The sequence below is a fragment of the Misgurnus anguillicaudatus genome, chromosome 21 (genome assembly GCF_027580225.2).
Source record: "Misgurnus anguillicaudatus chromosome 21, ASM2758022v2, whole genome shotgun sequence".
NCBI lineage: Eukaryota > Metazoa > Chordata > Actinopteri > Cypriniformes > Cobitidae > Misgurnus > Misgurnus anguillicaudatus.
The window spans coordinates 47421658-47710015 of record NC_073357.2 but is presented as its reverse complement, the minus strand read 5'-3'; the positions used below and the strand labels follow the sequence as shown (position 1 = coordinate 47710015).

Below are 288358 nucleotides of genomic sequence, written 5' to 3'. Positions count from 1 at the left end.
AATGCAGCAGCATTTACTACACAGAGCCGTATTTCACTGAGAAGCTAGGCAAAATCGTGTTCGTAATCGTGGAAAATCGCCTCTGATAATGCATGAGATTTTGCCGAGCTTCTCTGTGAAATACGGCTCTGTGTAGTAAATGCTGCTCCACCTGAAAGCAGGTGATGGTGATTTACTAATAAACGCGGAGCCAGCTTTACTGATGAGATGTGCATGAGAATCGCAGTCGATTTCTCGCCCAGCCCTACTGCTCAGTACAATGTGTAATGCATAGGTTATGCTTATTGGAAATTTTAGTTAAAAGGACCTCTGGATAGTTTAACAAATTAGCCTTTTTGGGTTAGCCCTAACGTTTTGCCCCACAAACGTGATAGAAGAACACCCCAATGTTTTCGTTGTAGCGATATTTAAAGACAGCATTTTTACCCATAATGCATTCTGGACTGATGTAGATGGCTCCAAGCGCTGCTACAAACATAAGGCAAATAAACAATAACGTTATCAAGATAAGCTATTACCTCAGTTAGCGAGCGAAATATACCTTCCTCCGTGTTTACGGCATGTTTAGGCTCAAATTGGAAAGTCTTGAATGGCAGACATTTCGCTCGCTAATTGAGGTAATCGCTTCACTTGATAATGTTATAGTTTTTTTGCCTTTTGTTTGTAGCGGCGCTTGGACCGGTCTACGTCACGGTCTATAATGCATTATGGGTCAAACAAACAATGGTGACTTACTAGTAAAAAGGTTGTCTTAAAATATCTCGCTACAACAAAAACATTGGAGGTGGTGTTCTATCACGTTTTTGGAACAAATGGTAGGGCTAACTCAATAAGGCTAATGTGTCATCAGCCAATGCCTCTTCAGATGTAAATATGAGCAGATGTGAGATACCCTCAATTGGTCCTGATCATAACTACCTATCAACCTTCTTTCTAAAGTGGCTGCTTTGTGTTTTCTACCTAAATGCAAGGTTGTATATCAATGTGGAATTGTGTAATATCTCATGTAATTTGTGTTTTTAGGACTGTGATGAACCGGAACTGGCCAACACCTCCATTGAGATCCTAACAGTAATCCCGGAAGGTACCCCACCTCAAGGAACACACCAACATTTTGGGTTTTTAGCTTGTTCACCAGAATTCCCCAGGGTTGGATGGGTCCATGCATGCCATTTTCATCTCTGTGTGTCCTGTGGCTTTGTCTGGCGCGCCCACCGCTGGCTTGGCTTGGCACAGGGATTGTAGGTGGATGGCTTCAGCTGGCATGCTGCTCCCTATGGGTGGCGAAGTGGCGCAGACATTTTCCTATTTGTATGTTGTGATTTGTGTGGTCGCAGCGTGTACAAGTGACAGGGTCATATGAGACACAGCCATCTTCTGGCAGTGTACATACAGGGAACTATAGAAGCACTGCTACTTGGGTGGAGTGATTTGTTCGCAGCACCTGAGAAGCCCCCTGGTGAGGAGAGAGTTGTGCTAATCACTCCAGCCAAGTATCAGTGCTTCATCTGAGAATATAGTTTCCTGTATGTATACTGTTAAAAGATGTCTGTCTCATATGACCTTGTTATTTGTACACACTGTGACTATACAAATCGCAACATATAAATAGGAAAATGTTCGCGTTAATTTGTCACTTATTTGGAGCAGTATGCTAGCTGGAGCCATTTACTTCCAGTCTTTTTGCTAAGCCAAGCTAGCGGTGGGTACGTCAGAAAGAGTTACAGGACGCACAGAGATGAAAAAGGTATGTATGGACTTATCTAACTCTGGGGGATACGGTGAATAAAGTAAAAACCCAAAATGTCTGCGTGTTCCTTTAAGGCCCAAAATTCAATCACTCAAAAATCTTCTGTGCAGTGAGTAGTGAAGTTCTTTGTTTTACACACACACACACACACACACACACACACACTTACATTTATGGTGTATCTACATTCTTGATGGAAATATATATTTTTTTCTTTTTGTCATTTGGTCTTGGTTTTGTGTAATGGTGAATGTGTGATTTGTTGGGTTTTTATGTCTTTTTTCAAAATTCAAATTCTCTCTTATTGGATGTGCAGTTCACTGTATTGATCTGTTTCAATCAAATAAAGTGTTTCATTGATTCATTCAAACTGTTGTCTCTCTTTGTTTCAACAACTTAAAACTTTTGAGTAAAGTTTACTTGAATATTTTAAGGCAATCGGTTTCCTAAGATTTTCTTAGTAATGTGAACACTTAGCCTTGTAAGGATAACTTGCCTTAATGAGTACTGCTAACTGAACATAACTCAGTTGTCTGAACTGACATTTCCTTAGTGACGGGAGCTAATTATTTTTAAGTTCACTGTACTACCATGACATGAGTTGTCTTGACTAACATTTTTTTTGTCATCATAACTAATGATTTTGCGTTAACTGTACTCAAGTGTACTACCATGATATGAGTTGTCCTAACACATTTCTTCTCAGCTACAACAACTTAAAAATTGATTGTCAACTTTACTTTAAAAATTTGAGGCAATCGGTTTCCTAAGTTTTTTTAAGTAAAGTCAACAAATTACATTTTACAGTGTCTTTAGTGTTGCTGTAAAAAATGGAAAACACAACACCCAGGACATCTGCTTACAGAAAAATACATGTTTATTGTATTTAACAACACACTTGACAAATACTGTTAAAAATCCGTATTACTGTAATCACAAGTTTAGTTCAGTTCTTTTACTGCCAAATAAAAGTATGTTTTCAATATTACTGTAGCATCACTTGTATTTTGTAAAAAGTCAACAATCCAACTGTAAATTTTGCCAATATGCATCGTCTCTGGTGTCTTTTTCTTTCTTATACACTTCACCTGCCTCTCAGGCTGTTTCCAATCCACACAATTGGTAAAAAAACAATCGAAAAAGTGTGTACAATTTTGAGATGTTGTGTTTGATTGATGACGACTGTGTTGTACAGTAGTTGTCTTCAACTTTTGCTCGTCTATGTTTAGCACTTATAAATCAAGTGCACTGCAGTGTAAAATGCATTTTAGTGAAAAGTTTGTGTTTAGAGTTTTGCAAAAAGAATGCATGATTTGACAAATTGGTTTAGGCCACTATGAATTTGTTTCAGAGAATATGGATTAGTGTTTTAGCAATTCAGAAAAACTTACCTAAAATCCAATAATTATCATTTTAAATACTTTGTTTTAATTTTTAAATCAACTGATAGCCCTTAAATTAACCTAGAAATATTAATCTAAAATGTAATGCTCTGATATTATATTCATCAGTGCAATAAAGCTTTCTTCAACCTAGAGTGAGAGAGAGAGATAAAGAGAGAGAGAGAATGTTGAGAGAGTGAGTGTTGAAATGGGGTGCCACTCGAGACTAATTATGGACTTTTTAGAGCGCACAGGCTGTCACTCTTCCCAGGACAGCACTGAAGAGCACTGGGTGTAGAAACAAACTGCTGACAGACAGGCATCTACACTGACAGATATTCAAAGACAGAGCGGAGCAAAAGTAAAAGGAAGAAAAGTTAAGATGTCAGAGAACATGTCATTTTTAGTAATGATGTAAAAAATCTCAAGGCAAAGATAGACTTTTTGATGAAAGCTTTAAAGGAATAGTTCACCCAAATATGAAAATTCTCTCATAATTTACTCGCCCTCATGCCATCCCGGATGTACATGAGATCCTTTTTTAAGTTCAACATAAACACGTTAATATTAATATGCAGTTATGTTATATTTTAATGTCAGGCTCAACATGGTACCGAGCTCCAAAAGCACATCTATCCATCATTAACGTAATTCAAATGACTCCATTAAGTTAATGTATGTCTTCTGAAGTGAAACAATATGTTTGTGAGAGAAAACTATTAAGATTTTTGAGCTTATTTAACGATTAGATAACCATGGAAACATACAGATCAGTGTGGCAAATACAGAATGTGTCAATAACATTGAATCTCATTCATTTATGAGTGTCTCAAATACATTTGGGATGGTATGAGGGTGACTAAATTATATTGTAGGAGAAGATTCATATTTGCATAAACTATTACTACACACAGCGTATTCAGAGCATTTAATGTTTAAATCTTGGCCAGGACTCCCTGGAGGAAGAGATTCTTTATGTCACTGGAAGAGATAAAACAGGATAAATTGTCTAAAGCACTCGCTAAAATGACAAAACCTATTCATGCAAAATGCCAACATGCTAAATCAGATCCAGGTACCATATACAAGTGCAGTATACCGGCATCTAAACTGCTGTCCATGTGTGCAGATAATCTTCACCTGACAGGTGTTTAGGTGTGTGTGTGTGGTGTTATCCTTTCTCCCTGCATCTGTCATCCAGCTGTGGCCACAAATCTCTACCACACTGCATTATGGGACAGTCACAGCATGGTGACAAACCCAAACGCATCCCACAATTACCTTTCATGTCTGTAGGGCCCTATAAAATCCGTTTTATTTTTTCCCAAATTCCGTTTTATTTTTTCCCAAATTCCGTTTTCTCCGTTTTCATTTTTGCAAATTCCGTTTTATCCGTTTTAATTTTTGGCAAATACATTTTTTACCCTTGACTTTTATTTTAGTCATAAAAAGAGTGTGCCTTTAATGTTAATGATTAAAATGTAAATGATTTGGGGAAAAACTGGATAACAGGATTACTTAATGACTATAAAAGATGCATTTACACACGCACATACACACGCACACGCGGGCGCGCGCACACACACACACCTCAATTCAATGCATTGTTTAGTGTTGTTGCAGAAGGCTACAACAAGGTGTCAAAGCAGTGGTGCCTTCAGAAGTGCCTTAAACACATCAATCCAGCGGAACGCGATCCATATTTTATACACAATCGCTTGAAATGCATATAACTTTACAAACATACACAGGATAGTGATCTGACTTAGGACAGCATGAGCACGCAGCTCTTTGCATGTGCGAGCGAAAGAGAGACAGAGAGCGGCGCCATGATGCAGATGATTATATTTTAAATGCGAGGGATAGTTAGTTTGCCTCAGCTCGCTTGAAATGCATAAAACTGAACAAATACATGAGGATTTGTGTTCGCACTTCGGACAGATGCGTGAGCGCGTGCACGTGAGAGAGGTACAGTGAGACAGACGTGGATGAGAGAGTGCATGACGTGGATGAGAGAGTGCATGTATCTTTGCGCTCACCGTGAACAGTGTGTTGACAAAACTTCCAAAATTACAGTTCTCTGGTCACATAAAAGTCATGTGAGACCTGCTCGGAACTAAGTGCTTAGCGTCGAATTTCTTAATTTTTTCGCTGACGAAAGCAGAGTCGTGGAGAGCCGCTTCGCCATGGTTTCAGTGTTTTGGAGGGGGTCTGAAACGACGGCAGGGGGCGTGTCGTCCAGATTTACTTCCCCCGGTCTGCATTTCCCCCAGACATACGTTCGTCTCCCACACAAAAACATAATTTTATTCAAAATATGTAAAATTCCGCAAAATTCCACGTTCATACTAGATTCTGTGTTAATTAGTCAATTCCGCGATTCCGTCCGCGATTCCGTGATCGCGGAAATTATAGGGCCCACACATTCTTTACTGTATGACTTAAATATACACGCATTCGTATGAAATACAACAGTTCTTCACTGATGAGCAGAGAGTAATTTTATTGAGAGATGAATTAGGATACTGTAGCTTTAAGACGTGAGAGAGAGATCGCTCTGTTCACATGCACTGATGACAGGCTGCTGTGTGTGCGCGCGTCAGGTGTACGCGGACAAGAGCAGCTGTGAGGAAAATGGAAGTTTAAACCTTCAAAACGAATGCAAGTAATAAACTTTCGACATGAGGATGCAATTGTCCGCGATAGATATGTGTTGTGTATGCTGTTTGATAGGGATGTGAAGACTCATCGCGCTGAGGACCGGAGCGCGTCCTCATAGAAAATACGCATATCTTTGTAAAGGCAGAGAGAGAAATCCAAATCTGCACGTCACACATGAGCAACGGGTTACAAAATGCTCGCACTGTGTAAAATGGTCTCTAATTGCAGCCGCATCAGGAACGCTATGATGACAAAAGTAAACAGAAAGATCGGCTCACGAGATCGGCAAATTTAGCAAGTGCCGATCGCGTCATTTAATGCCGTTATCGGCCGATTACGATCGGCGGCCGATCGATCGGAGCATCCCTAGAAAAAATATCCAAACTCGCTTATTTTTTAGCGCGATGCTAACAATCTAATCTGATTTAATGAATTATGCTAAGCTATGCTAAAAGTGGAAGTGCCAAACCCGGAGATCGGCTGAATAGATTCCAAAACAGTAAAAATCAAGTGTTTAACTCTAGAGGAGCTGGAAAATTAGTATATTTTCAAAAAAAGTGGAGTGTCCCTTTTACATGGGTGTCTATGGGGATTGACTCCCTTTTGGAGCCAGCCTCTAGACGCCCGTCGATGAATTGCAGTTTAAGTCACTTTAATGTCGAAAAGGTTGCCCCTCAGTCCGGACGTGCGTGAGACAGAGACCTCCGACGTCTTCATGCAGCTTCAAACCATACTCAAGCATGTAGTACAAATAATTTGCCATACAAATGATTACCACACTGCGCATTAACAAATATTTGTTTCGTTTAATTGATAAAATGAATCAGTCATAAATTCTTTGGTTAATGCTTAATATGAACATTCCTAGACTAGACCTTTTCCATTTAAAAAGAACATAAAAAGCATGAAACCTATTATCTATAACATAACCTAAAAGCCACAATACTCCAATAATGTTTTTTAATAAAGAACTATTTCAAATAGATTTTGAATAAAATCATTTTGAATAAATGCAAAAACACAACATGCAGGCAGGGTCATTACCACGACACGTCTCCAATTCATGAGCTCTAACTCCAGCAGCAGACCTTATTAAATACTCTTTCATAGCATCAACACGGGGTAAAAATCTATAATTAAATAAGTACAATAGGATACCTAACAGGAAGCACTGTAGCCCTGTGTCTATGACCGAAAATGGTCCAAGCCCTAATGACTGACTAAACCACCTGGGCTGTAATGACAGGCTGATGGTTTGGTTTTAATGACAGCGTGCAATGCACCAGCTAACCTGAGCTGAACCACCTCCTCTCATTGTATCCGTAATAACCTTCCTCTTGAGCCCCCCTTCAATACCGCTTCAGTCAAATGACACTTCCAGCGCAGTGAACTGAGGCTAGAAGCCCTGCTTCAGTGCGTGCCGCTATCACATCCCGCACCGCTATTCTACCCTGAGAGCTCTTCATGAAGCCTTCAGCGCACCGCCGCCCGCCACCCTGCCTCATTAGAGCTCCTTCTTGCTCCGTCTAAAGGATTATACAAGCAAATCTCATTGTGGCAACACTTGAGAAGGAGATAAGGAAAGTCATTTTCTTTGAAGGAGACGCGGGCAGGAGGCGGAGTGATTAATGGGCGTGATATATCGCTTTACGTGTGATTAATTCTCAGTTGCACTTGTTTGATTGGCATGATTCTGACCCTTGTATGTATTGACAGAGCAAGTTGAGTACGTGCTCACGGTAATGAATGGGGTGAATGGCAGACCGCATTCCACTCCAAGCTAAGACTGACAGTTTTATTGTTTATTGGGGTTTTCATAGACGTAACATATGGCAGACTAAGTGTGTGTGGTTTAAGGCAACTCAAAAGTAGTAAGCACAGCCTCTAACTGCCAAATAACTAAAAGTTACCCGAGTAAAATTGATGTTTAGTTTGAGTATCTTCCAAACTCTGTCTGGTCATCTGTATCTCTCAACATAAAGTCTAAAAATGGATCTCTTCCGAGAAAACTTTACCTGAATGTGTTGAATGCACATGACTGTACAAATATGTATAAATAGAACAAAATATAAAGCAATTTCTGTCTCAAAATGTTGACACTAAAATGTAAGATAAAAATATATTTGTATAGCACCTTTCATTATTGACAAATCACGTTTTACTTAATTTTGTGAATAAAAGCATCCGCTAAAAGCAGATGCTTTGCAATATTGCTGGTGACACTCATCTTGCAACTTAATAGTTTGTCACAATAATTACACTAAGCTTCAATTTTTTCTGATTTTGCAAAATCCAGCAACACTTCAGAGCACAAGTATTCGAGCAGAAGGTCTTGCACACTGTACTCACTGTACGTTTTCTTAAAAAATGCAATTGAATATGGGGGATATTTATGTAATGTTATGCAATGAAATTGTGCGAACTTGCAAAAACTCTGGAAACTTGCAAAAACTGCGGGAACTTGCAAAAACTGCGGGAACTAAACTGCGGGAACTTGCAAAAACTGTGGGAACTGTTTGCAGCTTTTGCAGATTTTCAACGATGTTCACATCACAATCACATCACGTCACTTCATAACGTTTCCATTGCAACAGTGGACATGGCTGCACTTGTGTGAAGTATATGTAACATTTTTCAACTTTCTGCTAAGATATATGTGACTTTTGCTACGAAAATGCGGGGTTATGAAATCATGCAAGCCCCGCATATTTTGCGCATGGATATCTGCAAGTTATGCTGTGAAAGTGCGGCATATTTGCCCCCCCCCCCCCCCCCTGCATAAATATGCAGACTTTGGCTGATTATGCGTTGAATCACTTGATCACATAATCGCATTTTTTTGAAGGGACTGGTTAAGTGAAATCGAATTTTTGACTTTATAACAAGGATCCAATTCCAACCCTACATGGCAACTGATGAAATCTGCAATGCGGAGCACATATACGCAGCTGTCGCTTGCTCTGGTGTGCATAAAATAAAAACTAAATAAAAACAAAAAATATTCAGAGTCACATTGTGTTACATGCTCTTTTTGGTGCGCCTTATAACATTGAGTTGCAAAACGCTCGCGGAGGCGCCCGCAACCAATGCCCGCAACCAATGCCCTGTTCGGGTCGCAGCAAACGTGCCCAGTGTAAAAACCACCTTATTCAACAGTTTCTACAATTGGTAGAGCATTGTGTTAAGGCTGGATTTACACTGCAAATCTTGATGCATAATTCCGATTTGTTGTGAAAAAAATTTAATGTCCGCAACAATGCTTTTAACTCTCATTTTAATAAAGCAGCAACGCTTCGACCCTACTGGGTCTTCTTCAGGCCTGAAGAACAGTTCCGATGTGTTGCCTACAGAAGATCCGGGTTTTTTTTTTTTTTTTTGATCACCCACTTACATTATCTTTTAACAGTGACTTGTATCCGATATCTGCATTTACACTAAACACTTGGCAAAACAAATCAAGTTGATGAGTTGATTTTCAATGATGCACGACACGTCTTGAGATTGGTTTTAGAAGGTGTCCAGCATCAGATTTTTAAAAAGCCCTTGAAGCCAATTTTTTTGCACATATAAGATTAAGGTCGGTATAACCATTATTTTTAGAGGATTTAAAACATATTTCCTATAGAATTATAAAAAATATTTTACATTAACATTATAACAAATGATCATTACCACAACATGATATTACATTAAATATGCATTTACAAACTCATGTTTCGGTTATGAGAACTAAAAAGTTGTGTAGGTACTATGACAAACAAAATTTCAACTTTTATCTGGAGAGAAAAAATAAGAACTGCTTACCTGGTAGCCATCTTGAGTGTCACAGTTAAAGGAACAGTATGTAAGAAATTTTTATCAATTAATCATAAAATGGCCCTGATATGTCACTAGACATTAAGAAATTATTTTCATTTCAAATACTTATATCACTGACAACAGTGTTATGGCCAGGATATTGTCATTTAAAAAGTGGAGTTGCAGCCCTCAACTGATGTTTATGTTGTCATTTTGTGCATTTTCGACCAGTTGTGTGATTGCAGTACCAGTTTTAGCCACAAGTTTTGTGATTGCAATACCAGTTTTGGCCACAATCCTGCATACTGTTCCTTTAATTATGGAAAATTCCTTTTTTTTTTAAATGTTAGTTCTTTGAGGGCTTATACAATGATTGAAAAATTGTTGCAGAGGATGAGAAAATTGGTTTTGGACACATTTATATTCCTTATTATTGTCTCTACATTTACCAATGATCACTAAATACCACATGTTTCTTTACTGTAAATGTTTATAGTATAACATGCACTCAAGCTTTTTATTTTTTAGATTTTTTAATTATAAATATTTCCATGTCAAAGAACCCAAATCCAGCCATGGACACGTTGCGCTAATGAAATGTTCCCCTTAAATGTGGGAAAAAAACAAAATTGGTTTGTATGATGTCATTTAAAATCATGTGCAAAATAGTACATGAAGAGATGTTTGTAACTGTATGCTTCTTATTTTGATACTCTTACTTTGCATTTACTTTTTTATCAAAATGTTTCATGACACCTGGTAAGCCTAATTTCGCGAGAATCACCCATTTGGGAATGATGGGACAGCTTCTGGGCAAACCCAGCAAACTCAACTCTCTGAACAGCCTCGCCATCCTTCAAACGATCCGCTTTTCTCTCGGTTCGATGTTTGTCACTACTCTCAATGCCCTGAATGACATGTGCAATGATGACAGGCAGCAAATCCTATCAAAAGCTGTCTCATACCCCTCTGGCCTTGTAAAAAACACAAAGTGAAAGCTTAAAGCAGCCAAAGTGCCACATCTGCATCTCGCACAACCATCGAAGGCTGCGCATGAACAAGACGACAAAGTAAGTAACAAGAAGTTAATTAATACGTCGACACAAATGTGTGTGTGGAACCTGAGCGCTGGCTATTTGTCAGCCAACTTGCTGTGCAAGCTGTTGTCTGTGTGTCTCACACACACATCTCCCTCTCTCGCTTTACTTTTTCATTGCAGTGTATGCAAGAGTACGTACTGTATAAGGGGTGGGGAGGGAGAGAGAGATTTGTTCGGTATGTCAGCCTGACTTGGCAGAAATTGATCTTGTGTATGCATTAGCAGATTGCCTGTTGATGAGATGGGGATTTATAATTCACCGACTGATGGCAGTGATCTAGCTATATAAATAAATGAAAATGTGCACTGTTTAGCTTTCACATGACAATATAAACTTGTTTGTATGCCTTTCAGTGTTTGCAGATGTCTGTGGGAATATCTCTACACTCCACTAAAGATGCTCAGCTGAACGGCTGGCTCTAAGTCACTAAAGACTTGATGGCTCTAAGACAGGATCCAAACATGTCATTCACACGCGTCTACTAATCAAAACCTCTTATATTCTTCGAATGAAACTTCCAGTATCATCATATTTTTGCCATAGCTGAAAGGCAAAGAAATAAACACAATAACACAAGCACAAATTCAGGCAGGTGCATATATAGGAATTGACTTAAAATAAACCTAGCCTAAGAAATAATACTATACTGCATCTTTGTAGTGACAGACAGTCCCATGCCAGCCACATCCATGGGTGATTCTCATGAAACCATTGAAACACCACGGCACTAAAGATTTTAGCTTTAAAATGTGTAATATAGTAACATTAAAAAGCATCAGAATTAACACAATACTGTGTTCTACCTTGCACAATGTGTGATTTCAACATAAGAATTACATTTTTGGAAATTTTATCTCATTTTCTGCTGAAATTCTCATTACCGCAATGTGTCCGGCTGTGTTTGAACATGCGTTATGTTGTAATTTAATCAAATTAACACAAAAATATTAAGAAAAAAAATAAATGGATGTTTTGCTAGACTACTTTAGATGACAGAAAAAATATTTACTGACTATTCATGTATAATAATAATGAAGAAAAATTAGGAAAATGATGTGTCCATGCCTGATGTTCTCATCCTCCGCAACACTTTTTGAGAACAGTTTAAGCACACATACAGAATTTTAATAAAGTTTGATTTTGAGTGACCAAGCACATGGACCACTTACTTTAAGATGGCTACCAGGTAAGATCATTTTTTTACAGTTAATTTGAAATATTGTCTTGTCAGAATGCTTACACGACATTTTGATTATCATTACCGCAACAGATGCTTATTAAATGTTAATTTAATTAATAGAAGCATAATACTTTGATTTTAAATGCATGTGCAGAATCTCCAAATTATGTTCTTTCAGGTTTGTCATGTCATTTTGAAAATATCTCAGTGTTGATGTTTTCTGACTGTTGTGGTAATGAGATTTTTTTAGGACTAATTTTTAAATTATGTTACAAAAAGTGTTAAATGATAAGTAAAAGTTTTTAAATTAATGTTCCCATTTACTCCAGACTTTGTTTTTCAATGTCTGGTGGGAAAAAAAGTAAATTTAAGCAAATTTAAACATTTTCATGCTTGACATTTTTAAAACCAAGTTTTCGTGAGAATCACCCCCATACTCATTTACGTTGAAGTGTGCATCCTCTTCAAATTGTACGAGCTCCAGGCGATGCGGCAACCTAAGTCACACAAGCCAAGAAAAGAAGGGACATAATATCATTTCATATCAATCACGGGCCCATGCATCGAGGAGTATTGGGAAACATTGGATCACTGCCTAAGAAAGTCGATATAAGTTTGTATGATTATAAAACTAATTTACACCCCTAATTTCCATAAAAATTCTTGTAATACTACATTGTAGCCCTACACTGTTGTGGTTTATAGACCAATTGCATATACAGTAGTTAAGTGCACTACAGCTGTGCGAGTGTGCACAGTCAGTGATTCGGCTTTATGGATAAACGCTCCCCACTCACCCTGTGTTTCCTGATCAATAACTGTAATATAATCGATTGGCAAAGCGTGCATTAATGTTAGGGCTTCTGGAAATGCAGTTAAACAGACCCCTTTACTTAGACCCCTTTACTTACTGGAAGTCTTTTCAAAATGGTTCAGCATACTGTAGAATATATACCTAGGTAGGTATCTATTATGAATGATATCGAAAGTGATTTACTTCAAAGACAAAATGTAGCTAATGTATGTACCGTAGAAAAGGCATCAATAAAAGATACTTAAGACATGTCAATGACTTTCAAAAACACTTTTGAAGTTTGAGAATCTAAAACTAAGACAAGACCCATTTCTCGACAGTTCTCACATTCCTATTCCGATTCTCTTTGTCCCTCCGACTTTTTATCTCCAGATGCCTCATGGTCCCCAGCACCCCGGCCAGGTCATTATTCTGACTTGCTGGGCCAGAACCAGCATGCTCAGTGACAATGCATCCAAAAGGGCTCTAAAGCTTGCTATGGGTTTTAAAACTTCAGTTTGAGGGCCACCCTTTGGGCAGAATGAGAGCATTCATGTGTGTGTTGGTTTCTCCCCTGCCAACTCTCCCTTTAAGCTGCTCTAGATTGTCCCATTGTCTTTCCTCTACTGTTCTCCCTGCAGAAAAGCATGACTCCTAAGTAAAGCTGTGCTAATATGTGACCTAGAAATCTCGTGTTTTTTACAGTTACAGTATAAAGGAAGCATTTTCATTACTTTAAAAGTATGCACATTTCCATTACCCTATATTCTGCACAAATTGAAATTGATAAATTTCTCAAAAACATCTATATATCTATATCCATATATACGTATACATACATACATGCATACATACATACACACACATAGGGCCGTTTGAAACAGACCCAGTTCGAAAAAGGAATATATTATGACAATTACAGATTGGGTGTACAGATGTTAGAAACAAATCGAAATTCACATATTGCTTTAACTCCTAGACTTTGTAGGTAGATTAGATTCAAAACAATCAAGTGCTATGCAAGTATTATGCACTAAATTTGTTCATCCCCTGTTACATTTATGCTTAGAGTCATCTATCTTTCTGCTTGATGTTTTTAGAATATGAAAATGCAAAGCACATCTTAGGCTGTAACATGGCCGAGTACAGCGTAACCCATAAATAAGCACCACGTAATGAATGTATTAATTATCTGCTAAAAATAAAATACATTAAAACTGGCCACTGGTGTACAGCAATGTAATTGGCCATAGTCTGACCAATAGCCAAGCAAAAAACTGATGGCAGTACTAGAAAGAAAATTTCAATTATTAAAGTAAAACATTGTGTACTTATTTTAAATATTGTTATTAGTAAATTAATTTAGATAAAAAGTAAAAAAGCCTAATGACAGTAAACAGCCCAGAGCAAAAATGTAATTGTCTTATTTTTCCCATGGTGATGTATTTCGAGTGAAACGGCTTTTGAAATTGAAAAAAAGGTAGGGCTGGACTTGATATGTTCATCAAAAATGATATTACGCACTGCAGGCGTAGTGATATTACGCACTGCCCGAAAATAGTCCCCTTGGTTACTTTCAATGGCAGGGGACTATTTTCGGGCAGTGCGTAATATCACTACGCCTGCTGCAGCCATGTTACAGCAGCAAAGTCCTTGATTATTACGCCAGAATGAGAGTATAGTCCTAACTATTTCTGCCTAGAAAATTGCAACTTTAAATTTTCTGTTGGTCTTACTACACATGTAATACAGAAGAGTTATGTTTTAAATAGAAAAAATATTGATTTGGTTAATTTTTAGTGCAATGCTAATGGTCCAATCAGATTCAATGGATTGTGCCAAGCCATGCCAAAAGTGCTAGCCAGACCCAGAGATCAGCTGAATGGATTCCAAAACGGCAAAAATCAAATGTTTAACTCCAGGGGAGCTGGAAAATGAGCATACCCTCAAAAAAAGTGGAATGTCCCTTTAATACCTACGTAAAATATTGAATTGGATCTCATTGTATATAAACATAAATTTAAGATATCAACTAGATACAGTTTATGTATATTTATTCAGATTGAGCTGCAGTAGAAGATATGATTTGAAATTATGCAAGTGTATATACAGTCTTGTTCAAAATAATAGCAGTACAATGTGACTAACCGGAATAATCAAGGTTTTTAGTATATTTTTTTTATTGCTACGTGGCAAACAAGTTACCAGTAGGTTCAGTAGATTCTCAGAAAACAAATGAGACCCAGCATTCATGATATGCACGCGCTTAAGGCTGTGCAGTTGGGCAATTAGTTGAATTAGTTGAAAGGGGTGTGTTCAAAAAAAATAGCAGTGTAGCATTCAATCACTGAGGTTATCAATTTTGTGAAGAAACAGGTGTGAATCAGGTGGCCCCTATTTAAGGATGAAGCCAACACTTGTTGAACATGCATTTGAAAGCTGAGGAAAATGGGTCGTTCAAGACATTGTTCAGAAGAACAGCGTACTTTGATTAAAAAGTTGATTGGAGAGGGGAAAACCTATAAAGAGGTGCAAAAAATGATAGGCTGTTCAGCTAAAATGATCTCCAATGCCTTAAAATGGAGAGCAAAACCAGAGAGACGTGGAAGAAAACGGAAGCCAACCATCAAAATGGATAGAAGAATAACCAGAATGGCAAAGGCTCAGCCAATGATCACCTCCAGGATGATCAAAGACAGTCTGGAGTTACCTGTAAGTACTGTGACAGTTAGAAGACGTCTGTGTGAAGCTAATCTATTTTCAAGAATCCCCCGCAAAGTCCCTCTGTTAAAAAAAAGGCATGTGCAGAAGAGGTTACAATTTGCCAAAGAACACATCAACTGGCCTAAAGAGAAATGGAGGAACATTTTGTGGACTGATGAGAGTAAAATTGTTCTTTTTGGGTCCAAGGGCCACAGGCAGTTTGTGAGACGACCCCCAAACTCTGAATTCAAGCCACAGTACACAGTGAAGACAGTGAAGCATGGAGGTGCAAGCATCATGATATGGGCATGTTTCTCCTACTATGGTGTTGGGCATATTTATCGCATACCAGGGATCATGGATCAGTTTGCATATGTTAAAATACTTGAAGAGGTCATGTTGCCCTATGCTGAAGAGGACATGCCCTTGAAATGGTTGTTTCAACAAGACAATGACCCAAAACACACTAGTAAACGGGCAAAGTCTTGGTTCCAAACCAACAAAATTAATGTTATGTAATGCCCAGCCCAATCTCCAGACCTTAATCCAATTGAGAACTTGTGGGGTGATATCAAAAATGCTGTTTCTGAACCAAAACCAAGAAATGTGAATGAATTGTGGAATGTTGTTAAAGAATCATGGAGTGGAATAACAGCTGAGAGGTGCCACAAGTTGGTTGACTCCATGCCACACAGATGTCAAGCAGTTTTAAAAAACTGTGGTCAAACAACTAAATATTAGTTTAGTGATTCACAGGATTGCTAAATCCCAGAAAAAAAAATGTTTGTACAAAATAGTTTTGAGTTTGTACAGTCAAAGGTAGACACTGCTATTTTTTTGAACACACCCCTTTCAACTAATTGCCCAATTGCACAGCCTTAAGAGCGTGCATATCATGAATGCTGGGTCTCATTTGTTTTCTGAGAATCTACTGAACCTACTGGTAACTTGTTTGCCACGTAGCAATAAAAAATATACTAAAAACCTTGATTATTCTGGTTAGTCACATTGTACTGCTATTATTTTGAACAAGACTGTAAGTATACAAGTGGTTTTCAATGTTAATGAAGCCACCTAAAGTCAACCGTAGAAAGCATTGTCTATAGAATCAGCTCTTTTTTAATCCAGGTGTCTTTGTGTTTTTGGTCCTCTCCCAGGATATCATTAACATTTTAAATCCCTCAAATAAAATGTCTCAACCTGTGTTGGAGATACTCTAGAGATGAGGCAATTGCATTATCCTGGTGGCAATTTTGCCTTTATTCCCCCTTACAGAAAGAAATTTCAAACAGAATTTAGTTTTACTCCTTTCGGTCCCTATTCAACCTCAGGGGAAACCTGCCTGTAGAAACAAAACAAATCAAAACAACCTGAACACTATTCTTGTGGCTTATTCAAACACTGATTCATTTTCTATAACATTTATGGTTGCATTACAATTTCATATAAGTTCACCACATCATTTCGAATGTAGTCCTATATTACCTTTGCAAAAGGACTAGAAAATGAAATTGGCCAATCAATCCGAATAAACAAACAAACAAAAAAATTAAATGAAAAATTAAATACATTTCGACGTTTAATACTTAATGAAAGCACGCGCTTCTCGTTCCCTCTCTCACACAGAACCTTGTTGACAGCATAACCCTGCTAGGGATAGTTCACCCAATAATGAAAATTCTGTCATCATTTACCCACCCTGTAAAAAGAATAATATGGTCTTCTACTTGGTAGTCCATAGGTACTTTGTGGTTACCATCATTTTTTTTAAATATCTTCTTTTGTGTTCATTAAAATAAAGACACTCATACAGGTTTAAAACAACATAAGGGTGAGTAAATTATGACAAAGTTTTGCTATGGAAAAGCAATGTTACTTCAAAAATAGCAATGCTGCCACCTCACTTTTGAGAAATGTAGTTAAACTAATAACATTCTTATTTAGTAGTAACGCTTCTGCCCAGTGTTGCTGAGGGGCAAAATGGACATAGATAATATGATAGTCTCTTACTCGCACACACAATCTTACTAATAAGTGTTTTAAAACAGCCCATTTCTGCCAGTAGCTCTATAAAGTGATCCTTACGAATTACTAACAGAGCTTTGGTGGTGACCAGTGTGCTAGCAACCTACTTGACTTCAACTGAACTGAAATCAGATTGCACAAAATAAGTACAGTACTGTATGTTTTACAATATACGCACATATTCCCAAAAGCTAACATTTTCGTCTGCATGCTTTGTGAATAGAGATTCACACACGCGCACACACATACACTTTAAGATGACATTTTCTCCCATTCTTCCTTATAGTACACGCTTAACCTGTACTTAACCTCCCCTGAGCATACAGCTGTGTAGGCCACAGGTGCAGGAATTGAAAGACGCCAAAGAATTGCCAAGGGTAAGAAGGTCAGATCCCGTAAATAGCTGTATCAGGTCTGTGTAAAACCACAACACACTATCCTCATTTTTCTCCCCTCCATGTCCTAACAGCCACGACACAAGAAGATACCAGCGACAGGCAATTCATCTGTCCATGCTCGGTGCAGAAATGCTGTGCGACGCCACACTATCAATCACAAATCACAATCAGTTAGAACGGTAACCGGATTAACTTTTGACTTACTTACTGCACTGCCACAAGACAAGACTGTCAGTCAGGTTTGACTCTAGATTAAGCAACTGTAGATGTGTGCGTTACCAATAAAGCATAGTTTTCGGCTTTTACGGATGTTGTGCTGCTTCAACAATCTTTAAAGATTTAACATTTACTAGAAAAGCAACTCTTTCCTATAAATCTTGATTACCACCTGTTTTTTATTGTAAATTAAAAGTGTCAACACATTAATGAATACATAAATGATTACATTATTTAACATTTGCAAGAAACACAACTGTTGGTAGTTAAAGATAAAAAGCACAATGCCAGACAGCTGCACAGATGGCTAAGTTTGTGTCAGCACAACATTAAGGACTAAAATTTATTGAAACATTCCCACAAATAAGCAAAGCAATGATAAAACAAAGTATTAAAATGCACTCTTTTGCTTCACACATTCTTCACCTGAAGTTTCTTATGGGTGATTCTCACGAAAACTTGGTTTTAAAAATGTCAAGCTTGAAAATGTAAAAATTGCTTAAATTTACTTTTTTTCCCACCAGACATTGAAAAACAAAGTCTGGAGTACATGGGAACATTAATTTAAAAACTTTTACTTATCATTAAACACTTTTTATAACATAAATTAAAAAATTAGTCCTAAGAAACCTCATTACCGCAACAGTCAGAAAACATCAACACTGACATATTTTCAAAATGACATGACAAACCTGAAAGAACATAATTTGGAGATTCTGCACATGCATTTAAAATCAAAGTATTATGCTTCTATTAATTAAATTAACATTTAATAAGCATCTGTTGCGGTAATGATAATCAAAATGTAGTGTAAGCATTCTGACAAAACAATATTTCAAATTAACTGTAAAAAAATGATCTTCCCTGGTAGCCATCTTGAAGTAACTGGTCCATGTGCTTGGCCACTCAAAATCAAACTTTATCAAAATTCTGTATGTGTGCTTAAACTGTTCTCAAAAAGTGTTGCGGAGGATGAGAACATCAGGCATGGATACATCATTTTCCTATTTTTTCTTCATTATTATTATACATGAATATTCAGTAAATATTTTTTCTGTCATCTAAAGTAGTCTAGCAAAACATCCATTTATTTTTTTTTTTCTTAATATTTTTGTGTTAATTTGAATAAATTACAACATAACGCATGTTCAAACACAGCCGGACACATTGCGGTAATGAGAATTTCAGCAGAAAATGAGATAAAATTTACAATTATAAATTCTTATGTTGAAATCACACATTTTGCAAGGTAGAACACAGTATTGTGTTAATTCTGATGCTTTTTAATGTTACTATATTACACATTTTAAAGCTGAAATCATTAGTGCCGTGGTGTTTCAATGGTTTCGTGAGAATCACCCTTATATCACGGTTGGCCTGGACATGCAAGTCGATGTCAACCAATCCAAGAGTGTCATCACAACACAATAATTATTTCAAAATTTTCATAAATAAATAAAATAATCACACTTTGAGCACGTTCATGATGGCATCATTGAATTGAATTAAAGTAAATAAATAAATCTACTGAGACAAGTAGTTAGCAAAGATTAAAAGAAATTAATTAAACGTACAGTCTCTAACAATGTTTTTGATAATAAATCTAAACATGAGACTATTAAAACATTTGTTTTACAATCCCAAGGAAATAAAGCTAGCTTAATGGGATCTCATCAGGCAATTATATAGCCAAACAAAAAATGCATTAAAATCAGCAGGAATTTACAATCTTGCCTAATTGTTTAAAATCATACTCTTGAATATCACATTGTGACTATAACAAGTCTGGTGGGATTATTTTTCCCCCACTGTAAATCAAATGCGGTATAGTTGATGCACTGCTTAGTCTGACTGTATATATCAAAATTAAATAGTTTTATTGCATAAAAATAGTTAACATTCATGGATTGTAACTTACAGAGCTAAATATATAGGCTAGTGCAAGCAGAGCAGATTAAAAGTAGTAATAGTGCTGAGCAACACTTGAAATAAAATGATGATGGCGGGCATAAGACGATCCATCTGCTGTTGGCACAAAAACTTCTAGCTGCAGACAAACATTTACAAAACTGTGAATACCTAATCAGCAAAAACAAAGCTTAAGATCCTGATTTGTATTTCAAAAAATGTAAAACGACACTAAATTATAAATAAACATAAATAAAATGCTACCCACAGCAAAACCAAACGGGTAGTTGACATATAGATATCGATATATTATTGGTTTCTTTAACATCAAGATTTTCGTTTAAAATTAATATAAAGGAAGTGGTTTTAGATGCTATACTGTAATCGTGTTGAAGGTTTAATGCATGGAAAATAAATAAATAAACACCCTGACTTTTAAAGGGGACATATCATGAAAATCTGACTTTTTATGTTAAAGTGCTATAATTGGGTCCCCAGTGCTTCTATTAACCTAGAAAATGTCAAAATGAACAACCCAGTAACTTAGTTTTGGTAAACCATTCTTTGCAAACATGGTCATTAAAAAAATGTGGCTCCCTTTGTGATGTCAGAAGGTAATAATCCTACCCCTTAATCTGCACTATCCAACCACAGCACTGCCATATAGTGCAGAGATCAGCTCATTTGCATTTAAAAGGACACACCCAAAATGGCACATTTTTTGCTCACACTTACAAAATGGAACTTTTAACATGCTAAAATAAATTATCTATATGGTACTTTGATCTAGAATTTCACATACATACTCTGGGGACACCGAAGATTTATTTGACATCTTAAAAAAAGTATTGTGAAATGTCCCCTTTAAAAGTGCAGTGTGTAAATTTTAGCAGCATCTAGTGGTGAGGTTATGAATTGCAACCGACTGCTTAGTCCACTGCTCACCCCTCGCACCCAAAAAACTTGTAATCGTCAGAGACAACTTAGTAAAAAAAAGTTTGTCCGTTAAGGGCTTCTGTAGAAACATGGCGGCACAAAATGGCAGCTTCCACGTAAAGGGACCCTCGGTTTATGTAGATAAAACTTCTCATTCTAAGGTAATAAAAACATAATGGTTCATTATAAAAAGGTCTTTATTAACCCCTGATAATATAGTTTTGTATATTATTTTGAATTTCTGTCAAGAGGTCCTTCTAAAAATTACACACTGCACCTTTAAAACAGTACAATGCCTTTTCACAGACTGTCCTGAACCTTTTCACCTAGTCAAATTCAGTAGGTGCACCTAGACAATTGCATGTTGGACCAAGATGGCCGTGTACATATTTCTAAAGACACTTTTCAATTAACTTTATACATAATTTGTTAAAGCAATAGCTGCCTAGAATATAACGGCAGATGTGCAATGATTTGATTTATAACAATATAATTTAATGAGAGATATTCAACACTGGGGGCACACTAGACAATATTTCCACATCTCTCTTGAAATTGCATGATGAAATGAAGAAAGTTTGAAAACACATTATTATTCATGAAATTCCAGTACTTATATTTTTAAGCATTTAAAACATCTTAACATCACGTCCACAGCGTAGATATAAAGCCAGGACCAGAAAGAAAGAAAGAACAAACGCTCAGATCCACCCATCACATTTTAAAAAGCATCCGTGCAACTTTGCCATAAAAAGCCATACAATGCTGACCATACATCGAAAGGCCTCGCATAAAGGTCTTTTCCACTCAAAAATAGAAAAGATCATTTTCTAATGATACTAGATGGGTCAAAGGTTGAATGGAAATCTTTCTTCACCGCTAACAAGGCTACTTTATATTCCAGTGTCATGAGGTAATGATTGCAACAAGTTTCTCCACATGCAGCCCAAGCTAAAAATAGCTTAGAAACAGTGTGACCACTAATGTGGACAAGGCCTTGTAGAAGATCCGGTCTGGCAAAACACACCCACGCACGCATGCCACTTGTGCCCTGAAGTATATACTTGCTGTTAATAAGTGCAACAGATGATTACACATATGTGGTCCTTCGTCCACATACTGTATACCCAGATCCTGCACTTCAGGTAAACTAAAAATGCCTATTTGTAGAGAGGGCCTTTCAGGAGCTCAAGAGGTTATGTACGTCATACAAAGAGTTTACCTGGAAACAGAAGGGGAAAAACAAGAACGTCTAAAACAATGCACTAAAAAGATATTAGCATCTATCCCTCTTACCTACACTTGTGATCATACATTAACTTCTGCTTATGGTATACTGTTGCACATCAAACCTCATTTGTCCAGGCTGAGACAAAATAGTCTAATCCTGGCTTACTTACACGGCAAGACTTGCCAGCACCACTTCTTTTAATGTTGTTTCTACAGTCGCTTACACAAACAAAAATAAGCCTTGTCTTCTGCTCCAGACAGTAATCTTCAGGAGGAAAGACTAGCAGTGCCGGTGTTACACAAAAGTATTAGGTTTCTCGCTGAAGCCTATTGGCCAGAGCCCATGTTAAATTATATGCATGCGTGTTTACAAAGAATCGGATTAGCTATGATCAAAGAATGTTCCTGGATATTTAGAGCAGGGCAGTATTGCTGCAGTAATGCTTATTTAAAAAAAAAGTCATATCCATGGTGACAGCATCACTTCAGTCTGTCAATAAGAGTGGGTCAGTTAATCTAGCATGTACTGTAACTGTATGACAGCCACTCTGAATGCCATGTTGGTACTACTGAAAATTCAGGACTATCTCATTTTCCAGATTGATGGCATGCAGGCACACAAATGCACACACATTCCCTGTCAATCCAACCAACGGCATAATGTGATGTCAGTCTTCTGTGCAATTCACCAGGGACGGGGCAGACTGACTTGTCCGGTCATCATTTGTCGCTCTCTGCAATTCTCTTATCTGCTTTTGTTCTTCCCTGTATTTTATTTACTCCGGTGTACATTTTAGCTGGAAACATTTTTCACGTCCCTGTGGATTTGTCAGGCACCCGTATCTTGCTCTACCAAAGGCACGAGCTTCAGAGAAGGATTATTCCGACACCTCTTTCTCTCCCTTCTGTTAATTCATAATGCTTTTTAAATCTCCCAGGCAAACTTGCACGCCAGTTCGGTTAAATTCACATTCCGCTCATTTCCCCCAATGACAAACCTTTGTGTCGCATCTGTGCGACGCAATTAGCACATAATAGATTGCGAATATTCGCAAGCCAAAGATGCACTGTGTTTGGAAGAATGGATGGTAGCGAGGTTATACATATTTGTAACAAGTAATAATGTTTTGCAATTACCAGCTTTGTGGTAATGTCGTAATGCCACCTGATGACACAGCTGCATAATCAGTGATTCTCTCCAGTCTTTGGCAAATGGACATCACAGGGAGCACTTAGAGCAGACTTAATGGAGCGTGTATGACCCTGGAAACACAATTACAAATGTGTACTGATTTCCACAGCTCCACATATGACAGCAAACAAACCTAGCATTAATCCTAATGGCTTTCCCTGTCTAGAAAATCGTCCGGTTTTTATAACCGTTCTTCTGGCGTGCAAAATGCACGTTAGAGAACATTATGTTAGCCAAAAAGGTTAGTTGGAAACCCACACACAAAATAGACAACAGTCTAAAAGGCTGTTTAATCAAATCTGATGTATATATAATAGGGGTGTAACGGTACGTGTATTCGAACCGGACCGTTTCGGTTCAGGGCTTTCGGCACGGTGCACACGTGCACCGAAAGGCCGAATGCATTTTGTGTGCGCCTGTGCGGAACATAATACGTGCGTTTCCGCACGAACATATTAAGTGGCGGAAGTCTCCTCGTTCAGCGCAAGTCTTCTGTCAAACATATAACATAATTCGGCCCGCAGAAAGATTTTTATTTACTTAGTTGTATATCCGTTTGATTATTGATGTAAACGTTTACGTGTCGTATCTAAAAGCGCATGTTAAACGCGCTGCTTTGTTCTTTCAAAAGTGCGTGAGAGGATGCACGTCTTTCGTTGCTACGCATTCATGAGACGCGCTTTCTGTGACAGCAAGAATAAGGAATGCGTGATCAGATTTTTCATCTGCACCTCACGTCAATCATATCATTGTCACAATGCGATCAGCTGGTCGGGACACGGAAGAGCTGTAACCCGGGCTTACTCAGCTGTTACTCTGCTGCGGAGGGGTTCGTAAGTAAAGTCACAGCTTACATTGACAACACAAGCAAAGAATAGGAGAAACGTGCAAAAGATCAAAGATGGCTATGCATGCAACTCACTAATCTCAAAATGAGTGTATAATAAGTATATCATCATGTTGCTTGCTATGCAGTTACACATAGAGCAGTAATATTATTTCTATACAGAGATGGTACATAGCCAATTCAATACTGTGAGGTAAACAATCCAAAATAAATCAAATCAGAACATTTTTGGTGGCAAAAATGTAGGCTAATTGTTCATAAATGTATTCAGGAATTGAATTTGTTAGTTCAAGGTTTTAGTAGAAAAAGTTTAAGAAAAGGTTAAGAAAAGAGTTACCTTCTGTTATAAAATAATGTAAAAAAGAACTTTGCAGTAGTATTTTATTTATTATTTTTTCATTTTATATATATTTTATATGTTATATTTAATAAAAAGTGTAAACAAATTGTAAAAAAAAGTTTATAGTAATAAACAACCTGCAGTTTAATGTTTGCATTTTTCCCTTACTGTACCGAAAATGAACCGAACCGTGGCTTCAAAACCGGGGTTCGCACCGAACCGTGATTTTTGTGTACCGTTACACCCCTAATATATAACCATGCCCGTAGCCAGCTATGAGGCAACCGAGGTCCGGACCTCGGTACATTTTTCAAATAAAAAATTAAATTCGATTTTTTTCTTAATTACTAATAAGAACTTTTAAACGACTCATATTGGCATCCGTGTATATAATTAAGTTTAGACAGTATAGTTTTGCGTAAAATAATGGAGAATGGCTCAAGCAGCTGTGAGACGCCGCTGGATGCAGCATTCGCAGTGTTGCAAGATCAAATTGTGAAAAATCCTCTTTAGAAATGTTGTTTAATATTTTAACAACTAATGTGACATTTTGGGAAATTTAAAGTGAGAATATGCAGGTATGTGTTTGCGATGTCACTGATTTATTTCTGAAAGACAAGGTCTGAACTTATTTTTTCTTTATGGCCTTTCATTGAAAAAAATTATTCATTGAATTTAATAAATTGTTTTAAGGTAAGTGGTTGCAATCAATTTATTTAAGCTACATTTAAACAAAAAAGATTAGTAACGTAAAATAAAATATAAAACTTTTGTTTAAATGTAGCTTAAATAAATTGATTGCAACCACTTACCTTAAAAAAATTTATTAAATTCAATGAATCATTTTTTTCAGTGTTTCTGTTTGTTTTCGTACTAATATCTGGCAACACGAGCATGGGGTAACAGGACCTAAACTAAATTTTCGTGCATTTTTTCTCCTGGGACAGCATTTGTTAACTCTTAACGCCCCTGGACCTCACTAATTTTCAAACCCTGGCTACGACCATGTATAATTAAGCCAGGAAAGGGCATGTTTGGTCCTGGAGGGCCGGTGTCCTGCACAGTTTAGCTCCAACTGTAATTAAACACACCTGAAGCAGCCAATTCATGTCTTACTAGGCATACTAGAAACTTTTAGGCAGGTGTGCTGAGGCAAGTTGGAGCTAAACTCTGCAGGACACCGGCCCTCCAGGACCGAAGTTGCCCATCCCTGAACTAATGTTCATGTTTTCTTGGCACACTTTAGGCCCCTTAGTTCCAATTGGGCATCGTTTAAATGCCACTGCCTACCTGAGCATTGTTTCTGACCATGTCCATCCCTTTATGACCATCATGTACTCATCCTCTGATGGCTACTTCCAGCAGGATAATACACCATGTCACAAAGCTCGAATCATTTCAAATTGGTTTCTTAAACATGACAATGAGTTCACTGTACTAAAATGGCCCCCACAGTCACCAGATGTCAGCCCAATAAAGTGCATCCCACAAATCTCCATCAACTGCAAGATGTTGTTATCCTATCAATATGGGCCAACATTTCTAAAGAATGCTTTCAGCACCTTGTTGAATCAATGCCACGTAGAATTAAGGCCGTTCTGAGGGTGAAAGGGGGTCAAACACAGTATTAGTATGGTGCTCCTAATAATCCTTTAGGTGACTGTAGTTTGGAAGTAGGCGATTTCGGACGCAGCACGTATGTTTTTTAATCCATTTCACGGTACTGTGATATCACACACTGAGCATTCTGAAGTCGTGCATGAAGCCTTTTGTGGGAGAGGGCTGGTGAGTTGAACCTTCCATTTTTGTGCACTCTCAGAAATAAAGGTACAAAAGTTGTCACTGGGATATACCCTTTCAAAAAGGTACACCTTTGTACCCAAAGAGTGCATATTAGTACTTTGAACTGCCAAAATGTACCTTTAAAGGTACATATTTGTACCTAAATGGTACATATTAGGACCTTTTTTAAAGGGTACTGCCCCAGTGACAGCTTCGTACCTTTATTTTTGACAGTGTATCAGGAAACATCTAAAACATTCTGGAAGGAGGGCGCAAGGACTGATTATACAAATGCGCATGACATTACAACTTTCAAATTTGTGTTTTAGTAGGGAAACATTTTCAGGCCCCTAAAACACTGTTGTCATGTAAACGAACGGCTAAAACGTTTAAACATTTGAAGTTTATAGCTGAAAACAGTGTTGTGAAAACAGCCCATAACATCATTTTCAACAAATAAGTACAGTATATATTGTATAATATGTATAACTCCATTCCTCCAACCCGCTTGTCCTCTGCAGGGTCACAGGAGGGCTATATACTGTACATGAATGTTTCAGTATATATAAATCTGTTTTATTAAGTACGTAGTGTTCAATAGTTGTGTATACACAAGTGTGTCTGACATATTTCCTATGTGGCCCATTTTAGGAGAGGCCTCCAAGTTTTTTAAGTGTTAATCTACCAAATTATTAATCTGTGATCATAACTGGCCATGAATAATTGAGTCAGCGCACATTATAGTTGTCTGCCTCTGGATGGAGTCATGTAATGTATCCTCCGTGAAAGGGCCTTTCTGTTCCCATGGAGATTTCAACAGAACGCATTAAAAGCAAAGTGGACGGTGGAACATGCGGAGAATAAACAAGAAATAAAAAAGCATTACAAACTCGCTATATGCTCATTCAGGATCAATCAATCTTGTCTCTCTCCCACCCTCCCTCCAAAAGTCAGCATGCAGTGCAATAGGAAGCATATTTTGGTAAGTAATAATGTTGTGGTAAGATAGCGGAAATGAAAAAGAGGGACAAATAAATTTCATCAAAAAGCAATAAACTGGTAGTTAAATGGCATCTGAGAGGACTGGCAAATGAAAACACACATATTGAATATCGGAAGAGATATCATGACAGGGAACAAATTAATAACATACAAATAATATCTGCCTGACTGTGCATTAACTCCTTCACTGCCGGATGAGTTTGTTTCTTTAGACCAAATTGCATTATGTACCAATGAAGTTTTAGAGAAAGTACTTATTGAAAGAATCTAAATAAAGGGGGCATAATAAACATGAGGGGGAATCAATCAATTCTCTCCACCAAACGTATCTACTACTATAGGGGGGAGATAGAGAGAGAGACAGGAAAAACAGTACACATGCTTGCATGTCCTTGGCGTTGGGGTGCATACTGTGGTCTCAGTAGAAATGTTTAATGTTGTGGATCATCAAGGCTCTGTAAAGCAAAGGAGAGCTGAGAGCCCATGGGGCCCGGTGTTTAATACCCCTTAACCGCTTCACTAGAAGCATCTACAGAACCCTTAGGACCAGCATTCATACACACAGCACAGCCAAGCATGTCAATGAGCTATACACACACACACACACACACACACACACACACAATTAGAGCAAACTTTACTCAAAGAGAAATATAGACACACAAACACATGAACATATACACATGTGAGTGATCCGCATTCACCTGGGGCATGCATAAATAGTCCGTAAAGGAAGTCCCAAGAGAAAAATTACACTATACCATTCAAAAGATTAGGATCACTACACTATCTTTTAATCTGACAATGTATGCCTACATGTTGACATTATTATTGTAGACAAAAATATAATTATGCCAACATATTAATGTATTTAATTAGAAAACAACATCTTAACATTTCTGCATGCTAGGCAAAGTGTGTCTGAGTAGTTGACATGTAAATGTGTCATAAGGTGTTACATATAAAAAAAAACTCATAATATACAAATAGCTTCAGAGAGATGCATGTAAAGAGAGATGTGTGTAAAGAGTATGTAAATTTTCTCAATTTTTGCAATGTCACACCATACGACACATTTATGGTTTACTGTATTTGTCAACTACCCGTCTACTTTTCAAAAAACAGTATCATAAATGAATGGAGGGCCCCATTCCATCTAACATCAACTCACCTGTGTGAAACTTTAGCACTCCATGCTCCTTCGATAAGTTTTACGTAGGTTACTGTATGTGATCCTGAAACGTTTCAGTAATCTGGACTCTATTAACTTGATGTCAGCTGTTATCCAAAACATAATGTGCAAACTTAAACACCGTTTGCGCGCTGAGTTTTTCGTTTGATTGTAGGCCATATTACGGAAGTTCGACTATATGCGGCGCTGCGCAGTCCGTTCGCCCTATGACATCAAAGTACCGCGAGAGCGCTTTAAAAGCATCAGCGCAAATAGCATTTTTTATTGCAAAGGAGCAGACATCTTTTGAATCGCTCTCGCGGTTCTTCTATGTCATAAGCCGATGGGACTGCACAGCGCAAAGTTAAACGCGCCTATCTACTGAAATAAAATATTTATGAAGGAGGGGGCATTTTGATTGGTCAATTTGGTAATCGGGGAGGCTTTATGAAAACAGCTAATAACACTTGAATGCAAAATATTAGAAAGAGTGCATGATGAAGTTAAATATTATTCTTTTAAACGAAACTTAAAATTTTAAACAAAAAATCTTGTCAGTTACTAGAGTGGACGTTACTCATTATGACAACCAGATTTAGAATTTACTAACTGCTTGTGCCAGCGCAAACCATCACGTTGTCGTTAAATAACGACTGTCGGGATTTACTAAAGACACACAGTGGATAATAAGCGCTGAAAATGTGTGGCGTAGTTATTTTTGCGACTGACCTTATTGCATATGCTTTTCTAGGAGTTCCCCTTTCAGACGCAAAATTTTCGGGAGATTATTTAAAGATTCCTGCAACGCGATTAAATAATGTTTGCATGTGTGATATAACTAGTATTTGTGGCATTATTTAACGGCGATAAAAAGCATGGCTTTAATCATTTTGCACTTGAAATTGCTGCAATTATAGATGATAAGCGTAGGCTTGGCAGAGACAGTGCAGATTATTTTTCCATACGTAAGAGTTTATTTGTATGCCAGAAGAACATATTATTCAAAAACCTTTTTGTCCTCCTGTTCTTTTCAGTGTACTATGGAATCGTTAGCTGGGATTTCACATCCTAAATTTTCATATGCGCTGTCCATGGTGCTGAACTCAAGCGCATCAGGCGTTAGAAGATCACCCACCTGAGGATCAGCGCTGCTTATTGTCATTACATTATGGTGTGCCTGTGTTATTTATTTTGTGTCTTTTAAGTAAATATCCCACAGATATTACCACCCCCATCTGCGCTGATTTGGAATTGCGCTTTTGCGCTAAACTGTCCCCGTTTAGTAAATCTGGCCATAAAAGGGTAAACAAATGTATGGAGATGTATGGACCTCCTCTAAAAATTAAAATGTAATTATTAATTTAATTTAAACAATATTTCTGGTTATGTCTGATTTCTTAAGTATAGTAAAAAAAAATCAGAAATTATAGAAAGAACCAAAATTCTGTCAACTGCGGAATTTATGTGCAGTAAATGATAAGGTTGTCTGATAAACTGAATGCCGTGATTTTAATGTAACTGTCATTCATCCTATGAGACAAAAATGTACCTTTACTCGCAGACGGTATTTAAATATGTATAAAAATCTGAAAGTCTAGTTACTGTATTATTGTTTTTAAATAAAGAGTCTGTGCCAGAATTGACTAGTTGACATTTAACTAGTACTTATAAAGTATATCTTAGATTGTTACCTTTTGTATTTACATTACGTTTTTTCATAATATTTTCACATTCTTCTCATTGCTTTGCAATGTTTTTACTCAGTTATTACGGTTTGTTTAATTATAGAAATCATTTAAGCTTCACCTTTTCAGTATAACTGTATAAATATAATTATTTTATCCACACTTTTAAATAGACAAGGAAAGTGTGATTACATACGAATAAACATTAGTCATTTTGTGTTATCTATTTTTATTCTAAAAAAATTGCAGAACTGCATAGGAAAATGGAGAGATAGGAAGAGGAAAAAAGTGAGCTCAGATTAAAAGGCCTTAATTATTTGTTTCCTGTTATTCAGTCTGGTAGACAGTTTACCTCAGGACAAACATCTCTCTGAATTTGATTTACAGGTAATGTCCGTCATAATAGCTGTATGCGCACATCCGGCCCTTCAAAATAAACATTGTCTAACCACCGCTTTAAATGGCCAAGGACCGCCCAAGACACCATATGACTGACATGTAAAGCAACCAATAACTATATGCTTTGTGCCCCATCATGTTTAGGAGCGTGGAGATGTCTCCATAATAACAGACCGATGTGCAACCATTATTCACGAACATCTCTAAAGTTTGTAAAAATAAAGACAAATACATTAGTATACGAGCAAAACTCTTGGACATCTTTATGCTGTGACTTCGCATCATTTTACAAATGCAGCATTTTTCGATACTGATTAAGCATATTGTCACCGATGTAAACACATCCTGATCAGACGGCTTTGTGTCGTTTCCAGCTGGACGTTTAAAGATCGCGACACAGATCTCCCAGAAATCCTGTATAATTAAACCAATTAAAGGATGACTTTGAATCTGCTGAAGTGTTTCCAGTTAACTGTGCCGTTTGCATCATACTTTTAGCCAGCAGTTCATGGGTGTGATGTCTGAGGATGAGACTAATCCGAAGTAGTTCTTAAGCTAAAGTAAAGCACTGTGCTAGTGGCTCAAAGGGTTGTGGGTTTGATGGACCGCACATTCTGTACAATGTACCTTGCATGCACCGTATAGCACTTTGGATTAAAGCAACTGCCAAATGCATATTTTTTATTTCTTTAAATATAAATCAACACACACTAGTCAACATTTGAAGTGGATAAAAACCTTTCATAAAAGTTGTGCACAATCTCTGAAAGTCAATGTTGACATTTGAAATCACCTAAAAAACACCCCCTAAACCCCAATAAAACCTGGACCTTCTTTTAATAGATCCACCCCACGCATATGCAACCCAGACAACGATGTCAGTTAGTAGACACGCCCCTTACTGCTGATTGGCTACAAGTGTGTTTTGGCACTCGCCCCACCTACCATTTAGGTCCCGACTCGCCTTTAAAACCAATACCAGTTCTTGTCTTAGGACAAGTTTGATGAACTTTTTGTATATTTGTGAGTTAGTAATTTGTCTCCTAAAAAGAAAATTACAAAATATCCTGTTGGTGACTACAAAATTCCTATAGAAGGTTTTAGTTGAGTTGTAATACTATATTTCATCCATATTAAACATCAAACTCCATATGGTAGAACTGAGAATCATTATGTAAATCATAGTGTTCAGGGCTGAAAGCCGAGAGCGGTTTGTCGATGTTATTTTTGATCTTGTATTCCAGACCTCCTTGACAGCTGTTGAGTATAATGAATTAGCTAAATATTCAGTCTGCTCTCTCAATTTGAGCCTGTTTGTTCACAAGCACCATTTGACGGCGTGTCTTAAATTTGTAAAATATTTATTTAAACTCTTACTGTTTGTTGTGATTGAAACAGAGATTATCTGTTGAAAGTGGCTAGATTGAAGTAAACCTTTATTGGTCCATCTTCATTATTTAATTTGCCGCTCTCCACCGCCAAATCCCTCTTGAATTTAATTTTTTCCGGAGCACCCTTAATGCAAATACATTTCTGGCTCCCTACCAGGTGTTATGGTCCTCATCCATTCTTGTGGAGTAAATGTGCTAAAAAGCTCTAATTCGTTCCCCTTTGTATCTTCACCCAAACTAAAGGAGACAGTCTTTTACTCAAAGCAGTTCTGTAACCTGATTACAGATGGAGTCTGTATGTCAACAGGTTATCTTAATAGGTCAATGCAGCATTGCTATTCAATTAAAGGATATTTCAGAAAGCACATGTCCACTTTAAGAGGCACACTTGATAATGTCTCCGGTATTTGTGTCGTCTTTGTCATATTTTGACATGCCTCTACACTCACTCAACTTCCTCATTAGCAGGTATGCGAGTTGGGTCTCTCTGTCTTCCTCTCTCTTTTCACACCAGTTAATAGATACTGTTGAAGCACCGAGACACCTGGAACATAATAATGAGCATGTGACATCCACAGAAGCTGTGTCATAAAATCCCTCACATACAGCACAATTTACCATAGAAATGCTGTCCGCCATGCATCTTGTTCTGGCTGTCTTTGTCCCTTACACTTATCTTAGCTCTCCCTTTATATCATTATACTGCTTTTCATTTTATCTATTGCCATCTTTTCTCTTTCCCCCACTTATATCTATCATGCCTTTTAAGTTTTTTTTCAGCACTTTTTGTCGCACTACACATTCTTTCTGACCTTAAAGAAAAGTACAGACTCTTATGACCGTGGTTTTCTCACTCGCCTTTTAACAAATGTCTACGAGGACAATCTTTTAACTAACTCATAAAACCCTTCATTTTAGTATATTAGTCATTGTGGTGTCTATTCCTGGCTGGCTTTGGCATTTTTTAGCAATGAAAATATATCTTATTCTTACTTCAAATAGACTATTTTCACTGCACAGCCGATTCCATGTTGAACTCTGTTTCTCTTAAAATTGTTTTGGATAAATAAATTCAAACAAGACAATTCCTCAAAAAGCTACTTAAAAGGTGAGGTGCATGATTTTTGAAAAACACTTTGGAAAAGGAAGTCGGGCCGACTACCAAAACACACTTGTAGCCAATCAGCAGTAAGGGGCGTGTCTACTAAACAACATCGTTGCCTGGGTTGAGTATATGTGGGTGGGTCTATCAAAAGAAGGTCCAGATTCTATTGAGATAGGGGCGTTGTAACGTGGGCTGCTTTAAACAAAGCAAAGAATCCATGTGCAAAGAAGGTTTATTGTAAAATCCACAAGGGCATACAAACACATCCAAAAAAGGGCAATCCAAGAGAGTAATCCAAATAACAGGCAATCATTCAGGCAGCAAACAAACAATATCCAAAGCAACAGGCACGGGTCAAAAACAGGCAAACACAGAACAGGAAACAGGAAACAGGATACAGGATAACAGGTACAGGAATGCTAGGTAGGCTAACAGTAAACAGCGAGGAGTGAACAGATTTGACCGGTTAAATACAAATATACAGGAAGTAGGAAGTGAAGCATGGCATGATATGATTTCAAAATAAAAGTCAGAACAGAAGAGGGTGTCAAAATAAAAGTACAAAACACAAAACACAACATAACACAGGACAAAACCCTTACAGGCGTGTTTGTTTAGGTGATTTCAAATGTCAATATTGGCTTTTAGAGATTGTCCACCCTGCCTTTAAGGGGCAGTTAATCCCGGATTCAGGTTTAGATTAATCCAGGACTAGGCCTTAGTTATATCAGGACACTTTAAATAGTTTTTACAAACCTACCATCAGTGTTGGGGGTAACGCATTACAAGTAATGTGCATTAAGTAATAATATTACTTTTCTGTTCTGAAGTAACAAGTAAATTAACGCAAGCCAAGAAAAAGTAACGCAAAATTAACAAAAAAGTAATGTAAGCATTACTTTCCATGAAAAGTAACTAAGTAAGGCAATTAGTTACTTTTGGGGGGGTAACTTAATATTGTATTGCATTACTTTTGAAAGAAACTTTCTCCAGCACTGCCTACCTTACAATAAACAATATGCATCTTGAGACAAATCAGTAGCACTGATATATGTTAAGATATGTAAGTGAGAGATGTTTTTAAGTTAAACTCAAGCATGCATTTTAGTCTGGGACTAGGATAAAACGGTAAAACATTTACCGAGGATAATTTTTGTATTGATAAATCTGCAGAGGATATTTTTATAGTTTGTTGAAATCCTAAAATTGTCTTGACTGCTGATTGTACTGCATTTTGATTGTTTGGCAAATGTGAACTGTGTTTCTGACATTGTTAATAGCTTTTCTAAAAGTACTGTTAAAGAGCACCTATGTACCCCAAAGTAAATGATGACACGAGTTATCATCTCCAACGTAAATCTCTTTTCTTGGACTACAACAAACACACGGGTTGTTGGCAACAGTTTACTTCCTGGGATTGGTGATGTAGACAAGAACGACATTTTCATAATTCCTCCCGCTATAGGCTCAGCCTGTAAATTAACTCTTAGCATTCTTAACTCTTAGAATAACTCTCAGCAATTCTTAACAGTTAGCATTGCATTGTGACCGAATCTTTCATGGTAGTCTCACATTTCCGGCTGACGTCAGAGGTATTCAGGCCAATCACAACGTACAGATTAGATGGCCAATCCGGGACACAACGCTTTTCAAATCGATGAGTTTTGTAAAAAATCAGTGCATTTTAGGAAGAGAGTAATCTGGAGCTACAATAATGTACGGTATGTAGCAAATTATGTGTTTTTCAAACCATAAACCACGCGAACACATTGTACTATACCAAATACACAAAATAACATTTTAGCACTGAAATAGGTGTTCTTTAAGACATATGAAATTTTCTTATGAGAAATGTTTGAGTACCCAAGTTTTTATTTACTTTCCATTTAATCTTATTAAATTGACTAATTATTTTCCGTTTTTATTCGGATAAGGACTGACCAAGGAAGTATGTACAGTAAAAAAGGCATCACCTGAAACAAGTAAAAAAAAGTAGTAGATTTACATGGTAAGCACATTAAAGATATCCTCTATCCTCCTTTTTGTTACAAACAGATGACATCTTTGTTCCACTGGGGCAGAAGAGGCATTCTTCTGGAAAGTACATGTTTGCTTTTTCACCAATCTTTTCAGCACTTTTGATTTACAATTCTCTCAGGGATTTTTCCTGTGCTCTCTAAGTGTCTTCTTCAGGTCCCTGTAGTTGATTAATCTTTCTTTTCTTTCTCCATGCCCCCTTTTTGTTTTACTCACCGCATGTCAAGTTTGAGAAACTTTTTCCCTCTCCCCGATGGCAATCAGGGGGAAAATGTGCACCGCTGATTGACAGTGCTATGCTTGTCACTCACATTGCCAAAAATGTGTCTGTGTGTGTGGATGGGTGGGTGGGTGTGTGAGAGAGAGAGAGAGTATGTGTCTTTGTGAATATAGCTCTCTGTGACAGATTGAATCAGAGTGCGGGAGAGGATTGCTTACTGCAGCTGAATTTTTGGTAAGGTTCTTGTTGGCATCTGCACAGCGAGGTGCAGAGTTGGACGGGTGGGGAGGGACGGGTTAGTTCTGGTTGTGTGTATTCTGACTGTATTTAACCAAAGATCAAACTTATGAAGTGTGAGGAGAGTATGTGAGGCAAAACAGTGTTATTTAGATAAACGTATGAAAAACAATGCTCTAGAGAATAATGGTATGAATTTAATTCATTTAAACAAAATCAACTTTAGAAGGCCTCTTTAGTGTTTGTGATAACTTGCCTTGCTTTAAACCACATGACTATTAAATGCTTTATTCTGATTGGTTGAGAAATATTGCATGAGTATCCATTAGTTTTCGATAACCTTACTGACCTGTCAAAATTCTTAAAATAATCACCAGATCAATGTCTTAACAATCTCTGTTTTAACCGTGATATATGGGGAATAATTGACTCTGGTCCTTTGAATAATTTTTGAATAATTTAACAGCCCATCGTCAATTATTTCTTACATATTCAACACCTACTATATTGATTGTTATACAGTGTCTTTGAACATTTATTGGAAATTTCTTCTTTAACTATGAATAGTGACTGTACAAGGTCTCATTAGTTTAAAAAAGAATAAGATAGATTATGAAAAGGTAAGGTTAACATTTTATAAATAATAAAGGGACATTCCACTTTTTTTGAAAATATGCTAATCTTCCAGCTCCCATAAAGTTAAACATTTGATTCAAACATTGAAGACCGACAGAAAGTTGTTGCGATTTTCTAGGCTGATATGTCTAAGAACTATACTCTCATTCTGGCGTAATAATCAAGGACTTTGCTGCTGTAACATGGCTGCAGGAGGCGCAATGATATTACGCAGCATATCGTATTGTTCCTAGCCAAATCTGCCTAGAAAATTGCAACTTTTAATTTACTGTTGGCCTAACATGATGCAACTACAGAAGAGTCAAGTTTTAAATAGGAAAATATCTTTGCTTATTTTTTTAGGCGCAATGCTAGGTCTAATCAGATTCAATGGATTATGCTGAGCTATGCTAAAAGTGGTACCGCCAGACCCGGAGATCAGCTTAATGGATTCCAAAACGGTACAAATCAAATGTTTAACTCTAGAGGAGCTGGAAAATGAGCATATATTCAAAAAAAGTTAATTGTCCCTTTAAAGCAAGTTTCTGAATACAAATTAAATCGTCATACAAGGTTTATCTAAACAATAGTCAAGTTCTGCATTTTCATTTTTGAATTTATTCTACTTTTAACAAAGATGACTCTGATGTTTATTCTCTCAACAGTATACATTCATAACGTCCAAGTGCTTCATGTGAACCAATAATAGTCTTCAATTTGCAGTCAGCAAGTACGTATTGATTCCCCTCACACCGCCTTGCTGTTGTGTTATTGAGCAAATCAAAGCTCTAATTTAAGTGTTATTTTGGAACACATGGATTGCATTTGAAAAGCATTTATATCCAAGTGGAATAAATTACAGTAAATTGCCTGGCATGGAAATCTGAAGAATTGTAAAATAATGCATGACTCAAGGCCTGTCAATGGGGACACTGTTAAACACGGTTTTACTTACCTCCACGTGTAAAGTGGAATCGGTAAGACTAGGGCTAAAATATAGCATAGTGTGTAGTGACTACACATTAAAGTCATGTCAATTTAGGCTATTGATCAACTTGTATGTAGATAACCAGTTCTCCCCATGAATACAGTATAATAATAATTTGTTACATTTATATAGCGCTTGTCTTCAACACTCAAAGTGCTTTACATATAAAAGGGGATTTTTCATCCACCACCAATGTGCAGCATCCTCCTGGATGATGTGATGGCAGCCATATTGCGCCAGAACGCCAACCACACACCAGCTTATTAGTGGAGAGGAGACAGAGTGATACAGTCAACAACATGTGATGATAATAATAATAATAATTATTAATTTACATAAATTGCCTAGTGATTAATAGCTCTATTAATTTTGTGAGATTTGCTTTTCCCCTGTGACGGTAGGGTTAGGAGCGGAATTTGGGGTGGGGATTCGTTATTGTTTTTTTTTAATGAAAATCGTATGATTTTCACTTCGTACGAATTCATACAAATTAGCCAACTTGTCGAATTCCTGTAAGACCAGGCTGGAAATTCACATCCTCTTTATTTGTACACCTCACACCTTCCTTAACACTGGTCTTGACAGATCGAACATCCCTACACTCACAAACTGAACCACTGGAGCTTACAGTATACAACACATCACCTACAACAGAAGGTAAAGTAGGTTAAGAACTACCAACTCACAGGGGAAAATACTTTCCCTTAGGACTGAAGTATGAAAGATCTCCATGATATTCCCAGCACAACCTGTTAATCCTGCTGTACAGTAGCTGCCAGTCGACTGTTTACGAAATTTTAGCAGTTTGCTTTACATATGTTAACTTACAGCAGATAAATGTAGATGTAAAATATAATTGCTTTTGAAGGGGATTTATCAGTAATGCATTTAGTAGGGCCGTTCAGAGTCTCAACAGTTGCACTGGTGCGCTCTGAGATGGTATAAAATTAATAGCAATTAATAGGGACGTGCACTTCAGAGCAGAACACCACGACAGCACATGCCTGCATACTCTCCCAGGAACATTTAGTGTTCAGTAGTAAGAAAACACACCGCAATGTGGTCTTTGAGGTTTTAATGTCTTTCGTGCTGCAGTTTTTCAATCAGGGACAATGAGGAGGGGGATGTAGAAGTAGATTACCACCGACAACTGTGACTGCAGAAAGAGAGAGAGGCAAAAAGAGAGCAAATCATCCTTTCGTCTGACCGGCATGTAGAATAACTGATGTGATGTGGGGATTTAGAAATGAAAGAAAGAAAATGTGACAGGGCTCTTCATAGAGATAGGAACGGATTGAAATGAAAGAGGGAAGAAAATACAAAATACCTCAGCACAACCAAGGCGGTCTGTCAAATTTGTTGCTCTTAAGGCACTTTGGGAAAAGTTCTAACTAACCATTTCTTTTAGGCGCTAGAATAATTCAGTATCTTACATGCATTGGCCTCCTATGCCAAGGCCAAAATATGCATGTTGGTCGTATTGTTATGCCATTAAACGGGTTATACTGTACAGTAGATGTTTAAATACTGTACATCTTCATTCAAAGCCTCGCTGCATGTATTTGATGACAACAGACATTTTCTGTTTGAGTGTGGGTGTTTGTACAAGATCATGTTAAATTTTAACATTAAATCTATGAGCCGTAAGCTATGAACATGAATGATGCAGTCAGCAGAGATATACAGTATGCATATGTTAAAGAGACATTCCACTTTTTTTTAAAAAAATATGCTATTTTCCAGCTCCCCTAGAATTAAACATTTGATTTTATTGTTTTGGAATCCATTCAGCTGATCTCCGGGTCTGGTGCTACCACTTTTAGCATAGCTTAGCATAATCCATTAAATCTGATTAGACCATTTAGCATCGTGCTAAAAAATAACCAAAGAGTTTCGATATCAGGAGGCGTAGTGATATTACGCAGCAGCCGAAAATAGTCCTCTTAGTAACATTTAATAGCAGGGGACTATTTTCGGGCAGCGTGTAATATCACTACGCCTCCTGCAGCCATGTTACAGCAGGAAAGTCCTTGATTATTATGCCTGAATGACAGTATAGTTCCTATACATATCTGCCTAGAAGATTGCAACTTTTAACTACAGAAGAGTCAAGTTTTAAATAGGAAAAATATTGAAACTCTTTGGTTATTTTTTAGCGCAATGCTAATGGTCTAATCAGATTCAATGGATTGTCCTAAGCTATGCTAAAAGTGGTACTGCCAGACCCAGAGATCAGCTGAAAGGATTCCAAAATGGTAAAAATCAAATGTTTAACTCTTGGGGAGCTGGAAAATAAGCATATTTTCAAAAAAAGTGGAATGTCCCTTTAAATGTGGTTGCTGCTTAAAGTGACTTTGTTTGGCTGTAAAAAAAACCCACTGATACTCTTTTTTGTATCACCCACTCCAAATGAAGTCGCTTTTATGTTGTAATGTGCTTTGGTAATAAAAAAAAATAGAAACAAACGTACTCCGTCCGAGGTGCGAGTCAAAAAGAATAAATCCAAATATATAACACAAAATAGTGACTGCACACTCACTTGCAAAAAAGTTAGTTTTTTGCAAGTGAGTGTGCAGTCACTATTTTGTGTTATGTAATGTGCTTTGGTATCATCAAGATTTACATGTAAAATATGAAAATTTAGTTCATAAATATTTTTAAAACTCTTTAAGAGTCTGTTCAAAGCATGACCACTGCATCTTAAAAATCCATTAAGATAATTGAAGTCCTTGCTTTCAAGGCTTGAATTTGATAGTAACACTTAAAGTTGCATTTGTTACATTAGTAATTAAATTTAACTTGAACTAACAATGAATGATACTACTACAGCATTAATCTTATTGCATGCTAATTTTATCATTAACTAATTCTTTTTTTATTTCGATTTAGTCCAATATTACCAAAACTTTTTTGTAAACATGGAATTTATTTGGTCTGCTGTCACTTGTAATGACCTACATGTAATACACGGTTCCAATATACACATGTGTTTATTGCGGCTATTCAAATCATTTTGTTTCTATCTCTGCACTAAATGGCAGTGCTATGGTATTATAATGCAGATAAATGGGCTGTATTATTATAATAAGGCCCCCTTCTGACATCACAATGGGAGCCAAATTTCAATTAACAATTTTTTCACCTGCTTGCGGAGAATTGTTTACCAAAACTAAGTTACTGGGTTGATCTTTTCACATTTTCTAGGTTGACAAAAGCACTGGGGACCCAATTATAGCACTTAAGTCAGATTTTCATGTCCTCTTTAAAGGAATTAAGTCACTCGGTCTACTCTTAAAAATATTAAGATTGGACAAAATAAAATATAAATCCTAATATTTCTATTTCATTAATAGCTAAAACAAAATCATAATTGGCACTGGTCTGCCTCCCCCCCCCCCCAAAATATGGAAGGCCTAAAACACGTGACAATGTAGCACTAGCCTATGCTGGCAAAGTTCATCTGTCCCAGGCATCATCGTTCAGGCTTACCCTGTACCAGAGTCCTGCACGGGTCCATTTTTGGAGATCCGCTCCCGCCCGTACCCGCAAAGTTCAGCACCAGATCCTACCCGTCACCCGTGATAATATCAAAATTAAATCCGGACCCGCCCAGACCTGTTAATATTATAATCACACGCGCTAAAATCATTCCAATTAAAGTGCTTTATTTTTATCTCGTACCTCTCTCAACATCACAACAGCGTCATGAACGGGCTAATGAAACCGGCTAAAGTGCGCTTTGTTTTGCGCCATTCAAGTAGCCTACCATCGGCACAAATGGAACCTGATAACTAGGCTATACACAAAAAGACCTATCAATAAAAAAGACCAAGAAAAAAAAACAACCTACCTACACAACAACCCCTGCTGTGCTCCAAGTCTCGTCACGTCGAAGACATTCAGCTTCCGGCTATCAACAGCAAAAACTTTATGCAACGCTCGCTCCAACTAGACTACGAGAAGAATCAACAAAGGTCGCGCACTGTGGCGGTGGTGACGTGATGGGTCAACTGTCATATGTTGTGCGTGTAATGGTAATTTAGGACGTGCACACCAAAGCTTTTACGCCCGCGGCAGGCACATGTTTTCAATTGATTCCAATCAAATAAGCCCGCGTTCTGCGTTTTCTCAGCGCTCTGCGCGGAGCGTCGAGAGTTGAAAGAGATTCAACTTTGTGTGAAATGCTCCGCTCGTCAATGTCAGTTCTAACATGGCCGTCCAATCACAGTGGAGAAGGGGCGGGACAAGCATCACAACAACCACAACAACAACCGGCTCACAGGTCAAGTATCACAGCTAAAAAGCGCTCGGCTGAAAAAACAGCTGGCATTTGGTGTCCCCCAGGCGGTGTCCCCCAGGCATTCGGTGTCCCCCAGGCAAGTTTTGGTGTGGACATCCCTTAAACATACAAATTTTGCACATAGGCTATTTTCATTTGCGCTATTACCTAGGGTGACCATACGTGCCATTCCTCCCGGACGCGTCCTGGCCAGGATTTCGGTGCGTATTCCGGAAGTGGTATTTGTCGACCGCATACATCATAGAGGATTATTGTCATTATTACAGAAAAGCAACCGTTACCTTTTAAGGTAAGAATGAAACTACGATTGTATGTCTTATGTTTTTAACTGAATGGCGTACGCGGTCAACAAATACGACTTCCGGAAGACGCACTGAAATCCTGGCCAGGATGTGTCCGGGAAGAATGGCACGTATGGTCACCCTATATTACCCGCCCGCACTGAGTTAAAGGCGGAGTCCAGGTTGTTTGAAAGCCAATGTTGATATTTGAAATCACCTAAACAAACACGCCCCTACCCCTATAGAATCTGGACCTTCTGTTGATAGACCCGCCCCACACATACGCAACCCGGCAAGGATGTCGGTTAGTAGACACGCTCCTTACTGCTGATTGGCTATAAGTGTGTTTTGGTAGTCGGTCCGACTCCTTTTCCAAAGCGTTTTTCAAACATCGTGGACTCCGCCATTAATTATCCACCCGCGGCCCCGCCCATGAATTTTAGGAATGTCACAATCCACCTATTTGAGACAGTTTTACTGTATGCGAGTTTCCGCGGGTACCTGCAGGTACCTGACCCGTTGCAGGACTCTGCCCTGTGCCATTGGGCACAAATACACCTTACTGTAAAGTGTTAATGTGTTTTCTTTTAATGTAAAGTAAATTGATAAACACAAAAAATGGTGTGTGTGTGTACCTGGTAATTATCACGTTGTGGGGTCCAATTGTCCCCACAAATATAGGAATACCAGTATTTCGAGGTCCCCATGAGGAAACAAGCTTATATAGTAAATCAAACAGAATGATGTTTATTGAAAATGTGAAGTAGCAGAAAGTTTTCTATGATGGTTGAGGTTAAGGTTTGGGTTAAGGGAAGGGAATAGAATACAGTATAGACCGTTTCAGCAGTAACAACATAAACAAGCGGCTGTTGCGGTCCGCGAACTTCCGGTAAACTCCGCTAAGAATAAATAACAACAAAGTACTTTAAATGTAGTTTAATTATATAACAAGCAAAAAAACAACACATAGATTACCTAGGAAACCAAAACATGTGTTATTTCGACCAGGATTTTGTTCAAGAGATCAGTTTAGCAACTAGTCAGACCATTAAAAAAACGAAACCGGAAGTAAGGTTCGGATCCAGACGTGTATCACGTGCGTCCGATGAAACGTCTATAAAAACCATTAGGTCTATGAAATGTCCCCACAAAACATGGAAACCACAAGGTGTGTGTGTGTGTGTGTGTGTGTGTGTGTGTGTGTGTGTGTGTGTGTGTGCGTGCGTGCGTGTGTGTGTGTGTGTGTGCGCTGTGAAAATGTTTGCTCCATCTGCTCCACAAACATGATAAATGGAAATGAATACTGTAAATAATTTATTGAAAATCTCTAAATGGATTATATAATGAGAGGGCAAGCTTAAGTGGAGAAGAGATGCGACAGTATTCACCATTTCTGAAGATATTCGGTTTACAGGTATTGCATATTTATTAAACAAGAATGCCATTAAATATGGACAGTGAAAACTTGCATTGGTTGCTGCATAACCAGTTATGTCTATTGATCTGAGGACCCTGCTTGAAACATCAAGGACTCAAAAAGATACACACACACACATATACACACACAGTATGTGTGTGTCTCCAAGTTGTTCCCTGCCCTCTGCAATGTCACTTATCATGTACAATGTATTTTTTCTCTTGCCACTGTGCGGGCAAGTTTATCTCCATTCCTGTCCCCAGGTCAGGGGCTGTGTGTGGAATGTGAAGCATTGTGGTCTTCTTGGCTAACTCAATCTGTCTCTTTCAATCTCTCTCTTCTTTTTTATAGGATTTTGAGCACCTCAATCAAATGCTGCCCAAGGTTGCCTTTGTAGCACATTGCTACATTAAGTTGCCATCTGTACACAGTTTCTTCTTTAAACCACTGATAGGAAGAGAGAAGAAAGGTTTTTGTCATCACAATGGTCAGACCTTCATGTTCGCTCTATAAAGGTTATCAGCTAGCATTTCTATGAACTATAAACGCTAAAATATATTACACAAAAAAACACAACCATGATTAATAGGTTTGATTTATAATGCGAGAGCTCTTTATACAAAAACCGTTAAGGAGATAAGCTTTCACAAAGAGAGAATTATAATAGTTTCTGAATGCCATTTCTTCCAGAAACAGATCAGGGGTTAATAAGCCGATTGATTTTTTTAAGAATAATGTTCAACGTCCTGCAGCAACGTAAAACCATTGGACATTGCATGATCTATGAAACCACTGGTAAACATCTATCAGACGTGTACAGCTTCTATCCATCGGTATGCTTGAACTATTTTACTGTTTATTTTCTCACGTGAAGAATGACCAAACATTTTTGCATGGGCAAACGGATTACTCATGAATGATCCCTGATATTTCCCTGAAGTTAGGGAAGCAGAGACCTATTGAATTAAGTAGATGAAGACTTTGGAGACATCTCAGCATGGCCTGGCCAACAAACCTGATATATCTCTGTAACCCGTGAAGTGAAAGTGACATGGTCCGGATTGTAATATGATCTGCAAGGGTAACTCCAAGGTGCAGAATCAGGCATTGAATATATAAATTGATTTCAACCTACCCCCTATGTATGCTCAAATAAATCTTAATTTAGTCTGTTCTTATTTTCCCCCTCCCTCCTCCTCTCTCGTTCCGTCTGACATACATCATATGCACAGCCTGAGATCAGGATATTAAATGCAAGTCATACAGGTCTCCTTCCCCCTGTCTAATTACATGCACCGTGGATCAAAAGGTTCCCTCAAGCCATGACACCCTAGAGGTTATTCCTTTATTCTTTCGCCTTCTCTCTACTTTCTCTTAATTTCTTCCCTGCCCAACAGTTTTTTCGCCTTCATCATGACATATTAATATCCTTAAATTAATTAGCAGGTGGTTCGTTTTGAGATTTGAGGGATAATGAATTGCTAAAGTGGCTGGCTTTAACATCTTAAATTTTCAGCTCCCGGAGGACTTTGTGTGTAAACTTGCATTTTTCCCGAGGAGAAAGGACTTTCTTTTTTCTCACCTCTTCCAGACAGCGCTCACATATGGTTTCGTGCTAAATGGACTAAGAGCCAGAAATTTTTGAAAAGTGAAAATAACAATCCTCTCGCTCGCCTCTCCACAGAGAACACTGAGGAAACATAACAAGCTTTATGAGGCCATTGGAGGCTTAAGCTGGAAAATGTACCAAATACAGGAGTATATAAAAGCATCCATTTTCTTGCTCCGTTTCTTTTTTCTTTTTTAAACGTATGCAGTTTGGTTCTCTTAGTGATTCGTGTTATGGATTGATGCCGATAGGAGCTGTTGGGTGTGTGTTAAAGAAGATACATCTCACCCATTTAGGCTATTATGGCGCTTTCATACAATAGGAAACTACTAATTTTCAGTCTTAACACTTTAAATTTGTTATGTTGTATCGTGTTTCCATAAAAAACTGTACTTTTCTGATGTAAAAAAGGTTCTTAACTGTAAACAAACCCAGCAATAGCCGTCAGTCTAGTCTACTGTATGAGTAACCCACTTTAAGCCAGGGCTTTGATCCAGAATTTTTTCCCAATTGGTTTGTTACGAACAGAAACAGTATTTTAATGTTTCTGGTTTTCGGTTCAACCCTAGAATTGACATTCCTGAACCGGTTAATAACGTTCCATGTCAGCTGTGGGACATACAAATAAGTAGGTTGATCATTAGGACATTAAACTTAAATTATTAGTCTACATAATTTTCCTTAAGTCTCTATCTTGTCATCAAGCATTAAAAAAAGCTACATTATGTAAGCGGCATAACTGTAATTCTGACATGCCTACATTTGTTGAGTGCACTTAAACACGCGCACACAAACAGACGGAGGACGAATTCCAAATGGCGCTTCGGGAAGAAGATGCAGTGTAAACAGCTTCTCCACATAAAGTGAAAATTACGTTGTTTTCAAGTGCTTTATTTGCCAAATGTATTTTAATGGACTACAGTATGAGACACAGTAGCACAACTCTCTCTCAAGTTTACACATCAAGAGTTCTGATCTTTGAAGGGCATAGGGATAATCACGTTTAATTGAAGTTGGACCGGACACATCCAACCGCATGTGCGTCTGTGCGTACAGAAAATTGCTCACTTTAGTGCCTTTTGCTGTTAAATTGTTTAAAATCACTGAAGTGTTAACATTTGCAAGCCTTTGAAACACGTACAAATGTTCAACTTTCACCCTATTTAAATTTGCGTATTATTCCGCGAATTGCATTCAACAGAACCATGGGTCGTGATCTGTACGGATCACGGATCAACTGCGATCCGTTACACCATTAATTAGTATTAAAAAAACAAACATCTTAAGATACTTGGTAGCCTACAATATTTACCTCTTATGATTGAGCATTAGAGACTTGGGCTTGAGTAGGCTACTTGCTCTCATTTCTCCGATGAGTTAATGACAACTGGAAGTGAAGTTCACCGAGTCATATCAGACAGAAATCTTGTCATAGAACGACGGTTTTCATTTTCGTTCCGTGAACTGGTTCAAAGCCTTGCTTTTAGCCATAATAAACGTATGCCTAATGCTTACCAATAATCACCAATGTGTTACTTAACTACTATAAATAATTTTTTTTGCGCAAAAGGTCATGTGTTCGAACCCAGGGAACACACATACTGATAAAATAAAAATGTATAGCTTGTAATGCACTGTAAATCGCTTTGGATAAAAGCGTCTGCCAAATGCATAAATATATTTAACTGGTGAAAATCTTTTCCTGTAGCAGTGTACTTGTTGCAATAAGTAGTGGTATTGCATTTGTAAAGACTAAATTAGTGTTATTTAGTATGGTACAATCAGAGTATGGAACAAATAAACAAGCTTTCTTGATGTGTCTTCAGTCTCACATTTGTATCATTTAGGAGTCCGAGTCATTAAAGAGTTTATTCAGATGGTTTATGTTAATTGCTGTTTCAAATAAAGTAATGAATTTATTAATGTCTCTACACAAATGTCTGTGCTTGTGCTTTTTGTAGCAAGATATTTGGATAAATGTTGTTCTTGTGTGTTTCTCTACAGAAATTAGGATATTTTCTAATTTTACTCCGTAATTTAACTGACTGCTGCTTTCCTTGGTGAGATCTTCATTATTTTGTGTCGGAATGTAAATTCAATTTAATCAGACCGTTGAATAAAAAAAAGCATTTCCCAAACTTTTGTGTGTGTGTGTGTGTGTGTGTGTGTGTGGTTTTATAAGGTAGGATTTAAGATTTAAAAAATTAAATTAAAGAAGATACAGGTAGGGGGTATCATCAGGGAATATTGTATACCAATACAATCTCATGGCATTTTGTAACTATTTTACAAAGTGGCTAATTTATATGATCCATATGTTTTTGCCCTATGACATTGAGTTTAGGGGTGGGGCTTCATTATAGTTTCTTTTTATTATAATTGTACGTCTTTTGTATGATTTACATCAGATAAATTTATACAAATTAGCATAGTAAATACTTACAAACTCCTATGAGTTCAGGGTCCTGCATTTTATTTCACAGACTAAATTTAAAGAAGGTGGCACAACTGAAACAAAAAATTATTAATTCAATTTACTTAATTTTTTTAAGGTAAGTGGTCGCAATCAATTTATTTAAGCTACATTAAAAAAAAAATAGAAAAACAAAACAAAAAACCTTTGTTAAAATGTAGCTTAAATAAATTGATTGCGACCACTTACCTTAAAAAATTTAATAAATTGAATGAATCACTTACAGGGGCAAAAAAAAAGAAAATATAACACAAAACAGTAACAACATGCCCTGAAATAAACAAATAACTTTAACCAAACCTAAGTTAATCATTATTAATTATAAATAAATAATTAAGTCATATTTTTTTCTCATATTTTAAAGTAAATGTACCTCTGCAGGACTTGTCAAATAAAGATTACTTATTTCTCCATCTTTCAAATCTACAGTACAGAACCATGGCTTATACACCATGGCCATCACACATGAATATTCAATATCTTTTAATTTAGTTTTATTATGACACTGCTTAATTATTTTCCATGTGGCCTCATTCGTTTACAGAGAACATGTTTTACAATGAGTATTGAAACCGATGCATTTTAATCCTTAAAAATGATTGGTCATTCAGAAAAGATAATAACTGAGCCCTCTTCATGGTCAATGACTCTGAAATCAAGGATCAATGTCATTGTGAGGTGCAAAAACTAATAGCGTGTAAAATGAAATAAGTACTACAGATCATCTACACACGCACACACACAAACAGATGGCTGAGTTTCCCATTAAACAGACATGAGATAATCTTCTCAGCTTGACCATGGAGCAGTCATATGGGACTCAACCAAATGGAGCCATTGTACAAACTGTGCCTGGTGGAGGGAAATTAAACAATTAAAGCAAGCGAGGAAGCCCCGATGTGTGAGTTGTGTTGATGTGTGTGTGTAAGCATTGTGTGTTGCCATAATTACTAACCACATCACTGAGACATTCAACAGCCATGTACTACATTCAGCTGACCGGCCATAATGACAGACAAATGGCATGCACATACCCCGCAATGACACACAAAGCTAATTCTCCACCATCTTATCTCCACAGCTCTGTGTGCTCGTGTTGTTCTCATCTAGCCATCGTTATGCTTGATAGTATTTCACAGTAAAAATAATCCCTCCCTTAATAAGACCCATTTCCAAGGTTTACATGACCAGTCATAATGGGAAGGCAATGGGGGCTTCAATTTGTAATTTTCCAGTCCAGGAGTCCAAAGTAATAATTTGTGGAGTGTTATGGGCAAATTAAGAACTCCAAAGTATGAGTCCCAGGAAGGGGGTGCTAATGGACGAATTCAGAGACAGAAACCAAAGCTAATACATACCACTGTTACTATGGGTGCTATGGATATTACCAAAACATATTTGGAAACATCTACTTGTACAGAGTTGAGTCAACTATAGACATTTTCTAGGTTAATTTAAACCAATGGTGGGGTTTTCCATATTTGACCCAAATATGGGTTTAAACAACCCAACATGTGCACATACAGTATATTCGCTCTACTTAATCCTTTGGGGGGGGGTATTCAAAGCTTTATAGTGGGTTGAACTGAGATTAATGTGTAGTTGTGTTTCCACACCCTCATAATGAAAGTGTCTTTACTGTATCTAATCAAATTTGTTTTAATACTCAACAGCACCTTTGACTGTGCACACAATGAGTTCGCCCACTGTAACAATCATCTGATCATAAAGCCATTTTAAGAAGTTTAAGGCTTTGAGATGAGTGAATAACATTGAAAGCTCTACAATGATAGATGGTTTTATTATCTCCGTATTTGCCTTTTTCTGACTTAATCTTCCCATACGTCCATGTCAATATTGAAAGCGCCCATGATTTCATTGCTCCCCCCTTCTGCATTGGAGCTCTCGCTACATGGTTCAACAAAGACAGCCAATCAGCAGTCCCAGATCTCTGATGAATTCCAGTAGTCTTGAATCTCATTAGGGGACCATGACACAAGCTAGGTTTTTCATTTGGATTCACTTTTACATAAAGGTCAGGCTTACTCAAGAATTATGCAAACGACCTTTCTGGATCTTCAATTAAAATGTGGTTCACTCTGGGGGTCATGGCGGAAAGGAGGGGTGGGCTTGTAGAGATAAAGACAGTTACAGTGGCAACAACATAAACAAACGGCTTTTGTGGCCCAAACTTCCCTCCACCACAGAGTCCTAGTTCAAATCAAAGCTAATGCGTGTTAACCATTTTACTAGTATCACTGTATCACTCCCCCACTGTTGCTGCATACTGATTTATGAAAATAAACACCACAGTCTTTAATCATATTTTTAATTTGTCTACAATTGCACTATTAATGGCGATATCCAGATGAATGTCAATAAATATCAATAAAGACAAAACGTTCCCTGAGGAGTTTGTACCTCAAATTCATATTTCCGCTATCCACTGGGTGGCGATCTCACCCAACTCAAACACTGACACATTCACTCAACACTAAAAACACCTTGTAAGTTTCGATCAGGCTCTGAATCTGATCTCTTACTAAAGTTCTTCACAAAAATTTAATTATCTCGGCTTTAAGCTGAAAATTTGAGAGGTGATAAGAGAACAAATGAAGATAGGATGAAACGTTTTTTTTTTTTGAAAGCGGAGGGTCTGCTCTTTCATTTGATATTTTATTTTTATTTAAAGAAGATCATTTTTCTTTAAGGAATTAAACTAAAACTGGGTGGAAACTTAAAAAAAAAAAAAACGCTGACAGGGAAAGAGTTAACCCTTTAAAATTCCAGTGCACGGTGGGAGAGACAATGCATTATTTGACAGAAAACTTCATCAAATACAACAACTCAAAAACAAAAAGATAAGCATGTCACATATCTTTGAAAAGCTGAAATTCTTGTGATTCGAATTTTGTTAACTGTTTTAAGATACAATCTACACAGCAGATACAATCTACATTTTTTTACCTGTTTCTTTAAGTCGTGAATAAATGTATCTGCTCATTCACTCATTTTTACTACTTAAAGCAACACCAAAGAGTTTTTTTTTACCTTAAAATAACGTTTCCAAAAAAGTTTCAGTCGTTCATCCACTAGAAACAGGGTGAACGGCACTTTCATATTCGTTTTACAGCCCTCTATTGGCCAAAACCGCACTAAAGAAGTTTTCAAACGTCGGGTCGCAGTCCTGTAGTTCGAGTGAAAACTACATAAACTTGCTTTATTTTTTTCCAATCAGAGCCAGTTTTGCTGCAGTATGCTAAATTATTTACGACAGTGGTAATGGACAATTCCGCTTCCAACCCGTAAGGGGAGCAAAGAGCAAAAACTCTTTAGTGTTGCTTTAATGTTATTAACTTGTTATTAAATGTTTCTCAACTTTCAAATACAGCTACAACCTGAACTTCGTGATATAGGGTTGTATGACATTTTCAAAAGGTAACATCCCAGTGACAACTTTTGACCTTTTTATGGGAGTGTATTCCAAAGCATGACATCATACTTTTTACTTCACTACATTTAAAAAAAACTTGTTTTTATATGTAATAATTAGGTACATTAAAAATTTACTTTTAATTAAATAAAACTTCTACTTACTTTCACTTGAGTAAGCGTAAAAAAGCCTGTAATTAGGTATCAAATTAAATTTTATGAAGTGTAGTGAAATGTAATGACACTATGCTTCAGAAAGTAGTGAAGTGAAAGTTTTCCAAAGAAAACACAAAGTGTACATCACTACTGTCCATCTAAGCATATCAAACATTTGTCACACATGCTTTGGTGGCACTCATCATTCAATCAGTTGAATTGTGCAGATGTCTGCTACTCAATCAATGCTAGAGCCCTCCATAATACTGACCGATGGCTGATAACATTACACTATAATGGTCATTTTAAACTAGAGATCTACTCTGTGAGTAATATTGAAATAATAGCATTGTTAGGCAGATGTCCTTTATTTCACCAGCTCTGTCATCTGCCTGTCCTTTCTGTTCATGTGATCTACTGGAGTGGGTTTGAACTGTATTGATTTTAAAAGTGAAATGTTGGATGAAGTGGGACTTGGGGGTTTGAAGCACAGCAAGGAACACAGACAGGCAGAGAAAGTCAATGGGATAAATCGTATCTATTATGAGTCTCAGTGGTGTCTTAAATGGCTGCAATTATATAAAAACACTTGAATGACCGATTTAGTCAGTGTGTCTCTACGCCGCAGGCCAGGAGAAGACCACCGACCCAGGCATTACAAGCACGTAGACACAGACAAAAGACCTACAGTTGCCAATACACACAAACACACATACAAAGAATTGTGTTAATTTTTTCACAGGTACAAACATTTGACATGCACAGGTAGAATATTTAAAGTCTATTTCTGTCTCTTTGTATGAATAAGGGGCAGCTGAGGATGGGCAGTAGGGGGTGCTAGTCAGTTGTGGAGGTGCAACCGGTTGCACAGAGCTACAGGACCATTCATCCATCTAATGAAATCCTCATAAATTTGTTGTATACTGCATGTTTATGCTCAGTAATAAGAAATATCTCTTTATTTCGTTTTTAATCATGCAAGAACGACAGCTCTAATCCTACAAATCAAGTAATTTTGTCTTGTGTGTGATTAAGCATACATTTATTTGAAATGAACGTGAAATACATACATCATTATATCTCAAAGGCATCCCACCCTGCTCCCATAACAAGTGTGCATAATTTGTAAGGGTAATTTATGGTAATGTTGGAGAGAGTATGATAGAGGAGAGATTAAACTAATTAGACTTGCATGCTTTGGGAAAATACGTTTCACCCACGTTAACAGTGCACACTGGGAAGAGAGTCATTTTTCAAGTGTCTCAATAGGTAAAACTGTAATACAGGTTTTGGTTATTAAAGGCATCCAGCTGGGTGTGGGGAATTTGTTTTGGGCTGTGGTTCGCTGGTACCGACACTCATAATATTTAATCATGTGTTAATGCGGTACAGAAGATGCTTGGATTTTGATCATTGGATGAAATGGAAATGAGAAAAATAATTGAAATGAATGTAATCATGATATATATGTTTTAGCAACAGACAGAAGGGAAATCTGTTGTTCAGGTCTCAGGATCAAGTCAATTCAATTCATAAAGTCTAAAATAGCTATAAAAATTTATTTTTGTTGACAAAGCATTTACAGATTAGACATATTCCAAACTAACTCATACCAGGTTAATATACTCATAATATTTACAGCCATATTATAACTGAACTATAATTTTTTTATTTAGTCATCTGCACTGTGATTTATTCTTGATGAAAAACAAGTAAAGGCACAAGGGCACTCGAAATAAAACACCACACAATTTTCTCTTATTAAATTACATTGAGATTTTTAATAGTCCCATATTACTTTGAATCCTAATGTAGCACTATGGGCATTCTGATTAATTAATGTTTTCTTGTTAAATTATAAGACTGGAAATTGAATATCAAGCCACGTACAGTAATTATGCTTAATGGAAAGCGAGAGTAAGACAAAGAGAGAACGTATTCACAGGCTCTCTCTCTCTCTCTCTCTCTCTCTCTCTCTCTCTCTCTCTCTCCAAGCCATCAAAACGGTGAAATTACACAAATGTAAGCATACAAATTATGCAGTTATCAGTAAATGTTACCCAGACCAAAAGTGAACTTTGAATAAAAACTACACACTGGCCATTCTACAGTATTTCCTTTCCACACCTAACAAGAGCTTATATGCAAAAGCCATTAAATGCCACCTCTCTCAAAAATGAGATAATGATTTTGACCGAATGCACTCGGCACGTAAAAACTTTATCAAATCTGTTAAATCCCGGCCTCGGGTTATTCGGAAATAGCAGTTTGTTGGCAAAATCAATTAAATGCCACACCCGTTTTTCAGCAAAGTCCTCTAAGTGCACTTTTACCTTTAGACAGAAATGACAGTTAAGAGTGAGACATTTTTGGAAGTGGAGGTTTTTGCATGTACACTGTAAAAAAAATATGTTGCCTTAAATTTCTTTGTTCAATCAACCATGTTCTATCATGACTATTGATGAGCTGTTGAAACCAGGGCCGGCGTCATGGGGGGCATTCGCAGGCCGTGCCCCCCCAAACAGGTTGTTGTGCCCCCTTACAGAGTTTTTTATTAATGTAATAAATATCAAGAATAATTAAAATAAATTAAACATTGAACATTTCATGACTTTTAATCAAATGAGGAAAATATAGTTGATATATGTTTTTTTTATTTATTAAAATAGACCAGGTTATCTGATTGGTTGTTGCTGCGTCTCATGCATCTTTACGTCTTTACCATATTAACGTGACTTGATACTAGCAATGTGTTTTTTCGCGGCATTTTATGGATAGTGTAAAATATGGATATTAGAACATTTAGAAACGAACCAGCACCGCCTGCTCCATCTGACTTCATGCAAACATAGACTGGCTCAAACTCGGAAATTAGCAACAAGGTCGAGGCGGAATTTTCAAATCTACAGGACACTGTTTTAAGGAAGTTTAATGTTCACACACATCGCCTTCAGCTTTTTTAAAGGTAAGTCCAATAAAAGGACTAAACTGACATTTGTGAAAATAAGGCATTACAATTACTGACTAAGAACCTAGCATATTACTTAAAGTGAAATGTCTAAACCTAAACATAAAACCTGTGTAAAACACGCTCATTTACAATATGTAAGATGGTCTTACACACTAAAAATGTTTAAGCCATAACGGGTAAATATTGGACACAACACGTGCTGGGTTAAAATTGACCCAATGCTAGGTTGTTTTAACCCAACTCCTGGGTTATTGTAGTCCATGGTTGCATAACAACAACCCAACATTGCCCAGCATGTGTTTTGTCCAATATTTACCCATTTATGGGTAAAAAAAACCCAGCCATTTAGAATGCAAAAGGTTTTGCTCATACAGTATATAGTTCCTCAACTAACAATATATATGAAGGTATTGCACAGTTGAAACAGAGCTATAAACGGATTTTCCTAAACTCAGAGTTTTTTAAACTTTATTTCTCTCAGAAAAGCATGTTTCCAGCCACACATGTCCGGTTTGGGGGTCCCATGTTTTTTTTTTACACAAACAGTAAGCATTTAAGTTTCAGCTTAATGTTCGTGTCACATACTGTAAGCACATAAATGGTAAGCTTTTGCTTTAGATTGCATGTGATTTACTCATACAGTAAGAGTTGGGATTTAAAGGTCACCTTCTTTCTGATCCCATTTTTTAAACCTCAGTTAGTGTGTAATTTTGCTATAATAGCATAAATAATACCTGTAAAATGATAAAGCTCAAAGTTCACTGCCAGGCGATATATTTTCTTTAACTGAATTCCCCTATCAAAGCTTACAATGAAAGGCCGGTTTGCACTACAGCCCTCTATTTCCTGTTTTAATGACGTCAGTAGAACAGTTTTTGACTAAACTCCGCCCACAGAAATACGTCAGTCGGCAGCTAAGCTAACAGCAAGCTAAGCTGCTATCGAATCACAACACACTAAACTACACAATCAGAACTCGTTACATATTTCTGAAGGAGGGACTTCATAGAACAAGGAACACTCTAAAAACAAACGATGCTATATAGCACCAAAAGTGGTTCTTTGCTCGTAATTATAGAAGAACCGTTTTTAGTGCCACGTAGCACCGGTGAAGCACCTGTAAAGCACCTGTGTAGAACCAAATAGGGGCCATATAGCACCACATATGGTTCTACATAGCACTATATGGTTCTACACAGGTGCTTCACTGGTGCTTCACCGGTGCTACATGGCACTAAAAATGGTTCTTCTATGATTACGAGCAAAGAACCACTTTTGGTGCTATATAGCACCGTTTGTTTTTAGACATCAGCCCGTTTTGAGGACAGTGAAAACAGCGCTATACAGATAAGGAAAACGGGGTGAAAAATACCACGTTTTTACACATGAAACATGAACACATGCTATATCGCGCACTGTAAACACAATCAAAGCTTCGAAAACACCGAAAGAATGGGACCTTTAAAAAAACTTTGAAATCGCATACACTCTAAAAAACAAACGGTGCTATATAGCACCAAAACAGTTGCTTTGGATCGTAACGATAGAAGAACCATTTTTAGTGCCATATAGCACCGGTGAAGCACCAGTGAAGCACCAGTGAAGCACCTGTGTAGAACCATATAGTGCTATGTAGAACCATATGTGGTGCTATAGTGGTGCTATATGGCCCCTATATGGTTCTACACTGGTGCTTCACTGGTGCTTCACTGGTGCTTCACTGGTGCTTCACCGGTGCTATATGGCACTAAATTGGTTCTTCTATCGTTACGATCCAAAGCAACTGTTTTGGTGCTATATAGCACCGTTTGTTTTTTTAGAGTGTAGTGTATGCCCGGCTTTTTATTTTTGTTCACTTGAGAGAACAGAACCACAACTGACAGTGACATTGTTTGTCTTGGGAATGGCAAAGAAACCTCTGCGGTAAGCAAAACAGCTATTCCTTAAGAAAATTCATTGTCTTAGTAAGCAAAGTTAATAAAACTTTATCTTGCACCTTTAAAACAGTTTACAAAGTGCTTTTCAAATGATATAAGCTGTAAATCTGAGTCGCAAACTGTATAGAAGGAGATGCAAAAAAGATTTTATGGGTGGGATAGACCAGTGGAGCAAAACATCCGGGACCCCCCTTAATGTATAGCTCATACTGTAGCTCTCTTTCTCTCTCTCTCTCTCTCTCTCTCTCTCTCTCTCTCTCTCCATTTTAATACAAGGTCCACCTGCAATCAGGCCTTTCATAATGAAAACACATGTTTATACTCATTGGCTGAAAGGCAAGCACCATTAGTTATCACTGTCTCATTGCATACATCTAGTAATGTAAATAGTTAGATGGGGGTTGCTGGTATTCTGACAGCTCATGCTTTTTCCTTGGCTGCAAATTGATTGGGAGCGTCTAAATCACTCTGTGTGTTGTGTTTTGTTGTGGAACACTAAGGAAATGCAAGGGAAGACACAATTGACCTCTAGAGCGAAGCAAATGATTCAAGCCTCCTTATGAACCATTAGGACCATTTTACCCACTTGATTCATAATTTCTTGTTTTTCTTTGTGTAGTAAAAAAGTAATTTCAGCATCCTAAATTGTTATTTTCACTATGTTTCATGCTTGAAGAATTTGAAAACATGGCAGGTACATTTCGTTCTGAATGTGGCCCCAATCCAGAGCAAACCAAGAACAGCAGTTCATTTTAAAAAGATGGGTTGTCATCAAGGTTTTTGGAAGGAAACGAATGAATAATTTTGCTATATTTAAAATGAAAAGCCATAATGGTTATTCAGTTTTAAAAGCACTGTAAATAACTCTTAAAGTAGAAAGCATTCATTTCAACAAGACAAATGTTATCTCTTAATCTGTCGCTATAGCAATGGTAACCAAGTGAACAATGATGCCCTTCTCCAGGTTCATCAAAGGATTTCTGGTAAACAAGCAGCTATAGTGTTGATTACACACTCTAAAAAAATTCTGTAGAAATTACAGTGTTACTTGCAGCTGGTTGCCGGTAACTTACTGTAGATGTAAATTTATGTTATGCTTTTATATACTTTTGTTCAAAGTTTTTGCCTTTACAGAGTAAAACTAAAATAATAGCATCAAGCAAAGCATTCTGAGAAACAAAATCTGAAGCAAAAAACAGAAAAAGGTTTATGATGATTACTCACGGTTCCCAGAATGCTTTGCATGAGGCTGTTATTGTATAGTTTTATTCTGTAAAGATAAAGACTTGTTAATATTTAAAATTTATTTAACTTTAAACAAACTCTTGCCAGTAAATAACATAAATTTAAATCTACGGTACACTGTAAAAAAATTCCGTAGAAATTACAATGTTATTGCAGCTGGGCAGTGCTGGGCAAGCTACTTGGAAAATGTAGTGAGTTAAGCTACCAGTTACTTCACATTAAATGAAGCTTCACTACACTGAAGCTACCCCCCTGGGAAATGTAGCAAGCTAAGCTACATCAATAGTAGCTTGCTACATCCAAGCTACTTTTTTATTTTTAACCAGTTTTATTATGTAATTATTTATTCAGTTTCAATTTAGAATTTTGATAATTATAGGCAATTAAAGCATAATGTAGACCTAGGTACTTCACATTATGGTGCGGTTTCCTAGACAGGTCTCATTCTACTCCCAGAATAAAATGCACGAGTGAGCTGCCTTAATTTAAAAACATCTTGCCCTGCATACCTTAACACAGCTCCGAAACTTTCAGAGGTTTACCTGGATCTGGTTGCCGGTAATTTACCGTAGATTAACATTTGTGTTGTTTGCTGGCAGGAGTTTGTTCAAAGTTAAATAAATTTTAACTTTGAAAAAAATATGATCTTTAAAGAATAGAACTATACAATAGCAGCCTCATGCAAAGCATTCTGGGAACCAGAAATCATCATCAACCTTTTTCTCTTTTTTGCTTGAGATTTTGTTTCGCATAATGTTTTGCTTGATGCTGTTTTTTTAGTTTTACTCCGTAAAGACAAAGACTTGTAAATGTTTAATGTTCATTTAAAGGGATACTTCACCGATTTAGCATTCAGCTTTGTATCTGTAGAAACCCGGCACACTGAAAAAAAAAATCCTTTCAATTTACGTAATTTTAATGTGTACATCGGTCCCACATAATCCGATTGTGTAAAACCAAAATAATTTTCCTCATATAATTTTTATGTGTCAGACCAAAACATTTTAATTGTTTTAAGTAGTCTAATATAAATATATTGACTCAAAGTGCTATTTCTCTTTACTATAACACATTTATTTTGTAATGTTTAAGTATTTTTATTATGTAAGGGGACTAGATCTTCATCTGTAATTCCAACATGCTTTTTTAATGCTTATATTATGGGATTATGTAACTCTAAAGCAATTTCATTATGTCTCTGACACCAGAATAATCACCCATAATTATCCAAATGTTATTTATTTCTTTTTTAAATACAAAATACATTTGCATTGGCATAAAAAGCAAAGAGTTTAGTGATATTTAGGCAAACCACTGCTTTCAGATCATCAATTCATTTAAATCACTACACATTAATTCATTAACAGTCAATAACTATTACAACAATCAGCACATGCAGTACATACATAAAGGGGCAATTTCCCAGACAGGTTGTAGATTAAGCCATGACTAGGCCCTAGTAGTTATATTAGAATATTTTTTACAAAAAAAGTTTACAAACAAACCTACCTTACAAAAACAACACTGGAGTACATCTTAGGCAAAACAATGGCACTGATATATGTCAAGATATGTCAGTGCAATATGTTTTCAAATTAAGGCATTGCAAAAGTCTGGGACTAGGAAAAGCCCCATCTGTAAAACTGACCCAAATGTTTAAAATAGTTACTATCACAGTAGATTTAGAAGTGCTAAAACACAAACACTGCATTCCAAAGAGACATGCAAAAGAGTAAGTACTATTATTTTTTAAATGGATTTACAAACTGGAAAATATCACTCCTTCAGAAAGTCAGAGCTACAGCATTTGTATAAACTGATAATCAAAGATTCAACAAAAACAAAATACAACAACCATTTCAACTCTGAGCAGCAAACTGTTAATGTTTTAATAAGAGAAAACACTTAAAACAGATAAATAAAAAAAACATAAATGAGCAGCACAGTCTTTCTGATCCTTTCACTGAAAGAAACTGTGCGTTAAAGTTACGCTCAATGCAGTTCCATTAAAATCTTTTGGATTTCCTCAAAAATAAAGCGGAGATCAGGATAGGTCAGGTTTAAAGGAATACATCAGCTCAAACAACATGGCACGATGTTGCAACACCTTCATGCCTTCCAGGACTATACAAAGATCCTCTTCTTCAAGAAGCATGTTGTTTGAGAGCACAAATCCCAACAGTGGTGTCTTCAAATGACCTCACTGATGCTGACTTCATCCATGCCCTGTACAAAACAGACAAATGTAGTTAAAGAAACAGAAAAAAAGTTACTGTTACAATAAAAGTGTCATTGGAAATTAGTACAATGCAAACAAATATAAATGTAAGTATACAGACCCATGTGCATTGCCACAGCATGTTACAATTGGTTACAAATACATGGGTTACAAAGCAAGGCAGCTGCACTGTCCACTGCTCCAGGTGTGTGTGTGTGTGTGTGTGTGTGTGTGTGTGTGTGTGTGTGTGTGTGTGTTAAATAAAGAGGCCACATTTCAAGTGTGTGCTACCATACCTGACAATCACAGCAAAAGTTAATTATCTCATTTTCTCACTCTCATGTTGTTACAGACCTGTATAAATGTCTTTGTTCTGATGAACACGAAGGAAGACATTTATTTTGAGGAATGTTTGCAACCAAACTGTTCATGAGCCCCATTCACTTCCATAGTATTATATTTCCCCACTATGGAAGTGAATGGGGCTTATGATTGGTTTGGGTACAAACATTCCTTAAAAAAAAATCTTCCTAAGGGCTCAGTCACACCAAAAGCGTTTATGGCAGTTGCAGGCGCCTTTTTTGAATGATATTCTATGGGCAGGGCACGTTTGCGCGCTGTTTATGCGCGCCGAGCGCCTTGCGGTTTTCTGCCGCCTGCCGCGCACGCGTTTTTGAAGGAGCGCTGAGAGTGGAGAAGCGCCTGACGTCATTCGCGTCTTCCATTGTCCAATCGAATGAGGGGAGAGGCGGGCCTTACATTGTGGTGAGGGAAGTTTACAGTTGCTTTGAAGAACCGGACTCCACTCGCTCACTCTCTCCTGCGTGTTTGTGCACCTCTCACCCTCAAACAAGGTCAGAGCAAGCGTCCTCTTTTGAAAGTTTCTGCTAATATGACAGTTAACAGCAAAAGAGCGCTCACGCTTCAATATTTGATTGACAAGACAGCTGACTCGGTGGTTGCTTAGCAATATGAAAAGCTGCGCCGCACTGCTCTTTTTTAAAAAAAGGCAGTGCGTCGCGCCTTGCGTTTGCAAGCGTTTAAAGCGCTTTTGGTGTGACTGACTCCTTAGTGTTCATCAGAACAAAGACATTTATACAGGTTTGTATCAACATGATAGGGAGTAAGTGATGAGAATTTTTATTTTTGGGTGAACTACCCCTTTAAATCTTCCCAGGTGTTTTAATGACCCTTGTGCCAAAAGATGTAACTAAAACATACTAAATGTTCTGTACTTCCAACAAGGTTTACACATTTTTATGTCTATGAATCTATATTACTTACTTCTGTCATTTGATCATTGATTGTTCCAAGTCTTTTTGCTAGCTGTCCTCCTTTCTGATAGAAGAGTTTCGTCAGGTTTTTGGATTGGAGGTCCAGGTGACACGCAGGAACATTAGACAGTAGTGATTCTTTTAAATTCAGCATTTATCTGAAAACAAATTAACCAACCATTGTTTATTTGAGTACTGCGAGTCAAAAAATAATACATGTAAGTTATATTAGTTACAAAAATAAGATTTTTTTTGATGACTTACCAATGCTTTTGAATGTGTAGCGTATGAAAGGATGATGGACCTATAAGAGGAAATATTCAGAGGTGAAATCAACACATAACCTCAAATGATGAAGTTCACACATACACAGATCAATAATGAAATAAGTATTATATCTGTCATAGGACGCAATTTTGGACAAAATTAGATCTTAAAACAACAAGGTTCTCTTCTGAAAATGTCAGCTTTAAGGTGTGGCACTATAAAGCAATTTTTACAGTTAATATACCAGACGTCACGCGAGACATTTAAAAAAGCTTTTTCTAATATAATCAAGTGTTGCTCGTGGCGTAGCGAAGTCATGAATAACTGACGCGGGTCTGATAATCTGATTAAGCAGACAGTTTTTTTAATACGCAATGTCATTATTAATGTAGTCAATTGATATCATCTGGTAAATTACTTACATGGATAACGTTACTCTGGACAGAATAAAAACGTTTGGTTAGTGTTTTATTTGTCCTGAACCGTTTCCATAGAACAGCTGAGTAAAAAGTGCCTCAAAAGTCAACTCAAAGCTGACAGTTTTCAACTCGGATAAAACTACCAAACAAGAAATAACGTTATACAGCTGACATTTATAAAACGCTGTTTTTCTTTATGAGCCTTACACTTACTGACTGACTGACTGACTGTAACGTTAACTTACTCCACCAACCTCCTCCAAACTAATTTTTACTACAAGTCATTGCAATGACTACATATTGTAAAAAAAACTATCTATCTAGTGAAGATGTATCACGTATAAAGTGAACATAAATAAATAATAGAACTTACTTTAATAACGTGGTGTCCGTCTGAGAGAGTTCTTCTGACTGACTGCTGCTGAGTCTTCATTTTGGCGCCCAAAACAAACGATGTTTATTCTTCTTTTATGGCAGTTGACATCCTTTTCATTGAGCGTTACTGCCACCTTCTGCTCAGGAGGTGCCGTTTTGTTTGCTTACTCAATTTTATTGCTTTAACTATTCAATTCAATCATTTTTAATCAATGTGAGAATAATGTGTTCATTTTACATTCAAACAAAACATTTTCATCCTAATCAATTAAATTATGTTTACACAAGGAATATAAATATTTTGTTTTGCATATACATGTTTATTTTATTTAAATTCAAAGACCCACCAAGTCCATTTTTTTCAGTGCAGTATTACTGAATGACCATGTTTCCCTCCCTCATTTCCCCCTGAGAGGAGAGATATCTGCATTTTGGTTCTGCAAAAAAGTCCTCCGATGATGTAATATGACGATTTTTGCATCATCGGAGGACTTTTTTGCAGAACCAAAATGCAGATATCTCTCCTCTCAGGGGGAAATGATGGAGGGAAACATGGTCATTCAGTAATACTGCCGGGTTTCTACAGATACAAAGCTGAATGCTAAATCGGTGAAGTATCCCTTTAACTTTGAACAAAATGTTGCCAGTAAAAAACATAAATTAAAATCTACGGTAAATTACCGGCAACCCAGCTGCAATTTCTACGGAATTTTTTTACAGTGTATGTTATCGGCAACCAGCTGCAAGTAACACTGTAATTTCTACGGATTTTTTAAATGTTTGTTATGAATTAAGTTACGAATTAAAACCAAATTTGACTTTTGTTGTGAAAGCTGAGATAACAATTTTAAGTGGCACAGGACGGGTTCATGATTTTATTAATGTTTTTCTTTTACAGAGTTCAAGTGGTCATTAACAAATGGGCTTGAATGTACAGGATTCATGTTTAGAAGCACAGAACAGAATCATTGGCAGCATTAAATTACAATGATCTTCTTTCCCATTATACAGCTTCTAAGTGTTTGTTTCAGTGGCCACTTCAAGTTTATGTGAGTTTAATTGAAAAATGTAATTCAGCTGACAAATGAAAATAAATAGTTGGAGACACTCAGATAAAAATATTATAGTTATAAATTGAATCACTGGTTTCAATATTTTCAAACACCTGATGCCTTATGAAAATTAACCATAGTAAAAGTATAGTAACCACATCTTTTAAACATGCAACCATGGTAAAATCATATTTTTTCAGTTTTATTTTTAGTAAAGCCATGGTTAATTATTTAAAGTATAAAGTACAAAGTGTAAAATACTTTCGCTTCAAAACTGCTTAATCCGTGCCTGGCAGAATCCATTAAGAGACTGATAAAAAATACTAATTTACATTAAGAGAAAGATAAAAAATGCTAATTTGCAAGAAAACGTCAGACACACTTAGTTTTGGATCTGAGCTCTTCATTTGTTTAATGTTACATTTTTGCTGATAAATTTAAAATTGTACCAACCAATAAATCTTTGTGTTTAAAAAAACCCAGAAGCAAATTTACTGAGTAGTTGCATCACTTAAAGCATGCATTATTTAAGTGCATGTCCTGTACAGAAAACATGTGATAATCTCCTCCACATCCAACCATTTCAAATCTAATTCTGCAGTTTGCAACCCGCTTTTTTAAAGATTTTGGCAGTACTGCTGTGCACCAATACATTTTCTCTTCTGTGAAAAATCTTTATGCAAAAGTTTTATGTTTTCGTCAATCTTTTAAAGTTAAATGAACTTTAGGGTACTTATGAAAACTTGCCGAGTGCCAAGTGTGCTACACTAATATACATACTAAATACAGGCATTGCCAAGTAACTCTTGAGGGCGGTGGGATTAAAGGTTATGTTATATTGGAATCTTATTGGACAAAAAAATGTTAAATCTAATAAACCTCCCCCATGTGCATGACATGACAATGAAGTCAGGCTGCTGGAAAGATAAGGCTGAAGTTAGCTTTAAAGGTCAGAGATCACAGCATGTACGAATAACCCTGCATGCATACATGTGTGTGTAGCTGGCATCAAGATCTAATGACTAGATATCCATTTAGACACAAAACTAAAGCAAGACATAACTCTGCTCTTCTCTGCGCTGTCAATCTGGAATCTAAAGTGTCTTTCCCTCCCATCCACTCAGCAGAAACTCCTTTTCATTGATTTGTTTTTTTCTTTCAAACAGAGGATCTGTGTCCAATTTGCTGCATTAATATTGAAGTGTTCTTACTTATTAATGCTGTGTTATTAAGATATTTCCTTCTCTGCTTGTAGACCAATTCAACTAATGGAAAATGGTAACTCTCTCAGTTGTGTCTGTGTGTTAGCGAGAGAGGTTTTGATAGATCTTATGAGTGGACTTTACTGAGCAGGCTCTTGTCAAGGAATTACATTGTTCTGGTAATTAGGATGATTTGCAACAAAGTTGTTCTTTCATTATTGTATTTATCAATTAAAGTCTTACGTGGTCCAAATGCAACCTGCACCAATTTATTTTTAATGGTGGAAATGCACAGCTACTAAAATTGCTCGAAGCAGTGAAATTAGAATTAGACTTTTGTGGTTTTTAGACCGTGTTGTATTTTATGAGCATCTATACTGTATGCTAATATAATATTTGCAATTAGAAGATAAACACATTTACAAATACAAATTTGCAGTTCTTTAAACATATCAAAACAGACAACAATGGACTCTCTAACGCATAAAATGTAATATAGTCTAGTGTGATAGTCAGCCCATTCTCATGATTTGTGTATAAATACCAATAGCATGCAGTGTGAAAATGCAGTACATACGCCAAATTCCAATTTTGCGTGCATATGATATGCCAGTCCTTCTCGTATATTTAATATGGCACATCTTTTTGTGTCACTATATGCATTGGTTTCTAATACTTTTTTTTACCTTTGTCACTTTGGTTTGGGGCTAGAACAACTTTTTCTTTCATAAAATGATATCCTAACCTAAACCACAATTCTAACCACAACTCCAAGCGACCATGGTTTTCATTTTCTTGTATTCTGATGCCTTTTAATAAAATAATTTCTTTTATAGCCTAAAAGTTGCACTTTTTTGTTGGTTTACATGGGTGGTTTGGACGAAGATACTAAATGGAGTTTAAATTAAATGGATTCAGAATGAGCCAAGTGCAATGGGTTTAAGGTAGCAGCAGCGTGGAAGTCAAGGCTGTAGCTAAAATGCGAAATAAAGTTGAATTTTATTAGGCCATTCCTTAAGTGGAATGGATTTCACTGACAAGTGAACATATGCACTAAATTAGAAAAAAAGTGAGTGGGTCCAGTTACATGTGTGGGTCTTTAAAATAACTTAACAACATTATATAACTTTAAATCGCATATTTTTTATAGTGTATGCAGTACTATTTTACATTTGATTACTTTAAATCACAGACCAACCAGAAAAACATGAACATTTAATTCAGTTTATGGGTAATTTCTCCATTTACATGCAAATATTTATGTGTGATTAAATGCAACTTTCATGAAGTAAAATCACTAAAAGCCTCACTTCCCCTGAAAAAAGTATCCTGACTGACTGTGAACAGCAACAGAATGTTTCACATATGTGATCCTGAACCACAAAACCAGTCATACGAGTATTTTTGTTTTTAAAGAGATGTATATATCATCTGAATAAACTTTCCATTGATGTATGGTGATATGACAATATTTGACTGAGATAATCTATTTAAAAATCTGGAATCTGAGGGTGAAAAAAATGCTAATATTAACTTTGCCTTAAAAGTTGTCCAAACGAAGTCCGTAGCAACACATATTACTAATGATAAATACATTTTTTATATATTTACGGTGGGAAATGTACAAAAATATCTTAATAATTTTTGACATTAAAAAAATTGCTAATTTTGACCCATACAATATACTGTTGGCTATTGTTACAAATATATGTGCGACTTATGACTGGTTTGTTGTCCAGGGTCACAGATGTTCACGTTGCTAAGGGTGGTTGCTACGAGCTGCTCAGTGATCCGCAGAATTGTTGGGTGCAGAGGTCATAGGTGAGTTTTATTGAAAATATAACAGCTATTGACTGGAACTGTTTTATGTAATGTATATATGTTTATATGAAGGGACTTCCTACTCATATAATCTATATATTCCAAAGTGATGGTACAGTATATGCAATTACACATACTGTATACTATAGGATACTGTATACAGTATTAACATATAAAGGAGGCTCCTACTTTAAAGCAACACTATGTAGTTTTTTTTACCTTTAAATAATGTCTCTAAAATTATTTCAGTGATAGAACAACTTTTAACTAGACACATTGTACTGTTGTTGCAACCTGAGCAGCCTCCTAGCTGCTACAAGCACACTCTGAAAGTGGCGGTGGAGGGTAGGAAACACAGCCCCCCCCCCTGCCTGCAGAAGAGTGTCTGATACCAGGCACTGTTGCACTTTCAACCACATGGGGGAGCTGTAAGTCATTTTTACATGGAAACTACATAGCGTTGCTTTAAGGTGCAGTGTGTAAATTTTAGCGACATCTAGTAGTGAGGTCGCGAATTGCAACCAATGGCTCAGTCCACTGCTCTTCCCTTGCTTTTGAAATGCATAGAGAAGCTACGGTAGCAACCACCAAAAAAATGTCATCAACAGAGACATCTTAGTAAAAAGAGTTTGTCCATTAAGGGTTCTTGTAGAAACATGGCAACACAAAATGGAGACTTCCAGTTAAGGGGACCCTCGGGGTATGTAGATAAAAACGTCTCATTCTATGGTAATAAAAACATAACAGTTCATTATAAAAAGATCTTTATACACCCCTGATAATATAGTTTTGGATATTATTTTGCATTTCTGTCAAGAGATCCTTTTAAAAATGACACACTGCACCTTTAAATATTTTATATAGTACAGAGAAATTATATATTAGTGAGTATATGTGCAATCCTGCAGTCCAAACTACACTGTAAAAAGTGTTTCTGTGCCTTAGTAGATTTAACAAAGATAAAATGAGTAAACTGTATTAAACATTTTCAATTCTTGTTTTTTTATCAAAATATGAGTTAAAATAACAGAAAAGTTGAATAATTTTAGTAGTTCTAAATGAACACATTATTGAGTAAATTCAGCTTCATTTTATCATGTATAATCCACTTACATTTGTAAGAAAGAAATTAACTTCATAATTTTGTGTTGAAACTACATGAATGATTTTAGTAAACATAACTAACTAGGCAGTAGACACGTAGTTCCCAGCATGCTTTGCATGGGACGGCATTTGGAGAGTAAAAATTGAACTTAAACGCTTTTTTATGTGTTTTTAACTAAAAAGAAAGACTTATTAGTGTATAATGTTCATTTATCTACGAGATTTTGAAGAGTTTCTGTTTCATCTTTGAGTTACCATTTTTCAGAAAAGTAATACTAGAACTATAAGTTAACTCAATTTTGTTGTGTTTGTATTAAGTAATATTACAGTGTTTATTATACTTAAAAAGGCTGCAAGTTGACTCAAGTTAAACCATCCAATGCAGTCACTTGCCTCAATTTTTTAAAGTTAGATTGAGGTATTACTTTTTACAGTGTAAATGAGTGCACTTAAAAACATAAAAAAGGCGCCTCTACTGGAACAATAAAATCTAATGTGGCGACCCACAGCTCTCATGCCACTGATCAAGGACAAATGGTCCAACATTGAGGTATGAGCGTGATCAAACAATGGACACAGCTACATGTTTTGTGAGGGAAACAAAGAGAAAATGAAATAATGTATATAGTATATAATGTATAGGAATCAACCCATTACCTCCTCATTGCTAACCAACTTAGCTATAGGAACACTAAATTTAAGTACACCAATTGTTAAAATTGTAACCATTTGACTGTACTGCAAGTATTATAATGATAAAATAAAACAAACCATAGATGCTCTGGAATAGACTTTAAATTCACTCTCTGTCAGTTTAGCGTTGCTTAGTCGTAAATGTTTTGATTTGTTCAAATCCAGGTGCCCTATATGACCTCTGACAGACTTCCTAAATGGGTTACATTGTGAGCATATGGTTCAGTATGGCATCTCTGTTGCAATTTCTGGCTCCACAGCTGGCATGTTGGAGCATTCAGATTTCCCCTTCATATTATGGAAACAGGGTCCCAGCCGCAAACTGTGCGAGTCAAAAAGGAAAATCTCTCATCAGTGGGGATTAAGGCAGAGGAGTTTAGACATTTTCCATAAGGTAGCATTATAATCGGACTCAGGGCCTCATAATACCCGGGATCTGAGTGGATTTGCAGAAAGGAAACGTTATTAAAGTCGCCACATGAGAAAAACAAATTAGAGCCAGCGGTGCATTCTCTAGAGCAGTCATAGCGAGAGGAGAAAGGGGTTGTGCTTAATCATGATGCACTTCTGTTATTTGTTACAGTTTGCCGACAATGATTTTCTGCCTTCGCTCTGTAGGGGGGTTAGCAGGGGGCCAATATGCACTTCTGCACTTCTTAAAGGGGAAAATGTGATAAGCAGCATTTAATGCAAAGCAGTTTTGTGTAAAACTTTTAATGCTGACTATGCAAGGCTTAGTGCTTACAACCTACAAACTTTCATGCACACAGGTGTCTGTATCTATCTGTCCATTTGTCTGACTGTCTGTCTAACTACTTTTCTGTCTGTCTATATGCCTTTCTGTCCATTTGCTTCCATACTTAATTTAAAAGGTAGTTAATTCATATGAATTTGTATTAAATGAATTGTACAAAAATGCAATTATACTGAAAAAAAACCATTCATTCAATTTACTACATTTTTTAAGGTAAGTGGTCACAATCAATTTATTTAAAGGTGCAGTGTGTAAATTTTAGCAGCATCTAGTGCTTAAATGCTCAGTCCACTGCTCACCCCTCGCTTTTGAAACGCATAGAGAATCTACGGTAGCCGTCACTCGAAAACGTCATCGTCTGAGACAACTTAGTAAAATAGTTTGTCCGTTAAGGGCTTCTGTAGAAACATGGGGCCACAAAATGGCGACTTCCACGTAAAGGGACCCTCGATGTATGTAGTTAAAAACGTCTAATTCTAAGGTAATAAAAACATAACAGTTCGTTATAACAAGGTCTTTATACACTCCTGATAATATCGTTTTGTATATTATTTTGCATTTCTGTCAAGAGATCCTTCTAAAAATTACACACTGCACCTTTAAGCTACATTTAAACAAACAAACAAACAAATAGAAAAGCAAAACAAAACAACAAAAACGTTTTCAAATTTTTTTTCAGTGTATTAGAAAAAATCATGATATTGATCATGGTTGTTTAAGCCAGTGATTGGGTTAAATATATGAATAAACCAACATGATCTAACGAAAAGTCATGTTGTAGTCACACAAAATTTTATTAATGTATTCGTGTCCATGGCATGAAATTCAGCTTTTTTGTGCCTGGAGCACAAATGTCTTTTTCGTGTCCATGGCATTTTATGTATTGTTTTCTCCTTTCCCCCCTTATTTTTAAATCATTGTCGCTTGGGATTTGGCTACCCAGTCGCAAAAAGGTTTCATGATATAGTCACGAATTTCCACATTTTTTCGGGATCGTATAACGAATTTCTGTTTTTGTGTGATTATCACATATTGGTCACTTTGGTTTAGAGTTAGATTTGGTGCTTGAATTAGAAAGTCACTTTATGTATTGGTTTATACAATTTTTTCTGATTTTTTTATATGTTGCCTGGCGTTAGGGTTAGAAGTGGGTTTGGGTAGGGGTGTCATTTTATGTAAATCTAACTCTAAACCAAAGCGACAATGGTATAAAAAAATAGGACAAAACAGTTGAGTAACCAATAAATTTAAATCATGATAATATCACGAAAAAAGAATAAAAAATATACGTGACTATATAACTAAATTTTGTGAGACTGGGCTAGATTTGGGGTTTGGGTTCGGATGTACTTTTATGTATTGGTTTACATGTTTACACGAATGTCTAAAAATGTATCAGAAAGTGATTCTACCCCAACTCCAAGCGACAATGGTAAGAAAATAGGAAAAACCAATGAGAAAACAATCCATAAAATTAAAAGGAAAAATAAGTCGTGCAACAGACATGAAAAACTGTTTATAGAAATTTGTGCGATTTTGAGAGGAATATTTAGAGCAATGTATGACCTTCAGAATACCAAAGATTATACATCGAACTCAGTGTGTAAGGTTTTTGGGCATTGCAAATTTGTGGGATGACGAAAACAAAAAAAACCCCACATTTTTTTCAGAATTTCAGACTAAAATCACTCTTAAAGTTTGCAAAATAATAATAATGATAAAAATAATACGTTTCTCAGAACAATTCATATAAACTGCACAACATCATGAATGTCCTGCAAGACCATGTAACTTGTTCTAAACTAGTTCTTCAAAAGTAACATTTTTACATCACTGAACATGTTAATGCCATCAAAAAGTCCTTGTGTCAATGTTCATGATCAAGACAGAATGTTTAGCCATGCTGTCAATATACCAATTGTACACAATTATACGTGTCAGTATTTTCTGATGTAAACTGTGAACGAATTTACATTTGCACATTTTTTTTTCTGTAAACAAATTACATACTGTGATTTTGAAAAAAAGCTTGTATGCTGCACTGATTGACAAAATTATCCTTCATCATTAAGTCCCTTGGATAAAATAAAAATAAATAAATGTGATTGTCAAATTAACCTAGATTTCTTTTGTCCTTACAGTATTTGACCCAACCATAGGTCAAAACAACCCAACATATTTTAGAGTGTATCTATCAAATCTTTTCTTCTAATGGAAACCTGACAGATTCATTCCTATATTATGTTTGTTACTGTCCTTGGCAGGGAGCAGAGCTCAATGTGTGGAAGCCTCTTTCTTGCTGCCCTTGCATAATGCTTGGCATTTACATCGCTTGAGAGAAAGAGAGAGGTTAATTACGCTCAACCCTGCAATGGCATTAATTATAGAGCCAACAGTAAATAAGCTGATGATATTTTTTTACACTGGTAAAGGAGGGACAGCAATGACATTCACACACGTAAGAGAAGTAGGTGGATCTGAATATTCAGACTCAAAAAAAGTGAAAAAAAAAACCTATATTCACTCACATGTGATTTACAAACAGAACAATACGTAAATCAAGACACTTCATGAATTAAAACGGTCTCGGTCTTCTCTCTTCAATCTAAATTAGAAATCCATTTGAATGGAGAAACAAATAAGAAATTGAGATGTTTGTTTATGAGGGAGGGTGGCAGAGGCTGACAGACCATATTCAAAATCATTAGTTTAGCAATTAGCTTTCTGCATTCCTCAGGGCCTTGTGCTGCTCAATACACATACAGCCCAGCCAAGTTACAGGCATTGGCGTATGACGACGAGAAAAAGAGATAATTGTTCATTTTATTCCCCCAACATGACGACTTTGTGAACGAATCAATTTGCCGCCTTTATTTGGCATCTGCGTTCCAGCGGATGAAGAAAAACAAGAATTCTGGATTTCGTAGGTGATTTTTTTGTTAAGCGGACAGTGTTAATGACCTTTGGGGCTGTCTGTAAATGATGTTAAATCACCAGTGTGCTGGGAGACTGCCTTATTAATCGTGATAGAGGACACTAGTTATCAACACGTTTAAGAGTGATTCATGAAGGGTCTTTAGGATAGTTAGAGGCAAACATATATGTCTGTTTTAAACTGCATCATCTGAAAAGAATCAATAGAAACTATAGCAATTTCACATTTATTTCTGTTTCTGTATTAAAAAGTAGACATACAAGGAAGCTGTAATATGAAATATTAAAATATATAGGTTTCTTTTAGAAAAAAAAGGTCAATGAAAAGGTCCCAAGTTGTCACTAGGGCAGTGCACTTTACAAAATGTCCACCATTTAGGTACAGAAACGTACACATTTGTTACTAATATGTACATTTGAGATGCTAAAATTAACTCTTTTCATGCAAAGGTGTACATTTTGAAAGGGTACCGCCCCAGTAACCATTTTTTTTATGTTCGAATTAGATTAAAATTTTGACCAATCATAAAGGTCATGCTATTGACATTGCATTTGTACATTTATGCATTTGGAGATGCTTTTATCTATAAACCCTAGTTAGTGTGTAATGTTGCGATAATAGCATAAATAATACCTGTAAAATGATAAAGCTCAAAGTTCACTGCCAGGCGATATATTTTCTTTAACAGAATTTGCCTTTCAAAGCCTACAGCGAACGTCCAGTTTGGACTACAGCCCTCTACTTCCTGCTTTAATGACGTAAGTAGAACAGTTTTTAACTAAACTCCGCCCACAGGAATACGTCAGTCGCCAGCTAAGCTAACGGCAAGCTAAGCTGCTATCGAATCACAACACACTTAACAAGCTACACAATCAGAACGCGACACATATTTCTAAAAAAGGGACTTTTAATCTTTTTACAGCGCCTTGTGAATGTGTTAGCATTTAGCCTAGCCTCATTCATTCCAATGGCTCCAAACAGGGATGAATTTAGAAACCATCAAACACTTCCATGTTTTCCCTATTTAAAGACTGTTACATGAGTAGTTACACAAGTAAGTATGGTGGCACAAAATAAAACTTTTGTTTGGAGCCATTGGAATGAATGCTAACACATTTATGAAGCACTGTACAAAGATTAAAAGTGCACACATTGAATAAAAATGGGTATGTATAAATTAATCTAAGTTGAGGTAAGAACATAGTAAAATATTGAGAAACTGTGGTGTTTTCCTTTATTGCACTGAACTAACATGAACAAACAAAAAAGCTTTATTACTAACATTAACAAAGATGAATAAATACTGTAACAAATGTGTGTTTATGTTAGGTAACACATTCATTAATGTTAACTAATGAACCTTATTGTAAAGTGTTACCAATTTAATTTAGTACATATCCACTAACGAAAAAGAAACCACATTAAGACCATGGTGTCATGTCCAAAACAACTAACATCTTTAGAATACAATTAAAACTGATTTGATTTAGGTTGGAAGAGTCCATATTTAAGTGACTGTGTAAACATTTAAGGCATTTGTTGCTTACGAGCACAGGTCACATTCAGTTGAATTAGTCAAGGGTGTAGCTGGAATTATGTATTCTGTTCTGGCTGTGCTGATACCTCCCTCTCTGCAGTAGTTACTAATGGCCATGTGCCCTCTGTGAGATGTGTAATGACTGTGTGTTAACTGGAAACTTGCTTTGACTGCACGAGTTGGCGCGGCTGGAGGGCGGATCACTTTTGCTTTGAGATCTCTGCTCTTCCCTCGCCATATGGCACGGGGTACAGGGGAGTGCCAAAACCGTGAGTCAGATGGACCCGGCAGCAAAGTGACCACACGCTTGCCCATTGTTCATTCTTTCATTTGCATTTGCTCCATTTTTAGTTTGCTCGTTTGATTGTGCTGAATCAGAGAGATACAGTGTTTGTAACATTAAGTGAGAATAAAAACAGCAGCACAAGTCGTATGCTTTAGATTTAAGTGCAGGCGACAGCTTGTTAGTTAGTCAGAGCAATTATATGACTGTCGGCATAGCTGTGTCATAAAATATGTAGATTTTAAGGGTCGTTTGATTTAAAATCACTAGCTGCGTGCTTTATTATTTATTTTCCAATTTTTTAAATCAGAAATGTAACTACTGTAGCAACGGCAGTAGTTAATGAAAAATGTGAACATTTGGTCAATCGCTGTTCTGTGGTTTAATAGAGCCACATGCAGCCATATGAATGACCCAGATGTCCAAAAAAACTTTGTGGCCTGTAATGATTCAAACCTCTTACATATTCCTCTATTCAACATCTAAGTCCTGGGGTAATTGCAAAAGTCCTTTGCTGTGTTGGCTGAAAAACAAAAAGTCTTGCTAATATCTATTTCCTCCCGTCTCCTTGATGGCGGAGGTCAAGAATGGATTAAATGCTGTTGATGCATTTACACTGTCAGGGAACATTACCAAATGCATTTCTTTTACAGGTCGAAGCTGCAAGCAAAAGACACATTACGTTCAATTACCGCCCTAACGTTTCTCTTTAAATGAATACGTGGCCTGATTAATCGGATGACTTCCGGGATAAAAGAGTGATGAAATGCACTGGATGGTTTTCTTAACAGTTAAGGCATAACTCTGAAAGGAGGCTAGAGCAAAGTCCCTTTGGAAAAGTCATGCCACGTTTGCAATGCCTTCGCAGCTAGGCAGTTATTATAGACATGCAAGACTAAAATACTATTTACTTCATAAGGGAATATCCAATATCTCTAAAACTGCATTCTAAGCATATTTCAGACCAACAATTATGGCTGACGTCAACTGTACCATTACTTTTGTTTCTTAAGCTCAAATTGCACTAAAACACCTTTTTAATGGTTGGCAAGTACCTCATGCCATTTGAATAGAGACCCCAGTCTAAGGCTATGTTTACATTAATGCATTTATTCTTTAAAATGCGTTACTTTTGCTACATTTATGCCTTTCATTTACACTACACCACCATTTTCCACCCTCATAAATGGATTCGTTTGTAAACGCTGAAGACCCTGTTTTAGTTTAAGAACTCAGACATTGCGCTGCAGTGTAAATGAACGTAGACGGAGTCTTATGTAAACAAACAGCTGATGTTAATGTGACAGTGCATAATTTTCAAAGTAAAAATTATTTTTATTCAGGTAAATGGAGGTTTGCAACGGAGGTTTTGACAAAAATAGTAAACATCTACCAACCAGCTATTATAAACGCTATATTAGATTGTTTTAACATGTATCCTTATAGATAATGCCTGTTTTATATTTATGTTTGAGTATTGTTGGGTTTGAATATTGTTGTAATGTTGTTTAGGTTTTGTTTAAATTTAGTTAGCTTATTACGAAAGATATGAAAGAATGTAATTTTAAACGCCATATAGGGCGTTGTAAAGGCCAATATGAAGGGAGAATTGTAATGGGTCAGACATAATTTTTGAGTTTAATTTAAGTTTTGTTTGCTACTTTAAAATGAATTTCGTTTCATATAATTTGTCTCTTAATTTTAATCAATGTTTAATCAATTGTGCTTTTTGCTATCTCTGCGTTGCTAGCGAAGGATGTGCACGGACCTCGCATACTTTTAAAAACTAAAGTCATCTTTTTTTTCATACTTTAGCCGGCCACGCTTTTTTGTCGGAGAATGAGTGAGGGAACACATACACACACGCACTGAACAGCGACAGGTAAGGGAAGAAGTTATTTGGTGTTTTTCTGAAGAATACAATTTATAATTTTCAAATGGACTATAAGATGATAAATATGAACTGCGAACAATGAACTATTATAACTATATAAGAACCATAAGAACTATATAAGAACTATATGTAAGGAATAATTGACGACGGGACATTGAATTATAAGAAAATAATGCACACCCAAGAGCAGATGTGCATTATGTAAGGAATAATTGACGACGGGACATTGAATTATAAGAAAATAATACACACCAAGGTGGTAATGCGGCACGAATAAAGGACCGGAGTCAATTATTCCGCTTATACCACGGTTACCACAAACATTGCTCTGGTGCCTATTTTTAAGACATTTGAAAAGATAGGTGTGCGGTTTACAGAAAAATAATCAACACCCATAGAACATTTCTAAGCCAATCAGAATACAGCATTCAACAGACCCGTGGTATAATTTCAAATAATTCAAAGGACCAGAGTCAATTATTCCTCTTATACCACGGTTACCACAAACATTGCTATGGTGCCTATTTTTAAAACATTTGACAAGTTAGGTGTGCGGTTTACAGAAAAATAATCAACACCCATAGAACATTTCTCAGCCAATCAGAATGCAGCATTCAACAGACCCGTGGTATAATTTCAAATAATTCAAAGGACCGGAGTCAATTATTCCGCTTATACCACGGTTACCACAAACATTGCTCTGGTGCCTATTTTTAAGACACTTGAAAAGATAGGTGTGCGGTTTACAGAAAAATAATCAACACCCATAGAACATTTCTGAGCCAATCAGAATGCAGCATTCAACAGACCCGTGGTATAATATATTATAAACTATCTTTGCAAAAGAGACTTGTTCTCAAAGGACTTCCCTGATACTGCGCATGTCCAGTTACGTGATTGGTCATGTTTTTTATGCGTTTATGGTTGTGTATAGTGTGGATGAAGATTCTTTTTAAAATGCCAGTATAAATGAGGATCGTAAACAGGGCCTAAGCATCATCAGTCTTTTAACTGAAAGGTGGGACTTCATTTGCCGGAGTGGTCATATTGAGTGTTGCATTGTAATAGGAGTGGCCAATCTTGTAATATCCGATATCTTTAGTGCGAAATGTCGTTGGAGGCGGTCTGGCTTCCATGTGTCAGATGTTCTAAGGAACCATTTAGAAGCTGTTTAGGCCTTCACCTTCTGTTTAAAAAGCAATTACAAACATGTTTAAGAGGAAAGAGCCATAAAACACTCGGCTCAAACACAGCGGGCCCTCAGAGAGATAACCAAGCGTGTGAATGGCATGTCATGCCATTATCTGCATCTCTCCTTTTTTGTCTCTTCCCGTTTTTGTTTTGGTTTTATTCCATCACAAAGCCCCCAGTGTTTTTCCTGCTACAGTGCTGACAAGTCCTTGATTGATGATAGCTTAAAATGACTGTAAAGCACATGACATATTCTGAACAACTATTTGTAGGTATGTTAAATGAACACTAGAATTAATAGATAACTACTATGCTTAATAAAATATGGTATGAACATATCTGTATGCACAACAGGATATATAACAAACATACCAGAGATGCAGACCATATGGGGGGTGGATAGAAGTACTGATGGCTGCGCCTAAAGCTCAGCCGAGTTTGATGTTTGCAATAATCTTGTAGCAAAGCCCACAGCTTTAATGCCTCTTAAGAGTATTTTCATACCAACTTTCTCAGTTTGCGTTTATTATGTTAAAGCTGTTCAGCCGTGTAGGACATCATTTGATCTGATCTTCTTAGGTTTATGCTTTTAAGTAGGGGATTGTAGATTTTTAAATATTAAACATTTTCATAGCATATTTTCAACAATCATTGAAGTGAAATTCAATAAAGGATTTTAAAGGAAATGTTGAACTGAAATCATCACAAAGGTACATTTGCATAAGTGTCATGTTGGGACTAGTTATCACATGTATTTACTTTTAAGGGTGCCAAAGAATGCATTGAAGTAATATGTTAAATTGTGCTTTGATATTTACATAGAAAGTATCTAACTTTATTAAGTGCAAAAATTATCCAGAAATGTTTATACATTTATAACCTAGGATTTGTCCTTTGAATGAAATGGTATATTTTTGCCCTATTTGGAAGGGTCATGAATAATAATATTGAGCTCTGCTCTGCTCTGATTGCTCTGCTCTGAGGCTCATGCCAGTAGCTCACATTAATAAACAGAACTAATGGGCCCTATTTTAACGATCTAAGAGCATGGTATACAGAGCACTGTGCACAGGCTTAAAGGGTGTGTCCAAATCCACTTTTGCTAATTTAATGATGGAAAAAATGGTTTGTGCACCTAGTGGACAGTCTAAAAGAATTGTTTCTATTCTTGGAATGAGTAATGGGTGTGTTTTGGGCGTAATGTGTAATAAACCAATGACAGTCTCATCTCCCATCCCCTTTAACAGCCAGTTGCGCTCACGCCATGTCAATTGCCTATTTAGATGGCGGAATTTGTAGACTGAAAAACTATGCTGTGACCACCAGCTAAACCAGCACCAAACCAGCATAGACCAGCATGGGAATTATGCTGGTCTATGCTGGTTTCTTCAGCAGAGGTATGATAGGGTCCTATATGTTTGAGCCTGTTTTTGATGAAAATACAGATTTTGAGGAAGAACAAATTGTTTGGAAATTGTTAATGGATGTTTATGTTGAGATTGGCCTGTTTTCCAGCAGTCTTTTGCGTGCACGAGGTTTACATAAAAATAAGCAAACAAACACGTTTGAGTTTCACAATATGTCACTTCCATGTTCAAAGCTCTTATTATTCATCTTTTGTACCATTATACAGAAATAAAAAACTCACTCGAGGAGATAATAACTAGAAAGAAAGTCCAACTGTTGAGGTATTAAGTAAAATGTCTTGCAAAATATCCAAACTGAAAGTACAAAAGAAAGACAGATAAATTCTTGGAAGGATTTACCATTCCTGCAGGGTTCAAATTTAATCTCTTTATTCAGTACCGATCCGACTGTGCGAAACGCAGCTGACGTCGAACTGATGTCGTAACACAATGTCAGGTGAATGTCAAAAAACAACGTTGGATAGGCATCAAAACCCAAAATCAGACTGACATCCAAACACAATGCTGGTTTGACATCAAAACCTAACATCAGACTGACATTAAACCCCAACTTTAGACTAACCTCAAAACCCAAAGCCAGGTGGACGTCAAAACCCAACATTGGACTGCCGTCAAAGCACAATGTCGGGTGGATGTTAAAACACAAGTTGGACTGACATCAAAACCCAACGCTGGACTGACGTCAAAACCCAACATTGGACTGCCGTCAAAGGACAATGTCGGGTGGACGTCAAAACAGAGACTGACGTCCGATCACAATGCTGGTTGGACGTCAAAACCCAGCGTCAAACTGATGTCAAAAATGATGTTTTATTAAGAAAGTTCGGGAGGAACACGTTCAAATAATCAACCTCATCACCTCAACTAAGACCAGGTGTTGACAATCAGCAATCAGGTATCCACCTGATCGGCATCAACAGAAACCTATCTAGACTGGAAACCAACTCACCCTCATTCCTCGATAGTTTCAGCATCCCTCCACTTCCCCTTCTCCGCATGATTGCGTAGTCATCTTACTAACTAGAACAGGGGAGATTGTTCTGGGTTCGGGCCTAAGGCTGAGCCCGGAACCCTCTCCCCGCCAGGAAGCGCTCCGGGCTCAGTCCAATAATGAGCTCGGAGCCCTCTCCTCGGACAGCACGCCAAATACGCATATTAATAACTCTGTTCTGAATTATTTGTAAGTGTGAACTCGTGAACAAAACGTTAAAATGACGTCAAAACCCAATGTCAGACTGATGTCAAAACCTAATGTCAGACTGATGTCAGAACACATCGTAGGGTGCATGTTAAAACCCAACATTGCCGGACTAATGTCAAAACTCAACGTTGGCCTGACTTCCAAACTCGATGTCAGATGGACATAAAAACCCAACATCAGACTGATGTCGGAACACAACGGCGGATTGACATCAAAACTAAATGTCAGACTGATGTCAAAGCAGAACGTCGGGTTGACGTCAGAACACAACACCAGTTTGACTTCAAAACCCAACGTCAGACTGACATCAAAACTTAAAATCAGACTGACATCAAATCCCAGCACCGGACTAACGTCAAATCCCAACGTCGTCCTGACCAACAATGTTGCTAAGAGTTTTCTATGATAATCTGAGGGGTGTGGATTCCATTTGGGCCTGCCAATGTGTTATGTTCTGCTTAAGCTGCCCAGGCAAAATTCTGGATCAGATTTAGGCTCATATAAGGTTATAAAGACAATATTATCTCCTGTTGGGAGCTGATCTTCCAAATATGGTAAGGAGTGTTACATTTCCGTCGCTCGCTTGAGGTATTCGGCCAATCACAACACACTGGATAGATCGCCAATCGGAGCACACCGCCCATTGCAGAACAATGAGCTTTGTAGAAATCTAGAAATTTTTTAGAAAGGCAGGGCATAGAGGAGCAACAATAATGTACAAAATGTGGAAAATAATTTTTTTTTCTACCATAAACCATGCGAACACATTGCATTACACCAAATACACAAAATAACGTTCCTTTTGGCAACGTAATAGAAGCTCTTTAAAAGGGCCTAATATGATTTGCACTCTTTGGTACTTCTCAGGTAATTTTTCTGACAGTATTAGAATATGCCGATGGGCAGAAAATTTGTCCAATACAAATGAGTTTAAGTAATGCAGAGTAAAATCTCATTAATTTAACACAATTCTTTCGTTTAAAAAGAAACCTTGAATTCAACATAATGATCAAAATGGCTCAAGTTTAATTTTTTAAACTATATAAAACAATATAAAAAAACATAAAATATATTTTTAAAAATAATGCACACATAAAGTGGCCTGAAAAATAACATGGAGCACTGAGGAGTGCATAAGTTATACAATCAGCTTTTGGGGTTTTTCTAACATTTTATGGGAAAAACAATCCTAAAAAAACTTTCTTCATACCTCTACTCTTTAATTGAAAATGTAAGAAGATAGTTAATATGAGCACATTGTGAGCGCAGAAGAGAAGGTCATATTTACTCTTGTGGGTAGCAGCTCACTGCATGACAGCAGAGTTTAACTTCACTACAGGGATACAGGCCTAAGTCTCTAAGTCTCTTTCTTTCTCTCTCTCTCTCTCTCTCTCGCTCTCTCTTTCTTTTTTTGCACTCCCTCCATTTCTATTTCTTACCAAAGCAATGATCACTGTGTTACAGTGTTAATTAAATCAGATATTAAGCTGTGTTATAATCTTCTCAGCTGGCTGCTGCTGACACAAGACTGTTGTGGTTCTTTGTACACGTGTGCATGATGTGTCTTCGTATGAATCTGACGCTTCGCTGAATGCTGAATTGCAAAATTTTTGAGGGACACTGCTAAGAAATGTGGATGAATGATGCTCATTTTAATAAAGATGATAGAGAATGGTGACTGTGACACATGCAATTGTTTTTTTATATATATTCACAAACACATCTGAGCTAACTGAATAAATTATCCGGCTCATGGAGAATTTTTCCTGTAAATCATGATAAATAAATATGAATAAATACATATGAATAAGGGAGTAGTCAGTTGTCAACAGCCCATACAGACCTTATGAGGTCTGAATTTGAGTTTGTGTACAGCAGCTTTGCTGACTCAAAATGTATATTCAATACTGCAGTACTGTACTGTATGAATCAGAGTTTCCTATGAGGTTCCCTTTTGATACTTCCACAATGCATTAAAGTTGTGCAATGTTGACCTATAATAACAGTAAGATTATTATAGTAAGCACACACCATTAAAGGCCACAAACAGCTGAAGATAAAGCTGTGAAGTAAATTCAAACAAAATCTCGCCAGACACCTTTTAAATGCCATTGCTACAAAATGAAACGTATGATGTGGGTGTGACACAGGGCTCTGTGAACAGTATAGACAGTTTCAGCAGCAACAACATAAACTTTTGTGGATTAAGCGCAACATCCGGTAGACTTCCACAAAGAATCAATAACAACAAAGTAATTTTATAGTAGTTTATTTTTGATAACAAGCTAAAGAAATGACAAGTAAATTACCTTTGTTCATGTATCATATCTAACACGTATCACTGAGCTGACGTAACTGCATGTGTAAAATGAATGTATACAATGTTAGCTACAGGTCCTTGAAATCTTGCCTGGCTGCCAAACCTTTCTGCACAAAAAAAAAACACTTTTTTGTTTCAGATATCAGTTTAGCCACTAGATAAATACAAATAAATACATACAGACTGGAAGTTACCTTCGTGTCGCAAATGTGACAACACCCATGCACCATGCAAACCTATATAGACTGGAAACCAACTCACCCTCATTCCTCGATAGTTTCAGCATCCCTCCACCTCCCCTTCTCCGCACGATTGCCTAAGTCACCTTACTAACCAGAACAGGGGAGATTGTTCTGGGTTCGGGCCTAAGGCTGAGCCCGGAACCCTCTCCCCGCCAGGAAGCGCTCCGGGCTCAGTCCAATAATGAGCTCGGAGCCCTCTCCTCGGACAGCACGCCAAATACGCATATTAATAACTCTGTTCTGAATTATTTGTAAGTGTGAACTCGTGAACAAAACGTTAAAATGACGTCAAAACCCAATGTCAGACTGATGTCAAAACCTAATGTCAGACTGATGTCAGAACACATCGTAGGGTGCATGTTAAAACCCAACATTGCCGGACTAATGTCAAAACTCAACGTTGGCCTGACTTCCAAACTCGATGTCAGATGGACATAAAAACCCAACATCAGACTGATGTCGGAACACAACGGCGGATTGACATCAAAACTAAATGTCAGACTGATGTCAAAGCAGAACGTCGGGTTGACGTCAGAACACAACACCAGTTTGACTTCAAAACCCAACGTCAGACTGACATCAAAACTTAAAATCAGACTGACATCAAATCCCAGCACCGGACTAACGTCAAATCCCAACGTCGTCCTGACCAACAATGTTGCTAAGAGTTTTCTATGATAATCTGAGGGGTGTGGATTCCATTTGGGCCTGCCAATGTGTTATGTTCTGCTTAAGCTGCCCAGGCAAAATTCTGGATCAGATTTAGGCTCATATAAGGTTATAAAGACAATATTATCTCCTGTTGGGAGCTGATCTTCCAAATATGGTAAGGAGTGTTACATTTCCGTCGCTCGCTTGAGGTATTCGGCCAATCACAACACACTGGATAGATCGCCAATCGGAGCACACCGCCCATTGCAGAACAATGAGCTTTGTAGAAATCTAGAAATTTTTTAGAAAGGCAGGGCATAGAGGAGCAACAATAATGTACAAAATGTGGAAAATAATTTTTTTTTCTACCATAAACCATGCGAACACATTGCATTACACCAAATACACAAAATAACGTTCCTTTTGGCAACGTAATAGAAGCTCTTTAAAAGGGCCTAATATGATTTGCACTCTTTGGTACTTCTCAGGTAATTTTTCTGACAGTATTAGAATATGCCGATGGGCAGAAAATTTGTCCAATACAAATGAGTTTAAGTAATGCAGAGTAAAATCTCATTAATTTAACACAATTCTTTCGTTTAAAAAGAAACCTTGAATTCAACATAATGATCAAAATGGCTCAAGTTTAATTTTTTAAACTATATAAAACAATATAAAAAAACATAAAATATATTTTTAAAAATAATGCACACATAAAGTGGCCTGAAAAATAACATGGAGCACTGAGGAGTGCATAAGTTATACAATCAGCTTTTGGGGTTTTTCTAACATTTTATGGGAAAAACAATCCTAAAAAAACTTTCTTCATACCTCTACTCTTTAATTGAAAATGTAAGAAGATAGTTAATATGAGCACATTGTGAGCGCAGAAGAGAAGGTCATATTTACTCTTGTGGGTAGCAGCTCACTGCATGACAGCAGAGTTTAACTTCACTACAGGGATACAGGCCTAAGTCTCTAAGTCTCTTTCTTTCTCTCTCTCTCTCTCTCTCTCGCTCTCTCTTTCTTTTTTTGCACTCCCTCCATTTCTATTTCTTACCAAAGCAATGATCACTGTGTTACAGTGTTAATTAAATCAGATATTAAGCTGTGTTATAATCTTCTCAGCTGGCTGCTGCTGACACAAGACTGTTGTGGTTCTTTGTACACGTGTGCATGATGTGTCTTCGTATGAATCTGACGCTTCGCTGAATGCTGAATTGCAAAATTTTTGAGGGACACTGCTAAGAAATGTGGATGAATGATGCTCATTTTAATAAAGATGATAGAGAATGGTGACTGTGACACATGCAATTGTTTTTTTATATATATTCACAAACACATCTGAGCTAACTGAATAAATTATCCGGCTCATGGAGAATTTTTCCTGTAAATCATGATAAATAAATATGAATAAATACATATGAATAAGGGAGTAGTCAGTTGTCAACAGCCCATACAGACCTTATGAGGTCTGAATTTGAGTTTGTGTACAGCAGCTTTGCTGACTCAAAATGTATATTCAATACTGCAGTACTGTACTGTATGAATCAGAGTTTCCTATGAGGTTCCCTTTTGATACTTCCACAATGCATTAAAGTTGTGCAATGTTGACCTATAATAACAGTAAGATTATTATAGTAAGCACACACCATTAAAGGCCACAAACAGCTGAAGATAAAGCTGTGAAGTAAATTCAAACAAAATCTCGCCAGACACCTTTTAAATGCCATTGCTACAAAATGAAACGTATGATGTGGGTGTGACACAGGGCTCTGTGAACAGTATAGACAGTTTCAGCAGCAACAACATAAACTTTTGTGGATTAAGCGCAACATCCGGTAGACTTCCACAAAGAATCAATAACAACAAAGTAATTTTATAGTAGTTTATTTTTGATAACAAGCTAAAGAAATGACAAGTAAATTACCTTTGTTCATGTATCATATCTAACACGTATCACTGAGCTGACGTAACTGCATGTGTAAAATGAATGTATACAATGTTAGCTACAGGTCCTTGAAATCTTGCCTGGCTGCCAAACCTTTCTGCACAAAAAAAAAAACACTTTTTTGTTTCAGATATCAGTTTAGCCACTAGATAAATACAAATAAATACATACAGACTGGAAGTTACCTTCGTGTCGCAAATGTGACAACACCCATGCACCATGCACCCTTTCTTTAAAATACATATGTACACTGAAAAAAAAATATTCATTTAATTTACTAAATTTTTTAAGGTAAGTGGTCGCAATTTATTTAAGCTACATTTAAACAAAAAACAAAACAAAAAACTTTTGTTTAAATTAGGGATGCACGATATATCGGCCGACATATCATTATCGGCCGATAACTGCTTATTTTTTAATATCATCGGTTATCGGTCTGATAGCAAAATTAGGCCGATAAATGAAAGCCGATAAATTATGGATTATTTTGGTTTGTTGAACTACTTCACTTGCTCATTGCTGGCCATGTGGAGTTTTGATTGGTGCTTTCTGTGACATAGCACGAAGATGACACGTGTTGCGGGCTTAAGAAGAGTATGCTAGTCTAGCGCAAAGACAAGATGTCCGCGGCCTGGGAGTTTTTCATTGTTGAAAATAATATGAATATTTATCGGCCTATATATATCGGTTATCGGCCCCCAAATATAAAGAGTTATCGGTTATCAATATCGGCCAAAATTTCCATATCGGTGCATCCCTAGTTTAAATGTAGCTTAAATAAATTGATTGCAATCACTTACCTTAAAATTTTTTTAGTAAATTGAGAACAGTCATTTAGCAAAGAAAATACTATATTGCATTTGTAAAGCATAACAGTACCTAATACAGTTTAAAGTCATAAAACACATGCATTATGCTTCCTTACATTTCTTCGACCACCTGATCAACATCACCATTTTGGGAGCAGTTGCTACACTCATGTTTAGACATTTGATCAGCCACAACATTTAAAAGAAACCACTTCTGAACTAGAACCCATTGCTGTTCATCACATGTCGCCATAGCGGCAAAAACTGATTCATGGCCGTTTCATACACGGTAAGGGGTGCAACCGGCATGCGGCTGCTGCTCATCTGTTGCAAAGAGCCATGACTGCGGAAACGGCGGAATGTTTGGGTGCACAAGGACCGTGTGAGGTCCGTCTACTCTCCGCCTGTGAGACTGTCAGTGTTTTGCTGCTTTCGCATATCTCGTTTTTTAACGACACATGCAACTACCGCATCCCACCTGAAGGATTTTTAAAATATGTATTTAATAAAATATAAATCATCACACGGGCCTTATTGGACACCTTTGTGGTCCGTGTTTGGCCAGCGTGCCTTATGTTTGACACCACTGCTCTATAGAATTTCTCAGCTGTTTAAAACAAGGCCTTTATATTTCATTTTATTTTCAGGTTTATTTAACAGAGACAATGCACATCAATAATACGTTTAAGTAATGTACAATGTGCCAGAATTAGCCAAAAGGCTATTTTACATCTGTTGTCCCTGGAATATTACTGCAATGTACTGTAAACTAATATACGGTAATACTGCAGTGTTAAACATGAAGATTAGAGAAAATGGTTGGAGGAAAACACTTTTTACCATGACCATTATGAAGGATATAACATTCTGTATTAAGCTTCATTATTACATTACTTGCAATCCCCAACCAATCATGTGTCTAAATGATTTACCGGTGGAGTACAGAGAGCTAAGACAATAAAGAAAAAGCCTCTTGATATGAGCAACAAGTATAAACTGCAGAGGGAAATCGGTGAGAACCAGGTATTCACCCATTAAAAGTTTTGTGAAAGTACACATTTGCCATGTCTAGACTATTCAGTTTGACATGCTTATTTTTGGTACACTATGTACACTACCATAAATCTTCCACAATACCTCAGCAATAATCCTCTTCTTCCCCTTTCTCAGAAAAAGTGATGCAGCGGAACAGAGCGAGAGAGAGAGAGAGAGAGAGAGAGAGAGAGAGAGAGAGAAAGAGAGAGAGAGAGAGAGAGAGAGAGAGAGAGAGAGAGAGAGAGAGAGAGAGAGAGAGAGAGAGAGAGAGAGAGAGAGAGAGAGAGAGATGGTCAGACAAACAGTATTCTCCCTCAGGCATAAGGCTACTGGCACACACTGTGCCACCTATCTGTTGACAAATGGAGGGTCATTACCACATACAGAATGCTAATGCTAAACTGTGTGATCTGGGCACTCTTTTTGACTCTAAAATGGGAACATGATTTTTTTGGCAACTGAAGACTGAACAAGGGAGCAAGCGTAACAGTGTGAGCACAATGATTGAAGAGGGGAAGCTATTCGAAGAAAAATGGAGAACCTCTGTGACACACTTTAAAAAGCTCAGTCGTTTTCACGTAAACACGCACACATACACGCACTCACACAAAAACACACACACACATACAAGTAGTACAGCAATAGGAGGACGTGTCATTCTAAACCTGTATGCTATTATTATTTTTTTAGTAGGGATCAAAACTCTGCGTTTGCTACACATAGTGACCATACCTGTCTAAAATACATAAATAAAATTAAAAGTTTGGGTTCGTTTTAGAAATTCTGAAACAGACCAAAATGCAACTATTTTTCATAAGGTTCTCTCCAGTGTTGGGGAAAGTTTCCAAAAAAAGTAACTAATTGCGTTACTTAGTTACTTTTCATCAAAAGTAATGCTTACGTTACTTTTTCTTGGCTGAGGCTTGATCTGGTTCAGGCCTTGCAGGTGTTTTTATGACTGAAAACTGTCGAGCTCTGGTCTGCCATCTCAGTTTCTGACTCAAACACAGGCGTGTTCGCATAGAGTGCATAATGTGACTACGTTTAGTTTAATTCAGTACATATTTTTTTAGCAAATTAATTAAACTAAAAAAAGTAACTTTTTTGAAAAAGTATTAATGTGTACATTTAAAAAGTAATGCGTTACTTTACTTGTTACTCTGAAATGTAATATTATTACGTAATGCAAGTTACTTGTAATGCGTTACGCACAACACTGGTTTTCTCTAATAAACTTGTTTAAACTTTACCCTATATCTTCACTGTCCGCACTGCATTTGGTTTCTTCACCATTCACTGCACTTTACTAACAGAAAAGCAAAGTTGATTTATTCGTTCGAGCACATATGGCTCCGTCCTGTTTTTCATCAATATCCGTCATAGTGTTCTCTTCATGGCATTGGCAGTGTGCTGGAAACGCAGGGGGTTGGGGTGACTAGCAAAATGATTGAGGTGAAGCCTTCTCCACACATTGGATCAATGCAGACCGACTCTCTTTGCACCTTTATTCAGCCTCTTCATACCCCAACAGTCAGACACTCTACTCAATAAGAAACAGCCTTTATCGCCATGGATCTAAAATGTCAAGGCAGGGGCGAAGGCGGCTCTTCGAGCAAATGTTTGATGTTTGCAAGTAAAAGACTGTGACTGTAACTTTATGAGGCACTGCCGGTGCTGGATGTAAAAATATATCTCTGGAATGGATGCAGATCATTTTAGAAGAAATTCTTTCAACTAATTTGATACAGTCCATTGGCTTTTCATAACTTTTGATAAAATTGTATAAGTGGCTACTATATATCACAATAGGGGGCATAAAAACCTAAATCTAGCCTTTGTAACCTTTTCTTCTTGGTCCCTTGGGCAGCTCTTGACTTTTCAGTATTGGTGAGAAATGCTAGGTGCAAGCACCATAAATTAAATCATGCCGATACCAAATAGCTACAAAGAGAAGTTAATGGGAAAAGGCTCAGAGCCATTCATGGCATGTTTGTTTATTTATTCATCAATAGTACGACTAAAAGCATCACTACATGTTTGAATGCCTCGTCTGCGTAGCTGCCCGTGGATTTGAGGCACCCCTTGAAATTCCGCTATGGATTTGTGCTTCAGTGTTCATCAATGAGCCGCCAAGTTTCTCATTTCCTCCACCTACACCAGAGAGAAAAAATAATGGTCATCCTCAGAGTAAAGGCTCTGTCCTCCCTCCATCAAAGCGATAGGGCCATAATCCTGCCTAAAGCGCTAAATCCTCTGTATACTGACATAATGCCCTTTAAGCTCACTAATTCCTATCTCTCTCTCCCTCCTTCTCTCTATTTCCTCTTTCTCTCCCTCTCTTTAGTCCTACATTAAAACAAAAACAATTGCACCACAGTCATCAATCTAAACGGTTGCTAGGTAACCTCTGGGGCAGCCTGATCAGTTTTCATTAAAGCTATAGTCGGTAATGACTTCACTGTGCAGTTTATTGCACACACACAAAAAAAAACAAGTGTTTAAAGATCAGCAATTCTGTAAACATGAAGCTCAAACCATATGGTAATTGCACAGCGTTTCTAATTTACATTTTTTCCATTTAAAATTGTTATCAAATGCATCAATGCAATCCGGTGACCACTGGCACATGCACTTAAATCTCTGTACAGTATAGGGTCATAAAAGGCTGCTGCTGATACCATTAAACAGTCACGTGATCTAAAAAATGCAGTCTTCCAATGGACTAGATAGGTTAAGGAAGCCAAAATAGGCCTCAGTTGTTCTTTGCTGCGCCCCGTCCAGGCATAATTCAGATCTAGGAAGGTTAGGGAGGAAGCTTCAGGTGCGTTTGTGTGTGTGTATCGGTGTGTATATTACAGCTTCATTCCTCCCCTGCTGTAGGGCAGATGGTTTCTACAGCAATCCAAGGCTTGAGTTATGACTCCCATATGGTCATTGTGCAGGCTGCCATCACTCCATAGCCACTCTGGGAGCATGTGCGGCCGTAGACAGCACAGAGATATTGAGAGAAAGAGATATAGCGAGAAGGAGAGAGTCTTTATGTTTGTCAGAAAGTAAGAGGAAACGAGGGATAGAGAGAGTAATAAAAGTGGATGTGTGCGTGGAGTGTTTGGTCAAGATTACCTGTGTGCATGCTTACACCATTATGTTGGCATGTCTGAGACATAAAATCGCTTTTTGCTAAGCATTTGCTTTTGGTCATACTTAACAAAACCTGAAAAAGTATCAAACCGTGATGGTTAACGTGTCCTAGGACAGCAAGATATATTGAAAGTATCAAAATGATGCAAATGTGAATATGGCTGTATAGATATAGAAATGGTATGCAATGATTAAATTATTGTACAGTAATACTTCACATAAGAGTTATGTATGATACAGGACACCATAGCAACCGCACAGCAACACCTTTTATAGATGACCTTATATAGCAACAAAATTAAACAAATGTCTTTTGTGGTCCAAACTTAACATCCGGTAGACCTCCGTAAAGAATTGATAACAACAGAGTCCCTGTAGAGTAGATTATTTCTGATAACAAGCAAAAAATAGCCCTTAATAATAACAGATAAAGCGCTCAACTAAACTTACTGTGTAAAATTAATATATACAATGTTACAGATCCTAAAATACTTGCCTGGCCGACATAAGTCTCTCTTTACTGTGGTGATCCATGCACATTTTCTCCCCTCGTCCTTAGGAAACCAAAAACGTTTTAATTTTTAGACAAAGTGTTTGTTCCAGAGGTCACTTTAGTCACAAGCCAGAATGATAAACAAGCACAGACTGGAAGTTAACTCTTTCCCCGCCATTGACGAGACGCCAGTATTTCTTAACGCTGCTAACAATATCTATATAGCCTACTGTCTACAAACATTAATAATATTAGCATTACTATACATTGTTTAAAAGGTCTACGGGTTTAGCATCAGTATATGGTCTCTGTTTTGAGATACAGATGCTCTAGTTTAGCATTATAAATTTAGTGTTTTGTGACAGAAGTCCAGATGACAACATGCAAAATTTAAACGGGACTTCTTAACTTTGTGTTGATATAATGATCGCAAGTCGAATCCAGTCTGTTTCAGGTGTGTGAATAACCCATGAAAACCATCTAAAAGAATACATCCAATGATCATTTTTGTCCACAAATGCGTTAATCCATGAAATATAGATATATATAGTCTGTTGTTTACATCAGATTTTGCATGAACGTCTTGTAATAGAATATAATTATAAGTAATCTTAGTACTATTTACATCGTAACATTGTATATGAGAATACACTTTAGGTTCTGGTAAACACAAACCCGCGTTCAATTTTTTTTTTTAAGTAGGCGAGAGTATAATATATAATATCCAAACAGCGCTGTCAAAAATCAATTGACTCGCTCATTCCTCCAATGACTTCATGGAAAATAATGATAGACAGAACGTGTAGCCAATTAGATAACAAATCCAACAATCTTTTGAAAAACCCTTTGAATAAAATAGTGTTAGTGATGAGGTTTTAGGGTTATCTGAAATACCGCGATTATCCAATATGGATTCCCTAATTTATAAAAAATTATTTATTATTTTTACACTGCGTTTGTGTTTTGATAATTGTTCTGAATGTGATCTCTAACAAAATTCCTTTACAAAAATGCTATTATTTCAGCTTTTTTTGCTAAAAAAATACTTATATTTAAGAATTTATAAGCAGAGAACAAATATAGATAGGATGAAACATTTTTTTCCCCGTTTTGTTGGTTTGTTTGTTTATTGTTTTTTTTTTGTTTGTTTTTTGAAAGCAGAGGGTCTGTTCTTTCATTTGATATATATGGCGGCAATTGAGTTAACTATGGGCCAGGCGTGTAACCGTGACGACTATAGGCCTATTAGTGTGCAAGTGATGCCAGTTTGCATGCACCCATGACATCTTACATTTAAATTGTGTATTTATTTATTTATGTATTTATTTGTTTATTACACATCCTTCTGGGTTTCCATCTACAATCTTGCGTTTGCAATGTTTTCATGATTACAATCACGACTGGTGTGTATTTTCATCTAGACCTGATAAATGTGTGGTTTTCCTGCTAAATGAATAAGAGTACAGAAAATTCACTTATGTTGTTGTTGATGATGATGAGTACTTCAAAACGAAGATGAGCCGTGCGTCACAGCCCAATTAAAAGTGTCAATCACATGCGGCCTCTCAAACTAATGCCTGTGTAAGTGCACTACACACACCCGCCTGTCACTCTTCTTTACATGTATTAGTTCAATTACAAGGTATTTAATATAATAATATTTCCTGTCAGATGGTCACCTGCCACACACAACAGGTACGTCGATCAGTCATGAACTGAACTGTTCATTGTAGCAAAATCAAAGGGCATTTGTGTGTGTGTGTTTGTGTGTGTGTGTGTGTGTGTATGTGTGTGTGTGTGTGGCACTGACCTCAAACCATTATTAACCTGATTGTATTATTACTCATTTTTTAATCTCTATCTCCATGACTGACTCACATACACACATATTTCAGTATCTATCTATCAAGGAGGTAAAACTTTTGACACCTGAGAATGTGTTTGTGAGATAAGAAGACTGTGTGCTTAATCCCACCTACACAGACACTTTCACACACACTTTTCTTCCCTTTGCGCAATCCGATAAGGACGTGCCTGTGGAAAATAGTAGAATGAAAGCATTATGAAGAGATGAGAGAGTAATAAGAAGAGAACAAAGAAGTTTTATAATTTAAAGCAATTACCTCAAATATAAAATTATTGTTTCTGTACCCTAATGTTGCCACAGATTCACATTTTATAGCAAAGTGCAAAGGTGGGAATATTTGAAGAATTGTTACACAACTCTTGTCATAAACTGTCAATATAGTGACCACATTGGTCAAGCTCCATGTGACCCTGCCAGAGGACAAGCAAGTTCAGAGAAAGAATAGATGGATGGATCTGTCATGCTCTCAAAATGCCAAAAAAATGGCATAAAAGGATCTTAAAATTCATGCACTTTATTACATGCTTTCTGAAGTCATATGATAGATTTGAGTGAGGAACACTTATCATTATTCACTGCTAATTTAAACAATGACATTAAAAGTCATATCTGATCTCTCTGGAATATGTGCATATTTGATGTGCATATTTTTTACGAGTTGGTTAATTAGTATCAATTTATACTGTACAAAGTGAATCATGAAAAATTATGATTATTAAAAAAAACTAAGATATACCAACCCTAACCCCGCCCCAACCCAACATCACATGAGCAAAGTAAATCATACAAAAACAAATACATTTGGTTGAACAAATTTATATGAATTAGCCACCTTGTAAAATACCACAAGTTGCCATGAGATTGTTTTGATTAAATTGCTATATACTACGTTTATTCCAGTGGATGATGATATCAGGGATTGACAAAAGTCAGACATATGACCAATCGCTGAAGGCTTTAATGAGACCAATACATTTATTTTTTTGCCAATTAATGTTTTTAATTATTATAATACGGCCCATCATAGTTTCACATATACATTAAAGGAAAATAGCATTGTTTTTCAATATGCAAAACCTGCACTTGAAAATTGCAGCGCGTTGCATGCTACTATCGCTCCACCCCCCGATAATATTGTGCATTGTCAATGTCACACATGGGGGAAAGGACGATACGACAATGTAATGACTATGGAGAACATCGCCTAACATTAAAATACACATCACCTTCAGACTAATGGCAGGTCTGGATTCCACAGCAGCTTTCATTGGTCAAGGATCGCCCTAGAGGCAGTCTGGCTGACATGTTAAGTAACCATTCTTTATTACCAGCCAGACCATTTAAGCACAAAACACATATTTAGAAATACTGCAGAATTAAATTTGACTTAAGTGTTTCCAGTTTTTGTGTCATATGCATGAGACATATCAGTCAATGGTCCCTGGGCTTGATGTGAAGTTGAGATTAGTACACACGCATTTTTTTTTGTCAACTATATCTTTAAAGCAGCCTTGTTGATGTGTGTCTTTCTACTGTATGTCACTACCCCCTTCTCAATATGTTATAAGGATTGTGCAATGACTTCATGTCATTCTGAAACAGATGTCTGAACACATGAATGCATAAGTAAACATCTGCTCATAATGTTCTTGGTTACCGTGGTTTTCTTTAGAAAGATAAACTATGCTTAACCATCATCACTGGCTTTTTACATAGTTTAGCTTCTAAACTGCGGTACTGTGGTATTTGCGGTAGTGTTTGTATTGTGTTTACACTATGTACCACTAAAATGCACCACTTAGTCATAATAATTTTACCACTAATATGATTTTCTACCTTTAACCATTACACTCAGTGGATGACACAGCTATTTATTTTACAACGAACCAATTCATCTATTTAAGCACTTTTATATATATATATATTTATCTACAAGTATGTATGTCACCCTTGTCATTCATCCATTCCTTTACCTGCTGAAGAGTGAATGAATAAAATCAAAGCATATTCTTTAAGGGATGAGTGCTTCATCCAAAGCAAGGCCTCATGCTGTGCATTTCTCACAGTTCCAACAGCATTAGAATAGATATTTAAAATATAGAGTGGTATTTTTGGCAATATATAACAGTTTGAGTATTAATTTGTTGATTCAACAAAAAGGAAGAATTAAAAGGGTTTAAAGGATTTGCTTTGGCTGAAATTCTTAAAATCTGCCACAGTCATGTGCATGTGTTCAATTAGAGCCATTTGCTGAGATCTGCAAAGCTACGGCTAATGACTTGTTAGTTAGTTTCTGTTAAATGATGAGGAAAATGTGCATATGACTACTTGTTTCACAGACGGTTTCAACTTTTCTAAGGCCTTTATTTGACATTTCTTAGCTACATTACCACTTCAATAGTTTCGTCTTTAAAACTCCTCGGTGCCATTCTCAGTAAGAGGTCAAATTTAAATATGTCTTTTAACAGACAAAACAAAAGTATAAAATTGCTGTGGTGTTCAAAGGTGCGCTGACCTGGACAATGTCAAGTCGTGAGTGGCAAGACTTTGGATTTAGAAGAAAAAAAACCCCGAATGAATAGCATGTGATCGAAATTCCACGCATGTCGCTTATTATGCTTGAAAGGTGACTCGTCCCCTGAATCGTGGCTAGCGGCTTGTTCTGACTGTGTCATTTCAAACTCAAGGACTTACTGAATAGCCCCTTGTAATCTGGTCGATTTTAATGAAAGCTGGGAAGTAAGTGATGGGATTAAAATATTGTTAGTGCCAGCACAATGGCAGTTCTTTACAGTAACTCTAAAAGTCAAAACTCTAATTGCCTGCAGGGAAGCAGAGGCCAGAAATGTCATGCTGGGCGGCTTTCTGCTTCATACTGGGACAAAAGAAAAAAGTTAACTGTGGAAAAACACAGATTGAATTGCCAATTCCCATCACTACATCTAGATTATCCTCTCACTTAGCAAGAGCGGGCTATTCCCATCTTCATTTACATAAAAGCGTTTAGGGGGAGGAGGAAACAAAAAAGGTATGTTCATTGCAAGAGTGATTGTCTGTTTCTAACTAGCTCTCCTGCTAGATCTCCCTTTCCTTTGTTCACTCTTATTTACCTCAGACTGTTACGTAGTCACGTTATACCCGCATCTGTATCAAGCAACGCTGCTTACTTTCATTGACCTCTGCCGTTTAGCCCTCATGTTATTTCTAAATGCCGAAAGCCGCTATGACATAAACACACACGCGCACCTCGTTCCGAATCATTTTAATAATTTTTCACTAAGTGCTGTATTGACTCATTTTACTCTACAGGGTAAGTGCTACACGGCTCCCAGCATGCATTGCAAGCCGACTCAGATAATTAGGCCCGGCTGTGCCGATCAATAACGTCAGCTGGAAATAGGGTGGACAACGGATCACACCCCAGGCTGAGAGTGGTAGCACCAGAGGGAAGGATGAGGAGAGCAGAGAGGAAAAGAAGAGAGATCAGCAGGTGAGGTGCTTTGGAAGTGCTGAGTGATTTGTTCAGATATACTACAAGGTACTGAGGACATGAGGAGAGGACTGGGAGAGATAGAGGACCTGCAGAGACACCGTGGAGGGACATACACTACTTGCATCCTTTACACACACACGCACGCACATACACACACACACACACACACACACACACACACACAGAGGAAGGCAGAGCGTAACACAACAATCCCTTATTAGACCGTGGACACTGTAGAAACAAGTTGTAACTTATAAAACAAGTTGAAATTTTTTAACTTAATTTGTTAAGTTACAGTGACATAAAAAAATATGTTGATTTGACAAAAATGCTGCCGTGCATTTTTATTATTACAATTACACATGGGACATAAAGGGCTCTTCACATTATAACGATAACTATAACGTTAACTATAATGATAACTTTATTAGCGTCCACACCACCGGACGATAACTATAACTTTATGCTAATTCGTTCGAGAGGTGCATTACTTGTGCTAATTATTAATTAATTAATAATATTTCCTTTAATTAAAACTTTTATAATTGTTTACATGTCATTAAATGTATAAATATGTGGTTCTTGTTGAATTTATACAGCGCTATAACCAGCAGATGTCCTCTACGCGCGGCGTTTGCATAACTCTAAACAGTGAATCTAGTAGTTTGTGTAATCTAATATCTTACCGTTGGTGTAGTCAAAATAGTAAAATAAAATGCATTAAAGGAATAGTCCATTTTCTTAAACAAAAAATCCAGATAATTTACTCACCACTATGTCATCCTAATAATGTATGTCTTTCTTTGTTCAGTCCAGAAGAAATTATGTTTTTTTTTTTTTTTGGAAAACATTGCAGGATTTTTCTCATTTTAATGACTTTAATAGAGCCCAACATTTAATACTTAATATGCACTTTTAAACCACAACTTCTCGTCTAGGTCCGGTCGTGATGCGCCAGCGTGACCCCATGCAATACGTCATGACGTCAAGAGGTCACAGAGGACGAACGCAAAACTCCGCCCCAGGGTTTACAAGTGTGGAGAAAGAGGACCGTTCCGACGTTGTTGGATGTCGAATGATACTAATTAATGTCTTTGTGCTAGTTTATTGTTTACAATGGTCCGCAAATGTGCATTTCATATATGTAACACGTGACCTCTCTATGTCACTACGCATTTACGTTGGGTCACGCTGGCGTATCAAAGGATCGACCTAGACGACAAGTTGTGGTTTAAAAGTGCATATTTTTTTATTTTATTTTTCTTGTCGTTTTGCTAGATAAGACCATTTATAGTCCTTTGAAACTCAGTTGAAAAAAACTGTTAAGTGTTGAGTTAAGTATTAAATGTTGGGCTCTATTAAAGTCCATTAAAATGAGAAAAATCCTGCAATGTTTTCCTAAAAAAAAAACAACAACATAATTTCTTCTTGACTGAACAAAGAAAGACATCAACATTTTGGATGACATGGTGGTGAGTAAATTATCTGGATTTTTCTTTTAAGAAAGTGTTTTTTTCAGTAACTGCATCAGCGCTGGATACCTGAGGTAGTTTATGTTATGACCTCAGTGCACATGCACTTTAAAGGAAAACACCACAGTTTTTTATATTTTGCTATGTTCCTATCTTTTTCAATGCGTGCACTTAATCTTTGTACAGCGTGTCATGAATGTGTTAGCATTTAGCCTAGCATTCATCCTTAGGATCCAAACAGGGATGAATTTAGAAGCCACCAAACACTTCAATGTTTTCCCAATTTAAAGGCACAAAATAAAACGTGGTGATTTTGTGAGCTACGTTGTATGGCAGAAAAGCACTTCGTTTGCAGCAATTCGACATTCGGTGCAGTAATATTAACGGATGTTTGAGCGAGAGGGGGAGTATTTAGGAAAGATGATGTTACTGTGCGCCAAGGTTGAAGTGCTGCAAACTAAGTGCTCTTCCGCCATACAATATATTATATATTATAGTTCTCATTTTTATCCACTTAAAGTGCACCTATTTCATTGCTAAAAAAAGTTATTTTCTGTATTTGGTATAATACAATGTGTTTGTCTGGTTAAAAAAACACATTATTTCCACATACTGTACATTTTTGTAGTTCCAGATTTCACTCTCTTCCCGAAATGCATGGATTTGAAAAGCTCTGTGTCCGTGATTGGCCAGCTAATCTGTATGTTGTGATTGGCCCGAATACCTCTGTTGTCAGCTGGAAACGTGACGCTCCTTACCTTGTTTGAAAGCTTATTATATGTGAACATAGGTATTGTTTGTGTAATGTAATGGACTACGGATGAAAATTAGCCCTTGGCTAAATCCGGTACAATACATGAAATGGAAATTTTATGTTAAAAATTGTGCATGGTCCCATTATAAATGAATGAATGAATGAATGAATGAATGAACTTACAGGCTGTGAGTTTGAAGAGGGAGGAATTATGATAATGTCGGTCTTGTCTACATCACTAATCCCAGTAAGTAAACTGTTGCCTACAATCCGTGTGTTTGTTGTAGTCCAAGAAAAGAGATTTATGCTGGAGACGATAACTTGCATCATCATTTACTTTGGGGTTTGTAAATTTTGCATATCGTTAACATGTACAAACACACAAAAGGAAATTTTAAAATGTGAATCGGATGATATGTGCTCTTTAAAATACATTATGAAAGTGTATTACTTTTTCACCTGGGAATAGATCATCCCAGAAGTGCTATCTAAAGTTTTAGTACTTGGGTTTCGGGGCGGGGATTCATTATTGCTTTTCCAAATAATCTTACAAATTCATACACATGAGCCTCCTTGTAAAATGGTAACAAATTCCTGTGAGATCAGGCTTTACTTTCATCAGATATACATACATATTTTTGGAAACAAAGCAAAAATATTGATGATTCAATCTATTCTGATTGTTTCAATCAAATGCTCTCAGAATGAGAATGCTTCCCCTCCCAATGCCACCTACAGTCAACTCGCAAGTCATTTCTGAAAGCTGTAAATAGATAATGCATAAGCATGGATTCTAAAAAAAAAAAAACCACACAAAGTACAGTTTGCTTATCAACTTTTTGCCCATAATTTGGGGTTTGGTACTACTGTAGAAATTAGATTCTTCTAAATGATTTTTAAAACCTTGACATAATGATCAATAACATGTACAGAACAGTACAACTGACTAGAAAGACTGCATGTCTATTCCTTTTCATCAGTGTCAAATTATAAATGACATCTTTTCCAAGATATATGTATATACAAAATTCCCACAACGTCTCAAAACTCTTAAGACGTGAGATGTAGTGAGACATGCACAATGTTTGAAGCTGTCAGATATGCGGACTATGATGTTCCTGCATGAAGGACTGTGCGGTCCCTAAACACTGAGTGATTATAGTGAAGCTCTGCAAATGAGTGCTGTGAATCAAATGAGTTAACACATCACATCACATGTAGAAATCACAGACCAGATGACTTTAATTAAAATTATCACTGGAGACATGTATGCAGCTATGTATGCTTAGGTGATGATTGACAGCACCTAATCAGGCTCTTCCCAAACGTATGTTTAGATGTAGTTTAATTTTTTATATCTCTTTAGTCAGTTCCATTCATTATGTTGCAGTCCAGACTGAGTTTGGTGATGCAAGCTGTCTGTTCTTTATCTAACAATGTTTTTTTTTATCTTGTACCTCCTGATGCCAGAATGGGATTGATTTTTAAACCTGGGAAATGCAAGAGGAGGATCTAATCTCAAGTCTCACACTGTTGATCTCATGACCATCACAGGGCTTTCTCACCGCAGGGTCTCTCCTCTGAAAGTGTTTTTCTGGCGGATCAGCATTTTTTGAATTGCCCATTGAGCGTGCACATCTGAAGTATCTGTTATGTCTTAGGTACCTGTATGATTTTCTCTTCAACTTACACACACTTTTATATACACTCATTTTACTTACACTTATTTTAAAAAAGTATTTAAATAAAGCTCCAGTTTAGAATGCAGCCTCTTAGAAAGATTTCAGATGACCAACCCCTGCAATGACTTTAGATAACAGCAATTCCGAATAAATATACAAAAGTACACATTTTTTCTTATATTGTTGTTATTATTATAATCACATCATGTTTTCATTGTTTTAACATGACCATTCTTGGTTAAATGTATGAATAATCATAAATGCATGATTTGTATTATTTTATAATGGTAGACCTCTGCAATGGGCAGATTGTATAACAGACCAACTGTAATGTAGAATATGAGCGTTTTGTAAAGCTGATTTGAATCATCATGTAGTGTGAAGAGCTCTTCATAAATAAATGTGAATTGAATATTTACAGAAATATTTCATTTTGGCCCATTTCTCTTTACAAAACCCATCCATGGTTTTAAAAAAGCAGGATTAATAGGGGAGAACCGGGGCAAAAGTAGCGCTAGACAAAAGTAACAAAAAGATTTTCTCCGAGCCCTGATAACATTTGCATCCCAAACTACGACAGCACCTTTAGCACGCAACCCTTGACAAAGCTGACAAATATCGCATTATTTACTCACCGTTTTCCGCGTGTAGATCCAGAAAGGTGTTTTCAACCATGATAAGTAAGCCCCCGCTCTATCCTACCTAAAACTAACAATGAACAATATTTCTACAGGCTTTATAATATTAATTTCACCACTAAAAATAACACAAAAGTTTTAACTGTTAGCATTAGTTGAATTGGATGAACAATTCAATTGGCATTAACTAAAATTAACAAAGATTAATAAACGCTGAAAGCTATATTGTTTATATTTATAATGTTAAGAAATACAACCTTATTGTAGTGTTACCATTTTAAAAGAAAATCAGAGTAAACATTTGCAACAGGTTAAACAATACTAAAACACAATTAATAATACACTATACACAATACAATTCTAGAATTAAAGGGGCCAGAGGGGTGCCAAGCTCGTTGGCACGGGGGCACTTGTAAGGGTTTTGTGTTGTCTTCTGTTTGGTTTATTGTTAAGGTCTTTTATTTTGATATGTTCTGTTTCTAGGGTATTATTTTGAATCTATGTCATGTCACCACTGATCTATGTAAATGACTGGATTGCGCATGATGTCACAATTGTGAAGCCACCGCACCGCCATGTTGGTATACCCAAACATTCCATTAAATCAATGGACGTTATCAGATTTTATACAGTTTTTTTTATATCTGAAGATACCCTGTACATTATTACAACACAAACGTCCTAAGCATGTACATAGTTATTTACTGAAAGTTGTACATTTTGCTTTATAATCAGTTATTATACATTCATCTTTATTAAAGTATCAGATCAGTGGACAGAACGCAGCATATTTAGTATTAATGAAAAACGTGCTCATTCTGAAATCTAAATAAATAATCATGCTTTGTACCATATGTGCATGCAATAATTTGCTGGTTTTGTAATTATGTTATCTAAACTTACAAGTTACCTAAACTTATTTAGAGAAATAACGCTTACCGTAGCTGAATGTCAAAAAAAACCGTTATTTATACCCGTGTCATTAACAGAATGCAGCATACACACTCACCTTAACGTTTTTTAATACAGTAAATCCCTTATCCTGACCTGCCCTGCCCGATTAAAACATAAGCATTGCAAATAACACCAGAATTAACTATTAATTTACGTACACGTATCCTAAAAATGAATCTTGTGTGACTGATACACTGTAAAGCGGGTACATTTAGATCATGATTTTGAATGCAAGTCAATGACGCCCTCTGCCGGTTGGGCATACCAAGATGGCCGCTCGAACTCTGCGCTGGCTTCAGCTCATGCTGTTACGTTAAGCGTTCTATGTTTAATCCAGATCAGTGCATGTCACACTTCACCATTCACTTCCTGTTTGTCAGTATAAAGCCAGTTCAATCTCATCATCACATTGCTAAGTATTGTTAGTGCAACTGCTGCAACGTTCATTGTCATTGTCTCATTGTTTTATGGTTCTTGTATTCATGTTATGGTTTTGACCCCTTGCCTGCATTTTGGATTACGCTTTTGGATTACCCCGTTTAGATGTGTTTGCTTGCCCTTTTGGGATTTTACTAATAAAATGACAGTAATAAGAAATATTCTCTATAAAAGATAATTAATCATTAAATCAATAAATCAAATCCGGAACCAATCTGGATTTAAACAAGTTACCAACAGTCCACTGTGACTGACAAAGCAATAGAACAAGAAATAATCAGATACAGGATAACATGAAGACTACTGTATAAGAATTTTAGCCACAGCTAAACAGGTAATAAATAAATATTTATTAGGCTCATTTACAAAAACTGGAAAAATAGCACTTACCATTTAAGTAATTATTTACAACTAGCTGAAAGTGGATTTTGTCTGCAAAGCATGCAACTCTAAAAGATTTGTTCCTTTCCAAACCTTCCATGTATTTCTACCTCAGCTTCTGAGATGGAATTGTTTCTGGAAAAACGGTCAAGGATAAAATTAGTTATTTGGTATTTGCATGCTACAACAAATACTACTAAACACATTGGACAAAGTGAAGCATTCTAACACTGATAGTGATAATGTGCTCTAAATTAAAAAAAATCACATGAATTCATTCTTCAAATTCCATTAAACACTGACACCCAAATAGACCACCTTGACAAAGTGTAAACAATACAATATTTCAGTTTAATGAAGAGTACTCTATGCTTAATCCACCAGCATATCAATAATGCTAATGTATACAGCAACACAATATACTTTTTATTCAGTCAATATTCTCATCAATGTTTTCGATCAATGTCTTATTCCCGCTATGCATACTTTTTTAAAAATAAAAGTAATTAGAGTTTACAGTTTAAAGGATGTGCTATCTTTGAAAATAGGCAGCATGCAGCATAAACACAAGGTCTTTCATATGGAAATGACTAGAGAACTAATATCATTATCTTCCCACTGCTTTCTTTCACATGGATACTGTTAACATTAACTGTTAAATATTACCAACAATAATAACTATTAACAATAACTGTTAGCACAGGAGTGCAAGTGACTTTTGCTATTTTAGATATTCACTTGTTTTTCTTAAGTAAAGAAATAAAATGTTGATAAAGAAACATTTTTATTAAGATATTTATTGTCAATGTTTTACATTCAAACAATTAAAACTATTAGCAGAGGTTATAAAGCAAAGAACTAATAGTTGTTTTTTTTAAATCTCAGCTCTCTATCTGGGTTGGCTTTGGATCTGCTCTTATGTTAACACAAAAGAATCATTAACATTAAACGTCTGTACAATGCTCTCTACTAGAGTTCAGTGAACAGTTTCCATCATCTCAATATGCAAATAAATGGCAATAATGTAGCTTAAACGTTCATGCATGCTCTAAGATTTGTGAGGAATCATCCACTGCTACCCCGACAGATGGTGTTAAAATCAGATTTGCAAAACCAAATAAAGCTTAACACCAGCAGAAAATGAAAAATCTTGATCTTAATGAGTGGCACTAAATAATGCCACCCATATAGCTTACCACAAACACCCTATATGGCTTCTTGGCCAAAATTGTATTGCTACAGCAAAATATGTTTTGTTGCTGTCAAGATAAGCAATTTTGATACATAAAGTGCTACTGCAGGTGATAAAATCCACCATGAAGCTGAAAGGAAAATGGAAACGTCTGATTTTACACTTTCACCATCCATCTACACAACTGCAAGTGACTTCACATGGTTTTAACCAAAAGAAACTAATTCAGTGTATTACTTAAAAGAGGAAATTGATGTTTTTGGATGTGAGATATGCTGTCATGTAATAAAACTTATAATACAACTCAACATTAATTTACAATTAAACAATACAAACTTTATGAAATAAGAAAATCTTATTGACTGCTAAAGAATTTATTTGAGTGGAATTAAGTTCAGCAAAGGTTTAGCTATTAAACATGTATGCTTAATTTTCTCTGCCTTAACACGAACATTTTAGAAAGTCAATGTGTCTCTTTTAAGTGTTTGGTGTTTTTCTACAAATATCTGAGTTATGTGAGTTGGAGAGATGAATCTAAACAACCCAAATATTATAGAAATACAGAAATATAGAAAAATCTTTACTAACAAAATACAGTGATAGAAAATATACTTCATGGCCAGTAAATATTATTATTAGCAAATATTACTTTTTAAATAATAAAAAAATTCTCACCTTCTTTTCTGTTCTACCATTTCTGTATTAAATATGTTCGTAGTAAACATTAGTCTAAACTGACAGTAGTTAAATATTACAATGTTACTTTGCTACCTTTGTTACTTATCAACATGTGAACTCACCTTATTTTGGCGACTCCCCGTACAGTACACCCGCCCACAACCACGCATTAAACTTTAACAATGAAAGGCTGACTTTGGAAACTCAGAATCCTATATTATATGCATGGCTGTATCTACTGAGGTCCTCGAGGTCCGGACCTCAATGTTTATGATAAAAGTTCTACTTTGGTAACCAAACGCTCCTTGGCTGTTTTGTTTTTTGGTTCAACGCTTTTGCTTGCTGCTTGTGGCGACGTGCAGACTGATTGGCATGTGATATCACAGCATCGCGAGAGGATTAGAGAGTAGATGACTCAGAACGGTTTCAAATTAATCTCGCGGTAATGTGATGTCAAACGCAATAGGTCTGCATAGTGGGTAAAACAAATCTTATGTCAAAATGATTGAGAGATGTATACCTGTCAACCCTCCCGTTTTTGCCGGCATTCTCTCGTATTTTACTATTCTTTCCCGCCATCATCCCGTTTAAATAATTTCCCGTATTGCTCCTGTATGAGTCTGTAGGGTGTCCCAGCTGTCATTTTTATGCTCTGAAGTGTGCTCATCAGCGCCCCCTTTGCACTCTTGACTGAAGCAGGCTTTGCACACTTTACCAACCTAGAAGTCCTTGCGAAAGAGCAATCAGACGAATATGCTTACTTGCTTATCTCCTTGGATTCCCCGTGGAACAAAGGGCTTCAACAACAGCTCCCCAACGCAATCTATTCTGGACAGCCTCTTTCAGTTCACCCCATGACAGGTTGCACTTCTTCATTTTCTCTTTGCAGGATCGTCTCCAGGTGGTCTTAGGGCGAATATGGCCCTGTCCCAAATGGCACACTCCGGACTTGTGGACCTCCTCAGAGTCCACACTTTGATGACATCATGTTGTGCAGACCTTAGGGACCCTTGACACGAGTCCAAGAGGGTGCAACAGAGTCGTATTTTGGGACAGACTCGAGCGTCACCCCGGAAATAGGAAAAGATGTTGCTCATCAGTGTTAACTCCTCCCTTCCGTCGTCTGATTGGTCTGATTGCTCTTTCAGAAGGACTTCTGGGTTGGTAAAGTGCACGAAGCTTGCTGCAGTGCGGGCTTCGCTGACGACCGCATCAAGGGTTCAAAGGGGGCGCTGATGAGCACACTTCAGAGTTTAAAAACGACACATGGGACACCCTACGAACTTGTAGACTAAGCGAGCACACGCAATTTAAGGCCACGAGACCGAAAGTCCACATGAAGTGCGTCATTTGGGACAAGGCCTGAGACGATGGATGGGAGTGCGCATTTTGAACGCACATGCACCTGCCAGCATACACAAACTCGCACATTTGGATGAGCTGGCTAATGCGTGTGTTCATTTTTTTTACTTTGCGTGTAGGGAAACACTGCTGTTTGTGCTTTGTCTTTTTGTCTTGTTTTTTATACAAATATCAAAAAATTCTTAAATTAAGACCTAAGAAAATAAGTCTAGTTTTCAGACCAAAAATACCAAATTTAAGTTAATTTGTTCTTAAAACACAAACTCCTAAAGGAGAGTGCTTAACTCTTTCACCACCAGCGTTTTGAGCAAAAAGCAGAGATAATTCAATTTTTGTGACGGACTTTTCATAGAGATCCCATTCAGAGCGATCTTTAAAACGGACATGCAGCAGCTTGCCATAGGGCAATACTTCCGGTTTTAAAAAGTTGCGGAAAGATGGAAAATCTCATCATTGGCGGGGAAGCATTTTCTCTTAATTGTCGAGATATCTCGTCAATGGCGGTGAAAGAGTTAAAATGCATATATGTAGAGGATGGAAATCGCAATTTTTGCAGGGATACATGCACTAGCAAAATACATATTCAGAGTTCGGACCTTGGTGTTGATGAAATTCTGTGTATGGCCCTGATTATATGACATCTATCAGGTCAAGTTTTACAAGATTTAACCTGTTCATACACAGTTAGGATTTGCTGCGATATGAGAATGATGCTGTATTTAAAGGTGTGTTTGACTTAATGCAACGCTGTGCAGACTGTTCTGCACCTGACATCAAAGTGTGACCCGACAAAAGTCAACAAACACCAAACTCCAACGTTAAATTTTTTTTTTTATGTTGGATCAGTGTGTTAACCCTATGATTTCCCGACATTATAAATAAAACAGCCAACTTTACGCTTGAAATGTTTGATGGTATCTGTTGGGGCAGTGTGTAGCAGCCTTTGGAGGGAGCTGTCAGTTTGCAGATGGTTTTATGTGCGTGTATGTGAGACTGACAGCGAGCTAAAAAAGACACGAGTGTGCCAGTTAAAGGTCTGAAATCCCAGCCAGTTTATGTTTGTGTGTGAATTTTAGAACGAGAGAAAAAGTGAGAAGAATGCTGTGTGTTTGCACTCTTGTGTGCTAAAGGGTTTAGAGTGTCTCCCCATGCCATGTTAGAAAGGGAGGGAAGGGAAAGATTTGAGGTATTTTACACCTTACGACATTTTGACAGGGCGAGTGCTCACTCTGTGGAGTGGGTTGTGAGGAGTGGGGCCTGTTTTTGAAGTTTCACACCTGTGATAGGAGAGAACGAGGGAGAGGTGGGGGGAAAGAATCATCTCAAGGCCCTTCTCAACATCTTTGCACATACTCCACGCTCTTTCTCTCTCTCACTTCGATTTCTGACAGTCGACTTGCGCTGAGAGAAAAATCTCCCCCCTGTGGTTCTCCACAAAAATACAAAGATATGTACTGTCACACACCACACGTTTTTTCACACAAAGGCTTTTTCACGCATACATACTTTCTTTTCGATGAATTGTGCTCTCTATTCCATCTCTTTATCTTATATACACTCTGTTTCTTTCTCATCTTCACACCAATATTTACCTTCCAATAAGTAACACATACAACAATTCTCCACTTTGGTAGAAGTTGCAAGTGACAGTTTAAAATCTGATGCCTCACCACTGCATTAGGAGAAAGTGTGAAAAGATGGCACACTGTTGCTTCCAAATATACTTCTATGTTTTAATCACACAGCAAATGTGATGAACAGAAGGTCCATTGTTATTTTAGTCTAGCAGCCATGTTGTGTATGTACATTATCATTGCGTAATATCACACAATCCAAGTTTGCATACATTATACAGTATTGTGATTGGTTTGCCCAAAATGGACATAGAAGTCACAATGAAACGTAGGTAGCCATTGTCTAACTTTCCTCATGGTGACGTATATCTGAGTGAAATGGCATCTGAAATGATAAAAGGTAGGGCTGGATGTGAATTTGTCCATCGAGACTTGATTGGATAATTGGAAGTTGGGTCATGTTGCTATTTGCTAATCGCTGCAATCTTTTCCAAGGTCCTGCCCACCTGCCATGCTCCGTAAATGGAAGAGGCGTTTGGCACGGCGCAGAAGACGCGTTTCCGCCTCATTCGGGCGTCTAGCTTACGCATAAGGCGCGAATTGAGCGTTGTGCACAGTACACGCGGTGCGCGTGATTGGTGCTTTTTGTGCATTTTGTGGTTCACGCGAATTTGCGGCTGACGCCCAAGTTGAAAAATTTTAAGTTTGGTGGAATTTCGCGCCACGTTAACCAATCAGGAGCCTGCTTGCTGCTGTGGTGGCAGCCCCGCCCGGAGTCACTTATTCAACCAACGCTTGATATTGTCCGTGAGCAGTCACCAGGCGCTATACGACACAAGTTCTTATTTCTATAGAGGAGACAGGAATAAAAAGGACCTCGCTTGGAATAGTGTCAGTGAGGACTTTGGGCAACCTGGTAAGTTGTTATACACACTTCACTTTTGAGTCACGTGACGTTTATCGACTTGTGCCGTTTATTTTTCCCCTATAAGTTTACCAAATACAAACTGTTTACTCTCTCGATAAATGCACAATCAACATAAGTCATCTTGCAAACAGACAACCGCATAGCACTTGCCCCTCCAACAAAAAGCGGATTTTGCCTCTGACGCGCTTCAAATGCTTGCTTTTTACGCGTGTACTTCGCTCTACACGCGCAAATTCAAACTGTTCAAGCGGCAAACTAGGCACGGTAGACGCAATTTTGACGCCTGAAATGCGGTTGGTGTAAACGCACCATAAGGAATGAATGGGGCTAGGCTAAATGCTAACACAGTCACAACGCGCTGTACAAAGATTAAAAGTGCACGCATTGAAAAAAGATATGTATGTATTCATTAATCTAAGTTGAGGTAAGTAATACCTAGTAAATAATTGAAAAACTGTGGTGTTTTCCTTTAATAGTGGAACACAGCCAGTGAAAATTAAGGCTATTGTAACACGACAACAAAGTGTTTCCTTTGTGTTTATGAAACATTTCATAAACACGCAGCAATGCTGTCAAAAAGATCTGAACATTTACACAGAACTACAGTATGAAGATGACTAAATCTGCTGTATTACATACACTGTAAAAAATACTTTGCTGCCTTAAAATTTTTCGTTAAATCAACTCAGATTTACTAGTCATGTCAACAGAGATGAGTTGTCACAACTTATAAAATATAGTTGAGAAGTCAACTTAATTTTATAAGTTATAACAACTCACCTGTAGTTATAACAACTCATCTCTAGTCAAGATAAATAATAGTAATTAATTATTAATCTGAGCTGATTCAACAAAAAATGTTAAGGCAGCAAAGTGTGTTTTACAGTGTATGCGTTGGCAGTATATGGCGATGTTACCTTGTAAGTAACACAAATGCATTTTGTTTTGTTTTTTGCATTTTGTGACCCTGATATAAAGCACCACATTTTGTAAACTTTGTTGGAGAAGCATTAATAAACTAATTATCTTGAGCAACACAAACACAGTCCTGTAGGCCGCCATTGTTGTTTTGGTTATTTAAAAAAATATTTAATATTAGCAAGATGCGTCACTGCTATTTCTATGAAGGGGGAGTTTGCAATGGTCAATATGGCTGTTCTAGTCCTGCCTTCCAGTAAAAAGAGCCAATCAATAAGTGTTAAAGAATCGCATTCTCTAGGGGAGGGGCTCTGTTAACATTCAAACAGCCGCAGTACTGCACGACATTCACCTTTGCACATGTACAGTATCTGACAGGAGGAGGGGGTGTTGTAGGCCTTGCAAACATGGTGTCACAATGACGAGACTACTTTAAAAAGACTTTGGTTAAAGACGGTTTATTTGGACGCACGTGCGGTGATGCGATTACGCATCTGGTCGGAACTTTACTTCTGGTTTCTATTTGTTTAATGGTCTGACTGGTTGCTAAACTGAACTCTTGAACAAATATCTCGTCGAAAATAACAAATGTCTTCCTAGGTAATCAAACAACCAACCCGCAAAAAAACTTTACCGTTTACAGCTGAAATCATTGCCGCGTTATCAGCCCCAAAGAAAACAGATCATCACAACTTGGAATTTCATACAGAGTTGCTAAAATACATTTTATCTGTAGTTCTCACCTGATTCTCCCAGATTAAGAAACATTGAGGTTGACTGTTGATAGAAACGTAATGCATGCTGTGGGCTTTCACAATAACGTCAGTGCCAACACCAGCACCTGCACATTTTGAGAGAATCAAAGGGGAGCCAGAACATTGAGATCTTCTCAAACACTTTTGCATATGCTGACAGTGGGAGGGAAAGAAAGAATTGATATAATATAGGGAGAGAGATGCATACTGAGTCATAAAGGAGAAGAGCATGACGTAGAAGGTAAGAGGAACGAGGAGAGAGAGGAAAGAATGAGAGAAGAATGACATAAAGGAGGATGGGTATAAAAATAAAAGGTGGCAGAATGGTGGGAGAAGAAAGACGTAGATGGAGTCAGGAGAAAGGTTCTGCGATTCTTGTCCATCTTCTCTTTGATGTATCATTAATGTGAAAGTTGGTTAAGAACTGTGAGTCAAGGGACAGAGCTGGCTGCGTTGAGTGGTATGGGATAAGATGAAGGGGGAATAAATATACTTGGATGTCTCTAACGGATTACTGACCACAAACAGGTGTGGCTCAAAGTGTAGGATTGACAAGCTTGTCTTGTGCATCTATGAGCGGTAAAAGTATTGACAGTGTAATACCTTGACCCATCTGTTTGTTGGTTTCTATATTTACTGAGCAGAAAGTGAGAACTGACATTCCTGTTTTTGCCTTCTGGGTACATGCTAGTTTTCTGACAGGGCTGATGAAAATACTTTCTTAAAGATGAGACTGACTTGTAGAGAATTTAGCATTTGGTTGAGGCTGTCAAATGCAGTGGCCTTTTTGTGGCCTCGGGGTGTGGATAGTTATGTCGTAATGGGATAAGAGTCTTAGAAATGTTCAGTTTAAAAGTGTTATATTTTCTTTCAGTAATAATCTGTTGTCTGGTAAATATCTTAGACTTGTGATGGCTAAGCTGTTTGTAGCAGCTTTATTTCTCAATAAGACGTTTGCTTTCACTGTCTAACTGCTGATATCAAAGGTATGATTCAGTCAAGCCGATGAAGAAATATAAAGAGTGTTTTTCACATTACAAGAGCTCTTAAGTTTAATGATAGTAGTGTTTGTCTCTCTGCTGTCTTTTGAAAACCATTACCAAAACAATGAAAAACAAGAGCACAATTTAAGATGTTGGCAATGAAATATCCCTTTCAAGGACTTCCAGGAAGACTCTGCAATGCATTTACGTTTGACGTTGTTGCCCTGGATTTCCTACATTATATGTGTCCTCATGGGGATGAACCTTTACTTACTAGAGTAAAACTGAAATATTTAAAACCACTCAGAAAAGACCATATAGCAGGGGTATTCAACTAAAAACTTTAAAGAGGTCCAGTTGGAAAAAATCATGTCTAACTATTTAGTGTGATATATATTTAAGTAGCCTAGTAGTTGTATTAAAGGAATAGTCTACTCATTTTCAATATTAAAAAATGTTATTACCTTAACTAAGAATTGTTGATACATCCCTCTATCATCTGTGTGCGTGCACGTAAGCGCTGGAGCACGCTGAGACGCTTCGATAGCATTTAGCTTAGCCCTATTCATTCAATGGTACCATTTAGAGATAATGTTAGAAGTGACCAAACACATCAACGTTTTTCCTATTTAAGACGAGTAGTTATACGAGCAAGTTTGGTGGTACAAAATAAAACGTAGTGCATTTCTAAGTGGATTTAAAATAGGAACTATATTTTATGGCGTAATAGCACTTTTGGGAGTACTTCGACTCGGCGCAGTAACACCCTCCCTCTCCCATTATGAGAGTGAGAAGGGGAGCGGACTTTTCAGGCGAGTCGAAGTACTCCCAAAAGTGCTATTACGCCATAAAATATAGTTCCTCTTTTAAATCCGCTTAGAAAAGCGCTACGTTTTATTTTGTACCACCAAACTTGCTCGTATAACTACTCGTCTTAAATAGGAAAAACGTTGATGTGTTTAGTCACTTCAAACTTTATCTCTAAATGGTACCATTGAATGAATGGGGCTAAGCTAAATGCTATCGAAGCGTTGCAGCGCGCTCCAGCGCTTACGTGCACGCACACAGATGATAGAGGGATGTATCAACAATTCTTAGTTAAGGTAATAACATATTTTAATATTGAAAATGAGTAGACTATTCCTTTAACAACGGGTACATAGTTGCATCTGCATCAATTTCTGACTGTCAATTCATGTATGTATGTATGTATGAATATATATATATATATATATATATATATATATATATATGTACTGTACTGTATGTATATATATGTATATGTATATATATGTATATGTGTATGTAGATATATATGTTTATATGTATGACTGTGTTAGGACCCTGCCGGAGTCCTATTTGGTTATTATATCTAGTCTAGTGTGGCAGGGTTCTGACAGTACAATGTTTTGTGTGGGAGAACGTGGTTTTAGTGTTGTCTCATTAGACCACGTTTTCCCCGTGTCTTGTGACTTTTCCCCGCTCCCTTGTTTTCTCTTGTCATTGCGTGTCGTCATTTATCCCCACTCCCTTGCATTTTCTAGTCTTTGTTTTTATGTCTTGTTTATTTAGTGTACTGTTTTCTTGTGTGTATATATATTGATATATAAAATATATTTATGTGTTTTGTCTTGTTAGTGCTTTGGTTGTCCTGTGTTTTTGTGTTTGTTTCACAGGTGTTCCTGCTCTGTGATTTCCTCATTATTATTTTCACCTGTTCCCCTCATTAGTTCTCCTATTTAAAGTCAGTGTGTTTGGTGTTCGTTGCTTGTCCATTGTCAATTTCCCTGTGAGTACTTTGTCGGTTAAAATGCCTAGTCAAGTTCTTGTATATTTGTAGTTAGTGTTCTGTGTTGTTTTTGAGTCTAGTTTAGTTTATTCAGTATAGTGTTGATCTTGCTTGTGTTTCATTTTGCCCCCTTGTGGGTTTTGTTTTTCTGTTTTGTTTAATAAATTCAAGTATTTTCTACCACTGTCTGCAATTGGGTTCGTGTTCTGCCATACCTGACAGATGGACAAGCCAAACCAGAACCCAGCAGACAGAGCCCGTTGGGCTCATTCTTTGTTTAGCTGTCGCCAAAGGGGAAGGAGCAGCAACATTTTTGTTGAGGAGTTTTTGTGGGCAATGGGGAGCACTGACTTTAACGAGGCAGAACTTAAGACCATTTTTAATGGTTGCCTCGATGAGCCCCTCAAACCGAGCGAGGTTAGTATGCTGAGACCCCTGGGCTTAATAGACATGATGAACTATGTTATGAACCGACCTAAGCCCAGGGTCTCAGCCGAGGCCGCATCCCCAGACTCTTTACCAACTATCCCGGAGGGCCGTGTCGTGGGAGTAATGACTCTGGGCGAACCAACACCCACCTCTCTGAACCCAGAGAGCTCCTCCCCACCTGTCAGCCTCCGTGGAAAGCGAGAGAGGAGGATCTCCTGGGAGTCTACGTCTGGGGGGTCCTCCTCTGAGAGTGTCACGCCCTTCACAGTGCCTCCCTCTCTTCCTACACTCTCTGCACCCCGGCCAAAGAAGAAGAGGAAGAAAGGGTCCTCGGGTCTCCAGCCGGCTGCAGCCTCCCCTGTCTCGTCTTCGCTGCCGGCCACAGCGCCTCCTGTTATGGTCCCTGTCTCGTCTCCGTTGCCGGCCGCAGCGCCCCCTGTCATGGTCCCTGTCTCGTCTCCGTTGCCGGCCGCAGCGCCTCCTGTTGTGGTCTTGCCGCCTGCAGTGCCTCTTGTTGTGGCTTCCCAGCCCACTGCAGCACCCCCTGTTATCCTTGCCCCAGCACTGCCACAGTTTTACCCTTCTGGACCCGCCTCTCCCAAAGTTACCCACAAGAAACCCGTCAAGTCAGCCAGGACTCCATCCTCGGCCATACCCCGGGGATCAAGGACTCACGCCCCTCCCCCTCCCACCCAGTCTGGACCACCACCTATAAACTTTGTTATTCCCCCGCCCCCCCTCCCTTGTTTATTGTTTTTATTGTCTCACCCTAACCCTCTAGTTGTTCTGTCTTGTCTTCCTTTATTGGTGTTTGTCATGTTTTCATGGGTTTTGTTTTCTGTCCAGTCTGTCTTGACCTGTGTCTCTCCTTGAGGGCCGCCAGGTGGCGTCCCTTGAGGGGAGGGTACTGTTAGGACCCTGCCGGAGTCCTATTTGGTTATTATATCTAGTCTAGTGTGGCAGGGTTCTGACAGTACAATGTTTTGTGTGGGAGAACGTGGTTTTAGTGTTGTCTCATTAGACCACGTTTTTCCCGTGTCTTGTGACTTTTCCCCGCTCCCTTGTATTCTCTTGTCATTGCGTGTCGTCATTTATCCCCACTCCCTTGCATTTTCTAGTCTTTGTGTTTATGTCTTGTTTATTTAGTGTACTGTTTTCTTGTGTATATATATTGATATATAAAATATATTTTTGTGTTTTGTCTTGTTAGTGCTTTGGTTGTCCTGTGTTTTTGTGTTTGTTTCACAGGTTCACATGTGCTTCCCTCACAGGTGTTCCTGCTCTGTGATTTCCTCATTATTATTTTCACCTGTTCCCCTCATTAGTTCTCCTATTTAATGTCAGTGTGTTTGGTGTTCGTTGCTTGTCCATTGCCAATTTCCCTGTGAGTACTTTGTCGGTTTAAATGCCTAGTCAAGTTCTTGTATATTTGTAGTTAGTGTTCTGTGGTGTTTTTGAGTCTAGTTTAGTTTATTCAGTATAGTGTTGATCTTGCTTGTGTTTCATTTTGCCCCCTTGTGGGTTTTGTTTTTCTGTTTTGTTTAATAAATTCAAGTATTTTCTACCACTGTCTGCAATTGGGTTCGTGTTCTGCCATACCTGACAGACTGTAGATATGTATAATGTAATGTTCTCTCACTAACTAAATACAAGTATGGCTGCAATTCAAAATAAGAGTACACAAATACAATGTAAAATTTGTGCATGTTCAAATTAAGTGCCTAACTTCAGAAATATAAAATAAAGGAAGAAAAGCTTGAATTTCCAATTTTCTGTTTCATTCATTTTTTTTCAACTTTCTCCAACTCACTTGTTTTTTTTTTTTTTTTCAATTTACTCCGTCTTGTCTGTTTCTCTCCCTTTCTTCGTCTCACTTATCCGTTTCTCTCCCTTTCTCTGTCTCACTTGTTTGTTTCTCTCCCTTTGTTTTCTAAATGTATCGCCATCTTTCTTTTTCTTTTCATGTGTAACTTGCCTCTAACCCTACCTCCCAATCTGCATACTATCCATCCTAAATAGTATTTAATATATTAAAATTAGTATCCATAAAGTTCCCGGATGGTCTTCTGTTTTAGGTAAAGATTCTAAGTGTAGATATATGGACATTCATATGGCTGATATTACTCACAACTCTCCCCAAGAGGGCGGAGTTTATTTATTATTTATTATGCTGCACAGAATTAACAAATTAAAAAATTATGCCTCACTGAATAATTAAATTAAACTACAGAGTAAACAAATAATGAATGAATGCTTGAATGCAAATAAGAGTTGTATTTAGGATCACAGCGTTTTGTGTTATATCTCGGTGTGAGCATACTGTGATGTTTACACTCAAAAGTAGGTACTTTTCCAACACAAATGCTGTACATACTATTAGGCCATAGTATTAGTATGCAAATGTGATAATTTTTAACGTGCATGCAATTGGTCTGTGTCTGTTTCATCATCCGCTAAACCACTACCGCAAAAACTACAAAAGCTGCACCAGCAAAATAATCCCATCCCGTCAGGTTTTAAATCATAACCATCTGTTTTGGCTATAGGCCCGCGAACTGCTTGAAAGTGACCTATGACCTATAGTTTAGTCCAGCAAATATGAGCTTAAATTTCAATGTCATATTGAATAAATGACACAAAAATGTTTTTAGATATAAAAATGCTTTATATTTATTTCTAGTATATAATTGTATATAAAGAGTTCAGATGCAAAAGCCTCTAAATTACACCACTATCAAAAATGAGGGTAACACTTTACTTGAACAACTGTCAATAAGTGACATTTGTACAATGGTGTCATTGTTAATGCATTGTTTAAATCTTTGTTATGAAAACTTGACATAAACCAATACATCATAACTTGTCATAAATCTATCATAAACATGACAAAACAGAATAATTATCAAACTTAAGAAACTACCCAGCTTAAAGGGTTAAAATAACATTGAACTGTCATTTAAATGTCATTAAGTTTTAATATTATGTCAAATAATTTTAAATACCTTAACAAAATGCATCATACACAATATAATCAGTCAAAATATTATACTTAACTTTATGTATGTGCACAATGCATAACAAAACTAACAGAGCTTGTTATTCCTCACACAGAGGGTTCTGAAATTTTCTGAAATAGAAAAAAAAAATCAATTTAATTTAATTTAATTTAATTTAATTAACTTTTGCAGCGGTATGGACCCCACGTCCAACGACCAAAGTCCAATGTTGTACTGTTTTCATTTATTTTTAGGTGAATCGGTCTTCAAATGCAATAAAATATAATTTTATCAATTTTAATTAATTATTATTATTAATATTATTATTATTGAATGATTGATTTTATTTGTTAAACACATGGAGGAAACTTAAAAAAAACATTATGAACTGAAGATGACATTTTATTGACAAATTATATTTGTACCACTGTAGTTAAAGTCAAGAAAAATATTCATGATGCTGTTGCAAAGCTATATGACAGACATGTATCTCTAAATACATGACATCAAACAGTACTCAATACATTGATATAGTTTTGTCTGGTATTAAAAGCAAGTAAAAGCCCTCTTAAATCCTCAGGCTTTGTATTTAGCTTTTTGGTCTACCTTAATATTATAAGACATGTTTGTATGTGTCTGACAGCTTAGACATGGTTAATGAGCAATACGCTTCATGTGACGGCAGTGCAGCATGTTTAAATTTTTGCATTGTATTTATAACATGTATTGATCAGTTCATGTATCGCTATATATATATATATATATATATATATATATATATATATATATATATATATATATATATATATATATATATATATATATATATTATCAATTCATATTTTCACCTATCAGCTTAATCCAACAGTACAGACCCTTTCAGCAATGAGTTCATGTCTTTGGCTTATTATCAAGCATGGCTAGATCACCAGTACAGGATTTAAGAAACCAGAAGAGAGATACATCAGGGAAGCAGGTGTCAGGAATATAATAAGTACTAAGACGTATAACAACATCAGGGGAATCTGACAGACGAGGTCACAAACACAACCAAAACACCTGCAGACAAAGACTGATGTAGGTTCTGGGGATAAAAACTGTTTACCACCATACTAAGATATTGTGTTCATTCATTTTGGTTTGTCATGATTGTACAATGTTGTGCTGAGCAGGCCTCTTACACGCACTAAAGTTTTCTGATCCTGGGATATTCTGCACACTACTATCCCGCTGTGAAGTTTACTGTAAATGCATATACTGTATATAGCCTATATATAAACATAGGCTTTAAGCATTTGCGTTGACCTTCATAAAGGCCTTTTCAGTAAGCTGGAAGGCTGGAACTTTAGTATGTTTATCTCATACCTGACACTTTGTAAAGGGATAGGCCTAGTTTTACACCTCAATGACCCTCTGCTATAATACGTGAAAAAGTATGTATAGATGCCTACAGCACAGTTTTTCTGACCTTTATAAAGTGCTTCGCCAGTAAGTTAGGCAGTCAAAACTTCAGTGTTTATTTTAGAGAATAACACTAAGTTTTATTAGGCTAAATTGACAATTATTAGATTTTTTCCTGTAATTTATAGAATCGAGTCCCCTTTTGGGATTTTTAGAGAATTTAGATATATTGCCTCATATTAACTAAAGTACATTTTTAGGGATGTGGTCATTTTTTCCTCATGTTGATAAACGATTTGAAACAGCTACCGTGGTCAGTATATACAGTATCAGTATGCAGTGATGTTGGCATGATGGGAGATTTAAATGATATATTTCTGCCACACTTAAAAACTGGTATTGTACAATTGCTTTAAACAACTTTATAGTGAATGTTTTAGTGTGGAGTAATAACTTGCTGGTAATTGAACAATGCACGTGTCAAATCTTTCTTATACTAAGGGTATCACTAATGTGCTAGCAACAGTTGAACCCGTGCCATCCTGCAGATAGTGTGACTTTGACACATTGATGTTCTTTAAGCCGCCCTCTCTTTCTTACGCACTTTCTTTCTCTCATTCTCTCTCACACATTCTTTCTTTCTATCTCTCACCCCCCCCCCTCATATTCATGCTCACCCACTCGCTCCACATCACACTTTGTATGATGCATGCATTTCATTATGAATATGATTCTTGTTTGAGGTTCACGCCTATGGCATGTCTATTTACGAGTAAAATGTTAATTTGTTCATGCTGTGGGTAAATGTTATACACTTACAATAACAATTTAAACACAGAGTTTTTTTACTGTTTGTGAGGACGTCTTATAGACATTTATGCATTAGCAACACAGTCAGAAAAAAATTGTCAAAAAGGGTCCCCAAGGTGTGGGCAGTACTCTTTGAAAAGGTTAATTGTGGTTTCAAAATACTTTTTATGATAAATACTTTCCAAACAAGTGATCAATTGAGGTACAGATTAGAATATTACATGTAAAAACAATATCACAACGTTGTCTTAATGACCTTGCTGCTAATGCCTGCATCAAAAATGCTGCATTCTTTCTTCTGTGGACAGCATTTAGTTGGACAATTACAAGCTGCACTGCTAATAAATGAATATCTTGCCCCATCGTGACTACATGCAGTCCTGTTCCCATTATCCAAGCGTGCCTTGTTTTGTTTATTGTTGGTTACAAGGTTACCAACATTACCGTCATTTGCTCGAACAACTTGAAAATGCACGCAATTAGGGCCCGAATTGTTTTTCACATTTTTTTTTTTTTTGCACATTTTGAAAAGATTCACGTTTGGATGGAAACCCAACTACTGTCACTCATTTTTCTTACTCCACTCCTCCAAGTCTAACTGACACTAAATGAAAACGTCTGCGGCATCCGGAAGTGCAGTCTGCAAAATGCCTGCGCAGCATTGCGCATAGTGTGTAAAGATTACCGAGCACTTACCGAACTGTCATTATAGTTTAGACAAGAAAATTACATCACAAAAATGATTGTTATCGAAATTATTGCCCAGCATCATTATATGAACTCTGTAGGTGCAAATGTGTACTTTTAAAGGGACATCGATCCAGTGGCAGCTAGGGACCATTTTGTGACAGTGTACTATTATCTAATAAATTGTACATTTTAAATACACTAAAAATAAAAATGCTTCATGATGCCATATAAGAACCTTTTCTGTCTAAATGGTTCTTCAAAGCAAATTTAACATCTGAAAAACGTTCTCTTTCACAAAATGTTTTTAAGGTGAAAAAAGGATTTTCCCATTTTAAAAATACAGTACTGTGCAAAAGTCTTATGCTATCACCACCAGACTTGTTGTTTTAAGTTTTAATGTCCATCCATATTTATTTTTTAATCTATTTTATTTAGATACAAACAGAAAATACAGGAAATATGGACAAATAAATAAATAAATAAATTTTCAGGACTAAATGTCTTCTTAGGTATCATCTGTGTTTATTGTGACCTCTGGCACTAAACACATCTTGAGCGTTTTTGAGCAGATAAAGTAAAAATACTAATTTCTTTAAAATGAGAAATTAGGATTTAATTTTATTTAGGTTTAAGAGTTCCTGCAGTTTCCTGCTAATGCTCAAGTGGAAGGGGAGTTTACCCTAAAAACTTGATACATCAGCTAACATTTTTATATAGTTTTTAATACTATATACACATTTCCTGTATTTTTTGGATGTACTCTATTAAAGAGACTGAGAAACAATTTTATCTGATCACTATAACATTGCAAAAACAACTAATCTAATTCTGGCATGGTGGCCTAAGACTTATGCACTGTATATAAAAGAAATGGTTCTTTAAAGAACTAAATGATTCTTTGAGGAATCGAAAAGGGTCGCATTGCTGTAAAGAACTTTTTAAGCACCTTTATTTTTAAGAGACTGTGTGTTCCCTGAAAGTTGAACCCTTTTAAGCCAGTGGTTTTCTAACTGTGGGCCCCAAGATGGTCCCGGGGGTGCCAGTTTTTGGGAAATTTTATTAAATACATTATTTTATCACAAATTTTGTGTAATTAAACATAAGAAAAATAAGGCTATACTAACAAACACCACTACATTGTATAATTTATTATGTTTTGTTTAATTCAAATTTAAAGTTTTAGATAGTTTTATGTATTTTAGAATGTGTTGAGGACCATGGATTTAAGCTACTACCATTGTTTTCATAGCAGACGTGTTGATATTAGATCTAAAGTAAAACATAATTTGGTTAATTTATGATACTTATTATTTTTTAATAGAGAGGACCATCTTAAAAGTCCTTAAAGGATTAGTTCATTTTCTTAAAGAAAAATCCAGATCATTTACCACTATGTCATCCAAAATGTTGATGTCTTTCTTTGTTCAGTCAAGAAGAAATTATGTTTTTTGAGGAAAACATTCCAGGATTTTTCTCATTTTAATGGACTTTAATGGACCCCAACACTGAACAGTTTTAATTCAGTTTAAAATTGCAGTTTCAACAGAGTTTCAAAGAACTCTATAAACGATCCCAAACAAGGCATAAGGTTCTTATCTAGCGAAACGATTGTCATTTTTGACAAGAAAAAAGAAATATGCACTTTTAAACCACAACTTTTCACGCTGAAAGGTCACGGATGACGTATGCGAAACTACGCCCCAGTGTTTTCAAGTGTGGAGAAAGAGGACCGTTCCGACGTTGTACTATGTCAAACTATACAAATTAATGTCTTTGTGTCAGTTTATTGTTTTAAAATGGTCCACAAATTTGCGTTTCATATATGTAACACGTGACCTTTATACAGCATTATGCAATTACGTGAGGTTACGCTGGCGTGTCACAGGACAAGAAGTTGTACTTTAAAAGTGCATATTTTTTGTTTTTCTTGTCAAGGATGACGGTCGTTTCGCTAGATGGGACCCTTGTGCCTCGTTTGGGATCATTTGGAGTCCTTTGAAACTCCGTTGAAACTGCAATTTTAAACTGTTATGTGTTGGGGTCCATTAAAGTCCATTAAAATGAGAACAATCCTGGAATGTTTTTCTTCAAAAAACATAATTTCTTCTCGACTGAACAAAGAAAGACATCAACATTTTGGATGACATGGTGATGAGTAAATTATTTGGATTTTTTTAAAGTAAATGAACTAATCCTTCAAATTAGTTTGTGACATGTTTGTAAACATTTGGCCCTTACAACAAGTTCTGTACAAGCAAACTTGTACACACACCTGTATTCATTGTAATATGTTTATCTGTAAAGCTGTTTGAAACAATATTGGGAAAAGCATATACCAATATAATTCATTTGTAAGACAGCAACAAAAGATACATTAATAAGTGATTTTATGACTAAACTAAGACATCAGCTGACTACACACATTACTCCAATGACTAAGTCATTTAAATGAGCAATGTGTTTTACAAATCACTGAACAGAGCCCTCAAATGAGTCAGTTGCAAAGAACAAATCATACACATCATTTGCATTCGGCCATGTTAAGATCTACGGCACAAAAGACATCAGTTAGATTAATTCACAATGCTATCCTTGTCTTCTTAAACATTCTCCCTATATGTTCTGTCATTTCTACTGTATCATTGAAGACCAATGTGAATGGCTGACATCTAAAGGTCTCTGTCTCTCTAATGTGACTAACTTAAGGGTCAGCCAAACCGGATGGAATTTTTTTGGTTATAAATAGTTATAGCTGGAGGCTGCTGGAAGGCGATCTGGATTGCTTTTGGATTGTCTTGTCAGTCATGTGTCATAGATATGTGCAATAAAATTATTTTATATTACCCCCTTAGTGAGACTTTGTCTCTATAGATTTGTTTAATCCATTATGTGAATCTACTATATTTTAAAACTACATTCAAAGTCAGGAGTGTCCACATATTTTGGTTGCCTATGGGATGTTTGTAGCACCTACCAGGCTAGACATTTTATTTAAAGGGATAGTTCACCTTAAAAATGAAAATTCTGTCATTCTTTACTCATTTTCATGTTGTTCTAAACCTGTATGAATGTATTTTTTTGATGAACACAAAATAAGATATTTTGAGAAATGATGGTAAACACACAGCAGATAGTTGTGGTTTATGGTACCCATTAAATTCCATCATATTTTTTTATTCCTACTATGGAAGTCAATGGTCACTATCTGCTGTGTGTTTACCATCATTTCTCAAAATATCTTCTTTTGTGTTTATCAGAAAAAATAAATTCATACAGGTTTAGAACAACATAAGGATGAGTAAATGATGACAGAATTTTCATTTTAAGGTGAACTATCCTTTTAAGGTAACAGACTGTCATGGCTGAAATTATTTTTCTTAAAAATGTAAGAAAAACCGTCTAACAGATGTTTTATCAAGAGCATCACCTCTCGGCCTAACAAAATCACCAAAGTAGTTTTAGTTTCCTTTTGCTGGCCTGCAGAGATTAGGACTTGTTTCACCATTAATACAAAGTCCAAGTATGCGGCAGGTGTAAGTTACTGCCCACACATTTTATGCAGCTTCAGTGCAGTAAACAAAAGGAGAAAGATACAAAAGAGTCTGGGTTGCTAGGGGATTGTTATGGTTGCACGGCAAGGCAAATGACAGATTCGAGATATAAATGAAGCTTTCATGTGGAACGATGCTCAACTAATTAATTTCCAACTTACTAGTTTAAAGATGATACCAGTTGAAATGACCAGAAGATAATATCTGCTCCATCAAAGCGTTGATGTGAAGCAAATGCTTTTCCTTTTCGTCTGCCTTTCTCTTTGTTGAACTTTGAATAGTCTAGAAGGAATGCTTGAATAGTCTTTACAAAGATGCTGATGACAAGTTGTTGAGCAGTAATGGAAATAATGCTTCCACCGGTGTTAGTCTACATTAGCTCTAGTCTTTAAAAAGAGAAAATTAATTCTCAGAACGATTTCCATCACATTTGTAAAAGTTGCAGTGACACCTTTTATTGGCACCTCTGTAATATAATGTGCGGAAGCAAAGTTATTCTTGTCAGGTTCTCACTCCATTTCTCACATTCAGATTTGGCACTTTATTATCAATCATAGACAAATGTTTCTGTTTCTGGCCCCTTTTAACTTTTTACCTTGTTCAGAACAATATCAGCATTTATACTTACATTTTCTCAGAATTATTCATTTATTTTTATTTTAATGGTCAAAGTTAAAAGCATAAGGCTTTCTCCTGTGATTCAGACTGAAGGGATTTTTGCCATCTTTGAATTAAGAGGCAAGTTGACAGCCCCTCAAACCAGTTGTCAAGGCAACTACACTTTTATTTTGTTTTTTATCTTTAAAGTATTCATAAAGTTGTTCTAAGCTACAGTATACGCATAACTACCTATTCAGTTTAAAGGTGACATTTCACAAGACTTTTTGAAGATGTCAAATAAATCTTTGGTGTCCCCAAAGTACATATGTGAAGTTTTAGCTCAAAATACCATATAGAAAATAATTTATTATAACATGTTAAAATTGTCGCTTTTTAGGTGTGTGCAAAATGTGCCATTTTGGGGGTGTCCTTTGACATGCAAATGAGCTGATCTCTGTACTAAATGGCAGTGGCATTGTTGGATAGTGCAGATTAAGGGGCGCTAATATCCCCTTCTGACATCACCAAGGGAAGCCAAATTTCAATGACCTATTTTTTCACATGCTTGCAGAGAATGGTTTACTAAAACTAACTGGGTTGATATTATTCACATTTTCTAGGTTGATAAAAGCACTGGGGACCCAATTATAGCACTTAAACGAGGAAAAAGTCACATTTTCACGGTATGTCCCCTTTAAAAAAACCTGCACTTTAGCTCAATGTCAACAAACTGTAATGTACATTTATTCTTTTTTTTTTTTTTTTGCTACATACCCATTATTTTTGCTCTGTACTTATTGACACTCTATCTGACATGTGCCTTGTATTTATATTTTTATATATTTATCTGTAAAAATAATCAGTTTTTTTAATGTACAGTATAATTTGAATAAAGCTCTCCTGTTAGTGTTTAATGTGTTTGTTTACCATGTAGTGTTTAAAGTTACCTGGGCGTGAGAGTAACTCAATTTCAATCCTCTGTGTGCTGCACATTTGGCAGAATTGGCAATAAAACAGACTTGACTTAACTGGCATGTGAAATTGTTTTAAGGACAGTAGTTTTTGTATCTTTTTCTGTTTTTAATCAAGCAGTCTTTAGATGTTTCATCATTAGCACTATTGGGTGTAGCTGCCAATTACCTGATATTGTCTGATATTATTATATAACTTATTATACGATATAGATTTAGTCAACTATTATATGACTACCAGTATAGCACTACCATCAGGCTTTAGGAATCAAAGGAAGCCCATAACATGTATTATTTGCAAAAATGCTGATTCGATTTGATTCTATTTATTATACATTACGACCCAGTAATGTCCTCTATACTTGCAACCCCAGTGCCTGTTTGCTGGTGCAATTTTGTCTATATTTACAATTTACAGTTTTGCTTTAGACATATTTCCTAATTTTTTTAAAAACTTTGCTAAAGTTATTGTGAGCAATGCATCTGCACAGACTATTAATGCATAAAGTTTTTAATTGCTGACCCAAAATAATAGGCCTACAGCTCTATCAAATTAAGAGACTACACCTCACCTATTATTTTCTGTAGTGTCATTCACTATGTCCTGCGGTAACTGTATGCCTATTCTCATCAGAGTATCACTCATGCAGGGTTGCAAATTAGAATATTTTTTGCTTTATATGTTTTTAGGCGTTTTCAATTACAGACACCATACTAATATTGTGAATCTTTTTTTTCATGTCAACTGGAGCCTATTTGAACCTGAAACATCCACTAGAGAGGAGCCTATAATAAATTGCTTTATATTAAAAAATTGACCTCTTAACTTCCGTGCACTCCACACTAAAAAGGGTAACACCCTCTAGTGGCTTTTGAAAGCACTCATTTCAAATGTCATTAACGCCCTAATGAGTGACAGTCCTTTTAAATGAGAAACGGACTGGAGGGAATAGGAGTGAAAATGGTGCCCGAATTTGACTCTCAAATTGAAAGGGAGTTCATATAGACTGTAGCCCATGCAAATACCAATGAGAAACTCGGCTCTATACATGCTACACACATCCAGTGCAACACACTGACTGTACATATGCAGTAATGACTAATTTGCTCAGTATAATTACAAGAGGACAACAGAGGGCGCTGTGTAGCGACAATTGGCGCTCTCTTCACATTACGACTAGCGGGGGCTTCTGCAGGCAACAGCTCCGGTCCAACTCATATACCCTCACCGCACGTTGGGGATACAGTCAGCATTCAGCTGGGCACAAACTGCACACTTACAAACATGCCCTAAATCCTTCCCCTCTACATTTGAAAGTGCAAATAAAATAATCCCAGTTGGAACTGTTGCTGTTTAATCTCCTTGCCATGTGCTGCAAGGCAAAATGTGGATTCGCAGGACACTACCTAAAACAGATGTATAACTAGGGAATATAACATAGCAGCTCCTCGCTGTGCATTTAATCTTCTCCATCAGATTTCTGGTCACGGAGGGAACCGAGAGAGTCACCGCACTCACCGGTGAGTCAACTGAGCGTCGCTGTCCGTGGTGCCTTTTCTGCGCAAAAAGAACAGATGGAGAGTCGTAGCCTAAGTGTGAAGTAGTAGAGGAGTACATCGCATACTTACTCGTGCGAGGAGAGAAAAAAATCTCACCACAAACGACCACACACATTTTTACAGAACGAGAAAGCCACAAGGGGCAACGAAACCGAGACGATTTAGGATACGCGGAATGGAATAATGAATAGTTGGGTTGCACGGACCAATGAGAGAAAGAAAAGGTTTTAAAAGATGTTTTATGCGACCGCAAAATGAAACTTCGATAATAGCGAGTGGATTGTGGCTTTTAAAATCAATGCATTATTTCTAATGATGCTGGACACATTTCTCTTTCTCAACAAATTGACTTGCATGCGACTATATAAGGCAAGAAATGCGTTTGCCATGTATGATCCTCGATTTAACAAGCAAAGCTTTAGTTATTATATCACATAAACCAGCCGTAATAAAACAGCTTAAGCCTCTCGATCAAGCTGGTAAATCTCCCCACGTCTCCTAACCCATCGGTCACCAATTGGTGATTTATGGTTCATAAGTACAATTTTGCAATAAATTATCCTTGTGAACCAAAAAGAGGAGAACACTAAAACTAAGCGATCAAGTTGAGCTTTGTTTGTCGCACAGGGAGCGCAGCACGAATGGGTGGAGAGAGAGAGAGAGAGAGAGAGAGAGAGAGAGAGAGAGAGAGAGAGAGAGAGAGAGACTCGCGCGCCGAGTGCCGCAGATACACACGCGCTTCTGCTGCAGGTGAGAGGCGCGCGCTGGACATAGGGACAGTCCTCGCGCTGGAATTTTAATGACACATTCCTAGCATCTCAGCCGGGATTATATCTCAATTTTTGTTCAATTTTGTATTTTGCCTTAACGTTGAACAACACAGTGGCACTGCGGAGATTTTTGTTACTCTCTCTAAAGCAAGTGAGAGAACTATTAGACATATAGTGGACTGGAGAAATCTGCGCGCTTCTGTGCACAGACCAGGCACGCTGAGAGGACAGATTATTTGCGGTTTATATCCGTAACACACGGAGCGAAGAAGTTCGCAACCTCCAGTGATATGTTACATTTCGTGTGGTGGGATATCATCTGAGTCAGACAGTTCAGACAACTGGATTTAAAACGAGTTTAATTGATTTCGCAATGGATTGAATTTCTGGCTTTGCTGCCATAAATGAAAACACTTTCGGCGATGTCAAGTCATGGCAAAGACGGAGTAGTCTCAGCAAGTAATTTCTGGCAAGTTAACATTTAACGCATTTTGTGAGAGAAAATGCATTTATCTAAATGTCGTGTATATTTTTGAAGGACAAATCCATGGATAAAACGGAATCTTAGAGGAGAAAAGACAATATGCGCTGTTCCTGACTTCGGTTACCTCAGTGAGCTATCCGGTCGTGAACACACATGAACTGAGAAACAGGCGGTTTACGCCAAAGAGACGATTAATATTTGTTAGACAAATAAAACAAAATCAACGCATTTTTATTGTAATAAACAGCAAGGAACAATGAGGACGACGGCACTTGTGGACTGTGTAAGCTACTGCTTTCTTATTTTGCAGCTGCTGAGTCAGCCCGCAGCCAAGCAAGTGCTCCGGTACCGCCTGGCTGAAGAGGGTCCCGCCGATGTCCGAGTCGGTAATGTAGCCGCGGACCTCGGCATAACTGCTGGCATGGACGTGACTTTCACTCTCGAATCCGGTTCTGAATACTTTAAAATCGACAACATGACCGGAGACCTGAGCACGAACGAGCGACGGATAGACCGCGAGAAGCTGCCGCAGTGTCAGATGATTTTTGACGAGAACGAGTGTTTTATAGATTTTGAAGTGTCCGTGATCGGACCCGCGCAAAGCTGGGTCGATCTCTTTGAGGGGAAAGTAATTATTTTAGATATAAATGACAACACGCCATCGTTTCCCTCTCCTGTTCTCACTCTCTCAGTCGAGGAGAACAGACCGATTGGCACACTTTATCTTCTGCCCACGGCCACCGACAGAGATTTCGGAAGGAACGGAATAGAGAGATACGAGTTGATTCAGGACAACGCCGATAGCTCCGTCAGACGAATGGGCACTTCAGGCACCGGCGGTGTTGACACTCACACGGGAAAGCGGAGATTTGACGACGGCGCGAGCCGGAGCAGCGTGTTTGAACTTCAAGTTGCTGACACCACAGACGGCGAGAAGCAGCCGCAGCTTATTATCAAAGGCGCGCTGGACAGAGAGCAGCGCGACTCATACGAGCTGACTCTGCGTGTTAGAGATGGGGGCGATCCCCCACGCTCGTCCCAAGCCATCCTTAGAGTCATGATCACTGATGTCAATGATAACACCCCACGTTTCGAAAAAAGCGTATATGAGACAGACCTGCCAGAAAACAGCTCCCCTGGTGCCCCCATCCTCCAGCTAAAAGCGGGCGATACTGACGTTGGGGTCAATGGACAGATCGAGTATGTGTTTGGGGCAGCCACAGAGTCAGTGAGACGTTTGCTGCGGCTGGACGAGAGCACTGGCTGGCTCAGTGTTTTGCATCGAATCGACCGTGAAGATGTGAGCCAGCTTCGCTTTACGGTCATGGCACGTGACCGTGGTCAGCCCCCTAAGACCGACAAGGCAACAGTGATTATCAACATCAAGGATGAAAACGACAACGTTCCTAATATTGACATACGAAAAATCGGACGCATTTTTCTTAAAGACGGTGTGGCCAATGTGGCCGAGGACGTCATTGTTGACACCCCCATTGCTCTGGTCCAAGTTTCAGATCGTGATAAAGGGCCAAATGGTATAGTGACGTGCACTGTAGTGGGTGACGTTCCGTTTCAGCTCAAACCGGCTAGTGAGGTCGAGGGTGAGATGAATAAAAAGAAGTACTTTCTCCATACGTCAGCACCACTTGATTATGAAGCAGTGCAGGAGTATAATGTGGTCATTGTTGCTGTTGACTCAGGCAGCCCTAGTCTCTCTAGCAACAATTCCCTTATAGTGAAAGTGGGGGACATGAATGACAATCCACCAGTTTTTAGCAAAAGCACAGTTGAAGTTTCATTTTTTGAGAACAATGCTCCTGGCGAGCGTGTAGTGACAGTAGTGGCCTTAGACGCAGACAGTGGCAAAAATGCAGAGATCTCATACTCCCTGGACTCCTCTGTGAGCGGAATATTTTCCATTGATGAAGACACGGGTGACATCCGTGTCAACACTATACTTGACAGGGAGCAGACGGAGAGGTACGAGTTCAAAGTTATCGCCAAAGACAAGGGCATGCCTATTCTGCAGGGCTCAGCCACGGTGGTCGTCATGGTGGCAGATAAAAATGACAATGAACCAAAGTTTATGCAGGATGTCTTTACTTTCTACGTGAAGGAAAACCTCCAACCCAACAGCCCTGTTGGCATGGTAACGGTCATGGATTCTGATAAAGGACAAAATGCGGACATGAGTCTATACATTGAGGAGGAAGAGGACATTTTCTCCATTGACAACAATACAGGCACCATTTACTCAACCATGGCTTTTGACCGCGAGCAGAAAACCACGTATTGGTTCCGTGTCAAAGCTGTTGATGGAGGTGATCCTCCTCGGTCTGCTACGGCCACCGTGTCTCTTTTTGTAATGGATGAGAATGATAATCCTCCCACTATTACTTTTCCCATGAATAGCTCATACACGCTTCTCCCCCCCTCTAGCAATGTGAGAACGGTGGTCAGGACTGTCTCGGCGACCGATACTGATACAGGAGTCAATGCTGAGCTGAGCTACAGCATAGTCGGAGGCAACCCATTTAAATTATTTGAAATTGATACAGTAACTGGTGTGATCTCATTAGTTGGCAAACTAGAACAGAAACATTTTGGCCTCCATCGTTTGGTCGTGCAGGTGAATGACAGTGGCGTTCCATCACAAAGCACAACCACACTGGTGCACATATATGTCAACGAAACGCTTTCCAACTCGACTGTTGTGGAGGCGCAGATTGCCCGAAGCCTTGGTACGCCACTCAATGCTGACATTGCAGGCGACCCCAACTATGACTTGGGAAAGCAACGGCTAAGCATTGCCATCGGGGTTGTGTCAGGCATCATGACGGTCATTCTTATCATCCTGGTGGTAGTCATGGCCCGCTACTGCAGACCCAAGAACAAGAATGGCTACGAGGCAGGAAAGAAAGACCACGAGGACTTCTTTACACCTCAGCAACACGACAAAAGCAAAAAACCCAAGAAAGACAAGAATAAGAAAAAGTCTAAACAACCTCTATATAGCAGCATCGTCACTGTTGAAGCCTCCAAGCCAAACGGGCAGCGCTACGATGGCGTTAATGAGAAACTGTCGGACAGTCCAGGAATGGGCCGCTATAGATCTGTCAATGGCGGCCCCGGAAGCCCAGATCTTGCCCGGCATTACAAATCCAGCTCACCTTTGCCCACTGTTCAGCTGCACCCACAGTCACCCACGGCGGGAAAAAAGCACCAAGCTGTTCAGGACCTGCCACCGGCGAACACATTTGTGGGCACTGGAGATAACATATCCATCGGATCAGACCACTGTTCTGAGTACAGTAGCCAAACCATCAACAAGTACAACAAACAAGTAAGAGCATATCTTAATATTGAATTAATGATATCACTTTTTCATATTTTAATGTTCAAGGTTTTTCTGAGTGCCTACTATTCAGCCTACACTGTAATATTATCATGCTGGAATTATGTATTTTTATCTATTGTGTAGCTTATTTTTAGCCGATACATTCGTATCCCTATATCGACCTGCTTTGTTGTAGAGTGCCATTTAGATGTAATGCTAAAAGTGCAAGGAGTGCTAAACTCAGGGATATCACATTCGCCAGACCACCTGAAGTGCACAGGCCACACTGCGGACTTTTTGCATGTCTGTTACAGCATAGTTGCAGGGCAGATGTGGGTGTTAATTTCGTTGACCTCTGTCTGTATGCGCGTCTCAAGATCCAGGGATCACACATGGCTCCGGTTCACAGCTATTCCATCTCAGCAGTAGGTTTGCAGCTGGAGTATGACCCAAGCACTGTTATCAAAACATACTACTTTTGTCTCTTTCTGGGATAGGAGGATAGAGCAGGGGTGAAAGAGATGAAACAGAGAGGAAAGATTTAAAAAGGTGGAATGTTAGTTGCGGTGTCATGTTTAAACGTGCTTATCCGAACAGACTGGGAACATCTGGGCAGGAGGTTGCATTTAAAATTCCTATCTTTGGACCAATCGCGGACCTAACAGTGAAATCTTGCCCGATCACTCATTCTCTCTCTTATCTCACACCTTCTTATCTTTATTTTTACTCTATACCACTTTAACTCGCCTTTTTGCTTGGGCCATTATGTAAAATGCCCTTTGTTGCGGCAGGCATGAAATGACTTTCAATTTTCAGGGCACATGTGTGAAATAATCAATCCATATCATTATTGTCCCTGTCCTATGGAGCGCTTAGGGCTAGGTGAGGTTAATACAAAATGAAGTCAGCCCTTTCATTGTCCAGATTTGCCAGGAAAAGAACACTTGGCCTGTCGTTTCATGTGTTTTCTAAGGTGGTTAATGCATTATTGATTCCTATCTAACATGGTGTAAGTAGTGCCCTCCCTTGAATTCCAGAACAATGCCCTTTAAACACAAGCCGCAAGATAGCCTTCTCTCTCTCTGTCTCGCTTTCTCGGTGTGTCTCATGCACAAACACATACATCTTAATTCATTTTATAGGATTCTCTTTCTTGCATAGGCTCTCTGATTCATATGCAAGAATATATATATATATATATATATTTTATATACTTTTCTTTTCTGTCTGGATCATCTATCTAATATCCTTTTTTATCTTCCTACTCATTCATTCATCCGTCAATTTCAATTTTAGTGTGCATTATTGGCCTTGCAGAAACTGTACATTGGATTAGGCAATGCCTTTACAACATAGCCGTTTACAGGAAAATAATGCAGAAACAAAAACAGTAATGCGAAAAAAAAACATTCAGGACTTATGGAAAATGCATAGTCTATAATCTCTCTTTCTTTCTCTCTCTCTTTTCCTGCCATCTTGAGCAGCCCTCTGATGTGCTGTGTTTAGGTGTCTGCACTTCTTTGTGAAAGGACTACCGTTGCCAATGTTTCTTTCGGACATCTCATGCATATTTAAACACAGCCTCCATTTGCTTCCCCGGCACATGTATTGTGTGTCCGAGTACTCGGTTAGATAATTATTTATTTGCTTTTTATTTGAGAGCCGCAGTGCTTTCTAGACTCCATCCATTTGTTTGTCCATGCAGGCGCAGGCTGTTTCTTCATAGGGTTCTACAGTATTACCAGTTTGCAATTACAGCGTCCTTGGTAAGAGGCGAGATCAAGCCCAGTGTCATTACGGATTACTAGCAGCTCTTTAGATGTTTTATTGAGCATCATCAGGAGTAGCCAACAGACCCATTAAGATTGTTGCATATAGCGTAATAGTCTATATCAGATACGCTATAAGAAGTACTCAGTGAAATTTCATTTTTGAGTGTGTTTCCAGCTTGCTTTTGAAAGTAGAAGATCTGTGTTTTTGTTGATATTTTGATTATTATTTTGAGGTTTTGTAGCTTCCTTTTCATTTTCTCTGGTTTTCATTTATCATGGAGGAAAGTGTGGTACGCACACTCATAGTGGACGTATGCCATTTGATTGACTCACTGATTTAATGAGGGGTCCACTACTGTGAGGCAGCATGGAGGTTTAAGTAGAGCTTGGATTTATTTAATGTAATTGTATTTAATATAAGTGTCGTGTAAAATTATTATTAAGTGGGTTTCTGATTTGAAACGGTAGACTTGGTTATAAGCATTTGGTAAAAGTCATAAATCTCCATGCTAATGTAAATAAGATGCCCAAAACTTTTAGGTTGTGACTTTATATTTGGTCGATAAATAAGTGACATTGCGTTTGAGTCTTCTCACACAGACTTTTCATAATCTCAGAGATGTAGCCTTTAAATTAATGATGGTGAACATATAGAGGTATTAATAAAGATGTCTAGTAGCTGAATTGAAAAGCGTTGTTTCTCCGGTTTCTGGACAAGTACAATTTTTTCTTCACATCAGAATTCCCTCCGGTGAAGTCATCCATGAAAACTACCTGTGTTTTTCTCCTCGTGAAAAGGCCCGGCTCTTTTTGATCGTGTTTGATTTCAGTTCATGCGGTCTGACATCTGAGATGGTCTCTCTCTCTCTCTTTCCTCTTCCTCTCTCTTTTCTTCTGTCTAGTGGAGGAAAGGGTAAAGGAGACAGAGACTAGAAAGAGGGCCCTGTTAACTGGCTAGAGAAAGGTCTCTACTGTTCTCCGTTAGTGTGCATGTGTGAGTGTTGAGAGGGATCGAGTGCAGTGGCCTCGTAAATGTGTGTTCTGGTTTCATGTTACTTACATCCCCCTAATCTCCTTTTTAAACATGCACAGTAGGAAACGACACCACGGTGTTCGTCCCAGACAGGTAACCGGACAACACTGGCGATTCGATGTCCCGTTGCACATGGGACATTTAAGATGTCGTTAATTTAACTTAATGCAGGTAGGAGATGCCGTCTTCCTGCTTGCCAGTAAGGTAATATATCAAGGCCTTTTACGACACTCAACACCTCTTGCCCTTCTTGCACATTTTCTCTAAACTTGTTTGGTTGCTTGCCATTAATAGGCCTGTTTGAAGTTATTGGTTGACACAAATTCAGTTGGTGTTAATAAAATTTTGCAATGTTTGGTGAGTGTAGCTGTTTGGTTCCATACAGTCAGCACTTTATTTACACAGAGGTGAATTTTCCTGAAGACATAAAGGCTGTTTCTCCAATGTTCACATTTATGCATTTGGCAGATGCTTTTATTTTTATCAGTATGTTCCCTGGGAATTGAACCCATGACCTTTTGCATTGCAAAAGCAAAGCTGTACAAATTCTGCTACAGGAACAATGAATCTATAATTGCTATTAAGTTAAGCAATTTATACAAAAATACATTTTGGGTTCAGTGTTTAATCATTTCCTATAATCTTCTGTTTTGTATGAGAGGGAATAAAATGCATTTTATAAACATGAGTGTCATGTACAGCAATTTTTTTTTCATCAAATATTGTCTGCTATTTGTACTTTGGATATTGTCCATATCCAATCTTGTCTGAGATTGTTTCATAACTGACAGTTTGTAAGTGGTTTTGAGGTCAGGTTTTGGTTAGCGTGACGTTGTTTGTCGTGGTTGCATGTGCTTTACATACGACGTGCCTCGTGGACCAAAACGTCATGGCACTAGATGTGTGCATCACAAAAGCTTTCCCATGCAAATAGTGATCACGCCTACCGTGTTTATGAGTTTGTGTTTGTTCTTTTACATTCGGCTCGTGTCACTGCTAGGAAACATCCACGCAAATCGCAGAAGCTGATTTTCATTAAACACAAATGTGTTTTTAGATCCTAAAAGTCACAAACAAAAGAAACCTGTGAATTTGCAAGCATTGTATTTCACATGAAATATTTTCTCAATAATTTAGTGGTTGGAGGGTTGAGAACTGCCTTAAAATCAATGAAGCAATTAGTTTATATTTACACACGGCAATATATTCTGTTCATCACAATACAGTACCGTAAAATTAAGTACAAGCTATCATGGTCACGTCGCATTAAATTACACGCCATGTGGTGGCACAAAATTGGTTGTGTGTGGGTAATGGAGACCAGGACAGAATTAGATCAGCTGAAGACTTGATTGCTGTGTTATTAGGCAGTTTGTCAGTTAAATGCCAGCGTTGAACGTCCAGTGCTGGCCGAATCTGTGACAGGTACAGATCTGATTCAAGATGACGCACATGCACATACAGTAAAGACAGACATTTACATTTATGCATTTGGCAGATTCTTTATCCAAAGCAACTACGTATGCTCTTTCACTAAGCTATACAGGAGCACCATACAGAAATGTATACGAATTCAAGAATTAATGCGGGTGTACCTCCTACCAGAAATTACCATATGCATATAATTAACCTGATTTTTAGCTAGATCATTAAATAAAGGCTGAACTGTGCAGATCCGCAGAGCTTTGAAATATAGAGGCCAACTCTTCATTTGCATGTACAGGTCAATGCTTAATTTGTGCCCAGTGTCTTGCATTGACATGGCCGTATGTAAAACAGTAATGTAAATGACCTTTGAAACTTTAGCTGGGATATTAACGCTGTTTTTGATACTGCGCTGGGTCAGCTTAACAGAGAAAACAGTTCGAAATACAGTTGCATTTCTTCCTTCTTTTTTGGAGTGCATTTTGTAGCGATTGCACTTGACCTTTTGAAAGTAGTGCAATGTCCCTTTGATTTTTTTCCCTCCATCTGTTACTGTAAGTAATCTATCCTTTCAGCTGCCTGTTGACAGCTTGATGTAGCTCAAGTGTACCAGGATTCGCTCTCTCTTATCCTCTATCATTGCCTCTCTTTCTTCGTTCTCCTCTATTTTTTCTCCATTATATTCTCTCCTGTAGTGGTTTGTTCTCTGTCGTAGGTCCGTGAATAGTCATGATTGAAGCTACGGAGATGCACTCGTAACGTTCATCATGCTAAAATGATGAAAGCGACGATTGCAGGTCGGAAGGAATGCGGCAGGGGCCGGAGCGTAGGGAAAAAGTGAGATCATCTCTTGATTGGTTGCCGCTGCGCTGATTGTAAGTGCTAGTGTCATCACCGTGTGTGCTTAACCCCCATCTGTACTTCAATTCTGATGGTGTCCAAACTCGCAGAGTGCACTAGATTATAACCCGTAAAGCAGAAACGCACACACACATGCTTCCAAGCTGTATCATTTCTTGCAGCCTTCCTAAGTGCAATATTGCATATTCTTGTCCTAAAACTTTCCATTTTCTGTCTTGTGTTTTGGTTTCTACATCATTGTATGCGTTTTACAGTGACTTTACTCCATTTACTGTGGTAAAATCAATAAACTATATGGCCTTGAGTGGCTTGTTTGTATAAAATGGTGGCAACAGCAGTATAAATAAGACAGCTCACCTCTCTCTCCACACCGGACGGAACTGAGCGTGCATTTTTTGTGATGCCATGTGCACATCTGTCTGTTTGTGTGCGTTTGTGTTATTGTTTCTGCTGCTCCGGCCCTGTCTGTGTTAACGCAAGCGGTGCTCACCACTTAGCTTTGTTACAGACTAACACAGGGGAATAGTTCACTGTCAACACAAAGAGCACAAACAGGGATCAAATGAAGTTCAAAATGACTTGCTTTAAAAAGTGAAACAGTGTGTTTTTATAGTGCCATGTTCATGTTTGTGGCCTGGGGCACGTCTCACAAAGCTGGTTTGAGTGGCTGCCTGGGTAAGTTTCAGCTTAGTTTGTGGTTTTGTTTGATTTTGACAACTCAGATCTTTGAAATTGTGGGTTTGTTATGCACACTTTGTTAGATAGGCCTCTGCTGTGGACATGGGTGGGCCTCTAATGTGAAAAAAAAAAAAATGAAACGGTTCTGGCAAACCATTTTACCACTGTACTGTCATAGGTTTTTCTCTGAGTGAAAGGGGATATTAAATATGACAGGAGGTTGAGAGGAAGATTGAAAGAAATGTCAGCCATACAGGAAGGTAATATCGAAGGATGTATTACATTTTACCACATTACATAAGAATTATTATGGAAATATACTTTTTTTAAATAATCTACCACGATAAATCACTTACAATAGCAATATGGTGTATTAAGAAATTAAATGGTGTCTATTTTGATTTGGCTTTAATAATTTGCAGTGAAGTGTGAGGTAATCCTCTTTGCAGTTTCTGTGTATTCTGATAATGTGTATACACAGACCTGACTTTTGTGTTGCAGTGTGTGTGTTTGAGGTTTTTAGACTCAAATATAAGGGATAGCAATGCGATATTTGCCGATGCATCAAACATTTCTTAGATGCAATTACGATTTGATTTGGTTAATTTATTAATACTTTAATATTACGTGCCTTGTTAAGCAGTTACATTTAATAACTTGCGGATGCAACCAAAATATTTAACATTAATCTTTAATTAAACTTAGCAACAAGTTTAACAAGCAATAAGAAAAATAAACTTTTTTTTAATGAAGAAAAAAGTCACATAAATTATAAATATCTTTAGTGTTTCAGCTGGTTCTGGCAAAGGTTTTATGCCAATCTGTTTATCCAATCCGTTTTCCAAATACAAAATTTTCCAAACCCACGATTTGCGTCCGATAGCAGTCACAACGTCTTCTGTCTCTTTCGATTTGTTTTCGCTGCTACAACCGCTTGTTTGCTGCATTGCATTCTAAGGGTGTGACGGATCACAAAACTTACGGTTCGGATCACAGCGCGGTTTTTGAGGCACGGATTGGAAAATTTTTCGGATTACCAAAAAAAAAAGGTCTAATGATAAATAAAAAAATAGCAAACATGTATAAAAAAGAACAAAGTTGCACATTAAGTAAGGTCTAAAATTTTCACTAGGTACAGAATCAATCAATTGCATAAATTAAATTTATTAAAATTATTTTTTTTTAGAACTACATAAGTGCTTTTCTCTTTGTCTTGGGTTGTTTGATTAACATTAATGGCATAGACTTTAGTAGGTTAATTGAGATTACTGTCTCTTTAAGATAAGCACGGACTAAACTTAAGACATAAACTAAAGTTTTTATTCAAAAAAGGATACTGTGGAGATCATTTTGTTTGTATGTGCCCTGTCAAGAAAGGTTTCATGTTCGATCGCTTTTTGAAACGCGTCTCTTCGTGTGTGCACTTTTGAGAAACTTTACGTTGTTTTTTATTGCTCTATTCACCAAATTTATTTTAATCGACCACAGTATGAGGCACAGTAGTGCAACTCTCTCCATAGTCTACACATCAAGAGTTCTGATCTTTGAAGGGCATAGGGATGATCACATCTGATTGGAGCTGGACCAGACAACTGCTCACTTTAGAGCCTTTTTGTGGTTAAATTGTTTTAAATCACTTGAATGTTAACATTTGCAAGCCTTTAAAACACTTAAAAAATAATTAACTTTCTCTATATAAATTTGCGTATTAATTCGCGAAGAGCGAGTCGAACCGTGGGTCGTGATCCGTATGGATCACGGATCAACTGCGATTTGTAACAGCACTGTTGCTACACTTGCTGACACTAGCACACGTAAATAAACAAAAATGTGCACTTTGGTGGAAATGCATAGATTTTGTGTGTGGAATCGATGCATCGATCTGTACCGATGTATTGTTACACCTCTTAATAAGGCACTATGTACAATAATGCACACCAATAAGGACCAACAGCTTAATATTGCAATATTGCTGTACAGTTTTTGGCTTTACTGTAGTTGTGGGTCCATACTGAAACATGTCAAAACATCTGAAGTGGTTAAAAGTCTCATAAATCGTCCAAATCATGTTAACTTTAATAATGACAGCAGGGTTGTGTGAGAGATGGGTTTATGGATACAATTGGGGATAGATGATATGATTAGCCCGATATGAAGTCTTCGAGATGTCACAGTAACACAGTGAAACAAATCTGCTCATGTGTGCACTGACATCTAAAAGCGGAAAATGTACAGTAATTTTCCAGATGGTTTTACAAAATGTGACCCAGATCTTTCACCCAAGGCACAAAATCACTCATATACCTGCACACCATCCGTCGCCAGACGTTTGTTTGGTTTCTCAACATTTGCTCTGCCCCAATGTGAAGCATACGAGTGTGAGGGCCTTAAATATTAAGTGAGTTGTGATCTCTTGACTGCATAAGTGGAGATTAAACACCAGGGCCGGTATAAATAATGCAGAAAGTCTTACATATTTGTGTAAAGGAAACTGCTTCTCATCATCGAGACCTCATTGGTATGGAATAGAGATGCGGCTGAAGTCAAACGGATTCAAAAGGAAGGAAATAAGTAGTGCATAAAACAGACTAGGGTCTGCCAATAGGGATCCATTTCTTTTGCCACAGTGTCATTCGGCGAGCTGCAGAAAGAGATTACAGCTGTGTGTGTGCATGTGCGTGTCCAGTCTGTTCCCAAATGAGATTATGTGTATGTGTGGCGCAGGAGAGGGAAGGTTCAGCGGCCATCCATCAAGTTGTGGGAGAGCCGTGTGGCATTGCATCTCAGGAGCCAGAGCAAGGCCAAGGTGTGTGTGAGTGAGTGTGTGTGTTTGTGTGCGAGGAGAGAGAAAATTCGCTGCAACAAGGGTCTCTACGGTTCAGCCATTCCATCACAAGAACACTGTCACTTAGCTACATGCGAGGAAAGGTGTCTGTGCGTGTATGTGCGCACACTCGATTCCCAGTGGGTCTCAGAAAATAAGAATGCTCAGAAAAAAAACAAGAAGTGGAATACAAGCAAAAAATATATCTTGGCAGCTCTCAAAATACAGGGTTTTTAACATATATTTTTATTACAAAAATCCAGAGTGTTCACAGGTAGCAAAAAATATTCATTATCACATGCCACCTCACCCGGCTAGCCAGGAAGCATTATATCGATGAAAGGCCACCAAAAAGAGACCAGGCTATTAGTGTTGGCCAATATATCTTGTCAGTGCACGGATTGCAGTCCGGCCCTTGAAAAATGAAGGTCACGCTCGGGAGTTTATGAGAGGCTGTTATAAAATCAGCTGAATTATGGAGTCCCCTGGGCCTTTTCAGTCATGTTAATTTCAGACACAACGATGTGGTGTCCCCTCTCTCTCTATTGCCGTAGTGTTGAATAAGGGCAGGTGATTAGGTGAATTATATTGTGATTTAGAGTCGGTAATGCCATGAAAGTGTGCTTGTTCAGTCTGTGAATGATGATCGGGTGTCAGAGTCTGTGTGCATGGGTTGGAGTGATATCAGACTTTTATTATGGAAAAAACCTATGAATTGGTACAATATGGACTGCTTATTAAACTTGGAGCTGCCTTATTGCTTGCATACATATGGCAAAACATGCAGTTAAACATGAGCGAGAAGAGGTGTTTATTAATAGAAAAACTGAGAAAGCTCTAAAGTTTTACCAATGGGCTTTCGTGATGTAATGAGATGGTGATGACTTTGCTCATAAATATTAATTAGGTTGTGTTGATGTTATGTAACCTCAATGTACACTGTTCATTTACATAAGATACTTATGTATTTTTTTCAGAAAACCTTTAAAGGGGTGGTTCAATGGTATTTCATGCATTCTGACTTATTAACACAGTTATAGAGTTGTTTCCTCATGATAAAGGTAGGCAAAGTGTTAAAAAAGCAGTTGGACGTGTTACAGAGTATTTCTGTGCCAAATGCACTTCTCCAGCGTTCGCAAGTTTCAGAAAGTTTTTTTCGATTACGGGTCCAGCTGACGTTTAAGGGGTTTCTATACGTATCACTTCTTTTTATAGGCACTTCCCCCGGAAAACCACGCCCACACGTCAAACAGCGCACGGATTGTATTGACGCTAGAACTTGTAAACATCACATCACGTGACACGGCTTTGTTTAATTTCAAAACTCAACAATGGCACGAGAGAAGAAGTGTGTTTTTGGATGTAAGGAGAAGAAATCCAGCCTTATGGAAACAATGGATATAGTTTATTATTCGGGGAAGCAGCGGAGTTTTGTGTGTGTGTTTGATGTGCTGGATTTCATTGAAAAGTCCCAACTGGGTCACGAGTTGCATGCAGTAAGTAAAACTTCTGTCTTATGTTGGAAATAGGCGCGTGCATATCATATAAATGACACGAACATGTAGTGATTCATAAGTTAAACAGTGTTGTATAGTGTTGCATGACTCGTACTCGCTCCTCCCGCGGTAGTAACTCCTCCTCCTTCATTTTTTCGTACGATGTCGGAAAGAATCGGTAAAGCTAATCTTTCTTTTATAAATCTGATTAAACTAAAGACTCTTCTGAGATATAAATGATGTAATACTACTCTATAGGTACTCCAGATTAGAAATGCAGAAACAGCTTGTGCTATGTGAGCTTTAATATACAGTAGGATTAATACATTAAGGTTCTGTGCAGGCATATTCAAGTTCTTTAGAAAAGTCCCAGGCTGATTTTTGAGGTTTATTTTCAGACCAGCATTGCATTTGAGCAAATAATATTTTATTGCATTTTTAAATAGTATAAGTATGTATCAGATTAAAGTGCGTAACCTATATATTTTACTTTCAGATGATAAAATTCTGATTATAGGTGCAAAAAAGCATGTGGGGGAGTGAGGGGTGTAAAAGAGAGCAAACTCCTCTCTAATAAAGTCTTTTATGGGCAGAAAACAATTCCTCCTCAAGTATTGGGTCTATGGTCATTTAATTTTCACAAGCTAGCAGATTTATAGAGTCTACCTGAGCTCTCTGCAGAGACACTACCCTGAATTAAAACCCGTGATAGAGGATAAAAAATATAGAGCAAGAACGTTGTCTCCCTACATCCCATTTTCCTCTGCCCACCCCAGCTATATTTTCTCAGACCAGCTTCTGTAATCACTAGGTTGTGTACATTCGGTCATTCAACCCCTGTGATCTTAAATTTTCACAGGGACTCAACACCAGCCGTCCCGCCAGTATAATAACTGTCCCAGAGAGCCAAAGTCTTCAGTCTCTCTTGTTTTTTACTAGAGGGAGTGGGGTTATAATCAAAGCTTCCTCTGTGACTCTTCTACAACCAATTTACTCCAGAGGTGGGGGTCACTGCAACACTTGGACGTTATAGTCCATTGTGAATTACAGGTCAGGCCTTGAATGGTGGGAATGCCCAGAGGGGACAGAAATGTGCCAAAAAATAGCATCCCACCCTCTGCTCACGTTTTTATCGCGCTATTAGCAAGCTGCTAAATGAAATCCGTCATGGACAACAAAAACAAAATCCATTAGAGTAACTAATAAAAATATATATATATTTTGCCATATTGCGCACGGAAGGAAGATTAGAATGAAAGAGTCCCAAAGAAACTGTGGCTTTTCTTTAATCGATTCATTTTTAATCAGCGATTATTAAAACCCATTTAGATGTATTACAGGGCTATAAAAAAATTAACTATTAAAAAAGAAGTACATGATTTCTATTGTATAATGGTAGCCACGCTCTCTGTGGCTCACCATACATCTCAGGAATGTGCGTGGTGGAGTCTATAATAGATGACATTGTAATGGGCTATTCCTAAAAACCTCAAGCCGGTTATTAAAACCAAAGCCCTAATGCACAAGTATGGTGAAAGAATTGGCGCAGTCTTTAGAAGGACCCTCATTTTCTTGTCACGTGGTCCGCGTTTGAGGAGAGATTATGAGCCCATGCTGCTACACAAGAGGCAACACCCCCATACCTTCAGAGTGTGCCTGAAAGATTTACAGTGTGCCTTTTTATTATTCTGCACCCTTTGAAAAGACTCTCGCTTCCATCCTTCGCTCTTGAATGGAGGATATGACATTACCATCAGCGCCTTTTTGAACAGCACCACAGCGTTATCTGCAGTATTATCTGCACTTACATGATTTATTTAAAATGTGGGAACTTCTAGCATATAAGTCTCATGTTTATGCGGAAATCTAGAATATGTGGCTTACATGCATGTTACTATAGTAATGTAGTAGCTCCTCACTCCAGAATCTCTGTTATCATATCTTAAAGGAACACACCGAGTTTTGGGGATTTTAGCTTATTCACTGTATCCCCAGAGTTAGATAAGTCCATACATACCTTTTTCATATCTGTGTGTGCCGTCTGGCTGACGCACCCACCGCTAGCCTAGCTTAGCACAAAGACTGGAAGTAAATGGCTCCAGCTAGCATACTGCCCAATAAGTGACAAAATAACGCCAACATTTTCCTATTTATATGTTGGGATTTGTATAGTCACAGGGTGTACAAATAACAAGGTCATATGAGACACGGCCATCTTTTAACTGTATACATACTGGGAGCAATATTCTCAGAAGGCGAAGCACTTTGCCCAAGTAGCAGTGCTTCGCCTTCTGAGAATATAGTTTCTAGTATGTATATGGTTAAAATATGTCTGTGTCTTAAATGACCTTGTTATTTGTACACGATGTGACTATACAAATCAGAACATATTGTGAACATAAATAGGAAAATGTTTGCGTTATTTTGTCACTTATTGGGAGCAGTATGCTAGCTGAAGCCATTTACTTCCAGTCTTTGTGCTAAGCTAGGCTAGCGGTGCGTGCATCAGACAGAGTAAGGGGATGCACATGAAAAGGGAATGCATGGACTTATCTAAATCTGGGGGATACGGTAAATAAGCTAGAGTCACAAAAAGTTGCAGAGTTCCTTTAAAGGCTACCTAGATAGATACATACTACATATGTTACCCTGCCTGTGAAATCCTGGTTATGTTTGATAATCTAATTGTGAGATTAAGAGCATCAAAGTTTGATTTCACATTGATTTCAATCTTTGACATGGGCTTACTTAGTCAATATTAAAGATATCAAGGTTACATTTTTCACATAATGTTCTTTACATCATGTGGAATGATGATATGTTAATCATACTTTAGATGGGTTTTCACATGCAAGGTCACTTATATACTGTATATTCTATTTACATCTAATTTGATGTGACTAGTTGCTAGGTGATGGAGGAGACACCCACCTACAACTTGCTTTTGCTCATTACAATATTGCATTGTCAAACACTGAGAATGTTTGTGAACCAACTGGCTCTCAACCTTGGTGGCCATGCGAGCACTATGTTACATAATGACTGTTTGGCTGATGTTTGTGGCAGTTCTTTTCGCTGTTCCTCATAGTTTGTTGTCTATTTAAGGGGCCCTCTTTAGTGGAGTGCTTTTTAGGGCCACTGGTAATTTGTGTCTTTAGCGATCAGAGATCAGTCAATTCAGAGGATTCAATTAGCCGTGAGAGAGGGGCACTAGCTTTTACAGCGCGGGCACATAACTCAAACAAAGCACTTTGCAGACCTGGCTAGTTTTGTAGCTCTTGGCACACAAGAACGACTTTGCTAGCCAGCATTGTTGTTCTTTTCTTTTATACTACCATTATCACAGAGAGACAGCACAAGAGAGCAACAGAAGAAAGTTGCAAGGGCTATACATCTCGACAGTGTCTTGGAAATGCTTCAAACGTGGCGTTAAACAAGCCCATGAAACATTGTTGAGATGTGTGTTTACTTTAGATATGGACTATATTTTTACAGCCTGACCACCATAGTTGATAATAACAAATGATGTATGTGGCTTCAAAGAGACCATTGAAGATGCCAATGGTTAAAGCTTTGATGCTTTAAATGATAAATAACCATTTCAATCAGTGAGTAACCATATATATTTAACAAGTTATTATAGGAAGATATGAGGTTGCTTAGTTCTCAGTTACAGCAATACAGTAAATAAAAGTTAGTTATAATTTAATTTATTATCCCCTTGGGGAAATTTTGTTGCTTATGTTTCACATGCACCCACATAGCACAACAATACACATAATACAACATAAAAGAAAAACATAAAAATACACACAATTATCCCTGAGACCCGCTCAGGTGGCACATACACTGTGACCTTTATTTAACGGTTTAACTGCCTGGGGCAGGAAGGAGTTTTTCACCCTGTTTTAAAAAAATCTACGCCCCAAAGTTTGGGTTTGTTTGTGTTCATGTACTGTACAGGGTTTCCCGCAGAAAATGTGTTAGTTAAGGTGGTAGGGTTGGGCGCGCGAGGCCGGGGGCGTGGCAATCAAAGGGGTGGGGTGTACGTGTCGTGATGAAAATGAAAATATTTTTATTAGAAAAACACTCAAATAAAACTTAATTTTGAAGAAACTATGACAGAAAATGAACACATACTAGATTATTAATGTATTAAATGTTTTTAACAGATACGTGATTAGCTGCATGATGAAATTAAACTAAAGGGTTAATAAGCACAAACTGAATCAGATGTTGTAGAACGTCTGGGAAACGATGATAGATAGCGCGAACACTGCAAAATACCTATTTAGGGTGGTAAGGTTTCCTAGCTTAGGCGGGCCGCCCGAACTGCAAAGTGCTGCGGGAAACCCTTCTGTATGTTTGTTTAGGCTATTGGCTGCTGTTAGGTAAATATTTTTCATAGCATAAAACATACGTGCCTATATGCATATTTCTATATACTGTAAGATTAAGTGAGTACCCCCATGCACACACACATTATGTGTGTAAACACTAAAGCAAGGCCAGGGAATTTCTTTTCTGTAAAAATCTGTCGACACAACTGTTGAGCTCAAACACCCTCCATATGCTTCCATCAAGTGTGCACCATTAAAAATCCTCTTCTCGGTTTGCTTTCTCATCCTCCCTTGGAGCCTAGATGTTCCCTTGTTTCTCTCACTGCATTCTGTCAAAAAGTTTGCCGGAGTTTGGCTGTGGATAAAGGCTGAGCCGGAGGGAGATGAAAGAATAGGCTGAGAATGAGTTTGAACACAAACACCCTGGGTTTAGATGGACGTGGTGCAAGTGGTCCAGAGGGCTGCAGGGCAGTGCAGTGGTGCTGTTCTCAGTGTCTGGATAAGAACTGCTGCTGCTCATGCAAATGGAGAGAGAGAATAGATGCTAAAAGCCCACTTGTATAGCGATTTTACATAATGTTCTTCATAAGTCCAGATTTAGGAGTTTAGGATACATTGATATGTAGGCAGGGGCGTTTGCTGACGTGAAATAATGTAGCATGGCTCTGTTAATTTGCTTGGTATGTTATACAGAATGTCAAATAAAACGCTTTGTTTTCAAAGAATATCTGATATATTTCCAGACTGGGTGAGCTCTACTAAAGACTCAATCACTGGATTATTATTTAATATTAAAAGTTATGTTAATGTGGAAAATCTCAGCAAGTTAAATATTACATTTTAGTGTTAAGCAGCATGGGACATCGCCAACACATCTGCACAAAACTTTATGAATTTAATTAATCAGTTTAGATGAAGGTTTGACTGATCCATGTAGAATAATAACCTGCCGCCGTCATCTTAAGTTAATAAATATTAATGAGCTCAGTGCCCTTCATGTATGAGGTCTACCTCCATAGAGTGACATCATAACCCACCCTGCTTCAAAACAAGCTCCGCCTTCACTTCACGCAGATGTGTTTGTTTTAGTGTACGTTTGTAGGTAGCTCTTGCATCTCGACATAGGCCGTGTTATTCTCTGCATGTCGACAGCAATAGCGGCCTCTGCAAAAATAACATTGGCAGCCATGAATGCGTATGCGTGAACGTGTGTCTCTGTGTCTGTCTTAAGCAGATGTACTAAAGAACTGACAGATTTGAAAAACAGGCAAACAGGAGGTGCTGGGAGCGTCCTCGGGGCCTCTGTGTTTTCAAGCCGGGCGTGAATATAAGAGGAAGAAGTGTAAATAATAAGAATAGTACAGTAGGGGAAATATTCAAACTTTTATACCGTATCTTTTATCTTTCCCATTTTGGTCTTAGACAGTGTCTTACTCTTTATTCTCTCTTTTGGGGATTCTTGGAAGTTTGGTCCAGCTTTATTCCAATGACAATTTAACACCTGTTTTGTTGTTCGTGTTCGTTTTCGTGCCCTTTTTTGTATTGAGCTCGATTTTTGTGCCGATTTTGATGGAGCAATTCAAATTGATCCGCATTGGATTCAATGCAATTCCCCAAATATCACATGAAAAACAAGAATGAATTAGGTATGAACAGGACCATTTTAGTATCAGTATTTGTCGCACATTACAAACACTTAATATTAAAACGTATTTAACCTTAAAAATGCATTTAACCACAATTTTAAACATGTTTGTTTTAACAAATGTTGAAAATAAACTGTTGTAACGTTTAACATTTTAGCATACCTGTACATTTTACATATTTCATATACAATGAAAATAGAAATGATAGTTCACTTTTACTTTTCTGTGTCTGAGAAAGTATTTATCAGACTGGAAATAGTGGGGAAAAGCTCACTTTTCCCATTCCAGCATAGTAAAACACCACCATATAAATAAATATAAATAAATGCATTTAATTTGTGTCTATACAGTTTCCTTGGAACAAAAAAATATGGGTCAAATTGACCCGCAAACATCAAAATTATAAAAAATAATTATTTGTGTTAAAAAAAACACTTCAAAACACAGTGTATCCTAACTTCGCATGCATGTTCATGGCCCTAAATGAGAAAAAGTGACAAAATGTCTGCAAGTATATGATATCTTAAGTAGTATTTCATAAACATTGCAAATAGAAATGATAGCTCACTTTTACCATCTGTGAAAGTCTTTTTAGTACTAAAAAGAGTGAGGAGAAGCATTTTACCCCCATTTCAGGATATTAAAATTAAAGTATAGCAAAAAAACAATGAAAACATATTTAATTTGGGCCTGTACAGTTGCTTTGGAACAAAACAAATGCGAGTCAAATTGACCCGTGAACATCAAAATTGTCACAAAATTAGTTGGGTACTCTTCAAAACATATCAGCGTGTCCAAACTTTGTGTGCATGTTTATGGCCATAAATGAGAAAAAGTCACACAATTTCCAGAATAAAATCACAGGTTAACTAGTTTGTCCGACAGCTTAAAAATCAAAACGGGTCAAATTGACCCAGACCATAATATAAGGGTTAATAAAGGACAGGAACACTCCATGTATTCGGCTCTCAGCAGTGTTTGTAAAATAATGGATTTACAATCACATGTTGCTGTAGCTCAATTGGTACAGCATTGCATTAGTTGCCCAGAAGGTCATAGGCTCAAAGCCCCAGGGAATAAACATACTAATAAAACGTATGTAATGCACCGTAAGTCCCTTTGGATGAAAGCGTCTGCCAAATGCATGAACGTAGATGTAAAAAGCCTCACTCCATAAATTCAGTTGCAATCATTGCAGGATTTTTTTGCAAAATGCACTCAATCTATTTGTATTCGTCTGAGTCCCATTATCGGTCTCTTCCTGTTATGTTCCATCCTTTATTAACTAGTAAAATTAAATGATTTGTCCCATTAAACAGACAGAGGGTCTTTGGAGAGAGCTCATCTCAGCCGTAGAGCACAGTTCAAACTGTGCAGTTTTTAGAACGTACGTCCCAAAGGAAAGAAATGTCACAAATTAGATCTGCTTAATATATATCTCAATTGTTTCTCTTAGACAGCAATGAGATGAAATGGGCACCAAATGGAAGCTTTTGTTTGAGTCTCTGGCTTCTCGTATATCTCTCTTGAGACCGTTCACTTGTAATCTCCTATAGAGTTTCAGATGTGAACAGTTGCACAAACTGTGCAGAGACTATCAGTAGGGCTGCCAGATATATTGAAATATTGCAAATGTGCATATGTGTTGCTTTGCAACAAAATGATTTGAATACTTCAAAAACGTATGTATAGTCAAAGTTATAGGATGATGCATGTGAAAAACATGTTGTTATATAATTTGTAGTTTTTAAATATATTTTATTATTATTATTCAAATTAATTTGACAAACCCTAAGCATTATTGTATTGCATATTGCATTTTTCTTCAATATCATGCAACTCTAATTATCAGAAGTCAGAGATTTTAAAATAAACTTAGATCCTTGCAGACACTTCTCTTTTTTGAAAATATGCTAATTTCCCAGCTTTCCCAGAGTTAAACATTTTATTTTTACAGTTTTGGAATCCGGGTCTGGCGGTATCACTTTTAGCATAGCTTAGCACAATCCATTGAATCTGATTAGACCATTAGCATCGCGCAAAAAAACAAAAACAAAGAGTTCGATATTTTTAAAACTTCTGTAGTTACATCGTGTACTAAGACTGACGGAAAATTAAAAGTTGCTATTTTCTAGGCCTATATGGCTAGGAACTATACTCTATCATTCTGGCGTAATAATCAATGACTTTGCTGCTGTAACATGGCTGCAGCAGGCGTAGTGATATTACACACTGCCCGAAAATAGTCCCCTTGGTTACTTTCAATAGCAGGGGGCTATTTTCAGGCGCTGCGTAATATCATTACTTGTTGAAGATGGAAAATGAGCATATTTTTAAAAAAGTGTCCATTTAAGCTATATGTATTCAAGAAAACTTAAATAAATTCTCTCAATACATGATCTTGATTAATCTTATAGCTGTGTACTAGTATTGCAACAATTTGTCTATTTGTATTAAATATTTTAGAGAACATATGTGACTTTTTTAACTGCATTCAAGGTAATTTAAAGTACCAAAACGTCTTCCAATAAGAGCAACCTCTGAGATTAAATAGTCGTCTGAGCACAGCCTGTGAGTGTCTACAGTAAACAAAAAATCAACTGCAGAGGGTAAGGCGTGAAATATAAAAAAAGGAGAGAAAAACTAGCCTGATATTTTCAGTCATGCATTTTTAATGTCGACTCGGCTCGTTCTTAATTAAAACCGATGCATCGGAATATACTTTAGAGCCATATTAGCGAGACTGTTCATAATGCATAATCTCCCGTGAAGTGTCTCGGAGATGTTTGGAGAGCAGCGGAGTTTTAAGCAGAGCTCTCTTTGAAAGCAAAGCAGATAACTAGCTGAGGAAGGCCTGCTGGGGCTGCATAATCATCGCCTGGACCTTGGAGAGATTTGGATATTGAGGATGTCTGTTTGTAGGGGGTTTGATCATGGTAAATGTGACTTCAAAAAACCGAGTGAGTGGTGACCCTGTGAGAATAATACTAAATGTTAAAGATACATGATTAAAGCAAACCCACACACAGATGCATGCAAATGATGCTTGCGTATTGCCATGCATTCATACACATCTACAGCTGTCAAATTCATAAGAACATAAGCAGAACGCACCACGCGCATATTCGTCCTCAAATTAATTAGTGGCAGGTGAGAAATGAGTGAGCTGTTTCTATCCTGAGCTCAAATCTCCCAGTAGATTTGCTATCTGGTCTATATCTGGCTCATAGGTCGCTGGTTCAGGCCAGCTAGAATGAACGGAGCCCCCATGAGTCTCTTGAAACTGGCCTCCAGATGGATATATGTACATTTCCATTTAGGTCCGGCCCAATTCCCCTCTCTTGCACTCTCAATCTCTCACATACAAGTCTGACGATGTTGAGGTAAATGACAGTGACATTTGCTTGGATTCCCTGGTGTTACTGCTGTGTTGTCTTTCCAGCATGCACTCTTCATAGCCCATTTTTCATTTTCACTTGCTTCTCATGCTGGTCCTTACTCTACTTGTTTTTTTTCTGTATCTCTTTTTACCTGAATGGATAGTTTACCCAAAAATGAGAATTTTTTCATCATTTACTCACCCTTGTGTTGTTCTAAACCTGTATGAGTTGCTGAACAAAAAGCTCGATACTTTGATAAATGATGGTAAGCACACAGTAGACGGTAGCCATTTACTTGAATAGTATTTGTTTTCATACTATGGAAGTCAATGAATACCATCAACTGTACTATAGACTAATATATATTTTCTGAAAAGGATAACATATAGATTCACCTCTTAAATAAATTATGCATGTATGTGTTTGGTATGAAACATGACCACCATTTGATTGCTGTTGCAGTGCCAGGGGAAATTTTCGTGCTTGTATATATCCATATATTATGTGTTTCGCCCAGAGGGTCAAAGTATGTGTTGGCAGTCTGAGTGTTTGTGTAATTGTGGAAGTTAATTCAATATATGTATGACTAATTGAGTTCAAGCTACAGGATGTCTGGTGACGTAAAAACATCTATTTATGTATAGTACATGCTTAGCTCTACATAATAAAGCTCATGCATACTAAATATTACAGTTGGGTCCACATTTCTGAGACCACACGTTGACATGTTTCTATATTGTTTGTAACTGTCATCATACTGTAAGTTGTTTTATTGGCACATTAGTATTATTATATTGAGTATGTTAACATGCACAGAATAAGCGGATAACTATCAAAAATCTGCTTATTATAAAAAACTGTTTTCATGCTTTTACATGCAAATCAATAAACCGGCTATGCAGATAACTGCGTTTACATGGGACTTGGAGATTTGTCAGGTTTCTCGCAGGTAGTGACGTCATCGCCTATATTACATAATAGTCGATCAAAAAGCAGACGGCATATCTGTCTTAAAGGCTCTCTAAGCGAATAATGTGCGACGTCACTTCCTGTTGATGTTTGAACTGTTTTCAAACAAACGGAGCGTAGCTAACGCCTCCCCCTCCCTCTCCCGTCCGTGCTTTCATGAACGCGCCCAACCCCCACCCCCAAATCCTTCTTGGCTGGAACACTTTGTTATGTTTTGTTGTGCTAGGTTTGGCCACTATGTTGATATTGCCGTTTGTCGAGCCTGAGCTGTCTACAGAGATCGCGTTTTTTTACAGTTTGATCAGCGGACAGGCAGCAAGCAGATAGTGAGGAGATGTTTGCTGTATGTAACAAAAAATGTTTTATGGTCTAAAACGCGTCAATTCGCTTAGAGCGCCTTTAAGCTATATTGTTTTATCTCTTTTTGTGTCTCCAGAACCTGTAAATATAACATCAGTTTTTATTTTCGCAGTTTCTCTGCCAACTGCTTAAGTACAGCAGAGACTTTTATGCGTTACTTTGCGCTTACTTCCACATCTGACGTTTATCTTTCACACACGGAGACATGCACACATGGACAAAACCGTGAGAAAGCCGGTTAAGGTGTTTACATGCCACGCGGAATCTGGGTAATGAGCAAAAACTACCTGTGCCGATCGGTTTTTGCTTACGTCGTTTATGGATTAAAGAAAACCGTTTTACGCGTTTACATGACCCCACATGTTATCAGTTTATTAAGCATAATCGGCGTAAGACTGTGCATGTAAAAACACTCATTTATAGTTTTGGTTCCAATTTTCCTTTAAAGGGATAGTTCACTTTAAAATGAAAATTCTGTCATCATTTACTCATCCTCATGTTGTTCTAAACCTGTATGAATTTCTTTTTTCTGATGAACACAAAAGAAGCAGATAGTGACCATTGACTCCCATAGTAGGGAAAAAAATTGGAAGTATTGTGATCAAGGATGAAGAAAATATTTTGATAAATGATGGTAAGCACACAGTTGACTGTACCCATTAAATTCCATCATATTTTTTATTCCCACTATGGAAGTCAATGGTCACTATCTGCATCATTTCTCAAAATATCTTCTTTTGTGTTCATCAGAAAAAAGAAATTCATACAGGTTTAGAACAACACGAGGATGAGTAAATGATGACAGAATTTTCATATTAAAGTGAACTATCCCTTTAATGACAGCATGTACTCTGGCATGGACCGGACAGGTTAAGCCTGATGATCCATGTCATTCCCAGCATGATCTGTTCCAATGTTCCAATAAGCATCTGGTGTGCTTCAGTGGATTTTGACCTTTTGTACAAATGTGTTAACATGTCCGGTGTCACAAATTTGGATTTACTTGATGACTAATAAATTAGAAATGACTTTTCTGTGCTGTTAAATGTTCTATAGCATGGATTATTACCTGGGTTTAATAAAATATTGACTGTTTCAGTGTGGTTTCAAATACTGTATTATTTGTTATTTATGTGGCTTCCCCCACAGCTCTCACTCAAGGCCCCTTTTATCCATCAAGCTCCCAAAAGTGCCTGTCTGCTTTTATGAGCCCTCGTAATCACTTTTTAATTTCAGTCACCTGTCTGAACCACCCCACTTTATCAGGAAGCTTCTAATGACCACAGAGATCAATTTTATAAACACCAGCCATCGTATTTTACATGTATACAAACAAACTGTTGTGTGGATCTCAGAGGGACGTTTACATTAAACACCTGGGAGTCTTAACCTCCACCTCCTCCCACGACCAACAGACTCATGTTTGTTTCACAGACATATCTCGCTATTTGATCAAAAATCATTATTGTACATGTTCCAATTGTAATATTTCAACATCTTTGGATGTGTAATGCTTCATTGTGTAGAGCAGGTGGAATCCAACTACTGCAGCAGTTTGGCTGCTCACAGCAATTGTTATTTTTGGTTTCTGCGTGTGTCGCGAGATAACACCAGATGTGTCAGACCGTTTGATGCAGATGTGTAAACCGAACGTAAGCACGTTTCCGTCTGCCGCCACCCTCCCTGCTCGCACTTTTTCATTTCTTATCCCCGCCCTATTATTTCCTTTCCATAAGCTGCTTGTCAGATTCATCAGGGAGAAATCACGCATCTGTTCCTTCTTCTAGTTATAGAACCAAATCCTGGTGGTGCCAAAACCGGGTCCAGTTTAAGTCAGCTAGATCTGACCAGAGCAAATCACCGTAAAAGTAGCTCAGGAGGAGTCAGGTGAGGTATGCAGTTCTCTCAGGCAGAAATGGAGAGATTGGAGAGATGATAAAAGACCGCAGGCCCGGTGAGCGGTTGTGTATCTCGGATAACTGAACATCTGCAGGGTGCAGAACGTTTCTTCATGCATTTTTTCACATCGGTTCCTCAGCAACCCACGCTTTTCGCAGGTGGGCATAATCCATACAGGATGATGAAAGGATATTTTTTTGCTCTCAAATTAGGACTACAAAACAGCCTTAATGGTTTAGTTTTAAGATGGACGATTACAGTGCCCATTTAGGTTAAAATCACAGTGTTTGTTCAGGGAAATTAATAGGGGAAAGTGTTATGTTTGTTTTCGATGTAAACGTTAAAATTGCAGAGGGTTGTATTATGTACATTACATCAGGAAGATCACATTTCTACTCAAAAACATTTGTTGTTTGAAGTGCAGAATATGTGTAAGCTGGTTATAAAGTTGATCTGACTGCGTTCCTTATGGGAGAGCAAAAAGTCATCGTATTTATGTAATTGCTATCACTTTCAACCAAAGTCTTGTAGAAAACAGGCAAACACATAAAATACAATCATTAAACAGCGATTCTAATTAATGTATTTCTAAGTAAAAATAAAACAATAATTTGCATTAATCCCCTTGAGAGTTTTACAAAAGCTCTGGAATTACAATCTGGGCTTTCTCTGACTTTATAGACGAAAGATGAAAAGGAAGCTAGATTTATTCACAAACTTGGAAATAGAAAATAAAACATACTTTTGTACTGTTTAATATACACAAATGCAATATATGTAGTTCAAAGAAAGAGGTCAAAGAATGCAGAAATATCTGTGTCATAGAAATGCATACTGTAAGTATAAATTACATTCTTAAACTTTTGTCAGTTTTAGCAATAACAACATAAACAATGGCGTTCGTGGAAAGCGAACATTACTTCTGGTAAACAAAGTATTTTTAGAGTCGTTTATTTCTGATAACAAGCTAAATAAACAGCAAGTAGATTACCTTAGTTCAAATCATAGCTAAACTGTACCAAAAACTACACTTAGCTATCGTTACTGTGTAAAATGTGTAGGCTACTATATAATGTATACAATCTTTAAGGAAAACACAAATTTTCAATATTTTACTATGTTCTTACCTCAACTCAAAATTAATACATTCATCTTTTATGAATTAATACGTGCACTTAATCTTTGTACGGCGCTTTGTGAATGTTTTAGCATTTAGCCTAGCCCCATTCATTACTATGGCTCCAAACAAAAGTTTTATTTTGTGCCCCCATACTTACTCATGTAACTACTCATGTAACAGTCTTTAAGAAAACATGGAAGTGTTTGGTGGCTTCTAAATTCATCCCTGTTTGGATCCGAGCCATAGAAATGAATGGGGCTAGGCTAAATGCTAACACATTCACGAGGCACTGTACAAAGATTAAAAGTGCACGCATTAAAATATTGAAAATGGTGGTGTTTTCTTATAACTACATATTGGCTGCCAAACCTGATATCATATAGCGTTAATCCATGATCGCCGTCTTCCCTTGTCTTTAGGAAACCAAAACATTTGTTATTTTTCGACGAGGTATTTGTTCCAGAGTTCAGTTTAAACACTAGTCAGACCATTAAATAAACAGAGACCGGAAGTAAAGTTTCGCTTAGATGCATAATCACGTCAGCACATGTGCATCCGATGAAACCGCCTATAGGACATTTATACAAAGGAGTGGCCCCTACTTGTCAACATTCTGGGCATTATCAGTTCAGTGCATAGCTTTTTATATTAAAAATGCGGTCTGTTTGCTGTTATTTTTCAGAACCTGTTTTTCAGAACCTGTCAATTTTGCTTTCCCAATTCTGTCTCTGCATGCCTAAACTGTCTTCAGATCTGGCTGACAATATTGTCAGTCCCACTCAGTGTGGGAAAGCTATTTTATCTGTTACTTTAACTAACTCAGCAGCCTGTCCATTTTGCCACAGCCCTTAAGTCTTCATTAGAATAATGTAGTGCTGCCAACGCAGTCCAACACATCAATATGGCATTGAGACCAAATTGTAAAGTTCACTTTTTGTGTTGGCGAGGCAAGTATTTGAAAGCTGAAATAAGTTTTTAGATGCTCATTCTTTCACTATAACCAGTCAACTATTGGATAAGAAAGTAAAGTAGGAGGATTTACCTGAAGTGTGAAGCGGATCTAGAGTAACAGTTGACCAAAGGCTTAGATATACTTTGTTTTTTACACCTGTGTAAGCGTACGCAGTCACGCCTTGAAAAGTATACTTCATTTGACTTGTACACGTACATTGGCGTCCGATACAGGGTGTATATTCAAATTGCAACAAAATGCAGTTCTTCTCCTGGTCTACATACTCCTGTATGCGCATGCGTGACCTGTACGTACAAAGGACCAGCAATTACAAATATCTGGCGGTGTGCATATAGTATGCGTATGCTATTCTAATGACGAAACGGGTGAATTTGCTTAAAAGTGAAGTATACCAGGCCTTAAAGCAAAACAGCACAGTTTTCCAATATTTTACTATGTTCTTACCTCAACATAGACAAATTAATACATACCTATCTTTTTTCAATGCGTACATTTAATCTTTGTACAGCGCGTCGTGAATGGGTTAGCATTTAGCCTAGCCCCATTCATTCCTTAGGATCCAAACAGGGATGAATTTAGAAGCCACCAAACATTTCCATGTTTTCCCTATTTAAAGACTGTTACATGAGTAGTTACACAAGTAAGTATGGTGGCACAAAATAAAACGTTGCAATTTTTTAAGCGGATAAAAAATGAGAACTATATTGTATGGCGGAAGAGCACTTGCAAACTGAAAAGAGCAAATGATATAAAAGCCCAGAGGCCCACTGCAGATTAATGATATGGAGGTATCAAGGGACTGCCCTACCTGCCATAGCCTACAGCTTATACACGGATCCTGGCCTGATCTGCAATCTAGCCTGGGGATCGAATGTGGGCCTCCATGGGTGTTAATAGAGTGAACAACAGCTGCTCCCTGAGCCTCAGGCTTTCCCCTTTTCCGCTGTCTTTCTTCCCCTTGTCTTTGATCATAGTTCAGTCTGTATGATGCTACCTCTTGTAGACAGGTAACATACAAGAACACAGGAGCATATGGCACTGATGAATGAACAACAGGGATACGCACATGTGTACCGCCACACACAAACACGTACTGTTGACCCAGAAGCCCTCTCCAATCTAGTTTGTTACTCTCTTATAAAAGATAAACATGGTATATAATCCACAGATTTAGGTTAAGTAGACTCCTCCACACACATGCAGTGCAACTACTGTACCTTCACCCACTTTCTTCAACGCAAAGGAATGTAATGAAATAACTAAAACAAAATCAGACACAAATTGGCTCTCACCGGTCTCATCTCGTACTTTGTTTTTAAGCACAGCAAATGAACAATTTATGGTACTTTTATATGCCGAAAAGTGAACGGCTCAGCACTCCACGCTCTACGTTCTTCACTATAACGAGAAAATTTTATAACAAAACATTATTTAGTTAGACAGGAGGGAGGCGGATGGTGATAGTCTTCTGAGGGAAAATCTCACCATGTGGTCTGTAGCTGTGGCCTGGGTTTTCGGCTGGTGAAACTTCAAAGGAACAGCAAAACTTTCATACAGTACCTGGGGCCTCATTTATAAAATGCGGCATCCTACTGTAAATTCGATCTCATGATAATTAAAAAAAAATACGTACGTGTGATTCATTAAACGAATGTACGCACAGAAAACATGCGTAGGCCTCACTTTAAAGATGAAATCTATAAATCGAAAATGATCTTGAAATTGTGCCCAGCTGAACAGTTTCAGATCTCTGCGTTTATTAAACGAGGCTGAATTAATGTTATTGACATTAACAAGAGCGCCTGTCTATGTTTTTAATCCTTTTCGAGCAGCATGAATTGCTGCAGCAATCGGACAAGCAAAAGTGCGTTCGTCTGCACCCTGTATTTTTTTTTCCTTCTGTTGCTCTGTTTTTCTATTTGTAATGTTGGGTGCACAGTGATTTCATACCGTCTTCAGAACAAATTACAGTACAGTTAATTACATCCATTCCTTCCATCTCCCTCAGCTTGACATAGACGACTGGACCGCAGTATTCTCCACCAATCGCACACATGCAGGCGTGCACACACTTAAATACACAACTTGCTATTTGGCAAATATAGATGCACACATTAGCTGAAATTGTACTCTCTTGAACATATGAACACAAAAGGATCTATAGGAAGAACAGAAGAGCTGTGCATGCTTTGGGGATGTAAGAAAGAAATCCATAGAAAGTGAAAAGAATAATGTATGTGTCTAGAACAGCGAAGGCTTATCTCCAAGAAACATACTTTTTGTCTTTAGGGAAAAAGAGTTAAAAACAAAGAATTCCATCAGAGCTACGCTTTCGATTCACTCCTTGATTTCTGAGGGATGCAAGGAAAGACGAAAGCTTATCGTGAGAGGTAACAGCTCTTACTGGTGGTGTGTCTGAAAAAGAACAAAACAACACATATACAGAGCCTGCTTTTAAACCTCACTGTGGAGATAGCAGTTTATCTTTAAAACTGTTTTTGAAAATCACAAAACACATGTCCTCAAAACTCAGAAATGTGTATTTTTTGGTATAATTAAAAGCATGTTTGAATTATATCCAGACATGCAGAATATTTATGTAGTGAATGAAATCATAAGAAATCTGTATTTAGTTAATTACGGTATTTATATTAAATACAGATTTCTTATGACTTCTTAAAAGTACATTTTAATGATGGAATAGAAATCGCATGCAGTGCGATAAAATAACATTGCACTGTTTCTTGTTACTGTTGATGAGCGTATACACAGCAAGCAATTTTGTGCTTAAAAGACATCTAATAGTCAACCAAACACAGGCCAGACATCTAGTCTAATGCAAGACTAAATTTGGGCTGTCAGTGAAAACTTAACAGGCATCCAAAAATAAAAAATAAAATAAAACCAAACACCTTGTAGCCAGCCATGAGGTCACCAAGGTCCAGACCTCTCTAAATGTTTCATATAAAAAAATTTAAGTTTCCTAAATGATGAATTAGTTTTTTCAAAACGACTCATATTGGCATCCTCGTATAATAAAGTTTGGACAGTTTAGTGTATAATGATGGAGATTGACTCGAGCTGCGAGGGCGCGTGTGCAGAATTCACAGTGTTGCCAGATCCCATAAAAATCTGTAGTGTTCTAAAAATTAATGAGATACTTTGGGATATTTATAAAGTGATGATTAGGTAGGTTAGTGTTAGCATTTTCTCTGATTTATTTCTGAAAGACAAGGTTTGAACTTACTTTGTTCTTTATGGCCTATTTTTTCGTACTAATATTTGGCAACATTGGGTGACCAGCACCTATTCTGACAGTTATCACATAAGGCGCATTATTCAGCGCAGGCAGGTTATTGCTGACAGTATACTACATTTGGTAAGACAAAAGCAGTAAAGCAATCATTATGATTGTGTCTGTAAGAGTATCAAAAAACAGACTCTGGTACAAAGATGTAGAACAATTGGGTTTAAATGAAATATGCCAAATATGTTAACACGCCAAGCATAAAACTGTAAAACTAATATCAACAGAATTAGGCATTAATAATTCTGTTATTCCATTCAATTTAGGAATTAACCTTTAACTAAGTTCTTGTTTAATATTTTGTAAAGTTCTTGTTCATATAATATTGCTTGATAAAATAGTTACAATAATAAGAATTGTTGCATAAAAAATAAATAAATGATCCACCTTTAGTAAACAGTCCATCCACCAAAACAGTAGGCTAATACTTAAATAGATTGTATTGAAATAAATGGTGTCTCAAGATAGCACAGTTGTGTACACTTAGATGTTCTTAAGATAATCTTAAGAAGTACTAAACTAAAGAAAAATGTGGTATATTGGTCTATTAGCTACAAAATTAGTGTGCGACAATAGTACTTACCTAAAATGTATTTTAGTGCACTTTTTTTCACCTGGTATAGCATTTGTTAACCCTTGACACCCCATCCTGGACCTCACTAATGTTCAAACCCAGGCTACATCATGCTTGTTGAATTTCATACATTTCGCAAGTTATGTCATCAAAAACAACATGTAACCAAATTCAAGTTTATTTTGAATAGAAGTGGTTTACTCATAGCCAGACTATACTACCTAGACGTGAAATACTACCTAGAGCATGGGTCACCAAACTAAGGCCAGCGGGCCGACTCAGACCCGCCACCCCCCTTTGACCGGCCCCCCAGCCCCTCTGCCCCCCACTACTTGAACCGGCCCTATGAGGCAATTTTATTTTTGTAATTGTTCTTTGGAAAGTAATCATATGTTCGCATCTGGTATTTGTTGATTTTTTTTAAGTAAAAAAATATATTTAATTTAAAAATTAACTATTTTGCCAAATTTTCGTCACCTGACATGCTCGTGATCAAGCAGTAACAGACAACGCACGTGCACAGAACTGGCAGTGTTCAGGACAGCAAAATGGCTAGCATTAAACAAAAAGTTGATAAGATAGTGCAGAGTTTTAAAAGAAGAGTGGACCAACGATTATTTTTTGTTCAGTGTAAGGACCGTGCAGTTTGTATTGTATGTAAAGAAAGTGTCGCAGTTTTCAAAGAATATAATCTGTGTTGTCATCACAAAACCTGCCACAAAGAGTATGCTAGCTAGCGAGGCCAAGCAAGAGAAGACAGGATTCAAAGGATGAAAGGCGTGCTAGCTGCACAAAAGAATGTATTGCTTTGCCAAACTCAGGTAAACCAGGCTGCTGTCCGAGCTAGCTATAAGCAGTGCCAAACGGAATCCGCGCCCGGAGATTTCCGCAGAGAACTCAGCGGATTTAATCTCCGTGATTGACAAGCACACATAAACCGCGCTTGAGCGTATGTGACCATAACCGTCTTTGATGACAAGCACACATACAAAAGATACTCTCACGTTTGTGAGCGCCATTGCCCCATTGACAAGTAAACCTGCGCGTGCTGTTTGCTGTGATTGGTTTTAATGATAGAGAGCACGAACCATTTGATATTTGAGATGAAATAAAACTTACGGCTGAGTTAAGCAGATCTCACTTGTCTCTGTCGTCTATGTGACGCGACAGTCAGCACTCAGCACATCATCATTTCAAATTCGTTTACAAGACAAATGCTCTTGCTATGTTTAATATAAAGTTTACATTGCGTTGTAAAAAATTATGAAATTATCTTCATACGTGCTTAATTCATAATGAGAACGTATTAACAAAAGCTTTTTTATTCTGCTATAATATATAACACTTAACAGTATATATATATATATCTAATATAATTTTATATACAAACAATAATTCTATCTTGACATGCACTTTTTTTGGTTCATGTTGGTCCAGTTTATTTCAGAGGACTTATTGGTTTGGTGTATTCATTTTCATTGTTAGCCTTTAAAAAGTAATTATTTTAGATGCAATTTTGTAATATTTATAGCTTAAATTCTCTAATATCTTCTAAAGACATTTAAAATTATTCCTCAGAATTTTCAGAGAAAAAGCAAAAAAAGTCTGCGGATTCAGTCTGGCCCTGGCTATAAGGTAGCTCACCTACTAGCTACCCTTGGAAAGCCCTTTACTGATGGGGACTTTAGCTGTGCCAGGCTAGTAGTCTCTACTACACAATGAGGCCTGCTGGTGGTCATTTTGGTCTGGGTCATACAATTCTATGTTATATAGCTGACCCGGCCCCCCATCACAGTCAGGAACGATAATGTGGCCCCCAGAGGAAAAAGTTTGGTGACCCCTGACCTAGAGGGTAATTTTTTAGAAACAAAGACAATCCATTTCAAAGTATCTCATATCAAAGATGTTGGCTTTGAGGTTTTACAAACCATACATAAAACATATGGAATGTTAACCAGCGTTTAACTTGCAAAAGCAGAATATTAGACAAATAGCAAATTTTAAGTTTAAGCTTTTATCTTTCACCTTAGTTTAGGAGCTGAAACATTTATGGCATGATGAGATATTCAGTTTGGCAGAGGTTCTTCTGTATTGTTGGCGAGACAAAAGAAACTTCTTAAACGTGAACATGTTGCTAATGCGACTTTAATTCTTAATGAGGTCCTGAATCATCCATAAGGAATTTCATTGTTTGGACGTCTTGTGCTGTTTTAAAACAGATCTTGGAAGTAAGAAAGACTTATTGGGGGAGTGCTGCCAAAGATCCAGCTCGAGCTGAAAGCCGACATCCTTCAGGGACTGCGTGTCTGGGTTACAGATCGTGTATTTCGATAAAGTTTCCATGCTGTGTAACGAATGCTGAAAACATTGTAGCCAACATCTACAGGTGTTTTAATGAAGAACATACGGTTTAGACTCTTCCCTAAACAGTAAAATCTATATCAAACCACCTCCCACTGTCTGCAAACTTGTCAACCTGCATAGAAAATATACACGGTACAGCATGTTGTGAAAAGGTCACAATGCATTACTGTTAGCTAAGATAAATGATTAACCTTTAAAGTATCCATTTCTTGACAAACATCTCATAAGCATTTAGTAAATAGTGATTACTTGATATTTTCGTGATCAAGCAAAGCAGACTGTTCATCTTTCATATAACCACGTGATTCTAGGAAACAACCCTCGGAGCAGAACTGAATGATTTCATGCCGGGTGACCTTCCAGCCTCCTTGCATCTTCTATTCCTTGTCCCTTATGGGCAAATCGACCCCCGCACTCCTTCTGCACCCCTGTTTGCGGTAAAGGTAAATCGAGGTCTGGCTTTATTCATACAGATGCGCTGTGCCAACTTTGATGTGAAAGCTCTGTCCGGGCTTTGATCCACTGCAGCTTGGCTTAAATTAAACTACCTGAGTGCCTTTGGCAGGACGCAGAAGTTGCTTGGGGCTAAAGCAGAGGCTGGAGGAAAGACCTTGACCCAGAGACAATCACCGGCTAGCATAGGCTGAATAACTCGGACTCTGGAAATTTGGGGCCAGAATACATTTCTTAGACATCTATGGTAAAAAATCTTAGATATAGTTTAAAGATTGGTTGTTTGGTTTCTAAAATGTGAACTTATTGCTTTCGGTTCTCTCCAAACATCAGTTTCAATCACGGATCATCTGAACTGAAATAAACTGAAGCTTAGCAAAAGGCCATCATGATGGAAAGCCTAAGCTCGCCCATTATTTTAAATAAATACATGCAATAAATTAAAAATATTTATTTATTTATTTATTTCACGCCTTGTTTAGTCTGGGTCTTGAACAAAAGCTGTACATCAAAGCTCGCCCCTTGTTTAAAATAAAGGCTTTAAAATGCTAAACAGCTTAACAAATATATGCAAATAAATAAAGAAAATTATATATATATATATATATATATATATATATATATATATATATATATATATATATATATACACTGTAAAAAATAAATTGTTGGCTCAATGAATTATTTTTTAGTAACTAGTTCCACAGAAATTTTACGTTCACTCAATTTCTGTCTCCAAAGTGTTACCTGGATTGATGTTTTTTAGTTGGCCCAAATTTGACTCAAATATAAATAAGTATGTTGGCTCAATTAGCTTTATAGTTCATTCAACTAAAATGTTTTAATCAGTTGAATCTTCAAAAACTTACAGCAAAGACTCTGTCAATTAAAATTTAAGTATTCACTCAATGTTTTATGTGTTACTTCAATTAATATTTATTATTTGGGATTTTTTTAATAACATTTTTAAATTATTTATCAAATAATTTATGCTGGTGTTGTAAACAAAATAATTAACTTCAGTCACATAAAAACAAAAGCTTTTTATTCACTTATTCACTTATCATACAGACTGAACATACAGAATTAAGTCTTCTTTAAATAGAGGGCATAAAACAGTCCAAAAAGCCTCCAAAGTCAGTCAGAACATCTCCAGGGCCATTTAGGAGACTTTCCTCAGCCAGTCCAAGCGGAGACCGTCTCGCTATGTATCCCTCTGAGGAATATAAACACACAAACATACATAAATACATGTTTAATATAATAAAGCTTGACGGTGAAATACTTTATTCCCTAAATAACGTTAATGTTAGGCCAAATTTCCCTCAGACATCACACATAATTAAACACTATTGGGCGGTTTTCTCGGACAGGGCTTTTCACTGACTAAAATAACTTACTGACATCTCTTAACAAATGAGTGCTATTGTTTTGTCTCAAAATGCACGCCAGTATTGTATTATATAAGGTTTGTTTGTAAAAATGTCCCAATTATAATAAAGACCGAGTTCTAAACTCTGTCCGGTAAACCAACCCTATATCCAGGCTTTTTATCTTAACTAAAATAGCTCCACTTTACTTCGGTCACATAACAACACACTTCTAATATATCTTTACAAAAATATCATTACAAAAACGTCGAGTATTTGCGTCTTTGCCAATTAATATATTCTAAAATTAACATTTAATTACAAACACTTACCTGACGTGAACTTGAGGAAACGGGTGACTTGTGTCCTTCCTTGTGTGAAACAGTAAGTGATTCCAGCTGTTGCGTGCGGATTGATCTCAGATGAAATGACCTGTGATCCAGATCCTTCCGAGTTAAAACATTTTAAATTCAAAATACACAGACGCACGCCCATACATACATACATACATGCACACGCGCGAGGACGCGCGCGCGCACACACGCACGCACACGGGTACACACACGGGTATGTTTAGAAGTTTTAAGATTGTTATGATATTGGGACTATTTCTCCACTCGCACCTTCAGCTCTGAAGTTCAAATTCGCAGGCAGTACGCAGTCCGATTATAACAATTGTGAAAGATATGAAATATCATTCAACAGCAATATCATTTAAGTGCAATCCTAAAATATGATTTAAAACATACCGGTAAACCTTTTATTATTAAGTATAAGAAATTAAAATGAATTAAATCGCATGTTTAAACGCCACAGAGATATCAGAGCCAGCAGTCGATTTCTGATGGGCTTGCCGAGGCGAGGCTGCGCTGGGCGGGGTGTGAGCGCTTAAGTGTCTGTGATTTTCTGGAGCTCTTCTGGAGCTCATCTCCGTCCGAAAGTGTCCGAGCACATTTTTAAATAGACGCTATCTATATTAACCGACCGCATATTTAAACTTAAAGCACATACATTCACGCCTGAACAACTCTTAAAATTACATTTTGTTACCAAATAACAGTAATATTATGAGCATTTTGTTGTCAGGAAACATAGCTGTCATAAGTCCACATATTGACCAGATTTGTCTTAATTAGTTCAGTCAACATAGCCACTCTGAATGTTGACTGAATTTGAAAATAACCATTCACTTAATGTTTTAAACACAGATTTATCTAGACTTAAAATAATATGTCTTCTCAACTAAGCCCAAACAAGAAAATTGGTTTAACTTATATATTTTTGCCCTTCCAACATTTCATTAATTGGATTTTTTACAGTGTATATATATATATTAGGGCCGGGACTTTAACGCGTTAATTAAGGTTAATTAATTACACAAAAATAACGCGTTAAACATTTTTAACGCATTTTAATCGCACTTATTTTTGCACCGCGGAACATTTCTCATGAGTTTCGGCGGACCGATTATACCGGAGCACCAACTAGCGTTCATGACTTCAGACCACAACAAACCATGGTGAACATGAACAAAGAGGCTGATGAGATCGCTTTGGTTGGCCCCGTGGATGGGAATTTTTATTTTTATAAAAACGAACGGATGTAAGCGTCGATAAGAGCATGGTTGTGTGTAAGCTATGCAACAAGGAATTCACATATCACCGCAGCACATCGAGCCTCAAGTATCATCTCAATGCAAAACAGCAGCTAGCGTGGACATTAGCCCGACTCCGGGTACAACGACTTGGTTGAACAAAAATAAACAATATTTTGTTGCTTAAGCTTATGTATTCAGTCATTCATGGTACACTCTTAGAACGAATGTGTTAAAAACAACACATTAGTGTTGATTCTGGGACAACACACTAACTGCGTCGTCCTGGAATCCACCCATCTCTGTGTTATTATTGAAACAACACATTTTGTGTTACTTTTAACACAACATGTGTTAAACTTGAACACAAAATGACACATAATGTGTTAAAATTACACATAGGGGCGGTTTCCCGGACAGGGATTAGACTAGTCCTAGACTTAAATACTTTTAAGAGCTCTCCAAATAAAATACATCAGGGCCCTTTGTTTTACTTCAAGATGCACACAGGTAATGTTTTTAGTAAGGCATGTTGTTTAAAACTAGTTATATTTCCTAATTAAACTAAGGCCTATTCCTGGATTAAGCTAATCCTGGTCCGGGAAACCGCCCCATAATGTGTTAAAAGCTTACCGCACAATGATGTGTAAAAAATTAACACATCCTTTCTAAGAGTGTATACTAAAAATCCATGTCAAATAAATACTTCTTAATGTCCTCAGGTCAAATATTTATATGCGATTAAAATGCGATTAATTTAGATTAATTAATTACAAAGCCTCTAATTAATTAGATTAATTTTTTTGATCAAGTCCCGGCCCTAATATATATATATATATATTTTTTTCACGCCTTGTTTTGTCTGGGTTTTGAACATGAGTTAAAAAAACAAAAGCTGTACATCAACTATCTTTTCATACAGTATACTTTATGACGATGGCATGGTTTAAATGTTTAAAAGTTGTGCATCTAAATAACAAAAAGGGAAGTCCAAATCCTTTAGCTATAATAAAAATCAAGCCCTGGGACATTAAAACACCCAAGAGTGGAAATAAATTAAACAGTCATTTAGTTTTATAGCATGACCGCACCTTTATATTGTACGTGGTCTGTTATTGAGTCACACCTGTGCTAATTTAAGACCAGGTGAACCAAATTCAAGTCCAATGAGCAAACAAGTCAAACTTTGTCCATAACAGACAGGAAATACCCAAACACAGCATAATGCCTGGCACCCTGCATGATCACAATGGCTGTATCATACATCAGACACAGCAACATTGTGTTATGACAGCCTGTTTTTCTAAGGAATGCATTATCATTATGGTCTTTATCTCTATTTCCTCTCTTTCTCTGTCTTTAATCTACACTCAGAGTCAGGTGAGATCTGGTGAGGTCATAAGGAGTCTGAGAAATAGGTTTTCAGAAGCAGTCTCCTAAGACTCTTCCCCTTCAGCTCGGGTCGATGTTGTTTTGGTGAACTGATAAAACAGCATGCGAAGTATACGCCTTTGGCTCGGTTTGTGGGTGCGCATGTTTGCGTCCTTGGCTGGGTGTACAGATGACTAATCCGTCTGAAGATGACGAGGCGAGAAAAAAGATAAAGATGCCAAACTCCGTCTTAATTTTAACTTTGGGAAGGAAAAAACATAAGTAGTCGTATTGAAATATATAAGACCAGTCTGGCACGGCTTGCCCTGCATGGGCATGCCCTTAGTTCAGGTACATGAATGTTTAAACTAAACCAAGGCACAGGGGATTTTGGAGGATAATAGTGTATTGAAATCCTTGACTTTGATTCTAGATTTGTTAAATCTGAGCGTAGTGTAAGAGCTTGTTGAAGACTCAATGTTTAAAGATCACAGGTTTCTGTATTGCAAAAGAAAAATCGTTATCCTGAATTTGCTCTCTTTAGTTACATTAAAAAATGTTTAATATTAATCTTATTTATGATTTTACTTTTTGTAGCATTAAATCACAAATGCAATCAAATACTTACTCCTGGTGCGTCATGCTTTAATTTCGGTCTCAGAATATTATGGAGATATCTAGCGAGGCTTCTCCACAGCAGAAGACGGGTTCAGGCAAGGGGTGCCATGACAACTGTTTAATATATCTGAGCACCAGTTTGGGTGTGTTGCACTGTGGCGTGTTAAAAATGAACAAAAGTGGTATAAAGAAACTGTCTAAGACAAATACATCCATTTTGAAGATCCTGATGGAATAACATTTACCCATCCAAGTCTGATGAGTTAAGGAGGAAAGTGGAGATAGGGAAAGCAGCTCTATGGCACAAAGCTCCAGTGTCTAGAGACCTCTAGCAAGCGTTTATATGTGTGTTTCCATGCGTGTGTGTTTCCATGCGTGTGTGTATGCGCGCAAGTGTCTGCAGCATACTGATGTGCCGAGCGGAGCACGGGATGAGGGAGGAGGAGAGAGAAAATGTGTTGCCCCAGGGCAGCATCTTTCCGTCTATTCTTTGTGCTCACGAAGAGAGGACCCAGCGTGTTATTTTTTAAAATTCGTCGTCAAATTACGAGTGAGATTAACCTCTTTCTGTTCACTGAGAGGAGAGGCGTCGTTTTCAGAGTACATGTGTGCATGTATATGCGCGACGGCCTGCGTGCCAGTTTTAACCGGGTGTGAAATTATTCACTGGAAAGACATTTATAAGCATATTTCTGCTTCGCAGGAAACCATACAGTAGTTGGCTGTGCGAGGCAGTGTAGTGTACAACTGAATGTTGAATGAATGAGAAAAACAAGGGGTAGGGGGCTAAAAATCGATTTGGAGCTATGTGTGTGTGGAGGTTTTGTTGCAATGGATTGATATAAAACACTGCAGGAACACCCGAACCACGGCTAGACCCCCTCACAAGCACATCTTCCAACTCTTAACTCTTCTTTTTTTGGGTTTATCCCCCTCACATCCTCCCCCACTGTTTCTGTACCTCCTCATAACAAAAATGGAGCAAGATGGAGGATTTTTTGCATTGCAGTGGAGCCTGATATAAAGTATTTCTATTTCATATTTCAGGCATTTTATTGTGCCGGATCTGTCTGGGAGGTATAATAGCATGTCATTGATTTATACTGTCTCTGTCTGTGTTTCTGGATCTTACTCTGTATTGGACCGCCTATAGATAATCTTTACACAATCTGCAGTCTTCACTTGCATTTTCCCCTAAGGTTTATCACTCAAATGGCTGCGCTATTCAGATGTGAGCTTTGGGTGCCGGATGAAATCTTTATTTTATGAATCTTATCTTTGGCTGCGTTGCTTTCTGATGGGACTTGCAAGCGCGGTTTCACCAACCATTTATATATCATACACAATTTACTCATACAGCGTTGTCAAAACACTAAATGACGGCATGTCATATTTCTTGGTATGGAAAAACAAGCTTATCCTCTTTAATCTGCATAGCAAGCTTCTGTTCTAAAGCCCAGTGATTGTTTTAGGAAAATTCATTGTTTGTTTCATCCGTATATTTGTTATATTTTTCTGTGTATGGTACAGTATAATCCATCTGACCCATATTACATAGCCAAATATTAAAATGACTCAAAATTTGATTTGTTGCAAAATAATCACAAGGGAACAGATGAGTTTGACCAGATTGGCTTAATGGATACGACAAATTATGTTCCTTGGAAATTCCTGAGCGGATTTGTCTGGGAAATCGCACGCATGACCAGGAAACGACTCGGTTGCAATAACAAAATGATAACGGGGGATAAATCAAAGTGGTTTAATGATCGATTTAACCTTTCCATTGTTTATTCTACTTTAAACAAGTACGTTCAGTTCATCTTATTTTATTGGACAAGTAGTGTTTCATGAGTATTTCATCTGGACCGTTTCACTGTTTGCATCACTCTCATTCATGATTCATGTTTTCCGACTATTCAGTCTATTGGCCCTTTTCCATTGCATTGTACCCCAGTTTGTTTGGTTTGGGTCGGGTCAGCTTAATTTTGGGGGCTTTTCCACTGGGTGCAGTACGTAGTACCCGATACTTTTTTAGTACCACCTCGGTTGGGGTTCCAAGCGAACCGAGCTGATACCAAAATGTGACACGAAAACACTATAGATCACTGATTGGTCCGAGAGAATCGTCACTACCAGCGTCATTGCTATAATATAAAAGATTAGCTTTACTTTCATGCTAGCTTGCGCTGTCTCGAGCAAACATGTTGCCGTCTATGCTCTGCTATAAGTTCCCAAACTCCCTTTTAGGGATAAAAAATATCCACAGGTGGAGAATCAGGAACACCATATCCAGTTTTTTTCCAGACTTGCAGTTCGTGGCGGCACATTCGCGACGCGCACGTCCACATATATGCTTAAATGCAACTTAAATGATGCTCAGCGGAGCGCGTTGACCGACGCCACCGAAGTTTGTACAGAAACTGGCTGTTTCTCAATATGTGTTGTTCAGCGTCCTCGTGTTGTGCTCTACGTCATCATTAACTGTCGAAGTTCAATTCCAATTCTCAAGAACACAAGTACAGAGGATGCATGAAAATACCCGGATGTGATCTTGATATCGAGGATGCATCGAATGCAGACTTGCGCGCTGAAATCTGGGGAGGTCACGTGACCAACAGGAAGATCGCACACATCTCAATTCTCACAAGTGCGTTCTGTGTTCTCGCAACCTTCTGAGTCGTTCTTCCAAGGTCGACCAATCTCCACGAGAACGCAAGTTGGTTCTTTGCGTTCTTGGAATTGAGAAACAACCACTGTCATGTGAGACACTTGTATGATGTCACAGCAGTAGGCAGCGCAAATATAACGACATGCCTATAGTCCCTCCCACTCCGAAGTGTTACTAAACTCGATGAAAAAGCTAACCAAGCCAAAGTGAGGTGAGCTAACCCGACCTGACCCAAACCAAACCGTGGGGTACTATGCAATGGAAAAGCGCCATATGTGTCGCTTGTCCACACTCCGTCATTGTGTCTCGTGCAAGTTAACCTTTTGTTGTAGCATGGTGTGATAACCGCACCGTTACTCTTCTTTCCATTTTCAGTTGTTTTTCTATTTAGGTGTGTCATATTCTCCAAAGATCGACACCACAAACAGTTATTCCTGTTTCACACAGCACACTTGCGTAACAGAGGTGCTGAGTATGTGCGTCTGGTTTCGTTTGTGTGCGAGTGTGCAAATGTGCTCTGTCTTTCACAGCTCCCTCTCCGCTTGTTATTAATTCATTGTCCGAATCTGGATCCTCATGACAGTAATGGTGCTATTAACCAGCTCTTCTGCTTAGCTAGCACATCTCTTCCTCTCTCTCTCTCTCTCTCTCTCTCTCTCTCTCTGTCTACATCCATTTATGCATTCCTATACAGGGGCAGGTGTTACAAGAATAGGATTTTACAATTTGCTACTTTCTAAAATGGATTCGGAAATATGCATTAGGTGGATGGACACACTCAGTGTGAAGATTGTATAGGGAATGATTTGTTGTTTGTGGTCAGGGGAGGAGCCCTGTTTCCTGCTGAGTCTGCCTCGTGTGAAACATTAACGCTTCCAGAACATTCTCCAGGGGAGAAGCATTCTGCCCTTAGGACCTAATATATTATACATACACAAACCTGTATTTTCACCTAACACCTACAGCCCAACAGCTGTGTGTAAGGAAAAGAGAGCGATAGAGAGAAAGAACGGGGCTGACAGTAAGAAACAGACAGGCATTTGTCAATGTCACTTGTGGTTGTATGCGTACATGTTTGCTGACGCACACGCATGTCCGTTTAGTGTTTCCGCAACATGAAATCTCTGCTCTGTGTTCAGGCTTCCTATAGACTTTCTCAGAGAGGAAAAATCGTTTTTTCTTTTTAAATATTATTATATGACTCACAATCAATATCAGGTACTGGCAGCAGCAGTCACAGGTTATAGTTTCATATCTTTTTTGGGTTTGAATGCAGTTAGAAAGATTAGAAGAGCGAGCAAAGAGTTCATTTAAGGCAGACACAGTGAGCTTATAGCTGTATTTCTTTGACTGAGAGAAATACTGTCATTTAACTGAAATGAGATGAGTTAAGAATATCAATCATTTCCTCGCTCGCTCGCTTGCTCTCAAAGGCTCCCCCTCGAAATTAATTCAGAGCCCACCATTTCCTCTTTATATTCTGATGGTCATCGCTGACTGACTCGCAAAAGAAGACTGCCATTTATTGTTTCTAACAGTTAAATGAAAAATGTTTTTTATGCTCTCAGTTTTACTTTTCTTATAGAGTCAAGAAAGTAGTATAGGTTAGGTTAGTTCAGTGGTTATCAAACTTGGGGGCGTGCCCCTCTTGGGGAGGGGGTTATGACATTTAATAAAATACATTAATTTATCATACATTCTGTCCAGGAAACTGTCCCAATATGTTTTTTTTAATTCAAATTCTACATTTTCAAAATAAGTGCCTGTTGCAGATGCGTCAAAACAGTTTATAATAAAAGAGACGATCACGTTCACAAAATGCACGCAAGACACTCCTTTAACAGTAAACTCTGATTACACATGAGATTATGCGAGTATCTTGCAAACGCAAGCACTTTTTTATCATAAACCCTTTAGACGCGTCTGCAGCAGGCACTTATTTTGACAAGACATATGATGCACCGAGGATCTCTCGACGCGCAGAACACATATTTAGAAAAAAGGAACCACACACATGACGGGCTACATACATGTGGTGACGAACTTCGAAAAAAGAAGTCACCGGCCGCCACTGCTGGATAATAAATTGAAGGCTATAGCATGCTTTTACGGTCAGTTTCTAAATGTCGCTAAAAGAGCAGCTATAATATCAGCTCTTAACTGTGTGAATCTGTTTGTGTGTGTTTTGAATCTGGAAACCAGAAAAGCTGGTTATTTTCCTTTGGCAGAGAAGATGAATCCTATTCCTACTGTCATCACAGCAGTCAAATATCAAAGTCCGCTTAACATCAATCATTTCCTGGAGTGGGCAGGAGAGCTGCCACATTTCAGCCAATAGGAAGGTTGGTTTCATGCAGCTATGGATTAACCTCCGCCTACCATCACTCTGTGGTTGCGGTAAATATGTTTGTGTGTGTTTTATTGAGCAAGTCTACGTCTCAGTGCGTATGCTGTGCTCCATCCCTTCTTTTCTTCCCCCTGTGCTGTATGCAAAACGTGTTTGTGAGGTCCCTAACAACACAGACACATTTACATTCACACTCACATTGATTAATATTCTGTTCAGCACATGCATCGCCCCAGTGCGACTAAACGGCTGCGGAGGAATGAAAGTCTATGAAATGAGATCATGCAATCGTGTGTTTTTTATATGAATGTGTCCTCACATAGTTAAACCTGAAATCACCTACATTATGGCACCAGCCAAGCGTTCCCATGTGATAAAGGCTTAGTGTTATGTCCTCATGAAATCTAGAAGTGCAAAAAGGAATCTTATGTATGCTAACTATGCTCAAATATGTCAGGATGCCAAAACCGGAATTCACAAGTCAATGTTATGTCAACAAGTTGACTATACACTGTATCTCGAACAAGACCAAAGCATGTAAGATATGGTAAACACATTCCTAAAAGATCTATGGGGCTGTTTACACTTGGTATTAAAATGTGTTTTCTTCGATCGGATCACAAGTTGACGAGAGAGACACATCACGTTTACACCTGGTTTTTAAATCCATCTCTTTTGTCCACTTATGACCGATTCTGTCCTGAATACTGTGAGGGGCTGGTCTGGCGAGTCTCTCCGCTGTCATTTAAACGCGAGCGGGAGTAATGATCAGTTTATATGGATGTGAACTAATATTATGTCGGAGTCCGCTGCTTGTGTAGTAAGTAAACATGCTGCACAGTGTTTTGTACATGTATATGTTAGAGCTTTCTCTGAATTTTCAGCGCAATTAATGAAATAGGATCGCGCAACTTTCACACGCTTGCAAAATGAAACTGCGGAGATCAGCCGCTTTAGTTTTATTAATGAAAGGCTAAAAATAGCGCTGTACACCGTGTTTTCGCGCCATAAGTCAGAAAAGACGTAAAACATTGTTTTCAGTACCTCAGATTAGATAAATAGGCGGAGAGGAGGCGGTCGCGTGTGGCTGTTCAAACACATTCAACCACATGTGCGTTTACACTACAAAAGCAATCCGATCGAAAGGGTTTTCGACTACCTCTGAATGTGGTTGAAAGTGGTCAAAACACAAAACGTTTTGAACACCGTTTACACCTGGCATTAACGTCGTCTACTTGTGATCCGATCGATGAAAACGCATGTTATTGCCAAATGTAAACAGCCTTTATATTTAAACAATTGTCTCATTTGCTTCTATTATTATTTCTTTAAAGGAAAACACCACCGTTTTTCAATATTTTACTATGTTCTTACCTCAATTTAGACAAATTAATACATACCTTTAATCTTTCTACAGTGCTTCTTAAATGTGTTAGCATTTAGCCTAGCCCCATTCATTACTATGGCTCCAAACAGGTATGGATTTAGAAGCCTACAAACACTTCCATGTTTTCCCTATTAAAAGACTGCTACATGAGTAGTTACACGAGTAAGTATGGTGGCACAAAATAAAACTTTTGTTTGGAGCCATAGGAATGAATGGGGCTATGCTAAATGCTAACACGTTCAAGAAGCGCTGTACAAAGATTAAAAGTGCACGCATTGAAAAAAAGGTATGGATCAATTCATTTAAGTTGAGGTAAGAACATAGTAAAATATTGAAAAATGATTTTAATCCAGGGCATTGCATTTAGACAGACACTCAACCTCGTATAGTTTAACAATATGCTATATGTTTATCCATAACCGTAAAAAAGGTCGCTCTTTATCTCATTCCTAATAATTTCCCACCTTTCCTATTTGCTGTCAGCTACTCACTTGTTTCCACTGTTTTCTCTCCCTCATGGCCTCTATGTTTTTAGTAGTCGATAATGAGAATTGCTCCATTGGCTGAATGGATTAGTTCGCTTTCCCTCGGGGTGCAGGGCTGTTTGTTTGAAGTCACCGTAGTGTCAAATGAAACAGCAATGCTACACACACATGCTTTTAGCTTATGTCTCACTTAATATACTGTAATTCCTTTGAATATGTTCAGTTTCTTTCCAGAGATTTGGCCTCTGATTATAGCATTACTGTAGCTCACTGCAGAAGCTTTGGTGCACGGGGCTTGTTGTAGTGTTTGGGTCGAAGCAATCGATACGTACACACACATGCTCAGACACAAACACACACACATCATTTCCCAATCAATAGAATTAAAAGAAGTATCTAGTCTCTGTGCCTCTTTCCTGAGAGGCCCGGCTTTCTCCGCCTCATGCTTTATTAAAGAGCTCTAATTATGCAGCCCCGTATTCTTTATGTTCCCTTTTTTGTTTGCTAGATTGTTTCTGCTCTCTCTTTCTCTTGTGCATGCAAAACATCCTTCTGATTCTCTGTTTAGGATTTGGCAATGATGTGTAATGATCAAAGATTAAACAGGGACATCAGTGAGTGACACACATACAAAGACACAAACACCTTTGATGCTACATTAGTGAGGAGCTTTTATACTGTAGATACACTAACATTTAAATCTGGAAATGATATTTATACCCTACCCATAATTGTAACCTTTACAGAAACGTATTAACATCAGAAGGTTTTATACAAAACACGATTTGGACTACATACAGTAGAGGGTACCTTTCTATATTTCCTTAGATTCTTTTTTATTAGTTATTTTTTGCGGGGTATTTTGTCTTTATTTGACAGACAAGGGATAGTTCACCCAAAAATGAAAATGTTGTCACCATTTTCTCAAAAGGAAGATATTTTGAGCAATGTTTGTTACTAAACCGTTTTAAGCACCATTTACTTCCATAGTAGGATTTTTTACTACTATGGGAGTCAGTGGTGCTTCTGTTTCCTGCTTGATCTTCCTTTTTGTTTTTATTTTATACAGGTTTGTAACAACACAAGGGTGAGTAAATGATGACAGTGATGATTTAATTTTTTTGGTGAACTGTCTCTTTAATAGTTTTCCCCAATTGAAAGTTTCATGTTGATCTAAACCTGTGTGGGTTTCTTTAATCTGTTGAACACAAAAGAAAATATAAGTGTAAATAATAAGTGGTGGTAAGCACACCGTTCACGGTACCCATTGACTTCCATAGTATTTGTTTTTTTCTCTTATGGAAGTCAATGGGAACCGCCAACTGTGTGGTTACCATTATTTATCAAAATATCTTCTTTTGTAACTCAGCAGTAACTCAGACCGGTTTTGAACGACATGAAGGTGAGTAAATAAAATTTTCATTTTTGGGTGAATTATCCCTTTAAAGCGTAACTAAACCCCTGGTCAGAGCCTGACTCCACCCACTGGCAATATTTGAAAAATGCAAAAGTGGGCAGATCCCAACAGAGATAGAGGGGACGAACAAACTTGTACCAAGTGTGTGGTGAGATCGTAACAAGGGCGTGGTGAGCTTGAACCTGCTTACGTCACAAGTTCTTTTTTGGACCCAACATCCAATAGGAAAATTCAACAGCAGTAGCCACCATTCAACCTGAAGAGGGCAGCACTCAGATGTTTTTCCACCATGTACTGTAGCATTGAAACACTTTATATCCAAATGTCAAAAATATTACTAAAATCAATGAACAGCACTAATAAAGCATCATTCTTACAGATCATTAACTAAAAAAGTTGGTTTAGGGTTTAGTTACTCTTTAAGGATAGGACATGAATGTACTGAGAGAGGGGTAGGGGTGAGCGGGGCAAAAACTAACGCGGGGTAAGTTGTAACATGGACTGTTTACATTGTTGCACAAGGTTGAGCGTTTTGTTTTTCCGGTATTTTTTCACGCTGCCAAAAGACGATCTCCCGCAAATTATTGGAAATGTTTTTCCAGAGAGTTATTGAAGAACGAGTGTTTTGGTGGCATGTAAGTACATTTTTTCATCATGTTTTTTCGGTCCTAAGTTGGGTGTGTAAGACACCAAATCCAAAGCTATGTCATATCAATCTAACGCCTCAGCACTTACGATAGGAAAACCGCTAACGTTAGCGTAATTCTTGACATTGTTTTAAATGGCTACACACGGATGATTGCTGGCTGCCAACAAAATAAATGTGCCTGTCTTATCAAAAATCGTGTGTCAAATCGTGTGTTCATATCTTTCATTTTGATTGAATAAGGTCATGTCAAAGATTTAAATCATTATGAAATGAATGGCTAAAATCAGACTTTGATGCTCATTATCTCAGAATTTGATTTTTTAAATTGTATCATGGTTTTTACAGACTGGGTCACATATAAAAATTTTTATAATTGTGCTGCTGTTTCTCACATATTTAGACATTTGTATCCATTTATAATTGAGCTATTGTTAGAAAAGGCCTGGATAAATGGATACCTGTCTATTATAGAAAGATATATAAACAATATCCACTTCAAGTATATAGACAAAATAGTATTGAAATATTTGCCTGCAAACTTAACTTTTAGCAAGTTTTTCAACTAACCCCCTGCCTTTTACAATTAACCTAACCTATGGGGTAAGTTATAATGTTTGCACTTCTGTAACGTTTGGTGTAATTGTCCAACAATGGTAAATACTAGAAACAAACTTCAAATGTTCATTTGTAGCAGAGATGTGTTTGTTGCTTGTGTAAAAATCTAATGAATCAAACTTAAATATTTTTTGAATGATTGAGCCAAAACCAACAAGCGTTAAGTGGTGCCCAGCTCTCCCCTACTGACCAGAAAAGAACCTCAAACCAGGAATACAACTCGGGTCGCCAGAAATGCATCTGTGCCACTACACCATTGGCTTTTAGTTTTATACCTACAGTATCTTACTACCACATATTTATAAGGACTATAAGTATGTATGCACAGTATCTGACCCACATACACATAACGTATGTTCAATTACTTTCAAACAACCTGCAGAAACCATAGAAAAAAAGTGTTAACCGAGCATAACCCAAATAAAATCTTTTCTCTCCACTTTTCTCCAGTAAGCATTATTATGCCACATTTGAGGAGAAAATTGCTCTGTCGGAAATCACCAGCAACACAATACGTTGTTTGGGTCTGGAATCAACCTTAGGTCTAATAGATTTTGGCTATTTTAGGCCTTATTTCGGAAGAAATTACTCTGTTAATACAAATTCTCCACTTTCCTACATAATTTTATACTAGAGTCAGGGCGACTTGCCCTTGAATTTCATTTTCTGCCTGAATCATAACTAACACGTTGGCGCTAGTTTCCACTCATTTAAGTCAAAATGTAGCCTAGTGACACAAACCATGGCAGCCTGGTCTGGGGTTATTTTATGTTTGCTTTGATTTGTTTGTCGTCATGTAAATCTAATGCACGGTTCGCTCAGGGCTAGCGTTAGCAGCGATTGCATCGAATGTTTTTTCGGCCTGCCATACACTGATAAACAGAGTGTCAGGCAGAGTAAGTGCAGAAAAACCCAATCCAAATCTGACCGCACACACACACGGAAACCATGAAAGCGTTTTTGTATAGAGACAGAGTCTGACAATTACAGCATTTGAACATTTGCATAATGTGTGCTCATATGTGCCCTTCTCTGCCAATGTGTTTGCCTCCATTATGGCTTTTGTTTATTATACTGTGATTGTGTGTACAAGTTTTGTGTTGTGGATGCGTGTTTGTTCATGTCAGTATGTTGATGGACTTGTGTGATATGTTAGCATTGATGTAAGTGATATTGAATAAGTTCATATTCTAAAACAGATGCTGATTGGCCAACTCACCACATCTGCATCATATTGTATAGCACTGTTTAACACATTATTTTCTTCATTGCAAAGCATTGCTCTGCATCTATCTTCTAGTAGTAGGATAGCACTTTTTTTTTTATTAAAAAATGATTAAGGAAATTGGTTGTGCCCTTACGTTTATGCAGTAACCATTAAATATAATAAGCAATCAGCAGTATATAATGTATAAGCAATAAAGCACTCAATGTAGGCTATTTATAGATTAAAGCCATTGTTAGTAACACCCATTCACAGGAACTGTCTCATATTTTACCGCTTTACGGTATTTGTGTGTTTAGATGCACAAATTAGCCTTGGTATTGTTCCTGTATCAATGCACTTAACAACTGCAAACAGATAAAGCATTGACATAGTAGAGACTAACAGTAAACAGATGACTGGTTAAAGGTCACACATGGATACAGCATATACATGAAAAGTGAGGGAGAGAGAGAATGTGCAAAAGAGGGAGCCGTATTTGTTTGCAAAAGGAGGGGCTTCGTAATATCTGCAGGGCTTTCAAGCGACATCCTTACTTGACCCAGCATTGGGTGCTGTTTGTAACCAAGGTTGGGGATGATGCAGATCATCCAAAATAAGCAAAAATGTCCTATTTGTATGCATTCAAATGCGATGTTTAACACACGTAAAGCTGGAAAACAATCACATTTATTAGCTGATTTCTTGCGAAACCAACCATCTTATGCTGCAATGGATGAGATAAAGAAAATATTTCCTTTTATTCTTTCTAATGCTAATTTTAATTCTGCTTAAAGGAAGTGATGAGAGGCCAACGAAAGGTCTTCATATCCAATTAAACTTAGCTAATCCAACAGATCTAACGCTGAGAGAGAGAGAGCAAGAGAGAGAGATATAGAGACGCAAACACACACAATACACTTGTGTGAATACACACATTTTACCCAACATCAGGTAGTTCCTGCTGTGCTTGTCATTACCAATAAGTAAGCCCTGCTGTAGACAGGGAATGTGTGTACAAGTTCGGTTATGCTTTTGATGGAAAATAATTGACAAATATCCTCACAAATTTAGACAAACAAAGAATATTTTAGGTGGTTTTTACTAGTAAAAATGACAAGTGGTTTGTTTGAGTGTTATGGTTGGGAAGCAGAAAGGTTTATTCATCTGTTATGACACCAGTGATAGTCCATGACGTCACTAATTTACGAAAAAAGTGTGCGTGAGGTTAAGAGTGGGATTTGTCTCGGAAGAGAGGGAATCGCTCGTCGAGGTGAACATTTTCTTCTCCTGTCGTTCCTTTAGTTATGAAAAATCATACAGCTGGTCTATTATTTATTCATGGGGTCTCTGCTGAGGATTTTCTCTCTCCTCATTTCCTCTAACCCCCCCCCCCCCCATTTCTCAGCTCATGCTTTAAGCAGAGTCGCTGAACCCAAATTAACAGTATCTTGTTAATTCCCTTTGAAAAAAGCGAAGCGCGTGTGTGTGGTGCTAGAAATGAGGTTAAAGCTAAAGTTAATACGAATGTAAAATACATGTAAAAAGAAAAGCGTCGAGTTTGCCATTTGAGTTTTTAATTGCCGTGGCTCATAATATGACCCGCAAATGACACATCCAGCCCCAGTGTGTTCGCTACAGATTATCCAGGGACTCATTTTTTTGGGCTATTTACTTTTCACACTGGCCTACAACTATTTTGATGGTTTTAAGTGCAATAATCAGATATAATCTGGTAAAAAAGCTGGACTTGGATCTGACTGCTGGCATCTGGTTTGCATATGTTTCAGTGGTTAAACCAGCCAAGAAACCCTGTAACCTGGGAACATATTTGTCTGGGCGCAACCAGTTGAGGTTATTCAAATTCTGTGTGTAAAGTGTTGAGGAGTAAATAAATTAAAGGATCAACACAGCATTCTTGTAGCTCCATTGGTAGAGCATTTGGTAAGCAACACAAAGGTTGTGGGTTTGATCCCAGAGAACACAGATACTGACAACACAGTCTCGCGGCAAGTCGTGTTATAGTAACAAAAATTTTGATTAATTTATTTGTATTTGTTGACACAAATGTTAACTGTTTTTCGTGTCTCTGGAGACGAATGTTATTTTCGTCCTTCCCAGCACGAATTTCTATCAATGGCTGGTCGTGTCTGTGGCACGACTTTTATTATCGTGTCATTTTTTTTTCTCATTGTTCTTTCCTATTTTTAAATCATTGTCGCTTGGGGTTAGGGTTAGATTCGGGGTTTCCGTTAGGATTTAATTTTATGCATTGTTTTCTACATGTTTTTTATCCGCTTTTAAAACTATTCTCGCCTGGAGTTGGGGTAAGAGTTGGGGTTTGGGTTAGGAAGACGCAGAAAGTGATTCTAACCCAAACCCCAAGCGACAATGGTCAAAAAATTGAAAACAACAGTATAAAATGACAAGATAAAGAAAGTCGTGCCACAGGAAGGACGAAAAAGACATTTGTCTCCAGAGACACAGAAAACAGCGGAAATTCGTGTCATCAAACACAAATAAATTAATCAAACTTATCGTTACTATAACACGACTTGCTGTGAGACTGGGTTGATAAGCCGTCTGCCAAATGCATGTTTATAAACTACATCTTTATATTTTGCCTTTAGTTTAACTAATACTTAAATAAATCATTAACCTATTTGGGTGATTCTCACGAAATCCAGATTTAGAAGGTGTCCTTCATCAATATTTTTAAAAATCCCTTGAAGCCAATTTTTTGCACATATACGATTTCTTCTTATGAACTTACTATAATCATTATAGAGAGTTTAAAAAATATTTCCTATTGAATTATTTATATTTTTTAGATTATCATTATCAAAAATTATCATTACCGCAACATGATATTACATTAAATATTATGCATTTACAAACTCATGTTTCGGTAATGAGAACTAAAAAGTTGTCTAGGTACTATAACAAACAAAATTGTAACTTTTATCTGGAGAGAAAAAATAATAACTGCTTACCTGGTAGCCATCTTGAGTGTCACAGTCAATTATGTCTCTTCCAACATTTTCTTTTTTTTTTTTTTGAAAATGTTAGTTCCTTGAGGGCTAAAAAAAACAATGATTGAAAATTGTTGCGGAGGATGAGAAAATTGGTCTTGGACACATTTATATTCCTTATTATTGTTTCCTCATTTACCAATGGTCACCAAACACCACATGTTTCTTTACTGTAAATGTTTATAGTATAACATGCACTGAAGCTTTGTATTTTTTAGATTTTTAAAAATAAATATTTCCAAATCAAATAACCCAAATCCAGTCATGGACACATTGCGGTAATGAAAAATTTCCCCTTAAATGTGGAAAAAAACAACAAAATAGTGTTTTATGATGTCATTAGAAATCATGTGCAAAATAGTACATGAAGAAATGTTTATAACTGTATGCTTATTATTTTGATAGCATTTAAATGTTATTATCAAAATGTTTCATGGCACGCAAGTCTTATTTTGCGAGAATCACCATTTGCTTACATTAATTTGCACAAACTTAAGTCATTTGAGTTTGTTGGCACTGATAATCTGTTATTAGACAAATCCGCCTTGCTGTTAGTGCCACATGTAAGCACAGTGCCTCTCTGCAGCCCGAGTGCATAGTTTTTTTATAACTCTGACAAATATTGTATCTTCATATGAACATAAAGCAGACAGCATGAGGTACACAGCACAGTTCAGTTAAACATCTGCCGGCTGTTTCTGCCAGTGCTGCTATTTAATCTAATCAGTGATGTACAACAGGTACTGTAAATGTTTCAGCAGATATTTATACATAAGTTAGTGCAGGTACTTGATCCGGTAAAATTTTAAACAACCTTGCAGTTTAAACCAGACCTATGAATCTGGATGTTACTGCATACAGCATTCCAATGTAGAACACTGGCACCAGTTTTGTTATTTTTGATGTAAGATCTTAAGGGCCTTGGACATTGTGCAGGCAAAATATTGATAGATCCTTGATACTGTTCAGACTCACTGGTGTGTGTGTGTGTGTGTGTGTGTGTTCAGCCAAACGAATCAGTACTGCATACTTTTAAACGCTATATTATGATTGGCCCTGCTTCACTCCCATATTTAAGCATTTAAGGAGTGTTCTTCACTTTTGGCTAATTTCTTCTTTCCTAATTTCTTTCATATGTAAGCAACTGTCAAATTAAATTCCTATCTTACATTGCCAGTAATATCAAAGTTTGAATTTGATTCAAATCAGACCCGCATAGATTATCATGTTTCACTTTGAAATATTAAAATGCTATTTCAAACTTCTAAATCTGCCTTTTAAATGTCATCATTGGGGTTTGATTGGAAAAGATATACTGTATTCAGATTGAAAACTTTTTTTCATTCTGGCTATTGCAGGTCACGGCATTATTTAAGATAGCTGTCACGACTCAAAATAGCAATTTAAGTATAGTACATGCTGGCTTTGCTATGCGAGGGTGTGTGTGTTTGTAAAAGAAAGAGATTTAAGTGTGTGCGTGTGACTGAGTGTCGGTGCATTTGAATTTATAAAGAAACCTGCTCTTCAAGTTCAAGCATGTTGTAACACAGGCAGAATGCTAGCCACATACTTTAAACCACAGTTAGACAATAAATGTTTTGTCAACATTTGTACAGTCAATGATTTTGTCCGGATGTAAATTTAGCATCCTTAAGGAATGCATGTTATGAATAACATTTACAACTCATTAATTGACAAACATGACCTTTTACCTGTATTGCAAACAAAACATAGCGTACATGTAATGCATGAGGATTTTAAATCATTCAATTTGCTCTTTATAGTGACCACAGTGGTCCCCAGCACCCATTCATTTTCACTGTATGGGATTTTTGGGTGACCTATTTGTTTGTTAACTCAAGGTGAACTTCACTTATGGAATTTAGTAAGGTTAGGATAATACCTGATATCCTCAAGAGACTTGTTTCCTTCCTAATGTCTTCCTCAATCAATACCCATAAAACATAATCTGCAAGCCACCGGCCTGTACTTAACTCCATCTGCACAGATCTTAACATATCTGTTTGCTTGCACCGTGACAGGTGTCTTTTCTATCTCACATGGCTGAATTTATTGTGATTACCAAGTAGAGCATTTTTCTTTTTGTCCTCTGTCTATCTCCGTCCATATCTCTTTTAACCAGCAAGGCCCTTTTTGTCATTTGATCAAGCTAGGTGTTCTTATCCATTTATTAACCTGTCAGGTTTGTTGCATTTGTAGAAAGGGTCAGATTCTTAGACTGAGCTTAGATTTGACCAATGACATTTGTTTTGCTTGTTTTGTCTGACATCTAGGTTTAAGAATGTAATTTTCAGATTGTTCAGTTTGGTTCATTTGAAAATGCTCCCTGTTTGTCATTCGTCTTGTTTCTCATTTTCTCAGGATCGCGTGTGTGTCTTTATTTGTTTAGCGGCCCCAGGGATTTTTCCTAGCTAATAATAATACGTTTGACTCCGCATTGCCCTCCGGCAAGGAGCTATTGAGTCAACCCAGCAGAGTGACAACATGGAAGCCACACTTTTACCCATCAAGCAAATACAGTTACCCAGTATGATCATGTTGTTTACCTGAAAAGGTAACTGATACCAGTTCAGCACAGATTGACATAGGGGTGGGCGATAAATCGGCTGCGATTCTCATGGGTATCTCATCAGTAAACCGGTTTCGTGATTAGTAGTAATTCGCAATCACCTGCTTTCAGATGGAGCGGCATTTACTACACAGAGGCTGTTTCTCAATTCCAAGAATGCAAAGAACGGACTTGTGTTCTCGTGGAGATCGGTCTTGCTAGACGACCTTGGAAGAACAAACTCTGAAGGTCGCGAGAACACAGAACGCACCTGTGAAAATTGAGATGTGTGTGATCTTCCTGTTGGTCACCTGACCTCCACCATTGCTTTGCCACAATGACTTCTGGGGCCTCATTTATAAAGCGTGCAAACGCACAGATTTGATCGTAAAGTGTGCGTACGAAATAATCCACGGCAAAGTACATTTATAAAAACTGTCTTTGACGTGGAAACGTGCTTAGCGCCCTGTCAGGGTCTGAGCAAGCGTACGCACTTTTGCTTGTCCAACTGATGCAGGTTTTTGGCAATATAAGCCATTCTTGCTGCTTGAAATTGGGTTTAAACATTGACAAGTGCTCTTTTATATGTCTATAACATTAATTAGGCATTGTTTAAAGGCGGAGGTCTAAATCTGCTCAGCCGCGCACAAGTTCAAGATCATTTGCGGTTTATAAATTTCACATCCGAAAGAAAGGGGTACGCGCAATTTCTGTGCGTAAGTTCGGTTTATGAATCACACGTACTCATTTTGATAAATGATCATAAGATCAAATCTAGGATGGTTTTTACGCAGCATTTTATAAATGAGGCCCTTGGGGCGTAAAGCGACTTCAGCACGCAAGTCTGCACTCGATGCATGCTCTATATCAAGAACACATTCGAGTATTTCCATGTGTCCTATGTACTTGCGTTCTTGAGAATTGGAATTAAACTTTGATGGTTTATGATGACGTAGAACGAGGACACAAGGACGCAAGATCGCTGAAGAACGCATATTGAGAAACAGCCAGAGATGTATTTCCCAGAAAAGCTCGGCAAAATCTCATACATTATCGGTGGTGATTTGTCCATGATTATGAACGCAATTTTGCCTACCTTCTCTGTGAAATGTTATTTACTATATTTACTACTAATCACAAAACTGTCTTTACTGATGCGATACGCATGAGAATCGCATACGATTTATCGCCCACACCTAGATTGACAGCTTCCAGTATGAGCGACGACTTTAAGAGGCACAAAAGTTTCAATTAAAGTCAAAATAAGCAGAATTTTAATCATATTGACTTAGATCTTAGACGAAAAGAGACGGCGAGAGGATAGTGTGTGAGCGGAAGGCAGGAGAAGTGCAGTGCACTTGATAAAGTCCCACAGGCACTTGGGGGTTTTTCATTTTTACATGGGGATTAGGATCTGTATCTTCATCATTGCCGTGGTGATGATAGTGTCTGATAGCACCTCCCTTTGAAGCAGGCTGATGTGCGGAGCTACTATCCTTCTATCTTTAGAGAAACTAGCTTACAGACGCTCGCTTGAAAGCGGCGAATACATGCAAGAAGTGGATAGGAGAGTTTTCGGGTCTTTGTGGCCATTGGAAATAAAATTGATAGAAGCTCGATCCGTCTGAGGCTTTGTGTGCACTGTGCATTTCAACTATGTGCTTCTAATATTAAAATGACGACTCTTTCAACAATAAGTTCATATGCAGTAGCTTACATTTCAGACAAAATTAGCCAGGTTTGTGTCACTCTTTTACAAATCACACTCGGCTTCAACTGCACACACCCTTAAAATGGGACTCGGGAAGAATGTGGAGAACACATACTTCACTTTTAATTTATTTGTGTATGATGTCGTTTGTAAAGAGAGAGCTATTGTCTGTTAAAAAGAGGTGCTTCATTGCTCGGTCTCAAATTTGATTAGATTTTGTTTTTCGGATTGACCTCGGGGATGAACTTGATGGCCAAACACGGACACGTGTTGGTCACATCCACTTTCATGCAAGTGACTGTCGACAGCCTTTCATCTTCCTTTTGTGGTAATTTATTATTAGAATTCGTATTATTTCTGTTCTATTACAATCATTTCATCTCCGTGTTTGATCTTGTTTTAATATATAAATGGAATAAAAGCATTTCATTTCCAAAGCACTGGGGTGTTACTGCGGTATTCAATAGAGTATTTTGTTCTTTTCTTTTGATGTGACAATTGAAATTAGCAACACGGACAGCATGTAATGTAGCATTCGGAGGTGTTTGTTATAAATATGTGCATATTTTTGCAATAAAGGTGATTGTGTGAGCGCAGGTGTGAGTGTGCGCTAAATCACGCTTTCTGAGAGCTGTTTGTATTCGAGTGTGAGAATGAATTAGTTTGTATTATGATGTCGCATCGGCAGTCTGATCACTTCTTCACTACCGCTGTATGTAATGGCCACCACAGTGTGAATACCAGGCTAATCTCGCATGGCCCCGGGCCCTTTCTCTCTCTTTCTCTCCACGCTTGTGTTTGTTCAAACATTAGAGGATAATTACTTCTCTGGAATAATTGTTTTCTTAATCGCAGCTATCATAATTGTCTTCTGGACCGGGGCTGAGACTCACAAATGGCTTGTTCTATCTAAACGGGAGTGAGTTTGTTGATGAAGAACACGGCAATGACAACGTGCCCGCTTGTGTGCGCTGCTGCATGCGTATGTACATTTGAGGGTGACACTGCGGGGATGTTTTGAGTAATGTGTCCACAGCCCCCGGAAATGGAGTTTTGCTTTACTGTCACATTGACATTGATTTATTCATGATAAACGCCTGCTTTTGATACAGCCCGCCGAAAGGTGCTCAGCTACTCGGCTACACAGGAAATGAAGTACATATAAAAGGGTAAAGGACAGAAAATAAAACAGGTTAGAATAAGCATATGTTGAGCTAAGGCTTCACTTGGGGTTAGGTTTAAAACGTTTGTTCATTTACACCATTTTTTCTCACCCTTGCAGTCACTGTTTGTACAGACAATGTGAACTGTCATGCACAACCCATAATGTGTTATTTTGTTAGATTTGGATTTGTGCATTTGGCAGACGCTTTTGTCCTGTGCGACTTGCTGTGCATTGCAAGGTAAATATTTTTAATCATTATGTGGGTTCGACCTTTTGCGCTGCTGACGCAGTGCTCTACCACTGAGCTATACGGGAGCAAACACTCGATTTTATGTTTTATGTTAAGTTAACCAAGAAAATGTTTATATTTGACCCAACAATGGGTTAAACAACCCAGCATAGGTTAAATGAAGCAATAAGCCCCAAGAAGCAGTGGGTTACCAGTGCATTTTATAACAGCTAAGAGGGCGTTATAAAATGCACTGTAACACCACTGCTTCGCGGGGCTTATTGCATTTATTAAATTTCATATGCATAGCAGAATTTCATAAAATAAAACACAAATAAGTAATTATATTTGTACAAATATTACTCTTCCACCAAACAAAGTAGTTCCTCAGAATCAAGTGTGGCTGCAACAGAGCGCAGTTCACAACCAACAAAGACGCAGCAAAGAGACAATGAAAATATGATTAAAGACTGAAGTGTGTATTTTCATAAATCAACATTCATCTAATTTATACATTAACATTTATATCGTGCAACTGTTGAAGTGATGATCAAATATGCTTGGAAGCATGGTTAATTCCTTTCCCGTCAGCGTTTTTAAATTTTTTTTTTAAGTTGTCACCTATTTTATCACGGCTTAGAACACGTTTAACCAATCAGAATGAAGAACCAGAACTGCCCGTTTTATAATATTTATTTTTGACCCAACACATTTTTTATGGTTAAATATATTAGATACTTTACGACAAGAAATTTTGAGTGGGATTTATTGGGGATCAGCTGGATGATGGGGATTACATGCCAGAATGCAGGTTCACAAAAAATGATGTCTAAATTCAATTCAATTTGGTTTCTTTGGGAAAAAACACAGGGTATTTTTTTATTTTTATTATATAGCAAACCGATGTAGGAAAATTAAATAATTGTAGGCTACATGAAAAATGCAAGTCATCATTTGGCAATAAATACAACTGTGGCAAGAATAAAAAATAGCTGTAATATACACATATAAATCATTCTCTTTAAGAACTATAACATTTTCATTTCATGTTATATTGATACATTTGACAGGACACAAAACTGGAATTTCTTGCAGAAATGAATGTTGCTCTCTTCAATTCAATCATTGCATCTGTTTAATATGGGCAAACAAAGCATATGACAGCTATTCTATGTTGTTTTCATCCTCAAAAAGCCTGTGTTCTGAATAACAACTTTCATCATTGCCACTTTATGAAGGTTAAATACTTTTTCTATTTTTATAATTCTCAAATTGATAAAGACATCTTACTGTAATGCATAACTTGACATCTCGACAGCTTCTATGTTTGCAGATGTATTTAATAAACCGGTGCTTATGATCTAGATAATACAGCACGCCAGCCAGCATCTCTTACTGCTTTGTTAAAGCAGTCATGTGTCAGTCATAATCTCGCTGAAGTGTGAAAACATACTCTGTTTCGTCGTTTCTCTCCTCGGTATGTGTGGAATTTTTATTTTGCTGCCAGATATTTGCTCGGGAGTCGTATTCCGTGGAAAGCAAACCGCATGGTCCGAGTTACGATATCTAGCCCGCCCGCAGGTTGTTTACAACGGTGCTTTCGCTGACTCTTAGGCCTCTGTCACCCCTGACGGCCATAGCTCCTGCGATTAAGTCTGTCACTCGCTGACATTAGTGGGTCAGTTGTCAGATTGACTGCTCGCGCTCAGAGCGAGTTCTGCGCGTTCCGCGTAGCGCGATGCTATTGGCCGATGATTGACAGGTGGAAGGACGCACAAGAAGGTTGAAGATAGTGTCCTATGAGCTGAAGAAGAGTGACTGTAATTGTAATGCGATCATGTAAGGTGGTGCCAGACTGTAAGTTATACGCGTGTGTGTTTGTGTTTGTTTGTGTGTGCATTTTTTGAGTTGAAATGGAGTTCAACTTTCCACCATTATCACGTTAGGAAAGGCACCTGAAAGCATTTTTGTGAGTTTGACGGTTACCTGAGAACATAATCCATTTCTGCTAGCGAAGATAATGGATTTGCAATGATGAGGTTAGATATTCGGCACCAGAACAGGAAACTGCATATCCCTTTTCCCTTTTTACAAGGAAATATTAGGAGAGACTTTAAAAAAAGACAGCGCGGGACCATTTATAATTTTAAGCTTAAACTAAAAGCACATTCACAAATGCATCCAGAATCCATTATTTGTTTATCATTCTGGTGTAAAATATCCATGGTGTTTATTAATGACTTATCTCTTAGCTCACTAAAAATAAACATTAGTGAGACGCCTGCTTGGGGTCTTAAATTTCAAGCTGTACCCTGGAGGTATTGTTCCTTTCATGAAGTGAGGGTCAGAGGTTAGCTAAGCTTTTGGAGCTGTCAGATCATCCCTTCGGAATATGGCTGCTACGTTCGGACTTAATCCCGGGCTTAAAGAGCAATTAAAAGTTTAGCTGGGATTTGACAAAAAGAGCATGGAGAAATGTTTTCAGATTCCCATCTGCCCGTGTTAGTTTTCTTCATCTTTTCAGCTTTTGTCAGGAATGTTAATGCGAAATGTTTAAATGAAAACAGACACATAAGGGTGGAGTGTGGAAAACTGTACACCAAAACCACTTTGTAAGCTCAGGCATTCATTAAGAGCCTAACTCAGACATTATGTTTATTTATTTGCTAGGGCAATAAGACGTTTAATATGACCTCTTGAGAACATCGCAGCACTTTTTAGAGTTTTCGGAGACCACAGTGATCAATCGTAGATGACACAAGAACAGCAAATGGGAATACCACTTTCTCGAGAACAAACTGAGGCAGCAATGTACCTAAATTTTAGACAGTAAGAAAAAGAGGAAAAATGGGCAGACTTTGCAGTTCTTACTGTACTGTAGGTTTCTCTTTCTCACAAACTAAAGTAAAAAGACTTTTCGAGAACAACTGATGATAAGTAGCCTTCCTGTTCAATGCATAAAAGCTGACTTTTTGATTAAGAGGGTATGAACGCTGATAAGCAAGGCCAGCTAATTTTACTACAGTGACTAACATCCTCAGTGTTTTGTTTGGCAAAGGCCTGAACATCTGGAACATTTGGCACAAGGAAAGGAAAGTTGGTCTGGGAGGAAATGGACTGGAACGGCAATAAGCAAAGTGTCGCCGTGCCATCGCCGAGACTGTGAGGCGAAGTGGATGACAAGAAAAAATGCATAGATGAATGAATGAATGATCAGGCCAGGTGAGATATATATGCTTCAGTGCCTTCGAAAAGAATTATATTCAAAGCCAGACAGCTGACATCCGCCAAGATGTACTGTGAAGGTTTTATCTGAAGAACTTCAAGAAAAAAAGAGAAAGCAACAACTTTTTCAGTGTCTGGAGGCTTTATATTTCGTTTTAAAAGAATGTTCTTGAAGTGCCGATCTGTCCAGCTTGAGGGTTGTTGACGAAAAGGGCAGCTGATAGGTTAAAAGTGATTAGAGAAGGCTTCTGAAGATGTGGACTGCAATCAAAGCAAGACCTCAAAGTGGATAAACTGTTAAATGTTTGCTCTGGCTTCGTTTGGATGTGTTCAGGGTTATTTTGAGCACCAAAAAGACAATTTGATCTTACATTGGCTATGAACAAACCAATACCAATTTACCACCTAATACCAATATACCAATTATTCTCATCTTCCTGCTACGTCTTTTGAGATTTTTCAAACCAGCTTTTAATCTCACTTTGGGTTGACTGAGACACAACAGTCATGGATAAGTTATCAGAAATGCTCTTTACAAAGGGGAGAGGTCCCGCGGTTAAAAAGCCTCAAGTTTTCAGCGCCTGCAGTGGAGTGTTTTAATAAATGGCTTGCCAAAGAGGCCTCGGACCTGGCTGAACTCCTGAAGGTCTCAGGAGGTCTAAAGCCCATCTGGAGGTCCTCATAGGCAGGAAGGCCGGAGAGAAATGAAGCTTGACCAGCGCCAGTCATCCCTTAAGACAAAGCAGACACCTGAGCCTCCCAGAGCTCCAGGATAAACAAAACTCCCGACCTTCTCACCAGGGGCTCTGTTAGTCTTTCGAACACATATACGCATTCCTTTCTTAACATGCGGTACTCCCTTTCAAGCATGATTTAGTGCTTGAGATGTTTTTCATGAGATGAAGATTTTGAAAAAAATCAAGTAATTCCAGAAAAGTGGCCAGGTAGGGGCCATAGGAGATGCATGTGCGTGCATAAATACTCAGACACGTACAAAAAGTATGTTTGTTATGCGTATACTGTAACATACAGTACTGTTCAGTTTTAGGCTACCACCACCAGAATTGTTGTTTTAGAAGTTTTAATATCCATCCATATTTATTTTTTTAATATATTTTATTAAGATACAAACCGAAATACAGGAAATATGTACAAAAAAATAAAAATTTTCAGGACTAAATGTCTTCTTTAGGCAGTGTTGGTGTTTAGTGTGACCTCTCTTGGCACTAAACACATCTTGAGCATTTTTGAGCAGAATAAAGACAAAATACTAATTTCTTTAAAATTAGAAATTAGGATTTAATTTTATTTAGGTTTAAGAGATCCTGTAGTTTCCTGCTATTGCTCAAGTGGAATTGGAGTTTACTCTAAAACTTGACACATCAGTTTACATTTTTATAATTTTTTTAATACTATATACACATTTCCTGTATTTGCCGGATGTATTGTATTAAAGAGACTGAGAAATAATTATATATGACCACTATAACATTACAAAAACAACAAATGTAATTCTGGCATGGTGGCCTAAGACTTTTACACAGTACTGTATTATTTTTTTTTGGTTCTACTTAATTTGTTACTGAATATGCAGGTCTGTGTATATATCCTGTAATAGTATTAATAAATCATAAATAAATAAATAAAAAAATGAAGACTTTCATATTTGACTGCTTTAAAATAGGGATGCCGATAACTGCTTATTTTTAATATTATCGGTTATCGGTCTGATAGCAAAATTAGGCCGATAAATGAAAGCCGATAAATGATGGATTATTTTGGTTTGTTGAACAACTTCACTTGCTTATTGCTGGCCATGTGGAGTATTGATTGGTGCTTTCTAGGACATAGCACGAAGATGACACGTGTTGCGGGCTTAAGAAGAGTATGCTAGTTTAGCGCAAAGACAAGATGTCCGCGGTCTGGGAGTTTTTCATTGTGAAAATAATATGAATATTTATCGGCCTATAAATATATATCGGTTATCGCCCCTCAAATATAAAGAGTTATCGGTTATCGGTATCGCCCAAAATTTCCAAATTTCCCCTACTTTAAAAAAATTATTGGTTTGAAACTAAAAATACATAAAAAATGATGTGCATGGAAACAGTTGTCTCCCAGCCCATTGGTCCTGCGCAACAGACTTTATAAATTTTGTTACTCTAAAGTATTAGTACATTCAAATGCTAATCACTCTTGGCAGCTTCATAAGATCTGACTTTTAGTTAGCTGTTTAATCTTACTAGGAGAATTTGAGTTTAAACAGCCTTTTAGTGCTGATTTACAGGTTATTTTGACCTACAGTTCATAGCTTTACCCTTGGGCTGTTTTGTACATTGCTTGATCAGGTAGCAGTTTGAGGATTACCCTCAGGGTGCTTATAAAAATTTGAACAGGGGTTAATTACAGGTTCTGCCACCAGGCCACAGTGTCTAGACACTAGTGGTTTATTACCTCTCTTCTTTTTCATATCTTCTGCATCAAGCACTCCACAACCATCACCAACCCCATGACGGTTATATATTGGTGCCGTTAACATTGTATCTCATATAATGTAAGTTCTTTCCGTCCCCTTTCCCGTTCATTTCATCTCCTTTCCTCTCCTTTCTGCTCGATTGCAAACAGACCCAGAAGGCTTAGAGTTTGTGTTCTTTCCCATTGCGTAAACCGCTGCTCGGTATGGGTCATTGACATAGGTCACTCCATTGCCCACAAAAACATACACTACACACACTTTGTACTCGGAAACTACAAAAAAACATGTTTTCAAAAATTATTCTTTTTCTAAATAATGCAAATTAAATGGATGTTCTACCCAAATCCAAAGCTAAAAAAAACGAGTATTCTTATTAAATTATCATTTTTACAGCAATGCAACGTCCGAAGCTGCGGTTTCCATTGCTGCACATTTGATATTTAGTTTGTATTGCTTCAGATAGTCGTCCCAATTTATCATAGCTTTGCAAGAAAAGCAATAACCCACAGCACTAATAGGAAAAGAGAGAAATATCAGACTGTGTGCGGTTATTGATGAAGGTTCACTCGGGTTCAGGTTGGGCACATGGGATGGGACATAACATCAGATGTGCTCACCTACAAACTGATGGGAAGTTGGATTACTCTGCTGTACCCTATTACTGTAGCTATGGCCTGGCGTTCATGCTGTTCCTGACGTGTCTCTGGATTGTGTATATCACAGGCTGCAACATTTAATCAGCCGTGGCCAAAACCAGGCCTTTTTTTAGCAGAGAGGTTGAAGATAAAGGTTACGTTTCTATTGGAAATGAAAGCCATGTGTTGCCAGTGCCCCTCTCATCGGGGGTCTTCTTTCAGTCTGAATACATCCAATAGGTCCTAAAGAAATTGAAATCAAATAGCAAGAAAGAACGAATGTACACACATGGGTAGCGTTTAAGGAAAATGTACTTTTATGCAGGACACTGTCTGTCTGCTTATCCGTCTGTCTATTTGTCTGCCTGCCTGTACATCTATCTAGATCCTTGCATCTTGAATCACTTTCCCATCTCGCATCTTTCTTGCATGACATTCATTGACTCGTTTATATAATTTAAAATTCAATTTCCTCCAAGTATAATGCCACACTCCACCGATTTATCTAAAGTTCAGTTCATTTGCGGGTAATTTAAACCTCAGCTCTTCAGCAAGGGACTTTGATTGCTGTCACACATAGCTGCAGAGACAGTGATTTCATTCTGGAGGGAGAGAGAGAGAGAGAGAGAGAGAGAGAGAGAGAGAGAGAGAAAAGAGAGAGAGAGAAAGAGAGAATGGGTCTTTGATACATAAAACATAATTTTGATCCGTTATTTCATCCCGACCGCCCTCTGGGCTTCCATTTAATTATGTAACAAATGTTTGACTATCCGAAGTGAAGTTTTTAGCCCATGAATATTTATTTCTATTCATTTGTTCAATGCTGATTGTAATTACATGGAAACATGATTTATTACCAAAATTTCAACACACAAAGATATGAGTAATGAGAATAGGATGGAAATAAATAACTAAATGAGTGCAGCATAAATTTTTATTGAATTAAAAGTGGGAAACCTGGATCCAGTTTCTGGGGAGTGATACAAAAATGATAGCATAACAAAGATTTTGACAGATCATCAGTGGTCATTCCAAATTACTGAATCCATTGAATTACATAAATACAGGAGCAGCATATAGCGGACTTTCGCAGCTGTAGACGGTAATGTTGTCTCTTGCCTCATAAATGTAAAAATTTATTCATACTGACTTACAATGCGCACCTGACTATAAGATGCAGCAGCCAAGTGATGAAAAAAACGCGGCTTATAGACCGAAAAATACGGTATTAGTATTTGGTATAACCTCCCTTTGTTTTGAATATCTTTTTTACAAAGGTACTAACATGGTCGGTATCACAAAATGTACTTGCATTTATTATAAACCTAGAAATAATGCAGAATTAGGGCTGCAACGATTCGTCGACGTTGTCGACAAAAATCGATAATAGAAATAGTCGACAATGAATTTCATTGTCGACGTTGTCGCCAGACATGTTTTTTCCGACCGAGTGAGGCGTCTCTCTTCATTACAATGTCTGCCGAGAGTCGCACATGCGCATTAGCTTCTCTGCTCAGTGATAACATACAGAAATGGCAGCCTCCAACGCAGCAGCTGCGCGTACCAAAACATCTGAAGTTTGGGAGCATTTAAGCCTGGATACGGCGAATAAAAAGATTACCTGCATGGTTTGCAGAGCAGTCTTTGCGTTTCACGGCAGCACCTCGGTCATGCACGAACATTTAAAGAGAAAGCACGTCGGACAGTTGAATGAAACAGGGTTTGACTCGCCTCGGTAAGATGTAAATAACATGGAAGCCAATACGTTTTGTTTTTGTAATTTTTCAGAAATCTCGTTTTTTGGTTGTGCATTCAAATTAATATCAATTCAACTCAAGTTGGTTTTGATTTAAACCTTCAAAACTTAAAAAATACAGCATATATATATATATATATATATATATATATATATATATATATATATATATATATATATATATATAAATATATATATATTAAAATAGCTGAAATACATAACTTCGTTTTGGTAAAATCATAGTAGCTGCAATTATTAAAAATGTAAAACTTGTTTTCATTGAATGTAAAAAAAATTCATTGAACTACCCCCTTCTTTCTTGTTTACTATCATTTTCCACAGAATTAAAGCAATCTCACGCTAAATTTTAGAAAAAAAAAATAATTATTCGATTAGTCGACGAATCGTTTCAATAGTCGGTGACTAGTCGACTATTAAAATAGTCGTTAGTTGCAGCCCTATGCAGAATACTAAATGTTTTAAGCTTAAGCTTTCGTTAAGTATCCAAGTTATTTAGATAAAAATCCCAGATCTTTTATTCCTTAGACATTTGGATGCCACTATATTCGTGTTCATTATCAATGCAAAGAGGCAGAACACACAGAACATCTCTTTTTGTCTGTGTGTGTGTGTGTGTGTGTGTGTGTGTGTGTGTGTGTGTGTGTGTGTGTGTGTGTGTGTGTGTGTCCTACAACAGTCTGTAACTGCTGTGAACTCCTTTAAGCTGAAAGGCAGGCCCGGCTAACCTGACAGAATACAAATGCCAAGATTATGGCGACGTGTCAAATTAAAGGAACAATTTGGAGTAATGATGAGTGTTAGGCCACTCAGTCAGAAAGGCAGTGAGTTGGAAAGGAAAAGAGAAGTGAATGATGGCGCTCCGTCTTGTTTAATATTCCTGAAAGAAAATGTGCAGTGACAGGAAGTGGGGCAGTGGGGAGACGGCCAGAGGCGAACACTTAGAAAGGCCGCTGCTTTGTTAGTGTCTGTTTAATGCATCAGCTAACCTCCCGCTGCCGAGTTCAGAATGAAAAAGCTATTGCTTTTTTGGCTGATGTTTATATTTATTTATTGCGCACAGCTCTCTGGAGTATTTGATTCTGGTTGGTCAATTTGCGGCATTCTGCGGTCTGATATTTTCGTGTAAATGCTGAACTCGACTGCAGTGTGCTTGTTTCACGTCTCTGGCATCGCTCTGTGCTCCGTGTCCTCTCGCATTAGTAAATAATAAATAAAAGTCCATTTATCAAGACCATTACTCCATTTATTTGGTGGGTAGTTGTGTGCCCCTGTGACCAGATCACCCTGTACTCTATATTCTTCTTCGCTTAGAGTCTCATTTATGTACATAAAATCATCCTACATAATGTAAAGCACATTTTGTGAAAATATAACCTTGATATCTTTAATATTGACTGAATAAGACCATATAAAAAGTGTAAAATCAGTGACCGAAATCAAACTTTAATGCTCCTAATCTCATAATTAGATTTGTGAGACTTTAACCCGGATTTCCCAGACAGGGTCATATTTGTGGTGATATTTATGTATTATTAAACTTACAACACAGAAACTATAGACTGAAGCACAAGCATAAACTGCCCCAATGAGTGCTGGGTTATTTGAATAAGTAATAGGTTACAAAATACAGAGAGACACAGAGAATGATAGGAGGGTGGGAGGGGATCAATTCTCCTCTATTGTCTTCTGTTCTTTTCCCCCCTCTGCTTTCACTTACACATACAGGAAGAGTCAATGGTTTAATTACAAGGCTCCAATGCTAGTTAAATTATCAAAATTTAATTTACACCTTTCAGCGCTCTCTTTCTTTCTCTCCTCCATTTTCTCTTGCTCATCCAGCCTCTCATTTAGCTCAGAGCCCATATGTATTAGTTATCACAGTGTACACTGGGGCGGGATCATGCATTTCATTAGGATGTGAAGGGCAGAATAATCCTGAACTTGTTTAACCCCAGTTTCCTCTACGGTAGCAGTATTTAAATCCATACAACCTATTCATTTTCCCATTTTAAACATGCTAAAGGGGGATTCAGTAGAAGAGGATTGTAAGACTGGTTCACTGCAGCAAAATGATTCACTTTAATTAGGTTTATGCATTTATGTATGCTTTAAAGTGACTTATTATGCTTATAAAGGCTATCTACAGTGCCAGAAAAAAAATAGAAAAAAATAGTCCCTAACTAATACCCTTTCAAAAATACACATTTGCACCTTAGAGTTTATTCTGAAAAATTAGTGTTAAATAACACCAAAAGTGGTTCAGTGGCTCGTAATCACAGAGGAACCATTTTTAGTGCTAAACAGCACTTATATAGAACCTGTGTAGCACCTGTGTAGAACCATATAGTGCTATGTTGAACCATAAGTGATGCTGTAGTCATACTTAAGCACCACCTATGGTTCCAAAGAGGTGCTGTAGGTGCTCTGTAGTGCTAAAAATGGTTCCCCTATATGATTACCAGCTTTTAGCACTATTTAGCGATATTTTCTAGAGTGTACCTCAGGGGAACATATTGGTACCAAATGTACCTAAATGGTGCCAGCCAGTGCCAGCGGTTTTTTATGAATTTTTATTTGATACAATATATCAAATTAAAGAACAGACCATCTGCTTTCAAAAAAAGTTTCATCCTATCTTTATTTGTTTTCTTTTTATCACCTCTCAAATATTTTTTATCAATTTTGAACGAAAAGCTGAGATAATTGCGTTTCTTGTGATGGACTTTTGATAGAGATCAGATTCAGAGTGATGATCACAACATACACGGAGTTTGAACTGTTTGGCTGTCCCAGACGAAAGATTGCCATTGTGAAACTATCGTCGTGATTTCTGTGATCGTGGCTCTCCATTGGTGGTCCTATGTCGTACAGTGAGAAAGGTTTAAAGACGGCCGTTTTCCCGGTCTTGCGTCCAAAGATAGCCTACGATAGTTTTCTGACAGTGTCAGAAATTCGTCATAATCACCGCACAGTGTGTTTGCTGCTACGACCTGCGCGCCAGTATTTGTTTACCACGAGCGCATGCTGGTGACGTTGCGCAACGTGTGACGCTGCCGCCGAAGCTTCTGTGTCATCATTGTACAGTCTACATGCCTCTCGTACCCGAGTTTAAACGATACATGTCGCACAGTGTGATAAGGTAATGATCTTATAAGAGGACAAAAATCGTGCAGTGTATCCCGGGCTTAAGGCATTGTTTCCCAATTCTGGGAGTACCCCCTCCCAGAAAGTTTTAGATGTCTCCTTATTTAAAACACCTGATTCAACTCATCAGCCTCCTTCCCGAATGGTTCACATGTCTTCCAAACAAGCTGATGAGTTAAATCAGGTGTGTTAGATAAGCAGACATCTAAAACTTTCTGGGAGGGGGTACTCGAGGACCAGGATTGGGAAACACTGCCCTAAGGGAATACTTATGGGTTTTATAAGTTGGGTAAAAGCAGCACCTCATGGATATTAGTGGAAATACAGATTGCTGAAAAAACTCGTCATTGGCAGGGAAGCGTTTTCTCTTAATAGACGAGTCAATGGCGGGTGAAGAGTTAAAGGGTACTTCGCCAGTGATAGCTTGGGGAAAATCTGGAAATCTAAAAACATTACATATTTACCATAACATCTTATACCAGTCTAAGGTGTTTTGCTGCTCTTAAGTTTGTGTTCCAGTCTAGCCCAGCAGTTGTGAAGCTAGTTTAGCTTGTAGGCTAGTTGATCTTCAAGTCTGACCAGTACAAAAAGTACAAAAAGAGTACATACCCCTCTAAAACCAGACCAGAGTTTTATCTGAGCAGGTTAGGCTGGTTTACAGTAAGTTGAATTCAGCAGGGGGCTATCACGAAAATTTGGCTCATAGTTAAATAAAAACAACTACACTGAGTGGACATGATGTCCTTCCCAGTTTAATTTATCCCAACTCTCTGTATTTGCCAGATGTCAGCTGAAACTTAAAGAATTTATCACCCTTCCCCACCCGCTGTCACTCATCTCCTGCTATCTCTCTCTTTTCTGTCATCCCTTAGTCGAGTCGACCCTCTGAGTTTTCAAGAGGATGAGGAAATGAAAATCAGAGGCTCACAGCCCAAAGTCAAATTCACATGAGATTCTGTGTACCGGTTTATTACCAGCACGCGCATCCTTTCACCTATTTGCTCTTTAGTTACAGTACTTTGAAAAATGTGTGTGTGTGCTCTTGTTTATAAGCCTGTAGCTATGTGTTCCATTCTACCTCCCTTCGGGACCATACATGCTCCTCTTGTCCTGTTTTTGCTATAAAGTAAACCGCACAAGGAGACTTTGACGTCCTTCAGACCTCCGCTGCTATATTTAAACCGTGATGCCAAGCATGGCATCTGTACTTACTCCTGTGGGCATTGAACTTGCTATCCTAACATTTCATTTTTTTCATGTAAGAATACATTAAACAAGTGCTGTGCAGCTCATTAGCATTGTTTAATTTATTTTCGAAGAACACTGCTTTTAGGCTACATATATTTACTACTGTACATAGACGGAGCAATTAATCTAGTTACTGTTTATATCCATTTGTAACTTAGAGGGAAGTACGGTAACCTATAACTAGAGCTACAGAGAATAATCCCACCCATTACCCCCCCCCCCAAAAAAAAATCCCATCAACCCCTTCTTCGACCACTTCCGTCCAGTGACCCCCAGCAATCTCTTCTCTTGTAGCCGTTCCGCCGAGTGACCTTCTCGGTGGTGAGCCAGCCCCAGGACCCGCACCAGGGCTCGCTGCAGAGCTGCTACGACAGCGGTCTGGAGGAGTCGGAGACGCCCAGCAGCAAGAGCTCATCAGGCCCCAGACTAGGTGCCCTTCCTCTACCTGAAGACGCCTATGAGAGGACTACGCCCGATGGCAGTGTCGGTGAGGCAGAGCATATGGAAAATGGTAGGGGCAAACACAAAAAAAGATGAGTCAGAGTTAAGCTAAACAAGCCAAATAAGAAGAGACACAGTCATCAATCAAACCGATAGGAAAACTTAGAAAACGCCACACACTCACACACAGGTACGCTTACACTGCTGGTACACAGATACTGGGGTATGTGCAGGTAGGCTTAGAAAGATGGCTGTCTTGTGCGTTTAGCTTAACTGTGGTTTAGGGATAAAACGTTGATTCTAGAGTACATTAGCATATCATGCATAGTTTTATTTTGCAATGATTGTCTTAGTATCCGTGAGGTCTGGCAAAGAGTTACACTATAGTTAGAATGTGAACCATGCAGGCTGCTTGACTAGACTGAGGGGAAAAGTTTGCATCATCGTCTTATAAACGTTGTTTCACATCGTGCAGACATTACAGATAAATAAATTTACATATTTTCATATTAACATAGTGTTATAAAAACATTAGATTGTCTAGACTGGATATACAAATATTACTTTCAACCATCTGATAAGCCACCATCCCTATCTTGGTCTTTATATTGTAGGGGTTTACCAGGTGAAAAGGCTTGAACAGTAGGAGCTTGTATCTCATTTCATTGTGGCTGGATTACACATCCCATGTAGAACCTCGCTGTGGTCAACAGTTACCTTCATTGTTAATGACTGGCCATCCAGTCTCTTTCAATGGAGCCACTGTTCTCAAGCAGGTATTCAGTAACAGTTGTTAGGCATTGAGGGCTGTCTTGTCTACATTTGATACTTTATCAGCAACAGGTGCTTATTGTGTGAGCTCAGCGTGCCAATTTGCGTGGAATGTCTGTTCTGCTGGTCCATCAGAGAACGTTTTAGAAAGTCAAGTTATCAGGGTCGTTGACATTTATAACACAAAATTGTGCTGTGTATTGTATTACCACATTGAGAGTAGTCATATGAAGCTTAAACCCCATTCATGGGTTTTAAAATGTTAGGTCAGAGGTCGAACGATCCCAGATCTTGGTGGCTCCTACATTTTGGGGTGGCACTGGAGTAGGGTTGCAAGGTCTAGAATGGAATTTTTAACCTTGCCATTTAGAGAACATTGGCCTAAATGTAGATTAAATGGGCTTGGTGGAAGGGAAATCATTTTAGCCCACTCACTGCGTAGGATTTGAAGTATTTCTCAGGGCGTATTCAAATGCTCGCATTTAGACAATGCTGGGGGAAAATTAGCCTCAATTAAAGCCTGGCTCTAATTCAGCCTGAGCTTAAAGTAATTGGTCACATGGAGAAAAATGCAAGGCTCATTAGTTCAAAACTCTGCATTATTATCATCCATCAGTCAGTCAGATCTCTGAGTGAAAACCTGTGACTTTGATTTTCAGATTTGCCTTGAATGAGATTCGTTTTCCATTCTAAATATTTCTATGGTTAGAAAAGCTGACTCTGTTTCTATTATTACGTTTATTCAGTGAACAAAAGCAAACATTTGGTTAAATAAATGCAAAGATGTAGGCATACACATTGTATTCTTAATCACTCATTGACCATTTCTTTTTCTCTTCCAGTCTTTTATTTTCATTTTTGCCTCGTTACTACTTCTCCATTCTCTCTTTCTGTACTATTCTATCTCGTATGCCATTTCAAGGGCAGATACAAACAAGCAGATTAATCACTTTCTAATAAATAAAAGAGATGCCTCACCCTGCCGCGCTCAATCTATAGAAGAATCTGTATGTGTGTGTGTGTGTGCGGTTGAGGGAGGGAAAGATATTGGAAAAACAGAACAGTCAGGAGACTCAGTTCGGCTTAGAGCCGAGCTGAAGGAACATTAGTACAATAGCTTATGCATTCAATGCAGTTAGAAGTAGAAGCTCGAAATGTTCAAAGCTGATGTGCTCTGCTGAGCTCATACATTATCAAACATCACACACAGAGGCTCACGCACACACTCAAATACACAGTCGGTCACAGTAACTGCTTGCAAGCCAGCAAAGTCGCAGTCAGTGTCTCTTTCATGACAGAAATGTCCTGTGTGTGTGTGTGTGTGTTTGGGGTCTATAATTGGCTTAGGCATGCTTTGGGTTAGTTCCGCTTTGATAGAGTGTTTTAGGTCGGTGTTGGGTTCATTTAATGCTCCCGCAGGGGACTAAGACAACATCCATGCACACTTTTTAGTAAACGATCACACTTCTTCAATAGATATTATTTGCCTGTCAATGTCTTGATTTTGCTCTGTGTAAATAGACTATATACAGTATAGATATAGAAATATAGATATAAACTTTAAAGGCAGGGTGCAGGATTTTTAAAAAACACTTTGGAAAAGGGAGTTGGGCAGACTATCAAAACACACTTGTAGCCAATCAGCAGTAAAGGGCGTGTCTACTTACCGACATCGTTGCCTGGTTTGAATATGTGTGGGGCAGGTCTATCCAGGAAGGTCCAGATTCTATTTTGTTTAGGTGATTTCATTGATCAACATTGGCTTTCTGAGATCATGCACCCCGCCTTTAATGTCCCTGTGAAGTCGCGACTTCACTTCCGTATTTCTGAGTAAAACGGAATATCATGCGAGAAAAATAGTGGTCGTGGCTGCATGATTTTTGAAAAACATTTGGAAAAGGGAATCGGGCCGACTATCAAAACACACTTGTAGCCAATCAGCAATAAGGGGCGTGTCTACTAATCGACATGGCTGCCTGGGTTGCGTATGTGTGGGGTGGGTCTATCGAAAAAGGTCCATATTCTATTAGGGTAGGGGCGTGTTTGTTTAGGTGATTTCAAATATCAACATTGGCTTTCAGAGATCATGCACCCCACCTTAAAGCAACACTAAAGAGTTTTTGCTCTTTGCTCCCCCTACAGGTTAGAAGCGGAATTGTCCATTATCACTGTCGTACCTAATTTAGCCTACTGCAGCATAGCTGGCTCTGATTGGATTGTAGGTCTGCCGTAAAGCAAGTTTTTGTAGTTTTCATTCCAACTACAGGACCGCGACCCGACGGTTGGAAACTTCTTTAGTGCGGTTTTGTCCTATAGAGGGCTGCAAAGCGAATGTGAAAGTGCCGTTCACCCTGTTTCGAGTGGATGAAGGACTGAAACATTTTTCGAAATGTTATTTTACGGTAAAAAAAACTATTTAGTGTTGCTTTAATGTCCCTGTGAAGTCACAAGCACAATCACTTCCGTATTAACGAGTAAAAAGGAATATCATGCAACGGAAAATAGTGGCCGTGGCTTGTGTTTTCCACTGTGCTTTGATTGGATATAGAAAAGTAGGCATTACTTTTAGGAAATTGAACTGGCAGCAGACTAACATTTGGGGGGGCAAAGTTAACAGATGCTCTCGCCCAAGCCGTCTAGCTGACATCATCAGAGAATGATCACCACAAGGGTGGATGTACATTTTCAGATTTTGATTGAAGTTTATGATGGCACGTGAATAAAAAAGACTTGTATGCTACATTTTTTATAATAAACACTGCGATATTACATAAAAAATAAGAATTGCCAGTTTTAATTTCATTGGGACTTTAACATTTAAAAAAATATTTTCATCTGAAAGTTCTATTTTATTCATGTTTCGATACATAAAAACAAGGACATCTTCCTCTGTCCGTGGTCGAATGAGACGGCAAGGAATGTTAAAAGTTTTTCCGTGTTGAAAGAGAAACATTCTCAATGTCCTTCTCATGGAAAGCTCTTCATTAAATGTGTTAAATGGCGGCGGTTGCCCCTCGCAGCGCTGCTTCTCTAATGCCGAATTAGAGCCCTGATAACCTGAAGTCAATTAAAATATGGATGGGAGATCATGCACCTCCCCCCTGCAGTTAACAGATGGGAAAAATGCCATCAGTTGAAAGAAAGAATCAGTGAAGGTCTGTAATTGTGGTCATTATGCTGTGAAGGATGTGTGTGTTTGGGATCCTGGTGAGGGTTTTTGTTCAGTGTGTGTTTGTTTGTTTGTTTTGGGATTAAGGTCAGGGCAGGAGTCGGGTGTCCCCCTAATGAACAGGGCCTGTGGAGAAGATGGGCTTTACACAACAGCCACGCCACACACATTCTCTCTCTCTCTCTCTCTCTGGTACTGTTTTCCAATCTTTCTTTCTCATGCATAAACAAATGCAGGGAAAAGGTTAAGCCAAACGTTCACTCAGTGGAAAGTGCGTAATTGTATTACATATCGGCAGTAAGTAATGATTAGATATTTCCTTCCTTAATATGCACATGTATAAATTTGCGAAAGAGAGTGAGAGAAAGAAAGACTGATTATTGACTCGTGGGGAAACTCGTCCTTCGTCTTGCTTGTTGTCAATCGATGATCTTCCAGTCAATGCATTTGCTCTTCTTCTCATTACTGATCTATTCCTTTCTCTATTCGCTCTCTCTACACACCTTGAGTGCATCTCCAATTATTTTTTACTCCTGTGCTAAAATCACAATTTTAATGTAATTATTTAATGTTATTATTCACCAATGCACAACGACTATACTATATAATATATAAAGGATGCACTATCAATAGTGATGCCCTCAAAATCAAATGCCATAGATAAAGTCAACCTCCCTCCAGGGGAACGTAGTGTAAACTGACTGACCACTGTTTGAACCCTGGAGCTATCCGTCTGTGGAGTCTGCTTGTTAGGCTGTAAGTGTTTCTGTAATCTTATCATCACTACAGCCAGATACCGGGTGTATAATGTGTCTCACAGCAAGAATAGTGATCCGTCCTTCTGCTTATAGCCTCACGTAATCAACAGCTGATCCTTGATCTGTAGATGTCAATTCAATATCAGCATACCTGGAGATCAAGTAATAAAACTAGCAGTTTATATTAGAGAAGGTTAGATTAAAGACAGGAAAGGAATTGTGTTGCAGGTTCCACATTGATAGATGAATATTTTATAGGATTGATGTAATATTTCATATTCAGTGCTGTAGCTTGTGAATGGTGCTGAATTTTGATGTATCCCCAAAGATTAAATTGGGAAATTGAAGCTAAAGAGTATGAAGAGCCAAGTATGTAGCCTGTAGCCCAATTGGTACAGTATGGCCTAGCAGTAACAAAATCAAAATCACAGGTTCGACTTTCACACACAGACACACACACACACACACGCAGAGAGATAAAATGGATGCCATAATAGCACCGTAAAATGCATTGGATAAAAGCGTCTGCCAAATGCGGTAATGCAGGCCGCTTTAAATTGTTTGCCTGAGTGAGACACCGCAAGCATTTGCAGCGGCTTTACAAGTTAATTTCACGCTGTAGATGCTAAACAAAACACGCTTGATTTATTGAAAGCATATTTGTTAACCAATACTGATTTTTGAATTTGCACCTCTCGAGTTTGTCTTAGCAACCTGGACATTAGTAAACAAATAAATAAATAAATAAAATTGAGTAAACTCAATTCATTAGAGAAGCCTGATACAGAGGGCCAGATGGCAATGCCAGCCGCTTTTAATTAAAGCTATTCATATTTCAAGAGCAGGGTAAAGCCTCAATCCAATAAACCTTGTTTTTTTTTTACCAAAACTAAAGCGGCACAGTAATTGTAATGAGAAAGATCACAGGCGCAATGACAAGCAAAGAACACCGCAGTCACATTTACTGGCATTCGTGCTTATTTCGTGTATAACATGCAAAATAAGTAGATCAAGGGCACACTCGGTGGTTTGGTTAAATTTTGCAGCTGGGGTCAGTTTGGGAACAGGTTGCTACGGTGGGTGTGTCCTTCAAATTTCCTGTTGTCAAGCCTGAAGCTCAAGGTCATTTGTTATAGTCACATAGTGTTAAAGAGTTAATAGAGCTCTTCTTTATCAGAAAATTGGAATCAGGTGTAGGATTATAGGCAGGTTGCTACACTTGTAAGGTTGAGCGAGGGAGTGCACGCGCGCATTGTTAGATGTGTTTTGAGGTCGATCTGTTATCTTTCTCTTGCGTATTCACAAAAGCATAAATCTACATTCTCACATGCACTCTGCATTCACACATCATTAACTAGGATTATTAATACCCAAAGCATGTATGAATTTGTTAACATTATTCAAACAGTTTTTGGCAGATACCATACACAAACAGATGCCTGTTTGTTTAACGGGATTAAAAACACTGTAACGGGTCTTTCTGGTTTGTTACATGATTTGATTAGGATTTTACATCACGCAGAAGTTTCTATTTTCAGTGTAGCCATAAAGCAGTTTAAACCTGTGAGAACCGCTAAGGCAGAAAAATATAAGACATGATGAAACCCTGCTAGCATGTGTGAACTTCAGGTGTTGAGAGTTTGAAATTGCAGGAATTGTTAGGGCACCGTGCCACGCTAGAAGCTTTATGCCCTGCATAAAGTATGTAATAAACGAATATTATTTTACTGCATTTCCTGCCAAGTGTTTGTGCGTCACCTGGCTTTTGTGAACAGGTGGAGCTTGAACAAAAATTGCTGAGCATTTTTGAAGTCTTGCAATTATGTAGGCATTCTCTATGTTTAAAACTGAATTACTCTCTAAGGTGAAAGAAACTGCCTCGCTTTTTGCCTCTAAATCGTGGCTGCTTCGTTCCAACAGCAGTTAAACGTTTACGATGTTGCAAGTCAGAAATATGTCTCTCATTATTTTAAATAATCCATAATGTCTTATTCATTAGGATTCAACAATAAGTTTAAGGGGTGAGAGGGAGTTTAACAACACAGTTAAGAGAGCATTTAACTAAGTTATGAAAGGAAAAACTGTTTGTGCACGCAAACGCAACAGTGAGTCAAACTTGTTTGTGCTAATTCGGTTTAAAACCGTTCATTTAGTTGGTTGATTAAAGAGTCGGAATAGCATTTGATCTGAAGATTTGCCCTGTGGAAAAACAAGCACAATAGTTTTTTTGTTTCCAATTATATGTTATCACATTTGTCTTCAACATGCCTGTGTTTGCCTTGTAAAGAGCTGCAAATGTGGACATGTGTTGTGCTTTGTGTTTTAGTGTGTGTTAATGTACTACTGTATGATTGACACTTACCTTTGGCTTTTATAGCAGGTTGTTACTTACTGTACCTTCTGATGTCCCATTGTCACAGCCAATCATGCTCGCTAAATTCCCAGATTCGTTTGACTGGAAATATCCCGTGGGAATAATGAGTCAGACTGCTGCTGAGTGTGTTGAACGACTCCCAGGATAAACCTAGGATACATATTCAGTATTCCACGTCTTGTCAGCAGCTTGAAGGAAAAGCACAAAAGCTTCACAACGTAGCAGCTTTAGTGCTTTGAAATGATCTTGGGGTGCATGTGAAGCAGGCAGAGTTTTATTTTTTCATAAAACGATCAGGTGTTTTCTTGATGGAAGGTAGTTGGAACATGTGAGCTGTGTCCCAATTCGAAGGCTGCAACCTTCGAAGGATGCATTCTATGACCGATTGCGTCACAGCAGCGCGACTTAAGGCTAGTAAGGCTGTCCCAATTGAAAGGCTGCTTAAAACGTCCTTATTTCTCCTCACTGCGAAGGATAGAATGAATGGATCCTTCACAGCCTATAGGCTATTCCAAGGGTGCATCCCAGTTCAGGGTCTGGATCCTTTTAAGGCCACTGACTTTGAAGGCAAGGCTCAAAATTTAAAGGCGGAAGCTTCTAAAGGCAACGAAGCGAACTGAAATGAGACAGTCTAGCCTATGGGGGAGTTGCATCACTTGCTGTTCCTCCCCATTACGCTTGTCAGCGGGACAACAGCTGAGAGCTACTGTATCAGACTTTTCAAAATAAATTGATTTTTTTTTTTAGAAAATATAACACATTGATTCAGATTAAACTATCCAACAGTATGTAAAATTCACCACAGTTTTGAATGTTTATTTCAAAATACCCAGACGTCATGGGCACGCATTGAATCTTGGGATAGCCAAGGCTGTAAAGGATACATCTAAGGATCCTTGGTTTCAGGGGGGGAACGGCCACATTTGGAGGCATGTATGTAAAGGAGCCTTCGAATTGGGACAGCCTTCGTCGGAGCGCAGTGATGTCATTTGCCTTCAGATACGGCCTTGGAAGGCCGCAGCCCAAGATTCATTGCACCCCATAACGGCTGAATATAACAGCTGGATATTTTAAAATAAACATTTAAAACATTTAAAAAAGTGTCTATTTAGCAGAAAAAAGTCACTGCTTTAGTATTATAAGTTTTGTATTAACTCTTTCACCGCCATTGACGAGATATCTCGTCAATCAAGAGAAAACGCTTCCCCGCCAATGACGAGTATTTCCGTCTTTCCGCAATACCGCTATTGTCCAATAGATGGCGCCCTTCTGCAACTTTTTAAAACCTGAAGTATTGCCCTATGGCAAGCTGCTGCATGTCCGTGTCTGTTTTAAAGATCGCTCTGAATGGGATCTCTATGAAAAGTCCGTCACAAAAATGGAATTATCTCTACATTTTGCTCAAAATTTGGTGTTTTTGCAGAAACCTACCCATATTCAAAAGCTGATTACAAAATAACTACTGAAGGTAGGTATAAGAACTACTTTCATTTGGTATATTGTATGTTTATATATTTGAAGAAGAACATTTTCTGGAAGGCATTAAACTTTTGTGAAAATCATGAAAAACGCTGGCGCTGGCTGGCAACTTTTTTAAAAAAATGCTGGCGGTGAAAGAGTTAATATTATTCAGTGTATGTTGCTTACATTTCTAAGGTTGATTAATTTGATATACTGTTGGTTAGTTTAATCTACAACGTGTCTCAAATATATAAATGTTTTCTAGTTCCATATTTATTTTAATAAGTAAGAAACATTTCCGCTGTGTCCTGCTGACAGGCGTGGTGGGCGCATAGAGCAGGTGACGCAAATTATGGGTCCTCTAAAGGCTAGACCATCTCATTTCAGTACTCTTCGTGGAGGCTGCCACCTTCCAAGACCGAGTGCTTGCCTACTGAGGTCACGTCCTTAGAAGGTCGCAGCCTTTGGATTGGGACACAGCTACAGTAGTCCTGTGTGGAGGACAGTATGGAATATATTTTGAGACCCTGTCTGTGAAATCCAGACTAAAGTCTTATCAAAGTTTGATTTTAATCATTGATTTCAATCTTTGACACGGCCTTATAAGGTTGTTTTCACATAATGTTCTTTACATGATGTAGAATGATTTATATAGAAAACAATAAATCATAAAAAATGACTCTGGCTGGGTTTTCACAGACAAAATTTATGGGTAATAACTAGCATTCAAGGATGTAACATTTATCCTTGTTTTATTTAAATTGCATGCTGAAATGCGTCTTTCTGCTAGTTGCTGGCGTCCTAAAACATTTGGATAATTGTTGAAGGCTGTTTCTTTAAGCGACTATGCTTTTATTAGAATCCGAGGCGACATTAACAGAGATGGCCGCAAGACCTTTCAAATAAATGAGACGCTCGGCATCACTTTGCGGTGAGACTTTGAACTACCTGCAATCACATCAGCTATCGGATCGGCTTAATTAGGGAGCTGGAAATTAGGCACGATAAAACAAGAAGGAAGAGCGATAGAGAGAGAGAGAGGGTAAAATTGCCGTCGTTGCCTGCCAACCTTATCACATGACCACTTTTGCACGAATCATTCGCCATCTGCGTTTCGCAAAACATGATGGATCGCTTTTTGTGGTGACAGCGAGATTAACAGTGGCGATGAAGGTACTTTCACTATCTCCTCCTATTGGCCCTAATATTTCTTCTCTCCCTGCAAAATGTGATCCATTCTGAAAGGCTTTCCGGCAGCCCCTTTGGCATTGTCCTAGTATAAATCTGCCCCTGTTTTGAGATGTATGAGTAGACTACAATGCCGCAAGAACGAGAGCTCAAGGCACACAAGGAGGAAAATGCATCTCTTTTCACCGGCAGCAAAAGCTACTGAGGCCTGTGGCCTTTACTCTGTTCATTTCCTATTTTGTTGCCTTCTCATTTTATCCTATTAAATAAGAAACAGACTTGTGTTTTAGCAGGGGATTGGCTAAATGTTTTGAGTGTTAGGTGAGGAGTCATTGTGGGGGTTTTTGTTGGTGGCATTTATGCGAGGTTTACCTCAAAGCTCTTACTGTGTCTATATACCACACATCTCTGCATGAGCCATGACCTTTCACAACCGTCACAGCAGATTCAAGTATAGCAAAGTGACATTCTCTCAAACTTTAACCTGGGGTCAGAAATTGACTAGGGTTAAGAGCAAAAATACCACCAAATTTAAATTTTTGGGGTGCAATGCATCCACATTTTAATATGTGTTTGTATTTTAAAGGCTTATATTTCATTATAATTTATTTTAGGACTATATTATATAGAGTAATTATGGATTAAATCTAGCCTGGCTAACACCAGACCAGTCTCATAGGGAATGAGACGTGGTCTGGGAACCACATGCTCAATTTCTCGTATTTGAGACACGGTTTATGAATTTATTGAGCACTACGAATGTCTATCAAATGCATCTGTATGTAGCTCATAGCCAATTGTTTCAATTATACCAGATTACGTATGTAGAGCGAAATAAATTCAAGTGTCAACAACTTTTATTGGTACGTGTGCACACAGCATATAATGACAATATGATATTAATACCACTTACCATTTATAAGTTAAATAGACTTCATAGATGACGATACCTAGCAGGTTGGTCCTATACAACTCCGTGGCTATCATGTCTTTCCATATCCCAAACATCCTTCTTGGATATGAAATTGTTTAACGCCAAAAGTTGCTCTTTTTTTAAATAAACTTGCGTTCAAAACTACTTAAAACACTATCTAAGGCTGCATTGAAAAGTAACTTTGCATCTGCTGCCGTGTTGGATAAGCAAAACTGCTTCGGTGTGTCGCATAAACATCATCATCGTCTTGCTGCCTTCTCCCCGTTCTGTGATTGGTTCCCTATTTCAGGGGAAAAATAGGTCCATGGTTTCGATGCTAGACTTGCAGCGTGAATAAATTTGCGCGCAAGGCAGCATTGGGAAACCCAGGCTAGATTTAATCTGGGTTTGCTGTAAAAACTGTCATAAGCTGTCACTGGGGCAGTAACCCTTTAAAAAGGTCTTAAATGTACCATTTAGGTACAGATATGTATACATTTGGTACCAATATGCACCCCTGGGGCATTTTTTAGATGCAAATGTATTATTTTGAAAGGGTACCAACCCGTGGCATCATCTTTTTACCATTTCTGACGATGTAGTAAACTGTCAGATAGAGTATCTTTATGTGTAATATGAAGTGTTGTGTTATAAATTCGACTATGAATGCAGTCACAACATTTAACCCCAAAACAGTGACAGCTGTAAAAGATAGAGACTGGACAATTATTATTATTATTATTTTGCAAAGAGTGTATTGTGTTATGATTTCTTATATTTGATTTGATTTTTTAATATAATATTTAAAATTAGTTTATAATAGTTCAGATTAAAAATTCATTTCAGTTAATTGGTTAATTTGAAGGTTTGTATTTGGTTAGATAGCCCAAATGATGTCTAATCACAATGGTTAAAAGAATACAACCAAAAATCACTTTCCCTAGCATGCGCAAAGTGACAAACTACAAAAATTGTCCCTTAAAAAAACATGATTTATTTTCTTTGAAATCCTCATTTTATTTCTAAAAATAAACATGGAAAAATATTCAAAGGAAAGTTTCTGTCATAACCATTCAAGTCGTGCATTACCACAGTATTTCTGTTTTTATCACAAGATGAATGTTTTTTAGTGATTTCCTTGATGTCTAGAAATTGCGTGTCAATTGAAAGAAAGTGCAAGGTCAGGGAAAGAAAGGAATTGTGGCAGCAGCTAGACAAATAAAACAAACACCTGACAGTTCTGCGAATTATTTTTGGCACTGCTTTTCAATGGGTGCCTGTTGTGAGGTGAATATGCATTGGCATATAATTATTGAAATGTCATGTAAAATATGCCTGGGGCTTGACATATTTCATTCAAGTCTCTCCAACAACTGTGTGTTCCCCACTGCGTTCGAATGGGTTTAGGCTTTTGCAGTCTACAAATAACAGCAAAGGAGCCGCACGGCCGCCAAATGAAAAGAACACACACACACGCATACTCCTAAAGACCTCATGGAGAGCCAGGTGACAACGTGAAAACGCTTTACCTTGCCGTGTCAAAACAGTAGATGAAACTTTCATCTTACTCTTGTACTCTACTCCCACATACCACAACACACAAAGGGGCCGATTTGGCAAACAAAAGAACAAAAATGTTCACAGGTACAAAGAGTCAAGACTTTGAAAGCGGATGAGTGAACCCTAAAGGGAGAAGAAGATTGTTTTTCATTATGTAAGAAGAAGCCGACATTAAACACTCCAAGGTGCAGACAATTACCTAAAGATCACGTGACTCTAACTGAAAATACAGACGAAATGGATTGCTAACCCTTTCCGGAAAAAAGGATTAGCCACTTTAACAAAAACAGGAGAGACACACCTGGTTTAAAGGGCCCAGCGTGGACACAAAAGGTGTGTGTTTCAAGCTTTTGTGTGATTACTCAGAGGAAATAATGACTAACTATAGACAATACAAGACTGGCCTGTGAGGGATTAGATTAACAGCGGCTTTTAGTTGTTAATGTTTTATATTACCAGTTTAGCCTTATTTATGAGAGATGATGTGCCTCATGTAGCTCAACTAGTATACCATTGCACTTGCAACGTCAAGGTTGTGGGTTCATTTCGCATGCATAATGCACTGCAAGTTTCTTAAAAAATAAAAAAAAATTGCAAATGTAATATACATCTTAAGTATCACATATTTTTTCAACCCTGTTGTTGTGCACCTTCCTTTAACCTCAGTTTTCCTTTTATACTTAAAACTTCGATTTAAATAATTGATCCCCTGCACATTTTTCTCTTTCCTCTTGTTCGTTTCCTTCTCCCCCTCTCATCTCTCCAGCTCACTGTTTGATCCTTCATGCATAGGCTTCCTTAGGCTCAATCTTTGCCGATGTGCGGGGGGCATGCATGGGGGCGACGGGGTATGGGAGGGATGGATTGACACGATGATAAAACCACCCACACCGATTTAGAGCCACAGTGCTCGGCTGATCTGACAAAACCAGAGAGAGGTTTTAATCCGTAGGATGGGCTCCTCAAATCCACTCACAATACCCACAAACAATACACCCACCCTTGAGGATGCACACACACAAACACAAGCAGAAACCAAGCGACAAATTGGAATTGAATTCTGCATAAGGCCAAGGCTCAGCACAAGTAGGCCATGGCAAGAAATATTTGTGTCCGATTTATCTGTGAAAAAACAAGGATGAAATGACTCCCCCCGCACGCACAAACCCCATTCTCTGCGCACAGCCTTGGCCTAATCTTCTGTTTTTTGATGGTTAGAGAGAAGGATGGATAAACAGAATTAAGCATTTCAGTTTTACAGCACCAAGCAGATATCTCTGCTGTTGTTTAAGCTTTGTTCTTCCTTCCTCTCTCACTTTTAACTCTCTTTTTAATAATAATAATTTATAATAATGATGGTGTTTTTATGCATTGGTCAGTATTATATAAGGGAGCTCAGTTCTTTAGAAACTTTGCATACGTGTGAGGATGCAGTATTTTGCTAACAGGTGCAATGCCTTCAGCCTCATTTGTCTCTGGGTACACTGGGTGATTTATTTGATAGCGCAGGTTCCCTTTGGTGGAAACCGCTAGCTCTGCTGTTACTGAACAATATGGCTGACAATGCCTCTGTATGTATAAAATATTGGGCTAGCTTGCTTTGCAAGGCATACCATTAGTGTTGAGGGTAATGCATTAGAAAGAAATATGTAACTGTAATCACATTTCTTTTCTCTGAATGCAGTAACGTAATGGCTAGAGTTAGTAATCACATTATAAATACTGCATAAATTAATATAAAAATGATGTCAGTTCATTATGGTTAAGTAAATTGAATTTAAGATCCATTTGAATTAGAGGATGTTTTCACTGAAAAGCATTATAAGGAATATGACTGAATTGTGTGCATGCATAAAAATAATAATAATAAATGCTTGGTTGGGTCAAAACTAGACAAACCCAGAAAATGTTTATATTTGACCCATAAATGGGTTAAAGAAACTCAGCATTTTGGGTTGAAACAACCCAGCATAGGATAAAGAAGTCAAATTTAAAATTTTTAAAGATGCCAAGGAATGCATTGAAATAATATGTTAATTGTTCTTTGATATTTACATAGATATAGATATGTAACATTTTAGTTCAAAAATGATCCAGAAACATTTTTACATGTCCATAGACAACCCTAGACTTTGTCCTTTGAATGAAATGGTCTATTTTTGCCCTATTTGGAAGGGTCATAAAATAATATTGAGCTCTGCCCTGAATGCTCTGCTCTGCTTTGAGGCTCATGTCAGTAGCTCACATTAGTAGAGTTTGAGCCTGCATCAGACAAAATACACATTCTGAGGATCAACTAGTTGTTTGGAGATTATTAATGGACGTTTTTGAGTGGTAAGTTTGTATGGACCTGCAAAACGTAACTGTAAATTCAATAGTAGAACTTCAATCTAAATGTTAGCATATAGCATTAATTAGCATGTAGCGTAACTTTTGTTTTTAGCATTTTAACAACTTTGTAATTAATTTAATTTGTCATTTAATGTTCGGGCGTATATCTCGACTGTGACATCACAGTAGGTGTTATGTTGAGATTGGCCTGTTTTCCAGCAGTTTATTGCATGCACAAGGTTTACATAAAAATGGGGAAACAAATGCGCTTGAGGCTCATGATATGTCATTACCATGAACAGAGCTCCTATTATTCAACCATGCCGAGTAACATTGTTTTATATTCTATGGCACCTTTAAGTATTTAAGTGTGGCAAAACTGTTTCAGAAGAATAAAGTGATACTTAAAAGCTTTCAGTTATTTCACAAACAACATACCAAATTTTGCCTTATTTGGATCGCGACTCAAGCGTAAATGTTTTTCAGATGTTCGTGGTCGCCACTATTAACCACTTGCCTGTCAAAGTGACATGCCTCCACACTGTAGTTGAACTTCTCCTGAGTTTAGACGATGTCATTGCGTTGAAGTCCCATATATTATATGGATTTAACTCACCGAGTGAATAAAGAAATAAATGGTTCGCAGAGCTTTGCTCTGGGGTGTGAGGCTGAGGAGAAATGGGCCACGTTTTAGAGGAGTTGAAGAAAGAAATAGTAATATGAATGATGGGAAAATCTATTACCCCCATGTTGTGCAAGGTAAGGCATGCCAGTGAAACATTCATCAATTTAATTTCTACGAACACAGACTCGCCCAACTTACCTTGCTGTTCCAGCGACTTACAAATAACCTCCAAAATCAGCCTTTCTTTATAATAAATAAGAATGAAAAATTGTGCCGTTTTAAAACCCGCCTCTATAATAAAATTGGTCAACAGATAATCCGCCATGACCAGATGGTTTTGGCCTTGAAATTACATTTTCCCGATGGTCTGTTTTTGTCTCTTTCCTTCATTTTCCATTGTTTCCCTTACTTTTTTTTTTGTTAATTTTGTTTTGTTTTATATGCGTTAAGCTTGGATTACTTTTGCTTATCCAGCACTAGCTCTTAAACCTGCCTTCTTGTTTCAGTGTAATTCTTGGCCTTGTATATAATCTGCACATTTAAATTAATCCCACCCTTTGCTTGGCAATGAAAGCGCTGACGGAGGCATGGTAAAATTGGCAACACGTTGCTTTACAAATATAAATTGTTTTAAAGCTTACACACTCAGGGTGACTATGTGAAACTGTAATACCAGACATTCTTTATGTGGATTTATAGTGATGCATTCAACATAAAGACAGGACCTAGACATGGTCTGTGCAAGGTGATTAGAAAAGAAAAAGGCTTTCAGAAATCTCTTTTTTGTTCAGTCTGTAATTTCCATCTGTGTACAGGGTGGAATTTCTGATATTTTTCTCTAAACCCACAGCCACACCCCTAAGCAACCTCCACACAGCATTTCTCATAACTGTGTTTGATGGTGAACTGTCAAGAGAAAAGAGATGGCTCCAAGTTTAGAGGACGATGCATGTTGACACTATATTTGTATAGCTTCTGCCACATGCTGTGATTTACCTGCATTTCCTCTGTGATGCAAACTAGGGATGTCAAATGTACCGGTACTTAGGTACAAAGTCAATACTAAAATAATAAAAATACAACAACGATGCTAGTCTTTCTACACTGTCAGAAAAAATATAGCTGACACTGAAGCTGTACCCTTTCAAAACTACAGCTTTGCACTTAAAGAGTTCATAGTAGTACCTCAGAGGTACACTACATTTCCAAAAGTTTTGGAACACCTACCTTTACATGCATATGAACCTGAATGACATCCCATTCCTAATCCATAGGGCTTAATATGGAGTTGTCCCACTATTTGCAGTTATAACAGCTTCAACTCTTCTTGGAAGACTTTTTACAAGTTTAGGAGTCTGTTTATGGGAATTTCTTCTCAAAGCACATTTGTAAGGCCTCCCTTGTAGTCTCTGCTCTAATTCATCCAAAAGATGTTTTATTGGGTTGAGGTCAGGACAGTCAAGTTCCTCCACACCAAACTCGCTCATCCATGTCTTTATGGACCTTGCTTTTTGCACTGGTGCACAGTCATGTTGGAACAGGAAGGAGCCATCCCCAAACTGTTCCCACAAAGTTGCTAGCATGAAATTGTCCATAATGTCTTGGTAGCATTACTGGAACACCTGAATTCAAGGATTTGGAGGGGTGTCCCAAAACTTTTGGCAATATAGTGTACATATTGGTACCAAATGCATACATATCTGTACCTAATGGAACACGTTATGAACTCTTTAGGATAATAGCCCAGTAACAGCTGGGGTACATATTTAGATTTTTTTTTTCTAGCAATGTACATCAATTGGACTGGGACTCAGTTAGGCTATCTTTGACATTTTCTTTTCTAATTTTGTCTGTTTACTGACTGGGTCTGATTGTTACTGTTGAATCAGCTGTATGTGGTAAATGACTGTAAGTCCCACTGATATTTTGGCTCTGAATTACATCACTGACCGAACCCTTGGTTGTTTTATCTCTCTCTCCCTTTCCTCTCTCTTTCTTTCTCACACACATTTACATATTCACAAAAAGTGACAATAACCATCGCACAAAGTGACACAACTTGAAACAAAATCCCCCAGTTGCATTTCCATGTATTTCGTCTCGTCTCGATTCGTAGAAGGTTAATTATTGCATCCTTTCTCCAATTTCTCCTGGTAGCTCAGGTGGTGTCTTCCGTCTTGTAATCATCTGTTTATGCTGCTTTCCTAATATCGTTCCTCCAGTAATCAGTTGGCCTAGCAGTACCGCAGAAGCGCTATTCCTCCTGCCTGCCATTATTTAATTGCAAATCGTCAGGAGTCGGTAGGTTGGGGATATGGATGTGTCAAAAGCTTCGGAAACAGGAGTTTTCTCGACATCCAATTAACGAATGCTCATTTATCACGGCGAGGTATCGCAAGGGGCCCGCCGCCACGCATGTTAATAATAGTATCATAAGCAAGTTCAAAACTCACATGCTGTCTGTGCTGGGGTCTCAGCAGGTCACGGTGAACCGTTCATTAGAGAGGGAAAAGGTGGACACACAGAGCGAGCGAGCGTGAGAGAGAGAGTTGATGAGAATAGATACTCTTTCTGATTTAGAAACCAGAGAGGATGTGGTTTTTCATGTTCTGTGTGGTTGCCTGTCATTATTGACCTGTCATTGGGATGTCCGAGTATAAGAAAGAGACAATATATCTGGTTTCAGAGTAATATTTAGGTTCTGTATTGTCTTTCGTATCTCATTTTCTCTTCAAAAGCAATAGGACTAAATCAAGAGCAAATCAAGACTTTGCAGCCTGGTGACCTCTGTTCCAGGATTTTTATCTTGTTAAGTCTCATTTGCATCTATGTGTGATTCTTCTATGGAGTTCTAGGAGGAACATCTTTGATACTTAGACCTTTTTCTAGGATAGGAATGATGGCTCATCCTCTCTGTCCAAAATTAAAGAGATAGTTCACCCAAAAATGAAATAATGTCATTAATGGCTCACCTTCATGTCGTTCCAAACTCTGTTCATCTTCAGAACACAATTTAAGATGTTTTATATTTAGTCTGAGAGCTTGTTGACCTTTTTTTGAAAATCTATGCACGGTATACTGTCCATGTCCAGAATGGTTATAAAAACATCATCAAAGTGGTCCATGTGACATCAGTTGGCAAGTTAGAATGTGTTGAAGCATTGAAAATAACAAAAATTGCGACTTTTATTCAGCATTGTCTTCTTCTCCGTGTCTGTTGTGAAGTGCATGTGCGAGACTAAAGTCACATGACTGCAGTGACGCGGATGACATGTTATCCTCAGACATGTTTGCGAAGTATTTTTTCCAAACTTACAGCATGCGTCTCCCTCAGACTGTAAATGAACCCCGAGCGCAAAAAAAAAAACAGCTGGGGCGCACCAGATAAGACGTCATCCGCGTCACTGCACTCATGTGACTTTAGTCTCGCGTATGCGCTTCACAACAGACTCAGAAGAGAAGACAATGCTGAATAAAGTCGTAATTTTTGTTATTTTTGGACCAAAATGTATTTTCAATGCTTCAACACATTCTAACTGACCCACTGATATCACATGGACTACTTTGATGATGTTTTTATTACCTTTCTGGACATGGACAGTATCGTACGTAGATTTTCAATGAAGGGTCAACAAGCTCTCGGACTAAATACAAAACATCTTAAACTTTGTTTCGAAGCTGAACAAAGGTTTTACGAGTTTGGAACGACTTGGGGGGGGGGAGTCATTTATGACATTATTTTCATTTTTGGGTGAACTATCTCTTTAAACACACTGTCACTGGATTTGATGTATGTCACAGATGTGACCACCCTTAGCAGTTTAGTTCCTGGTCTGATAATGTCCTTTTGACCATTGCCATTTCCCTACAACAAGGCACTTAACCCCGTCTGCTTCACAACAGCAACCCCTGCTCTTCACTCTTTGCCTTTGTCAGGTTTCATTAAGGATACACGATGTGAAGGATTCTCAGAAAATCTGAGCGCAATTAGCCCGAACAAAGAATTTAAAGGAATAGCACACCCTTAAATTTAATTTTTTCTGTGAAACTCGAAAAGAGACTTTTTGCAGATTGACAGAATAAAGCGCCATCAATTTTCCAGTATTAAAAAAGCTTAACATTTTTGGTAAGAAAATAATATAGGCTAAAACACAACAAGGGTGAGTTAAATTTATTATGACATTCTGATGTAAACTATTCCCTTGAATTCCATCATCCAGAGTCTTAACCGTGTGTATGTATCTGTATTCTGTGTCTGTCTAAACACAGCAGCTATGTTTTGATGAGCTCATGGGCACACAAAACAGAATGATATGGGTGGCCTGGGTGTGTATCTGGGGAAATATGTGGTGCTGTTTGTTGCTGTTAGCGTCCTTGGCTTCGGGCTCGAAAATATTTTACCCATCCTTTATTCCCTTTCTCTCATCTCCCACTCTTTTCTCTTACCCTTCATCTATCTCTCTCTCTTTCTGTCTCTTCTCAAGGTCCAAGGCAGTCACAAATAATTCATTTTCAGCTTTGAAACCAAAAACTGTGAAAACAAAGAAATAAGGGCGTTTAAGATAACTAATCTTGGATATGCAATATAAAAGCAGTAAGATTGACTCAAGCTGAGACAAATGACTATGACCGTCACACACTATAGTGATCTAATGACCTGCTGATCCATATTACCTAATTGACACGCATCACAGTATTTCTGTTTTTTATTCATGATATGATATCTTAATATCTATTTTAAACATCTTCCAAAAGCATTCCATTCCTATATCGACTTTTTGTATGTCTGCTCAAGCACTCACTCACACACACATTCGTTCCCTCCAGGGGTGAAGGTATGTTATTGGATCATAGGCCGTTCCTGTAAATGGAGATCTGTGTGTTTACATCAGTAAGTGGATTACGGCCAACCAGTTTTCCTCACATCGGTACGTTAACTTATGCAGCATAAGGGGTTTTTACACACATGAGCGCTCGCACAAAGAGAACAGTAAAGGGGAAAGTGATATAAATATATTCAGCAAGAGGAGACGATGGTCTCGGTAATAGCGTTAGTGTCGATTTCATTGCATGATTCTCCTCAAATCACTGGCCATCGCTGGTTCATAGACACCGTAGATCAAATTTGGAAGTTTTTGCCCAGCATCTCACCCCAGACTGCTCTACAGTCAATGATTTTTATTGAACTCCACGACTCGCCGAAGTGTACAGACTGTATTTTTTGTGTTGTGCATCGAGACTCTTGTTATACTAATGTAATATATTCCACATCACATTAGAATGAATGATCTCGCGCTAATGAAATGCAATAATTAATTGATCAAATTAGAAAAGAGCCGAGAGGGGAGAGAAAAGAAGAAAGAGGCGAGGGTTTAAAATGGCTTCCGTAGAACCGAGACAGAGCTTTGTGTTTTTTATTGGGGTGATTACACAAGCTGACGGTTCATTCTGTTGGCTAGCCATCGGTGCTGTAGTCAGAAAGCGGGGAAATAATCCTCGACAGCAAGCCCTGCCATGATATGAGAATATTTCTAGAGGATTCTCTCTCGTAATTACGGCCACTGTGTGAGGCAGGCGCTCTGTGTGAGGCCGGATTTATGACACATCTCTAAACATCACTAAGCATGACAAGATGTTGTTTTTGTCTATTTGTGCATTTGCATTAGCATCTGTCTGCCAAACAAAAAAAGACACAAAGGAGAGGCACATTCCCGTTCACACCTGGTGTTTTAATCTGTCTCTTTTTTCCCTTTTCGACCGCTTCTGTCCTAATAAGTTGTAGTGTAAGGTCTATGCGTAAGTCTTTTTGCTTTGGTTTAAAGGGTCACTTCACTTTTTTTTAGAAAATATGCTACTTTTTCAGCTCCCCTAGAGTTAAACATTTGATTTTTACCGTTTTGGAATCTATTCAGCTGATCTCCGGGTCTGGCGATACAACTTTTAGCATAGCTTAGCATAATCCATTAAATCTGATTAGACCATTAGCATCACACAAAAAAAAATTCCAGGGCCAATGATATTACGCATTGCCCAAAAATAGTTCCCTGCTATTAAAAGTTACCAAGGGGACTATTTTAAGGCGCTGTGTAATATCATTGCGCCTCCTGCAGCCATGTTACGGCAGCAAAGTCTTTGATTATTACGCCAGAATGAGAGTATAGTTCCTAGCCATATCGGCCTAGAAATTACAACTTTTAATTTTCCGTCAGTTTCAGTACACGCTGTAACTACAGAAGAGTCAAGTTTTAAAAAGGAAAAATATCAAAACGCTTTGGTTATTTTTTAGCGCATGCTAAATGGTCTAATCAGATTCAATGGATTATGCTAAGCTATGCTAATAGTGGTACCGCCAGACGCGGTGATCAGCTGAATGGATTTCAAAATGGTAAAAATCAAATGTTTAACTCTAGGGGAGCTGAAAAATGAGCATATTAAAAAAAGTGTAGTGTCAGGAAGTCAGGACTGATGTAAAAACTTCGTGCTTGGTACATTACACATTGGAACAGTAGGCTGTCTTTTGTGCGTGTTTAAACACATTTGACCACATGAGCGTCTACAAATGCATTTTCGGCAACCTTTGAATGTAGTCAAAACTAAAAAAAAACAGCGTGACCCAGTTTACACCTGCATTTAGCGTCATACATTTGTGATCCAAATGACCAAAACGCATCTTGATACTACTACTTTATGTACTAACTGCATAAAACGTACATTTAAAAAAGTTAAATATAGGGCTGTCTATTGCATAATGGAGTGTGAGACTGTGAGCTAGTGATATGTTTAGTCAAATGGGAAAAAAACAATATATTGACTTTTAAAGAACTATGTACTGCAATCTATTTAATGATTATGTCTGTCATTCATTATGTATGCCTATTGACATCATTCTCATTTGGTGGCATTTATTATCAACATATATTGAGATATGAAAATAACTTGAATTAGTTGTATTAATGAATTTTGTATATTCATTTTAATTTAATATGTTAAACCATTGACATGAATCTAAATTTAAGTACCACTTTACAAGCATTTACTGTCTAAGATAATCTTTTGAATTGGTGCATTGTATTACGCAGCTTTTAATTTTGAAGGGTATCTGTGTCCTTTAAAGTAGAGATAATGACTAATAGCAGTACGCTAGTCCTGCTTGATCGACAGCCCATGGTAATTGAGCTTGATAGTGCGCCCCCTACTGACCCCCAGTGAGTGACACGTCCTGATCCCAGGGTTAAGTTCCCAAAGTCAAGGGCCTGCATTACCATACCCTGCTGTCAGAGAGGAAGACAGAGGGAGAGGAGAGCAGTGAATGGCTCTCCTTCACAAAGGTGTTAAATTATCTCCACTCAGGACCGTGCCCCACCTGCTACATCATGCCAGCTGACACAACAAACAGCCGCCAACAGATGACAGACACATTAACCGGAGCACACCTGTAGAAAAGCTTCACCTCCATTTTCTTTCAGTAAGCCCCTCCTGGCACTCTGCGGTTGTTGCGAGAGAAAAAAGTATGTTAACAATCTCCGGCAAGCTGCAATTATTAGCACTGTGACATGAGTCAATGCCACCCTGACCTCTCCGGTGCCCGGCCGGGGATTGCGTCGAATAACCCTTTAGTCACGCGTGGCTGCGGCAGATAGCATAAAGAGTCATCGCGTGCGCCGGCCATGACGCCTAATCAAAACGCTCTTTGTGTCGGCTTTAATCTGGCTCTCGCTAGACCAGCCGAGCTGTTCGCTCTTCCTTCCTCGCCTCCCCGTCTCCCAAATGAATCAACACTGTTTGGGGAAAAAAACGAAATGGAGCTGCCGAGGAGAATTATACAACGTGCGGGCTGCGATGACAGCTGGAAGGCCGACCTTGTTTCCTTAAGCTCAATGTCAGAGTGAGAGACCATCTCTATACCATACTGTTGACAGGGTGGAAAAAATATTGATTTTTAACATATAAATGTCTGTTAAAGCGGTGCTGCTGGATAATAATTTGATATTGTCGAGACACACATCGATATTTCGGAGCAGAAATGCAGAATCTCCAGATGTACTTCCTGGAGTATCATGATTGACTCCTGTACTGTACTGACATAAATAACATAAATGCAAATGTTGTTTACTAAATCGAAAGAATAAAATAGTTGCTCTTTTCTTGTTTTTGAAGCAGACTAGATTAGCGAGGTCAGGCTTGTCTCTCTCAGCGCAGTTGGCCTGTCTGATGGCTTACTTTAGCAGATGGATCCACAGGATGTTCTGCTGAGCCAGGCACTAATGTCCACCTAAAGCTTCTAGGCAGCTTTCAGCACTTACTCAATGTCTGAAGCACTCTGCTGAAGCAGCTCAAGAATAGACCTCTCTCTCTCTCTTTTTCTCTCTGTATCATCTCTTAATCCTTTATCAGTCTTTCTTTTTCTTTTTCTTTCTCTCACACCATGAGGAGGGCTGAAAGATCCCGACAGTATTGTCTTATGTGTGATGACACTGGCTCTATAAGTCCCAGCGCACTACTGTAAACAGACGATGGGAGAGACCCAAAGAGAGATTTTCATATATTATCTCGGATTATTTGGATTTATTTGCATGTATGGAGTAATGCACGACATTTGTTCTGTAGCGTGCCGCACACAGTTGGGCTTCGGCCCCGTTGCGTCTCATTTGTCACGGGTGGATTGCGCCCTGCCCTGTTTTGGAATTTAAATGCGTGTGTATGCAGGTGTGATGATGGATATCGTGTAAGACAGAGGTAGGGGGGATATGTTTGCTTTAGGGTGGGCCAGTGGCTTTCGTAGACCATTTGGCGAGGGATGGGCCTGCTTGCTTTAGTGGTATGATAAAGAGCTGTCTGTACACATCACCGTTCACATCCCAGGTTATGTGATGATAAAGCGTAAGATACACGAGCAGGAGAGATGGACAGACATATAGATATAGCGTATATAGTGAACACAGGCTAGTTTTTAATTTCCATTATATTTTTGTCTCTTGTGAAGTAGCTATTCCTAATTTCATGAAGACTGATTCTGTTTAATTCATTTCTCCGTTGGTATTCCGGCCCTGTCTCTGTCTCCGGCGAGTCAATAGATTTCAATGTCAATTTGGGCTCTGAGCTGCAGCTCATTTTAAACCAATCAGCCTTCCCATTTATGAGCAGAGTACAGCAAGCCGATATTAATATCTCAAGTCAGTTCAGCCTCAAACTGTTCAACCCAGGTAATGGGAGCCAGCATTAGCACTCACAGCAGGACAATTTAGGATTGAAGCAAGAAAGTTAATCAGGATTTTCAATTTTTTTTCTAGATGTTGCCATTTCGATCTTCATGTCAACAAGGGATTGTTTCCATTTTGGGAGGATTTTTAGTCATGTAATCAACGTTAGGCAAACATGTGCTTTCTTTTTCTTGAAGGTGAATGAGTAAAAGCAAACTGTGAAAGTTTTCAGCTCTGTGGTGTCCCCTGTTGTCGTCTTTAGGAACTGCAGGGATTTTTATCCTATTTTTCCATTCAGTTTATTAGTGCATTTAAACATGAATAGTTATGTTTGCGTTCATTATTTGCTCAAACCTACCCGCCTTCCCACATTGTATCACTTTCTCTCTCTCTCTTTCTCGCCATCTCCCACACACAGATACTTAAACACACTCCGTACACTAACACCACTTTCTAACTTGCGATCTATTTGCCAGCACAGGACGCAGTGGTAGGCATTCGTTATCCAGGTAGGTGGGCTCTCACCCGGTCTCCAGAGAGGGGCCACATGCTGGGCCAATGCCCTGCTGTCAGCAGACCCCCTAGAGCTCCCACAGGCTGTCCGCGGCAGGCAAAATGGTTGTGGCCTGTTTAAATCAATGAGGCCTGTCCTGTTGAAAAGGTTAGAAGCGAGCTTTAGCATGCAGAGAAAGCAACACGTGGTACTTGTCAGTGTTTGTACGAGTGGCCTTAAGTGCCCTGATTTATACCGGATACGCTTGGCATCACGTTTAAAGGATACGAGGTGCTAAAACGTGTTATAACTTAGATGCTGTGTGCTGGGACCGCACTTCACTTTTAGCACAAAAGCAAGACGTTTAAGCTTTAGTAAATGTGTCTTATTATGTCTTCATGCCTTTATGTCTGTCTCCACGGGCCTACTGGAGGGTACTAAGGAATCTTAAACCTTGTGGCCCACTTTATATCTTAGAGAAAAAGTCCACTTACAGTACTTTATTTAGCCGATCTCCATGGAGACGAACCGGACCGAAGCAAAGTCAGATCGGACACAGTTTTTCCTCTCGTGCTGCTCCTCAAATCTTCCTGTCACATTAATTTGTGCACTTATTTCAGTGCATTATGAATCAAACAGTATGTCCAGTATGTAGACTTTCTTGCAATGTAGTACAATTAAATTTAAATGCTTAAGGAATCAATTTAAATACACTAATCGGGTTACCTTAACAAGACTTAATCAAATTCAAAGCATTTGACTTATAAGTATGATACTTCAGCGCTATCTGATGAGAATTCGTACATATTTTACGATCGTATTTAATTCGTATTAATTTATATTCGTATAAATTCATATTTAATTCATACGACCACATTCGTAAGTTTTGGTACGATTTGTCTTGACGCCTGTGACGTTGGGTTTAGGGATTCGGTTTCATTGTTGTTTTTATATTCATGAGAATCGTACGATTTTGCACGATCAACTTCGTATTAATTGATACGAATTAGACAACTCATAAAATATGTACGATTTCTCGTGAGATCAGGCTGGATACTTACGACTGTTTTGTCTGACAGATGTGCTGAAGTTGTTTAAAGCCAATGTTAAATGGTAAAAAAGTGTACTAATTCTGTTTTAATCTACATAAGCGGTGCTATATTGCTTAGTAAAAAAGCTCATTATTGCTTAAACATCGTTTACTGAACGATGATCTGTTGGTCAGTTTTATTATAGTGATGCTGCTGTTTTGCTTATTGCTTAAAGGTTTATTGCGTTTGTAAATAATTTTTAGTTTATGCACTAAAAAACTTATTTTTAAAATACAATATATATAATTTGCATAATTTATTTGTATCAAAAACTTTTTCTATTGTGCAAACCGCTGTGTAAATTTTTTTAGTTTTGAAATAATTTTAATGATTAAAACCAACCTTTTTTATATTCAGCAGTCTCTTTGTTCATCATATAATAATTTAGCCTTTCACATAATCATATTTTGCCGTCCGTCACATTTCGAGCTTTATTTAATCAGCCTATGAAACTAAAGGATGAGACAAGAATCTTATCTTTGAGCGCTTTTAATTATTCCATCTTAGGTGGTATTCATTTTCTTCCTCTGTTATTAAAAGGGCGTCCACTGAAATAAGAGAATAAAAGCCCTCATAAATCACATGGATAATTCACAAAGCGACAAAGTTTAATTTAATAGTTTCTGATGAACTGACAAGTCTTTCCATACCTGCTTCCAATTCTGCATCTACCTTGGTTACCCTGGCAACACCTTATATCTGCTGTTTCCATGATTACAATGCTCGATGCAGACATACTGTACTGTACCCACTGTCTGATTTAATTTTAGATGTTAAAAGTTGTTTTTTCATGTAGAGTTTACAGTATCGGACCTTCTTCAATACCATGGTTCTTCAGTGCCACCCAATCCTAACATGAAAATGACTGAACGAACGTTCTTTCGACAACTGCCCTAATAAAAAACTCATCTCTGCTGATTCCCAGATGTCTCTTTCTCAAAATGTGTAAAACTGAAGTGAGAATTACCTGTAGTATTTCTTATAATGAAGTGTCGAGTTAAAGTGGCCATGTTCTGCACTCTTGCTCTCTGATGTGGATTGTGAAATTATGAGGAGAACATTGAAATACCTCTTTCTGTCCTCCAAGACTTCTCATCCAACGAAACTCTGCTACCTCTTCCTGTCATCTTTTGCTCTTTGCCTCTCGCTGGTTCCTTAGTAATTGTCATTTACCTTTCAAAAACATAGTGCCATAGTGAGATTGTACCTCTGAGATGAGTCCTTAGGACCCCTTAAGGGGATTAATGTGTGCTTCAGTGGCTGTTTGCATGCATTTGTGTATATCTATGTTTTGATGTGTTCCTGCGGGCATCTCTTTCATGTTATGTCTAAAGCCTTTTTTTGAAAGCTCATATAATGGCTGTTTGAATGGCTTTGCATTGTAAGCATAAGGACAAAATGTACAGGCATGCATAAAAAGCAACATTTATATATCATATATCACATAAATATATATTTTATACTCAAATCCATACAAAAGTCGTGTTTACTTGCATCACATACTGTAGTCACTCTCTAAGCTACCTACATATGCTGATCCCTCAGGTGGCAGGATAACCTAACAGCCTTTTCCAAACAAAGCTCCTCCCTCTCTATGGGAGCTCCTTCTGGGATGGAGAGACTAAGACAGAAGGAGATGGGGATGAAGGGATTTGGAAAGAGTGATCTCATTAGCCTTTGGTGTGTTGTGTTGCAGTCAATACGTACATTGCAAGGACACCTAAGTGACGGTTACTAATGTAGGTTTTAAGCTACACCATCAATATGACTTAGGTGTTGTGCATGTGGGAAACCAGGCAGTTCAGTTGTAAAGATTCCCTAATTTTCCATCAGTCTTTGTCAGAAATGTATCCTACTCCGTGTGTTTTATTTCAGTGCGGCTTTTCGGGATGGTAAGTGACTAAGACAGATAAATGCGTCTCTTTATTTGATTTTTTTTAAATTTATCAAGCACAGAAATGATTGCTGTGAAATTGAAGTTAAATAAGTGTTTGTTCCGGGTCCCTTGATCTTAACACTGCATGTCTGGAACACCTTGTGTTCATAACAGTCTTTAAAGAGACCACTGAAATATAAGGCAGAGGTTTTATAAAGCGATTGAAAACTCCTAAGGTTAAGGGATTGTGAGCGGAGTAATGAATGCTATTGACCGATGTCTGTAAATCAACTCTTTGATGGTCTAAAGCAAAGCTCAGGGCACAGGTGCTATTTCAGCGGACTGGTCGTGTGGACTACTTTAGAAATAAAGCATGTGGCCATAGCTCAATGATACGATTAAGATACGGTGGACATTCTTAATGACGTCCGTCTTATATCGATTTTTTTTTTCGTTTGGAGAATATAGCTACTGTTGTCATTAGTGACATCGTTCATCTGTTTCCTGGGTTAAAGGGCAGCGGGGACAACAGGCTGAGAAGTACATATTAGTGTCATTAGACTTGTCGCTCACTGTGGCTTTGTGACCTGAGTGAAGAAGGCAACTATATATAGTGGTCTATTCTTTAAAGTGAAGTGTGTAATTTATTGGTTGTTGAAATAGTTTCTTCATTCCCGGCAGAGGCTGCTATAAATAATTTGTTGGTAGGTTGAGTTCTGTAGGGGTATCAATACATTTTTGTGTTTTCTTGTGCACACAGTCCAGCCCACAACAGCAATATTGTTCTCATTGGTTTGAATTTGGCGTGGGGCTATCTGTTTATCCAATTTGTTTAATTATTATTATTATGTGGGGGTAACGCATTACAAGTAACGTGCATTACGTAATAATATTACTTTTCTGAAGTAACGAGTAAAGTAACGCATTACTTTATAAATGTACGCAATAATATTTGAGTTACTTTTTCAAAAAAGTAATGCAAGTTACTTTTTTAGTTTAATTAATTCTATAAAAAATATGTACCGAATTAAACTAAACATAGTCACATTATGCACTCTATGCATACACGCCTATGTGGGCACAGTTTGAGTCAGAAACTGAGATGGCAGGCCAGAGCTCGACATTTTTGTGATGAAATATGCAATTTCTGAATGCAGAACTTTACAGTCATAAAAAACACATGCACGGCTTGAAAGAGATCAAGCCTCAGTCAAGAAAAAGTAATGCAAAAGTAACTAAAAAGTAACGTAAGCATTACTTTCCATGAATGTAACTAAGTAACGCAATTAGTTACTTTTTGGGAGTAACTTAATATTGTAATGCATTACTTTTAAAGTAACTTTCCCCAACCCTGATCTGGTGTTGCTACACTGTAAAAAGTAAAAGTTGGATCAACTTGGATCAAATTACTTCAATTGGTAACACTTAAAATGTGAAATTTTTAAACTAAATTTTTTCACTTTAAATGTGGTGTGTGTAAATTTTAGCGGCATCTTGTGGTGAGATTGCGAATTGCAATCAACAGTTCTCCCCTCAGTTTCAAAACGCATATGGTAGCCGCCACAGGAAAACATATGTCGCCTGAGACAATGTAGAGATGAAATGCGGTCAATAGAATAGTTTGTCCGTTTAGGGCTACTGTAGAAACATAACGGCGACATTCATTTAAGGAGACCCGCAGTGTATGTAGATAAAAACGGCTCATTCTAAGGTAATAAAAACAGACAGTTAGTTATGTAAGGGCTTTATACAATGATAAAGTAGTTATTTATGTATATATATATATATATATATATATATATATATATATATATATATATATATATATATGTATATATATATATATATATATATATGTATATCTATATATATATATATATATATATATATATATATGTATATATATATATATATATATATATATATATATATATATATATATATATGTATATATATATATATATATATATATATATATATATATATATATATATATATATAATATTGCATTTCTGTCAAGAGATCCTTCTAAAAGTTACACAATGCACCTTTAAAGGTGGTGTGTGGTGGTGTAAATTTAAGCGGCATCTAGGGGTGAGATTGTGATATAACCAACAGCTCACCTCTCAATTTTAAAATGCATATGGTAATGGTCACAGGAGAAACATGTTATTGTCTGAGATAACGTATGAAAGAAACACACTCTGTAGAACAGTTTGTCAGTATAGGGCTACTGTAGAAACATGACGGCAACTTTTATGTAAAGGGCAGTGTATGGAGAAAACGGGTCATTGAAAGGTAATAAAAACAATGCAGTTCATTATGTTGTCTTTATGCACCACTAATAATATAGTTATGTATATTATATTGCATTTCTGTCAAGAGATCCTTCTAAAAGTTACACAATACAACTTTAAGTTTATAAAACTTAAAAACAAAATGTAGGTGTTACCATTTGAAATACGTTTTTTAAGTAGAGCAGCTTTCACTTTTTACTGTGTAGATGCCCATGTAAATAGTGTTAAAATGTAACACTATACCTTTGTAGAGAAATGTTGAACAGACTCCATAAATATGGAGATCATAAATTTGAGATCATAATGAATTGATTCACATTCTAGAAAAACTATTTAGGAATGACTTATGGGCACCCAAAAGACTCATTGTTGCATCTATTTTTTCCACCGGCCAACACATTTGTCTAGGGCAGGGATGGACTTTAACAAAGAGACAGACTGAGACGCAGATGAATGGGGAAGGCCTATTATTTCAAAGCTTTTCTGTTCCAACTTGACAAGACTGTTTTGGTCTAAATACCACTCCCGTTAGGAGGAGGCTTGTCTGGTTGAACGATGCTCTCTGTTCCCTTGGATCTGCCTTCAGCCATCCCTGGGATCATCAATCAATACCTTCGGATTACAGGGGGATTATAGACTACAATGGTCTCCGATTTTTGTAATCTTCCTATTTTTCGTCCTTTTTAGGAAAACGGATAAATACATGGCAATTTGAGAACAAAGTATCGGCACTCGGCTATCCGTACCCTACACAAGAACACAATGCTCTCCGAAATTAATATTTAATGGTTTTGACTGGTTGTCTGCAGTATCATGCTGTTTTGTCTTTTTTAGCCGCACTTCCTCTCGCCTTTGAGTTTAGAAATCTGAGAAGAACGGATGAAGTGAAATTTTAGGAGAGACGGAGGGACAGAATCACAATTTGTCTGTGAAAGAAGGGAAATGGGATCTTATTGTCCCTTGTTTTATATCAACATTTCATTTCCTGCTGTTCCGACATCGTAAGAGACAAAGAAGGCAGAGGTGTTTGTATTGAACTTCTGTCTGTCGACTCTGGTGTCACAGGGGTTTAATGGTTGACCTCGGGAGACAGTTCAACACAAAGGGAATTGAGAGAGGGCACTAGAAGGACCCATCACACGCAGTCATTGACGTCAATCACCTCTCCCCTGATCTTTAATTAAGAGAAGATGCCTTAGTTTTGATGTTGCTGAGTCTATGTGTGTGTGTGATTCATTAGGGGAATGTTTAGCCAGGAGGCAGGATGTGTTCTCTGTTGCTCAGTTCCCTAAGGGCTGCAGAGGAATCTGGGAAAAATATTACAATGAGGACCACCTCAGGCACTCAGGGATTTGAGACACTTATTAGGCCAACCTTCATTTTGATGATAACAATAATTAGAATCATCACCATCATCATCATCATCATTATTCTTATCAATCAATTGTTTCAGCAGTCAATACCAATTTAGTTAACTAGCAGTAAGTTAAATAATCAATCATGATTCGTGGGTCATATAGACATTAAAAATGCTTATAGGGAACTTTATTAGCTTTTTTATTTATTAAGTGGATATCATGTGGTAAGCTGACTGCACACACATTACGGGGCAAACATACTTTAGTAGTTTAAATTATAAACAATTAAAAATATTTTTTTACTACAAATAATTGCTAGTTTACAGGTATGTCAAAATTATGCTATATTTATTATGTTTGGTATTAAATGTTAATGCAATCCAGACGGTCAGTTCAGGCCCAAATCAGCATTTGGGTTTAAAACTACATTTTATGTTCTGTCAATTTCGTGTTAGATAAGAAATATCTGTATGTGAAAAATTATATGAAGAGTTTGGTTCCAAAATGCAATAAATGCCATAAAAATTTTGAAATAAATCAGTATTATATCAGGTCAGTATTTAAAAGTAAATTCTTAATTTTATGCAAAATCCAATATCCGCCGTGTTATTCTGTCATCTTTTCTCCCTTTTTTCCCCAAACCGCGACCAACGCCACTCCTCCTCCTCTTCAGAACGCAATAAATCCGCTCAACCAATCACACGCACCACTCCACGCATTGTAACCAATAATGGCGGCGCAGAATACACACAAATCCTAGTTTTCCTCATCTACTTTGTACTTCGTGATCAACAAACAAACAAAAACAAAATAATACGTTTGATGGCATTGATAAACCTTTAGTGGTTTTCTGTGTCGAGAAAGAAACGTAAGCCACTCGAGCACTCGGGCGATAGCTGTTCTCACACGATAGCTTCTGTCATGCTAACACAATGACCCCAAAAAAAAGTTTATGAAAAACTTTCCATTATTTTACTTGAAAATCGAGCAGGACCAAAACATTTTACAGCTGAGCTGATCGCTGTCAAAAAAGTTCAGCGACGACGTCCCAAGAATGACAGCACAATGACAGTGTTCTTAATATGACAAAGTAAGTGTTTTGATTAATGACATTTAATGTTTATTTTTTTAATCAGTATATACCACTAGTCAACTAAATGAATATAACATGGCAAAGATGAATGCACATTTATATATTGATTCAACAGATTTATTGCATTTTGTGAAAAAAAATCAGTTTTATAATAAATCTTTAAAAATCAAATTATGGATTAGAATTTTTAATGTTATTATAAAATAAAGATGCTATGTGAAAGTTTGTAACAGAAAATAGTGGTTTTTATCTTGTCACTTTCTTGATATAGAAAACATGTTTTACCGAAATTATGGATTTATTGCGTTTTGGAACCAAACTCTTCATATTTTATAAAAAATACATGCAATGCGTTAACAAAAACGTAGGACTCCAAACTTTACTGTTTTAATGAAAAGCACTGTAAATTCATAGTAAAAGTCCCTTCTGCATCCATACAAACTACTATTTCTAGCACATCTCAGAGTTGTAGGGCACGATTTTGCAACCTTTTGATTGACAGCGCCGGTGTGCGGACGGATAGGTGTGTTCCCTTGTTAATGGTGTCCGTTTTGTTCCAGAGCTCAGTGTGTGAGAAGAATGCATCATCTGAGACAGCCAGCAGAACAGAAAAAGAGAATAAAAAAAAAGAAAATAGGTGAAAAGCAGGACCGATACACGTACATGCTCACAGAGCCATGAGAGGGAGAGAGAAAAGAGGGTTAGAGAGAAAGAAATAAAGACAGAAAGAAAGAGAGAGTGAGATACCATGGGAATAGAAAACTGAATCAGAAAGGTAACCATGTGCAGCGGTTCCGTGCGCCGGCAGCCGAATCTGCCTCAACACAGATTCAACAGAGCAGAGCGAGGACAGAGAATAAAGGACGAGAATGAAGGCAAAATGAGTCGTGGAGAATGGCAATGAATGAAGAAAGATTTGGCGTTACAAAGAAACGAAAGACGCAAGAAAGTGTTAGACTGTTAAACTCACAAAATGTGAGCAGATAAACTCCACTAAGCAGGTCGACGTGGTCACACATTCTGCTGGCTCGGGCACACACACGTACTGCGGTAAATGAAATGGCTCAGATTTGCAGTGGGTAGTGTGAGCACCACGGTGCGTCACGGCACATAACTGCAGTGCAGACTGTGGAGGAGGTCAGGATTGGCGCTCAATCTACAGTTTGTGGAATTCAATGGTATGTCGAACACAGTGTCAACCAGGACTGTTCTCAATTATTCATTATTATCTTAAAATATATACAAACAAAGATTGTTAATTTTTTAAATTTTCTCTCTCTTTTTGCACCCCACCGAGAAGATGTGTGTGTGACTCAAACGCAGTGCGTGTGAATTAAGTCTGTGAAACAGCCTGCGACTGAAAATCTTTTGTGCATTAATTGGGCTCAGCGTGTGCTCTTGTGTGTGCCATGAGGGAAGCGGCTTTGTTTTTGGCGTCGGGAGTCACGAACGTTCGAGTCACGGTCATGGAGGTTGTATAGATTGTGGCGATTGGGGATAGATAAAAAAGTTCTCTCGTCTCTTGGGTTTAATTGGCAAGATTAATTAGGTCTGTATGAAAGTAATTATTCATAGGGTATTGACATTTGTTTGTGCTTTACTACAGTAATTGGGCAAGTCAGAGACAAATTGCCCTTTCGAGACCTCCAAAGTCTGACCAAAGTGCAACTTTTTGATTTACCACCGTAAGTGATGATTTGATTGGAAGTTGATGGCAAGAGTTTATACAAAGTTTGCTTTTGAGGTTGAAACGCGTGCCTTTTTTAGCGTAGCCATTTTTTAAAAGCATTTGTGTGTACGCAAGCGTGTGATTCTCACGAAATCCAGATTTAGAGGGTGTTATTTTTCGAGGATTTAAAAAATATTTCTTATATAATTATTTAATTTTTTTTAGATTATCATTATCAAAAAGTATCATTACCGCAACATGATATTACATTAAATATATGCATTTACAAACTCATGTTTCGGTAATGACAACTAAAAAGTTGTCTAGGTACTATGACAAATTTCAACTCATATCTGGAGAGAAAAAATAAGAACTGCTTACCAGGTAACCATCTTGAGTGTCACAGTTAATTATGTCCCTTCCAACAATGATTGACAATTGTTGCGGAGGATGAGAAAATTGGTCTTGGACACATTTATATTCCTTATTATTGTCTCTACATTTACCAATGATCACCAAATACCACATGTTTCATTATTGTAAATGTTTATAGTATAACATGCCCTGAAACTTGTTATTTTTGAGATTTTTAATTATAAATTTTCCATGTCAGAGAACCCAAATCCAGTCATGGACGCGTTGCGGTAATGAAAATGTTCTCCTTAAATGTGGAAAAAACAACAAAGTTGATTTGTATGATGTAATTTGCAAATCATGTGCAGAATAGTACATGAAGAGATGTTTGTAACTGTATGTTTCTTATTTTGATACTCTTGCTTTGCATTTACTGTTTTTATCAAAATGTTTTAAGTCTAATTTCACGAGAATCACCCAAATCTATAATGCACAAGTTACAATGAAAGCAGGCAGAACCAGCTAGCCAAAATGTTTTTTGTGACCCAACGGCCACCCGTAAACTCAAAGCGTTCTCTGCTCAACCGGCACTGGCACTAGCAACAAAAAGGGTTCATTTCCCTCTGGGTCTGTACACGATTTAGCACGTTACGTGTCAGACGGTATTCTTCCATGTCACTTCTCTCCTAATGCTAATTCACCCGATTGCTCTCAGAATTACTTAGTCAAACTTATTGCTCGAGACAGACCTGTTCATTCCAATTCATTTCTTTCAATGGTGGAGAGAGGTGAAAGTGCACACAGAGAGAGAGAGAGAGAGAGATAACTCACCCTAGTCAATCTCCGGGCTCTTTGGGCTTTTTGTCAGCATGCACAGTCAGTTAGAGTTGATGCAGTATTCATGGGGCAGAAAGGAAAAATTGTGGTGGTGATGGGAGGGGGTGTAGACCCTGAATTACACAGAGTAAAAAGAAAAATGAGTGCATTAGTATTCAGAATATGTCCAGAGCTAAAACCCCCACCCCATTCCTTTGCTTAGTTGCAGCGGGGGAGCTACAAGCTAACTGTTGCGTGATAAGGTATTATGTAAAGGGGAGGGTGATGCACCGGGCATCTGCCACAAAATGGAGTCAATCAAGTGAACACGGATGGTAATGTTGGCTTTCTGCACAGCAAGAAAGGGCGTATGAGAATAGTGAGATGAAAGACAGACGCTGAAAGGAAATTAGATGAATTTGTTCGTGTGGGGGGGTTGCACTTGACTTAAGAACAGGAAGAGATTGGGAGTGAGGTAGAGGTCTGGATGTAGGCTATACAGTGGAAAATAGAAACATACTGCCGTGAAAGTTTCACATCCGTTGCCAGTCCATCATGAATTTGCTGATGCTCAGACCCCATTACCTCAGGCCAACTGCAAGAAGAGACAGCATTCTAATTCAGGGGGCATAACAGGCCCTTATAAATAAATAAACAGACAAAACTGGCTCCATTATTGCACTTGAGAGATTTTACATCCCGGACGTGCTTTGTCCATCCAGAGCCTAGTGCTAGTTAAGGCTTGTTAAAAAATACATATGATTAGGCATGTAAGACTTATCTCTCTAATCATTTTTCTGCCCTGTAAAATAATTTAATATGTAAGCAGATGAAACCCGGGCATTTTGGAGGATGCCCACTGTGGGGTCCTTCTGTCAGTGTGAAATATTGCTGATTGGCGCACACATGCGGTGGGATGGAGGGAGAAATGAATCAATCTTAGTAGGGGTCCCAAAGTCATCTGACTCTGTTCTACTGAGAAATGCCTGACACACAGTACTTGAATTAAATGGGCTATAGATTTCAGGAACTATACAAAGCAAAATCACTTTATCAATCAGTGTTTTTGTATTCGTTTTCAGGACAAAATTGTATGCATCCTTAAAACAGAGGCAAATGTGCATAATAAGACATTAAAAACTTTGTAGCAAATATATATATATATATATATATATTGTTTTTAGTTACTTAATTTACAATTAATAATATATTTAATTGTGAGGTTAAATTATTTTAAACAATTTATTTGTAATAAATTATTTGTTATTTGGTACAATTTATAATATAATTTTTATAAAAAAAAATTGGATATATTGACTGTAAATTGATTGTATATACACATAAATATATACAAACTATGTTTACATTTACATGTATTAATTTCCAAAGCTACCAACAAATGAGACAGCTTTTTAATACAATATGTACAGTATGTTTTTAGTTCTTAAAAATACTAATAAATTCAGAAAAAAATCGGTAAGAAAAAATTTTCAAAATATGTAAGAGCTCCAGACTAACTTTTTTCACTAGGAGCACAGTGGCCCCCAACTGAAAATTTTAGGGGCACAACCAGAAAATTTAGGGGCACATACCGTAAATCAACATGCTAACCAAATATTCACATTTCTACTAATGTATTAATCCACTGTATTACTAATAAATACTTGATGATAGATGCAGAAAAAGAAGCTCAAATTTACTGGTCGCACATGTGCGACTGGATGTAAAATTCAGTGGCACACTCTCAAATTTTGGTGGCAAAATCAGTCTGGAGCCCTGTACCCCAGCTGTCACTGGGGTGGTACCCTTTTAAAAAACTTTGGCCCTAAAGAGTATTTTAAGTCATTTTAGTACTCAAAGGTACATATTGCAACCAAATACACATTTCTGTACCAAATGGAAGGTATTAGGACCATTTTAAAGGGTACTGCCCCACTGATATACTGATATACACATCAATACATACATATTTTGAATTTAATAGTATTTTTAAGAACTAAAAACCCTGTATTTATGTATGGTATGTATCTGTTCATAATGTAGTGTTATACTAAATCAAATTTCAGGCAGACAATCACAGACACACACAAATGACAAGCGTCCACCCACCCTCCGCCCTCAGAGACAATCAGGTTCCATATTTTCATTGATTTTGTCACGAGCTACACCTGTGATCAGCCCACTAATGGCCACGATTGGCTCGCACCTGCTCCATCCACTTAGAACCCCGGTTCCCCCGTTTTAGCCAATGATGATGGCCGATCGATAATGCGCCATGATGAATGCTAAGGTGATGTGATCACACGCTCACCACGAGTCCTAAAGATCAATAAAAACAATAACCATCCTCCATTCATGATCTCGTCGTGGTTAGTCCCCCATCTGCGCCTGCTCACGGAGCTTTTCCATCAAAGCGCTATTACGGCTGGATGGTGGAAGAGAAAGCGGGAAAAAAAGACAGCGAGAGTGAAGGGGTGAGTGAGAGAGAAATGCAATTTCACCCCCGACTACGGCAAGCCATAGACGGAAACAGTTTACAGATGAAAGTAATTTCATTTCATTTGCTCTCCATAAAAAGAGGGGCAACGCTGATATATTCTCGCAGACAGATGCACAACAGCGCAGCTGAGACAGAAATAGCTTCTCCTATTGGCGGATGAGAGTCTTTGGCCTTCCTCAGTCTAACAATAAAGGCGGGATGCTCTCTGTTGCGGCGTGAGCCTGAAAGGATGGTATTTAAGAGAGAGAGAGCAAATTTATAAAGTATTCACCTGCAGACAAATATTGACTTTTTGAGGGATTGTGCCTGTTGAATTTTCGAGGCATCCAGAGGTAACTGCTTTTAGACAACACGGAGAAGTGATATTAAAGTATGCTGGTCACCTGTACTTTTCTTACACACCTGTACACCGGCTGACACATGGCTGTGTGATGAGGTTATAGAGAAATAACCCATACGGTCGCTATATGGTTTGAATGTTTGGTGCTGGTTGAAATGGAGGCATATGGTTTTATCCAATGCGGATCGACTTTAATAAGTGAATAGCGAAAAATGTTTGTCACCTTCCAGGAATAGTACAATATATGAGGAAATTACCCTGCCACCACATCTCTCTTTCTGGTGACAAAACTCACTTGCTCACATGCACACTACGAACGGTCAGGTCATTTCCTGGGAAAAGAAGCTGCTGGGATATTTGTAGCCATCATTGATCGAAGCTGGATGTAATACCCATGATGCATTGCAGTTTAAATTAGGAGGGAGTGTGGGAGCATTTCACAGCGTTAGAGAAAGTAAGAGACTGCGAGGAGTTTTCAAGGACAACACAGCGTGTTTTCCTTACAATCAGTAAGACATGGAAGAAAGAAAGCTTTTATTTTTTGTGTGATAAAGAAACAAGAAATTGAATTAGCAATTCAGATACGCAGTCTGCTATGCAATTTGCATATTTAAAAATCATATACTGAATTCCAGAAAAGATGGTGCCTTATAATATTATGGTAACAGTAACCTTTTCACGAGAATCATCTGAAAGCAAAATTAAACCTTATTTTTAACAATGCCACTTTCTTCAGAGGATATTTTGTCCACGTTTAAATGCTTTTAAACAAGAATTAAACTTCACTGAGATTAAAAATCCATTTAAAAGATGTGTCGTGTCTCATATGCAACTACATATATTTGTCAGTAATATTATTACTCATTTTAAACAAAAAACTGTATCTTAATTCTCATGTAAAATATAGCAAAAAGAATATAAAATAAGTGTAATATTAAACTTTTTTTAAAGAGCACATACAGGGTTCCCACGGATCCTTGAAAGTTTGTGAATCTGGGGGAAAAATTCAAGTTTTTGAAAAAATACATACAAAGATACAGGTCATTGAAAGTGCTTGAATCTATTTTATGCAAGAAGGTTTCTGGAAAAAATCCATATTATTCCCTGTGTAGTGCAGGATAATATCATAAAAATTATAGACTTTTTAAGCACACATGCTAAACTCTTCGCTTTAAATGCTTAAATCTTCTGTATGCGAGTGTTGATTCATACCAAAATGCTTTTTTGCATTGTTGTGTTTGACACATGAAAACGTCTCGGGTTACGTATGTAACTGTTGTTTCCTGAGAAGGGAACGAGGTGCTGCGTCTCCCTTGCCATGCTTCCTCCGTCCCTGTAACGCTGTCTTTGGCAATATTTCAGATAGCGATATACTTACTGCACCCTGTCTTTGTCATTAAGCCTCACCATTGGTTGAATTTGATATACATATTCAGACACACTTACCCCTGGAGGCGTCCCCAAAGTGTCACTGCAGTGACGCAGCGCGAGTTCCCAAAAGGGAACTGTAACAATGTATCTTAAAAGGTAACACGATGTAACCTTGCTCTCACTTGAAATGTGTCCCCACATTTAGTCCTTGAATTTGAGGGTATTGGACCTGGAAAGTCCTTGAAAGGTCCTTGAATTTGAGGTCAACTAAGGTGTGGGAACCCTGCACACAGTTTTTCATAAATATATAGAATATGGTAAACGTAAAAAATTTTTGTCTTGGACTATTGACGACTGACACTACTTATGTGTGACTGTGTTCTTTGAATAGCAATCAGGGAAATTTCCTTTCTCTGTTAATCAAGTTTCAGTACAAATCTATATATTTGAGTATATTCTAGTATATATAAATATATCTCATTCTTGGGACAGATTTCCAAGGACTAAAAGTCATATTTTCATATTGAAAAAGTGTTCATGGATGTTGGCTTTGAATGTTGACTTTAGCAGTAACAAAAGGCAGACTTCATTTAAATAGTGAAAAAGGTTAGAGCTCCTTTCTCAGAGCACTGTGTGTATGTATGTGTGTGAGAGAGTGCTTTATGATGGACGGCTTTAGTTCAGTCCTTGAGGGTGAGGCGACAAGGATTTATCTATGTTGTGTCTGATAGGCGGCATGTGAAGCGGGCGCTAATGTGGCATATTTATGGAGCAACTCTGTTCCATTATCATCTGTAGGGGAGGCTACAGGGAAGAATCTGCTCTTTCTTTAGTAAACACCAACTCCAACAGGAAAAATGCCCAACAACTGCTTCAAATTTGCACATTAAGTCATGCTTTTAAAAACATACTAGTCAAACAGTAATGTTTTACTGTAACATTTTTAAATAGTTGACATTTTAAATAGTTGACAATATGCGCTGCATTGCCATAGTGATGCTTTGGGAACGCCCCCATGCGTGTGTACGTCCGAATGTGTATATCAAATTCAATTAATGGTAGAAAGCCACACTCTAAAAACAAATGGTGCTATATAGCACCACATATGGTTCTACATAGCACTATATAGTTCTACACGGGTGCTTACAGGTGCTTCACCGGTGCTATATGGCACTAAAAATGGTTCTTCTATGATTACGAGCAAAGAACCACTTTTGGTGCTATATAGCACCGTTTGTTTTTAGAGTGCAGGAAGTGTAAAAGCTTACCTGAAATGTCCTTGCTAGCTAAAATATTGCCAAAGACGGCATAACAGGGACACAAGAAGTATGGCAAGGGAGACGCAGCGTCTCATTCCCTTTTCAGAGAACAAGGGTTACATACGGCACATGGCTAATTTGAATGAAATCATACAATCTCATGCATACATTTGGGTATTATCTGCTTTCACCCCAGTGACATGCAGTTTAGGGGTGGGGATTCAAACTAAATCACCACCTATTGCTTGTGATATTCAATTTTCAGGTTTTGGTGTGACACAAATTTGGTGTCTTTTATTATTATATAAAAAAATGATTTTGAGTGACAGGAACCCATGTTTTGCTGTGACTATACGCTCACAGCTTGCCGTAAGTCTACACATGGCAAAAACTTTGGCAAACGTTCCCTCAACCTTTGAGTAACATTGACATAACATTTTCCGAGTACTAAGTACCTATGCGCACCTGTCACATCCGTGGCTCAAAGCCGCCAATAAATCTCGCCGCTAATGCTTGCAGGAAATCTCAGGCTTGTCCAATATTAATGATAGCTTGCTTAGCTTTGCTGTACTGTACATCTCTTTCAGACACTCTAAGTGGAAAAAGCTTTCTCAGCTAATGGTGCAGTAATACAGAATAAAGTCCTTTCGGTCTCCTACTTTTACCTTACTTTGCTGTATAACCAGCGGTGACCAAAACGAACTGAAAGCAAATAATAGTACCGTAGCGCTCCTGAGTGTGGTGCTTGAAAAAGCTATGGACCTTTTGTCAACCACTAAGTAAAACCGGCTACAGTAACTTGGAAAAAATTTACATTTAGAAGCCACGGGCTCGCGTAGTTCTAAGAATTTCAGAGCACAATGAAACAAATAATGATAACCTAGAGTACAGTATGTGCTACTAGCTCTGAATGTAGTTTAGGTGTAAGTGGCTATTTCACAGAAAACAGCAATACTACAGCCCCTGGTTTTCTTAATTTCTCTATGTAACATTTGCCCATCAAGTCAGCATTTCCAATTGTTTTCCTCTTTTCTAGGATAAGTGAAATTTAAGTGAATGATTACATACTTGGAAAACAGCCCTTTTAATACTATTTGATTTGGTTAGAATAAGGCGTTTTAACTTATGGTTGATGTGTTTGTGAAGGTGGTTTGAAGTCACAGATACACTTTCACAGGAATGAAAAATCTGACATAAACAAATGAATAATCTTGTTTTTCATTTTGGAAATTCTTGTTTTTGTGCATGCCCATGGTCAGCCCTGCCACATCGCATGGACTCTCACTGGCCTGTGTCATTTGACTCTGAAAAGACAGCCAAGTGATTCATCATCAGCCAGCGACGGAGTCACTTTTCATCATTCCTTTAATAATACTAATGCACTCGCACCCCCTTCAACAGAGTGTACGACAATACAAGCCCTTTATGCCGTACAATGGATTAGCCGAGCCCTTGAGGGAGGAGAACAAATTAAGTGAGCGTCTTATCCTCCATTTCTTATGTAGCAAATATATATAATGAACATGCTTAAGCGATGGAGAAAATGAAATGCTAATGTCGAAGAGAAGTGTAATGTTAAGATATGTTTCAGGCCTTCAGCTGTAGCTTTCTCACATCCTCCTTATTTGCATTCCCGAGAGTTTCTTCTGATTGCTTTTACGTTCTCATTGCTACAGCAATGCAGGTGTGAAGTCGGAAAGCTTCCTAGTTAATGGGTTTCACTGATTCTCTATTAGGTGGGATACGCTGCACCCATCACAGGAGTTCCCCGGTTGTCCATTAGAAAAGCCTTCATCTTTGGCGTAATATCCAAATCCGCTAACCCATTAAAGTAAAGGGGGAAATTAAAATGAAAGAAAAGCTGGTGCTGCAAAGGAGTTTTTGGTTCATCCTAGGTTTGCGCACAGCTGTGGAATGGGGGTCATGTTTAGACGCCAGCATGGACATAGCTTTCAGTCAAGTGTGAGAGAGTTTAGCGAAAATGTTTTAGGGGGTGACCGAGATAGGCCTGTCCTAAATATATACTCTCCATGGCCCAGGGTGAATTATACACTGGCAGCCTGGGCTGTGTTGTAAATGTCAGTGAATGCAACGGACCAGGAGACAGCTTGAGCAGTCATGTATAAACACCATACACTGCGCGCAGCCCTGCTGCAGTAGCGCTATGGAGATTACACAAGCCGAGTATATATTCACTTATGCAGATTTACTACAGTAGCCTGGTTACTGTGTGCGGATTGGTCAAAACAGTATTCCAGCTGTGTTAAAAATATGGAAACAATAAAATATAAAGCAATATAGAAACATGTCCCAGTAGAGCATGACTTGCTTGCAACAACTAGTTTGTGGGTTCGATCTCAAGGAGAACACATGCTTAAAAAATGTATACGCTGAAAGCACGGCAAGTCACTTTGGAATAAAGCTTCTGCCAAATGCACCTGTTCATCATCTTTGTTGCATAGCAACGTTCTGCTATGTCAGGGTCTATATCTTGTATTGAAAGGGTAGCACTTAATAAATTTGCTTAATGGAATAATGGTTTAATGAAAATGTGTGCCCTTATTGTATTCAGTAACTGCTTTTTTAAAGCAACTAGGAACTCGTGCTGTGCTTCACATTGTGTCAAGCAAAGCCCTTTTACCAACACCATTCACTCACCTAAAGGGTTATTAGGAACACCTGTTAAATTTCTCATTAATGCAATTATCTAATCAACCAATCGCATGGCAGTTGCTTTAATGCATTTAGGGGTGTAGTCCTGGTCAAGACAATCTCCTGAACTCCAAACTGAATGTCAGAATGGAAAAGAAAAGGGGATTTAAGCGATTTTGAGCGTGGCATGGTTGTTGGTGCCAGACGGGCCGGTCTGAGTATTTCACAATCTGCTCAGTTACTGGGATTTTCATGCACAACCGTTTCTAGAGTTTACAAAGAATGGTGTGAAAAGGGAAAAACATCCAGTATGCGGCAGTCCTGTGGGTGAAAATGCCTTGTTGATGCTAGAGGAAAGAGGAGAATGGGCCGACTGATTCAAGCTGATAAAAGAGCAACTTGACTAAAATAACCACTCGTTACAACCGAGGTATGCAGCAAAGCATTTGTGAAGCCACAACACGCACAACCTTGAGGCGGATGGGCTACAACAGCAAAAGACCCCACCGGGTACCACTCATCTCCACTACAAATAGGAAAAAGAGGCTACAATTTGCACAAGCTCACCAAAATTAGACAGTTGATGACTGGAAAAATGTTGCCTGGTCTGATGAGTCTCGATTTCTGTTGAGACATTCAGATGATAGAGTCAGAATTTGGCGTAAACAGAATGAGAACATGGACCCATCATGCCTTCTTACCACTGTGCAGGCTGGTGGTGGTGGTGTAATGGTGTGGGGGATGTTTTCTTGGCACACTTTAGTCCCCTTAGTGCCAATTGAGCATAGTTTAAATGCCACAGCCTACCTGAGCATTGTTTCTGACCATGTCCATCCCTTTATGACCACCATGTACCCATCCTCTGATGGCTACTTCCAGCAGGATAATGCACCATGTCACAAAGCTTGAATCATTTCAAATTGGTTTCTTGAACTTGACAACGAGTTTACTGTACTAAACGCCCCCCACAGTCACCAGATCTCAACCCAATAGAGCATCTTTGGGATGTGGTGGAACGGGAGCATCATGTATGTGCATCCCACAAATCTCATTCAACTGCAAGATGCTATCCTATCAAGATGCGCCAACATTTCTAAAAAAAAAAGCTTTCAGCACCTTGTTCAATCAATGAGCCATAGAATTAAGGCAGTGCTGAAGGCAAAAGGGGGTCAAACACAGTATTAGTATGGTGTTCCTTATAATCCTTTAGGTGAGTGTATACACTACACTGTCAAAAAATAAATAAAACGGTCAAAAAAATGCACTACACTGTCAAAAAATAAATAAAACGGTCAAAAAAATGGTACCAAGTTGTCATCAAAAGGGTGCATATTAGTACCTCAGAGGTATATATTGGTACCAAATGTATATATTCTGTACCTAAATGGTACATATTAGGACCTTTTTTAAAGGGTATTTCCCCAGTGACAGCTTGGGACCAATGTTTCTAACTATAGCACATCGTCACAGATCTTATTTATTAAATAAAATAAAGTTTTCTTTAATTGTTTCTTCTTTGATGTGGTTGTTAATGCCACAGCTACTTGTAGTTACTATGGTATTGTGACAGAAAGTGGTTGCTATGGTACTGTAAAAGGTTTTTGTAATACCCCATTAGTTCAGTTTCAAGACATTATGTCTGCTGTTGATTTTTATACATCAGCAATTTCAGCACACTGTATGAATTTTGATACGACGCGGGTTTGGCATTAAGATTTTAGGTTTTTCCGTTTTTCTCATGAGCGCGGGCATCAATCTCTCTGTGTGTATACTTTCTTCCCCTGTGGACCGTGTTGATCGTGCAATATTACAGCGAAGAGTAAGTCTTATTAAATTGCCTCACACTTTACCATCCCCTCTATGGAGCTCACTCACTGCACGCAGAATATGGAGGGAAATGCACCGCTTATTAGATTTTAGGTGGTGCGTCAGCAATGTTAAAATCTGTTGCTTTTTATAATGACTGCCTGACTGCATTAAAACCATTTCATGGATACTATTTCATTTTTATTTTGTATCCTGTCCAACTTTAAATTCCAGTACTATTATTGATGAACAGCCAAATTGTTAGGCTCATAATAAAAATAAAAACAACATCTCATTTGGATTAATGTGTTGTACGTTTATGGTGATCTAAACGAGTGTTGTTAATGGGCCAGATAACTCCTCTAGCTTTGTTTCCGATGGTCAGTTTTCTGTCTGACTTCTGTGGAATCTGCACACACCTACCGAATATTTCGTTATAACCAGCACTGCATCGGTGCAATGAATACTTGACATTTGCCTATGTAATAAGCTGTAAATAGATGTCCGAGGGAGGTTAGCTTAACTGCGGACGTGTTGAACTTTCCCACACACGCATTCGTATTAAAGTAAAGTCACTTTACACTGGCTTAGCCTTTTGAACGCTCTGCCCTGCAGAATTCATCAAGTGCTTGCTGATGTTGTTTATTATGCTGGCATGACAAGTGACGCAGGGTGCAGGCCGGGATCGAGACAGATTTCCATATGACCTTGCCTAATACAATTGCATGCATGAAAACTAGCGAATAGTTTTATTGCGAAGGGATGATCGACTTTGTTGACTTTCAGACAGTAGAAAAAAACAGATTGCAGTTCTGCAATTCTTCAATTTTCTTAAGGTTACCCTTTGCTGTTCTCCATTGTGGTTGAGGCATGTTAAAGAAAAGTGAGAGATGAGCCTCCTTAAACTTTCACGTGTACGCTGTGAGCTCGCTGGTGTCTACTGTAACCTGTCTCTCTGTGATGTGTGCCTTTATCAGAGGCAGCACACTGGAAGATGAGCTTTTTCTCATCAGTTTTATCATGGTTACGGTGTGTGAATCCGGTGCTGTCGAGACAACCTGATGGCATGAAAGTTTGATGCAGAAAATATCCTGTAGGTGTTGAATTTTTAATGACATGATAGCAGACAGAATTATCAGCTTTCCCTCCACCACCTCTTGCAATGCTCCCAGTAGCGGCCCCTCAGACCCTCATCTATGCAATGAGGATGTTGTCACTTCCCAGCTAATGTTCTCTCTCTCTCTGCTTCGTCCATTCCTTAATGTCATGCTGCAGACAGGAATATATAAGGAAACATACTTCCTACGGTACATGTTTGTCAATGCCACTCGGTCATGATTCAGAAATCCTCACGCTGAATGTCGAATGCGGTTTCTTTCTTGCAGCCTTCTTGGCATTCACAAACAAATACGAGTATTGGTTCTCAGTTCACCCGTAGCTGATTGATATTTAGACGTGTTTGTGGGACCCAAACTGTTTGAACTGCAGCGTTCATAACAGACTCATCAGCCCCCCGGATCAATAAGGATAAATATTTCCCACAACCCAACTGCTTGAGAATCAGTGTTGCAGCGCTTGGTGGTAATGGGCAAAAATCAATTGCTCGAAAAAGGGAGAGAGAGAGAGAGAGAGAGAGAGAGAGAGAGAGAGAGAGAGAGAGAGAGGTTTAGAGCAAGAGTAGGTAGAAAGGCAGGACATAAACCTTCAAGCATGTTAAATAGCCTCACTCTTTGTAGCACCCGTGCAGGCGTATAGCTGTACTGCCATTTCAGATATGTTTAGAGAACTTAAGCTTCAAATGGAAAGAGACTATTGGGTTAAAAAAGCTAGAACCCCCACCCCAATAAAGCAGCCTTTATTGCGTCTCTCTTCTCCATCTCTCTCTCTATCTCTCTCTCTCTCTCTGTGTGTTTGTGTGATTTAATTGAATCACTTTGCCAGGAGGAATCAAAGTCAAATGTGAGAAAGCGATGTGGCAAGGTGCTTTGATCACTACAGACACGCAAGTATAAACCCCCTGTGCGAGTGCATTTAATAAAGTATGCTCATTTTTCTGATGAGCTTGAGTGTGAAAAGACTAGAGGACTCTTTAATAATACACACAGAGATTTAAACTGTTAGCCTAGCTGACATCCAAAAAGCTGCCCAACCTTTGTGAACAGGGCTTCCAGTTAGAAAAAGATGGCAAGAGCTTTATGCACTTTTTTTTTTTTGGTGGAGCATGTTGCTCATTTAGTTCTTAAGTGAGGATAAGACATAAACAAGAAATGAAGAGTTTGGTTCCAAAACGCGATAAACGCCATTTTTGAAAAAAATGAGTTACTGCCAAAATCAGTATTATATCAGGTCAGTAGTTAAAAGTAAATAATTAATTTTACGCAAAATCCAATACCCGCCGTGATATTCTGTCATCTTTTCTCCCTTTTTTCCCAAAATGCGACAAACGCCACTCCTGCTTTTTTACAGAACGCAATAAATCCATTTCTGATATTACAGCGGACCATTCACGCAATGTAAACAAACATGGCGGCGCGCTGAGTACACGGAGTCCTAGTTTTCCTCATCTACTTTGTACTTCGTGATCAACAAACAAAACAAAATAATACTTTAATAGCATTGCCAAACCTGTGATGGTTTTCTGTGACGGGAAAGAAACGTAAGCCATCAACAGCTAATAATTTCCGCGAGAGGCACTCGGTTGCTTGTTCTCCAGACAGCATCAAGCTTCTCATGCTAAAACATTGTGTTCTTACAAAGTAAGTGTTTTGGTTAATGCCATTAATGTTTATTTTTTAATCATTGTATACCACTAGTCAACTAAATAAATATAAAATGGTAAAGATGAATGCACATTTATACATTGATTTAATAGATTTATAGCATTTTGAAATAAAAAACTGTCATGGATTTATTGCATTTTGTGGAAAAAAGAATTCGTTTTTATAATAAATCTTTGAAAATCAAGTTATGGATTTGAATTTTTTATGTTTTTATAACCTAAAGATGCTATGTGAAAGTTTGTAACAGAAAATAGTGGTTTTCATCTTGTCACTTTCTTGGTATAGAAAACACGGTTTTACCGAAATTTGTCAAAATGGATTTATTGCGTTTTGGAACCAAACTCTTCAAATAAACTTTTAGTAGAAATGTTTAGTTCTATCTGCACATTTAAGTGAGGTACTCTAATATTCTACACAAACAAACAACCCATTCTCACTCCCCAAGGCTTCAAAATCTAAAGCATTTTCACACACCTTCAGCGTCAGTATAAAGACGCGAAGGGTGCCCCTATGCGTCACTATATAGACGAAATGGGAACTCTGTTGCTTTCATGCTAATCCCTCAGCGTCGGATATAGACGAAAGGGAATCCCGGAAGGTGATGCCGTCTCGTTATGCGACGATCGGCAGGATCATGCCGCTTCTGGACGGTAACTTCTCAATTTTTGTTCCAAATTTTTTACCATTGTCGCTTGGGGTTGGGGTTAAAACTACTTTCTGTTACATAAAATTACATCCTAACCCAAACATCAACTCTAACCCTAACCCCAAGCGACAATGGTTTAAAAAACAGAAGACAAAAAGTATAAACCAATACAGACATCCTAACCCAAACCCGAACTCTAACCCCAAGCAACAGTGGCTTAAAAATCAGAAGACAAAAAGTATAAACAAACTGATATCCAAACCCCAACTCTAACCCCAACCCCAAGCAACAATGGTTTAAAAATTGGAAAAAAATTGAGTAGTTACCGTCCAGAAGCGGCATTATCCTGCCGATCGTCGCATAACGTGACGGCATCACCTTCCGGGATTCCCTTTCGTCTATATCCGACGCTGAGGGATTAGCATGAAAGCAACAGAGTTCCCATTTCGTCGATATAGTGACGCATAGGGGCACCCTTCGCGTCTTTATACTGACACTGAAGGCGTTTGAACATGCTTCAGATTTTGACGCCTTGGGAAGTCAGAATGTGTTGAAACAAACGGTGCTAAATAGCACTAAAAGTGGTTCTTGGCTCGTAATCATAGAGGAACCATTTTAAGTGCCATATAGCACCGATGAAGTACCTGTGTAGAACCATAAGGTGCTATGTAGAACCATATGTGGTGGTATAGGGGTGCTATATGGCCCTCGTATGATTCTTCATAGGTACTTTAACTAGTTGTTTTAACTTTTTTTACTAGCGAGGAGTTGGTATTAATTAAAAAACAAACGTATTTTCCGGATTATAAGTCACACTTTTTTCATAGTTTGGCGGGTTCTGGTCCTGTAACTTATAGTCATGCGCAACTTATACGTGAAAAGTATTTGTAGATTTCATATGAACCAATAGAAACCATTACCGTCTACAGCCACGAGAGTCCGCTCAATGCTGCTCCTGTATTTATGTAATTCAATAGATTCTGTGATGCGGTATGACTTTGGGACCTTTTTTAACTTGATTTGGCTTATCGTGTTATTTTAGCCTATTCAGCCTCTCAGGTATGTTCTGTATGCTATTGTTTATGATGTAAATTACTGTTTATGTTACTTTTACATGTACGGACACCTATTCAGCCTGCTGTTCTGTGCTATTGTTTAGTTCAGGGATGGGCAACTTCGGTCCTGTAGGGCCGGTGTCCTGCAGAGTTTAGCTCCAACTTGCCTCAGCACACCTGCCTAAAAGTTTCTAGTATGCCTAGTAGGACCTTAATTGGCTGCTTCAGGTGTGTTTAATTATGTTTGGGACTAAACTCTGCAGGACACCGGCCCTCCAGGACCGAAGTTGCCCATCCCTGGTTTAGTTGAATAACTTGCCTTTCCAGATGAAATGTCTGTTCTTCGGCTTGGATTTTGTGAAATAATTTTCTAAATAAATGCGGCGTGTAGTCCACTGCGACTTATATATGTTTTTTCTCTTCAAAACGCATTTTTGACTGATACGACTTATACTCCGGAGCTACTTATAGTCCGGAAAATACGGAAAGATGAATTGGTTTAAGTTATAGCAATTTCTAACTAGCCAAAACAGTTAATAATAAGTTGTTTAAAGCAAGGAATTTGTACTGTTTATCTACTAATGATGTTCAACCAACTATTGGGTCAATAGCATTGCCTTGTATTGTAAGCATACTGTAAATGCCATTACACACAGCTTTAAGCCTTCTGTACACAAACACGCACACACACGGCAGGTGGCCTGACTGTATGTACGTCGTGTCATTCCCTCACTTACAAGTCATCAGGTACAGCTATTGATCTTTTAGTGTCTGCTCGGTAGAGTCCAGCTGTGACAATGCACTGTGACACCAGCCATGATTTAGCTCAAGCCACCTGTGACACTGAGACACATCGTCACACTTACAATCCTTTCTGATAACTCAACGTGTCTGCAAACATCCTATAGTCAGTCACAGAGCAATATCCCCCATATATGAGGGTCAGAAGCATTGAGAGAGATAGATAAATACGTCTCTAGTAGCATTTCGGTCGGTTGGAATTTTGGTTTTAATTGAGGATTTGCTTTTTCTTATCTACCCAGCTTATCTGATTTTAATGAATTTGGGACTCGTGGTTATTATACTAATTGCACATTTGAAACAGAGCTCACGTGTTTTTGAGATGACAGAATGGGTGCCCGAATGATAAAAACAGCTCTTTGTACCTGCTGAATGTCAGTGTTCAACATCATGGGACCACGCAAATGAATCGAATGCTTTAATCCGAGCGAAACCACTCGTACTGCATTAAGCCATTTTGTTATTACTTTGATGCTAAGTTAGTAAACGACCTTAATGTGCCACCTCTTCGGATTAAAGAGTGTCTTTATTTTGCACAAAGGACTCTTCAAACAGGAATGATGCGGAGGAGTTTCAGGGTTTTGGGTGCTAAATAGAGAACATAAAATGAGTGGTAATGTTTTAGCAATTATCTGTTCTCACGCTTGCTACCAACCAAAAAGAACGTGTTGTTCCTCATATCGTCAGGTCCCGTATAAGCATGTCCCCATTTTGTCTTTTCAAATAATCGCATAATAAGTATTTTAACACACACACAGCAGTCTGTCTCTTCACTTATTTTTAATGAAATCTTTTACAAAGCTAGGCCCGAGAACTTTTTCAGAAAGTTCAGTCCACTTTTGATGAGATGCTAGACTGAGAACTGAGACGACGTCTCGTCAGGACCTTACGGCTTAACCCCGCGGTAATATCAACCCTACTCATTTAGCAGATTTTAGCTCACTTTGAGCAGACCTGAAGGGCCGAAACCCTCTAGTGTCTAGGATGTGGAGCAGCCAGATAGACCCTCTCTACCTCCGGTTTACTTCATTAGCCTCTTACGCCCCTTGGCATGCTGGGAATTAAAAGTGGTGACTCAATCTGGTGCTTTTTCATGTGCAATATATGCCCGGTCCACAGCTCGGGCAAAGTGGTGCAGTGTGTGGCCAGTTAGGTCGTCTAACAGAGAGGATATGAGTCTGTGTCCTCAGGGATGGTGAGGTGTGTGTTGTTGTTGTTGAGATGTGTAATACAAACCACACATTCTGAATACTTTAAGTGGTGGTGCATGTTATGAAGTGAAGATACAGCTCTGTTTCTCATTGGAATTTGTTCAGAGTGGAAAACAATTTTTGTGACCATGTATAAATCGATTAAACTTCTCGCTACATGAGCTCACATGTAAAGACAATTTGTTTTAAATCAGCGCTCTAGAGTTATTTCATTCAAAGGTGCAAGCTAAGGCAGTGTCCGTGTCTAATCAAAGTGAAGCGGTTGTTTGCCATCCAAAGATTGGAATTTTTTTGGTTTTATTTTTCATTGCCTCTTTCTCTCTGTATGCATATACAGTATATATATATATATATATATATAATATGAGAGAGAGAGAGAGAGAGAGAGCCTTTCTCTTCCATTCCCTCAGTGGTAAGTGGAGCAAAGCACAAACCAGTAGGTTTGTGGGATTTAATTGAAATTGTATTTTGACAAATACGCATTTAATGGTGTAAAATAAGCTATTGTGTGTGTGCGTCTGGAAGTGTGCGATAAGGCATCCAGTTCTGAGCCAACGAGACGAAGTCTTAAGACCAACAGTAAGGGGAAAACACACAGTCACAAACACACACACACACATGAGATTTTAATCCCCGTCTGCCTTTGACTCTCTATATATCTGTCTCTTTTTCAACACACAGTCAATAGTAGCTCAAGCCCTACCATTTTCTAATATATATGTTACAATTTTTACCGTCTGTCTACCTCCTGAATGCTTCTCACCCTATCACTCATACTCTTTGTTATGGAAATTGTGTAATAGATGTGTCAGAGCCTGCAATGCATTTGACCACTAAAATGTTTCTGACAAATGTGAGGGGAAAGGCATTACCTAAGTTTTAGCTTTTCTTCTTTTTAAAGGTTGCAATCATTCCTTTTCAGCTACAATGCATAATTGTGTTTTTCTGTACTGTGAAAATGTCATCCGGTTTCCCAATTTAGAGAGCGAGATGTGTGCGTTCTGTGATTGTGTATGCATATGAGCAGACTTTTTATGACAGATAGATGAGAAGTGAGGAAAATGAGGGTCAGCGCCACATTTCCGAGACTCGTGACGTCTTCTGAGGACGGTGGAGATGCCGAGAGAGGGAGTTGCATTGGGTAATTGGCAGTGAGATAGTTGGCCGAATGAAATTATGCTAGTTAATCTCTACTCAATTAATCATAGCTGGAGAGCTCTAACCGTAGACTAATTATTTCCCCAAGTGCTTTTCAGTACCACAAAGGACCACCTATACCTGCTCAGTGGCTTTTCAGTGGTTTTTCAACACTTGTGTATATTATATCTCCGTGTGATTGTGCATTGTGATGTATAGAATAGATTGAAAGAACATTCTATACATCACAAACCTTTATTGCTTAGAGGTTTCAACTTTGGTAACGTGTATAAAGTAGATGAAATATAGTTTGTTGGACGATTGTCAATAGTTCACTCTCAGAAAAAAGATACAAAATTTGTACCTTTTTGTCACTGGAACGGTACCTTTAAAGGGGACATCAGTGTCAGCTTGTGACTGCTCATCCGAGGGGCGCAAATTCAAAATATGTGTTCGGAGTGTCGTGTGTTGCTTGTGTATTCAAAATATGTGTTTGTTACATCATGTGAACCATGTGCATCACGTGTTTTGTCAGGGTGGGTGCCTGCTGCACATGCGTCAAAACTGTTTATGATAAAAGAGACGCTCACGTTCACAAAATACACGCAAGTCATTCCCTTAACAGTAAACTCTGATTACGCATTAGATTATGCGAGTATCTGGCAAACGCGAGTGTCTCTTTTATGATAAACCCTTTACGCGCGTCTGCAGCAGGCACTTATTTTGACAAGACACGTAATGCACACAGGATCTCTAGACGCACAGAACACATATTTTGAAATTACGAACCACACACATGATGGGCTACATACAAGTTGTGACACTTCGCATCGAGCATGCTCGAAAAAATAAGTCACCGGCCGCCACTGGGGGACGTATTATGAAAATCTGACTTTTTCCATGTTTAAGTGCTATAATTGGGTCCCCAGTGCTTCTATCAACCTAGAAAATATGAAAAAAAACAGTAACTCTGACACATCCCTTGTGATGTCAGAAGGGGATAATACTGCCCCTTAACCTGCACTATCCAACCATGGCACTACCATTTAGTGCAGAGATTAGCTGATGTGCATTTAAAAGGACACATCCAAAAATGGCAAATTTTTGCTCACACCTACAAAGTGGCAATTTTAACATCCTATAATAAATTATCTGTATTTTTATCTGTGTTTTTGGTATTTTGAGCTAGAACTTCACAAATGTACTCTGGGGAGACCAAATATTTATTTGACATCTTAAAAAAGTCTTGTTAAATGTCCCCTTTAAAAGGTCTTAATATGTACCATTTAGGTATAGATATGTGCAGTATGTACATTTTAGGTACAAAAGTATCAAAAAAATATAAAAATAATATCTAAATATAAACATTTATTCATTTGTATATGCTATTATTATGGTGTAAAATTGATTGTAAACTTTGATATCATGACAAATCTGAGCAAACATAATGAATCCTGACTGAGGTCCTCTTTGAAACATTAGAGAAGACCTTTGCATATTTATTTAACAAAAAATTTATAAATATGATGGCTTTCTTGAATGAAATGAAATGAAATATACTTTATTGTCCCTAGTAGGGAAATTTGGAGTAGACTTAAATCAACATTCTTATCACCTGATCCACATAATACATTAAAATAGAAATATTAAAAAGATTCTGACAAACACTATTCTTGTTATTTCCTTTCGTAGGAGTGCAGCATTGTAATTGGTAGGTAAACTTAAAAATTTGGGTCAGGTCTGATGTAGAATAGAGAAAAGAAAGAGAGAAAAATAAATACACACATCACTCATCCGCATCCCTTTGTGTCACGTTGGACATGGTTCTTCTGCTGTTGTGTTACTGTAAACTCTGTTGTCCTGACTTACTGATGCAGCCCAAGTTACTGAAGCAAACCAGGTCAACATCGCCTCAGCCCCCCTGAAACTCTACTGGCTCATTCACAGCCATCACATTATCTCAGCCAAAGCACTTGTCAGCTGACTGCTGCGGTACCTCTCCTAATGCTATTAGAGGGCATTATGTTGTCACTTTGCTGGGAATTTCCCTGGGAAAGCGTTAAAAAGTTACTTAGTGTAACTTAATTATTCAATTTTTTCCTTCTGCAAGCATTTTGCTAGGTCACAATATGGTGCTCTATTAGCTCTGTGGTTGGTGTGTATTAAAGTGGGAATTTGTGTGTTTGTATATGTAGCACGATTGTGCGTGTGAAAAGGTGATGCTCGCTGATAAATGTGAGGGCTTGATTCTGAGTGTTCACGCTGTGCACAGAAATAGAGAAACACTGAGGGAACATTAGATCAGCAACTCGAATAAGTCAGCAAGGACAGTCCAGCATTATTGAATCCAATGGAGAGAGCTCTAACTTCAGATAAATGAGTGGTTTTCTGTTTTTTCTTCAGTCTTTTCTGAGATGTAAATGATTAAGATTGCTTTTTCAGGCTGACTGACTCATTAGGACTGACTTGTAAATGAAATTAGACAGGTAAATGAGTGATTTTTGCAACAATGTAAAAGTAACCATAAACCACTATTGTAGCAAGTGAGCCTGTTCTATCACTGATGCCCCTTCGAAATAAAAATAGCTGTGTGATGCCCTTGCCTGTCATATATGTGACCCTGTCTGTAAAATCCAGGCTAAAGTGTCATCATAATCTATTTACATTTTGAGATTAGGAGCATCAAAGTTTGATTTCAATCATTGATTTCACTTTAATGTTTTTGACATGGCCTAAGTCTGTTAATATTAAAAATATAAATGCTGTATTTTCACAAAATGTTTTTTATTTTACATTATGTAGGATGATTTTATGTAGAAGACAGTAAAAAGCCTTTAGCTGGGCTTTCACAGACTGAGTCACATATGTGGATGGCCTTTGCTCAAGGGTGGGCCAAATTAGTAGTTTTCAGTGGTCAGAAGAACAACCATGTCTTGTGCCTTCTAAGAAAATATGAATCACATGAAGTGTTTGTGGGCAGGTCACAATAATGCGTTTAAGATGTCACTAAGAGAAATTGTGGTGTCAATTATAGGCCAATTTTAGATGCACACGATAGGATTTGAAAAGAGATTCAGAGGCATTTTCATTGTTGCAAAGAAATCTTGGAGTATGTCCTTGTCTTTGGGGATAAAGTGTTTTCTTTACATGTTAATTGAAAGATTAGCAAGGTGTTTTGTCGTGTTGTGGCAGGTAGCTCTAGCCATAGTCATAGTCCAGAAAAACATGATTATGCGATCGCATGACTCAATGCATAATCAGCCAAAGTCCGCATATTTATGCGGGGGCCGCGTTTTTTAAATATGCCGCACTTTTGCAGCATAAATTGCAAAAATATGCGGGGCTTGCATGATTTCAAAAGTCATATATTTCTTAGCAGAAAGTTGAAAAAAGTTACATTTACTTCACACATGTGCAGCCATGTCCCCTGTTGTAATGGGAATGTTAGGAAGTGATGTAATTACGCGACGTGAACATCAATGAAAAGCAGTTTTTGCAAGTTTACGCAGTTTCATTGCATACAATTGCATAAATATCCCGCATATTCTATCGCATTTATTTAAGAAAACTTGCCGCAAGATCAAGAATTTTTGCTCGCACCAATCACAAAAAAACTTTCTGGAAGGACTGCATAGTGAAGTTTGATTTGTCTAACAATCCTCTATTTATATTGATATATAAACTATTACACTCTTAAAAATAAAAGTGCTTAAAAGTTCTTCACAGCGATGCTGTAGAAGAACCATTTTTTGGTTCCCTCAAAACCGTTTAGTCAAAGGTTCTTTAAAGGGGACATATCATGAAAATCTGACTTTTTCCATGTTTAAGTGCAATGATTGGGTCCCCAGTGCTTCTATAAACCTAGAAAATGTAAAAAAGATCAACCCAGTAACTTTGAAATATGGCTCCCCTTGTGACGTCAGAAGGGGATAATACTGCCCCCTTAATTTGCACTTTTCAACCATGACACTGCCATTTAGTGCAGAGGCCGCTCATTTGCGTGTTAAAGGACACACCCAAAACGGCACATTTTTGCTCAAACCTACAAAGTGGCAATTTTAACATGGCATAATAAATTCTCTATAAAACTTCACATACGTACACTGGGGACACCAAAGATTTATTTGACATATTAAAAAAATCTTGTGAAATGTCCGTTTTAAAGAATTATTTCCTTCATTTTTTTTATCTGAATAACATTTTTCTACTACAAATAACCTTTTTGTAAAAAAACCCATTTAGCCAGAAATGGTTCTTCTATGGCATCGTCAAGCACATTTATTTTTAACAGTGTGCTTATTAGCCTTGATTTTGTTGCTTTGTGCAGGACAGTAAAACTATTTGACGCTTGAAGCAGATTGCATCTCTTTAGGATGATGCTATGTGTTGAGTTAACATCACACATAGGATAATCTGCTGGAGTATTTGTGGATTTTCCAGACTTTTCCGTCCTCTCTGCTGTTCTTTGTTTTCCAGACACACACAGAGTGGCTGGACAGTGGGGTCAGCAGTGCTCACTGGCAGTTATGTTTTGGCAGGCCCTCCCATCCGGAAAACAGACCAAAAGACCAGGCTTTAGTTCAGCTCTGAGGAACGAGGCTTAACTTGAAGGCGACGAAAAAACGGACACATGCAGACACTGAGCGCTAAAAATATAGCGACTAATGCTTTGACGCACAAGTACATTCGCACACACGCGCTAAAAAAGCGAGGCATTAAGCCTTAAACAGCAGGACAAAATACACACAGACCCAAACACATAGATTACAAAATCCTCATATCCCTGTCAATTAGCTGAGCCTCTGGCCCACTTACAGCTTTCCAGAACCCAGCCACCAGCCTCACAACAGCAGAGCTCCAACTGCGCTAGGAAATCCACTTTTGTCCACACGTAATTAACTCGCAGAATAGCTTTGAGAGCCCTATCTCCCGCACCCCCCCCTCGATCTTTCGTTTTCAATCCCTCCGTCGGAGAAGAGTGGATGTTTCTTTTGAGTTATTCAAAAGAACTGGCTGTGGAAAATGGCAAGCATTATACTTTGAGCCCCCGTCGGCAGAAAAGCCCTCTATGTGGAATGACAGTTAACGTGCCACAGAGCCGCTGCATATCCGGCCTCTCCGCAACCCGGTTTCCTTCACCCTGCCTTGGGCCAGGGTCCCGAGTACGGTCCCTTTTGTTTGCCCCTTGCTTTTGAGGCTCCAAACTGAGATTTAAAAGTGGCTTGGGGTGAGATTTAAAGGCAAGGAGACTTTGAATGGGAAAAAATACTCTTTTGGGATTTCAGGCCCATGCAAGGTTGTTTTGAAATAGTACAAAAATAGATTCGACTAAAAGTGTTTTTAGCCCCACGTGACTATACAGAAGATTTCACGTATTCACTCCTGTAAGATGTTCATTTAAATGAAACAAGTAACGCCATTCTACCAGTGATTGAATTCATCTCGATGCGCATTTGACCTGTGACTGCCCCGTCTAAATGCTTTGAATTATTTCTGCTTTAGAGCGCGTCTCTGAGTGACATCTTTAATGGTCTCCGTCTTACCTCTATAATGAGCCGGAGGAGAGACAGAGATTGTGCAAATCGCAATTACATGCCGTTACATTACATTAGCTGTAGTCTAAAATCAGACAATGTTCTGTTTCATCTGCAATCAGATTACCGGGCACAACCATTCTTAAAAGAGAATAAAAAATATGCGAATAAACTCCAAAATGACAGAGTTTATAGATTGTTTCAGCTGAGTGAGAATGATTTTACAGAATGGAAAATTCTCATTCTTAATATCCAGCCCTTATAAGTTTCACTTGTGCGTGTGAAGAAATCAAATCACAGACAAAATGATTTAATGTCCGTGCCTTTTTCTTCAAAGGCAATTTCAGCATGCTCAGGCTGAACCATAGCCAATTTTATATTTCAGGTCTTCAATGACCATTCTTGTGAAGTATCAGCGTGTAATAATAGTGGTTTGTCCTAGAGTTTAGTACTGGAATACTCAATAAGAAGAATAGCCTGGAGCAACAGGCTGTATGAGAGCGGTTTGTGAGGAGCACTAATGAACAACCGCGCTCTCACGCGCGATGTTTCTTTTGTTGCCTCTCACTGGAGGAAACAGATGCTGAAGACAGCAGAGAAAGCGATAGATGAAAGGTCCGTATTATGGCCTTGAGGGGCCTGAGCGATGCAGGATCCAGTCAGTGGAAACTGTACAGACATTGTACAGTAGAGGACTGATTGACACGAACAGAGCAGTAAATCAGTGTTGGACACTATAATATATCGACATTTTTCGATAGTTTAACCAACAGCCAAAACACCCCACAATGTTCTGTTAATCGGCTTTAATGTACTTCTTTTTATTATTACACGGCTCGTTAGAATGGTTGATTCTGATTGGCCAGTCGCGACATTTGCATGTTTGTTATTCCCAGATAAAAACCGTGCAAAACTAATAATACATGGTAACTTGGATGCTGCAAATCATTTTGAAAAATATAGTTTAATATTACACAAAAATTAAATATTAATATGTATTTTAATAACATACAGTATATGACATTATATTTACAAATAATTAAACCAAATAGTTGTGTTTGAACGTCTTGTTTCATCTTAAAAACAAAGTTTCTTACGAAAGGTCTGCATTCGTTAAAAATGACCTAATAAAATATTACAAATCAATACTTAATGTTCCTTGCCTTACTTATTAAAGGATTAGTCAATTTTCTTAAAAAATAAAAAATCCAGATAATTTGCTCACCACCATGTCATCCAGGATGTTGATGTCTTTCTTTGTTCAGTCGAGAAGAAATTATGTTTTTGAAACATTGCAGGATTTTTCTCATTTTAATGGACCCCAACACTTAACAGTTTTAATGAAGTTTAAAATTGCAGTTTCAAGGCACTGTAAACAATCCCAAACGAGGCTTAAGGGTCTTATCTAGCATTTTTGGCAAAAAATATAAAAAATATGCACTTTTAAATCACAACTTCTTGTCTTCCTCCGGTCCTGTGATGCGCCAGCGTGACCTCACGTAATACGTCATCATGTCAAGAGGTCACTGATCGTATGCAAAACGTGTGGAGAAAGAGGACCATTCTGACATTGTTGAATGATACTAATTAATGTCTTTGTGTCATTTTATGGTTTAAAATGGTCCGCAAATGTGTGTTTCATACATGTAACACGTGACCTTTCCACGTCATTACGCAATTACGTAAGGTCGCGCTGGCTCGTCACACAGCCGGAGGAAGACGAGTAGTTGTGGTTTAAAAGTGCATATTTTTTATTTTTCTTGACAAAAATGACAATCGCCAGATAAAACCCTTATGCCTCGTTTGGGATTGTGTCTTTTGAAACTTTTTTTAAACTGCATTAAAACTGTTACGTTTTGAAGTCCATTAAAGTCCATTAAAATGAGAAAAATCCTGGAATGTTTTCCTCAAAAAACATAACTTCTTCTCGACTGAACAAACAAAGACAACAGCATCCTGGATGACATGGTGGTGGGCAAATTATCTGGATTTTTTAAAGAAAATTTACTAATTGTTTAAGTAAATAGCTGTGTAATGAGCAGGATAATGTATAGGCAGCTGGCTGTTATCGTAAAATAAGCCTTTGTCAGTGATTTCTGCAATAACATTATTTTATTACATTCTATAGTTCTTTATGACTAAAATAACTGCCCGGAGAGTTCACAAACATGATTTTAGTATTTGCTTGTAATGTAAAATTTGCTTGGCAATATTTTTACCAAGATATTTGAATCAGAGAAAGAGAGAGAGAGAGAGAGAGAGAGAGAGAGAGAGATAGGTGCTATATACTGTACTAAAAGCTGAGACTAAAGATGAGATATAATTTTTTCCTGTTTTTCATTTTTTCAAGTTCATGAGAGTTGTGCATGTGTATAACCTGTTACAGTTCCTAATTCTTCTGTTTGCACATTAACTGGCATAAAAGATTTATCCAGCCATTTTGTAATCCCCGTTTGAAGCATTAACATTGCTCTGGCATATCGACTTCCTGCAGATCTGAGCCTGCACACTCATCTTTGTTATTAGTGCTATTGAGAAACTATTGCTTGACTGAGTGCTCATTGGTGCGTGATGGAGCATTGTGTGGCAAACGTACTTCCACACCTCTCCCTAGACACCGGGCCGCGATCCAGCCTTGCCGGCTTGTAAAAGAGCACAGGAAGCAGCATTGAACCGTCTATGTGGTCAGCATCCCAGTGTCTCAGTTAGATCCAACTAACTCTTACTTGCCCACAACGCACCCACAAAGCACAGATGCCACTGTAGCTAACAGAAGCTTTGTAGGAATTTTTGTTTGGGGTTTGGTTGAGTCCAATTAATGGTAGGAAGGGGATGTTAAGTTGGTTTGTGGCAACTAATATGTTTTAAGCGACAGGCATTGTAAGTTTAAATTTATGAGTGTTATGTGACCAGTGATGCCCAGATGGAAATTATATAGCTCTTAAAGTTGGCTCTGCCATAGCTTGCAGGTCATAATAAAGTTCACAGTTGTTTTGTTTTAGAATAAGCTTTGTCTTTTTTTATTTTAAACCTGTATAAAAATGATCATAGTACAATTCGTCCACGGAAACAATATAAATATCAATAAAAGTTGAAACATAATTAATTCTTGTAAACAATATCATTACATTCGAAAATGAATCCAGAAGCTTGTCTTACAGTTTCACCCTAAATTTCTTAACCAAAAAGAGTTGTAAATGACTTAGCATACAGTAAAAGTTTAGCACTAAAGGGATAATAACAAGGGATAATGTATAATGTAAGGTAAGGAATATTAAAGGGACATTCCGTTTTTTTTTTTTTTTTTTTGCAAATATCCTCATTTTCCAGCTCCCCCAGAGTTAAACATTTGATTCTTACCGTTTTGAAATCCATTCAGCTGATCTCCGGGTCTGGCACTTTTAGCATAGCTTAGCACAAACCATTGAATCTGATTAGACCATTAACATCGTGCTAATGATATTACGCACTGCCTGAAAATAGTCTGCTGCCATTGAAAGTAACCAAGGGGACTATTTTTGGGCAGTGTGCAATACAGTATCACTACGCCTGCTGCAGCCATTTTACATCAACAAAGTCATTGATTATTATGCCAGTTTGAGAGTATAGTTCCTAGACATATATGCCTAGAAAATCGCAGGTTTTAATTTTCTGTCGGTCTTAGTACACGATACAGAAGAGTCAAGTTTTAAATAGGAAAAATATTGAAACTCTTTGGTTATTTTTTAGCGCAATGCTAACGGTCTAATCAGATTCAATGGATTTTGCTAAGCTATGCTAAAAGTGCTAGCGCCAGACGCGTAGATCAGCTGAATGGATTCCAAAATGGTAAAAATCAAATGTTTAACTCTAGGGGAGCTGGAAAATGAGCATATTTTCAAAAAAAGTGGAATGTCCCTTTAAATATTTATTCATTTTTGTAGAATGCAGACCTTTTACTTTCCCGTTTACTTTCAGTTTTACGATAAGAAAAGACATTCATTTGTCACAAACACACTATTTGGTTTAATAATTTGTAAACATAATGTTATTAAAATACATTTTATATTAATTGTTTGATTAATATTAAACTGTACCTGTCAAAATAATTTGCAGCCTCCAGGTTACTGTGTGTTTTTAGTTTTGAGCAGTTGTTATCTGGGACTAACAAACCTGCAAATGTTGCGACTGGCCAATCACATTCAAACAGCCAAATTAAAAAAAGAGAAATAACTAAATTCATTGAAAAATATTTGAGACATTGAGTTCTGAACAGAAAATATATCAGGAGACTTTAGTTCGATTACTTGGGCTCAGGAGAAACACTTTAGCAAATGTCTCCATTTGTTCCCCATTAAATATCATTGCTGTTTAGGAGAAACAGTTATAAAAGCTGAGCAATGAGAAAAAAATGCATTTAAATAGAAACTGTAGTAATAAATGGACATGCTTGAAGCTCTTCATATACATATATGTGTGGTCTTTTCTCTCTAGATCTATAAATGTGAACATCTCAGTTTTACGGTGAACACCGTACATTTTTTTGCAATCACGCCATGTGGTTTCATTGTTTGATTTTACGATCATCCTGTTTTGTATGATACATTTCTCTAAACTGATTAATCTTGCGTATCATTCCACTGTGAAGAAACCAAACAGTGATTCTACTTTATTCTTTCTTTACAGGAGAAAAAGAACATTAAAAGTAAGCTATGGTTATAACACATTTTGCTCTTCAACCAAAAGCAGCATGCTTTCTGTTAGATTTGCACTCACCCTCTCTTGCTTGTGCCATACCTCACATTTGGTCATTAACCGACCATTTCTAACACTGCAGCTTTTGTTCCTTGGCATCATAGCTTAGAAATCTTACCATCAACTGTAGCGTACGTTTGATTTTGGACTGCACTGTGCATTTCACACCCTTTTGTACTCTTATATTTAGAATGGGACGTTCAATGTTTAAAGCGTAAATAATTCTTTAAAAAAATCTGAACATAAGAGATATGAGATGTTAAGGATACTTGTGGTTTCTTTTGTGACTCTCAAATGATTTCTTTACCCAGCCTGGAAGCCATCAGTCAGATGTGTGACAGTAACAGCTTGTAAAAGAGCTTTTTGTTTACATATATGTGTCAAAGATAAGTAGTAATGGGTTTTATGGTCAACCTCACAGCCATTCCTGTGGTACGTTGTTGTTGTTGTTTACATACAGTACATTAGTACACTGTAGGTGTGTGTGCTCATGACAAGAAGAGGACACTTTTCTTACTTTCCTACAGTAAAACATTCATGAAAGACATCGTAGTAAGCTTGCACTCGTACACAAAGGTCGCACAAAAATACAACAGACATTAGAAATGGATTCAGACCATTATAGTTTAGAAGTCAGAAATCACAGGACAGTAAAATTGCCCCACGTTTTCAAAGCATGGTATTGTTTTAAAGCTCACATTATTTTTTGTTTATTATGTTTTAGCTTTAAGTGTTGTGTATGTGTCCATTTTGTGCAATGTGGTATGTGTTAAACATGAAGTTGGATTGATAAAAATACTCTTAAGGGGGTCGCACACAAGCCGCGCAGCTCAGCGCCGCACAGCGCCGCGCCATTCTAAAAAACTCGAACACATTGTTTTATATGAGTATACGCACACCGGTGCGGACAGGCGCCACCTACGACTCAGGAAGTTGCTCAAATCCCTGTCGCACCACAGAGCGCCACTCACATAGTTTAACATTAAATAACATCATATTTGTCCCAAATCATTAACGATTAACATTGGCTGCTAACGTATATTTAGCATTTGAAGTAGACGCTATCTGACGAAGCTCGCGATATTTAATGTGCACTTCCGGTTTACGATACCTCCAAGTTGTCCTAGACGCGGCGTGAGGCGGCGCGACGCTGAGCTGCACGGCAGTTGTGCGACCCCCTATAATGTGCTTGCAACACAAGGCCACCATGAATATTTAAAAAAAACATGATTTTTCTGATTCTAATGCCAATTTCATGAGGCACATATCACAAATAATTTTTACATGTTAATACTTGTTTTTTTGTTTCGTTTTCCAGCTAATTCATGTTGAGCAGCGTTATTAATATTCTACCTGTTTTCTGTGTCTTCCTCTCCAGACTCTCGGCCCCTGCCTGACGTAGCTATGACGGGTAAATGCACCCGGGAGTGTGACGAATACGGCCACTCGGACGCCTGCTGGATGCCCGTGCGCACCTCACCCGAACGCAGACCCAAGGCCACCCCTCCCAAACTCTCCACCTTCATGACCTCCCCCGGAGGCGGCGTCGCCGACCAGCCCGGTAGCCAGGAGACGCTGGCCGTCGCCAACGGTGACCCCTCGCACCTGCTGGGCGACCGTAACCGCAATCTCCTTAACAAGAAGATGGCCTCCTCTTCCTCATCCTACGACACGTTTAGTTCGGCCGGATTTTCGGCCAGCGAGGAAACGTCTCGCCCCATGGAGGAGATTCCGCTGGCGCCCGCAGGCGAATATAAGCCGACACAATGCGGAACTCTCACCAGGCGAGAGGTTTACCTGTAAACGACACACGGCGACTAACAGGGGACAACAACAGTGACTCAGCATGGTCAGAGATGCTGTTCGCAAACCAAACCCTGATGCAAAAGCAACATGGATTTTCCTCTAACTGCTTGCACTTAATGAAAGTCAGTGCTTAAATAGATCTTAAAGTAAATCAAAACCGTGGGATTACATGTTGTAAATGTGTGTGAGACGGATGAGATGAAGAGAGAGGGGAAGTGGCGGAGGTGGAGAGACGGGAATGCTACTTTGCTGCTGGCGTTCCGGGCCCCGTAGACTTCCCCAAAGTGCTGCCTGGTTTCTGTAGACCTCTTTATAAACATGCATGCATCATCTTGTCCCCTAGAGTGTTTCTCCCACTTCAAATGGATATACGTTTTCGTCTTTTTTTACCGTTGATATGAAACCACTGGTTCTGTCTTCAAATCAGTTTTCTTGGGGGGGAGTGTTTTTATGTGGACGTATTATGTCGATATGCAATCAGTCCGAGTACTGAACTATCCACTCTGGACAAACCGATCACATTACCCAAGAATAAAAAAGGACACATGCCACAAAGGACGAAAATCATTTTGTTGGCGTAGAAGTGGAGCGTTTGGGGTCAGGCATCGGGCCGGTGCGTCGTACATGACGCGATCTTTGACTTTAGCCTTTTCCAAGGGTTTATAGATACTCAAATGGCGCAAGTGAACGGCGATCGCGCTGTAACTTACAGCGCAGGAAGCAAGTTTACCTGTGTGCCTAACTTCACATACACGCTAAGGACACAAGCATACACTAATTCAGAAATGCACGCTTTCTCATGTCAGTAAAGTATTGTACATATATATACTGTAAAGGTACTCTGGACACATGCATTGAAATCATAAGCGATCCGTTTTCATCGTGCTCTCATCCGTCTTTTCTCAGTATACCTCTGGAAATAGAGAAAGGATTTTTACGTCCTAGAAATTGTTGTTTATTTGCCTGAATGCCATGGATATGTGTAATTGTGGTTGTTCTGTTCACCTTTCTCTCTAAATGTGTGAAACTATGCTAAGTTCGTTATTTGATCTCAAAATGGCCCTTGCGAATAGATCCACACATTGTATATACACATGGTCCCATTAAGCCACTATTTGGATATGCTGCTGGGGTGAATTGGTCTAATAATACTGCCCTGCTGAGGAGCTTGGGCTGGCCCTGGGTAACATTCTCCGAGTATGAATGTTAAATAGAGCAATAAACTCATTCACTCGATCTCACACATTTCAAAAAATAAGCAAGGATTAAACCCGTGTCCCTTGTGTTATTTGTAAACGGACTTCTCGTACAATCACAAAGAAATTCAGCGACTACAGGAGCGATCGCAATGCAACGCATGTCGCCGCTGTGTAACCAAAGTATTAGGCACAACATGCGATATGAAAGGCTGGGTGCTCCTGCAAAGCTCCTGTTTGGGTTATGCATTGCTTTAATTACCTTCAAAACATTTCAGCGCGATGTGAAGGAGTTTGTGAAGTATGCACACATATACACATGAATCATGGGCCTATCCCTAATAACACGGAGTACACACATAGGAGGCATCATGCTTTTAAAACCGGTGGTAAATTATTCAGATGCAATTGATATTTTTTGTATGTTAATGATTCCTTCGGTTCGAATGGACCGCCTTTGTCGCAGGTTCCGATTCTGTAGTCTGTATGTACTACTCGTGTTTAAAAAGAAGTGCTATGATGCTTACAAACTGTATACATAGATATGTACTTTTTATTGCACGTTTAAAGGGAATCTACACTTATTATGAAGAAAAAAAGTTTTAAAAAAAGTAACAAAGTCAACTATCATACCCTGTGAACATGGAAGTCCATTGCTTGCATTTGTTACAAACACTAGACATTGTAATATGACTGTGTATATTGATTTGATGAGGATGAAAATGAAACGTACACTTTAGTGATTCACTGATTTAGCGTCATATCATTTGTTACTTATTTATTTATATATATTTTTATAGCAGCTGTACTTTATCCATCAGTTCTGTTTATGTTTCCAAGAGCGCAGTTAAACCTTTCTTTATATTTGTCAAATTCAATTCCAAAACTCGATAGGACTTACCTTAGATTTCTGTTTAATGTCTGTGTTCAAATATACGCTCGCTCATAATAAAATCCCCCCCTCTTCAGAACTCATCCATCATAGCTTTCCCTTTCGTCCCAGTGCCACTTTGTATATGTAAATGTGCTTCTGTAAAAAACAGACAAAAAAATCAAAACAAAACTATAGAGTGAATGCAAAATATGCAACTGTGCCTTTTTATACCTTTATTGGTATGACTCGTTGGTTTTAACCAGTATGAAACCAATTGTATTGAAATGCTTTCTAAAAGTGGAGAAAGAGTACTTTATGCTGAAACTACAGTCCTGGCAATTTTACTATGATAGACTTTCAAATAACAAAAGCTTTTATCTTGTGGCTTCTTTAAGTAAGCTCGGTCAAACTTTGTCAAGTATATCGATGAGTAACAACTGTACATGTCATAGGTGATACCCTGGTATATCCATCCATTTCAAAGTTAGCATGGTCACATTTCCAAGCTGCGATTTATACGCGAGAATAATTTTAGTGTTGAACGCGACGGTTTGGTGGATATCAGTTAAGGAAACAACACAATATGTATCCATTAGAGATGAAGCAGAAACGCAGTTTTTCCTAGTATAAGGAGGTAGAAGATACAGTAATGAAAGCACCAAAGGTTTGTAAATAGGACACACACCTCAGAGGAGTGGAGGTTAATATCATATGATATACGAGATTAGAGAATCAAGGTCGGATCGATTCTTTTGGAAACAGTCAGACAAAAGTGACATCTCGCTTTGGTTAAACTGTATTTTTCCTATTTGTATACATTCTGAGGTGTGTGTTCCTGAAGCTTTCAATCTAGAGGATATAAGACTTAAGTTGTAGCGCTTAGGTCATAGGCCACTTCACAGATAATGAAAAAAAAAGAAATCGTAATTTTCAATCATACTCTATTTGTCCTTTGACTTGGATGTTGATGTAGACTTGAGGATTGAGTTTAATCATTGTTTTATTAGGAGTCACTATGCACGCAGCTTAGCTGAACATGGCAAATGTACTGAGCGCAAGCCCACCTCTATTTATGATCTATTTTACATACTTTTTGCTTTTGTACAGGTATTTCTGTAAATAAATTGCTTGTCATTTTTGTCTCTGCAGAAATTAAAATATACCATGAACAGTGAGTGCATGAGTGTGTTTTTTCGTGTCTTATGCAAATGGCGGTGGCGGCCGGTGACTTCTTTTTTCGAGGGCGCTCGATACGAAGTTCATCACAACATGTAGCCCGTCATGTGTGTGGTTCGTAATTTCAAAATATGTGTTCTGCGCGTCGAGTGATGATGTGTGCATCACGTGTCTTGCCAAGTGCCTGCTGCAGATGCGTCTAAAGGGTTTATGATAAAAGAGATGCTCGCATTTGCCAGATACTCGCATAATCTCATGCGTAATTACTGTTAAGGGAGTGTCTTGCGTGTATTTTGTGAACGTGAGCATCTCTTTTATCATAAACGGTTTTGACGTGTGTGCAGCAGGCACTTATTTTGACAAAACACGTAATGCAGATGGTTCACATGACGCAACAAACACATATTTTGAAAACACGAGCAACACATGACACTCCGAACACATATATTGAATTCGCGCCCTTCGGATGAGCAGTCACAAGCCACCACTGGCAAATGGTTTTGTGCAATCACTAAATATGTTGTATTTGATTAAATACTGAATACATACCTTTACAGCGATGCCATAGAAAAAACATTTTTGGTTCTACAAAGAACCATTTAATCAAGGTTCTTTAAAGAACCATTTCTTTCATGCATTTTTATAAGCTTAGGGGCAAATCACACCAAACACGTTTTAAACAGCTGGGAGCACAAGACACGCCACACTGCCTTTTTTTGGTCACTTTAAAAAAGAGCAGTGCGCCACAGCTTTTTATATTGCTAAGCAACTATCGAGGCAGCTGTCCTGTCAATAAAATTTTGAAGCGTGAGCGGGTGAGAGGTGCACAAAAACCCAGGACTGCAGTCTCTGGTTGTTCCAAGCAACTATAAACTTCTGTCACCACAACAAAAGGCCCATCTCTCCTCTCATTGGATTGGACAAAATGAGTATGACATCAGGCTTTTTCTGCTCAGACTGCTATTTAAAAATGTGTGGCACGGGATGCGGCCAAAACGCCTGTCACTGCCATAAATGCTTTCTGTGGGATCAGCCCCTAAGAATGTCAATTCAGTCAAAAATTGTTGTTCAAAGGCATTATGAATTCCCCTTATTCACTTTATTTCTAAGGGTGCATGCACACAAAAAGCAAACAAGAAATAATAAACGTGTGTTAGTTTGAATACTGCTGTCCAACATGCTAACCAGTAATCTATTTTCCACGAATGACTGGACTGAGAGTAAATACACAGCCAACACAACTTACATTTACAGTAAACAGCAAAATAAATGAATAATCTGCTCTAATAATGAGCCTATATATAAATGAAGTTGGGTTGTGATATTACACAGGCTTCACCATCTGTTGGCAGTATCAAATAGAAGTGATTAGAGAGCAGATAGCGTCTTTTATTTTACCAATGCTGTTGAAACTTCTAATTCACACTAAGTGTCAATCATCAATCAGACATAATCATAGCAGTTTAGTTTTAATGAAACATTGTTAAATAGAATTAAACTCGGCACATTCAAATACCGCCTTGACTCCGATACGGAACATCACTCGATGCCACATTTCTACTAATAATTAAAGCTTCACAAACTGAATAGATCTGTTTGTATATTGAATTATAGCATAAATTTAGGAAAGATGTACAAATAAATCTTGAAATCCAAAGAATTTTTATACAACTGCTTTATTTAGATGATCATGCCTCTCTGTGTACAGTAGCATTTTGTTTCTTATATGTTTTTGTATACGCCTTTTCAGTCCGCCCCTATTTTCATTTCAAACCGAGGCTGTGAGGGATAGACGTTAGAGGAATACCCCACTTCCTAATAAAAAATCCCAATAATTTACTCACCCCCATGTCATCCAAAATGTTGATGTCTTCCTTTGTTCATTCGAGAAGAAATTTAGTTTTATAAGGGAAAACATTACAGGATTTTTCTCAATTTAATAGACTGTATTGGACCTTAACAGTTTACAGTTTCAATGCAGTTTAAAATTGCAGTTTAAACGCAGCTTCAAGGGCTCTAAATGATCCCAAAACAACATAAGGGTCTTATCTAGCAAAATGATTGTCTATTTCAGCAAGAAAAATAAAAAATATGCACTTTTAAAGGAACAGTATGTAGGATTGTGGCCAAAACTGGTATTGCAATCACAAAACCTGTGGCTAAAACTGCAAAATCACAACTTCTCGTCTTGCACTAGCCGTGTAATGCGCAAGCACGTCAAAAGGTCACGCGTAACAAATGTGGAACACACATTTGCGGACGACTTTAAACAAATAAACACACAAAGACATGAATTAGGACATTCCACATACAACAAGTCAGTGGAATATTTATTTAAGAGCGTGTGCTTTAAACATATTGTTTTGTATCAAGATGCTAGTCATTTAGACATCAAAAGACAGAAAATACATTGTTTTATAAATTTCCACAGAACACAAAATCTCAAAAACGTGGATTGTTAAAATTAGAAGGGACATATGACCTGATTTGAGATGAGAATAGCGCATAATAATATCTGTACATAATATCTGTTTTTGATTTTAGCCTGTTGGCTAATCACTTATTTCTCATGTTGTAAGCATGTTTACTTTTCTTTAAACACCAATATAGTGCAACAATAACAACTAAGTAGACATCTTAAGTTTGTGTAGAACATAAGATAATGTCCCATGTATTTCCTCAGTTATGTTTTTTTAAGACATATACATTGACTTAATAAAGTGTGATTGACAAGTTATTTACGTTATAGTTTGTTGTGCAAGTATTGTTAGAGGTAAACCCCCCATGAACCCCCAAAGTTGTGTACAAATGTTATTTAGTTAGAAATTCTTCTGTTGATTGTGGTCAATGTGCTTAAAGTTTTTAACATATTCATGCCCTGCATTTTTTTATAATCTGTAGTAATTGGAGAGATGTGCTTATTTATAGGACTACATTAGAACGAGGGTAAAAACGTAAAAATATTTTATCGGATGTGCCTTTTGTTCACACAGCAGCGTCATTTTTGGGGCTTAAAAACGCAAAAAAAAATGAAACCAGCCTCCAGAGTGGAAATCTTAAAAACGATACCGTCACGTTCCCGTCTAAAGGGCAAAAACGCAAAAGTCTGCTCACGGTGGCTCTCGTCGCATACGGGATTATGTCACAGGCATGCGCCAGTTCAAGAAAATAACAACAAACATTATTTCCATACGTCGGACCTTCAAGTTGCCATAGCAGCTGTGATGAATATACAAGAGTCTTTCCAGCACTTGTACGAAATATTCACAGCTACTATTACTGATCAGAGAAGGTGCATTAATTACCTCCATCAAATTGTTGATGCGCCAATTCATCGGACGCAAACCAGACAGCTTTGGACGAGACCTGGAAGAACAGGGCCGAAGAAGGTTGTACGCAGGCTTTGTTGTTGTTGTGTGTCAGTGCTTCACATTGCCACCTAGCCGCCTGGAGTGCATACTACATCGAATATCACCCACTTTTGTGTCACCATATGCAAGCAGATTTCCTCCTCAAAACGCTTGTATAAACGCGGAATAAAAAGTGATAACGCAACGCCACTTTTGCTTTTCTATTCAGATCGTTTTCGTGTAAACGTAGCCTTAGGGCCCTATTTTAACGATCTAAGCGCATTGTCTAAAGCGCACAACGCAACGTCTAAATGGGCGTGTCCGAATCCACTTTTGCTAATTTAACGACGGGAAAAATGGTTTTTGCGCTGAACGCATGGTCGAAAAGGGTAGGTCCTATTGTAATGGGAGTATTTTGGGCGTAACGTGCAGTAAACCAATGAGAGACTCAGCTCTCATCCCCTTTAAAAGCAAGTTGCGCTGGCGCTATGTCTAATCCCTATTTAGACGACGGACTTTGTAAACTGAAAAACTAAGCGGAGGTAGAAGATCCCCAGTTGAAGATTAATGTTAAATAATTGTGTTGTTTTTCCACTTGTATTGAAATTGTTATTTTTTTATTAAAACCTTTAAAACCCGTTTTCTTTTAGTCATGGAAGTAAAAAGCAGGCTTTTAATTGCTTTAAATGTATGGCTATCCAATATCATCAAAACATAATTTACAAGTATCTAAGATAAGGTTTGTACTCTAAAAATACTTTATTTGTAACAAACAGGAGCTAAAGAATTTACAAACGGCTCTCCGCACGTTTCAGCACTTTGGACAGCGTTTTTTTTTAGCAAAGAGTTTTTTTTAAGCATTACTTAAAATGTTTTTCATCTCACCATATCCACAGGTACAGAGTCATCATATACAATAAATCCGTGAGGTAGCATTAAAAAAACACTTAAAAACAGATGCATTTGTTTAAAGCAAAGCTTTTATTTACTTACCAGGCTGCAGGTGAAGCTGCTCTTTGCGCCTTCTAACGTCTCATAATTAGTCCTCAATTATGTCCAAGAGACTCAATAATAATCTTTTACATTCAATCCTTTAATCTTTCATATTTAAAAGCATTTTTGTGCTGCTGGGCATTCATGTACTTTGTCATAAGCAAACCCGCGTTGTCCTCCCGTTTATAGGCGCATTTTAATGCGCTCTTTAAATAACATAAAACATATTGCGCCATTGACTTTAGACTTTAGACCAGGTTTTTGTTGGTCAATGGCGTAGTCTTTTTTAGTTGCCTCAAAATAGCAACGCGCCAACAATGCGCCTGAACACGCCTCGTTTTCAGACCAGAACGCCCATGGGCGCAAAAGGGGGCGCAAATGCATTTGCTATTTAAACAACGCAGCGCTAAACGTGAAAATTAGGGTGGAAACTAGCGAAAGACACTTGCGTTGCGCATTGCGCTGCATTGCGCCGGGTGTAAGATAGAGCCCTTTGTGTTTTAAAGAAAAGTAAACATGCTTACAAATGTCATTAGGCAACAGGCTATTGTCAAAACAGATTTTTTTATAGACGGTTTCAGCAGTAACAATATAAACAAGCGGCTGTCGCGGTCCGCACGTAACTTCCGGTACTCCGCTAATAATAAATAACAACAAAGTACTTTAAACGTGGTTTATTTATATAAAAAGCAAAAAAAAACAACAACACATAGATTACCTAAGAAAACAAAACGTTTATTATTTTCGACGAGGCATTTGTTCAAGAGATCAGTTTAGCAACTAGTCAGAAACCGAAAACGGAAGTAAAGTTCGGATCCAGACGTGTATCATGTGCGTCCGATGATACCGTCTATACGCATTGCGCTGCTCTTATCTCAAAATTAGGTCATATGTCCCTTCTCATTTTAACAATCCATGATTTCAGAGGATTTTCTGTAGAAATTTGTAAAATGATGACTGAATGACCAGCGTCATGGTACAATACGTTTAAAGCACGCACTGGACCTCACAGTCTCGTTTTGGAATCAACATGGTGGCAGGCTGAATAAGGCGTATACTATGCTCGATATACATTCATCTGTTAAACTTGATCTAATTATGTCATTTTCTCCATAAAACATCTAGATTACACAAAATATATTTGTGTTTATGCAATGTTTGTGTGAAACATTACAAATGAATTGTTCATTGTGAAAATCAACAATGTTTGCATATAAACGCATATCAACAAAATATCTATGTATCTCAATAAAAAAAAAAGAAAGTAACACAAAAAAAAACATGGCCTATTAGTAGAACTACAGTCTAGATATTATGTATAAAAACAGTAATGTATCTGTGCCTCCTGGTCACATAAGGTCACAAGTGTAACACAACTCTTGTGGTGTGTTTAAAAAGTGCAGTATTTCCCTTCTGCCCTAGAGAGTTTGCTGACTTCTACTTTTGCAGAAGGGTGCCTAAACTCCCCAGAGTTTGTCGCTGTTCTCTGTTCAGCCTCACAAAGTCGCTTAGCCAGCGTGATGGATGGAGCACTCACAGAGAACTGACCCTGGATCAGTGGCTCTCAGCTGCTGCAAAAGTCCAACATGACCCTTAAGGTATGAGAGCAGGGCTATTACACCCAAACAAACTCTCTAACTTCTTTTGGGCTCAATAATATCAAATTGTCCCTAATCTTTTGGCCTGTTTGACCATGATTTATACAGTGCTGCAAATACAGATGGCCTGGGTGTGGAAACATTGAATAATAAAAGACAAAATCTAAATGTACTTTAACAGGTCTTTATACATCCTTGAGTGTATATTTTTACAAGCCATTATGTAGTAACAGCTTTCATGAAACATAAGCTCTGTTCTTTACATCAAAATGGATGGATGATGGATGGATAGGCACATTTCTCTGAGCGGGGATGGACAGGACATTCTAAATGGGAACATTACCTAAAGAGCAAATGGTACGGCAGAGTAAAGAGTTTTATGTGTAAAAACGATTGTCCTCCATTACGTGTCAAGAGCATCCGATATATCTTCATCAAGATCAGATTTTAGGGTGTGGTAAAGGGGACAAATGAAAAGAAATGGAGATCCAGATGGAGCAAGAGCGAGTCAATACTCAGCAAGGGAAATTAATAACGTCATTGATCAGCACTCACCGCTGTTATGCTCAAAATGGTGTTTTAAAATGAATTTCCCTGTCATATTTAACCCTGCCTTTGTCAGACACTGATTGAGAATTATATAAACCACCAAAACATATGGGTACAGCCTATACCCAGTCAATGCAGTTATGTTTACCTGATTTATGATTTTCTAATATTCTCCTCTATATAACAGGGAAATTCAATCAAAATCTGTTAGTAGTCTGTAAAATTGATTGATTTGTGTGTCCTTTCAATATAAGGCAAAATCACGAATTACCAATTTAGATGCTGTGGAACTAAAAGCCACGATGAGGAAAAATCTATTGATGCTATTGCAGGATATCATGCATTTAAAGTAGAGCACTACATTGGTATACTTGACATACAGTATGTACACACACAACGCTACATTACATAACTAAATATAACTGTAATAGAGACTACAACAATTGGATGGCTAGACAGATTTGGCCAGAAGCTATGCTACATTGAATCATTTACAAAGACTGTGAACAAGAGTTCATATCGCAGGTTATACTTACAAAATCATATTTAGGTTTAAAAACATTTTATACTACATAAAATCACTGTGGAGTACATTAAAGGTGTAATGAATTGCATATTTTATGTACTGTAAAGTCATAATGTTTACTGTGTTCAACGTATAATGTTACTGTAGCAAAATTTACATCATAATGTTTTCCGAAGTTATAAGCTGTTTTCTATCATGGTTATCTCTCTACAAGGCAATGTTTTGATAGACACATTTAAAGGGACATTCCATTTTTTTTTTGAAAATATGCTCATTTTCCAGCTCCCCTAGAGTTAAACATTTGATTCTTACCGTTTTGAAATCCATTCAGCTGATCTCCGGTCTGGCGCTAGCACGTTTAGCATAGCTTAGCACAATCTATTGAATCTGATTAGACCATTAGCATGGCGCTAAAAAATAACCAAAGAGTTTCGATATTTTTTCCTATTTCAAACTTGACTCTTCTGTAATTACAGCATGTACTAACACAGATGGAAAATTAAAAGTTGTGAGTTTCTAGGCAGATACACTGCAAAAAATGACTTTCTTACTTAGTATTTTTGTCGTGTTTTCAGTAGAAATATCTAAAAATTCTTAAATCAAGATGTATTTTCTTGATGAGCAAAATGACCTAAGAAAATAATACTAGTTTTTAGACAAAAAATATACAATTTAAGTGAATTTGTGCTTAAAACAAGCAAAAATATCTGCCAATGGAGTAAGAAAATTTTATTTGAATTAAGTGTTTAAGAAAAAAGAAATCTTATTTCACAATTTTTCTTCTCACCCCATTGGCAGATAATTTAGCTTGTTTTAAGGACAATTTCACTTAAATTGTATATTATTTGTCTTAAAACTAGACTTTTTTTCTTAGGTCATTTTGCTCATCAAGAAAAAGCATCTTAATTTAAGAATTTTTAGATATTTCTACTGAAAACAAGACAAAAATACTAAGTAAGAAAGTCATTTTTTGCAGTGTATGCCTATGACTTTGCTCATGGTGTAGTGATATTATGCACTGCCCGAAAATAGTCCCCTAGGTTACTTTCAATAGCAGGGGACTACATCAGCAAAGTCCTTGATTATCACACCAGAATGAGAGTATCGTTCGTAGCCATATCAGCCTAGAAAATCCGATATGGCTGTCTTAGTACACAATGTAACTACAGAAGTCAAGTTTTAAATGGGAATATAGGAAAAATATAGAAACTATAGAAATATAAAAATATAGAAACTGTCTTTTTTTGCGCAATGCTAATGGTCTAATCAGATTCAATGGGTTGTGCTAAGCTATGCTAAAGGTGTTAGCGCCAGACCCGGAGATCAGCTGAATGGATTCCAAAATGGTAAAAATCAAATGTTTAACTCAAGGGGAGCTTGAAAATGAGCTTATTTTGAAAAAAAGTTGAATGTCCCTTTAATGCCCTCTGCCATGATTGGCTAAAGGTTTGGCTTCCATTTACACTTTGATACCAATATGAATCATTTTGGTTTAAAATATATACATGCTCAATCGGTGACATGCGCAGCAATATGTAAGAATGGTAAAAGCACTGTTTCTCACACTTGACATTACGCTGTGAGATTACTGCAGTCTCTGTGCATCCAGCTGTGTCTTGTTTTAAAATGGACAACAGAACAGTGTCCTACTGCCTTAATCTGAAACTTTATCCACTCTTTTCTAATGTTAAGATCACAGGGCAGACAATGCAATAACTGTTTTTCACACTGCCCATCATCACAAGAAATCCTTTCTTTGTGTCTCATCTCCTACTACAGGTGTGATTTGGTGGGCGGGCTAAAGAGGGAATGATGTAGAATTAGGCTACGTCTGAAACCGCATACTGTACAGTACGTACTGAATGAGATGAAGTACCTACTTACTGACCGTTAAAACAGGTAGATATGAATCCTGATAGTATGAATGAGATTCGGACGTACTACATCCCACATGTTGATACATCACATGACATACGTTGTCATCACGTCATGTCATTCCAGCGCGAAAACAGACACATGCCTCTTCTTCTTCGTTGGATAACTCATCATGGGATTGTGAAGTGTCAGTCATATGCACACTTCAAAATCTAACCGGAAGTAGTAGGTCATCTGGGGACTTTTCGCCTACTGTTTTTGGAATAGGCTACTATAAATTCGGACATAGCCTACTACTCACCTCGCCTACTGCTTTTCGCCTACTATATATTATGGAAGTAGGTAGTTTCGGACGCAGCATTAGTCATTGATTTCCTGAAGAGGCGGCCTTTCATTCCACTATGAGGTCACAATGAGACATTATCTGACATGAGGTGTTTTGGCAACCAGGTTTCAATAAAACTTATTTTTGGAGTTTTGAATGTTTTAATTCATGTTTTTAATTCCACTGACCTCTTATTTGTCAAAACATCAAGAGAAATTACTTAATACATCAGTAATTAAGTTAATAGTCAGTTATGCAGTGGATTGTATATTAATTCAACAAAGGGGTCAACAACACCTTAAATTTCATTATAATGCATAATTTGCAAGTAAAACTTTTTGGAGAGACTTGTTTCCTTACACATTGCATTTTAAAATAGTTACAGGGTAAGGTGCATGGAATGTGGGAGGTGGTGTGGAGCCATCAAAGTATTTGTTTAAAGAAATTCAGTTTTTTGTGATTTATGTATTTATGCCCTTAAATCTGCGATGTTGTTATGGCCGAATCAGCTTCTTGCTTTTAGCAGTGCCAATAGTGCAGGAAGCATTACTGTATGTCATGTTTTTTATGTACTGTGTATGTGTGATCTATTGAGCGGGAGCTCTGGACCTCAGAACTCATGTCTATAACATCTCCCTTGTCTATAACCTACCCATTAATCATGTCATAATATGACAGACAACACAGAAACCCTGTGATTTAACCCTGTCAGAATGTGCGGATTTGTAAATGTGATGACATAGTGACAGGTAACAGCTAGTTTCACTGTCTGCTCCAGATCAAGATGATCTAACGACTCTCCCTGCGTCCAAATCCGCATACTGTGACAGTACGTACTGAATTAGATTAAGGACTATCAGCCGTTAAAACAGTACGTACGTTCTTTATAGTATGATTATGAGCAGTGTTGGGGGTAACGCATTAGAAGTAACGTGCATTACGTAATAATATTACTTTTCTGAAGTAACGAGTAAAATAACGCATTACTTTATAAATGTACACATTATTATTTAAGTTACTTTTATAAAAAAGTAATGCAAGTTACTTTTTATTTTAAAACACCAGAATGTACTGAATTAAACTGGATGTAGTCACACAGAATTATGCACTATATGCGTGTGCGCCTGAGCGGGAACAGTTTTGAGTCCGAAACGGAGATGGCAGGACAGTCATAAAAACATGTGCAAGGCCTGAACGAGGTCAAGCCTCAGCCAAGTAAGAAAAAGTAACTTAAAAGTAACTTAAAAGTAACTTAAAATTACCAGAAGCATTACTTTCCAAGAAAAGTAACTAAGTAATGCAATATGTTACTTTTTTGGGAAGTAACTTAATATTTTAATGCATTACTTTCATAAGTAACTTTCCCCAACACTGATTATTAGTATTGTGAATGAAGTTTGGACTTACTACATTCGCCATGCCGATCATTCATGTAACACGCATCCTCATAACAACCGGTGAGCCTTTACAGTAACTTGGATGCAGTTTTTTTAGAGCCACATTATCGCTTTCTGATATTTTTTAATGTATCAACGCCTCTTTCTTTTTCTTCATTGGGGAACTCCTCTCCCGGAGGCTCATGGGATATTAAAATGTCAATCGAATGCCCACTCCAAAATCTTGCAGCATCTGGGTTCTTTTCGCCTATTGTTTTTAATACGTTTATATTTACTATGGTAATACAATATGGCAACATACAAAGAGGAACATACTGTACAATACTGCTAATTCATTTCTTATTCAGTGTTTATGCTCATAATATAATTTGTAATTAAACATTAGAATAGAAAAATAGAGGGCCACAGTGTGTTTTCCCACCGTATCGACAACGACAACACCATCCAGCAAAGATCACAAACACCATCCAGTCTTATCATATACAGCAGACTGCATCTGTCATGCAGAGTACAAAAGGAATATGCTATACACTAACAACATGATGAAAATACAAGTGGCGTCTCTATAGCCAACACAGCTGAGGGTGTTGTCATTCAATAATAATAAAACAGAACAATATGTGGGCAAACCTCTCCAACCATATCAGTCCCCGTGAGACAGTATCTCGAATGTGATGCTATCTATGCCTCCAGATCACCATTTGCAGTGAAGCATTCGAAATGTGCTACTTTATAATAAGGCCTTATGTACTCATTGGGGGTCGTGGGCATTTACTCACAGTTTGGCCAACAGCGAATCAAATGAGATTGGCTACATTAAGCTTTTAGTCAAGGTTTGGAGAACGATTTCATTGCCACCGTCTAAATAAGTGATATACACGGCCTGACCTTGCTGGCAATTTGATGTGAAGATAGAATTCAAAATCTCTTGCATTTTCTCCTTCTTTCGCTCCATGCGTGTCTGTGTGGGGGGAAATATGAGGAATTCAGTCCACAGTTTGATCCCACAGCTACAGCTGAGCTTAAGAGACTTGAGAGCATTGCTGAATCTCAAGATGGAAACGTGCTTGGACTCCACCATAAAGCAGGACAACATAAATTCACTCAAAAATGTGTACTTACATTTTAAACAATGCAAAACGTATGCAAAAAGCAGTACCATGTATCAAATGAGCAAGATATTTGAATATCTAGGGTGTATTTTTGACACCAGGCGAATAACACTCGTACTGCAAACTGTCACAAAAAAAATGTCTAAGGTAAAAAATAAATAAATAAATGGTCCTTAGCTGTCACTGGGGCAGTACCGTTTAAAACAAACTGATGTCACGGAAAGTTGTGTTATAGTCACAAAAATTTTGATTAATTTATTTGCATCCGTGGCACAAAATTCTGCTTTTTTCGTGCCTTAAGCACAAATGTCTTTTTCAAGTTACACAAATTTTTAATAAATATTTTTTCCTGTCCATTGCAAGACTTTCTTTTTCGTGTCAATTTATGTTTTGTTTTCTAATTGTTTTTTCCTGTTTTCTTACCTTTGTTGCTTGAGGTTGGGGTTACAATCACTTTGTGTTACATTTTTTGACATCCTAACCCAAACCCCAACCCTAACAACAACTCCAGGTGAGAATAGCTTTAAAAGGAGAAGAAAAACATGTAGAAACCAATACATAAAATTACATCCTAACCCAAATCCCAAATCTAGCCCCAACCCCAAGCGACAATGATTTAAACATAAGGGGAAAAAGAGAAAACAATACATACAATTACCCAAAAAAAGTTGTGCTCAAGGCACGAAAAACTATTTATAGAAATTTGTGTGAGTGACACGAAAAAGACATTTATGCTCAATGCACGAAAAAAGCTGAATTTCGTGCCATGGACACAAATAAATTAATCATTTTTTTGTGACTATAACACACCTTTCTGTGAGGTCATGTTGGTTTGAAAAGGTCCTACATTGCAAAAAATTACTTCTTATTTAATATTTTTGCCTTGTTTTCAGAATATTGAAAAATTCTTACATTAAGATGATTTTTCTTGATGAGCAAAATGACCTTAGAAAATAAGTCTAGTTTTAGACAAAAAAAACTATTTAAGTGAATTTGTGCTTAAAACAAGCAAAAATATCTGCCAATTGGATGAGAAAAAAATATAGAAATAAGATTTATTTTTTCTTAAACACTTAATTCAAGCAATTTTTTCTCACCCCACTGGCAGTTTTTCACGTCTCATGTGTCATTCACCAGTAAGAAAACTTTGCAGTACAAAGAGAATAACACTTTCAAAATAACCAACATAAACAACTGGTCTACATCAGAATTATCGGTTGTGTAGACGTAGTAACTATATCGTTATGCTAATCCGTAAACGAACACAAATTTCATAAGCAACACAATGTTTCATCAAAGTAGAATATCTGAATCCATCTCAATACAAACATATCGCGTACCTACCTACCTTACCAAAATAAACAGTGCAATGACCCTTTCAGACTCTTTGCCTCCTGTAGCTGTTTGCATGTCGTGGTAAAGCAGTAAAGTTACCGATGTTCATTTGGGTTTTTGCTCTTGCTGATCCAGGCAGTTTTTGCTGTTGTTGTTATAAAAGATGCCTTTAGTTTTGTGGCTCCTGTACAGGTTGTCATTTCAGCAGAAAAGTTTGCTGTTCTCGCTGTTTACAGGCAGGAGGTGAGCGCACGTGAACGCGCCGATGACGTATGGTGTCTGCGTGGCTGCGCGGTGGGAATTCAAATTACGCTTACGTATGAGGGACAAAAAAAGGAAACGTCCGTTCGGACCGAAATCTATGATTTGTTGAACATTTTTTGGTCCTACGCCTTTCACAGATGACATAAATTTCTACAAATACATTTAAACAATTTAACACAGTGATTGCTATCAGGATGTGAGGAGACTTTTAACCAGCATAACTAAAAATGTTTCAGGATCAAATCTGTTACCCTACCTTTAAATTGTATATTTTCTGTCTAAAAAATAGACTTATTTTCTTATCAAGAAAGAAAATCTTTCTTATCTTGATCATCAATACATCTTGATTTAAGAATTTTTAGATATTTTTACTGAAAACAAGACAAAAAAACTAAGTTAGAAAGTCATTTTTTGCAGTGTATGTACCTTTTACAGATATGTACACTTTTGGTACTACAGTCTAAAAATGGCTGGGTTATTTTTAAGCCATGTTGGGTAAATATTGAACAGAACACAGTACTGGGTTAAAATTGACACATACATTAAACATTAACCTCAAAAGGAGAGATGCATAGTACCAGGTTATAGCTCAAGAGCTAATTTCCACCCGTAGTCCCTGGGCAGGCTGTTGTTATGTTAAAATACATACTACATCATATTTACATGTACAAAATTTAAATTGGTCAAATAAAAAGTCAAGACTTCACATGCACGACATCCGTTCACATGTGAGTACCCAGTTTTAAACCAACATTAGGTCATTTTAACCCAACATGTGTTTTCTCCAATAATTACCCATTTTTATTATATTAAAAGTTACCCAGACATTTTTAAACTGTAATATGTACTTCTGAGGTACTCATATTGAGGTACTTATATGTACCTCTGAAGTGCTAATATGAACCCTTTAGGTACAAAGGTGTACTTTTTGAAATAGTACCGGCCCAGTGACAGTAACCATGTTCACCTTTTTTATAGTGCACCTACAAAATTGGAGGTATGCAACAAGACCCTATATAATAAGTCTATGGGAGGCATTAATTCAGATACAGACAACAACAAATCCCCCTTCATCACCAGTTCTTTTACTTGATACAGAACACATCAGATTCAGAAATGAACACATTTATTTCCTAAATAACAGGATCTCCTATACACACATCACGTTGTGAAAGGGGAGCTGTTTTTATTCATTCAGCGAAGGTTATGAATCTTGATGTCAACACCCAGCACAAGGATCAACAATAAATAGTGTACTGACTCTGGTTAAATAAGCATTTAAAATAACACTGTCTGGATGTTTCAAAACATCCCATCATGCATCTGAAGGCATCTCTATAAAGCGTGCAAATGTATGGTTAAAAGTGGTTATGAATAATGCACGGTGTGTGTGTGTGGTGATGGGCTACAGAGATGAATGGTCTTAGGGGAACAGGGCTTAGACTGACTGCCTCTTACCACTTTATCCCCTTAATTACACCATGGGATCCAATATAGGGATCAATTAATTCAAGTGGCTCTGGATTTGGCTGATTGGGGATTTCAGAGCACCATAAAGCTGATAATATGAGCGCTCTCGATTCCCAGAAGCGATGTGGAAGTGAACAGATGCAAGCAGCACACAAACACACATACAGATACAGACACACACCGAGAAATAAACAACATACTGAGCGGTGAACTGTGTGGGCTGTAGACTGACATGATAACTCTTGATCTTAAGTAGACTCTCAAAATTGCCATCAGCGATACTGTCAGATATTAAAAAAAACACATACTGTGTTTCTAGACAGCTATTAAAAATAGCAAAGACAAAAAAATCGAGAGCTACAGTAAATGATGCTATTTATAATCATCTATACTTATACACAGAAAAAAATATGTTATCATCGTGTTGATCGTAAGCATATTGGGCAGTTCAATATGTCGTGTATTTATTTGATCGGAAGTCTCTCGTTGTTTCTGATCTACTCAGTTGTGTTGATGTGTCATTACTTTGTCCTTTTTGTATAGTCCCAGGGGAAGTTTGGCTTCTGCTATCCAGACACACACACACACACACACACACACACACACACACACACACACACACACACACACACACACAAAATCCCTGTACTCACAACTAACACACACACCAGGGAAAAGTGGGAAATGTTCAGTGGGTCATTGGTCAATCATCCATGCGATTCACACACATACTGTATACATCTAAGCAATTATAAGACATGAATATATCTATGCAGATAAAAGTCTTTATTTGGTACACACAATACATAATTCATGGCATAAAACAATGAGTAAAAAGATTGTAAATAAATATGACAAAAGGCAACAGCAACGTGACTTTAAATATAGACCGTTTCATCGGGCGCACGTGCGGTGACGCAATAAGCGTCTGGTCCGAACTTTACTTCCGGTTTCTGTTTGTTTAATGGTCTGACTAGTTGCTGGAACTGAACTCTTAAACCTCGTCGAAAATAACACATGTTTTGGGTTCCTATGTTGTTACTGCTGAAACCGTCTATACAGACTAACCAAGTGTAACAACCGACACCTGTAGATTATTAGAATGGGGAAAATTACAGGACTACAATGACAAAGGCTGTGTCCGAAATAGCCCACTATACCCACATTCCCAATGTTGGTTAGCTAATATAGTACTTCACTTGAATGACTGAATAAAAACGGGAAGCGCTGAGGACACCATCGCACGCGGGAATTCCTTTGGCACGCGCCTCACAGTGAACATGTAGCAGCTAGCCATTGAGTGTACATTGGTTGTACACTCATAATTGCGGTGAATTATGGGATTGAATAAGTGCACTCGATAACACTATAAATTCGGACCACTACTAATGGCTGTCACCTTAAATAGTGCACTATTTAAGGGTATATTGAGCTATTTCTGATGCGGCCACAAGGACTACAACAGGAATGGCATGAATATTTTTCTAAAAAAATTAAAAAATTCTGAATATAAGAAAAAAAGGCAAACACAAGACAGATACATGACAGCAATATGCACTAAGAGGGCCATACAGTAGGTAATGAGTGCACCTGGGGAGCTTAAATTTCTGTTTATGTAACTCATAATTCAAATATTTTCTGCTCCCTATGTAGTCTGCATTGAAGATATTTTATGCACGGTCCTCTGTGTAGCGCTAAACTATCAACACTGCTTGATTCTGAGTAGTTATTTTAAAGCTTAGCCCAAACCCCTGTGTGCACTTGTGAACATCATGTGGTGAACAAGGATTACTATTTCTTTAGCATCAATCTGAATTTACAGTCTTTACCCTATAATGTAATGTCTGGAGATGTGTGTCTCAGAAATAAGCTTAGAAGAAATCTCTCCAAGGTCCCAGTTTGTGCTGAGATTTGCCAACATACTAAGTCTGCAATAAAATGTAGAGATTTCAATATTAACTCTAACATTTCTCATCAAATTCTCAGAAAACCAAATTATCTGTCTCTTAAATTATGAAAGAGCAACATTTTTCTCTGGCATACCACACTACAGAAACCCACTTTAATAATAACAAAACTTATTTAACACAGGCTGCCTCGAGCAACAAGATTCATTCCTTACTCTGTCTCAGGTTGGTCTCAATAGTTACAGTCTGGCCGTGAATTTACTGAGAAATGACTATAAGATTTCTGTCAGGTCTGCATGGCAATACGGTAGTTGTAGAGAAGCATCAAACTTTAAATGTATTTCTAATGTTAAGCCAAACAATAAATAATCTGAGATTCAGTTTGGCTGTGAAATTTATGATCTGCACACAAACAATTACCTCACAGTATTAACTCTGACAAACACACACTCATAAACAAGTGTCTAAATAAATATAAATGTTGACAGCTTCCTTCCTGATTTGCTCTGCGTAAGCATTACTGCGCACACGCACGCACACACGCACGCACGCACACACACACACACACACACACACACACACACACACACACACACACACACACACACACACACACACTGGTTTCCATGTTTTGTGGGGACATTCCATAGACATAATTCATTTTATAATGTACAAACTGTATATTCTATTCCCCTAACCTACCCCATTCCCTAACCCCAACCATCACAGAAACCCTTCTACTACTTCACATTTTCAAGAAACATCATTCTGTTTGATTTATAAGCTTGTTCCCTCATGGGGACATCAAAATGTCCCCACAAGGTCACAAAAACACTAGTATTCCTATCTTTGTGGGGACAATTGGTCCCCACAACGTGATAATTACCAGGTACACACACACACACACACACACACACACACACACACACACACACACACACACACACACACACACACACACACACACACAGGGATAACAAATATACAATAAAATAAACAAGAGGAATGTGAGGTGATACAAGGTCTTGCTATGGCTCATAAATACAACACCCTACTGTAGGATAGAGACTAGGGTTGACAACTGTCCCGTTGTGTGTTTTAATTAAAGTTTTTGATGTTGACTTAAAAAAAAAAAAAAAAAAAAAAACTACAGCTTACAGAATCCATGTTTTGTCACACGTAAGATTAATGTGAAGGGGATAGCGTTTTTTGACCCTTAGTGCGGGAGTCACAAGTGTTTTGTCTTAGACAGATATTAAAGTTAATGGTTCAATTAAGGGACTGTGTTTAAAGTACCTACTGTAAATTAACAAACTATTGATAAAACTACTGTATGTTGCCAAGGCATAAGAGTTATAAATTAATATTTAATTAGGAGATTAGCTATCATTTTGACAAATGTCTTAAAAACACTGTATACACAAAACCATATCCGAACTGCCAAGGCAGGTCATCTTTTGTCCCGTATTTTAGTGTAAGAAAGTTGGCAAAAACAAATGGTAGACAGCAGAGTTGCATGACAACATGCGGCAGCAAAAACAGAGGTTGTGTACACACATCCAAATAAAAATATTACTTTTTAAATTTTGAGTCATAAGCTACATTTAGTTATTTTCCCAGTTCCATTAGTTTGTGCCACGTTCAATAAATGTTGATTTTGTAATTTCTTACACTAGTGCTGTACATTGTGTCGGGAATTAAGGTACACTCTGGATTTGCTACTACACCATTGGTATTTACCAAATTTATCTTTACTCTCCTTTCTGAAAAAAGGTAAAAGGCTCGAAAAATTTGACACCGTGACGTATGTGTGCCATAATTCATTTAATTATTTTTCTGTGCAGTTGAAAAATCATTGTGGCATTTTAACATGTTCTGCCAACAATGCAGTGTTTTTAAATGGGGTTGAGGATGGGATTAGGCAGATTTGAAGCGAAAGTATTTGATGAACATATCCAGAGTCAAGAGAAGCTTTATTGTAATTTCAACTACGTATATAAAGCAGTGCAGTACATACACTGTAAAAAATACAGCATTTTTGTCCTATCAACATGTACTTTTATGATACTTTAACTTTATGCTACTTTTTAAACAGCTTCAGCTAGTTTTTATAAGTTATGTGAACTTTTCAGAGGTCAAAACTTAAAATAGTAGGTCAAATTGACTTGCAAAGCCAAGTTTTTCAACTTTATGCTGCATTTTTTACAGTATAGTGAGATGAGATAACATTTCTCCATGAACAACACAGAGCTAAGGACTAAAAAAAAACTTTTAGCATAGCCATATAAGGTGCAACAATAATGCACTACAATGTGGCTCTGATATAATAGGTGCTGAGAGCATTCGGCCAATATCACTATCTAATTTTTGGCGGAGGTGTCATTTAGCGCATTTTTCATCTGAGCTCTTCAGATGCAGGGGATTAAATATGCCCACATGCAAATTGGCACCATGTCAATTCCATGTCAAAAGACGATCATTGGTTCTTAAATGTCTTGTGATTGCATGTTTTGTCACGATGCACATGACGACACGCGCAATACTTGTGAGAACCAATCATCATTTTACATTTCGCGTGCATTCAGTCTGACTAATATTGTGTTCGGTTAATAAAGGCAATAAACACCTATGACATTTAGGTGAGTAAATTATGGGATAAATATTTTTTTTTTGGGGGGTGAGCTATTTCTCTAAAGTACAAAAATTTTGCTTTATTATTACTTTATTGCATTATTTAACTGACTCAAAACAATGATGTTTTACATAATCAGATTCATCTATTAATAGAAGCCCTTTAGCTATAAGTTGCAGTATCCTTATAAAATGGCATATGATTATTTAATCTGTGGTAGATGCTTTTTAATTAAAAGTGACTTACAGTAATTACTGGGTCAGTCCCTCTGGATCCAGGGTTAAAAGAAAAATGCTAATTTTGTTGGTGAGTAAATGACGACAAGATGTTTCATTTTCTAGGGTTTAACATTTGCTTCAGGAGCTTAAGTTAATGGCACATCAGTGATTCAGCAGGTTTGGGATGTTATAAAATCCAGTTACCCCTTTGAGAGATTAAACTACCTTTGACAGAATCCTTAACCATTAGGCTGACACTTTAGTTAAGGGCTTAATGTAAGATTAAAACTTTATCTGGTTGTGTGAAACTGACATGAGAGGCAGGAAGACAGAGAGCAAGAGAGAGAGAAATAGATATAAAGACAAAGAGAGAAATGTATATTGCTCTCCAACAGCACTTCTATCTAACTTAAAGGTTTATTTGTCATCTGCATTGATATTTTGATGAGTCCGAAAGGTCAGCAGTCTATCATCTGTTATATGCCTTCCTCTATATCGACATCACTGACCATCCAAAGCCTCTGGGCTCCAACAGAATTTTTCTTATATATTTGAAACATGAGGTCCGTCCTATTCAATAATTCACTTCCGATGTATTGAGTTGTGGCATTATGAACAAAGCAAGTCATTGAAGACATGAAGTATAATATTGTGTACTGTAAATTTATTGCTAAGCTTTTTTATTGGCAAAATATGATGACCCTTGTGCACTAAAAACAGCTTTCAGACATCAATGCCCTGCTGTCATGACAGTTTCTCGCTTCTACTCTTTGGGGGTGGTTTCCAAGTGGTGTTTTGATTAATTCAGGACTAGGCCTTAGTTATATTAGGATATTTAAGTAATTTTTACAAACAAACCTTTAAAAAATCAATATTGGTGTGCATCTTCAGACTGATATTTGTTAAGATGTGTCAATACAAGGTGTTTTGAAATTATGGCAGCTCAAACATTTATTTTAGTCTGAGATTAGGATATGTCTGGGAAACCGCCCATTCTTTTTTTAATGATCTGACAAGTGGCTAAACTAAACTCTGGAACAAATACCTCATCAAAAATAACAAATGTTTTGGTTTAATAAAGACGAGGGGAGACAACAATCATGGATTATCACTATGTAAAGGGAGTTTTTTTTTTTGCAGCTGATCTGTAGTTAAAGGTCACGTTCTTCCTGATCCCATTTTTTAAACCCTAGTTAGTGTGTAATGTTGCTGTTAGAGCATAAATAATACCTGTAAAATGATAAAGCTCAAAGCTCACTGCCAGGGGGTATATTTTCTTTAATGGAATTCGTCTTTCAAAGCCTACAGCGAAAGGCTGGTTTGGATTACAGCCCTCTACTTCCTGCTTTAATGACGTCAGTAAAACAGTTTGTTGACTAAACTCCGCCACAGGAATATGTCAGTCATCAGCTTTGGCTCAAACAGCTCTGGTAAGCTAAGCTGCTACACCAGAATTCAATACGTATTTCTGAAGGAGGGACTTCATAGAACAAGGAAGACATCAGCCTGTTTTGAGGACAGTGAAAACAGCGCTATAAAGATAAGTCAATTATGTGAAAAATGCCGCGTTTTTTTACACGTGAAACATGAATACAAGTTTTATTGCGTACTGTAATCACAATCAAAGTTTCAAAAACACAGAAAGAACTGGAGCTTTAACATTGTATAAATTATATAGTACACATTTTACATGTTAGCTCAGTGTAGTTTTAAATACACTTTAGCTATGATTTGAAATAAGGCAATCTACTTGTTATTTATGTTGCTTGTTATCAGAAATAAACTCTATAAGGACTTTATTGTTATTGAGTTTCTGGGAAGTACATCATGAACATATTATTCAAAAATATTGTTTGCTAAATTAATGAAAGAAGACACTAGGAGAAGTTACACAATAGCAGGTTTTTCAAAACCCCTTATTTTTTTGTCCCTCCGGTTCATTTCAGTGTCCTATGGCTTCTTTAGCTGGGATTTCACCCTGAATTTTCCATTGCGCTGTCCGTGGTGCTGAACTCAAGCACATCGGACATTAGTAGATCACCAGGAGCACCAGCTCTGCTTATTTGCGACCCTAAACTAATTTGTACTGCTGTAGTAGATCGCGTGGGTCATTATGGATATCAGCTGATGTGCTTGTGTTATTTTATTTATTCCTTTTTAGTAAATAACCCTATATTACCACTTCCAGCGCATTTTTGGAATTGTGCTTCCATTCTAATTCGCCCTGTTAAGTAAATCTGGCCCAATGTGTTTTTTTAAATAAATAAATATTATATTATTTTTTAATTACTGTCATATCCACATAAAAAATAAATAGATTATGCTCTCTCATGCCCAGAGTATAGTCTCTTTTTATGTCTACACAAACGTACGCGCGCGGTCAAACATACAGCCTTGCAAAGCATAGTTTATTTGACTCTTATGTGTGCGCAGACGTTCGATACATGCGCATTGTGACAAATTGAAACCTCCTGGGCTATATACTATTTTCTTCTGTACACACATGTGCGACCTACGCATACAATGTATGCATGGTTTCAAAAATCCGCCTTTAATGTATTATTCAAGATGGGTGTCAGACTGATCTCACGGAAAGTCGTGTAATAGTCACGAAAAATTTTATTTATTTATTTGTGTCCGTGGCATAAATTTCAGCTATTTTCGTGCTTTGAGCACAAATGTATTTTTCATGTCTTTTGCACAAATTTCTGTAAATAGTTTTTCGTGTCCATGGGACGACTTTCTTTTTGTGGCATTTTATGTATTGTTTTTCATAGTTTTTCCCAATTTTCTTACTATTGTCACTTGGGGTTAGAATCAATTTGTTACATTTTTAAACATCCTAACCCAAACCCCAACTATAACCCCAACTTCAGGCAAGAAAAGTATTAAAAGCCGAAGAAAAACATGTAGAAACCAATACATAAAAGTACATCCTAACCCAAACCCCAAATCTAACCCCAACCCCAAGTGACACAATGATTTAAAAACAGAGGAATTAATGAGAAAACAATACATAA

General features: G+C 37.8%; 1 protein-coding gene and 3 long non-coding RNA genes across 10 annotated transcripts in view; 2 read left to right on the top strand and 2 right to left on the bottom strand.

Moving 5' to 3' along the window:
- LOC129444817 (uncharacterized) overlaps positions 1-1545 on the top strand; it is a 4663-nt gene extending 3118 nt beyond the window's left edge. For both annotated transcript variants that reach the window (XR_012360344.1, XR_012360343.1), the window contains one exon: positions 1024-1545. This is a non-coding gene — a long non-coding RNA (uncharacterized lncRNA). The remainder of the gene's footprint in view (positions 1-1023) is intronic.
- A 56663-nt stretch (positions 1546-58208) lies between these two features.
- On the bottom strand, positions 58209-61834 carry LOC129417580 (uncharacterized). Its single transcript, XR_012360034.1, has 4 exons — positions 61464-61834; positions 60669-60708; positions 60415-60562; positions 58209-59138 (listed from the first exon to the last, which is right to left on the bottom strand). It is a non-coding gene; the product is annotated as an uncharacterized lncRNA (long non-coding RNA).
- Positions 61835-124766: 62932 nt separating this feature from the next.
- pcdh7b (protocadherin 7b) lies at positions 124767-265782 on the top strand. Of its 6 annotated transcripts, none has more exons than XM_055211200.2 (4): positions 124768-128664; positions 197366-197558; positions 260667-260685; positions 262114-262253. In XM_055211200.2, exons 1-3 carry the CDS (start codon positions 125578-125580, stop codon positions 260681-260683), a joined length of 3297 nt encoding a protein of 1098 aa, XP_055067175.1. In that variant the 5' UTR covers positions 124768-125577; the 3' UTR covers positions 260684-260685; positions 262114-262253. The 6 variants fall into 6 exon arrangements, with proteins under 6 accessions (XP_055067180.1, XP_055067175.1, XP_055067166.1 ...); XM_055211191.2 differs by having other exon boundaries at positions 197366-197582; XM_055211181.2 differs by lacking the exon at positions 197366-197558 and having other exon boundaries at positions 262114-265782.
- LOC141352989 (uncharacterized) lies at positions 161161-162831 on the bottom strand. The gene is made up of 2 exons (XR_012360033.1): positions 161835-162831; positions 161161-161348 (listed from the first exon to the last, which is right to left on the bottom strand). It is a non-coding gene; the product is annotated as an uncharacterized lncRNA (long non-coding RNA).
- Positions 265783-288358: the final 22576 nt, after the last annotated feature.

Bases quoted from the DNA above. Each gene is read 5' to 3' on its own strand.
- pcdh7b (XM_055211165.2), top strand. From the start codon at position 125,578: ATGAGGACGACGGCACTTGTGGACTGTGTAAGCTACTGCTTTCTTATT. The intron at 128,665-197,365 runs GTAAGAGCATAT...CTTCTCTTGTAG, and splicing joins TCAACAAGTACAACAAACAA to CCGTTCCGCCGAGTGACCTT. The intron at 197,583-262,113 runs GTAGGGGCAAAC...CTTCCTCTCCAG, and splicing joins GGCAGAGCATATGGAAAATG to ACTCTCGGCCCCTGCCTGAC.